General features: G+C 37.0%; 32 protein-coding genes, 1 long non-coding RNA gene, 4 other non-coding genes and 3 pseudogenes across 45 annotated transcripts in view; 19 read left to right on the top strand and 21 right to left on the bottom strand.

Annotated features, from left to right (window-relative positions):
• Window positions 1–3,121: 3,121 nt before the first annotated feature.
• LOC141838266 (vesicle-associated protein 1-3-like) lies at window positions 3,122–9,362 on the bottom strand. Its single transcript, XM_074725695.1, has 8 exons — window positions 9,092–9,362; window positions 8,802–8,872; window positions 8,610–8,691; window positions 8,405–8,520; window positions 8,148–8,309; window positions 7,998–8,036; window positions 5,220–5,297; window positions 3,122–3,443 (listed from the first exon to the last, which is right to left on the bottom strand). The coding sequence occupies exons 1-8, from the start codon at window positions 9,141–9,143 to the stop codon at window positions 3,339–3,341; spliced, it is 705 nt and encodes a 234-aa protein (XP_074581796.1). The 5' UTR covers window positions 9,144–9,362; the 3' UTR covers window positions 3,122–3,338.
• Window positions 9,363–9,927: 565 nt separating this feature from the next.
• On the top strand, window positions 9,928–11,412 carry LOC141838264 (plasmodesmata-located protein 8-like). Of its 2 annotated transcripts, XM_074725693.1 has the most exons (3): window positions 9,928–10,675; window positions 10,967–11,074; window positions 11,180–11,412. In XM_074725693.1, exons 1-3 carry the CDS (start codon window positions 9,928–9,930, stop codon window positions 11,182–11,184), a joined length of 861 nt encoding a protein of 286 aa, XP_074581794.1. In that variant the 3' UTR covers window positions 11,185–11,412. The 2 variants fall into 2 exon arrangements, with proteins under 2 accessions (XP_074581794.1, XP_074581793.1); XM_074725692.1 differs by lacking the exon at window positions 11,180–11,412 and having other exon boundaries at window positions 10,967–11,151.
• An 817-nt stretch (window positions 11,413–12,229) lies between these two features.
• Window positions 12,230–21,120, top strand: LOC141838259 (kinesin-like protein KIN-14E). The gene is made up of 19 exons (XM_074725687.1): window positions 12,230–12,311; window positions 12,866–13,164; window positions 13,250–13,421; window positions 13,500–13,570; window positions 13,657–13,837; window positions 13,914–14,023; window positions 14,095–14,194; window positions 14,266–14,352; window positions 14,430–14,606; window positions 15,002–15,275; window positions 15,363–15,524; window positions 15,622–15,837; window positions 15,920–15,957; window positions 16,047–16,210; window positions 16,313–16,438; window positions 16,517–16,801; window positions 20,394–20,456; window positions 20,531–20,593; window positions 20,677–21,120. Exons 1-19 carry the CDS (start codon window positions 12,230–12,232, stop codon window positions 21,118–21,120), a joined length of 3,114 nt encoding a protein of 1,037 aa, XP_074581788.1.
• Window positions 21,121–32,343: 11,223 nt separating this feature from the next.
• LOC141838263 (serine/threonine-protein phosphatase PP1-like) lies at window positions 32,344–35,067 on the bottom strand (annotated as a pseudogene).
• Window positions 35,068–37,572: 2,505 nt separating this feature from the next.
• On the top strand, window positions 37,573–46,141 carry LOC141838262 (uncharacterized). The gene is made up of 8 exons (XM_074725690.1): window positions 37,573–38,419; window positions 40,713–41,247; window positions 41,422–41,508; window positions 42,923–43,075; window positions 44,113–44,207; window positions 45,400–45,499; window positions 45,599–45,694; window positions 45,779–46,141. The coding sequence occupies exons 1-8, from the start codon at window positions 37,953–37,955 to the stop codon at window positions 45,839–45,841; spliced, it is 1,596 nt and encodes a 531-aa protein (XP_074581791.1). The 5' UTR covers window positions 37,573–37,952; the 3' UTR covers window positions 45,842–46,141.
• Window positions 46,142–47,486: 1,345 nt separating this feature from the next.
• LOC141838258 (myosin-6-like) lies at window positions 47,487–73,482 on the bottom strand. 2 transcript variants are annotated; one of them, XM_074725685.1, is made up of 39 exons: window positions 73,022–73,482; window positions 72,460–72,588; window positions 72,244–72,387; window positions 71,996–72,141; window positions 71,756–71,912; window positions 71,573–71,631; window positions 71,267–71,426; window positions 67,820–67,969; window positions 67,588–67,724; window positions 67,355–67,501; window positions 67,116–67,217; window positions 64,538–64,595; window positions 64,311–64,412; window positions 62,492–62,529; window positions 62,275–62,401; window positions 61,859–62,029; window positions 61,637–61,768; window positions 60,908–61,017; window positions 60,762–60,828; window positions 58,983–59,160; window positions 58,651–58,856; window positions 58,322–58,441; window positions 57,748–57,846; window positions 57,300–57,512; window positions 54,520–54,680; window positions 54,132–54,237; window positions 54,005–54,043; window positions 53,833–53,916; window positions 53,580–53,750; window positions 51,636–51,791; window positions 51,332–51,511; window positions 50,472–50,600; window positions 50,318–50,388; window positions 50,118–50,217; window positions 49,983–50,039; window positions 49,078–49,134; window positions 48,367–48,447; window positions 48,095–48,201; window positions 47,487–47,995 (listed from the first exon to the last, which is right to left on the bottom strand). In XM_074725685.1, exons 1-39 carry the CDS (start codon window positions 73,022–73,024, stop codon window positions 47,881–47,883), a joined length of 4,569 nt encoding a protein of 1,522 aa, XP_074581786.1. In that variant the 5' UTR covers window positions 73,025–73,482; the 3' UTR covers window positions 47,487–47,880. The 2 variants fall into 2 exon arrangements, with proteins under 2 accessions (XP_074581786.1, XP_074581787.1); XM_074725686.1 differs by having other exon boundaries at window positions 60,762–60,825.
• A 3,468-nt stretch (window positions 73,483–76,950) lies between these two features.
• Window positions 76,951–83,011, top strand: LOC141838261 (receptor-like serine/threonine-protein kinase ALE2). 2 transcript variants are annotated; one of them, XM_074725689.1, is made up of 8 exons: window positions 76,951–77,247; window positions 78,333–78,443; window positions 78,525–78,614; window positions 78,740–79,111; window positions 79,191–79,451; window positions 80,927–81,316; window positions 81,536–81,776; window positions 82,079–83,011. In XM_074725689.1, exons 1-8 carry the CDS (start codon window positions 77,190–77,192, stop codon window positions 82,755–82,757), a joined length of 2,202 nt encoding a protein of 733 aa, XP_074581790.1. In that variant the 5' UTR covers window positions 76,951–77,189; the 3' UTR covers window positions 82,758–83,011. The 2 variants fall into 2 exon arrangements, with proteins under 2 accessions (XP_074581790.1, XP_074581789.1); XM_074725688.1 differs by lacking the exon at window positions 76,951–77,247 and adding an exon at window positions 77,914–78,004.
• Window positions 83,012–83,857: 846 nt separating this feature from the next.
• LOC141837013 (DEAD-box ATP-dependent RNA helicase 13) lies at window positions 83,858–99,369 on the bottom strand. Its single transcript, XM_074724501.1, is given in 13 exon segments — window positions 83,858–84,299; window positions 84,386–84,467; window positions 85,052–85,204; window positions 87,775–87,840; window positions 87,958–88,098; window positions 90,156–90,260; window positions 94,241–94,421; window positions 95,602–95,990; window positions 96,354–96,530; window positions 97,710–97,904; window positions 98,221–98,411; window positions 98,474–98,866; window positions 98,970–99,369. Coding segments are annotated over 13 exon segments (2,307 nt in total). The 5' UTR covers window positions 99,148–99,369; the 3' UTR covers window positions 83,858–84,243.
• Window positions 99,370–101,083: 1,714 nt separating this feature from the next.
• Window positions 101,084–103,754, top strand: LOC141841053 (uncharacterized). Its single transcript, XM_074729177.1, has 4 exons — window positions 101,084–101,348; window positions 101,785–102,013; window positions 102,672–102,824; window positions 103,030–103,754. The coding sequence occupies exons 1-4, from the start codon at window positions 101,139–101,141 to the stop codon at window positions 103,713–103,715; spliced, it is 1,278 nt and encodes a 425-aa protein (XP_074585278.1). The 5' UTR covers window positions 101,084–101,138; the 3' UTR covers window positions 103,716–103,754.
• A 1,152-nt stretch (window positions 103,755–104,906) lies between these two features.
• On the top strand, window positions 104,907–112,984 carry LOC141837012 (transcriptional corepressor LEUNIG_HOMOLOG-like). The gene is made up of 14 exons (XM_074724500.1): window positions 104,907–105,030; window positions 108,909–109,012; window positions 109,090–109,403; window positions 109,494–109,569; window positions 109,656–109,797; window positions 110,446–110,495; window positions 110,743–111,039; window positions 111,132–111,252; window positions 111,326–111,432; window positions 111,587–111,736; window positions 112,085–112,243; window positions 112,320–112,436; window positions 112,527–112,721; window positions 112,841–112,984. Exons 1-14 carry the CDS (start codon window positions 104,907–104,909, stop codon window positions 112,982–112,984), a joined length of 2,100 nt encoding a protein of 699 aa, XP_074580601.1.
• A 357-nt stretch (window positions 112,985–113,341) lies between these two features.
• On the bottom strand, window positions 113,342–113,980 carry LOC141840888 (small ribosomal subunit protein eS17-like). The gene has a single exon (XM_074728978.1). The coding sequence runs from the start codon at window positions 113,910–113,912 to the stop codon at window positions 113,487–113,489; it is 426 nt and encodes a 141-aa protein (XP_074585079.1). The 5' UTR covers window positions 113,913–113,980; the 3' UTR covers window positions 113,342–113,486.
• Window positions 113,981–114,173: 193 nt separating this feature from the next.
• LOC141839177 (protein TRANSPARENT TESTA GLABRA 1-like) lies at window positions 114,174–117,599 on the top strand. 2 transcript variants are annotated; one of them, XR_012602685.1, is made up of 3 exons: window positions 114,174–115,273; window positions 116,317–116,363; window positions 117,258–117,599. XR_012602685.1 is itself a non-coding variant. In XM_074726870.1 (2 exons), the coding sequence occupies exon 1, from the start codon at window positions 114,230–114,232 to the stop codon at window positions 115,259–115,261; it is 1,032 nt and encodes a 343-aa protein (XP_074582971.1). In that variant the 5' UTR covers window positions 114,174–114,229; the 3' UTR covers window positions 115,262–115,273; window positions 117,258–117,599. The 2 variants fall into 2 exon arrangements, 1 of the variants encoding a protein (XP_074582971.1); XM_074726870.1 differs by lacking the exon at window positions 116,317–116,363.
• A 1,347-nt stretch (window positions 117,600–118,946) lies between these two features.
• LOC141839178 (uncharacterized) lies at window positions 118,947–124,864 on the top strand. Its single transcript, XM_074726871.1, has 6 exons — window positions 118,947–119,283; window positions 119,365–119,555; window positions 119,642–119,687; window positions 122,184–122,266; window positions 122,354–122,470; window positions 124,269–124,864. Exons 1-6 carry the CDS (start codon window positions 119,103–119,105, stop codon window positions 124,338–124,340), a joined length of 690 nt encoding a protein of 229 aa, XP_074582972.1. The 5' UTR covers window positions 118,947–119,102; the 3' UTR covers window positions 124,341–124,864.
• Window positions 124,865–127,721: 2,857 nt separating this feature from the next.
• Window positions 127,722–132,007, bottom strand: LOC141838204 (AT-rich interactive domain-containing protein 2-like). Its single transcript, XM_074725614.1, has 2 exons — window positions 131,219–132,007; window positions 127,722–128,889 (listed from the first exon to the last, which is right to left on the bottom strand). Exons 1-2 carry the CDS (start codon window positions 132,005–132,007, stop codon window positions 128,017–128,019), a joined length of 1,662 nt encoding a protein of 553 aa, XP_074581715.1. The 3' UTR covers window positions 127,722–128,016.
• Window positions 132,008–134,365: 2,358 nt separating this feature from the next.
• Window positions 134,366–140,498, bottom strand: LOC141838205 (ras-related protein RABF1-like). Of its 2 annotated transcripts, XM_074725617.1 has the most exons (9): window positions 140,408–140,495; window positions 140,181–140,308; window positions 139,246–139,322; window positions 137,047–137,130; window positions 136,344–136,438; window positions 136,099–136,204; window positions 135,650–135,739; window positions 135,480–135,566; window positions 134,366–134,569 (listed from the first exon to the last, which is right to left on the bottom strand). In XM_074725617.1, exons 2-9 carry the CDS (start codon window positions 140,194–140,196, stop codon window positions 134,537–134,539), a joined length of 588 nt encoding a protein of 195 aa, XP_074581718.1. In that variant the 5' UTR covers window positions 140,197–140,308; window positions 140,408–140,495; the 3' UTR covers window positions 134,366–134,536. The 2 variants fall into 2 exon arrangements, with proteins under 2 accessions (XP_074581718.1, XP_074581717.1); XM_074725616.1 differs by lacking the exon at window positions 140,181–140,308 and having other exon boundaries at window positions 140,408–140,498.
• Window positions 140,499–140,743: 245 nt separating this feature from the next.
• On the top strand, window positions 140,744–142,996 carry LOC141841834 (uncharacterized). Its single transcript, XR_012602832.1, has 3 exons — window positions 140,744–140,888; window positions 141,573–141,741; window positions 142,794–142,996. It is a non-coding gene; the product is annotated as an uncharacterized LOC141841834 (long non-coding RNA).
• A 3,472-nt stretch (window positions 142,997–146,468) lies between these two features.
• TRNAL-AAG (transfer RNA leucine (anticodon AAG)) lies at window positions 146,469–146,549 on the bottom strand. The gene has a single exon. It is a non-coding gene; the product is annotated as a tRNA-Leu (tRNA).
• A 10,356-nt stretch (window positions 146,550–156,905) lies between these two features.
• On the bottom strand, window positions 156,906–170,501 carry LOC141840317 (uncharacterized). The gene is made up of 14 exons (XM_074728259.1): window positions 170,385–170,501; window positions 169,043–169,597; window positions 167,756–168,913; window positions 167,329–167,653; window positions 166,379–166,634; window positions 166,062–166,278; window positions 164,912–165,258; window positions 163,599–164,117; window positions 161,640–162,843; window positions 161,202–161,555; window positions 160,870–161,107; window positions 157,954–160,703; window positions 157,708–157,844; window positions 156,906–157,412 (listed from the first exon to the last, which is right to left on the bottom strand). Exons 1-14 carry the CDS (start codon window positions 170,499–170,501, stop codon window positions 157,088–157,090), a joined length of 8,502 nt encoding a protein of 2,833 aa, XP_074584360.1. The 3' UTR covers window positions 156,906–157,087.
• A 1,533-nt stretch (window positions 170,502–172,034) lies between these two features.
• On the bottom strand, window positions 172,035–176,136 carry LOC141838429 (ras-related protein RHN1-like). Its single transcript, XM_074725905.1, has 8 exons — window positions 176,005–176,136; window positions 175,857–175,934; window positions 175,579–175,746; window positions 175,413–175,461; window positions 175,260–175,333; window positions 174,305–174,398; window positions 173,394–173,494; window positions 172,035–172,217 (listed from the first exon to the last, which is right to left on the bottom strand). Exons 1-7 carry the CDS (start codon window positions 176,041–176,043, stop codon window positions 173,394–173,396), a joined length of 603 nt encoding a protein of 200 aa, XP_074582006.1. The 5' UTR covers window positions 176,044–176,136; the 3' UTR covers window positions 172,035–172,217.
• A 269-nt stretch (window positions 176,137–176,405) lies between these two features.
• On the top strand, window positions 176,406–179,322 carry LOC141838428 (uncharacterized; annotated as a pseudogene).
• Window positions 179,323–179,618: 296 nt separating this feature from the next.
• LOC141838870 (ubiquitin domain-containing protein DSK2b-like) lies at window positions 179,619–185,093 on the bottom strand. 2 transcript variants are annotated; one of them, XM_074726473.1, is made up of 8 exons: window positions 184,764–185,093; window positions 183,206–183,937; window positions 182,919–183,121; window positions 182,736–182,849; window positions 182,612–182,670; window positions 182,221–182,255; window positions 180,871–180,960; window positions 179,619–180,050 (listed from the first exon to the last, which is right to left on the bottom strand). In XM_074726473.1, exons 1-8 carry the CDS (start codon window positions 184,981–184,983, stop codon window positions 179,902–179,904), a joined length of 1,602 nt encoding a protein of 533 aa, XP_074582574.1. In that variant the 5' UTR covers window positions 184,984–185,093; the 3' UTR covers window positions 179,619–179,901. The 2 variants fall into 2 exon arrangements, with proteins under 2 accessions (XP_074582574.1, XP_074582575.1); XM_074726474.1 differs by having other exon boundaries at window positions 182,227–182,255; window positions 184,764–185,092.
• A 1,114-nt stretch (window positions 185,094–186,207) lies between these two features.
• Window positions 186,208–188,912, top strand: LOC141841143 (ribonuclease MRP protein subunit POP4). The gene is made up of 7 exons (XM_074729267.1): window positions 186,208–186,705; window positions 187,034–187,104; window positions 187,226–187,488; window positions 187,757–187,825; window positions 187,963–188,021; window positions 188,147–188,248; window positions 188,704–188,912. The coding sequence occupies exons 1-7, from the start codon at window positions 186,423–186,425 to the stop codon at window positions 188,808–188,810; spliced, it is 954 nt and encodes a 317-aa protein (XP_074585368.1). The 5' UTR covers window positions 186,208–186,422; the 3' UTR covers window positions 188,811–188,912.
• A 1,291-nt stretch (window positions 188,913–190,203) lies between these two features.
• On the top strand, window positions 190,204–194,365 carry LOC141837011 (uncharacterized). The gene is made up of 5 exons (XM_074724499.1): window positions 190,204–190,252; window positions 190,382–191,682; window positions 191,949–191,961; window positions 192,827–193,841; window positions 194,113–194,365. Exons 2-4 carry the CDS (start codon window positions 190,434–190,436, stop codon window positions 193,791–193,793), a joined length of 2,229 nt encoding a protein of 742 aa, XP_074580600.1. The 5' UTR covers window positions 190,204–190,252; window positions 190,382–190,433; the 3' UTR covers window positions 193,794–193,841; window positions 194,113–194,365.
• Window positions 194,366–195,161: 796 nt separating this feature from the next.
• LOC141840444 (E3 ubiquitin-protein ligase UPL4-like) lies at window positions 195,162–204,598 on the bottom strand. The gene is made up of 17 exons (XM_074728428.1): window positions 204,023–204,598; window positions 203,826–203,936; window positions 203,604–203,720; window positions 203,298–203,456; window positions 203,027–203,188; window positions 200,388–200,540; window positions 200,191–200,312; window positions 198,992–200,108; window positions 198,646–198,706; window positions 197,379–198,562; window positions 197,062–197,289; window positions 196,877–196,981; window positions 196,565–196,645; window positions 196,421–196,489; window positions 196,196–196,324; window positions 196,038–196,121; window positions 195,162–195,573 (listed from the first exon to the last, which is right to left on the bottom strand). The coding sequence occupies exons 1-17, from the start codon at window positions 204,581–204,583 to the stop codon at window positions 195,508–195,510; spliced, it is 4,509 nt and encodes a 1,502-aa protein (XP_074584529.1). The 5' UTR covers window positions 204,584–204,598; the 3' UTR covers window positions 195,162–195,507.
• Window positions 204,599–205,280: 682 nt separating this feature from the next.
• LOC141836914 (histidine--tRNA ligase, cytoplasmic-like) lies at window positions 205,281–210,983 on the bottom strand. Of its 2 annotated transcripts, XM_074724384.1 has the most exons (7): window positions 209,518–210,983; window positions 208,843–209,022; window positions 208,486–208,743; window positions 208,189–208,323; window positions 207,815–208,096; window positions 205,884–206,024; window positions 205,281–205,765 (listed from the first exon to the last, which is right to left on the bottom strand). In XM_074724384.1, exons 1-7 carry the CDS (start codon window positions 210,949–210,951, stop codon window positions 205,463–205,465), a joined length of 2,733 nt encoding a protein of 910 aa, XP_074580485.1. In that variant the 5' UTR covers window positions 210,952–210,983; the 3' UTR covers window positions 205,281–205,462. The 2 variants fall into 2 exon arrangements, with proteins under 2 accessions (XP_074580485.1, XP_074580486.1); XM_074724385.1 differs by lacking the exon at window positions 205,281–205,765 and having other exon boundaries at window positions 205,881–206,008.
• Window positions 210,984–212,598: 1,615 nt separating this feature from the next.
• Window positions 212,599–213,424, bottom strand: LOC141842059 (uncharacterized). Its single transcript, XM_074730274.1, has one exon. The coding sequence runs from the start codon at window positions 213,422–213,424 to the stop codon at window positions 212,717–212,719; it is 708 nt and encodes a 235-aa protein (XP_074586375.1). The 3' UTR covers window positions 212,599–212,716.
• A 2,028-nt stretch (window positions 213,425–215,452) lies between these two features.
• On the top strand, window positions 215,453–220,996 carry LOC141837828 (uncharacterized protein At2g38710-like). The gene is given in 6 exon segments (XM_074725198.1): window positions 215,453–215,730; window positions 218,546–218,619; window positions 218,622–218,664; window positions 220,008–220,122; window positions 220,295–220,388; window positions 220,652–220,996. Coding segments are annotated over 6 exon segments (633 nt in total). The 5' UTR covers window positions 215,453–215,626; the 3' UTR covers window positions 220,855–220,996.
• An 895-nt stretch (window positions 220,997–221,891) lies between these two features.
• LOC141838751 (abscisic acid receptor PYL10-like) lies at window positions 221,892–223,072 on the top strand. Its single transcript, XM_074726316.1, has 2 exons — window positions 221,892–222,581; window positions 223,045–223,072. The coding sequence occupies exon 1, from the start codon at window positions 221,918–221,920 to the stop codon at window positions 222,557–222,559; it is 642 nt and encodes a 213-aa protein (XP_074582417.1). The 5' UTR covers window positions 221,892–221,917; the 3' UTR covers window positions 222,560–222,581; window positions 223,045–223,072.
• A 2,125-nt stretch (window positions 223,073–225,197) lies between these two features.
• Window positions 225,198–235,173, top strand: LOC141837826 (3-hydroxyisobutyryl-CoA hydrolase 1-like). Of its 2 annotated transcripts, none has more exons than XM_074725196.1 (15): window positions 225,198–225,286; window positions 225,358–225,457; window positions 226,630–226,710; window positions 227,190–227,258; window positions 229,827–229,890; window positions 230,185–230,264; window positions 230,368–230,451; window positions 232,333–232,417; window positions 233,424–233,509; window positions 233,639–233,760; window positions 234,002–234,062; window positions 234,172–234,264; window positions 234,445–234,546; window positions 234,617–234,658; window positions 234,752–235,173. In XM_074725196.1, the coding sequence occupies exons 2-15, from the start codon at window positions 225,410–225,412 to the stop codon at window positions 234,887–234,889; spliced, it is 1,155 nt and encodes a 384-aa protein (XP_074581297.1). In that variant the 5' UTR covers window positions 225,198–225,286; window positions 225,358–225,409; the 3' UTR covers window positions 234,890–235,173. The 2 variants fall into 2 exon arrangements, with proteins under 2 accessions (XP_074581297.1, XP_074581296.1); XM_074725195.1 differs by having other exon boundaries at window positions 234,166–234,264.
• Window positions 235,174–235,357: 184 nt separating this feature from the next.
• LOC141837827 (peroxisomal membrane protein 11C-like) lies at window positions 235,358–237,957 on the bottom strand. The gene is made up of 8 exons (XM_074725197.1): window positions 237,886–237,957; window positions 236,619–236,835; window positions 236,451–236,525; window positions 236,299–236,373; window positions 236,141–236,221; window positions 235,974–236,048; window positions 235,718–235,891; window positions 235,358–235,598 (listed from the first exon to the last, which is right to left on the bottom strand). Exons 2-8 carry the CDS (start codon window positions 236,814–236,816, stop codon window positions 235,563–235,565), a joined length of 714 nt encoding a protein of 237 aa, XP_074581298.1. The 5' UTR covers window positions 236,817–236,835; window positions 237,886–237,957; the 3' UTR covers window positions 235,358–235,562.
• Window positions 237,958–238,274: 317 nt separating this feature from the next.
• LOC141842083 (uncharacterized) lies at window positions 238,275–239,031 on the bottom strand. The gene is given in 2 exon segments (XM_074730299.1): window positions 238,275–238,922; window positions 238,924–239,031. Coding segments are annotated over 2 exon segments (615 nt in total). The 5' UTR covers window positions 239,020–239,031; the 3' UTR covers window positions 238,275–238,403.
• A 191-nt stretch (window positions 239,032–239,222) lies between these two features.
• TRNAN-GUU (transfer RNA asparagine (anticodon GUU)) lies at window positions 239,223–239,296 on the top strand. The gene has a single exon. It is a non-coding gene; the product is annotated as a tRNA-Asn (tRNA).
• A 157-nt stretch (window positions 239,297–239,453) lies between these two features.
• On the top strand, window positions 239,454–239,527 carry TRNAN-GUU (transfer RNA asparagine (anticodon GUU)). The gene has a single exon. It is a non-coding gene; the product is annotated as a tRNA-Asn (tRNA).
• Window positions 239,528–245,226: 5,699 nt separating this feature from the next.
• On the top strand, window positions 245,227–246,939 carry LOC141839511 (aluminum-activated malate transporter 10-like). The gene is made up of 4 exons (XM_074727259.1): window positions 245,227–245,575; window positions 245,652–245,792; window positions 245,885–246,417; window positions 246,484–246,939. The coding sequence occupies exons 1-4, from the start codon at window positions 245,254–245,256 to the stop codon at window positions 246,937–246,939; spliced, it is 1,452 nt and encodes a 483-aa protein (XP_074583360.1). The 5' UTR covers window positions 245,227–245,253.
• A 355-nt stretch (window positions 246,940–247,294) lies between these two features.
• On the top strand, window positions 247,295–248,436 carry LOC141837009 (salt tolerance receptor-like cytoplasmic kinase 1). The gene is made up of 2 exons (XM_074724497.1): window positions 247,295–247,727; window positions 247,805–248,436. The coding sequence occupies exons 1-2, from the start codon at window positions 247,295–247,297 to the stop codon at window positions 248,434–248,436; spliced, it is 1,065 nt and encodes a 354-aa protein (XP_074580598.1).
• A 3,578-nt stretch (window positions 248,437–252,014) lies between these two features.
• Window positions 252,015–254,434, bottom strand: LOC141840051 (UPF0496 protein 4-like). The gene is made up of 2 exons (XM_074727933.1): window positions 254,325–254,434; window positions 252,015–253,375 (listed from the first exon to the last, which is right to left on the bottom strand). Exon 2 carries the CDS (start codon window positions 253,346–253,348, stop codon window positions 252,233–252,235), a length of 1,116 nt encoding a protein of 371 aa, XP_074584034.1. The 5' UTR covers window positions 253,349–253,375; window positions 254,325–254,434; the 3' UTR covers window positions 252,015–252,232.
• Window positions 254,435–256,575: 2,141 nt separating this feature from the next.
• LOC141837008 (formin-like protein 3) lies at window positions 256,576–258,892 on the bottom strand (annotated as a pseudogene).
• A 2,726-nt stretch (window positions 258,893–261,618) lies between these two features.
• LOC141839879 (GATA transcription factor 7-like) lies at window positions 261,619–263,133 on the bottom strand. The gene is made up of 3 exons (XM_074727728.1): window positions 262,981–263,133; window positions 262,524–262,883; window positions 261,619–262,430 (listed from the first exon to the last, which is right to left on the bottom strand). The coding sequence occupies exons 2-3, from the start codon at window positions 262,848–262,850 to the stop codon at window positions 261,681–261,683; spliced, it is 1,077 nt and encodes a 358-aa protein (XP_074583829.1). The 5' UTR covers window positions 262,851–262,883; window positions 262,981–263,133; the 3' UTR covers window positions 261,619–261,680.
• A 3,609-nt stretch (window positions 263,134–266,742) lies between these two features.
• Window positions 266,743–266,882, bottom strand: LOC141842496 (small nucleolar RNA snoR77). The gene has a single exon (XR_012602933.1). It is a non-coding gene; the product is annotated as a small nucleolar RNA snoR77 (small nucleolar RNA).
• Window positions 266,883–272,898: 6,016 nt separating this feature from the next.
• Window positions 272,899–280,601, bottom strand: part of LOC141837007 (AP-2 complex subunit alpha-1-like) — a 12,707-nt gene continuing 5,004 nt past the window's right edge. The window contains exons 7-24 of the mRNA XM_074724496.1: window positions 280,223–280,294; window positions 280,049–280,141; window positions 279,416–279,517; window positions 279,135–279,232; window positions 278,023–278,104; window positions 277,822–277,910; window positions 276,830–276,935; window positions 276,687–276,752; window positions 275,870–275,976; window positions 275,686–275,790; window positions 275,446–275,566; window positions 275,152–275,328; window positions 274,782–275,069; window positions 274,525–274,605; window positions 273,925–274,089; window positions 273,737–273,823; window positions 273,534–273,659; window positions 272,899–272,910 (exon numbers count right to left, since the gene is read on the bottom strand). Of these exons, the coding sequence (XP_074580597.1) occupies window positions 272,899–272,910; window positions 273,534–273,659; window positions 273,737–273,823; window positions 273,925–274,089; window positions 274,525–274,605; window positions 274,782–275,069; window positions 275,152–275,328; window positions 275,446–275,566; window positions 275,686–275,790; window positions 275,870–275,976; window positions 276,687–276,752; window positions 276,830–276,935; window positions 277,822–277,910; window positions 278,023–278,104; window positions 279,135–279,232; window positions 279,416–279,517; window positions 280,049–280,141; window positions 280,223–280,294 (1,977 nt within the window). The remainder of the gene's footprint in view (window positions 272,911–273,533; window positions 273,660–273,736; window positions 273,824–273,924; window positions 274,090–274,524; window positions 274,606–274,781; window positions 275,070–275,151; window positions 275,329–275,445; window positions 275,567–275,685; window positions 275,791–275,869; window positions 275,977–276,686; window positions 276,753–276,829; window positions 276,936–277,821; window positions 277,911–278,022; window positions 278,105–279,134; window positions 279,233–279,415; window positions 279,518–280,048; window positions 280,142–280,222; window positions 280,295–280,601) is intronic.

The raw sequence follows: 280,601 nt of genomic DNA, 5'->3' as shown, positions 1-280,601 counted from the left end.
AAGGGCATTATGGACATTTCATTCGTCGGTATTTTTTTTTGCTGGCCTTTAATGCCGTATTTTTTTAGGTATTCATTTACCTAATTAGATTTTAAATGGGCATGGTTTTTTAATTTGCAAAAAATAATAATAATAAATGTTCTATCCTTTATTCGCCTATCCGTGAATCTGAAATGCAATTTTTTAGGTATTCATAAATGATCGTGGGATCGTGTGGGATCGTTAAGGTGACAGATTCTACAGAAGAAGAAGAAAAGAAATACAATTTGTACACGTTCAAAAATTAATCTTATTTAATTTTTTATTTTTTAAAAAAATATTTTATCTTAACACCATACCTACCGTTTAAAACATTTTATAAAGCATAATTTTAAAATAGAAAATATAATTTGTTTTCTTTTTTTCAATTCTTTCCTTCTTTAATTCTCTTTCTTTCATTTCATTTTTCAAAAAAAACTCATATATCGGTGTCTGTTTACCTTGAAGGACAAAATGTCTTTCCGTTCATAGCAAAAATTCGCCATTTACTTGGATAGAACAGAGGAAGGAGCATTTTTGCCCCCTTCCATTGAGTAAGTATTTGCCCGAGATACTTTTGCTTGAATCGGTCTTTGTAGGTTCAAGTTGAAATATTAACCCCAAAGCTACGGTACAGCAGTTAGGTTCTCTAACGGATAATAAAACATCTTATGTTTTATCTCAATTGTGACGGACTACAAGGGATTTTCCCTCCAATGAGAAATTGATCTAAGAATAAAAATTATTTGTATAGATCTCCGTGAACACTTTAAACCAATGAAAATCTTTTATGGGACCAGATCAATCATCCGATCAATCGGTTCTAAGAATTGAATACCTAACATAAGCTAAAACAAATTACAATATCAAATTTACCCAAAGCAATGTGATGAGGTCGACCAACAATAAGGCAAAGTTGGGTGTGTGGCGAGAGTAATGAAGTCGATTGACCAACCATCAAGCAAGACGAACAAGGTCAATTATGAGAAAATTAAACACAAGAAGAAGATCAACAAGCCCATTGAGCACGATCCATAATGGATGATCGGTCCCACGGAAATTTCCTATCAGTCATCAGAGTAAATCGGAAAGCGCATGTAACGACCAACCCAGATATCCAGCATCCTTTGATTGTGATCCCCATTTGGAGAAAAATTCCTACAAATACGTCGTAGCTAAGGATCGAATCGTGGATACCTGAGTGACAACCTGGATGTTCTACCGCGGCACTACAGCCCCGGAGACCATAATGGATGATAAAAGGAATATGGCAAGGAGGTTAATAAGGTTGATCGCAAGGTCAAAGTGGGTTTAAGAAGGTATATCAAGCATAATTAAAAATAAGACGACACGAAAAAAAAATCCAAAAGGTAGTAATTTTACTCATTAAAGTGTTAAAAATACTACCAACAGTTATTGTAAAAAAAATGATAAATTCCAATTAGTTTCAAGGACTCAATTCCTGGAGTGATCGATCCGATCCTACGGAAGTTTCCCACCGACCACCAGGGTAAATCGAGAAGCGCATACGGCGACCAATCCAGATGTCCAGCATCTTTTGATCGTGTTTCCCATTTGAAAAAAAATTCTTGCAAATACGCCATAGCTGGAGATCGAACCGCGAGTCCCTGGATCATAACCCCGGATGTTAACATTTAAGATAACATTTAAAAAAGATAACATTTAAGAACTTTAATTAACAACATATGTTAAGAATCAATAAACTAATATTGCAAAAATCAAATTCTAAAACTAGCAAATATAATAAAAGCAAATGAAATATATTATTCAAATTTTAAAAATTATGAATATTTAATTAACAAAATAAAACGAAGAAAATTTAGCATCAATATCAAATAAATATTTTCCTAAATCAATAGAATAATAATATTAGTAAATTAGGAAAAAAGATAGGACAATCTAGTTAAACACTAAAAATAAGTTACAGAATCACTAAAATACTTAAAATAAGTTATAAAATTACTTAAATATAATAGCAGTAAATCTATTAAAATACTTAAAATAAGTTATACTTTTAATATCACTAAATTTTTATTTAAAAAATCAGAAAATCTATTAAAATACTTCAAAATAAGTTTTTTTTAAGATTTGACTCGGCGAAAGCCTCAACTCCTTCATCCAAATACGACGCCGCCGATTCGTTTTCGAGCAACTCGCCGCCGCGTGCCCCGCCCCTGCGCCCTCGTTGCACACTACCACACGCCATGAAGAGGACGACGGCCATGCAGCCTCTGCACACTGCGTTGCACAAGAACCTGACAGAGCTGGAGTTGAGGCTCCGCGAAGCGAACCCGTCGAAGCGCAAGGGGACGGCGTCGAAGATCGACTTCCTCAAGGCCCTGCTCGCCGCCGAGATGGAGGCGCATGCCGGCCGCGCGCCGCCGTCGCATATCCTGCACTTGTCCGGAAGGCTGAGGGCCGTGGAGCGGGCGCTCCGCGACTGGGAGGACTCCGACGTGCCGCCGGCGGATGGCCTCCGCGACGAGTTGACCTGCCCCTGCACTTACAAGTGCTGCGAAGCGGCGAACCCAGAAACAGAGAGGGAGGAGGAAGGGGGTGGTGGTGGTGGTGTGCCGGAGCCCGAGGATTTGGGCACCCTTGTGGAGGAGAAAGTAGTAGGTTTGGCAACTGAATGGGACAAGAACAGTGCAAAGGGAGAGAAAAAAGGAAACAGAACATGACCGCCGGCGGTTCAGATGCCGCTTCATCTCTGCGGCGGCGGCGGTGGGGGCAGTAGTCGGAGTGCTGGCATTGAGTTTCTACAGAGTAGATGAGGAGGTGTTCCTAGTACCAACCTGAGAGGAATTCTTCTTGCAATTTGCTTATTTCTCCTCTGCTGGTTCATGAATTTTGCTCAAAGTGATGATGATGGATTCCTTTGATTCCTGCAACAAACAAACAAACAGTAAATTTTTTGTTTTGTTTTTTTGTTGCTGCTAATACGATTGAAATTCATAATTGTAAGACATGAAAATAGAGCAGAAACAAACTTGTCTATGGTGATCCATGGATCATTCACATTTCCATGAACTGCATGAAACATAAAAGGGATCATTCTGTTTGATAAATGTAGCCATGTAGATGTTTTCAAGAATACAAGATAATTTAATTAAATCCCCAAATCAGACTCCAACAAAGGATTATTTTGTTTGACTATAAAGAATGAACTCGCACAAACCAATCCTCTTCACTGTTTCAAAAAATAAGCACAATCCTCATCATTAAGGGAAAAGAAGAATCGGCTAGATAGATGCTCATGGCCAGCACTGAACTCTGTGATTTAAGAGAAACTCCTGCTTCTATGTGTTTTTGATGAGGTAACCTATGATGATGCCCAAGAAAGCCACAACCGCAACGAATGAAACAGAGAAACCACTGCGGCTTTGCTGTTTTCTTATCAGTTCCTGAAAGTTCAAATGGTAGAAAAATTATAACTCTAATAGCTAGCATCAACATTTTAAACATCAATTAAGGAATAACAAAGGTAGTAGATTTTGTCAATGTTGTAGTTGACCATGCGATGGCAAGTATGTGACGAAACAATTGAGTGGAAGCCAAAGCAGAACAGTGTAAAAGTTAATATATTAGCAGATAACAATCTTAGAATTCGATATCCACCAGTTATTCCCTGATACATTGAGCATGCCAAGTGTTAGAAAGATGAGGTAGACTAAATTAAATTTGGAAAAAATCTCACAGCAGAGAGACCTGAACCTAAAATCTGCTCATCTAACTAGAAGTTCAAGAGAGACAAGAAGAAAAGTTCATTTATGCTTTTTGCAAAGAACGTTTACCACATTGAGACAGAGTGACATTTGGATAGTCATCACATGAAGCATCTGAGAGTCCATATGTAGCTGTTGAATTCTCTAAGCAGATGCAGTAGCAAACACCACTACACCAGAGCATCCTAAGGCATCTCTTCTTGTGAGCATTTGTTTGACCTAGGGCATAGTTGGATACTGCAGTCTGGAGCTTCCAAGCAATATGCTAGGTGCAAAATGATGAGGCTATTTGGAAGTTACATGTTGAAGGTGATATTGAAGATTGAATATAGAAAAAGAAGTTTATGATAAGTGAACAAGCTAGGCAGAATTTCAAAAGGCAGATCAATGGGGGCAACTATCTCCATTAAGTCAGTGATTTACTAATGCACCTTAAATGTTAGTTAATGATAATAGAACGTATATATATAAACACAACTAGTAGCCATTTTGGGCGACAAAACTGGAATGTCAAGATCTCTCTCAACTAAATGTAGTGTATATTGGCAGACTCATTTGGGCCTTACATACAAAACAACTAGCTAGTCTCTTTTAATATTGAAAGAACCATGTTGACAATAAATTACTAGAATGATAAGGAACAACCCTATTCCATGACCTACTCAAGTTAGTAGATACTTTAAACTAATGTCTACAACAATTGCAGACCAATAGCTTTCTGTAGCTAGCCATCGGAACCATATTTTAAAAGTCTTAGGGAGCTTTTGGGCACATAATATATTGTTTACATCCGATATTTTTTGTGCTTAAATGCTCAAAAGATGACGAAGGTTGAAGGCTCCAACTCAAGCTATTGCTAATTTAGTCTTCCTTGTGCATTCATTTACATTGTTAGGAAGACTTGAGAATTGTTGAAGTGTGATCTCATTAACTAGGTTTTACAGAGATTTTCCCCATTGCCTCTTATAAATGGGTGGTTTATAGTGGATTTATGAGGGTGATCCACCGGATGAGTTGAAGTAGGAGTAGAGACTCTGATCCACATTATATTGGTGTATTGGCATTGTTTCTTGTTTATATTGGTGTATTAGCATTGCTCCTTTTGATTATAACTTGACATGATCAACCATACACTAACACACTCGTATTACTAATTTTATATTTGTTTTTGCTTGTATGCAAGGAATTGAGCAATTTACACTCACCATCTATTTACCCCACCTCTACTTAGACCATCTTCATGACCCTACAGATGGTAATAAATTGGATTTGCAAACACACTAATACAAGAGGAAATTAAAGGCTGGAAATAGTAGCATACAGCTTTAATAACATCCATATGCAAGAAACTGGGCATGCTCGGCATTTGAATATTTTAAAAAGTGTTCAAAAGCTGAAAAACTGTTATTAGCAAAATCTGGAAGATATTAAATCAAACATCAGGGAAAACCATACCAACTCTTGTAGTAATTTCTGATTTTGTTGAAGTGCATACTTCTTCTCCTCGGTCAGCTTTTGAGCTAATGATTCCACCTACAGAGTTAGATTCATAACAATCAATGTGCATAAGGAGATAAAATTGGGTATCTAGCTTGTTTACAAAATAACGATAGAATATAATTGCATTTGATAAATCTTAGAGCTCAATCGAATAGATATAGTGACAACTAATTGATCCTATAATTAGAAAAGTTGAATTGATTTGAGTTGTAGGAGAGATGGACAGTGAATATTAAAGAAAATTTACGTGTTTGGAAGAAAAATATCTGGATCTCCTAGCCGTATAGTGTTGCACAAAGGTTAATACCTAAATGTTATTGTAAGGCTAAGGTCAATGTAGCTGCCCCCAAACAGTTAATGATAATATGACCTTGGATATGGCTTCTAATGTATTCTGACTTGTAAGTCAAATCTTGAAATGCACCCTTCTCTTCATGTCTGCTCTCCAAATTTATCTATCTACCTTCCCCTAATTCCTTTCACCCACCTTCTTTGATAACATCCTACTGAATACTAACTATTCAATAACATCCCTACTGAATACCTTTTTTTTCTGTCGCTCCTACTTCCCATCTGTAACTTTAAAGTTCCTCTTTCTCATAGTTCTCTTTATTATTCCTCATAGAAAAGATAAATATAATTAAAATCCTAATTTCATTCAACTGCCCTAAGATTCAGATCAGATCCTCGCATTATGAAGAATGTTTTAGCAAATGAAAATACATAGCAAAAATAACAAAACAATATGGTAAAGGTAAAAAATAATAGCTTTCTAACAGATCTAATACAATAATATACAGTTATCTTACATTAAACATATATGAGTTTGAAGAATTGGGAGGGAGAAGCATTCCTTAATATACATGGTAGCAAAGCAACTAAAATCTACATACCATTAAATAACTTTTGACAAATCAATTGGTCATTTCATGTATATGAAAGGTTAAGTTTATGTTAATGACCTGAATTTGACCACAAGCTTATATTTCAGAGCAGAGCACAAGTTCTCAATATTGCGAGAAATGGTAGAATTATATTAGTCAAATTTTAGAGCTGAATCAATAATACTTAATGATGATCAAAAGAATCTATAGGGAGACAGGTTGAATTGATTTGAGTTGCAGGAGTGATTGGAAGGGAATATTTAAGAGAACATAAAAGTGATTGAAATAAATTTAAATATTACTAGTAATATAATTTGCATAAAGGTCAATATAAACATAAGATCCATGTAACCATCTACCAAATAGTTGGTGCTAACATAATCTTGCATATGACTTCTGATGCATTGCAAGTCAAATCTCAATATGCACGATTGCCATGATGAATGCTCTCCAAATTGATCATCTAGCTTTTACTAATTCATTTTTTACTCACCTTATCCATATTGACTATAGAGGTATAAGTGGTTGGGTCGCCCATGGCCTAGCACGATACCAATTTTAGACATTGAGGTTGTGGTTTGCGAGCTTGTGCTAACTCGAACTCGGTTGCACAGATGTTGGACCTAGTCCAACACGACTTGTAAGTTGAGTTTTGGCTCGGTTTTTTATTTGTAAATTGATAATATTAAATATTTTTAGATAGTAACTAATAAAAAATATCAATTTTAATAACATTAATTTTTATTTTAAAGATTTTTATTTTTCATATTTTTTAAAATATATATATTTTAATATCAAGATTTTAAGAAAGGACAACCCAATGCACGAAGCTCCTATGTGGTGTCTCCGGAAAGGTAGGACCACATTGGGTCTATTATGTGCAGTCTTATCCTACATTGCAAGAGGTTGTTCCTGCGACTCGAATGAATGACCAAAAGATCACATGACAACAACTTTACCATTGTGCAAAGCTCCTCTTGTAATATAAAGATTTTAATTGATCAAATTTTATTAAAAATGATTTTTTTTAATTGTATTTTTTTTCCTTTTTGTAATTGATGTAACTATCAGGCCTAAGGGTTTGGGCCATCATGAGTATGGTTTGCTCAGACTCATGCTCATGTTGGGTGACATAAAACCCTTTTCTAGGCTATGCTCAACACAACACAATAGGAGTCATACCAGGTGAGAAGAAAGAAAAAAATAGGTCGAACAAATTCACGACGTGCCTGATCCAAGCACAACGCAAGGACACTACTACTTGATTATCATGACTAATAATTTGATAAAACCCTATTGATATAGGTATTGAATACCCTTTTTGTCCCGCCTACTTCCCATCTGCAATTGTTAAGTTCTTTTTGCCTGGTAGTTCCCTTTAGTATGCTTCATATAAATAGCAAATATCGCTGAAGTCTTAGTTTCATTCAGCTTCCATGAGTTCCAGATCAGATCCCTAATTTATGAAGAACTCTATGACCAATGGAAATAAACAACAATAATAACCAAAAAGTGCTCTGAAGCAATACATGGGTAGACAATAGTGTATGACAAAAATATGGGTTTGAAGAAGTCCCAGTTTACTCCATAACAAAGCAAAAAAATGGTAGCATACCATCAAATAAGTCTTGACAAATTAAATGGTCATTTCACTATCTGAAAGGTAAAGTTTATGTTAAATGACCTGAATTTGACCAGAAAGCTTATATTTCAGAGTGGAGCACATATCTCATTCTCAATATAGCGAGGCGCAGTGAATGCAAATGTTTGTATTTATCATGTTTAGGATGTTTTTTGTTAAGCAAAACTTCCACCGCGGATAGGCAGAATAGAAGAATCTCAAAGTTACCTCTTGTTCTCTAGAAGGTTCTTCCAATGATCTTGATGCCTGAAATTATTTTGAGTTTTGCTATTAATGCCCAAGCCAACAAGATAGTTAAATCAAAAGAGAAAGTGTGAAATCTCCAAACATGCTTACTCGACAGTAAAATGGACTTACAGCATCTAGTAATGTTGAACTCTGAACTTCATTGTCTAACATGGAAGAAGGCGGGGAACCTCCTTCCTCTGATTCCTCTGGGACTGGTGAGGGAGGATTAGCAGGTATATAAATGACGCGTAGCTTAAACTCCTCGACAACTTTACCAGGTACTTTATTGAACTAAAATTTGAATGAGTTCATCAATTCTCAAGACATCTGAAGGATTAAGAAATAAGACTCCGAAGAAAACCAGGTAATATCACCAAGCAAGGTACCATTTCAGTGGTTATATCCTTGGTTGTAGCTCCATCATCTGCTGCAACACTTTGGATTAGGAACTTGTCTTTGCACTGCAAATCAGGCGGGGCCTCCTTCTGAGCTTGCATTGTCACTAACAGAGGGGATAAACAGCAAAAAGTAACTTCAGAAACAAAAAGGGAGAAAGCACGAATTAAATCCAGGCTTTTAGTAGGATTTCACCTGTTATGCTAACTGATGACCTCGGCTGGACAATTCCCATGTTTGGTCGCACACTGTATTTTTTGGGGCTAGTTGTTTTAACCTAAGAATTGCAAGGAATCCACCCAAAAATTCCAAGAAATAAACCCTTCCAGAAGATTACAATCTCTGATGATAGGCACAAAAGAGTAAATTTTGGAGGACAAACCAAACCTTATAAGCAACATAATGGTCTGTTTTGTTGGTCAGCTGCATACTACAAGTGCTCTGTTTTTTCACCTCGACTTCATGAAACAATCAGTCGCATGCAAACAATCATCATCAGAATCCATCAAAAACTCGATGAAACCGAGAGAAATTTTCCGGACCATGACCCCCAAAATAGCAATTCAATGCTCATCGATATTAGACAAAAATTAAAGAAGGTCAAATCTAGAGACGGGAGAGAGATCTGACACATATTATAACCAAATTCGAAGTACTAGAAAGGAAATAGAATTTACAAGGCAATTTCAGCTCCGAGGGGTAGATCTTGAGAAGGCCTCCGCTGATCATGATGACGGATTGGTATCGACGACGGCGATCAGCTGCTTCCACTCCGTTACAGATCTCGAATTCTCGATCTGGAATCGGACTTCCTTGGAGACGACGAAATCGAGAGCAAACGCCGGTGGAGTCCCGATTCTATTCGCAGCGCATAAACAATAATAATTTGATCCGAACGATGGCCGAGACGAAACCTTGGACGGGATCCCCTCGTGACCACATTTGGTTGCGACGCCGCAATCGCCACATCAAAGCCGATCATTCAACTGGTCCCACACTTCCAATGGTCGAGATTTAAAAATTGATGACTGTAGAGTTGGAGAGAATCTCACCGGATTTGATCAATGAACATTGGTTGACATTGAAAATATAATATGAAATTTAAATGAGTCAAATTTAAATATTATATATATATATATATATATATATATATATATATAATTATAGATATATATTAATTGTCATTATTATAAATAATAAATTTTATAGCATTCAAAGTTGTAAAGGTGAAATCTGTCAGTCACTGTAGTCTCGGATTTCTGGCCAAATCGCCGCCATCCGGCCATTTATCGGAGAGATAAATCGAGAAACTGTAGTTGATTACGATATTTATAGCAGAAAATTACAGTTGATCATGACGCAGAAGAGTATTAGGTGAATTTAGATATTAGTGATATTATAAATATTAAATTTTATAGCATTCGAAGTTCGAACCAACCGGTCCAAGCATTTCGAGAAAATTCGACTATTAATTCAATGATTAGAATCGATCGTTTGCGTACCAAGTCGCAACATGTTCCTCAAGAATTACCGCCACGTCATCATCATCTTCTTCTTCGGTCTCCTCCTCTTCCGGCGATCGCGAGCTTCCTCCTTCATCTACGCCAGCTGCTCGCAGGGGAAGTACGACCCCATCACGCCGTTCCAGGCCCATCTCACCTCCCTCCTCGCTTCCCTCGTCGCCGGGGCCCCACTCGCCCTCTACAACAGTTACTCCGTCGGCGACAACTCCACCTTGCCTCCGGGCCTCGCGGCCTTCGGCCTCTTCCAGTGCCGCTCCGATCTTCCCCCCGGTGACTGCGCGGCCTGCGTCCGCGACGCCGTCGAGCAGCTCGCCCTCGACTGTCCGCGCTCCTTCGCCGGCTCCCTCCAGCTCGCATCCTGCTTCGTCCGCTACAGCAACGAGAACTTCCTCGGCAAGCCGGACGCCTCGTTGGTGTTCCGCCTCTGCAACGCGGCCTCCGGTGGCGGCGCAACTGCCGCCCCTGGCGACGCCGCGGCCTTCCTGCGGCAGCGCGAGGCCGTGCTGGCCGACCTCCTCAGCGCCGCGAGCTACCGGGTGAGCACCTCCGGCACGGTGCAGGGCGACGCGCAGTGCCTCGGCGATCTCGTCGCCGCCGACTGCGCCGCGTGCCTGGCGCAGGCGGTGGCGCAGCTCCGGGCGGTCTGCGGCGACGCCCTCTCCGCCGACGTGTACCTGGCCCAGTGCTACGCCAGGTACTGGGCTCCCGCCCACTACTTCCAGGCCGCCATTACCGCAGGTACAAGCTCCTATTCGTCCTCTCCTTCATCAACCAATCCATCTCCATGCTTTCGATCTCATCGCCATTATTTAGATCCTCAATCAGACCACGAATTACAGTCTAATTTATTTAACTCGAGGAAAATCATCTTCTGGTATTTCGGAGGCAGAAACACGTCCTTTCTCAGCAATGAATTCAGATTGTGATGTAATTAATTAGCCTGAAACAGACATTTATGGCTTCCATTGCATTACTTTTCAAACTTTTTTACATATTTTCTTTTCTTTTTTTTTTGTTGGTGGATGAAAGAAGACTCTCATGATCATGGTCACACTGCAAGAAATGTGGCGATAGTTCTGGGAAGCTTGGCCGGGCTGCTGCTCGTCATAATCCTCCTCTCCTTTGTGAAAAGAACATGTAAACTCTTCCATTTCCTTCCTCCTTCCTTCCTTCCTTCCTCGTGTTTTAAGATCTGCAGCTGTCTGGAGAACTGATGGAGGTTGTTGTCGCTGTTGCGTGCAGGTTAACGAATGGAGTCAGATGCTGCTGCGGGGGATCAGTTCGATTTGTTCGTACCAGTGTAGATGGCTGACTGCGTTTACTTGAGAGGATGAAGGCGAGCGGAAAAAAAGGGGCGCGCAGATGTCAACATGTTTATGAGTGTTTTATGAGACAAGGAAAACACTTTGGATTGAACTGGAATTTTGATCCACCCCCACCCTACTTTTAAAATTACCAAAACACTCTTTTTCTCTATCTCGTATCGTGATATATCAAAAGAGAAATGATATATTACATAAAAATACAATATGAAAATATAACATAACATATTACACTGTATGGATGTGAGATTTACTGTATGATTGTGAGACCCGTATGTCATGTTACATTTTCATGTAGTGTATCATTGCTCATATCAAAACTACATAGCATTTCACGGCCAAGCCTGACCAAAAGTTTGTCGCTAGGTCCGGATATGGCTCGATCACGATTTCGCATTAGGGCAAAATTGTGTGCAAACGGCCACTCGACTATCTCGGTCATGATTTGTTTCACTGGCTCCGTCACCTATTTAAGTAGTCGTTGATCAGACAGGGCGAAGGAAGGCAAACGGAGAGGAGGGAAAGGATATTTTAGAAACCGGGTGTGTAACTCGGTAATTTTAAAACTAAGGTGCACATATTTGAAAATTTCAGATCAGTACTTACCAAAGGCGGCTTTCCGAATGTAATTTTGTAATTTAACACATGAATTTGTTAAAATAACATGAAAGGCTTTCCGAATGAATTGGCCCGACATCGCGATTCCCAGGCCACTTACAGCTCCGTCCCATCAACGGCTGCGATCTATCTTGCCCTCTCACAGTCCACCGTCCACTCCACCGCCTGGTAACGGTCGGTTGATCGCAACGGTTGAGTTCCCTTAAAATTTGAACTGTTTAAGGACCAAAAGGAGGCAGCGAAGGATCTATATAAGGAACCTTCTCGCTTGCCGTCTCTTCCCATTTCAAGATAGGCAGCAAGAGAAGTCACCCGATTCTGATTCCCCTCTTCGTCCATTGAGATTCCGGTGATGGAGGACGTGTTCGACTCGATGATCTTGGTTTCCGGCCCAAGTTTTGTTCGATCAGGGTTCAAGGAGCAAGCTTTTGGAGGTCAGGCTTTATTCTAGGGTTCCATATTTTTGGTCGCCGGTTCATGTTTTGCTCGATCAGGGTTCCCGGGGGGAGGGGGGGGGGGGGGGGGGGGGGGGGGGGGGGGGGGGGGGGGGGGGGGTTGATTAGGGTTCCGTATTTTTGGTAAATTAGAGTTGTTCGACTCCATATCTTAGTTTCAGGTCCAAGGTTTGTTCGGCGAGCTTTTGAGGTCAGAATTTATTTTGGCTGTTCTTTGGTTGTTGGTAAAATTAGGGTTTAACAAATGCTTTTGAAGGGAAGACTGACAAGTCAGGATTCACGCAAATTCTAGGGTTTTGGAACGGTTGTTCGAAATGCATCTCCTTTTTGTCGTGATTGTATTAGCTCGCATTCTCAGAGCTGCGACCTCTGTTGTTATTTCTTGCTGGAAGATCAAATCTTTACGTTCCATCTGAACTTAGATTAGACACTGAATATCCTGTTACAACTCCTTGAGAGATAAAATTTTGAGCTTATTGCTATTATGCTGCCAAATTGATATAACTCTTTCATTTCATTTCTTCTACATTCAGACGATGTCGTGCTGTTCGTTAATGCTGGAGGATGCGAGATTCAGGGAAAAGGTTGCCACAAGAATTTCAACGGTGATGCCTATTTCCAAGGTGGAGATATAATAGAAACCAATGAAATCATAGCTGAAAGTGGTGACCGCCCATCACTTTATCAATCTGCACGATATGGCGACTTCCACTACACGTTTAATAATCTTGCTCCTGGAGACTATTTTGTGGACTTGCACTTTGTGGAGATAGTCAATACAAATGGTCCTAAAGGAATTAGGGTCTTTAACATATATGTGAAAGAAGAGAAGGCAAGATCTCTTTCACCTGCTGCATGGTGTATTATATTTTAGCTGTATGGATTCTGAGAAATCTTTTTCTGGGTTAGAATTGCAGATATTATCTGGACTTGACATATATGCTGTTGTTGGAGCTAATAAGCCTCTGCAGCTAGTTGATATCAGAGTTTCTGTCGTGCACAATGAGAATGTTTTGATAAGATTTGAGGGACTCTGTGGATCTCCAACAGTTTCTGGAATTTGCATCAGAAAGGCTCCAACTTTTTCAGGTACATTATATTTATTATGTCTCTAGGATTGAAGTTTAATATTTATGTCTTCTCAGTTTTAACTTCATCAGAGTTTAGCAGCCACGGTAAGACCAGAGCTTCAGTTGTGCATCAAATGTGCCACTGAGGTAGAGGGTTCTCCTATTCAGGTCTGGAACTGAACCTTCGTAGTGAGGTCCTCAGATTTGAAGCATAGCTTTTTTATCACCAAGAGTGATATGTTTTGCATTTGCAGAAAAAATTACAGAGTAAAAACATTGCCCAGTATGAGAAGAAAATACAGGAGCTAACTAATGAATGTAAAATGAAATCTGATGAATGCTATGAAGCTTGGATGTCACTAACAGATGCAAATCAGAAGCTACAGAAGGTCACTATGGAGCTTGACAACATGATCTTCCAAAATGAAACACTTGGTAGGGGAATTATTATTTTTTGCCTTGTTAATGATGCCTCTAATAAACTGTCTGATTATTCTTTTCTTGCTTGTAGAACAAGCTGTTGGAAGGGAGATTGAAAATTTTAAAGATGTTTCTGATAAATACAAGAAGGATAAGAAGTTGTGGTCTTCTATAATCAATAATTTGGAAAAGAAGATTAAGGTACATACATAAGTCTAGATTTTGATTTTTAAATTTTTTTTTTTTTTTTTTTACTCTGGCTACAACTTCAGACAATAAAAGAAGACCACACGCAACTTTCTCAAGAAGCACATGACTGTGCTAACTCAATTCCTAATCTAAATAAGATGAGCATTGCAATTCAGGCCTTAGGTAGGTTTTCACACTTCAAGATACTTGACAATGAGTAGAAAGGAAATTCAAATATAATTTTATATATACAGTTGCACAGAGCGAAGATCTCAAAGTAAAGTACAGTGAGGAGATGATCAAGAGAAAAAGATTGTTTAACCAACTCCAGGAGACAAAAGGTATGCCTCTCTTATTACTTATCTACATATTTCTTGCATCATTTGTCTGACTAGGATAGGTTTTTCCATTGTTCCAGGGAATATTAGGGTATTTTGTAGGTGTCGCCCCTTGAGTAAGGAGGAAATTTCATCTGGTTGCCATGCCATTATAGATTTTGATGCAGCTAAGGATGGTGAAATTGGAATCATGACTGGTGGAACAACAAAGAAAAGCTTTAAGTTTGATCGTGTCTATACGCCAAAGGACAATCAAGGTATTTAAGACTGCAATCATTCTTTGAGAATGCAGATAACAAGAAATTTGGGTCATTCAACACAGTAGTTAACTGTACTTAGATTAATAGAAATACATTTCAGTGCGTCAGTTGAAGTATGCATCCAGAAATAAGCTGTGCCAATTTAATAAAAATAAAGTAAGAAATTGAAAAAGAAGAGACTATGGAATCCTAAAAACATGGTACAAAATGTTCATAGTGAAAACTTTGCAGTTTAAAGAAATGGAAAAAGATGTGAAACTGTTCTTAGGGGTGGTTGGAGATGATGTATGCTAATAATTACTTAAGTGAAATTAAGGTAAGATAATTGATTTATCTGCTAATAATTACTTGTCTGCCTTATTTAATAGCCATTATTAAATGATGATGTGCAGCTGATGTTTATGTGGATGCTTCACCTTTGGTCACGTCAGTCCTTGATGGCTACAATGTCTGCATATTTGCATATGGGCAGACTGGTACAGGGAAGACATTCACCATGGAAGGTACTGAGAATAACAGGGGAGTGAATTATAGAACCTTGGAGGAGCTTTTTAAAATAGCAGTAGAGAGGAAGGAGACAATTTCCTACAGCATATCTGTGAGTGTTCTAGAGGTGTACAATGAGCAAATCAGGGACTTGTTGGCAACCTCTCCTTCAAACAAGAAGTAAAATCTTTCTCTATTAATACACTTGCCTTGTACTCGGTTATTATGCTTACAATTATGCTGTTTGCCGATACTTTTTTCATGTAGGTTGGAAGTTCGGCAAGCAGCTGAAGGATTTCATCACGTGCCAGGAATGGTAGAAGCTAAAGTTGAGAACATGAAGGAAGCTTGGAATGTGCTGCAGGCTGGGAGCAATGCCAGAGCAGTTGGTTCAAACAATGTAAATGAGCATAGCAGTCGATCTCATTGGTTAGTAATAACTTGGGTTTGCATTGTTTATTTGTTCTCAAGCATGGTTTTAGCTTGTTATATAACTAGTAGAGCTGTTTGATTCTTCAACATTCAGCATGCTTTGTATAATGGTGAGAGCAAAAAACTCGATGAACGGAGAGTGCACAAATAGCAAGCTTTGGCTTGTGGATTTGGCCGGAAGCGAGAGACTAACAAAGACAGATGTTCAAGGGGAGAGGCTCAAGGAAGCCCAAAACATTAACAGGTCGCTCTCTGCCCTTGGAGATGTCATTTTTGCTCTTGCATCCAAAACTACCCACATACCTTACAGGTTTGAAATGATACAATGCTGCCTGCTTCAGATTTATCACTTGGCTTAATTCAGAATCTAAGAAAATCTCCCATTTTTTCAGGAATTCCAAGCTTACACATTTACTGCAAGATTCATTAGGTAGCTTGATAGATTAGAAAATGAGCATTTCTTCAAGTCTTAATCACTTGAATACTTAAAATATCTGCATTTGCTATTGTGAATTGCAGGAGGTGATTCAAAAGCTTTGATGTTTGTACAAATTAGTCCGTCAAACAATGACATGGGTGAAACTGTCAGTTCACTAAACTTTGCAAGTCGAGTACGAGGAGTAGAATTGGGTCCTGCAAAGAGGCAGATTGACACAGTTGAGCAACAAAAAATGAAGCAGATGGTATTGGTTCCTGATGGTTATTTATGCTATGTTTTAATTACAAGGTGGTCTTTTTAAATCACTTGGTCGATGTAATTACCTTCTGTTGTCATTTTCTTGAAGCTTGATAAACTGAGACAGGAATCTAGAACCAAGGATGAGTCGTTAAAGAAGCTCGAGGAGAACTCCCAACACCTTGAGAATAAACTGAAAGAGAAAGAACAACATTGTAGGATGCTACAAGAGAAGGTACTATATCAAAGAGTGCAGTATTTGATTTACTCAAAAAGGAAAAAACATTTTCACGCTTATGTTTACTCTTGTTAGAATAAAGATCTTGCTAGCCAAGCCAACTCAAATGCAGAAATCCAAAGTCAATTGGATAGAAAACAATGCCAGTTCATGGAAAAGTTGAATAGGAAGGAAGAAGAGTCCATGATGTTAAAGCAAAAGGTATGGTTTAGACTAATAATAAGAATTCAATATTTTCTGCAAAGAAAAACTTTGACATTACAGATTAACAAATCAAATTTATATTGTTTACAGGTCAAAGAGATGGAACAAAAATTGAAAGAGCAGCAACACAGAGAATCAATTAGTCTTCAAGAAAAGGTTAGTGATAATAATACAGGGAAACTTCACTTTTCCCTTTTCCCTCAAAGTTGATTTAAGTCTGCCTATTGCTTATAAAAAATCCTCTCCAGTATTGTGACTATGGGAGAAATTTTCATATTAATATTTGATAAAATAAAATTCTCTCAACACTAATAACAACTAACCTTTCTGATGCCGAGCTGGATAGCAATTATCCTGTGGGCAATGCTCTAATACCAACTGACGCCGGGCGGGATAGCGATTATCTCGGGGGCAATATTGAATCCGTTGGTTCGACTGCGAACGCCGAAAATAATCTTCTAAAACCTGTTAATTCGGAAAAATAACAAGAGATAGGGAAATAAACGGCATTGCCGAAAATATTATTAAACCAAACTTCTTCCTAAAAATATTATATACACCTAAGAAAGATTCCTAAAAAAAAGAAAATTTCTTAACAAACTTTAAAAAAAATTCCTAATAAAAAGAAAAATTTCTTAACAGATTCAAAATCCTAAAAATCCTAAACAGACTTCAAATATAAAATCCTATGAAAAATTCTTAACAGACTCAATCCTAAAAATCCTAAACAGATTTTAAAAATCCTAAAATAAAAAAATAAAATTTTCAAAACTACTCTAAATACCAATAACTCAAAAAATTATTAAAAATAAAAATTATCAAAATTAATAATAAAAATCTTTAGATTCTCCTGCATCAATCATCCCAGGTTGAAAGAAACTGGAATCAAAATATCTCCACAATGGTATGATATTGTCCACTTTGGGCCTAAACTCTCATGGTTTTGTTCTTGGGCTCTCCCCAAAAGGCTTCATACCAATGGAGATACTCCATCCTTTTAACCCCATGATCTTTTCCATGTACTTTAGATGTGGGACTTGTTTGTACCCTTGCAACCCAATAAAAACTCGTCCTCAAGTTTAGAGTAGTGTCAGGTAGTCGCCCAGGAAAAAGATCGTCGTGCACCAAATCAATAAAATTCATTAGTAGTTGCTGGGCTTTAGAAATCTTCGTCGATCCGCTGACAAATATGACATCAAGAGGTCACGGGTTGATCATCTTCCTTGTTGGTAGTCTCAATCGTCCTTCTTCAAAGCCCAAAAGAGAGGTTGATAGTCTCGATTTCTTCTCATCACAGTCAAAAGGGAATATAGTTGTATTGGAAGACATAAACTAATCATGTTGCTAGATGTTCTTGCATCAGATGCCCCGGGTTGAAAAAAACTCCTCCTCGAGTTTAGAATAATATCATGTGGTCGTCCAAGAGGAAGATCCTCTAACATCAATTTGGCAGAATCCACCATCATCTCTACTGTCATCGCGTCTGCTACTTGTCGCAACTTCCAGATAGGCGAAGTGGTCTGTTCCTCTAGCTCCTTGATCACTGCAATGACCCGCGACTATAAGCTCGAACTCTGCATATGGTAACACACAACGAGCACAACCACCGTGCATGCAGTCATAGCGCTCACCACCGTCTTTGTCACCGCCACCTTCCCCATGATTACTAGAGTCGGTCCTAGCGGATCCGACTCGAGCCGTTGTCCACCTCCCAAGTAACACAACGATCGAGGCTCGGAGCTCCGCCTTCCAAGATCCTTCCGCAGGATGTCAAAAAAGAAATTAGAGCAGCTACAGTAATTGAAGTTGGAAGTTGGCAAATTAGTTGACATGGAGTTTGAGAAAAAAGATTGGTAAGACATATGTACTGAAGAAGGGGATATTGTTGAAGAGCTAGCTGACTTCCCTTGTTTTCCTTCGTCTACGAGAATGCCTTCATTCAAATCACAATCATCTACTATTTCTTTGGTTCCATTAGTTGAAACCTCTGTTTGCATCTACTCATGTCCTTCCAATACAACTGAAGTATCTGTATTTTCTATGTCCTTGGATAAATCTGTTTGCTGCTGCATCATGTCTGTTGAAGCTAAATCATCTGAATGGTCAACAAAGTTCTGGACAAGGCTTGATGCTTGCTTTGAAGGAGAAGCCTCCTATGTAGTGGAAGCGTCAGTGCATTCAGAAGTATTGACAAGGCCTTGATTGAGCAACTCACCAACATCGGCGTCGAGACAAATCACTGACTAATTCATTGACAATTTCATCCTCATCGTATATTGGCTCGCCAATTGACTTGGTCTCGTCTTCGTCATAAATTGGATTGCCAGTTAACTCGATCTCGTTTTCTTCATGCTGAATGAATTGGGACGCTGAATCAATGCAAGGTAAGACGATGGAGATTTGGACTTCATTGATAGATGAACCATACTGTTGATTGCCGTCGGACAAAGTGTGTTTCTGGTCTTCGATCAATGTTTCGTCTAGGTCTATCTCCTCTTCATCAGCATCGTCATAAACTAGATCACCAAATATTTCGATTTTGTCGTCATCTTTGCCGCCTCCTGTGATTGGACGATTGAGAGAATAAGATTGATCGTACTTGATGTTGTCGAGGTCCGCATCTTCATGAATGTCCTCGCTATCGTAGGAGGAAGGGGGGACGTAGAGGTGCTGCGGAGCCAGTGTTCTCTTGAAGTTGTAGGTGGCGGGGCGATTGATCTCAAATTTTTCGAAACCAAACTTGTGCTTCGACATCTCTCCTTGATTAGAAATTAATGAATTTTCAAAAGGAGAATAAAGAAACTTACGTCTTTTACGATCTTGTGCCGCTAGACGCTGGAATAACTTTGTGATTTGTCTCTGTAGATCTTGAAGTATCTCGTCTCGAGTGCTACGATCACCGAGGCTTCCTTAGTCGGAACCTGTCTATCATGACCACGACGATGATCCATCGGATTTGAGAGCTAACTTTTATGATCTTGCACTGCTAGACGTTGGGATAACTTTGTAACTTATCTCTGTAGATCAAGAATCTCATCTTGGGTGTTACGATTATGGTATGAGACTTCCTCTGACGGAACCTATCTGTCACGACCATGATAACCACCATGACGACGATCCATCGGATCTGAAAGCTTTGATACCAACTGACGTCGAGTGGGATAACGATTATCCTATGGCAATGCTTTGATACCAACTGACGCCGGGCAAAATAGCGATTATTCTGGAGGCAATATTGAGAATCCGTTGGTTCGATTGCGAACACCGAAAATAATCTTCTAAAACTTATTAATTCGGAAGAAAAACAAGAGATAGGGAAATAAACGACATTGCCGAAAATATTATTAAACTAAAACTTCTTCTCCCTAAACATCAACTCAATGTTTATATAGACCCAAATCCTAAAAAAGAAAATTTCTTAACAAATTCTAAAAGAAAGATTTCTCATAAAAAAAAAATTTATTAACAAACTCGAAAAGATTCTTCATAAAAAGGAAAATTTCTTAACAAACTTGAAATCCTAAAAATCCTAAACGGACTTTAACTATAAAATCCTAAGAAAAATTCTTAATAGACTCAATCCTAAAAATCCTAAATAAATTTTAAAAAATTATAAAATAAAAAAATAAAATTTTCAAAACTACTCTAAATACCAAAAAAATTCAAAAATTACTAAAAATAAAAATTATCAAAATTAATAATAAAAATTTTTAGATTCTCCTGCATCACTTTCATTGTTGTCATACAGGTTAAAGAGCTTGAATTCAAACTTAATGAACAAACACACTCCGAAATTGCAGCAAAGGGGAAGGTAACTTTGGCATGCACACATTCAACCTTTTCCTACCTTTCATTCTACTTAAAATTGACATCCATATTAAACAGGTTAAGGAGCTAGAATGCCAGCTTAAAGAAAGACTGCAAATTCAGTTTGCTCTTGAACAAAGAGTAAGAGAGTTGGATATTGATATTTCAATTTTCAGTTCACTTATCTTCTCGAAGTTCATAAACTTGAATGACTTAATTTGCAGGTTAAAGAGCTTGAAACTCCCTCCATTTTACTGTCACAGTCTGCCAATAGATCAAGAATTGGAGCAGCAAGTAATGAATCAACAAGCTATACTGACTGTCACATTCTTAGAAGTTCAACTTCTATAAACAGGCCAAAGACGGGTGGTCAAGTTTCAGCTCTCTACAAAGTCGCATCTCCTTATGGAATCAAGAGGAAAGAAGAGCCCAAGCGTCTGAGTAATGTATCAGCCGACGACCATGAGAATCATGGTGTGTTTTCTAAAAGCTTAGTAGAGAAGAAGACAGAACCCAAGGAAATTAACAGAACTAGGAAGCTAGACCAAGAAAAAGCATATGGAAAGGCTACAAGGACAGCAAAAGTTGTCACAGCCCCAAAGCTCTTCCCTCATAGTAGAATTGAAAAGGAGGAACAGCAAGCCAAAGTAAGAGGATGGGTCAGGTAGTAGTGGTGATCCGGAACTAAGTCATTGTTTTAAGTCGAAAAATTCAAAGTTATTCTGAATTGTATCAGGCTACTGGAGTCAAACCAAGCGTCTGAATTGACTTGGTGACTCCAACAGCTAACGATATTCTATCTTAACAGTATATAATTGTATTGATTTTGTTACATTTTGTTGTTCTTAGAATCCTTCTTGTGATTTAAGATGCACTCCAGTTAATTTTCCTTGCTGAGATCTTAAAAAAGAAAGATCACATTGAGTGAGCCAGAGGACTTGAACTAGCAGGATGTGCTTAGCATGTCCAATTGGCTGAAACTCAAATGAGTTGGGCAAACTAAACATAAAAAAAAAACATTCCAATTATGATGCCATTCTTTTACTAAACTGGATCATTTTCAATTATTATTCCATTTTCAAGAGGCCCTTCTCTTTGTCTTGCCTTCTCCAAGGATACATATCGTATGGTAGAGTCTCACTGACTTTGGATTATGCAGGCAATCTTGGATGTCAGCATTGAGATTCTTGCAACTCTGAACGAAGACGGTGCTACTAGATGGCTCGATTGAACTTTTGCTTTCTTGCATATGTTCGACGCGAAGCTTTTCACCCTCCCAATCGGATTGTTTTGTTTATGCACTCGGATGCAATTTTGAATGCGTTTGTTCATTAATAATGTGTTCTCAGCTTGTAAGAATTAATACGGTCCCAGCTAATGTTGACTTTAAAGTATTGCAGCTAAATATGCTTCTAAAATGTATGTAATCTTCTGTTGACTTGGACTCACTGTTTGTTGATTTCAAATTTTATCTTCAAGTAGAATTAATTTTTGTTTCATTATCAAATCACGCGTGGTATCAATAGCTCTATGCAATTGTAGCAAAAGGTGATTATGCAGTTTATAGGTGACCTGTCAAGTAGTTACGGATAGGAGGGATTTTTTTTTCCTGAGAGTTATGTCCTATCAGAAATTGATCTCTTATTCTATTGTAATAAGTCTGTCACTCTCTAATTAATCAATTAGAATATTAATAGCTCTATGTAAAAAAAAAAAATGATAAATCTCAGTCAGTCTCATGGACTCAATCCCTGGAGGTGGTCGGTCTGGTCCCACGGAAGTTTTCCACCGACCACCAGATAAATCAGGAAGCGCATACGACGGGCAATCCAGAATTTTTTAATAGCTCTATAAGTTCTTTATAAAACTTGCAATGAAGGTACATCTCAGTCATTCATTTGGTTAACTTGTTGAATGAAACCACTTAACTGAAAATTATAATAATAAAAAAAATTAACTTTAATAATAAATCTGTTTGTTTTTTGTTTTAGAAACACAACTAATTGAATTTCTTTGTTAGGCCTATGACTTTTGTCTCTTCACTCTTAAATTATTTTGGCTCTTATACCAATTGATAGGAATTCATATCTTATCTTGTTAAAAATCAATAGAGATAGATTGATCATTTGGAAGGGATCAACAGAATTGATTAATTAAAAAAAATTATTTCATTATTTATTTTCAAAAAATTACATAATCATTTTATATATAATTCTACAATAATATTAAGTCAATATAAAAATTATTAATAAATTTAATAATCAATTCAAAGAATAAATATTAATAGATTTTATTTAAATTAATAATAAATTTAATAATATATTCTAAAGGATAATATTTTGAAAGTGTTATTTGAATAAGTCTAACTTAAATGTGTCTGAGTTAGGTTTTAGATTTATTCGTTAGGCAAAAGAAGATCAAGTTTGAATATATGGATTATAAATAATAATAATAATTTTATTCCAACTGTTAATTAAAAACTTAGAATTAATTCTAATCAAATTATTTTTATTTTATTTTATTTTTATAAATTTTAAATTTATTTACTGATATCCTTTGGGCCTTACCCGAGCCTGCTAGCGCTTGGACCGATTCCGGTCGGGTTGGGCTCAAAACGGCCTGGTTCGATTCTTTTCATCCCCTTTTCTTGGCACCCGTGCAATTTGATACGCAGCTTAGCGTCGCAGCGGCGGAAACACCGTCAAGATCAAGATCTCGGGTCCGGCAACAATCTCTTGCGTGGTAAGATAGAGATCGATTAGGGCAAGGCATCGGCCGCCTCGATCGATGACTGGCTTTTGGATTTATTGTTCGAGTTCTTCCGATGCGTTTTTGCCTTTCAATCTTATCTTCTCGTTGCATTTCTTTTTTAATTTGATTTGGAACTTCAATCCCTATTCTTGGACTACCTCTTTTGATCTATATCAGAATCCAGTTTCATCTCTGTATTCGCGAACTTGGTGAGGTTGTCGTTGTCAATTTGCTTTACCTTTTTCATTATCTTTGTTTTTGCTTTCCTACTTAACGTTTCCGAAGGACTTACGCAACTAATGTTCCATTTAGCAGTAATACTTTTTTTGGTTATCTTTTTCTTTGTGTGCATAGCAGTTTTAATAAGCATACCTTAATTTTGTCGCCGAAAATTTGTGTTTTTTTCTTTCTTTCTTGTTTTTGGAAACAGTTTGCATCCTTCATCTTATCAAAAATTGTTTTTATTTGCAGCACAAATGATCAGCGAATTTATTTCATTTATTAACGATGTAGGGTACTTGATTGAATTCTCCTTCTCCTTCAAAATGCATACTTTTGGTCTTGCTTTTATTTGGAAATTTGTTTGTCGTTTAGATATCACTTGATAGGAACCTTACCTGATACGATCCTCAGATTGATAAATCGAAACCCGCTTCAAAACATTATTTAGAAGAGGTCGTTTCAGTTATCATTTAGAATAGGTCGTTACATTTATTAATTTTCTCTTTTAAAATATTATCATTCAGAGTAGTTCATTACAATTATTATTATTGTTATGTTAACAAGGTAATTTTATATGCCTATAGTATAGAGACATTATATAGCTTTTGGAGTCAAGCAAGAAAATCATGTAATCAAATTAATTTGATTATTGGAGGTAGTTTGATTGTTGGAGGTCATCCTATCGATGATAATCGCTTTTCTCCTTTTTTCTATTTCCCTACTATCAACATGGTATTAGAGTGAGGTTCCTCACCACCACCACCATCGCTATCATTCCTAACACAATCTTATTATAATTCCACTGCACCATTATATCCATTACTAGCAGCAGAGTCTTTAACAGCTTGAGCCTAAATTTTTTTTAACACGGTTATGATTTTATTTGAAAAAACTTGCTTTATATTTTTCTTATTTGTTTATTTCTATTAAAAATAAAATGAATGTTATGTGTGTGTGTGTGTGTGTGTGTGTGTATACATTTGTTTGGATAATTCTAACACAATGGTAAGGGAATTTCTTATAGCAACAAACTGGAGATCCTATGAGATAAAAGATGAATTCCCTTGGAGAAGTGGAGATCACATGGGATGAATTTTGAGAGCTAAAAGATTTTTTTCTCCTACATGACATGTTAGATAATTCCAAGGTGTAGCTAGCTTCTATGCATTTGGAGAATCTTCCCTTCCAAATGTAGATAAGCTATGACCACCTTGGAATCATTTCGTGTGCCATGTAGGAGAGTAAATATTTCAGCTCTCGAAATTCATCTTACAGGATCTCTACTTCTCCAATAAGGGAATTCTTATTTTGTCTCATGGATCTCCAGTTTGTTACTATATGAAATCTTCCTGCCATCATGTTAGATTAAACAAGCATAATATTTTTTTATTCTTCTAATAAAAATGAGCGAATAAGAAAATTATAAAGGAAGCTTCTTCAAATATATTGTAACTCTGTTGAGGAGATTTATGCTCAAGTTGTTGAAGATTTTGATATTAGCAATGGATATAACTAGTATTGTGGGATGATAATAATGGTTGTGTTAGGGATAGTAGCAGTGATGGTGGTGGAGGGATTATAATGCAAGAATAATTGGTGGTGGTGAGGAAGTCACTTTGATACCAAGTTGATTGGAACTTGTGTCCTATCTCATGGGGAATCAGATAAAAGCAATAATCACTTCAAGGGAATCAACCTCTAACAATGAAACTGATTTGGTTAATTCATTGTCTATTGCTTTCCTCCAAAGACTACATAATGTCTCTATATATAGGTATATAGGAGTGTCTTGTCATATAGGAATTAATAATAATAATAATCAATCTAATGATCTATTCTTTGAAGGATAATATTTTGAAAGAGAAAAAGAGTAATAATAAATCTAATGACTTTAGTCTAAAGAATAATAGTTTTAAAGCATTATTTGAATATGTCTATTTAGGAATTATATCGCCACTGGAATGACCATTACTCACCATTAAATCATTTGTTTGAATTTTGATCTTGTAGGTTTTGATGAAATTCATTATAGTTCCATAGGTTATCTGTTGGTTGATAACTTGCGAGTAGTTAGTTGTTCATCCACAAAGTTGATACTTATTCAAAGAAAAGAACAGAAATATATTGTGCTCGGATGTCAGATTAAGGGACCTTATCAGAAGAAACCAGTAGCAATTTTTACCTTGGAAGTTTTAGCATTGTTGGGATGGATCCTCATCTGATTCTGGAAGTCCCTGATACTCCAGAAAGATTGGTACAGTTGGTTGAGTCATCATCTGTCAGCTCACCCATGGAAACAAATTTCAGTCCATTGCCACAACACCAGGATACAGATCATGTTTTACTAGAAAATTCTTGCCATTCCAGGGATTTTGGCTCAAGGGATGTCAGTAGAACAAGTAAAACTGACCAAACAAAGCTTATTTACAGGAAAGAAAAATTAGGACAAGTTTACTCTGGAATCCTTGATAAAAGACCCTTACTTGGTAGTTCATCTCAAGTTGGACAAACTAGAGTGGAAAGAACTGACTTGAAATATGACACACTTGCTACAAGGAATGATGACATATTTAAGGTTGCTGAGAGAAAGCGGCTTTGGCAGTTTTGGTGGAGATTTAAAGAAGGACGAAGGTCTCTCAATATGGATCGTGTTAATGCTTGCAAGGATGTTCGATCGGACAAGTCTGCTAGATGTCGTCGTTGTCCGAATGCTGATCATGCTTACACTCATTGTCCCAACATTGAGTGTCGTTATTGCCACAAAAAGGGTCATGTCCGTCAGAACTGCCCAAAACTGAGTCGCATATCCTCTACAGTTGGCTCTTCCTCCTCCATGGCCGCCGTCATAAATGTTTTGCAGCCGCCTCAGTCCACTACTCCCACTCTTATGGATATCTATAAACTGCTCACTCAGGTTTTATCTACTAATCCTTCATTAGCCACCACATCAGGTAACCAACAATGGTTCTTAGATTCTGCTTGTTGCAACCATATGACCTCTAACATTAATCTATTACATTCTCTAAAACCTCTCACCACTTCGCCTCCCATTCACACTGCAAATGGTGCCCCCATGCATATCACACACATTGGTCATGCCACTTCACCATCTCTCCAAGATGTCTACTACATTCCCCATTTAACATTAAACCTTGTTTCTATTGGTCAGTTGGTTGAGCAGGGACTTACTGTTATTTTCACGTCTTCTGGTGTACAGGTTCAGGATTCGCAGACGGGCCAGATTCTTGGGACGGGGCGCAAGAAGGTCGCCTGTTTGAGCTTTGTTCCCTTCAACCCTTTTCTTCTATCTCTGCTGTCGTTTCTCCTTCTTCCATCTATCAGTGGCATCTCAGACTTGGGCATGCTTCATCACATAATCTCCGATCTCTTGCTGCTAAAGGTTTTTTTGGTTCTATTAAATTTGAATCCTTTGATTGTGTGCATTGCAAGCTTGGCAAACAGCCAGCACTTTCTTTCTCAAATAATCATTCTATTGCTGATAAACCTTTTTCCCTAGTTCACTCAGATATTTGGGGGCCCTCTCCTGTTGGTACGTTTAAAGGTTATCGATATTTTGTAATCTTTGTTGATGATTATTCCCGATTTACTTGGATTTATTTTTTGAAAAATCGTTCTGAACTTGCCTCTACTTACTCCACTTTTGCAAAAATGATTCAAACACAATTCTCATGTCCTATTAAAACACTCCGCACTGACAATGCTTTGGAATATAATGATTCTACCTTTCTCAATTTTCTTTCTGCCCAGGGCACTGTTGTTCAGCGCTCATGTCCTTACACTTCACAACAAAATGGTAGGGCTGAACGTAAACATAGGCACATTCTAGATACTGTTCGTGCCATGCTCCTTTCTGCTTCGTGTCCTGATCGGTTTTGGGGAGAAGCTGCCCTTACTGCTGTCTATACAATCAACCGGATGCCTTCTTCTGTACTTCAGGATGTCATTCCTTACGAGAAGCTCTTTGGTCAGCCACCAGATTACTCCATTCTTCGTCCGTTTGGCTGTGTCAGTTTCGTCCACCTTCCCCCACATGAACGAAACAAATTGGAGCCTCAGAATCGTCTGTGTTGTTTGTTGGGATATGGGGTAGAACATAAGGGCTATCGTTGTTGGGATCCTGTGTCAAATCGAATTCGTATTTCTCGTCATGTCACCTTTTGGGAACATAAGATGTTCTCTTCTGAGTCCAAGTTTACCATTCCTTTTCAGACTGATTCCCCTTTCTTTGTTTTGGATCCATCTCCTTCTTCTGCAGGTCCCGAGCTCACACAGATTCCTGTTGACACTATCGATGCTTCCCCGTCACCAACTGATTCCCCTTTCTTTGTTTTGGATCCATCTCCTTCTTTTGCAGGTCCCGAGCTCACACAGATTCCTGTTGACACTGTCGATGCTTCCCCGTCACCTCAAGCTGACTCATCTGCGTCTCCTGAACAAGTATCTCAAGTCCCTGCTGCCACTGGTCGACGTTCAACCCGTGTAAGTCGTCCTCCTTCTCATCTCCTTGATTACCATTGTTTCTCTGTCATTCTATCTAACCATGAGCCTAGGACCTTTCGTGAGGCAAACTGTGATCCATTGTGGCGTGAGGCTATGTCTGAGGAACTGCAGGCTCTTGAGAAGACTGGGACTTGGGATATCGTTGATCTACCACCTGGCAAGAAACCTATTAACTGCAAATGGGTTTACAAGATCAAAACAAATTCTGATGGATCTGTTGAGCGCTACAAAGCTCGTCTCGTGGCCAGAGGTTTCTTACAGGAGTATGGCATTGACTATGAAGAGACATTTGCTCCTGTTGCCCGTTTGACTTCTCTACGTTGTCTTTTGGCTATTGCTGCTGCTCGTCGATGGTCTCTTCACCAGTTGGATGTGAAGAATGCTTTTCTTCATGGAGATCTTTCTGAGGAGGTTTATATGAGTCCGCCGCCGGGTTCAGACATTTCGGGGAAGGTATGTAAGCTACGTCGTGCTCTTTATGGTCTGAAGCAGGCACCACGAGCTTGGTTCGCCAAGTTCAGCTCAGCACTTATTCAGTATGGGTTTACTGCCTCTCCCTATGACTCTGCTTTATTCATTCGTCGCTCCTCATCCGGGATTATTATTCTATTATTATATGTTGATGATATGGTGATCACTGGAGACGATGCCTCTGGAATATCTGATTTGCAGACCTATCTTCATCAGCATTTTGATATGAAGAGTCTTGGTAAGCTGCGTTACTTTCTAGGTCTTGAGATTTCCGACACGGCAGATGGTATCTATTTGTCCCAGGCAAAGTATGCTTCTGACCTCATCTCCCGTGCTGGCCTGACTGACAGCAAGACTGCCTCGACTCCACTTGAGGCAGACTGTCGTTTCACTCCTCTCGATGGCGCCCCTCTTGAGGACCCCACGCTCTATCGTCAGTTAGTGGGCTCCCTGATATATCTGACAGTCACTCGTCCTGATATAGCTCATGCAGTTCACATCGTTAGTCAGTTCATGACTAGTCCCTGTACAGCTCATCACTCTGCTGTATTACGTATTCTCCGCTATGTTAAGGGCACTCTCCTACATGGTCTTCACTTCTCTGCTGATTCATCATTGGTACTCACTGGTTACTCTGATGCTGATTGGGCAGGCGATCCCACTGACCGACGCTCCATCACTGGTTATTGTTTCTTCTTGGGTGATTCTCTTATTTCTTGGCGAAGCAAGAAACAGACTGTTGTTTCTCGTTCCAGCGCTGAGTCAGAGTATCGTGCGCTTGCTGATTCTACTTCTGAGCTTCTTTGGATTCGACGACTTCTTTCTGATCTTGGCATTCCTCAACCGCCTGCCACCGATCTTCATTGTGATAGTCAGAGTGCCATTCAGATTTCTCGAAATGATGTGTTTCATGAGCGCACTAAGCACATTGAGATCGATTGTCATTTTGTACGGCAGCATGTTAGTGCTGGCACTGTGCAATTGCGGTCTGTGTCTACCGAACATCAAATTGCAGATGTCTTCACCAAGTCTCTCTTGCCGGGTCGCTTCTATGTGTTATTAAGCAAACTCAAGCTGATCTCTACTCTACCACCTTGAGTTTGAGGGGGGTGTTAGAATTTGTTGATTATTACTTGTCTATTGGTGTAAAAATAGGATATTATATTACAGTAAAAGATGATAACTTTCATCCCAAGGGCTCCTTCAGGATTGTCTCGTTGTTCATTAGTCGATTATTATAGTAGTAGAAACTTTAAACACTGTAACAATCTCAAATACTATAACAATCCCTAAACACTTTAGCAAACCCTAAATACAATTCACAAAGCTTAACCCCCATCAAATTCTTCAGCAAAAGATAGAATATACTACTCCAGCGGTCCCACACGGTCGGCCCTACGATCATCTGTGAGGAGGTAAATTAAGAAATTGTAGTTGACCATGACGGAGGAGGGCATTGCCTCGGCTTCGCCGAGATAAACCCCATCAAACTCTAATTTTAAGGTTTATAGTCCATCAATCGATTAATACACCTATCAATTGACTAATACTTTTGTTTCAACATTATCAAAATTGAATTCTCGTCTTGCTTTAGTATCCTATTGTCTTCAACCTATCAAGACTTTCTTTGCTCAGCATCCGGTCAACTTTTACCTAATGGGACTTCATCGTTATCTAACATCCAATCCATCATGACCTGTCGGAACTTCCTCATTGCCTAGTATTCGATTAACTTTGACATGCTAGAACTTCACACCTCATGTCAATTCCTTATTGGACATTTGATCGCCAAGTGTCCGATCAACCGTGACTCACTTGGACTTTTCTCCTATCAACTCTCTATTGGACTTCCGACCATCAAGTGTCTAGTCAACCGTGACCTACTTAGACTTCTCCATCATCAAATATCCGATTAATCTTGACCTACTTAACATGTCACTCAACCAATTAGCATATTGATCAAATATCGAAATTAGACTGAGTCAACTCGAGCTTGATCAACCGGTCAACCTAATCAACATTAATTAGAGGTCGATTGCACCAACAATGTTAAATGTCCAATTCTCTATGACTCACTGGAACTTCACCCTTGTTGACTACTTATTGGATTTTCAATCATTAAATATCTAGTCAACCATGACTCACATAAACTTCTTCACTTGTCAACTCCCTAATGGACTTCTAATCACCATATATTAAATTAACCGTGATTCACTTAGACTTCATTTTTGCTAACTATATGTTAAACTTTAAACTGTTAAGTATCTGATCAATTAGGACTTATTTGACTCCTTCATTTACCAACAAGAATGATTAGGGGCAAATCAAAGAATGACTTGAGAGTGAGAGAAATTTCAGAATATAATCTCCATTTCTTATTTGCTCTTGTAAATGAATAAGAAAAATTACTACATAAAGAGATAAATTCCTTGTGACTCATCTGCTTAAAACCGCATTTTAAAGAAAAAAAATACTTGATTATATTCTTCTATTTTCTCTCACCTTTTTTTTTAGAGAAAAGAGATTTTATAGTATATGTCAAAACTGCTAAATATAATAATTTTAATTAAAATTATTATATTTAATAGTTGATTAAAAGTATTATATTTATGTAGTAATTCTGACTTGATCTACTAATTTTTACTGGTTAAAATTTTCATATTTAAGTCGTTAAAAAATTGGTTGAGCTTCAACGTCTTTTAGAATATATTTATATATTTAAATTTAAATTTTAAAAATAACATAAGCATATAACATTTTTAGCCATAATTAATTTTAAATTATATAATTGGCTTCCCATGACCCACACAAGCGACATTTAAAATTTCAAAATAAATCATATTTTATAGAGTTTTAAATTTTCAAAAATTACGATTTAAAAAAAAGCGTACAACCAATGCGGTGGAGTTGATCGATTGAATTACCGTTTGAATATTAAAAATTTTATAGAGGCCTGTCAAAATATTAAAAAATATTAAAATTTTAAATTTGAATTACAATTTAAATGGATCAAATTAAAATATTTAAACTTAGAATTGTAAGTTAGACAAATCTACTAATCTATTGAATTTTTTATTTTAATTTTAAATTTTAAAATAAATAAATTTTCTCAATCCGCAAACCAATCTAAACCACCGCGAGCCAATCCACATGGATCGCGAGCCTAAGCAGATCAACCCATCTGAACTCATTTTAAAATGAATTAACAAATTAAAATTTCAACTTAACCCGTCTAAATTATTTAACAGAATGGACTAGTCCCCGGGGCAATGGTGCAACGGTAAGACATCCGGATTGTAACTCAAGGACCCACGGTTCGATCCCCAACTACGACGTATTTACAAGAATTTTCCTCCAAATGGGGAACGCAATCAAAGGATGTTGGGCATCTGGATTGGCCACCGTTTGCGCTTCCCGATTTACCCTGGTGGTCGGTGGGAAATTTCCGTAGGACCGGACCGACCACCCTTACAAGAATTTTCCTCCAAATGGGGAACGCAATCAAAGGATGTTGGGCATCTGGATTGGCCGCCGTTTGCGCTTCCCGATTTACCCTGGTGGTCGGTGGGAAATTTCCGTAGGACCGGGCCGACCACCCCCAGAGATGTGGCTACTGGGATTATCAATTTTTTTTAAACAGAATGGACTAATCCGACAAACCCAATCCAAATTGACAACTATGTTTTAAACAACCTATCAAAAACCCTAAATCGATCTAACATTGTAATTGAGGATATCAATATCATTTTAAAAGAGGTTAGTGGGATGAAATACCTTTTTAATTAAAAAAAATTAAAAAAAGAACGTCCGTCCCATCATTCATTTTCACCCTAGGAGATAAAAGAAAAGTAGAATTGCGAAAATCTTTTTGTCATCTTATTTATTAGTTTTCTTTCCTAGCATGAAACACAGCTCTTAAATAGATATTGAATCAAAACAATCACAAGTAGTTGATTATTTCCGTTCAAACACTTTGAACTTCTCACCGACCACAGAAAGAAAAAAAAGAAGCCAAAGAAATGAGTCTTACAAGTTTCTACTTCGATGGTACAGAAGAACTTTCTTCTTTGGGTAAGAAATTAACCTTGTATTAAATTGCTGTACAACAAAAAAAGGCATAAGATAAAGTTCACCATCCTAATGATTCGACAATGCCATGCCTTAAATTTGTTCATTGCCTAAGATAATTAACCTTATCTACCCATAGAAAATAGCGACAAGTTTATGTGATCCACACACAAGATCCAGCTCTCCAAACTCTTATCATCCTCAGATGACTGACTACAGAGTTATCAAGATTTTCCTCCTTTTGATGGCTGTTCAATTAACACAGAAAATAGATTTCTTCAGTTAATAAGTTGTTTTTCAAGTTCAACAAAGCTTAGACTTTTAAAAATCATTTATCTTTTCCAAGGAAAAACCCACCAAAAACTGGCTTAGAAAGAACAAGAAGTTGGAGTGAAAATGTCACCTTCTTAGGCATCTTAGTGATTGTGCCAGGGTTTACTGGTGTTGATGCTTTCAAAATCTGAAACGAACATAACAGGCTTTCATTTATAGTCAACATAGCACCTACATTGTCAAATTCCCCACAATAGTTTGGAGCCGAAAAATCGTGACTAATCTTCTGTGAGCAAAAAACTCGTATCCGTCCTCTACTACCTGTAAAAATCAACAACTTGACCACCATCACCAAGTGTATAGAAGCGGAAACTTAAGCAACGAGGGAGGAAAACAAACACTCACTTGATGAGCTCGACAAATAAGATCAAGATCATTTTTCTCCAAAAACTCAACAAGCTTATCAGCACCAAAAGTTACTGAAACTCCTCGATCACTCTCACCCCACCCTTGCACTGCAGGATCAGGATCAGACCAAAGCAGGTCACATAGAATCCCATAGTCTGGAATCTCGGTCGGCCTTGGGATATTCCGAATATCATACATGTTTTGCAACTCGGGTGAAAGACCACCATGCATGCACAATATTTTTTCATCTATCAGGGCTGCAAATGGCAAGCAGTTGAAGCAATCACAAAATGTTTTCCATAGCCGAACATTAAATCTTCTTTTGCATTCATCATAAAAGCCATATACTCTATTGATTTTAGCATCTTCATGATTGCCTCTTAGAAGGAACACTTTGTCGGGATACTTTACTTTATAAGCTAGAAGCAAGCATATAGTTTCCAAGCCATATTTGCCCCTATCTACATAATCCCCAAGAAACAAATAAGATGAATGAGGGGAAGCCTCCAATTTCGAACATCTTCAACAAGTCAAGATATTGTCCATGTATATCACCTGCAATAAAAGTAACACTTCAAAGTTAGCTCTTCTGCAGCTTCTCAAACAAATTAATCAGGATAAAATATAAGATGGTGAAATTAGCATAGATTCCAAGACAGCATCACCATAGAACAAATCAGGCACACATCGTTGGTGGGAAAGATCTTTCCTATAACGAAAGTGAACTGAAAGTTAAAATTGGAGAAGTTTGAATGATTATTTAGAATAGAAGTCATTTTTTGTGCACCAAATTGGTTTGTCAATCAAGAAGGCACAAAAGAGATTATATGGAAATCCCTGCAGATATTCCATATTTATCATTCACTTATTTGAGTTCGTTAATAAGAAATCTTGGGGCATGATAATGGTGAGTTGTTATCCCAAAATTGCCACCATAAAGAAATTAGTAATATAACAAAAGATCAAAAATTTCCATCATCTGTGTCAATTGTAGAACAAGAACAATCAAAAGAGAGCTCCTAGCAAGGAACTCAATTTTGCCAAAATTGAAAGCTGCAGAAAGAAAATGAGAAGCTAGACTATGTGAAATAATGACAAAGAAAGGGGATGATGAAATAATCGGCATAACTGCGTCAACTGAAATCTATAGAGTGCATTTATCATTATACAGAAAAATGCATAACTTGATTGAGGAACATGGTTAGAATGCTGATTCTTAATACAAGCAGTCAACCCTAAACCCTCCTGTCATCCAATCTAGTTTGCATAGAATCTCAACAAAAGTATCGGGATTCAAAAATATAAGCTAAAAGATATGCCTCCGCAAAGAAAATTGGCAGAACAAATCTTCAAAGATGAAATCAATGCAAACCAGTCATCTTCACAATTCTCTATATGCGATCATCCGATAAACCATATGGTTTACTAGTATCAATTCCCCTTTGACCAATAAAATACCGGAATTCTAGTCACTTTCTTTCCGTTTTTGAGCAATTGCCAATAAGGAGAAGAGAATTTTCTACATCCGATTGCACATAGATAGAGGGAGTGAATAATGGGAATTGACCGCAGATCTTGATGGGAGCGCGGAGCTCAAGGAGATTCGGCTGCGAGAGGAGCACTTTCTTGGCCTCGACGCAGAGCTGCCGGATCTCCGCCTCAAAGAGCTGCACCTGCCTTCCGCCTCCGGTGAGCAGCCTCCTTATGACGTCGTCCAGCACAGGGCCATCCATGGCCCCAATCGAGGCCCTCGTCATCATCATCTTCGCTCCGTCGCGCCTCCTTCCGAGTACCCCAACTCCAAGACGGCGTCAGGCGACTCCTCCTCCGACCCCGAGGCTTCGCCCTCTCTGGATCTTGCGATCGTGGGCGGAAGCTTCGGAAAGTTCAGAGCTTTGAGCACGGCGACGACGACAAGACGAGGCGGAAAACACGACGACCTTTTGCTATCGAGGAAAGAAAGCGCGTCGAAGCATCCTTGCCGTCCGATCAAGATTTCTGAAGCCTCCATCCGTCTGATTAAGCGCGTGGCGTGGGCGCACCCGCACACCGGATCATACGTAATCCGGTTCGGATATTTCATGGCACCTGCTTAACGCCACCCGAAACGTTTACCGCGGTGAAGAAAAGAGAGGGTCCCACGCACAACAAGTGAGTAGGAATGCGGGTACCTTTCACATAAAATAAAATTATACTTTTGATTTTTCACATTTTTAGAATTTTAATTTAATTATCAAAATCTTTGTTTATTAATAAATACTCTGTCTGCCCCTCAAAATTTTTTTAAATTTTTTCACCGGGTACCTAATATAATAAAACACTTTTTCTCTAACATAATAGAAATAAATACTTTGGAGAGTAAGCTATAGAATTTTAGTTAAATTCTAACAACTAATTGGATACATTCTCTTAAGATGATTAATAATATTCAGCTTTTCCTTTTACTAGAAAGAAAAAAAACTCATAATAAAGAAAAATCTCTCTTGAATTTTAAATATTATTTAAAAAATGCCTTTGATATTCAAAAATCCTTAACAGTTATACAGGAAATATCCTAATAGTGAAGCTAAGGAAACAAGGATGGAAAAAGTGGCATTTTGAATAAAAGAGTAGTTAAATTTTCTCTAATGACTCATAATCTGAAAGCTTCCTGTTGCATGGAAGTAAAAGGTTAAAGCACACTTCAACGATCAATTTTCATGATCATCTATAAAGAAATAAATCGAAAAATTATAATTAACCACTACCAAAAAAGACAAATCAGTTTATCAGCACACACAGATGCTAGTATTTTGTCATATCATTTTATCAGCACTTTACCGGACTAAATGTATCCAAAAAAAATGCAAAATCAAGAACTTGAACTTTCATAAGTTCCAATCTCATTTCATGACTAATTCTTGAACATTCTAACTTGGTGGGTGGGTCTAAGTAAGGATCGAAAGACAGTACTTACATAAAGTTCAGTTCATCATTAAGTATTCTTGGCAAAGTGCAGTGTCTACAAAAGATAAACAGTGGAAAAAGGTCTACCAAAGGTATCAATCAAATCACTTGTAAGGTCGGCAAGACATCACATTCATAGGGAGAAGCATAAATGAGGTTGCATGTAGAGTTTAAAAAATCCCTGTATTATAAATAGTTTTGGAACATTAATGTTTTAGAACTTAAATGGTAGTAGGATTGTGATGGTGATAATTGTCTTAGATAAAGGAACTTCTCAGGGTTATATTCTCTTAAATGTAAAAAGATCATTCTAATAATGGTCTTGATCGTGGTTGATCATAGTTTAAAATCTCATATTGTATCTGGCAACACGAGCGAAATATTTCATTCTGCCTATCGATCGACACAACGTCGACATCAGCACGCGGCTCCGCATTGGCCACGAAGGCATCGTGCAATCCCCGCGGCCACCACGAAGGCGACATGCATCCCTATGGCCGTCGTAGAGGTTGCACGATCCCCTCGATAGCTACGACCGTTGTGGAGGAGTCGCGCATCCCACAACTAGACCCGACCTCAGGCCAGGTCTAGCCCAGACTTGTAATCGAGTCAACGGGCTTGGTACCCATTGACCTGGTTGCCCAGCCGAAACTTTAACGGGCATGATAGGGTGCCAGGTCGATTACGGTTCCAGCCCATTAAAAATCGTCAGTTTGAATTTTTTTTACCATTTAATCAATAGTTCTTACCTTTGAAGCCGCTGGTTCTAGCTGTTTGAGGTTTTTTTATATTTTTTTTACGATTAATATCATTTGATTTTTTTTATCAATGGCTACGATTTAGTATTTGTTACTCTTCAAACTCTAAAAATAGAATGCTCATTTATTGTTTCCACACACATTTTCTCTACTCTCATTCTCAATTCTGCAATCTCTATGCGCTTTCGACTCCAATTCTATATGTTTTCAACTTCCACTTTCGATTACAATGGAAGGAGATAGAGGAGCTCCGTTATTTCGATCTCAGAATGATAAGGAAATAATGAATTCAAATGAGAAGCTCAATATTCAATCCACCGATGATGAGATCGAGCAACTTTCGATACCTGAAACATAAAAAAGTACCAATGCAATCACTTCTAAGGTTCAAGAAGTTCCTTTTTTAAAATCTTCTATTTTTATTGAACATTTTGAAAAGGTCATTCTTTCGTTAAGAGAATTGCGTATAAAATGTAAACACTGTAGTGTTTTCTATAAATTCTAAACTGATGGCGGCTATGGGTCGTTGAAACGACATGTAGAAACAAAGCATGTGTCATAATATAGAATCAATCATGCTCAAACATAATTATCTAGATTTTTCACAAGTGGAAGTACTGATTTTGATTTATTTTTATACTCCGATAATAAATTAAAAGAAGCATTAGCTAGATTTGTTTCCGTAGAATATCTTTTGCCATTCCAGGGATTTTGGCTCAAGGGATGTCAGTAGAACAAGTAAAACTGACCAAACAAAGCTTATTTACAGGAAAGAAAAATTAGGACAAGTTTACTCTGGAATCCTTGATAAAAGACCCTTACTTGGTAGTTCGTCTCAAGTTGGACAAACTAGAGTGGAAAGAACTGACTTGAAATATGACACACTTGCTACAAGGAATGATGACATATTTAAGGTTGCTGAGAGAAAGATACAGAAAAATTCACTAGGTGAAAATAACAAACTGCTGAGAAGCCATGGAAGGGATGGATTGCTTCTTTCACAATCATCAGTTGGGCAACCAGAGAGTGAGACTGATATTATTTTATCTAGAAAAGGGAAAAGAATTCTGCAGGATTCTGGTATGAAGTTCCAAGACAAAGGGAAAGGAGTTAGTTTATCTTGTGATTCACATTCTGAATCTCACTGTGAATTATCAAGTGCAACACATGATGGTATTTCTCAGAAGCCCAGGGTGCAACGTCGTCTGGTACGAAATGGGTGCATCTCTCCTTGTAACATAGCAAGAACTAGAAATGCATCTGAGGTTCACAGCCAAAATGGAACAATTTATTCTAATGGAAGAAAATTCTATCCAGCTACTGATATTAGCGGTCGCCATAAAAACCATGGAGATAATCGGGCTGTTAGTCATCCTGTAGATGAGCGAGAGGAGATTGAACTTATAGGAATGCTAAACAATGTCAGCAGTTCACGTCAACCACTTACTGCTCCTGATTCTGAGGTCAAACATAATGATCATGACAAAGGAAAAACAATTTGTGATACCATGATGACCGACAGACAACCTGGAAATCTACCACCATACAGGTGATTCTTCATGCTTAAGTACAGTATATTTATATAATTGAATAATGTGCTCTGCCTTCTAGAATATTAACATATGCTACCAAGTCCTTTTATCTTCTCATAGATAACTTACTATTTAATTGTAATAAACATCTCTCTGTACCAAGTAATGGAATCAAGCCATGGGAAGTAGTTGAATCAATAATTAAAACTAGTTGACATGCCATTTTTGGTCATTGATCAGAAGATCTTACTCTCATGCTAATTTATATATTGACATGATACTGGTTGCCACCATCAGATTATGTTGACCAGTTTGAAGCAATTCCTCGTGTTTTTGGTTCATTCCATAGCTTTGCATTCAACTTCATAATTTAATTATTTTAGGCATCAAGTAATTAATTTTTTGCTTGAATGTTATTGTTTGTTTGAGACTTTTAAGATTTAGTTTAATTTAAATGTACCTAAGAGTGACACAGGCTTTGCTTTCTATTTCTTTCATTGAGACTCAAGACCCCATGTGATTCATTGGTGACAATTGCTATCTTAGAATGCAATAGTTAGTCATATGAAGAAAAACAAACTAGTGTTAGAATTAACTTAAAGAGTGCCTTTATAGACCTTTTTTTAGTTTTTGTCATAAGTTGGACATGTATGTTAGTTTTTGTCATAAGTTGGACATGTATAGTATCTATTCTAGCTTCAGAGGGGTATCGGAGTTACTAGTTTTTAAAGAATGATAGTTACAATGGCATGCTGAATAGGTCTAGTCCTACTTTGGGAATTAATTCTAGGGTGTTATGTTTAAGTCTTGTATGCATGGTATAATAATAGTTGTCTACGAACAAAAACAAAAAAATATTATATTCAACTAATGGGAGTCTTTTTATTATGGCATGAGTGTGAGAAACTACTTGTGAGGATTGTCAAAACAACTAATTCCATGGCTTCAAGTTGTGCATGTTAAGTCAAATTGTTATATATAACAAAATTGTTAGTGGAAAATTAATATAATTCTTGCATGACACAAACATATAGGAGCATCTCTGTATTAGATTATTTTTCATGTAAAAAGTATAAATTGTGATATCCTAGTTTAGTTCTACCTAGTGAGTTTTGAGCTAATGAATGAGATATATCCTAGATTAGCAAGCTATTGCTAACTTGGGCATAAGCGTATTTACTAATGGTTGAGCTTAACAATGTTACATCTAGGCGGGTCCTGATCTTATCCTAGGAATGGTGAATCCTTTGAAAAAGAATTGTCTATGCTATGATGGAATCATTGGACTTTGTCTATTCTATGGTCATCGAGTCCTAAGTTGGAGAGTTTGCAAGATCCTAATTTATTTCTACATAGTGACTTTGGCCTGTAGAGAATGTTTACAAGCTTAATTAAGTTATCTACTATTAACTTTGGGGTAAGCATTTTGGATGAATGATTGGGCTTAAAAAAAAATTAGTGGGCTAGATTTCTTAGTTATGTGGCTATGACATTCAAATTACTATAAAGCTTGATTTGGTAACCATATCTCCCAAACTTTAGTTGTTCCAAACGCCTGACAATTTTTTTGTTCTTTATACTCTCTCTCTCATTCATGGACCCACAGATTAAATTGGGTCAATTGAAGCATTTGACTAGCTTAGTTGATGGTATATATATTTATCAATTAAATTTGGAACAAAATTTGAATATAGAGGGTTATCACTTTTCCAAAAGGCAACGGTTTGGGATAAATATTATCATAACATATCATGGTTGAAATTTCATACTTTGCTAGGCGGCGTAGTTGAAACACATCGTTCCAATAAATTAGTGAACCTCAATACTATTTGGCACATGCAATGTAGTGAACCTCAATGCTACTTGGCACATGCAAAGTCTCTATGCCGCTGCATCAATCATGTCAATGAGTACGACATTATATCAACGTTTAACATCTCGTGGCATGCTACAATACGGGTCAAGATGAATTAAGATAATAATGTTGTTTTTCTTTATCTTATGTCCATACAAGATATTATCAAACCGTTTTAGCCAAAGATCGAAACTTCAGTACAACTTGAGATTTTAAACCTTGTCACACATGCCCATGATCTAAAAAATGCACCAGAAAGGAATTGATGTGATTATCAGGTATATATTACTAAATTGTTCTACAGTGTTAGTTTGCTGGTGCAAAATCATCATCAAGGAGCATAAAGTAATTTGTAAATGATCTATACAATTACCAATGCAATCTTTGTCAATTGTTGTACAGTGTTTTATTATGATTTTTTTTTGTTTTGGGGTTCATTTGGTGACATTTGACAGGTTGTATAGGTCAGCAGGACAAGAAGTGACTAATGTAGAAAGTTGTACTCAGGGCATTGAAGATTTGTGTTGGACACAAAATGAAACAAGTAAAGGACATATGCCCTCATCAAGAAATGAAGATGGAATTGAAACTGCAGATCAATTGAATATTGTACATGAAAATCATGAAACATCTGCTTTGCCTAGGTCGAACTTAAGGGCAGAAAGATCATTTTCTCGGTCAAATCCAGAAAACTGGAGAAAAAGGTATACAGATGGAAAGAGGAAACATGGATCGACACCTGAGGTCTCATATTTAGGAACTTCATGTCAGCCCTTGAAGTCAAGAACCACTGGTACTCGTAATTCTCGGCAGCGTGGTGGCATTATTTTAGGTCCAGTTATTGAAGTTGATGAGCTGCATTCACCAGAAGCCAATTCTTCTGATAGCTCTACTGCTAGGGTTAGACAGATTGAGTCTGATGAGTTATTAGCACAGCAACTCCAAGAGCAGTTATATAATGAATCACTAAGAACTGGAGACAGTGAAGAGGTTAGAACTCCCTTACTAATACGTTATTATTGTATATTGTTTTTTGTGCGGGCTTTATTTTGGGTGTAATCCTAAACTTTAGATGGTTTTCAGTTTTAGTTGGAACTAATTTTATTTGATGTCATGTTCATACTATGTAGTTTATTTACAATGGCCAAATCTGTTTATTGACAGATTGATGAAGCCATAGCACGGCAATTGCAAGAGGAAGAGAATACTTGGCGTGCTTCTTTACATTCAGATCAAATTCAGCATAACCATGTAAGTAAATATTCTAGTTGTCATGTCATCTGGTTCGGTAAACTCCGTGCCTATGCTTTTTGTCACCTGACGAAATTTGTTCTTAGGCAAGAACAATATTTTTAGGTGCTGACCTATATTGACACCGTATATTTTTGTTGGATTGTGTCAATATAATTTAGTTACTTCTCCCAATTTGTCCCAGTAATTTTCTTCAAGAGCAAAACCTGTTTCATATTTTATGATTTAACTTTTATCATCTGCATATCCATTTTCCTTCAGTAACATGGAGAAAATCCATGACATGTCCTTCTTCTTGTTCGGATTAAGCTAATTTGGCTACATCTCCGTGAAAATAAATTGAATGCAGATATATTTAATGCAAACTTAAGGGTGTAATTTGAAATATCCAATTAGGTCAGTTCCCTTTAAATTTAAGTTAGAATTTGGTGTAAAGATAAAGGAGTACAATTATCTATTTGCTAGAAGAGTGCCGACTTAGTCAGAATAGAGGGTGCACATAATTATGTAGGATCAAATGTGGGCTTTTAACACTATGATATCAGAAAAGAGAAAAAAAGATTGTGATTGTCTAAAAGAAAAGACCAGTTAATTATTTGATAGAAAGCTTTGCCAATTTGATGTGACATCAATGATATTATCTCCCTTCTTTGGTTTTTATGTTCGGCTTGTCAGTTCTTAATCCTCTTTTAGGTCCAAAAATATTAACCAGTCAAGTCAGTTTAATTCTATGTTAGTTAAGCACCTATATCAGGCATAGGGGTGGGCATGGTTGGGATTGTCAGATTGAGAGAAAATATGTAAGTCAAACCAATATTTCCAGTTTCAAAAATGGTACTAAAATTATTTCATTTTGAATTAAAAAAAAACAATATATCATCTGTACCACCTGCCATATTCTGTTCTTTATTGACAACTGATGAGTATGATAACCTTTTCATACTATTGCACATCATAGACTGAAATTTGGGTTCCTGTATTGGCTTTGACCTTGAGATTTTCAGATACTTCAACACTTCTGTCATTTTTCATATGGACTCGTAATATTTCATTTTTTGCTTTGCCAATACTGAATTATTTTGATCTACTAGAGAATATGTTCTTGACATGTACTTTTCATTTCACTTTACTAAAACATAACATTGTTGTTTTGATTTACTAGAGAACATGTTCTTGACTTGTACTTTTCATTTCGCTTTACTAAAGATAAACATTGTTGTAATTTTTCATGTTCTTTTATCTTTCAACCATATGATTTAGTTGAATCTTTATTAAATTTACTTTGATCGTCTTTTCTGGAAATGGAATTTAGCTAGTAGCTTCTCAGCATTTGCATTTGCCACTATGTTTTATCTTCAGCATGTATTGGCCAGGTTCTTGTTTTTGTAAATTAACTCTTCATCTGATTTTCTAGAGAAGCAGATTACTTGCACGCCTACATTCTCAACAATCTCAACCATCCAGGAATTATATTCCCCAGTCAGCAAACAACCGAAATGGATCATCAGCAAGACGGCCACGATTAATGAGGGATATTGGATTATTTGATGATCTGGATATACAAATGGTAGTATTTTGCAATGCTAACTTCCAAGCTGAAAACCTGGTTTTACTCAAAATCTCCTTAAGAAGAAAACTTGAATAATTTGTCCATGTAACATACTTGAATATAAAGAATGGAATATTGTATGAGTTCAAATTTAATGCCTGCATTTGTGTTTGTGTTTTTTTTTCTAGAAACTTATGCTTGTTTCTTTGATTCTTATCAGTCTTTCATTTTTTGTTAATTCTTTTCTTTATGTTTGAAAACATTTCTATTCTTTAGATCTATACATTTTTGTCCTTTTAATTGGCATTTGAAACCTTTTGTAGAGATCAAATAAGGTTGTGGCTTTCTGGTTAGTTATTCTATTGTTTAAAGCAAAGTGCCAGATACTGTCAGTTGTGGCTTGGAGAAACACGAGTGAGGAGAAAGAAGAAAGTAAAAAAAACAAGAGTAGAAAAGGCATGAGAAATAAAATAGGATACGAAATTAAATTTATTTCAACTCTTTAAGAGCGCCATCCAATGGTCACCTGCCTGTCTACTGGTATCTGGTTGAACTGCTATTACTGAAGATACTGCCAATTTCTATTTAACAAAACTTCATCCATGGTGCATTTCAGCATTTCAGGTACATCAAAAATCTTAAGGAACCAATACTTGGTTGGTGTAGTGGTAAGCAATCTAGGGGTTTTGAATCCATATAATGACATTGGTGGGAGGGGTTTAACCTTGTTGCTTTCATCCTGAACAGAAATGTTTTTATCCAATGTAGTGTGGCCACACTTGTCGTCAAGACCCAAAAAAACCTTAAGGAAACAAGAATCTGTCACTTGGATAATTTTGTTGCTCATGATTTTGTGTTACCTATTGGTGACTGGCCAGCTTTCTTTGAAGGATACTGTTTGTCTATAACAGCAACAAATGAAAACCTAAATTATATTTTACAGCATCTATGAACTTCTATTTCTTCTTATTCCTCAATTTTCTCAGTGCCTTCCTAGAACGTTAGGTTGGTTTTGAATCTTGCATATGATAGGTGTTTTCATTTCCATTTTGCAGGGATTGGATGATTTTGAAGAAATGGAAGTTGGGATTAACTTTGGTAGTCACATGTTTGCCTCCAATATCCCTCACAGTCATAGCAATTTTGCTGAGTAAGTATTTGCCTTGTATTATGCAACAATTTATACTTATTTTAAACAATAACTTCACCCCATATGCAGAACATGCTCAGAAACACTATACACATGATTCTATTGACTAATGAATGATACTTCTCTGTTAATTTGGTAGATACTCTCTTAGTTATTAGTGTACTCTGTGAAAATTAGGTGACCTAGGTAACTGTTACATTTGCTGCTGTAATTTATATCTTTTATTGAACTTCATATTTAATCATTCAACAGTACTCCAATGTTAATCTGTGGTGATGTCTGAGTTCAGCTATAGTACATTCATGACACACTATTAACTATTAAGAGAGTGAGCCTGGCATCATGCTAATTGCCCTAACTGAAAGTGCAAGATTCATGTGGACAAGTGTCATTAGTTTGACCTATTCTTTTTAACAGACTAGACATCAAGTAGATGATTATAATCGGATTTCTTTTAACTCTGTTTGAAACATAATGGCTTATAGGAAGAAAGGGCAGACAATCCTTGACTGAAAAGACAAGTATAAAGGAATGCAATACGTATATTCATCATTATCAATTGTTTGCCCTGACTTTGGGGTTTGCTAATCTTATCCCTTCATTAAGCTTTATGCAATGCCTTAAATGTTTATATATATATGTTATGCGATGCAATATGTTTATATATGTTATTCAAAAATACATTGAGGATTATTCATAATGGGATTAAAAAATGTTATGCTTTCCTACTCATATTCCCAAATCAACACATTATTTTATTTTGAAACTTTTTTTAGACATAAACACTATGTTTGTGTATATGTAAAGTGATAGAAACTTACCCAGATTTTGTTATTCATTGTGTGTAAACCAATGTTTATGAGATAATTATTTGTTAAGTCCTGAATGTTAAATAGTGTATTCAATAATAGCTATATGCTTTATATGCTCCTGGATAATGCCAATGCACTGTGGCAACTCCATCACATGCCATCTGCATAATTATTTTTGTAGATCTCACTAAAATGCTGATTGGACAATCATAATAAGTACATAGAAAAAAGGAATTCAAATCTCGAATTCTATAATATGCAGTGACTAGATAAATTTGAACTATTTCAATTTGCTTCTATTTGACATTTTGATAATTTGATAATAGCAATTGGTCACATCCATGTGGAGAATTTGCACCTGATTTTGTTTTACTATGCAGAGATGATTATGAGACGCTATTAGCCCTTGATGATAACAACCATCAGCATACAGGTGCCACAGCAAATCAGATTAACCAATTACCACAATCAACAGTGCAGGTGTCTATATGAATTTTCATTCTAGTTCTGAAATTCCTGTTATGATCCTCAAATGTCTAGCAACCATTTTCGTGGTATTTTTTTTCTTTTTACCAACAGACTGATAACATGGAACCATGTGCTATCTGCATCGATACACCATCCATTGGAGAGACTATTAGACACTTACCATGCTTGCATAAGTTCCACAAAGACGTATGAAATACTATAATTATCACCACTTGTTCCTCTATCGTGAATAATGTAGTTATATATATTCCCTTTTTTTTCTCTCTACAGTGCATTGACCAATGGTTGAAGAGGAAGATGTCATGTCCAGTATGCAAGAGTAGTATTACTTAGCCATAAGTGATTTGCTTGGCTAAAAGATCTGAAGGTAAATCTAACAGCTCTGGATTACGTACCATCATTTGCTGAATGATTTGTTTTCACTACAATCTTAAAAGTTGTAAATCTGTAGGTAAACACTAATAAGCCGTAAACTACTACCAGACTGAACATGTCTTCCATGTCAACCTTTAATTTCTCTTTTTTGGAGATCAGAGATTAAGACTTTTCTGTGTAACCCTTTTGCTAGATGTTACTGAAGGCTGTACATGGTTTTTTTTTGTCGATTAGTGAAACTGCAATCTTGTTCCCCACTGTACATGGCTTTTATTCTGAATCATGTTAGAAGAATGCTCTTATTTTGTGACATCGGTTTCTTCGAATGAATACGGGGACGTGCAACGAAATCTAGCAATTCTCTAAGATTATGTTCTTTGGCTGTATCGATGGAATGGTATCGTGAGTAAAATAAGTCACTTTATGTTTGATATGTTTTTTTCCCGTCTCTCTTATAAATATTTAGCGGTTCACTCGATCCGCTTAGTTTGAGTGGTTCGGTTCTTTTGGCATTTGCCCAGATCAGTCCTCCACACTGTTTAAATCGTCAAGCTTTTTAGGGTTTCTTAGTTCACCACCCGGTTCGTCTTGTCATTCGGTTTACTTTGACTTGCCTTGTCCATTCTCAGTCGACTCATTTGGTTTGTGCAGTTAATTTATCGGTTTTGGCAGTTTCGTCTAGTCAGACATGTCTTGCACTCTCAACTCAAACTCTCCACTCCATTTTTATATATCTACATCTCTATTTCGTACCCTTCTGTCAAATACTGCAAGAGTTAGGGTTTTAAAGAATCTCCCGGAGGAAGGAGTGTGTTCCATTGAGGGGCTCAGAAGCAACCAAAAGTCAGTAGTCATCTGATCGACGCCATTGTCTGTGTTCAATTTTTTTTAATAAAAAAAACTAAATGCGTATGCTTCGATCACAAATTGTGTTAATACCTCTTTTTTAACAAACACATAAATTTATTTTTCTGTTAGTAGTTTGGATGTCCACTAGTTAATTAACTTATCAAGCTCATAACACAAATATTGATGATTTGGTCGCCTATTAAAAGAGCCGCCGCCTAGTCTAAAATTCAATAGAATTGATGATGATGATAATAATAATGATAATTAGAGGAATTTAACTTTATCATTCTTATTTAACATAAGAAACATTTCTATATCTAATATGGTGTAAAAATATTTAGTCGAGATAATCAATACAAAATCTTGAAGAACGATTTATTATATTCAATATTATCTACATTACAAGAGTAATCTGTGATATCTAAATTGCACAATAATAATTTGACTGTTCACAGACATAATGTGATTGTTTTCAATAATTTATATGTTTTTTTGCTGCTTGCATCTCATCAAAAATTACAACAATTTGTTTATTGAAAATTACTACAAATTATATAATAAAAATAGGGTACAGTATACTGATTCGATAGCACTCTCTGCAACCTACATTTGTTCGTTGAAAGATATATGGCATAATAGTACATATACTTTAACTTGATTAAATAAGCCATTGGATGAGGAAATTAACCAAAGTGAAGCTTTTTTGAAAGGAAAAAAGAAGCCATAAATATAATAAAAATCTAATAATCTCTGACAATAATGATAACTTCTGGATTTACAAAAAACCAATTCAGTATACTGCTCTACAATTGCCCTTGGCACTTATATCAAATCTTTACACAACTGGAGAAAACATATTTCTATCACAAGTTTATCTCTAAAACACAACTTCTTGCCTATGTTGAAGGCAATGTTCATAGGATCAAACAAAGAATTGAACCAAAATCACGCGAGTAAGGGAACAAAGCTCAACGAGCAAATTTGCTTCCACTCCTAAATCAACAAACCTAAAGGAAATGCAAACTATAGCCCCCAGATGGGCCTGACAGACTTAACGAATCTGTGATGAATCTTAAAGAATTTGAATGGTCGCGTGGAGATGTTCCTTCGCATGTTGAAAAGTATATGCATGCTCGGATCACCAAACTTTAATCTAGTAAGAATTGGAATGCTGAATATTGGAGGAGTTCCGCAGGTGGTTTGACATCTAGTAAATCCTTATCAGGTACAGAGGTTGAAATTTCATCCAGTGAGAAGGGAATGCTGTATCATGAGCAAAAAATAAATAAGAGAGATGAAACTAAAATGAATTGCTCTATAGCTTTAACACAACTACAATATATTAAATAACATTGTTTCTACCTCAGATCATCATCCAGCAAAAATGTAGCTTCATCGTCCGCAGAATCATTTACCATTGGTTTAGTGGAATCATTTACCATTAGTTTACTACTCATGTCAGAAAGTACCTGAAGAAGAATGAATGAGAGAACTTATTAGTTTTAAAAGACTTTTTGTATGGAATTCAGAGTGCTAACAGGAAAAGGGAAGAGGATAGCACATGAAGGATTTTAATGTAATATCTCCTTTACTGAAGCATTGCAGAATGCTAAGATTCAGTCATTGGAACTTACAGCTGGTGAAACACTTTGACTGTTGTATTTGTCATCGTAATACTGGGTGCAAATTCTGTACAACTGTTGGACAGTCAGCCCCTGCATATAAAACGGAGGCACATTGTCTATCAAAATTATTCAAATGGTTAGCATCGCATGTTTTCAGATAGGCAAGTAAATGAACCGAATGTTCGTGAACAAGTTTAGTGTTTAGTTTGGTAAGAGTTGTTTATGTCTGTTCAATACGCAAGATCAATTATGAACAAGCTTGAACAACTCGTTAAACTAAACAAACAAACTTGAACATATATATGTTCAGTTTGTTAATATTCATGAACAACGTTCGTGAACTATGTTTATCAATAAAACTCTTATTAATATGTTAAATAAACAAACAAACTTTCAAAATGAACAAACAAGTTTGTATTATCAAGCTCAATAACCAACTAAATAAATTTAAAATGTAAAAGTTTCAAACAATAAAACGAGCTTGAATTGAGAGCTCGATAACATCTAAACAAACCAAGCTCAAGCTCATAAAAAAGAAACCAAGCCAAACTTGAACAATCATTTCAACGGCTTACTTCATTTTAGGCTCGGCTCAGCTTGGTTAACTTATCAAACAAACTTGAACAGCACAAAATTTGACTAGACTTGGCTCATTTACATCCCTACTTTCATACTTCGATGCGCATCTGATAAGTTTGAGTAAATAGGAGTAAGCTTTACCGGGCAGAGATCAGTGACTATCTCATCGTATGAAATCCTATACTTCTGGAATATTACCTGCAGATGACACCAAGAACCATCAGATGAAGACAACACAGTATTATTATTATTTTATTCCAAACTAAAAACAGGAATATTTCAGAAAGTGAATTAACAACACTTGCAATCACATAACGAACGTGTCCTTTACTAAAAGGCAGGATGCTCGCTGTCCTCTGCAATATGTAATATCTCAAAGTTACGCAAATTGGATAGGAGAACAATATGTAAAAGGTTGCCATCTCAAAGTTACACAAATTGGATAGGAGAACATGTATCTGATTCTAGAAATAAGTGCCACCACACACTTATAGTTTAAGTTGTCGTTCTGGCAAAGGAAGTAAGCCAGTTGATTGTCAAGAGATCTAACATAAAAAAAATCACTACAGGTTAACATAATTCCTACAGTCAGTATGCCAAACTAGCTGGCAGATTTATGCTGATGGACAATAGTCAATTAGAAGCGGCATTGTGAATTACTGAGGACACTGAGAATCTACACACTAATATTCACTTAAAAGCTACTCAGGTTCTTATCAAGTAGCAAGTATAACCACCAAAAATTAAATTGAATAGTAGAGAAATAGAATTACGTCAACTAGTGTTTCTTTGCAATCTTCTTGGGGATAATTCCACGTTGAGAAATAAATGTGTAGTTAACAGGAACAACTAACTATGTCAAGTCAATATACACCAGTATCAGATCTGGACAAACTACAATTACACTCAAGAATAAAATGGAATGATATGACATTAGATATTAGTTAATGATTCATTCAAGAAAATTGTACACAGAATTTACAGATATCTAAGAGACAACTTATCCATGTAGATTGATAACCCACTGTGTATTAAAATGAACTTACCAAGAAACCAATAGTTTGTCTTGTGTGCTTAAGTTCATCCCACGATGATCCAACAAGCTACAATTAAGAAAATCCAAAATATTAGACGTATATACAGAGTCTCCCTGCTAAAGCATATAAATATATAGTAATTACCTCCGGTTTTAATTTATTACACCACAATTCCATTTCATCCAAACCAGATTTCACATATTCTCCGTTGCTAAAGGAGCAACATTCTCGGCGCAAGAGAAGACTATAACAACATATAATAACATGCTCCAATCAAATGGCGTGTAAATAAATTTGAAATTCAATATTCACAGAGAGAGAGAGAGAGAGAGAGAGAGACTCACCTATTAAAAAGTTGAATATTGATGAAGGAGAAGACTTGAACAAAGAACTTCTGAATAAGAATCTCGGGTACCTAAAATACAACATACAGACAAGTTAACCTAATTGCCAGAATAACATTTGTTCCTAATTTATACACAACAAAACAATCCTTACATAGTTCACTTGCAACACTACCAGGAGATTATCAAGATTGTCAATGATGCTTTGCCATGGGCTGTTCTGAGCATTACTTCCAAATGAACGCCCTCTCAGCATACTTTTTGCTCTTACTGTCCTAGTTACCTTCAGTTTCAAAAAATGTTATCAGCAAAGTAAATAAATGAGTGCTTAAGGTCTTAAAACACCATCAAGCATGTTTATAACTTGGAGTGCCATTAATGGTCATATGTCCCGGTAGCATCTGTTAGAGACAAGAGTACCATCTAAAAGAAGCTATTCAGAGATACAAGTTGGTATAGAATTCCATATTCTCTGATTATAGCAAAGCCAGCCAGACCAGTCTGATGAAGTTGGTGTCTGGCTGGTATTTAAACCTCTCTCCAAACATAAAGCATATGCAGTGAACACTGACTGAACCTGTATGTACTGTAGGACATGATATACGTAATACTAGCTGAGTAATGAAAGAGCATAAAGAACAAGTGGAACAGTTACAGGCATTATAGATAAGCAATCAATGAACTTATGTAGAACTGAATTGCAGAGGCAAGTAGAATATGAGATAATAAAATATACATTTTTCCTAATGATGAATGGTTATTAAATTAGTGCCTGTGCAATCACAAATTTTGCCAATGTTGATACTCAATACTCAAAAGAAACAATTACACTCTTGGCTAAGATTGTCAGTCTTCGAGCATGGGCCAACTAGTGCAATCCACTCGTGCATGTGGTGTTGAGAGCATAAGTTGTAGATTTTGCCCATATTTAAGAACTTTAGTTTTGTGATGAGCAATGGCTGGAAAATTTTTAACAGAATGGACAACCATGGAGACAAATGAAAATCATCTCACCTGTATACACTGTGAAATTAATGAGCCCAACTCTTTCTTTGCATTATCACGAAGGATCCCAAAGATTTTTTCAACATAAGCTGAGAGCTGTTGCTTGAACAGCAATGCTGGGTATTTGGCTTCTACTTGGCGCACAAAAGCAAGTCCATCCACAGGAAGGTTTGAAGAAGAGCGGAACCCCTGCACCACATTACACAAGAAATGAAGTTGATGAATTTTACATTTACTGAAGAATTCGTTCAGTAACTATGTGTAATTTACAACAAAATTGCATATCAAAGAAAAGACCAGATTAATTGCATACTTGTGTCATCCGCCCAAATAATGATGTTGGTGTTGGAGGCTTCCCTCGTGGTGTAGAACCAGCTGCACCGGCAGCTTTTAGACTCTTTTGCAAGAGATATAACAAAGTAGATGAATTTGACAACCAATAAGCTAGGTGTTCAGTGCTCTGGTCATCCTGCATCACACATTTGTTGGGTTTGTTTATCTTATAGTTAAGCAATTCTTATAAAATAAAAGAGATATAGCTGACTAGCAATGTCAGATGGTACAAGAAAAGGGTGCCAAGAAATTTAACAGTTATCTGACTCTTATAAATAAAAGATATATAATTTATTGGCCACAGTGTATGCTAATGGACAAAAAAGCAAAGGAATTTAACAAGTAATACTGATACAAGTTGATCAGTAAACAAAAGTGCATTAAGTATATGAAAATCTAAATTTGTTTCGCCAAGGAAAGGATCTATGCTATTGCTGAAAAAGTGAAGGACCAATACTTAAAACTAGTCTGCTAAATAACTTAATAGAAACAACGAGTACCAGACATCTAATTGAGTTTTGATCTCTACCCAACATATAGTTAGAAAGTAAAATATATGATTCAAGAAATAAATATCTATCAATTGATAGAACTAATGAAATAGGCTTCTGACTATAATTCTATATATAGATATCGAGTCAACTGCCAAGTGCAAGAAAAGAAGAAAACTTGAAACTGATAGAACTAATGAAATAGGCTTCTGACTATAGACTGGACGAATTAAATTGATGCCCTTAACCAACCAAAGTGATCATCCTTTCCAGACCCTATTCTATGCTTTTTTTCTCTCTCTCAAATTGCACAGTCAAAAATTTCCCAAGTTTACAGAAAATTGTAACCTGAGATGCTTCAAAATACTGTATATATTTTGCTCGAAGTACTTAATCTTCAAAGTTGATCATCCAACTAAAAATAATTTATCTGAGCATAAGTACTTAAAAGCATTCTTTGGCTCTTTAAAATTCTTTTAAATATCACCAGAAGAACATATTCCATCCACAGGACAAAATCAATTACAGTGCAATAAGTTTAATGATCTTCAGTATTGCACATATGTGACAAGAATAAGTGCCTATTCAACCAAACATTGTCTACAAAAAGTCGATCACAAGAAGAATTGGTTTTACCTACATAAAGTTCTAACTGCTTGATCAAAGGGCACAAAGTTTAGCATAAAGAATAAATACAGAAATTATATATACAAAAAAGAAAACTAATCTAGTGTGAAAGGATAAAATGCACTTATTCACCATTTACCAACAACAATATGTTTATGCCACATTTTATTCAAGATACTGTGGGTTTTTAGAATACCAGTATAATTCAACAGTACATGCAATATAAGTTGGTCGAAACCAGATTATGGACTGACTTATAGCAACCAGTATTGAATAACCAACTAATATCGAACCAACTCAATTTCCTTTATTTTGGTTAGTCCATGCTGAAAATTGATTCTGGGTTCAATTGAATTCTACTAAGAAATCTAACCCAGGTTCAGCTGAGATGTCTACTGTGCACATGGAAAATGGAAAGGAATAAAAAAAAGATATAATAGAAGCTTATATTTCAAAGAGATCTCATAGGTTCTTTTGCAAATCAAATTTGAGTTTCACCAAGACCAAATTAGGCTGTGCCTACCATACTGGGATAATTTGTTGTCAATTTGTTTCTGGAGTTTCCAACCTAATCAGATTTTTAGAAATATTTTCATAGTTATGTATTTCATTTATTTTTAACTAAAAACAGTATGATCAGGTTTTCAAATATTGACAATCCAATACTTGTCAGGCCAGGCTGTTCAAGTTTTTTGGACATCCCAACATGTGTTTCCTTTTCGAAATGAAGAACAGGTCAACGAGTAACAACAATTATAGTTGTAGTTGGAACTAAATAAACATAAATCTATGTAGTAAACAAGAACCTCAATTGCACAGCCAATCATCTGAATAAGACGGTCAAAAACACTTGTTTTCTCTGCTTCAAATAATTTCCAGTGAAGAAGAGATTTGTATATAGTCACTGCAGCTGCTAGCTTTCCTTCATCAAAACCAATGTTTTGAATCACACATTTGATCAGTATGTCAACATTCTCCTGAGTAAAACACAGTAGGTGATTCACCTATCAAAGAATAGGAAAAACATAAATTAAACCTTGATAAAAAAACGTCCATTACATGCGTCCTATCAACATAAGATTTCCTCAGCTTGGAATCAGTCTTAGCAATGTGTTTAATAGGAGGAGGAGCGTTTGGTAGGTCCTGCAAAAATAATGCAGGAGTAACACAAGTCAACTCATGGAAGAAGTCACAAAAGAGAGATTAACAATGTCATGGGTCTATTGCAGACCTTATGATCCATAAATTGGTGAGAAAGGTTGTCCATACTCTGCAAGCAATGACAACATGCAAGTGAAAATGACAGGAGAAAAAAAATTGCAAAGATATGGTGGAGATATTATAGAGTGCAGAAGTACTTGTTTCGATGGGGTAGAGGGTGTGTTTTTGACTGATGCAAGCATTAAGGCTTGCTGTCGCAGTACTTGATTCTCAGATTCCATATTGGACAACTTTTCTTGAAGACTGCAGTAGGAACATACAAACTTAATCCATTGTGGAATAGAAAATGTGTCTAGAATCAAGGTACAACTCTGGACTTAAGTTCAAACCTTATTTTTCAAATACAAAATCCATTTTGAATCGAAAATGTGCTTAAGAATCAAGGTACGACTCTAAACTTAAGTTCAATCCTTTTCTTTTCCAAAGGCAAAAAGGTTTGAACTTAAATTCAGAGTTCTACCTTGATTCTTAAATTCAAATCATAATGTCACGCTAAAGACACAAAATGACAATAACTATATAAACCTTTGCATTGATGTTTTCAGATGCATTAATTTTGATTCTGACTCAACAATATTTGATTCTGCCTCAAGAATTTTCTTTAGCCTCTCCTCACTTAGGGCACTTGTTTCCTCAAATTTTTGCTCTGTTTCTTGAATTTTTGTTTCAAGAGAACTCACCAAAGCCTGAAATTCATACCAAAACATTATGCAAGCAAAAAGAAAACTAAACAAAGCATAGCATATCAGCACTCGGCTCCAATACCCACAAGATGCTATTCTCAATTGAAACAAAGAGGTCATCGAAGGCATACAATACACTCATAAAATTAGGCAAACTTATTCTACTATATTTTGCCCTAAATCAAATATGCTAAACCAACCCTGATGCTTGATCAATATGTGCTTGCTGCAAGGTCCAATTTGAATATTTAGGGGTTTCCTAAAACATTTTCCAGTTCAATCTTTCCAATTTTCCTTTTTTAGAACAGAGTTTGGAAATTGAAAAGAAAACAAGTCTGACAAATTTTTTTAACCAAAATGATCACAAGAAGTAAAATCTTACTTCTCACGAGTCCAAAATGAGTTGCCTAGATTTACTTTCAAAACTAACCTGGAAACACAGATAAATCTAATTAATTAACATTATCATTCAAAAACTCAAAACAACAGGTAAGGATGACCCAATTTTGAACTACCAGTTCCCTGAAGTGACACTACAATATTCTTTGGCATGATAGACAAAAATTGTCTGTGCCAATCAATATTGAATGTCACTAATTTAAGTTTTGACCATGTCACCCAACCCAATACAAGAATTCAAACCATGCTTTAACTTTGTACATTTTGATAAGTTACTGGAATAGTATTTCAATCATGTCACTTAACACAACACAAGAATCCAAATCATGCTTTAACTTTGTTTATTTCATTTATGTTGCTTCCCTATCCATAATTTGCTGCTTCAAGCCTATGAAAACAGGCTGTGGGTGTTAGAACTCTAACGAATTTTTACTAGAAGAATTATTTGGAGGATACTTGCAAACTAAATGCCCTATTCTGGAATTTTCTTGATTCTTGTGCTATGCTGCTTATGCAGTTGGAGCTATACAAATGTTGATACTCATGTTTCCCTTAGGCTTTTAGATCAAGTAAGAACTTTGTTAGTAGATATTCCTCCCAGTTCGAGCGTTCCACCAGCGCTAAGACTTCTCGTGTGAGGGTTTTTCCAGTGCAACGATTGCTACTCACATGAGAGTTCCACTAATGTCACAAGAAGACTTCTCCTCTTCACTTGAATCCTCCTCGCAGGAGGGTTTCCTGAGCCAAGGTTCCACCTCCTTCCCTTCTCCTCCTTGATGCCTCCAGTACAATGTGTTGGTATGTTCGACACAGCACACGACATTGTCTTGTTCAGGCCAACAATTGAACCACACAAATAAGGGAGTTTTAGCCTCACTTTAACTGAAGTAGAGTCTCAAGCTATGAGTTTGAAGAGAGTGATGCCTTTTGATGAACTACAAAAGATGTGATTATCTTTTCAAAGTGGACAATATCTTGACATGCTATGATTCATGTGGTCCAAGTCAATACTTAACAAAATGGCCTCATCACTACCTCTACTCATTTGCACTTTTTTTTTAATCTTTTAGTCAACCCAACCCAACAAAAAAATTGTTATTCATCTTTCCTCGTCCTCAATCTCAACAATTGTTCCACCCATTAAACATTACCTGAGTATTAAAATGTTGATGCAACACCAATATTAAATAGTTGAACCAGACAAGAATTTGGTGACAAGATTTGATGAGGCAAATGAATAACTATCTCACAAATAAAGCATGAACACATACAACGATTACAAAGAGGAAATTTCATTAATCAAAGATTGCATATTACATAGACATGACATCACTTTTATAAACTCAATATCAACTAACTAGAAAATAAATACCCCTGAATCAAACATCTACCATACTAAAAGATACCTATTAACTTAAACCAAATTAAAATTATTCCCATATAATTAATAATTATTAAACTTCAACAGCTAAATTAGGACAATTACCAAAATTAATTAAAATGAATTCTCAATTTGATCAAATGTCCAAGTGAAACAAAAAACTATTTTATTATTTACCAAGCTTAGTAATCACCACTACACTGCTAAAGGAAAGAAGCGCCTGTTTGACCCAATCAATCTCCCCCTCCACGAGATTTTGTCATTTCTACATCTTTCCTGAATCCTCCTTTATGTTAATATAAGTGTGCAAATATAACTCTTTGTTTTAGTTGTCGATAATACCTATTATTTATTCCAAGCATACCAAGAAGATATTATTAAAAGAGCAATCCAGTGCACGAAGCTCCCGCTAATGTGAGGTCTTAGGGAAGCATCGGACCACATTAGGTCTATTATACACAGTCTTACCCTACATTGCAAAAGACTATTTTCGAATCCGTGACCACAAGGTCATACGACAACAACTCTATCTACCAAGAAGATATTATTACGTAATAGAAATATAGATAGTAGAATTATGAGACTGCAACAAATATTTATCCAAGTTTGTGAATGCCCAAATTTGTGTTGGCAGTAGGTATATACAACAATATAAAGCAGTATCCAAAGAAATATAGACCTACTAGTACAAATAAGTATCACCAGTACAGGTGATTTTGAAATATAGACCAGTAGCATTGTATTGGAAGTAATTAAAGTTTATTTACTCTTAGTGCTTAGACTTGTTTTGTAGGAGGCAAGTGAAGAATTCATAAGGGATCAACTACGGGAACCTAACTCACCTTTAATTTTTCATTTTCAGCTGTGACTTTATTCGTCAAATCTGTATCAACAACTTGGACTTCATGTACCAAAGAAGCATTTTCTGCAGTCTTCTTGGAAGCTTCTTGCTCTGCTGCAAGCATTGTTTTTGTTTCTTTAACCTGTAGTTGCATATCCTGCAAGGCTACTTGCAACTTTGAAATTTCTTGAGACTTTGCTTCCTCCAGGTCAAGCTACAAATGAAAGTAAATGGTATGAGAAGGACCTAAACATCTGTAGTCATACTTGTTCTAATATAAATTACATTGAAAATATTCACTTTTTGTCAATAAAATATATTTAGGAATTTCTCTATTGACCACATAAAGTGTTAGCATGTCGTGATGAGTTATGCATGGCAGCCAGACACCATCTTCATACACTTTTCAAAATTTGATAAAGAATACTGAAAATTTACACCATACTAACCCTCATGCGTTTCTCCAGCTGTAGTCTCCATGTGAGTTCTTCAACTTGCTTCTCTAACTTATTTTTAGCTTCTTGGAGTGCACCGGCTTCTTTTGCAGCCTAAAAATCAAGAAAAAAATTATAAGGTGATGAACAAAATAGTAAAATGTAAAAGCACAAATGTTTGCTCAAATAAGTGATTTTTCATCGATAGTAAACCTGAATACCAGAGAACATACAAATTTGACGGCAACATTCTAAATTTATCCGTTCAACTCTTACAACAATAATTGAACATTGTTTCTCTTTATCTATTCAATTACAAATGAGCCTTCAGTGTGCTAACTATTCAAGATAAGATATGTTGTATTGTTGTGTACTTGAAACTTGAAAGATAAGGTTTTTCAACTATTTTACAGATTCATAAATCAGCTCCTCAGTAAACTATCAGGTTGCTAGATTTGCAGGCAAACCTTTTTCCTTACTTGAAAATACAAGTGCTTTCTTATGGAACAATCTAATGCATAATTGTACAACAAAACTTTACGAGATAATATAGGAGCATTTTAAAGTATATTTGAAGTAGAAAAAATACCAATTTAAGTTTTCGTAGTTCCCTTCTAGCAACTCTTCCTCTCCAAGCACATTGCATCGTAATTGTCGCTTTCTTAAGCCTCAGATAGCATAAGTACGCTAAGTGTCTGCGGAAATAACTCTGAAAAAAGGACATTTGGACTTAATACAATAGGTTGATTTTATAGATGAATGGATATATATATATATGCTAGGGACGATATTCAACTAGAAAAAATAATTATGAATATGGATAGATTCATGGAACTGAAAAATGTCACTTCTTTAACAGACCAATACAACAATCTATTGTTAATTTTTGTTGACAGGTAAAACACAATGTTCTTCTACCTGAATAATTATTGCAGCTCTTGTCTGCTTCCTATAATGAAATTCTTTACGAGCAACCATCCCACGTAAACCAGATTGAATGGTAATAGATGCAAGACAGTTGTTGGTGTACATTTTCCTTGCAAGATGCATGCGAAAATATGCCTGGATTATTGAGGCAGCAGCTTGCCTACGCATGTTTTCATAATGTTGATGTGCATTGTAACCTTCAACGGAGGATGAAATTTACTTTTAGTATGATAATATTATCCTTCTGGGCATCAAATATGCATAAATATACAGAGGGAACATATCCTAAACCAACCAAATTAATGCACTGTTCTTGATATTACCTCTGCATGCAGTCTGTAACACTATAGCTGATTTTTGGAGTAAGATGAAATGTTTGCGAGCCAAATAGGATCGAACTTTTCTTTGAATTTTTTTAGCACAGAGTCCAAGTACTTCATTCCTACGAGCATCTAATTCAGCCATCTGACCAGCACGAAGAAACACCTTTGTTTTGCCTATCTAGAAATCCATATAGTACAATTAAAATTTTGTCAGCATTAAAACTGGGTAAGTCTTTGCAAGAATATGTAGTTTGGCAAAATGTAAAATTTCTTTCCACTGTTTAAGTAATTGGGCACAATTTACCCACTACGGATACAATTAGCAAAACATATAGGGAAAATCTATTGCACACTTTTTTTGGACAAAGAAATTTTGAAAAAAAAGTCAAAAACATTGACTACATCTTTCTACCATTCCTGTCTACCACTAAAACTTTAACATGGAATACGAAACTATAATAGCCTAAATGAAAAGGAAAAAACAATGAGAAATTCTTTGAATGATATTTTTTTGGCAAAAATCAAAAAGGTGCTCCTGATTATCAGAATTGTTAAAAGGGCTCCTCTTTTCATAAAAAAGTCAAAAGGACACCCCACCATTTTCTGATACCGAGGATACCCTTATTCCAGCATTGTTGTACCAGCTACGGTGTAGCTGTTACAGCATATAAAAACAAATTAATTCAACTTGGTTAAAAAATCTATACATAGAGAACTTTTACGTCAAGATTTTTTTCTCAAACTTGATCAACATCGCTTCAACATGAACAAATTCACAGTAAAAATATTGTAGCAGCCACTAATTGGCTGCTACAACGTTGTAACAGTCAATTAATCATTGTTACAACAGTTTTATGGTGAATTTGACCATATTGAAGTAATTTTAATCAAATTTGAGCAATTTTGATCAAGTTGATAAAGAATTTTTTGATATAAAAGTGCTCTATGTATAGATTTTTTTGACCAAATTGAAATAATTTATTTTTACACGTTGTAGCTGCTACAGCAACATTGGAGTAAGGGTAAGTAGAGCGCCCTTTTAACTTTTTTTGAAAAAGAGGTACCCTTTTGATGATTTTGATAATTAAGGGTGCCCTTCTGGTTTTTACCCTTATTTTTTATCTTTGTGAATTCTTTCAAATTCATACAAAGCTCATGAAAGTCAGGTAGATCAGAGAGTTTATGGCTATCTTACGTTCATACTATCGAACTATTATATATTATTATAGAATAACAAGCAATGAGTCCCGACTATTTGATCAAATTTTTATATCGCTAAATGAGTTGAAATATGACTATTATTCTGCACTATTGCTCCTGTTAGAAGATGACTTAATCTTTTATTAACTGCATAAGGAATTTAGAGGATGTAGTAACATATATGCATTTTTGGTAATCTGTTTTTAAAGTATGGTGATGTGGATCGTGGATATTTTCCTTTCCTAAAAATTAAATTAGTTTCATCTTTGTGGTAATATCTCCAGTGACAATAACCTTTTCCAACTACTTGACCCAAAAATTTTGTTGTTCATCTTCCCTACTTTGCTCTTGCTCCTTACGAACAATGCAGAGGCATGCTTGTAGGTTAAAACTTTCATGTTTATTGATTTCCATAGCAACGCACAAAGGCAGTCAAAATCAAGCACCAGATGTAAATGTAAAAAGTTAGCAACAAATTGTATGGAGCATGTGGATGATGTTGGATGAACCTGCAAATAACTGGACTTTTCAAGGAGACAATGCAATATCATGCTTCTCAGTGCCAACTTCTTTATTTACCTGATAGCCTTTGAGACCCACTTTCTCTAACAATTTCTTAGTAACAGTCACCTCATCAAAATTCCTACTGTGAAAAAGAAAAAAAAGTGTAACCAATTATAAGCCAAGATGCTTATTTTCCAGACACTGAGATTGATAACAACTACCTCTCATCCAATAAATTTGGTGCAAAAATGCCAAACCGGTCTGCAAATTCATCAAATGTGCGCCGTGTGGGGTATCCAGCGCAGCTTATTCTGATTGCCTCCAACACACCCTATATGCCACAGAAGTAAAGCATCTGTGCATGTAACTGATACACTAAAATTATACTAACAAAAATGACTACTATTTCAACATAAGGTTGTCAAATAGGTGTGAATCGTATGATGAATTATCAAATCATGAATCATATGATTTGACAAGATAAATTTTATTTAAATATAAATGATGATATAATATGGGATAGAGTTCAATGACGTAGAAAGATCCATATAGTCAACCCCACCTAGTAGGATAAAGCTTGCTTGTTGTTGTTTGAATCATATGATTTGGCAACTATAATTCAACATGCTCTCAGCATGACATTTGGTATGAACTGAGCATGTAGATAGAAGAAACAGGACTCTTTTCAACAGTATAGAGACCAAAATTTCAGAAACTAGTCAAGTACCAATTTTAACTTCTGAAACTCATGGCAGTGAAATGCTGAATGGTAAACCAAGTAATATCAACTCATTTACGCAACAAAAGGAGTGCTCAAATGGGTATCTAGCAGCATGGTCCATCTACAATGCTTGGTCTTACATGTAAATAATAGTTCGGGATAAACGAATGTGTGCACAAGGTAGACAAAAACAAACGCATAGCAATAATCTAAGTGTATGCAACATTACCCCACAACGAAGCTGCTGGAGAACATTAGTGTTCTCAAAAATTGCTGGTTTCAGAAGATTATTGGGCTTTACACATCGTACGTAGTGGGGCTCAGTATGGCTTAGAGTTTCTAATAAAGTTTGAAGTTGTTGCTGCAAAGATGTGCACACAAGCGTTATGTACATATACAGCATATTAGCATCAGAAATTGCAAAATGGAAAAGAAAAGGCCGACAGCTCACCTTAAACCTTGAACCAATTGATGAGAACTTCGAAGACTTAGATGAGTCCTCTGTAAGTGGTGGGAAAAGACCTGCAACAAAGGGACACCTTGAAGCACCCAAGAGTTCTTGGTGTTCAGCAACAACATAATCTTTGTTCTTATCCAAGAAAAGTTCTGTTTGATATGTAACCTGAAAGATAATAAGAAAAGATGACATTCCTGACCATGCACAAGAACTACTCAAAATGGGGAAGAAACTAAGAGATCGTATCTAGACTGTGGAGTATGAACCATAGTTCAAACTGAAGCTAGGCTCAACAGATTTATGCACTTATTGCATACTAATCAGTTTTTTGCCACTTCAAAGAAGTTAACAAAACTGCTTAAGTCCAATCAATCCAGTTGAATTTAAATGTTTGGAGATTTTCAACTTACATCACCAGCATAATGACGGATGGTAAAGTCAGAGCGTGAAAATTTTGGTTTGATGAACCGCTGGTGATTCTTAAATGTTTGGTACAGCTTCTCAGCAAATGTTTCATGTGTTGACCTTGGCAACATACTAAGAATATGAACATACATCAGCTGCTGATAAAATATTAATATGCAATGTAACAAAATAGAAATATTGAAAGGGTGTTATCATACATACCAAGCTTCATCTAGAAGAGCAATTATTCCACCTGGTTTCTGAAAAATGTTCAATGAAGGGTGGCAATATATTCTTAATACTGAAATTTCAATTTACTTTAAAACGAAGTGCATATGAGTGTACAACTATGAACCACACATAAAACAATAAAAATACACAGGTATGCCTAGGATTTGCTAGTTAGAACAGGAGTCTTCTCTATTTCCCTGTCATTGTTACAAACTATGTAAACTCTCATTAATATGTCAAGAAATTAATTTACTATAAACAAAATAGACAATAGATATCGACTCAAATTAATTTACTATAAAGAAAATAGACAATAGATATCGACTCATAAATCCAATCAAACCAGTACACAATCTAATATGGCATAGTGTTCCATGTTACAGCATGCTATCTAGCACATATACTGGTCCAAAACTCAGATCTGGTGGACCAATTCTGACATTTTAGAAATTGATTACAATAATTAATCATCATGTAATACATATTTGTCAATTATAAAAGTTAACTAAAATAATTTTCCATAAAATTCCTATGATCTTTGAAGTGCATACTTAGATCTTACTGCTATTGGTGTATCATCACATATCCTGGGCAAAAAGTCATAGCTCACATAGTACTCTAAGCATGGTTTAAAATCTCAACCTATGCCAAGATTTCGATCCCAGACTGAAACGATACGGTTTCGGTGTCGTATTATGCCGTGCCAATATAGTTTCGATATTTTTTAAATATAAAATATATTAATTAAAAATAAAAAATTCAATCTAAATTTTAAAAAACTGTTAAAAAAAGAAAAAAATACGAAATCGCAAAGCTTTTATATGATAAATAAATAAATAAAAATTTATTATATATTTTTGAAATTAAAATAAATAATATATATATATATATATTAATAGGATAGTTTTATTAGAGTTTAATTAAGCCTATTTAGGTTATCCTATTTATAACTAGGAGTTGATAGAAATTATTAACTTAAAATTTTAAATTTTAACCTAAGTAATTTTTCCTACATCACCACCCACGCACTAGTGCGCTCACGAGCGTGGTCGCCGCGGGATCGTAGCGGCCTCTACGACTTCATGGAGTTCACTGTGAGATCGCGGCGCCTCCGCGACCTTGCGGTACCAATGCCGGTCGCAATGTCGGTGTCATACGGTGGGCGAAACAGTAAATTTCACTGTTTCAACCGGCACGGAACGAAATTCTAAACCGTGACTCCAAGACACAAACATACCATTTATACATGGCCATGGTTCAAGGATAATTTTGATGTATTATCCTTTCATCATGATATCAAACTGTATAGGGTAGATTCTAGATAGAAACAATTTTTACATTCCTAGAAAGCCTCTACTAACTTCTGTTGTTCATTGTTGACAAAGAGATAAGTGGCTCTCTCTAGTTAGTGCTAAGCAAAACCATTATGGATCATAATCCTTCATTCACTTAAAGGACAATTTGAAATGTCAGATATAAACTGTTAAGCATGGGAGATGACAGATAATCATCACTAATAAGGAGATTGTTTTTCTTTACAACTCATCTCTGTTAACTAAACTAGTGAAGATGTAACAAGATACACAGAAGCAATTTACAGTGATTTTGCAATTTATTTACTTGGGTAATTTTGTAATGGAAAAAGAAAGAAAATATTTAGAATAGCAAAGTTCCACCATGGAGAATTTTGCAATCCATATAGATGAATTGGTATCTTGCAAATGTAAAAAAGAAGCTTGTTCACCAGTCATAACCCTAAAGATTTATAGTGGAAAAAAAACTTTAACTTAGGTTGAAACTCATTACATACCTTCTCAATAAGATCGAGAATATCCTGATTGTCAATAAATTCGATATAACTCCAATCAATTTCTTCTTTTGTATATTCTTCTTGTTCCATCTTAAAAACATGCTGTTGCCATTAGCAGAAAACAGATTAACAATCATCTTCTAGACATAAAAATGTTGCATTCTCAGCAGAACAACTATTAAGTAGGAACTTTCATCCAGTTTTTATGATAATATTAGTGCTCAAACCTGATTAAAATGTTGTTGCAGTTTTTCATTAGTAAGATTGATGCAAAACTGTTCGAAACTGCAAATGATAAATATGTTAGAATCAAATGGAGGGACCTTAAGCTCAGACAGGAGGTAAATAAGTAAATGATTAGCTACATGTTGTTTTATAGGTAGAGAAAAAAAAATACAACTATTCATAGGTAGAAGGGCATCAACATTCCAACATGAATATATGCCACATGCATCTGTATCAATATCTATCCTCCAGGATCAAAGAGGTCTGCATTAGGAGAAATAGATGGTGTTTGTGCCAATAAAGTCAACCAGAAATAAGTATAAATTTTAAAGAAAAGCATGTTTTCAACAAATATATGCATCAAAGTATACATGTAAAAGGCTGCATAGTGAGTGAAAGAAAGAGATACCGCTCTGCATAGGCAAGCCGCTCTTGGCAAGTGTTTGTCCTAACTATTTAAGGTAAGCTACATGGATATAGTGAAGGCAATAAAACAAGTTGGAAAATATCTGTTATCATATCAGTACAAGAAGCTTAGAAGAAGATAAGTGATGTACAGTAGACCTAACCCAATCTAAAATCATTAGTCAATCACTTGGAACACATACATGACTCCGAATACTGCACTTGGCAATACAGCAATAAAGAGTCACTTCCTATCTGCCACTAGTCATTTCCTATCTCAAGTGACACCAAGCGCCAACTTGAATGTGGAGGCAAGTTCCCACATGGAATGGAGCTCCTAACAAAGAAGTTGTAGCAGTGACTTGTTGAGCAACGAGTTCATCCTCCTTAGTTGTTATTGCTCCTCCCCCCTCAACACCTTACAGGGTGGCAACAAGGCTGTATGGATCAGAAGCATGGGTGATAGGGGAAGAAGAGGGCAGAACATAGAAGGCAAGGAGAATAGGAGGAGGTTTCTGTCTTGGTGTTAGGGTAGGACCTAGAAGGCAAGAAAGGTGTAGGTTTCTGTCATGGTGACAAGGTTGTGTGACAAGGCAGAATGTGTGACAAGAATGTGAAACTAGAACATACAGTTGTGGAGGTCGCCGACAACTGAGATACAGAACCAATCATTGACTTATTATGGTGGTGCTAAAGATCACCATGCATCCACATTGAGACGTCCTGTGACACTGCCCACATTGTGAGTGATGCAATCTACATGAAGATCAACTCCATGATGATGGAGAATATATAATGGGGAGTGCATGGGAAGGGGGAAGAAAATAAATATGTGGGGAAAGTAGAGGGAGAGAAGTGAGGATTGGCGAGAGCTTATGAGGAGACGGGCATTAAGTGTTAGTGGGGCTATTTAAAAAATGAAATGTAAGAGAGTGAAGGAACTAAAGAAAATTGAGATGTGGAGAGTAAGCGATGTTGGGTGGAGGAAGACTGAATTATCATGTTAAACTTGTGGCCTCCCCTTAAGGATTTTAAAAAAACACTAAAGTTTTACCTACATTGATATCAAGCTGAGAAATAACAATGTAAAACATTCACTAAAAGAGACTTGTGTGTAATAAGTTGAGACTTACGTGTAATATATGTTAGACTCTGACATAATAGTTAATGCTTAACACATCCCATGGAAGGATAATCTATCATATAACTATTATCTCTTATCAAGAATAAATTCCAATAATATTAGGGCCAAGACTCTTATGGTGTTTCATAAGAGGGAAGGAAAATAGAAAGGAAATAAATTACCAAAAAGAATTCCTAGTAACACTTTTCTCTATTTCCTTTGGCAGAAATGAAGGAAAACTCAGAAAAAATCTAAATCTTCCTCAAGTTCTCCTCTATATAGTTTCTGTTCAATTTAGGTGGAAAACTCACTTTTCCAAGTAATGATTTTTTTTATTTTCAAATATATTTTTCATTAATATTTTTCTATGTTTTTGATAAATAATGCTTTAAGACTTAATTTCCTCCCTGTTTCTTTCCCTCCAAGGAACTAGTCAGATAAAATTATTTTGCAATTATTTTTCTCTGAGTTTTTTCCCCTAAGTTTTTTTTTCCCCCTTAGCAATTTCCTCCTTTTATAGGAAAAAAAGGAACTAGTAAGACCTAAGAATGATAGGGGTAGGCAAAGCATATGTTTCAAGACTCAAGCAATTCAACTTTTTTCAGCTAATGAAATACATGTACTCCAGCCTTTGCCAAAAGTTTCTTTCTTTTGACAAAAACCGGTTATACAAGCAATTTTGTTGGAAACTTCTTTTCTAATGCAGAAAATAGATGTTCAGAACTATAAAAAAAACAGCTTGGTGCACGAAGCTCCCGCTAGTACGGGTCTCGGAGAAGGGTCGAACTACATTGGGTCAATTGTATGTAATCTTACATTGCATTTTTGCGAGAGACTGTTTCCGCGACTCGAATCCATGACATCAAAGTCACATGGCAGCAACTTTACCGTTGCGCCAAAGTCACATGTTCAGAATTATAGAATACAGAAAAGACAAAAACCAATGGAATGATCATAATAACTAATGAGGCACCCCCAGCCCCAAACTTGATGCACAACATGATTTTTTTGGTGTCTTCAATGATGAATATAAAAGCATACCAGCTAAGCACCTGTTTGTCTTGAAACTTTCAAATCCATAAATATCCAGCACCCCAATCAAAATTTTTGAATTAGGATCTTGGCCAATTGAGCAGTTGATTTTATTCACAAGCCTGCAGGCACAAGTAAATAGCAAAGTGACTAAGACTGTCATACAAAATGAATATTGAATATTTTGAAATAATTCCTGGAAGGCAAGTATCAGTTAACAAAAATGTTCACAAGTCTGTTGCAATTCAACGACACTGACCAATCAAACAACTGTGAGTAGACAACCTTTGCCAAAGAATCTCGGCTAAGAGTTGCAGCTACAGGATTTAGATTTTTGGTAATGCTCTCACCACGAGTTATGATAATCCTTTTACACAAGGAATCCTCAAGAGCCTTCTCATTACACCTAAAAATTTATTTGACTTCTCAAGAGATTTGTTTACAGATTATAAAAGTGCAATGAATTGGACATGTGATAAGAAATAGATTTACATGAAAAGCTCTGCAGCCGTTCTTAGATGGTACCAAGATTTATCATCTTTAGGTACAGATGAATCAGGTTCTTCTCCTTCGGCAAATTCAATATTTCCAAGGTGAAGAATGGCAGCCACCACACTGAAAATTGCATCCTGAATAAAGCACACACGAAAAAGAAACATAAAATAAACTACCTACTTAATAGAAGGATGTAAAATGTTTGAGAACGAAACAGGATAAATTGTACCTGTTCATCAGTGCTGATTCCAACTACATCCATGGCTCTTCTAGTTGTTAAGTACTCCTCTGACTCATCTACCCCATCAAGTGCAAAGCAGCTGGACTGATTAAGGTAGTGAAACGTTCTAGGATGGTCCAATTTGTATCTGTCAATGTCCTGCTTATCCATTGCAGCAACTGAGTGCAACTTAGCCAACTAATCAATCATACTTATTTTTACTTAGCCAACTATGATTGATTATAGAGCAATACAAGAATAAAGGGAATAAATCACTTTAGCATCTTTTTTATTTTTACTTATTTCTCATTCTGGCTCTCCTCCTTAGATTCCCATAGTTCCCTCAGATTTATTATACTTGAAAAAGTAAACATGTAAGTTGTAAGTAATAAACAGAAAAATTGTTCCCATGAAACTCTGATATAGTTGCATTGAGTTGGGGGGGAGGGGGGAATATTAACATATTTAATGGACAGTTTCATCATGTGGCTGAATGCTGGACTAGGTTTCTGGTGCAGGAATAAAGAGTGCAATTAAACTTGATTTATCTTTTCTCTCTTTGGGATACATGATATCGCTTTTATCAAGTAGAAAGGGAAACCTGCTACCACAGAGACTGCAACAATAGGATATGCTCCAACCTCAATAAGTTTCACATAATTAGACTTGAACTAATTCTCGGAACAGAAGATCAGCTTGCTATCCTTTTATGGTCAGGATAGCATCACAAGAACTCAAATTATAGATAGCAAAATACAACATTCTAATTCTCACCAGGCATAAAAAATCAAAATACAAGTGTGAAAGAATGAAGCAAATTAAAATACAAGTGTGAAAGAATGAAGCAAAGCAATGTATATGTGCACATAGAGTGAACTGATCAGCCAAATATTGGTTTATGATTTTTAATTAGCGATTATAATCTCTTCAAGTAAGACCAACGCAAAAGAAAGGCAACTCGATATGATAAAATAAATTCGCTTGACAGTGCTGAGGTCGCAACTCGATATGATAAAATAAATTCGCTTGACAGTGCTTAGGTCAATTACCCAGTTGATTCAGGAAGGCCAACGGAAATGAATATACTATGCAGGGTCGGCCCTGGGCCAGGGCGACTGCCCAGGGCCCACAAATTGATAGGGCCCTAATTTTTTAGTTAAATTTCATATTCTTAGCTTTTAATTATTGTCTCTCAAAGAATATTAAAAGTATTCTTTGATCGGATCCAAAAATAAAAATTGAGCAGTCAACTCTGTAATTCTTTGTCCATCTGTCCATCCAAAAAAAATTTGAACGGTCAACTAGTTTTTGAGCCCTAATCGCCGATCCTTTTTTTGTTCATTCCGTCAAGCACAAGCACCAGATCTCGACAAATTGTGGATCTCGTCACCAGATCCTTTTTCTGTTCATTCCACGGGTTATAAATCTCTGCCACAAACGGCCCCCACAGGCCACAACAGCTTCTACAGTTCCACACGCCGCGAAAGTGCCCCTCCATATTAGGTTTTATTGTTCTTTGCTTATTGCTTATTGTTCATAATTATCTATCATCATGAAACAACTATCTGGATATCAAAAAAGACAAAAAAAAAAAAAAAAAAGAGGAAGAGATAGCCCAAAGCTTAAGAGGTTCATTGAATAAATATTTTAGTAAAGAATCACATGACACAACAGAAAACTTAGTTCAAATTTTAACTAATGAATCAAATGCAAATGAAGATTTTGTTGAAAACAAGAATGATGAAAATAAAGAATTTGTGATAAACGAAAATGATGAAAATGAAAAATTTGTAGAAAATGAGAACGAAGAGAATAAAGATTTTTCTCGAGAGATGTCTATTTTAGAAGATGTAGATTGGGTTGGTCTAGTAGAGGAATGTTCTAATTTTAGTGGCGTTGATCTAGCTTCTTTGGTATTTTTCTCTCCCTCTCTGCCCTTTAGTTAAGCTTTTTTGATTGTTATGATGTTGCCATTGTTTGATGGATGCACTTGTAATGTTGAAAAAAAAGTTGATCACTTCTTAACAAGGCCACATATAACTAACTTCTCTTTGCTTAATCCTACTGGCTTGTTTTTATTTATCTTCAACCGTGGTATTCCATTAGTTTCATGACCAACATGCTTGTTATTTTGCCTTGAATGTTTGTTTTTAAGAACCACATGCTAAACAGAGTGTAACTTGTCCATTTTGAATTCATTATATAGGTAGACTTTTTTATGCTGTGAATCTACTAATTAACTTCTATTAAGCTGCAAATATATAAATTAGTGTCTTCCAAAGTAGCACGGAACTTTTAATAAGTGACTAGTTAATCAACTTTTTCCAGTAGTCCATATGTTTAATTTTTACGTGATAAAATTATTATCTCATTACCAGTCAAGTGAGGTATACAGGTCTTCGAACTGTGTTGCACATTCACCAACTTCATGCTTGCAACTTGTGTTTTTTGTTTCCTTCTCTTATTTTTAGCCACACAGGTTTTTAAATTTCCTTGTTGTATATTTTCCCTTGTGCATCAAAATGTTTTTCTTGATATTTTGATCTGACGAAGTTTATACCTTTTGGTGGAGCAAACAAGGAAATATTATGAGCGGTTATCAAAAAAATTCAATATTCGATGACGACCTTCATCCAGTTTGGAGCTTCTTCACTACGAAGAAGAAAAAGAGTATTTCAATGGAATTTGCAGTTGCAATTCAAAAAACTCCGACTTTTTTTTTTCTTTTTTGTATGTTCTAAATATTATTTAGAGTATCATTATCATTTTAAATAGGAGAAATTATTCTTTTTTGTCTTGGAACTCTAGTTGCTTGGAGAGCATTGTTTCGTATAAAAAATTTTTATCTTCAAACTCTTATTGATTGAAAATCATAATTTATCAAGCTCTAAAAATTAAATATGTTATTGTGTCAAAGCCCAAAAATTATAATTTCGCCCAAGGCCCTTGTACAACAAGGACCGGTTCTGATACTAATATGACCATGGCAAGCATGATGAGTGCAACCCCCCCCCCCCCCCCCCCCCCCCCCCCGCCATACAGAGACACACACATGAGGCCACAAAAGGCCAGATAGTTTTACAGGTTCAGCAAGGAAAAGAGAAGTTCTCTTGTGAGTAGCGAGGAATACCACAAAGTTTAAGTTGTTTTATGTATTAGCTCAATATAAGATGGTTTTCTTCCATGTTGAGCTAAAAACTTAGAGGGCGTTAATGGTAGAGCCTTGCATGATGTACAATAGTGGAATAATAATATCCATAAACTCAATCAAGCTGTGACATACATCATGTTTTTTGTTGTGTGATTAATTCCCATTATGCCGGAACTTATGATGTGTAGAAACTAATAAACAATCTTTTTATGTAAATAAATTATTGATTATAAATAACTAGATCTCTATCTCTGAAAAAAATATGTATTTTAAAAAGGACTATAACCACCAAGAGAAGAAATTACCTCAGATGGAGCAGCACATAGCATGTAAAAACAGTGGTAGTTTCTCTCAGGATCAGAGATTTGACAGACACGAGATCTTTCAAGCAAGTATGTTCTGACAGCAGCTCCTGAAATCCTTGCTTTTTCATCAAACTGGATCTCAACAAACTTTCCAAAACGACTGACAAGATAGGAAATTCAACATGATCATCATAATGACAACCAATCTGCCACTTAAATCTTTCTTCCATTTTATTGACCCAAGAGATAAAGAAAGGAAAAGGGAACAGAGAAGTGAGAAAGAGTGAGGAAATAATGATTAACTACCTGGAATTATTATTCCGTACTGTCTTTGCGTTGCCAAATGCCTCAAGCACAGGATTGGACTGGACCAAAGATGAAATAGTAAATGATACTCAAGTTAGTTTCCAGATGAAGACATTCTTTGGTAGGCACAAAATCAATAGTTCAAAATTTGTAATCTAATAAAGAAAAAGTTCAATGTGTGACCTCCAAAATTTGTTGCTCGACCGACCGTGCATCAGTTGCCACTTTACCACCCATATGAGCAAGAAAGCGCATAAGCATCTTAGTGCTTTCAGTTTTTCCAGCACCACTTTCTCCACTTACTAATATTGCCTGGCTTATTCCATCAATCATCATGCGTCTGCTTTTAAGATCAGAATATCCATATTAATAATCAGGAAAGGAGATATAGTAGCATTAACTTAGAGAAAATATGAGTATTACCTATATGCAGCATCGGCAATTGCAAAAGGATGGGGAGCTAATTCACCAAAATCTGCCCCTTTATACTGTTCCATCATGTGGGTATTGTATAGGTGTGGCAGTCTTTGAAAAGGGTTCACAGCAATCAGTATATTCCCAGTATATGTCTGAGAAATTGGACAATACATTAGCATAGTGAAAAATATCTATCTAAAATGCCATAAAATAAAAAGTGGGGAAGATACATCAAGTCCACAATCCATACTTACATATATTTCATTCATCATAAATCTTGACTTTAAATTCAGCAAGACACCTGGTTCATGCAGATAAGCTAGCTTTGTCATGTCATCGACACCACAAGGTGATACATCAGTATCTTTTGGGTACACATTGTTCAATTTCGCCGTAACCTGCAGTGGTAAACAGTATATCATAAAATAGCAATTGATTAGAAATGGAGAATATTCGAGTAAAACACTTACTGTCTTTCCAGAAGTACAGGTGATCGTGACTTCATCTCCATTGACTTCCACGACCTCCCCATCAATCCAAGCCTCTTCAGGATCCTCAGTCCATACTTGTGACCCTACTGTAGGATTGCTAAGATTGGCCTGTTAAGCAATGAGAACAATAAATCCAAGACCATATAAATACTGAAAATTAAGCAAGTAAATAAATCAACAGAGACTACTGACAATGATAAGACACCGGCATTCATCAATCACTCAATCCACCTTATTTGATCTTTTAACCAATTGAAAGAAAAGACAACATATTTTACGATTTTACCTTATTCAGAAACTAACCTACGAAAGCACTGGAAGACCAAAGGCAAACATGTTTGGTTTAGTATTCACTAAATTTCTCGGCTTATAATTCTAAGTAAATTAAGATCTTAAAACTTTGCCGTACATATTTATAGGAATACAACAATCAGCTGCTTCAACGCAGACATGGAGCCTTTGTACATACATTAAACCTGCACGGACTACACCGAATGCTAGATCTCCAGAGAATGGAAGGTACAAGAGCGATGTAACGTACCATTTCGCGCACCAAAATCAGGTCAACGCCTGATCTCCTTGATTCTCCCTCAGGCCGTTACTTCCAAAGATCCCAGATCGCACCAATGAGAATGCCCACACACAATCAAGTAGGATCCCCACAAAACTAACGGGAAAAATAAAAAGAAGGAACTTTCCGTCCGAAAAGATCAAATATTTCTTCTCTCGGCCATTAAATATTTCGTCTTTCTCCCTGCTCGCCGTGACTCCAAGATCCGCCTCGGAAAGATCCGTTCGAGGGCACAAAGGCCGAATACCTCGCCGTGCCCGCGTCGTCCTATTCAACCTCCCCGCTCGGAGCGCCTCGAAGAAGAGAGAGCGAGAGGAAGAGGGGCTTCCTGCCGCCGCTCCTGCGATCGCACCCTTAATGACACCTTCCCCCCTGCTGCTATTGCGAAGATCCCTCGAGGCTTCGATCGCCGCTTAGATTTCTTCGCGTTTAATTTCTCTAGTCGCAAGCGTTTCCTTCTCCTCGCCCGGAGTCGATGAGTTTTATCAACGTAGCCCGGACGTGGCGTAGCACTCGCTCGGGCGTTGCGTTGGTGAAATTTCATTCTGCCCCTTACATTTAAGACAATTCTCATTTGTTTCAATCTGCCTCCTGTACTTTCAGTAATTAACATTTAGCCCAGATTTGTAACGCATTTTCCCATTAGTTCCGGTGTCATGGCATTTGCAACCCGATCCGATTTAAGCCATACACGGCGCGGCGCGGCGCGGCCCATTGAGTTAAAATTATGCCTTCGGCGTGGCTCGGCGCAATTTGTTCCCTAGCCGCTAGCTGGCCCCTGACCGTGCGCCTTCGGAGGACGCACTCACAGGAGTGGTCTGCCAGAGACAGCTCAGCAGCTCGAGCTGGGCGCTATCAAACATCAAAACCGACAGCTCAGCAGCTCGCGCTCTACAGCGCGCTGGTGGCGCGGCTAAGAGAAAAAGGCTGTTGGACAGTGCAACTGTGGCGCGCCCGTCGGCCCTTCGAGCTGCCATCGAATCCCAGTGCGCAACGGCTGCGGCGCCCGTTCGTAAGTCGGCTACACGCGTCGGCCACACAGCTGATGTGAATAATCGAATAAAATTTTGAGTTCTCTTGAAAATTAAAATAAAATTTATCACCCTAATTTGACAGGATATTATGTTCCAAAATTCAAATTTATCTTTGAGATTTGAACTCTTCTCTTTTACAATTCCATTCAATCATAACTAATTCAATTACGCCCCGGATATAAAATTTTAAGTTCGTATTAAGACTCGAGTTCGATTCGAATTTGATAATTTTAAATATAAATTAAATATTTTTTGAATCGGTTTAAAAAAATCATGAACAAACTCGATTCGTTTGCACCGTGTATGTATATGAATCCATGTGTGTATGAATGCAATAAGGAAAACTAAAACTCTTTTAAATCCTCCTTACACAAGCATTCACAAAAACATTATAAAGAACAAAGAACATAAGCACAACCAACTCACAAAACATTGTAAAGAACAAAGAACAATAGCACAAACAAGATGGTTCCTAAGCCATATCCTTCGTCCTCATCGCCACCACCTCGATCAGCTTCTCGACCGAATCCAAAAGACCGAGACCATGTTGAAATTGCCCCGTCAAAATAGTGAATGAGGGAAAGAATTATGATGAGCAACGATAACAACAACAATAAATTCTTATTGGATCCTTGTCCCTCCTCCTCCTCCTCCTCTTCGATTATGCTTTCCCCGTTGGGGGACATGATCTTGAAGATTATGGCCAATGCCCAAGTCGGCCCCTTGACGAAGAGGCTCAAGGCCAAGATCGCGAGGAGAGGAAGCAACGGAGACGGCCCGCCTCCTTCGTCAAAATTGAAATTGAAGTTGAAGGTGAACCAGGACATGACGATTAACGATATGAACTGGGCTAAGGAACAACAACTCACTGTGTACGCTTAATTATAGAACTTATCGACGGTTTATTTATCCAAATTAGTTAGTTAGTGTGAATTAATTAGTGAAAATCATTGAGCACCAAACTTAATAATTAGCTCATTTCTGACTTTTATACATCAGTTTATTTTGATTAGTTGAACTGCTGCCCGCCATTTTATTGTAAATTAAACGAATGATGTCAAAAAGTCAGCAACAAATTTATTATTATTATTATTATTTTATTTTGTTTAAACTGAGGAATAATAATCTCAATAGCTGGACACTTTATAATTAAGACAAAAGAAATAAAAAATATATATTAAATTGAGGTTGCTGGTGAACAAACACTGTGTGAATCCTTAACCCCCATAATCCGTTAACCCGTTAGGATTTGGAAATAAGAGGTAAGGTATTAAAGGTATGATTTTTTAGATCCCATGGTGATTTATACATAGGAGAGGTCTCGTCGGGATGACTTTTGGCGATTGTTTTGCCGGAATGTATGTTAATTAACTAAGTCTCAACCTTTTAGGATGGACTTATAATGTGTATTAGGCGACTGATCAAGTGTTGGAAGTCGATCGGATGCAAGTCAATCGACTGATCAATGGATTGATAGTCAAATTTAATATGAAAATGTCTCAAAAACATTTTTTTTATTTTAATTTTTTTCTTCTAAAAAGAGTTATTTATATCTCAAACAGTGGGACAAAATCACATGAAGGTTCATTAATATAAAAGTGTCCTCTAACAGCAAAGTAACTGAGCTCATTTAATTGTAATGCAATCCAAAAGTAGCAAGGCTTCCTGTATCCTGTCCGGCAAGAGACTGGGGATCCGCAGAGCAAGATCACACCAAGCTTCGTTAATCCAAGCTGTATTAATTTAATGGACGCGGCAAGATCAACTCCATCCGAGGGTACGATGTGATGGTAAACGATGTACTCTTCAGTAAAAAAAAATAAAATAAAATATACTATTTCAACGGTTTGACAAGATCGATTTCATAATTATTTATAAAGAGATAAATTAAAAAATTATAATTCACCATTATAAAAAGGCATTATCTCTATTTCATCAGGACATGATAAAATACTTATATAATAAGAGTTTGATTTTTGATAGTGTTAGATTATAGGATCGTGGGTATTTATATTTTCAAAATTTATTTTAATGATTAGATGGAAATTATACAAGTCGAATAGATCATTTTCAAAATTAATTTAGATATTTAAATTAAAAAAATTAAGAGAGAACAACTTGCAAATTAGGGATAGGAATTAAATATTAAGATTAATTAACATATTAGAAGATCTCAAATGAATTAAATAAATAAATGAAGGAGAAATTGCATTCTACACCTTAACTTTAATTTTATCAAAACATCCTAAGAAATCTCTCAAACACACCCCGCAAATTTGAAATTGATGTCGTTTTTCCATTCAACTAATGGCATCGTCGTTTGTATAAAATATTAATCTGATATATAAATTTTATATTATTTTTATTTTAATATATTATGAATATATGTTTTTTAAAAAATTATAAATTATTAGAGTCTATGTATTTAAAAAACAATTAATTAATTAAGTTTTTAGGACTTCATATATTATATATATTTAGTTATCATTAGATAAATATAAATACATTTTATTGAAATGAAAACATTGGCTTTTCAGTTTCATGTCACCCCCTTTATTTTCTTGTTTTTTAAAAAATGCCTTTTAAAATTGACAAAAGTCAAAGGATATCCAATTTTATTTTAATCATTCTATTTTATTTTTTTATCAAAAATTCAACATATATATTATTATTATTATTATTTATTTAAATTTTAGATTAATCAAATATATTTTAATAATTATAATTTTATAATTATTATATATATTATAATAATTATGATTTCGTATGTATTATAATATTTATATTTTTAATTTATTATTTCCTTGCGATTTATTTCGCTTTTCTCACTTCACTCTTCAACCTCAAAGTTTGGTGGCAGTCGCCGTAATTGCGCGCCCCTCTTTATTTCTCTTCCCCTTTCTCTCTCTCGCTCGATCGATCCTCTTTCTCTCTCTCTTGCTTCGCTCGACGCGGTGATCCTGGATCTGCTGGTGCCCCCACGGCCTAGGGTTTTATGAGCCAGCCCCGCCGGAGCTTCCTCCTCGTCCTCCAGCGGCGTCGCTGGAGCGCCGCCATCTTGGACTCTTGGAATGGCGAAATGGGAGCACTTCTGACGAGTTGAGATGTCGGGGCTCCTGATGCTTGTGTTTTCGCTGCTCCGTCTGGCTCCGAATCGCACCGGTACGGGCTTGCTCCACACACTTTACTTTCCGGCATTTTGTGCAAGATCGCGTCTTTTTTAGCCGATGACGCGTTTTCTCTAATTTTCGGAAGGTGGCAGCTGGGGTTTGGCTGGTTCTCGGCTTCTAGTTAGATGGGTGCGGGGAAAGTGGGGAATGCGGTTTCGTGCTTTGCTAAATTTGTTATTTTGGGCACTCTAGTTGATGAATATAAGTTGTAACTTCTCTATGTGAGTGGAATGGTGCGCTAGTGATTTCTTGAAACTGATTGGTGCTTTCATGGGTTAGCAGATGCATCAAAATTTGGTTGTGTCGGCATATCTACACTTTATATAATACTGTCTGTTAAATTCATTATCGTAAAATTTTCTATCTTAGTGAAAAGTAGCTTTAGTAAAGTACTTTGGTTGTGGTGTTGACTTTTTGCTTACTAATACAAAACACTGTTTACTCATTGCGGGGTTAAGGAATTACGACCTATGTAGGGGTGGGGGGGGGGGGGGGGGGGGGGGGGGGGTGGGGGGTGGGGAGACAAACTTGGATTGCTTGAAAGATTAAGAAATTTTCTTGCTTAGAACAAATGATTGATATCATTGCATGCATTGTTGCAGGCTAGTAGAGATGGGCGTTAGAATCATTGCTTACCATTCTCCTGGATTTTGTACTTTTAAGAGAGAAAGGGATGGTATTAATTCTTCTCAATTACAATGGCCATCCAAAACTGGAGTTCGAATCATCATTAGTTGACTGCATGCAAGGTTACAATCTGGAAGACCAGAATTGTAGATTGCAACATTAATTCTAAGATGTGGCTTGCCCTATTTGTTACTTTTCATTGATATTGAAGTGGTGTAGATTACAGCGATTAAGTTCACTGTGCAGCAAATATTTTTGGTTCATTGTGTTTTCTCATTCCCTTGACGTCTATTTTTTTATTTTTATTTCATTTGTATTACCACTTGATATGTAGGTGTACACTATTTTATCCTGCCCATGTATGTTTATCCATTATTTATTTATTTTCTGATTTGTTGGTCACATTCATGACACAGGCAATCATTATAATTTTCCAAGTTACTTGTGCAGGAATGCATATGGCAATGGATCAGGCAGTATCTCCAACAAACTCACACAAACTGTGGAATTTAACACCTTTAGGTCTTGCACCTTCTCCAGTTGTCTCTCCTAAACATCATGGTAAACTGCATTTTGATTTTGAAAATACTTATATTAGCTTGACGGTTCTTGAAAAAACCAATTATATTTGATCATCTTCAGGTTCACACTTGAGACATCATTGGGTGCAACACCAAAGAAGTTTGCCTCCTGCTCCCTCACCAACCTCAGTGACACCAGAACAATCTCAAGGTGTGGTTTGTTCTGCTTGAACAAAACTTGTGACAGTTTAGTTAATTATGTCATTGATGATGCATCAATGAGGATGCTAGTTAGCATGATTAACCTGGTTGCATTTATTATTAATCTTCAAACAGGTTGTGATGAAATATCTTGCTCAGATCCACTCACTTCGACCCCAATTGGTTCACCTTGTGGGTGTGTCTACCCTATGCAAGTTGGAATTGATCTTGGTGTAGCACCATTTGAACTATTCTCTAGAATTGCTGAGCTTGAAGTTGAAGTTGCAGCTGGCACGTTTTTGAAACAAAGTCAAGTAAGAATAATGGGTGCCACTGCCAGCATGAAGGACCCAGAAAAGACAACAGTTAGTATTGACCTAGTGCCTCTAGGTGAGAAGTTTGATAAGATGTCTGCATTGCTGACTTACCAAAGATTTTGGCAAAAGAAAGTACCAATAAACATGTCTCTTTTTGGTGAGTATGATGTGCTATACGTCCGTTATCCAGGTAATGCCATGCTCCTCTTTACATATGTTATCAACATGCCAACTTTGTAGTGCACTAAGAGTCTGAGAACACCATGCAGGACTGCCTTCTCCACCACCCTCTTTTGGTGAGTCATTGGGTCCAAGTGTTGGAGATCATCAGGACCCACTCACAGCAAATATATCAATGCACAAGAAGCAGAAATTTAATGGAAGAATAGTTGCCATAATTGTGTTATCTTCATTCATACTTATGCTGATATGCTTTGGCGTAGTGTGCATGACTCTGAGATTGAAGAAGCTTGGTCGATCTTCTAGCTCTGTTGGACCTACATGTACTTCCTCAGTAATTCGAAAAACAGGTAAACCATTATTTAGTTGTCTTTCTGGTATATCCTATGATGCATGCATGTTTACTGTTGTATTTATCTGCAAAAGCCAATGCCACTGAGAAGAGATTTAAACTGGTAACGAATCATCTTTCCTAGTATCAAATATTACAAAAAGGTTATCAAAATGAAGATTGAGCAATCAATTGACAAAAACTTCCTGTTTCTTTTAATAGTACAGTTTAGCAAAAAAAATATCCAGCTAATCCTTACACAAGCACTTCATTACTAGATTCTTCACTTCTTGTTTCTTGCAATAGCACAATTCAGTAAAATCTTGACTGGAGCATTTCTGAAGCTGCATGTTGCACATAAAATAGCTCCCAGCTCCCTCAAGTTCACTTCCTCTTTGTCACCCAACTTTCAAGATCTTAGAACTTGGTCTAGAAAGTTACCTTAACCTGGAATCAGGCTTTCTAGAGATGAATAATCCAGTTCTTTGTGTTTCTCGATTATTTTATCAATTTATACATTCAACTTTCCTAACCTGTGACTGAATCTGTACCAGTCTTGTCTTAAACAATGGAGAATAAAGAGACAGCTCCAGTTATTTTGGCTTGATCATCAGGTTTTGTCTGCTATTCTTAACATTGCACATACCATAGTAATAAATTTTGTATTTACATGTCATAACTTTGCCACACAACCACTGATAGGATCTCATGCTACAAGCATCATACCTGCAGTTAATTGAAACCTTCTGTTTTAACTACTCAGAACTGAGAAGTGCAGTACCTACGATATTAGAAACCATGGTAATTATGTTGATAGTTTCTTCCAGAGATTCATAATCAGTTGGCATTACTAGCAAAGATAAACTTTACATAAAGTTCATGACAGGATAAGACCTGTAATGTAGAGTGCTGACACCAAGTACTCAGGGTGCATGACTTGTTTTATTGTGGATCATTAATCAATTATCGAGTGCATGATTCATAATCAGAACATCAATTGTTTGCTTTTTTGTATAGCATATCTATATAGTGGCTTTTTGACTTCCTTTTATTTTCTATTCTTTTTTTAGGCTCCTATGATTTTTCCCCTCTGCTTTATTTTTGATAAGCATTTTCTATCTGCGTTCTTTCTGCTTCTATCTTGAATGCCTTTCTAGTGTGACAAATACTGATAATAAGTTGATTCAATTGCAGTGATGGGTTTTACTAGTCAATAATTGCTTATCTATTGATGCTTGCATATAGTTTCTCAATTACTGTATCATTGTTGTTTCCATGATTCCATATCCATTCATACGGTTTGTTGCCCATCTAGATGCAATCTATCTTTTCTTTGTAATTCAAAGATGGTTTTCAGTTTGCACTGCAATTGCATTGTATGTTCAGAGCCTTGATCACTTACAGGATTACATATTGTGTCTTTCTACTTGTGATCTTTGTTTTATGACTTCCACTAAATTGCCCTTTGTCTTAATTCTATGTGCATTCGCGCAGGCAATAGATCGATATTATCAAGTAGTTTAGCCAGCTCCATGTCAATGTCCTTTGTTTCCACCATGCCTACCTGCCCACCTTCAGTGAGGACATTTTCAGTATCTGAGCTTGAGAAGGCTACAGACAAGTTTAGTTCTAGAAAGTTTTTGGGCAAAGGTGGGTTTGGACGGGTTTACCATGGTGTCATGGATGATGGTGCTGAGGTTGCTGTTAAACTGCTTACCAAGGAGGACCAAAATGGCGATCGAGAATTTATTACTGAAGTAGAAACACTTAGTCGATTGCACCATCGTAATCTTGTCAAGCTGATTGGTATATGCGTTGAAGATGGAATCCGGTGTTTGGTATATGAATTTGTTCGCAATGGAAGTGTTGAGTCCCATCTTCATGGTATGTATCTTCCCAGTTCCTTATCTGTGGTATTATTACTGCTAAGCATGGTGCCTGAAAAATCTAGAAGTTCCTTGAGAATAATCTGTTCTTTTTTATTTGTTTTTATTTTTGAGCATATAAACTACTAAGAGTCCTTGCATTTTTAGCAACATGTACCATTTTAATTATTGATTCTACTCAAAATTCTGTTTTTTTTATTGCTTGCTGGAATTTCAGGTCCTGATAAAATGAAGCAGCCTCTTGACTGGGACTCACGGATGAAAATTGCCCTTGGTGCAGCAAGAGGACTAGCATATCTGCATGAGGATTCCACTCCTCGTGTCATACACCGTGATTTCAAGGCCAGTAATATCCTACTCGAGGCTGATTTTACTCCCAAAGTTTCAGATTTTGGGTTGGCTAGGGAAGCATCGGAAGGACTTCACCATATTTCCACCCAAGTTATGGGCACCTTTGGGTAATGTTACATTGCTCACCTACCATTTCCTTTGGTTTGACATGAATTTCCTTGATTGCTTGTCACTGGCATTTCATATGGATGAAATGGCACAATGATGATGATAACTTGCTAGTATACTTTCTGCCAGTGAGAGTTCCTTCCTGGTAAATATTGCCATTTAGATATTCTGATATTTTTCTTGTGTTGAACACACATCTGCTAGCTAGTTGACAAAGATGATTGAGACACATATCTTTCCTAACATGGCATATCACCTAGATTTCACTGCATTTACCAGAGTCCTAATCATGACCTTGCAGGTATGTTGCACCGGAATATGCTATGACCGGGCACCTCCTCGTTAAAAGTGATGTTTACAGCTACGGGGTCGTATTGCTCGAGCTTCTGTCTGGTAGGAAGCCAGTATATATATCTCAGTCCCAAGGTCCAGAGAACCTTGTTACGTGGGCACGCCCTTTGCTTACTACCACAGAAGGATTGGAGCAATTGGTCGATCCATTGTTAGGCGGAAAGTACGATTTTGAGAATATGGCAAAGGTAGCAGCAATTGCCTCCATGTGTGTTCAAACAGAGGCATCTCAAAGGCCATTCATGGGAGAAGTGGTACAAGCATTGAAGCTAATATGCAATGACATGGATGAAGCCTGCGATAATTCTGTCAGCCACAGGGAGGAATCACTGGGCACAGAATGCGATTTCAAGGGTGACTTTGACAGCGAGAGCAGTTGGTGGAACAGCGCTACACCACGATTGATGTATGGTGCAGCTGCTTCATTCATGACCATGGAGTATAGCTCAGGGCCCATGGAAGAAATCCAGAGACCCCATTCGGCATCGAATTTAGTCAGTGGGATTGAAGGCTTGGTCAGGCCGAACCGATCTGGGCCTTTGCGAACGAAGAGGAAGAAACAACAATTTCACAGATTGAGAGGGAGCATGAGTGACCACGGTCATCCTTACGCTGCGTCGAGGCCCTGATTGCAGCTCCTGGGTTCAAGATACGTCTGAGGAAATGCTCATTCCTGTCATTTTTCCATGGTGATGTACAGCTTCAAGAGGTGCCAATTCACAAGGCATAACTTGATTTCTCATTTGTGTTATATCAATTCGTTTGTCATCGTCGTCACTCCAAAAGTCTCTAATGTTACACGAGGTCTACTGTGCTTCCTCGCTTGTTACTAACGTTCTCGTGATCTTTTACAAATTTAACTTGTTATCAAAGTTTAGCATCAGATTCTGGGTTTTGCAGTAGTTGGAAGTTTGTAAGTAATCGATGGTAGAATTCTGACTGCAAATGCTCATGTTCTATGTTCTATAATCATAGGTCAACTCCACTTGACCGCTGAATTTGATGAGGTATAGTTACCCTTGAGACGTAGTTGAGTTAGTTTTCAGATGGTAGATTTGTTGCATTGGGCACGGATTGAATTTGTTTGGTATCTGATTTATCTATTTATATTTCATTGTGGGGTCGATGATATTGAACTATTTGGGTTGAATGAAATCATCTTTTGTTGCATTGATGAGATATAGTTTTTTAAGCGTGATTTCAGTTGACTCCTTTTAGAGGGATTGATCATAAGTTGGCCAAGTTTGGAGTGTTGTTCCTTCTCTCTATATTCAACATTTACTGAGAACTAATGGATGTTTTCTAATTTTGAGAGAATTTAAACAACAAAAATTATTATATATATATATATATATATGTATATAATGATCTAAGTATTTAAATTTCATCCAATTAATCACAGAGATTTATTAATAAAATATTCATTCCATTTAAAATTTAGGACAATCTTAAAATTAATTTTCTTCAATAGAAAAACAATTCTACATCAATTCGAAAAATTAAATAATTGAATTATCTAAAAATATATATAGCTTATTTTGATTTCTCATTCTTGCAGCATTATGATAGAAATAGTAGTATTCACAAATAAAGAAAATAATAAGCACAACATATCAAGCTTGTTAACTTACAACACTGAAAATTTGAGTATTGAATTTGGCTTTGTATTATGGAGGCTGGCCATTGCAAATATCATCAATCAATTTTAACAATGGAAGAGATTCTCATCTAGACAAAAACTAGATTGCTGTAAATTTATATAAATAATCTGCAAGATAACTCTCAGAACTTTTTGAATTCCACTCGAACCTACATTAGACAGCATACCAATTTTACTCTAAAAATGCAGGTAATATATTTTTATCAAAATTTGTAACACATTCTGATTGTACACATTTCAGTAGGTCTCTAATTTAGCTCTTCCTTTCTTTTAGAGCAAAGCAAACTCACTTCAAGTGCAACTGGAAAAGGCTTCTCTCTGCTATGTAATACCGTATCGATCTCATATGGAACTTATAATTGACTTCCAGATGTGAGATGAAACTGTCGACAAAACTAGATCGATAAACTACCCCAAAAGCAATTCGTCCATCGACTACTTGAGCTAGTAATCCACTATTTGAGGCCCTCTTTTCTCTTTTTTCTTTCTTGTCTCTGCTTCTCACGTGCACCTGGTGAAACCAAATGCTGGTCGTTAGAAACAATTTATACTGTCGAAAGCCAATGGAAGCTAGAGAAAGATAGAACATGAACATACGCTTTTTCTCCTCTAGTTTTTTGCGTTTAAAGGATTCAGCCTCCCTCTTTATTTGTTTCTGTTTGTCTACATTGACACATACCTACAAGTATGAAAATAGGTGAGGATACAGCAATGGAAAAGTCAAGTGACGAATCACACATTCAATAAGCTGACATATAACAAGTTAAACAAATCTAAGTAGCATAGTGATGAATCAAATAGACAAGCTATAAATCAAGAGGCAAAGCGGTCTGTATTGTTCAAGTCAACAAGTGCTAGGTCGTGGAAACCAAACCATAATAAGAACCAGAAGATTGTCATTTTTTCCAGGTATGTTTGCTAAATAGTCTGCTTAGTATATGTTTGAGTTTGGGTTGGGTTTCGACGAGTACCTAATGCCCAGGTTTGAGTTAAATTTTCCAGCGTCCTATGCATTGCAATCCCACCAATATTTCTAAATCATTTTCTTAAGAAAACAAGTGTGGTACGAATAGCGTTACACATCATTGTCCAGTTAACATGTATGATCAAGTTTCATTATGACTGAAAAAAATGCACAAAGAAAGAATTGCAAGACTGTCAAGATATACAGCTAAGGAACAATTTTATAGTAAATCACCTACCTCATGCCCGGATCTAAGATATATATCTAACAAAGGAACAATTTTATAGCAAATCAGCTACCTCATGACCAGAGCTGCGGAGGGCCTGGAGTGGTTCAACCAAATCCTGACCGATGACCAAAAAGCCAGGTTTCCTATTAGAGTTTTTTGCTTCAGTAGTATTCCACTTTTGCAACTCTTCTAGTTGCTGCTGGAGGAGAGGAGAAACACCAGCCTGATCAAATAACAAAAATACTCGTCAAATAAGAGAGTAAAGATCCTAGAGACTCAAGGTGGAGACTGAGTGGTTAGTGTAAAAGTGCCAACATATATCAAACCTATACATATTAATCGTTTTCTTTTACAGCGAAGGGTTAAATTGCATCTGCTTCTGGCCATATAAGGATTAAGGGGGCTAAACCAATCTCTAGCTTGTTAAACTTCCAACCAATACTGATTTGATCATAAAAGTTTTAGGCATGCACAAATGATTTATTCCATGAAATGCTTCAATCAACATGTGAAACTTTATTTCGCTGTCATTCTTTAAAATCAAAATGATATTAACATTTGTTTTCTTCATAAAATGAGTATTAATACTAAGAAAAAAAATCAATAGTGATGTTATAATACCAACTCAAATCTCATCATGGATGCACCAAAAGACTTGCCTTTCCTTCTGAAGAGGATGTAGAGTGCAAGAAAGATTGTTAGGGTCGTTGACCCAACATATTTTGGAAGATCTCATCAATTTTTCAAATTCCAATAAAATCCAACTCACTATGGGTATGGATTACGAAATTGGGAAAAAACCAATTTATATGTGGGATTTTGAGTCAGTATTGTGGGAAATGTGGTTTTTTTCCATCGGTGAGTGGCAGTCTCCCTACAGTGAACACCAGGTGGTTCTCCATGGAGATAAGCAACTTGCAGATCATGCAAGTCACAAGTGAACACTTGATGCAAGTCATTCAAGGAAAAGAGATACCTTCGACTGGGCTATCTACAGGAAACAGTGTCCAAGATGAACAAGCAATTAATCTAACAATATCAAGAATGAAATAGTCTATTCCATTTTACAGTAACATATATATATGATGTAACTTACAATCTGATGATCATTTGAAAGATGGTAAAAAATGCAAGTAATTTGCAACGGTAGGTAAATGATGTTGCTTAGTCTGTATTTTGCAATTTGGAAAACTGGACTGGACAAAACTGGTAATCCTACCAGGTCGTTAGCTTGGTCTCATCGAACCGGCTAAACCAGTTAACCAGGAAAATGACATTAGAAATATATTTAATACTTTATGGATGTGACACATTTTATGTGTTCAATAAATATATTAAGTGATATAGATAAATCTATTAGTGGAACCGTCAACTCAAAAAATGATGTCACAAATATAACTTTTGTAGGTATAAAATATTGTAATTATATATATAATTTATTAATAATTAAACTTGTTTTATAAATATATAAGCACTTAATGGGAAATGCAATTTAAAAAAAAAAAAAGAAAAAAAATGCTTCCAGTAAGATTTGAAACTTGTCAAACTCAATACAAGGCAAGCACCTTCCACCGTGCCAGAAGCTGAGTTTCTTAAAATCATGCCGGTTAACGGTTAAAGATTTTTCTGGTTTGTTTATCACCCAGTTTCTCTCTCAAAGTGGGACGCATTTTGTACTGGTTCACAGTTTAATTGGTTGAAATGCCAGGTCCAGTCTGATTTTAAAACCAGTATATTTGAGAAATGATATCTTCCACTGGATAGCTTAGACTTTCATCATGTAACTAAGATGAATATCATCAATATCTCTACTGTCTTTTGGTTGCCTTTCTGGATGGCCTTTTCTTGGATGAGATCGACTTCAATTTGATGCGAAAAACATTTTTACATAAAGACAAGAACTTTACAATGTCCGCAAATCCAGAAAAAAGGATCTATATGTTTGAAATAATTACCTCGACCTTGGTTCGAAAGGCTTATTAAAACCATGTTGAAATGGAATATAGACAATGTGGAGGTGATCATACTATTCATTAAGTTATTTAAGAGAAACGGCACTATGCTACTTGAACATGTGGATGATATCTTTGTGATAAGAAAATGATGAACGATGTGCCAAGAAGAGAACTAGCTTGTGAGTTCGAATCTTATGCAACGAAGTGATTTTCATCACCCAAAGGAAGTGTATATTAGATTTTCTCAGAGACAGGAAATTTGGGAAGTAGAGTGGCAACAACTCCTGCTGATCAGAACCACAGGTAAGTGGATGATTAAAACAGTAGTGTTGTTGGAAAAGGGAGGTATCACAGGTTAGTTTGAATCTATTTTTCACATACCAGACCATATATTGCAAATGCTATTGGGGGTTAGCAGATCTATGCATGAACCAAGAAAGGAATATATGCAAGCTGTACAGAGAAGTTTTCAACATCTTAAAGCTACACTACGAGAAGTTATGTGATACCAAAAACACAGAATTGTAAGTAGAAGTTTATAAATGCACTGGTTATGCAGGTACTTTTATTGAATGATGATCCACTATTTCTATTGTATTGTAGAGTTGGTCATTTACTGATATGGCGAAATAAGAAGGCAAGAGCTATGACACTTGGAATACAAGAGACAAGAGTTATTGTGGCTTGAAATTATTCTAGATGACTCAATAGGAGTGGCAGTCTGAAGCCTTGAGATTGATAGGTATTTCAATAAAGAAAAGATTGAAAACCGCCTTGCAATGAATGCTAGCAAAAAATATATATACATAAAATGATGTATAATAAACTGTCAACTTACACCAGCCAAATAGCGACGAGAGAATGTTTTAGGTTGGAGAGGCCGTTTCAGGTGATCATTCAATTCCTTCACACACAAACACCAAGATCAAAATGACATTACTAGACTAGTCAAAAGATCTTATCAAATTCAAGCATAAAAGAATTTAGTGGTACATATCCATAAATCAAAATGATAATGAACCTGCTGTAGCTTCTTCAGTTGAACAGAGTTCATTTTCTTCTGTTTATATCCTTTTACTACATCTTCTTCACTCCCGCTCTCTTCCACTACCAAGTCCAAAGATTCAGCATTTTTCATAAGCCATTTCTTCTTGACATTTTCCTGGATATGCAATATAAGCAAAAAAAGTGAAGAAAACTACTAAAACACATCATTGATACTTGGTTTTCTCCAATTGTACAATATGAGAGCATAGAAAGGCCATGATGAGAGTGTACAATTTGTTACAGCAACATAGTAGAACCGAGATGGACTCATTGGCGCAATAATATAAATACCCCCATAATTGTTCTCAACCTAAACCATATTAAAAGAAATCTCAAGTTTAAATATAATACACCATTCAGAGGTGTATTCAACTTGGTATGAAAACATTACTGTGCTTGATGTGCCAAAGTACTTGATTCTATCCTCATGACAATATCATCCATTATATGGCTTAAGACCAATTTGTAGCTTAATGAATTTAAATCAGAACAACCAATATGTATTGTTATCATCGAAGAATATCAATTATTATATTCCATGAAATGTGTAGCATTGAGAAAATGAAGGCAGCAAACTCTGCCAGACAAGAAAAGAGAATCAGCAAACTAGATATCAGTCAATTAAATTGGTGAAATTGTATGAACTTCAAAGAATCTACCTACACAGAGAAAAAGAACAATCTACACAAATAACCATTAAAAAAGTAAATAAACTTGTTCTAAGTAATTTAAACTCTTACTAAATATCTTGCAAAGATGATTAAGAATCAAACCATTCTCAATTAATATCTTCATATTTCTATAGCGTCAAAATTTAATATCATTAACACTGGATGGAAACATGCTACAGAACGAGAGAATCATCACTTTGGTAGTGTAATAACTGCAATATGATATACTGCAGTGTATTGCACAAGTGAAAAAAACACCTTGCCAGCAGCTAATTGTGATGTTATCTAATGGAAGAAATGCCTGCAAAAAGCTTGATGATTTTTAAGGAACTACTTCATATATGACAGGCTGAGAAGTAACGTGAAGCTGAGCAACTAGAGGAGTTGGATTACCTAACAACCAAACAAGTACATAATGGTTTTAATGGTTAGGGGGAAATGATGTTCAAGAACTTGAGATGTAACACATGATGGAGCGCCTTACAAATATGAGCAAGGGCGACTGAGTAAAAGATTAAAGTCTATGTCATCTAAATGGATACAGATCTAGTATGGAAACACATCTGACACAAGGACAAGTGAAGTCAACTTGGTGCAAGAAGAGGAAAAGGGGACAAAAAACAAGACAACACTATTACTGATCACAATGGATCATCATCTTGACGAAGATGAGTTCATCTTGACGAAGATGAGTTCGGGATAGCAAGTTGAGATTAGTTAATGAGTTTGTTATAACAAGTCTAATGGGTTTGGACTCACAATGGATGAATGGATCTAGCTTTATATCAAGGCTGCCCATTACTGTTGATCGGCATCAAGGAATCTGAGCCTTTTCCTATGGATGAGAGGCAATGGTGGACCAAAGCAGCTTACCAAAGAGCAGAAATGGCATCACAGGTCAGCATTTCCTCCAGCAATCACTTCATTAGAAGCACAGGAGTGACTAACAATGATATAGCATTTGGTATATAGTATAGTTAATATGTGTGTATTTTCTGGAACAGGTGGTTCCTAACAAAACCAACCAAAATATGTGATGGTCTACCTACTGGTACTTGTCACAAATGTTCAGACAAAATTTCTGGAAGAAAATTTGTTCTGAAAATCTTGCTATTACTGTGAAGACAATCATTTCTAAAATCTTTATGTACCGTAAATATTTAAACTTCAAAAATCTCTGGGCTTCTCTCTGCATCAGCCTGAATGTTAGTGTTCAAAATAGACAAAGAAATTGAAAATTGAACTTGGAACATACATTTTGGCATGCACTTTTAATAGAATACTAACCAAGCTTGCATTCTCAGAATTCAGATTCAGAAATTTCTTTTCATCAAGTTCAGAATAAGAAAAATACACAAATGTCTTATTCACAATCAATATACCCATAAGACGTTATAGCATATCACAAAAGCAAGTTAGCAAGTGGTGATGCCCATTTTGATGAACAAGAAGCAATAATGCCAGCTAAATAGTACATGGATAAGAAAACGGTTTTCCACACCTGGGAAACATTGTGAGAAATTTTGTCGATTTGACGGGCAAGAGAAAGGCGCTTCATTATTTCCGGCATGTATTCATAATGAACAGGAAATTGACGAAGGCTTTCCTGGAAATTCACATAAAGGATTTCATGAATGATTAAAATTGCAGAATAAGCTCAGTGCTATCATACCACATAATAGAACATGCAACAAGCAATAGGGCTCCTTATATAATATTTGCATCATAATTAACTCGTTATTTGAAATTTTTATGATGAGTTATCACCTCCTATTAACTGGCTCATAATACATTGTGTTTCGTGCACCTAGACCCGACCACGGGCCGGGTCCAGCCCGGACCCGGTTAGCCGGGCCGAACCGGAACCGGCAAGATGCCGGGCCGGTTCCGGTTCAAGAGGTGTGAAACCGGCGGCCCGCCGAGTTAACCAGCAGGTTGAACCGCCGGTTCAAAATTTTAATTTTTTTTTTTGTTTTCCCGTTGGAACCGGCGGTTCCAACGGCTCCGAACCGCCGGTTTCAACGGCTCCGAACCGCCGGTTTGGATTTTTTTTTTTTTTTGATTTTTTTTTCAACGGCTAAGATCATTTGATCGTTTTTTGATCAATGGCTATGATTTAGTGTCCGTTATGATCCAAATTCTATAAATAGGGAGTTCATTTCATCATTTCCACACACTTTCTCTACTCTCTAACTCTCATTCTCAACTTCGCAAGTTCGCATTCTCTAATCTCTACGCGTTTCCGAGTTCCGACTCCATCTTTCGACTACAATGGAAGGAGGCCGCGGTGGAAGTTCTTCACATCGATCTCGGAGGGGAAAAGAAATAGCGCACGAGGACCCCAACATTCAATCCACCGATGATGAGACCGAGGCCCAACACCTTCCGACGCCCGAAACACAAGGAAGTACTGAAGCAATTACTTCTAAGGTTCGGGAACATCCTCCTCTAAAATCTTCTATTTTCACTAAACATTTTGAGAAAGTCACTCTTCCATCGGGAGAAATGCGTGCAAAATGCAAGCATTGCAATGCTTCCTACAAATTCCAAGCCGGCGGCGGCTATGGATCGTTAAAACGACATGTAGAAACGAAGCACCCGACAGAATATGGACTCGACTGTTCTCAAACACAATTATCTAGATTTTCTAGCGGTAGTAGTACTGATTCCGGTTTATTTTTATATTCTGATAATAAATTAAGAGAGTCATTAGCTAAATTTGTTTCCGTAGAACATCTTTCTTTTAGTTTTGGATCTAAATGCACATTTGAAGATTTTTGTAAAGAATCTCTTAATCCATCTGCTAAACGTGTTCCTAGGACTACACTTACTCGTACAATTAAAAAATTAGTAAAACAAGGAAAAAAGAATTTAATTGATGAATTTAGTAAATTAAATAATAAAGTTTCTTTATGTGCCGATATTTGGAGTGATCATTGGCAAACTCATTCTTATATGGGTGTGACTTGTCATTGGATTGATAGCTCTTGGATCCTCCAAAAAAGGTTGATAGCTTATAGAGTTTTTGATGAATCACATACTGCCCATAACATTGCACAATTATTATGTTTAATTTTAGAAGAATATGGATTAACTCATAAAATATTTTCAATATCATTAGATAATGCTAGTTCTAATACCGCTTCTATAGATGAACTAAAATTTGTTTGCCAACCTGTTATTGGTGGTTTATTTTTTCATATTCGTTGTGTATGTCATGTTTTAAATTTATGTGTTCAAGATGGATTAAGACTTTTAGAAAATTATATTAAACCAATTAGAATCGCAATTTCATATTTATGGTCTCATCCATCTATGATGAAACAATGGGGTAGATTTTGTAAAGCTAATGGAATGAGACCTAAAAAATTTCCACGTGATGTACCAACACGTTGGAATTCCACATATCAACTATTACAAGATTCATTTCAATATAAAGATTTATTATGTTTATTTTTTGCAGAAAATAGTAATACTAATATATATTTATTTTCACAACAATGGAATATTTGTAGTAATATTTGTGAAATTTTAAAAGTATTTAATGATGCAACCGAACAACTTTCCGGTGTTTATTATCCCACTGCTCATTTAGTTTTAGTGAATTTTTGTAGTATAGTATTAATTTTAAATGAACATATCAATAATGAAGCTTTAACTTCTTGTATATTAGCTATGAAAACTAAATGGGAAAAATATTTTTATTTAATTCCTGAAATTTATTTAGTTGCATTTGCTTTAGATCCTAGATTTAAATTAGAAGTTTTACAAGAAATGCTAACTTTATACTATGACGCTTTAATTCCTGTTAAAGATCCTTCTTCTCCTGATCCAGCTAATATTATATATATTATTAGAAATTATTTATGTGATATTTATAATCAATATTATGTGAAATATGGAATACAAACTAATATTTCTGAAACACAACAACAAACTATTAGTACTAATTTAAAACTTTCAAAAGCACAACTTTTATTAAAAGAACGGACGAAACGTCCACGAGGATCCTCAAGTTCCACACAGGAACTTGAGAATTATTTTACCACTTCTTTTGATTTTAATGAAGCAGATAGTGAAGATTTCGATATTTTAAAGTGGTGGTCACAGAAGGCTCAAAGCTTTCCCGTTCTCTCCGTAATTGCCAAAGAAATTTTAGCATGTCCAGTGTCAACTGTTGCTGTGGAGCAGACATTCAGTGCCGGCGGCAACATATTAGATGAACGACGATCAACTATGTCTCCCGACTCATTGGAAGCCCAAGCATTACTCGACGATTGGACCAGAGCCGAAGAAAAGAATCCAAGGAATGCAACTTTCAAAAGACGAAGCCGAAGAATTTGATACTGAAGGAACGAATACAACGGGAGGAACGGGAGGAAATGGAAGTGAGTGATGTAAAAGGGTGAAATGTAAAAGAACTACGTGGGCTTTGATTCCCCTATACCCTAAGGGGATACGTAGACAACTTAATAAGTGCAAGCCCTTTTTTTAATAAATTTTAAATTTTGATGTTTGACACCAATAAGTGTGCAGGAAAGTCCTTGCGAAATTTAATAAAGTGCGAGGAAAGAAGTGAGAAGACCGGAAAGAAAAACTCTTGGTTAAGAATTCATTTCAGCCATTTTTCACTAGTGTCAGTCGACTGAAGTGGTAAGATCAGTCGACTGGCACTAAGTTATTACACTGATACGCCTCATCAGTCGACTGGATTTAACTCCAGTCGAGTCGTTTCTGGAGATTAGTCGACTGACCTTGAAGGCCAGTCGACTGATGGCAATCAGAAGGTATAACGACTCGACTAGAGCTTCACGTCAGTCGACTGAAGGTGATGGACTCGACTGTGATGTGTCATCATCAGTAAGGGCAAAATCGACTGAGATTTTGAATTCTGACAAAAATCAAGTGTGATTTCAGCAATTCAATAGCCGTTTTCTTGGTTTGACTAAATCAGTCGACTGGGATGGTAAATTCCCCGAAGTGCACTTTTTTTAATAAATTTTAAATTTTAAATTTTTTTAATAATATAATAATCTCGAACCGTCGCGAACCGTGAACCGAACCGTGAACCGGCGGTTCCGAACCGTGAACCGTAACCGTCTTGGGCGGTTAAGGTTAAGGGTCGACCTGCCATGAACCGTCGAACCGGCGGTTCCGAACTGGCTCAGTCGGCACATGAGGCCGTCGACATTCTTCAATATGTTCAGCATTAACTAGAAATGATGCACCCGAAACAACTCTATAAAAGGACGTGGTCGGATAATGACCTGCATAACGAAAAAAACTTCGTCTTACAAACACATATTAAAATGTTACAAAATGTTAACAATTTGTTCCAAATAAGATCATAAACGCCAACTAAAACCCATACTAATTTTTACTTGTAACAGGTTGTACAAACCACTGAATTGGTCATATCTTCAGTCTATAAATACAAAATTTTAGTGATAACAATTTATATATATAGATAGATAGATAGATAGATTCCTCCACTTATGCTGATGAACAAAATAACTAGTAATTTTTTCCACTCAAAAATCAAAAGAAGTCTTTGATGCAGTGTGGTAGCCTCAAAATTTCTAGTACCTTTAAGCGGGCTCTTTGTTGCATCTGAGCATGAAGGGTCCAAGAGTTGATGCAAAGAATGCGCAAAATTGAAGAAATGCGACGCAAAGCTGCAATTGATGTACAGAAAACAATAGTTCGGCCTTGGCCATGAACACTTAATATGTAACATAAATACGCCTCTTTATCTTCTTCCCTGCATCTGCAAATACCAAAAGATACATATTAATACACAATGTGAAAACTGAGAATGATGTTTAATGCCGCCAAGGTTACATGATGAGTTGTAAGGAAAAAATCAAAGGTAACAAAATCTAAACATAGTATCATGAAGGCATCTTTTGCATATTGGTCAAGACTAGAGGACAAGTACAAGTATGATCCAGTCTAGAAGAGTCTCACAAAAAAGTTCTTTTATTTGTTTTCAAGAGGATCTTGAAAGCTAGACATCTCATTGAAACCTACAAGGGCTTAGGCCCACTATCAATGTAGGAGTAATGCCCCTCATCAATTATTTTCTAGATTCATGCTCATGATTACAAATGTAGATTTATATAGGCTCACAAGCGAAGAGGACAGGTTATCGTGTAAGCAATTCTCATTTACATTCAAAGGTCATTTCAGAGGAACAAAGAAAGCAAGAACCACATTTCTTCTAAAACACACTCGGATCAATTAAAAATTAAACCTTGGCAGTGAAAACCATTCATGACACATGGGAAATTGAAGCTTTGCAATCACTCATGCCATAGTATGTGGCCAGCATCAGAATTCACCAAGCCAAAAACCTCACTATCAATCATATCAAACTGGTTGATAAAAATCATAAAATCAATTTAAAAAATTATAAAAATAGAAAGCAAAGGAAAAAAAGAAGAAGAAAAAGTTTAAGTGGGATCTAGTAAAAGATGAAATGTAATAGTTAACAGACAAGAAAGGAGAATATTATCATCAGATATTTATAATTAAGATCAGAATGCTACAGTTCAAAAAAGCCCGCAAACCCTTGCATTAATGTGACATGATGCTCTAATGTTATCTGAAAGCAAGGATTTTGTAGCCTACAATTTGATGGGACAAGCATAAAATACTAGTCGGCAGCAATTACCCTACCTCCATCCATTATTCATGGCAAATAATCCAACTGCTAGACAATTGTAGGATCTAGTAAAGGAAGTTCCAATTCATTGATAAAAATGCATTAAATAGAGTGAAAAAAGGAAAAAAGATGCCAAGTAACACAAAATATCCATTTTAGTATGTAATCCTAGTACAATAAGACCATTATATTGGAAAAGAAGAGAGAGGGACAAATTGCTGGATGTAATATCAATGCAAATTCCAATCAAATATAGAAGTATGAAAGGGAGAGTGTGAGTTACTCAAGGAAGGATTCTTCGAGGTTATGAGCCAAAACCGCAGCATTTGTCAGGTCAACAACTGCAACATCAGGTCTGATTCCAGCTCGCTGTGAGAGTGTCTCAATCGAATTTAGCGCATCTGAATTTGATGTTTTTGAACTAGAGAATCCTCTCTTAAGTTTTCTACGGAAATTATCAGATAATGCTATTGTTGCAGAGAATACAAATGTCTGTCTCTTCTTTTGCTGTAAATTTGGAACGGTTTTGCACATTGCACTCCCTTTCGTACTTTGTTCAGCCGAACCATTAACCATGGGCATCATATCTATGATAGACTGCATCTCATGAAAATGGCCTTTCTCTATCATCCTATCAGCTTCATCCAACACAAAGAAAGACAAGGAGTGCAGCTGTAATACAAGTATAAGAATATTAGTATGCTTAGATTTGAGGAGAAGCCAACAATTGCTAGGAAATGCAGGATCAAATATGAGGATTATCTAAAAGTACTAGAAATACGGAAAATATTAGGAAGAATGTTATTTTATTTTTTCTGTTCTGTGTTTTATATATGTGTGGCCACCACAGGTCCAAAAGATCATCAAAAAAATAATTTTACATAACAGAATAAAAATATTACGCCCATTCCTCAGTGGAAGAAATGCTACTCCAGATTTTCCTGAACAACTTAAAAACAACTCTTATTGATCCAAATACTAACTGACTAATAGTGACCAAGGATCATATTCCGCAGAAACAACTTCAAAACTAACCTCCACAAGATGTTCTTCTCCTGCTGACATAATCTCCCACAACCGTCCTGGTGTTCCAACAACAATCTCTGGTCGCCTTTTAAGAAGCCTTTCCTGTTTTTCTGTTGACATTCCACCGACTATAGTGACCACTTGAATATCAAGAAACTTTGCAGCTTCCTTCAAATGGTTAGATACCTAGAAAGTGACCAACATATATGGTCAAGGCAACCAACACTTGAATATCATAATTCATATGCTTTCAAGACAAAGCAATCAACATTATTGCAAAAAAAAATATCAGCCTATTGATGCAAAGCACTTCACTGTCTACTAGAGGAGTAAAAAAAGGACAAAATAAAATAGGATAAACAACTAATGCACCATCACCATTCACTCACAAGGCAAATAATCCATCAATCTGTATAAAGGGCAAATATTACACATGCATCTCCATATAGAAGTGTGAGGCTTAAAGGTTGAAGTACTTCTAAAAGTTAGAAGGAAGACAATAAGCAAGCAGTTCAACAAATAGCTCACTTGGGATGTAAGGAGTACAGGGAATCAAACAGTTTTTTACATTCCAAACCATGAAGAAGGAAAGCAAGACATGTGCAATAAGGAATTTACAGAAAAGAATAAGATGTCTATTGTAAGGTTAAAATGCAAGGATATGAAAAATAATTTAGAAAATGAACAAATAAAAAGAGATGTATATAAGAAGTTAGCCTCTAGCTTTTAGCCCAGATTTAAACATGTTCATAACATCATTAAGAAAATAATAGAAGATAATAGGTCCAGAGAGAAAGATGAAATGCCAAAACAAACACTTAAGAAAACAAGAACTGAAGCTGGAAGAAGAGAAGTGTATATAAGAAATAAGGCAATATGTTTACAATTATTAAATGATTCTATAGATATCAAGATAAACTTATAAATCACACCATCACAATAAACTACAAGACAAGGTTGAAGATGCTGGTAAGACTGGTGAACATCTACTGCCATGTAAGTTAAGAAAAGATATAGAACTAAGATGCTATGAATGGTTAAATTAGAGCAAAGTCTGCAATCGTAACTCATGGACTCATTCAATTTTAACTAGCATTTCTTGCCTACACAAGTACAACTAGTTTTCATCTAAAGTTCACCGAAATTTTATGGTTTTTCCCTTTACTTTAGATATATGAAGATAGATGGCAAAAGGAAAAAATAACAAAAGTGGTCAATAAATACTCCAAAATACCACACACACACACACACACACACACAATATATATATGAAATAAAACTTATTTCTGTAGCTTCTATTTTAGCAAAAAGGAAGTTCCCAATCTTACTATTGCCAATACAGAAGAGGTCAAATTTACTTCTCACCTGCAAAGCAAGCTCCCTTGTTGGAGTGATAATAAGAGCTCGAAGAGGACCTTTGTGAAAAACTTTCTTAGTTGAATTATTGCTATCATATAGGAATCTACCCTCTTTTTCTCTTTCTTCAAGGAGGCGTTGCAAGATAGGGAGCCCAAAGGCAAGTGTTTTACCAGAACCTGTCTCTGCTGCACCTATGACATCCTGATTAACCATAAACAGCAGGAAAAATCATTAAAAAGTGTTTCTAAAATATGAAAAATCTCCAAAATATTATATCACAACTATTGGCGGAAGGGAATTCCCAGTAGCTAATACTTGAACCGATATTAGGTATGAGGAAATTACCCAAGGGAAAATTCCCCGGAAAGGCTTAACTACGATGACATATCTTAAAAATCACTAATCAATCTATTCATTACTAAGCTAACTAGGAAAAAACCAGCTAATGCATAAATGATACTGATTGTAGTAATTGAAGTTGGGATATAATCATAGAAGTTAATCCAAAGGATCCAACCTTTCCTTGATGAGCAGCAACTGGAATACAGGCTTTCTGAATTGGAGTGGGTTCTTTGAATCCGAGCCGGCGTATTGAGTTGATAAGAAGGGGATGAAGCCTTAACTCTTTCCAAGCATAAACTTCATCCTCATCAAGAATCAGTTTTTCGTTGTCATCATCACCAGTAAAATTATGTTGGATTATGTCTGCTAGGCCAGGAACAACATCAACAAATCCATATTTTAAAGAGAGGAGGTGGAAATGGCAAAACAAACTCACCCTTTATAATCTTCACTCTCTTCAGAATCTTTCTTATTCCTTATTACCTTCCTTTTCTTCGTTTTACTTTTGGATGGCTCCTCACCTTTATCAGCATTGGTAAGATGTGAACCATCCTCCACGATCTCTACTTCCTCATCCCTTTGCCTCTTCTCCTTCTTCGACTTCAAGTCATAGTTAAGTTTCTTTTTACTCTTTCCATCTTCCACATTGGTAAGATGTGAGCCATCCTCCACAATCTCTACGTCCTCATCCCATTGCCTCTTTTTCTTCTTCGACTTCAAGTCATAATTAAGTTTCTTCTTACTCTTTCCATCTTCCACATCCGGAACCTCTCCAATAAGTCCGTACACTGACTCGTCGATCTCCTCCAAAGAAATAAACCCTAAACGCAACAGAACCACGCAATATAGAACTAGGAGCACAAAGAAAATCGAACCAACGTTATAAAACCAGGGCACAATAGAAAACGAGTGGGAGAAAGGAACCTCCTTCGCTGCTTCCCTCGATAAAAAATAAAGGGTCTTCAGAAGGAAGAGAATCGTTCCAGGCTAGCGAATCGACCTGATCCGACTCCGGCGCTGCTTCTCTTTTGGAAGGGTTCGCCTTCTTATGCTTTCGGTTGGACGTGCTCGCCTTGACGAGCGGAGGCGAAGACTCCGGCATCGTGGAGTTGGAATTCAGGTCCTGAGACGACGGGTGGCGTCGAAAGGAAAGGAACGGCGACCTGCAACAAGTATGGAACTCACGGGGCGTCCTCTGTGCAGGAGGCGAGGAGCGGACGCCGGAGAGAAGTACTAGCGCATGCGAACGCCGTAGCAAGTGCAGTTGAGAGTGAGGGACGGCCGGCGGAGAGGAAGCCGACGCCTGGGAGACAGTGGGCGAGGGAAGGAAAAGCGCAGCTTTCTGGTTAGGGCAGTAGCATCGTTTTTCTAATCGAAAACCCCTAAAACTTTTAATAATTTAAAATACACTATCAAAAATTTGAATTCTTGAAAATCATAAAACTCTACAGATTGTTTTTTAAATATAGCATTTAGGTTTGGTATGACGTAATATAATCACGTTTGTAATGTAATCAAATTTGTAATATAATATAATGTAATGATTACATTACTATGTTTAATTGAAAGAATATATGTAATCTTTGATTACAAGGATGATTACATTACCGTGTTTGGTATCCATTATTTTTAATAAGGAATATAATTTTATTGTTATAAAATACCAATAATACTATGCGGCGTGCGGATGAATGTGGGAAAGAGAAGACTATGCGTCATGCGGATTGAAGGGTATATTTGATACGATAAAAATAGAATCTATAATGTAATCTGATTCTACACTATTTCCTTTATAATCGATATTACAGATCTTGGCTCTTTTTTTGTAATGCAATTACATTACATTATATCTTTAAAATGTTACCAAACAAAGTAAATTTTCTAGGATTACATTATAAGTCTGGTTACCCCTTACCAAATATGCCTTAAGTGTCTTCTTATTTTGAAAATTTTTGAAATACTTTTTATAATATAATAAAGGGAAAAAATCAAAATCGAGAAACATCAAATTGACTCTTTTAAACAAAAATTAAATTAAATAAACGCTTCATTTGATTTTGTCTCAGAATACCACCTTGTAGAAGCTACTTAATAGTTATTATAACATATTTAAAATGAGTTTAAAATTTAAAATTTATATCATATAAAAATTATCAAATAGTTACTACAATATATTTAGGATTAAAATGATTTTGATCATATTTAAATAGTTTAAGTTGGTAAATAATATTTTAATATAATATTATTTAAAAATTTTAAATCTTAAATTCTAAACTACATGTTGTAGCAGCTATTAAGTTATTATTACACGGCTATTGAGTAGCTTCTATATGATACGGTGTAAACTCTAAATCTTAAATTCATTCTACACATGTTATAATAACTATTAAGTAATTTTTATATGTTTTAATAGCTACTTGTAACTTCTACACATTGTAATAACTATTAGATAGCGTTTAACTGTAAGTCTAAATCTTAAATTCATTTAAATACTTATAACAACATGTTACATAATTACTCGATAACTTTTATTTATTGTAGTAGTTATTGATAACTATTATAACATAAAAAAAAAATATTTTTGAAATAAAATTATTAAAGAGATGCTCGTTTAACTTTAATCTAAAATGGATAAATAGTGGATGCCCATTTAATTTTTGCTTAATAATAAATGAATAATTTATAATTATACTTTTACTATCTATCATCTAGTGGCCCTACACGATCAGTCTCATAATCATCTATAAAGAAGTAAATCAAAAAGTTATAGTTATCACTACGGAAGAGGACATTGTCTTGATTTTATTGAGATTCGAACTTGTTCATTGCAGTAAGTTTGCCCCTCAATAATAAATGAATAATTTATAATGATAAGAATACATGATAAAATGGGAAATAAATTAAACGATAGACAAATATTTGAAATAATTAAATAGATATATTATAATTAAAATAGTAATAATAATAATAGATATAAAATAATGATGGATAAAAATGTCAACGTACTAATTTGCCGTCGCCGTCGCGAGGAAGGGTTTTTGAGCAGGGAGAGGAAAACCCACGCGGCGCTCCTCCGATCGCCGAGTCGATGTGATGTGGAGGTTGGTGTTACGGAACTCGACGAGTGGAGTCCGCCGGCTCTGCTCGTCCTCGTCCGCGGCCGTCCGTGGCCTTCCGGCCGACGAGGGAGACTGGGCCTACGCCGACGAGTGGTGGGGCGACGGCGGCCACACCGTCTTCCGATCGGCTTCCGAACATGGGAACGGCGTCGTCTCAGTTGTTGCCCACCCTTCTTCCCGTCCGGTTCTGATCTCAACTCTCGAGCTTTATCTATTCCTCTCCCCATGATTCAGATCACTCAATTTTTACTGTTTCAAAGTTTGGATTGTGTTTTTATTTGTATGCGATGGTTAAACCTAGGAGGATCTCCACATGGATAGATGAAGTACAGAGTTTTATCATGACCAGTGCCAGTATGATCAGCATGATTTTGTCTAAGACCTCAAAAATCTAATGGAGAGTTTATCACAATAAGTATGTTGGTTGCAAATGTTCAAAATGCTCAATCCTTACTTCGCTTGCTTTTATTGCACTGTCCGAGCTTTCAGTACCATTTGCACAAAATGGAAGTCACCACATTCATTGACATAGATAGATGTTTGCAAATCCCCCCTAACTTTGAAATCTAAATTTTGATTGTAGACCACCATCGCATATAAAGATTTATCATTTCTTGCAGCCTCGAGAGCAATGGCCTGCTATAGAAAGATCGATTCAGAAAAGGTATCAAGAACTCCTTCCAAATTTTGAAAATGATGGAAAGCTAAGGATACTTGGTTACCAGTGGCGTGTACTTCATTTTAATGGCAACACTCGCCAAAGCACAGCCAAAGTTATGGCTGCTTACAGAGAATCAGACCCTCACTCACTACTTTTGATGCAGCAGCCCCATTGTTTGGCAGTACCTTGTAATATCCTCGGCTCACTTTATTAAGGAAATGGTTATCTCATGTGTTGTGAAAGATCCTTTTTTATTCATGTAGCATCCCAATCTTATTGTCATATTTCTCAATCTTACAATGGATAAATATATTATTTGACGTACATTTGGAACTTCATCATAAGTTCACAAACTTGCATTTTGATTTCAAAAGCTTCATCTTTTTTCAAGTTGACTGCCTCATGATTAAACAGTAATCTCTTTCAATATAGCTAATCGATTAGTCTACTTGGTTCAATTAAGCATTTCAACAAAAAATTAGCCGATTAGAAACCATTTGCAACATTTTTTTTTTCTTATGATATCTGACAAGAACTAGTCTAGTCTTTTATATGTTGAGGACTTTTCTGCCTCGTGTTCTATTATACTTTTTTAGAGTTTTATTCAAGTTATGGTTAATATCTTAATGTTTCAGTCAACTTTAATTGTCATTTGTGATGAATACCTTTAATATAAATCTGTAAAGAAATCATAGACATGATACTCATGTATGTGAACACAAATAGTTGTACTAGGTCCCATTTACTTAGGTATGACAGAAGTCCTCGACAATTTCTCTTGATGCATCTCTAGGTTTTAATCTATTGTTGGCCTACTAATGATTGAAGTAATGCATTCCATGTCAGATCTTAAAAGTGTAGTGTCAGCTGGGTTGACTACACTGGCTGCTTCTGGTTATGATATTTATGGAGCAGTTACTGGGAGTAAAAGCATGAGGGTATTATGTATTGGACATGGCGGCGGAAGCCTACCATTGTTCTTGGCAAGTAAAATTATAGGTAAGTTAACTTCAAATCTAAATTCTTCTCTTCTTCTTGACTAAACTTTTCAGGTTGTCTTTGATAATGTTTACCTTCATTGATGTGATATTCGTCCAATTAAATATCATATTAGATGGTAGAAAAACTTCTAGGATGAATTTAAAGTTAAAAATAAGTTCCTACAAAGGACAAGTTCATTCATGTCTGTCCATGTCATCTTCAGGTGCCAAAATTGACATTGTCGAGATAGATCCGGTTGTCATCACAGCTTCAGTACAAGCAATGGGCTTCCCTGCCTCTTCCTTAAAAGAAAAATCACAAGGATTCTCATTTGATAGGTCTGCTGATGCAGATGAATTGCTATGGGGAAGCTTGCATCGCCGGCTCTGTCTGCACAGATCAGATGCTGAGGACTTTGTGCGGGAAAATTCCGATATATATGATCTAGTATTCATCGATGCATATGATGGCGATGACATCTTTCCATGGAAACTCTGGGATCCACAAGGGGCATTCTTGGAATCTCTCCGAAGCAGAGTTAATCCTGTCCATGGCACTGTTGTTGTCAATCTACATTCTGATTCTGAAGTGTTGGGTCTGGAGACTAATGATCACTCGATATCCCAAAGCATTTTGCCAATGGGTGGATATGTTTCGCAAGTCTGCAAGGCTTACAAGGAGCATTTTGGGTTGGCATTTCTAGTATCAGTTCCTTGGCTATGTAACATGACTCTTGTATCGTTCAGCGGCGCCCGTTTGTGTGCCGATTTGTGCGTCGACCGCCAAGACATAGATAAGAATAGGGTTTTAGATGCCCTTATCTCCAAATGTTACTTGGTAGAACATCTGTTTGACTTGCCATTTCCTTGTTTACCATATATCAAAAGAGGACTTATGTTAGTTGACTAAAAGCTTGACTGAATTTGCTCAATTTTTACTGCCCTGGCTGTCGAGGAGGGCAAAATAATAAGAGTCTTGACAATTTGGAGACCTTTTTAACAATTATGAACTTTCCTCTTGACAATTAACAATTATGAACTTTCCTCTCGACAATTTGGAGATCTTTTAACAGTTATGAACTTTCCCCCCTTGTCTGCCATTTCCTCCCCTTCATTCGCTGTCATTCGTCGTGCAATCCTTTTGTTATGCCATTCGGGAGTTTAAAAATCATGCTAAAACAATATTTTTAAATAATATAGACAAAGAGAATAAATGAAAAACGTAAATTATGCATCGAGCTGTAAGTAAATCTTAATCGATTTTCCTTGTAAAAAAAAATTGTCTTCAACTTTTTCTGGATTGCTGTACTACCGGAACGTACTTTGAGCGTGAAGAGTTGCATATAAAATAGGACTTGACAAGCATAAACCACTGATGACGTTGGGATGTTTTTATTCAAAGAGGGTGTTTGATTAGGGTTATCATTTTTGATAACAATGATTATATGTTTAAAGTTATCCATGATAATTTTGTTTGATTGAGGTTATCAACGATTCTCAAATTATCATCAATGCTTGTCACATCACTTTCCGTCGGTAATTCAGGAATTAAGTCCGGAATCAGATTTTTGAAATTTTTATCGATTCTGGGATTATCTATCTTCGTGCAGAAGACTCATTGGGGCTAGAAGTGGCAAGCAATGTTGAAAGATTCGAAAGGGGGTCGGAGGTGGTAACCGGCGTCGGAAGATTCAACGCTGGCTGAAGGTGGTAACCAACGTCGGAAGGTTCGACGAGGTCCGAAGGTGGCAATCGGTGTCGAAAGGTTCAACAAGGGCTGAAGGTGGATTCAACGAGGGTCAAAGGTGACAATCAACGTCGGAAGGTTCGACGATGGTTGAAGGTGGCAATTGACCTCGGCAAGGGCGGATCCACCTTGTAAGCTACCCGGACTATAGGCCGGAGGCCCGACAACGTCGAAGAAGAAAAAAAACTTTGATTTACGGACAAAAGAAAGGAAAATTTGAAGGAACGAAAAAGATAACTCGGGATATTACGTCGATATAGCCCATAGTCCAAAATCAACCCGGGTAAATCACCTGGGGTGACTCCGCCATTGGACCTCGAAAGGCTCCATGAGGGTGGAGACACTCAGTGGGCTATGGCAACAATGACAGTGACACTGGAAGGCTCAACAGGGGTGGAGACGTTCAGCAGACTAGGTAGCGATGACATCAATAAAAAAGGCGGGATGCGCAACGGTGACAAACGGCAAGACATGGATAGTAAGCACGAGGACAGGACTATCTATTTTATTTTAAATTAGATTTTAAATTAAAATTTTAATTAATTAAATTAATTAATTTTTAATTATAATTGAGATAAATTAAATAGATAAAATTATTTTAAAAATTTATAAAATAATAAAAATTTTAAAACATTATCTAGATTTATTTATTTATATATCAATAATAATAATAATATATTTTTTATTTTATTTTATTAGTCGATTCATTGATATAATTTTCTATATTAAATTATACATTAAAATTTTCCAACATATAAATTTTTATTTCATTATCTAATATCGAAGTTTTTGAGAAATTCAAAAAGGTGAGCGCGCCCTTTTGTAAAATATCATATTCTATAAATTTAAATGAATTGTTAGTGTAAGGGAAGTTATAATCATCATGAAGCTTCTTGAATTCAATGTTTTTAAATGCAACCTTAATAATAAAATTATTTTCCAACATTTAAAAAAAGGAAACAGAAGGAATAAACACAGCGAGCAATAATATGACATCGAGTAGATTTTTATAGTTGACATTCAAACCAAGTCAAAAAAATTCAGGTTAATTCTTTTTAAATTAAATTAAAATAAAAAAATACTCCTGTTATGGTAATAATACTGTAAAAAAATTAGAAATAATTATTTTTCAAGCTATAAATGGTTAAATATTAATGTAAATGTCTCATTAATTTTGAAAAAAAAATTCCTACTTGTTCTTTGAATGACAATTTTTTTAGTCATGATGAATTTGTTAAGTAAGCTACGTTACAATACAATAAAGACGTTAAGTGAGTAAGTGAGTGTGTAATGAGTGCGATAACATCGTTCGAGTATACTAACGTTGTTTAGATACGACAATCACCGTACGAGTTATCCGTAACATAATTGAATAAGCTACGTACGACAAACTCGACTACGATCATAACTTATGTCTTAGCATATTCGATGATGAATTTAGAAAAATGCTAATGCAAGTTCGGATTGGATCAACTAGACCTTGAAAGTTTTGATAAGCTCACAATTAACTCTTTCCAAATTGTTGTGATAAAACTTATAGCACGTTATTATTTTACACGTGTTTTTTAAAATAAAAAGTTAATTTTACAGCTATTTTTTAATGTTAATTTTGGCAGCTTCAAGTCCGGGCCAGTTATCCTAAGCAGGGGCATTCCCTCCCGTTGGCAACCTCGTAATAGATCAGGGCCATAGATCGTGGTATGAACGCGAGAGATTGACCAATGTCAAAGACCCGGAGCACAAGCTGGACTGCTTCGGACGAGAGGCACGACTCCGGGTCAAAGTTCCCGAGGCACAAAAACCAGCGCCCAGCGAGGGGTTTTATTCCGCCCTCGCCACTATAAATACACTCCCTCACTCTTAGCTTCTTCGCATCGGCGAATCCTTTCTTCTCCGGCGATCTCGATCTCTCCTTGCTTTGGGCGCCGGAATCGTGATCTCAGAGGCAGAGAGTACGAGGGGTTCGAGGTTTGATTCAATCCATTCGTTATCCTGTTTTCATTCCCGACTCTGATCTGTTTCCCGTTTCGAATCGCAGCTGCCGTTGCGAGTTTGTGGACGTAGGGGAAACCGTGACTGAGTTTTTTCTCGTGCTGCGGCGTCATTATGTGGAAGGGGAACTGGGAAGCGGATAAGGCGTGAGTTGGAGGAGTTATTATCGAGTTCACTTTGTTTTATTTGTGAGATTTTTTGCTCCGTTGCTTATGCGTAAGTTGCTGTTTTGGTGATGTTTTTCTTGTCAGGCTCGATGCCTATATCTATGATTACCTAGTGAGACGCAACTTAATGGCCACTGCCAAAACTTTCAAGGAAGAAGGAAAAGTCGAGACGGAATGTTTGAGTGAGTAAATTCTTTTTCTTTTTTTCCACGCTTCCAGTTTCTTACACAGTTCTTTAGCATCGAGTAGGTCGAAGCTTTACCAAGTTTTGTTTTGTAAATATGTACTAGCATCGAGTATTTGGCAACTCTATTATGTCATTCATGGAAAACACTGTGGATTCTCATAAAAATGAGAGTTAGCAATAGCTTTTGTTTTGAAAGGGCAATGCATGCTTTATAAATGGAACTAGTATTTTCTCCCATTTGCTAGTATTCATAATCAATGGTTAGTCAAATAGGTGTGGCTTTGACAAAAGTTTCTATACAATTTAGAGGAATAATAGTTGTTTATCCAATTGGTACATTGGGTGTATCACTTGGTTCTGTGCTGAAACACCCAAATTTGGGTTGTATTACTACCTATTATACTCATAGTACAATTCATTTTCTCTTGACCATGCTTAGTTACTGCCTTCATACACTTCTCCTTTTTGGCTTGCTTATGAAGGTGTTCAGAATAGCGTAGAAGAAGAAACAAACAGGATCAGAGAAACCGAGGAGATAGGAGAGGAGAAAACAGAACAAAACCTAGGTGATTTTCTTATTCTAGATTCAGCATTCCTTGCCCAACTTTATACTTGTATCCATTGAATCTGTACTCCACCATAAGTACCATCAAGTTAGGAAATAGATAATCTCTTATATAATCCCTCCTAGTTTTCTATAATGATTGAGAAAAGCAAGTAAAAAAAAAGTATACTTAAGGTAGATATGGTTAAGTTTGACAAAAGGAATTTTGTTTCACATGATATGTTCATAAGAGACACCTTCATCTGTATGTTTCACATGATATGTTCATAAGAGACACCATTATGTTCATAACAGACATTTAAGTGAGACGAAGCACGTAGACAATTGTTCTTAACCACAAATTATACAAATCAATGATGCCTTTGACTTGACGTTAGCACATCGACAAAGAGATGATATAGAGAGAAAGGATATAATGAAGAAAAATGAAGCGAGATCTCAAGAATTTATCTCTTGAGTGGGCTTCTCTATGAGGGCGACTTATACAAGAACACATAATAGACCAGTTAAAAAAGGAAAGAAATTAAGGGTCTTCCTTTGTTTGACTTAGTGAAATAAAAGAAATGTTTTATCATTTGAGAAGGATAATACAACTCAACCCTTTTTGGATATAATTAATTAAGAACAGTATTCTTTTTCTTTGTCCATAGCTTTGTAGGAGATGGATAAAATAGTAAGTGTTGATAGAAAAGGAGCAGAACAATGCATGCTAAATAACTTACAAAAGAGATATACCTAGGGAATTCCCTCACAACACTACTTAGAAGTGCTAGAGCTAGGGCAACATTGGAGGACATCATACATCAAGAAGTAAGAAGACGCCATGGTGGACTTGGGTAAAGGTTGATGACAAAGATGTAGAGATCAAAAAAATAACTTATGTTCAACAAAGTAGAAATGACTTAGCGATAACATGTGACTTCCCTTGACTCCTAATTGAAATATGGGTGCTAGGGTAAATATAAGGAAAGGGTCTCCATATGAGCAATGATAAAAGGTTGACGAAGAGTTTAACAATTTACTTTTTGAACAAAAAAATTACAAGATTGTGCATTTACTGATTCACATAAATCCATCCTAAGCACATTTAATTGGTAGCCAATTGTGAAGTCATGAGTACCTTCTGGTGCAAAAACATCAAGTATGCTTGAGCCTGCCATCTACCTATCTTGACAAATTATTGGATGTGTACATCTCTCCCTTATATCTCGAATGGTACAATATTTAAGTCCATGCTGAGATCCATTTCAAAGAACTGAAGCAAATCTTTCCAACAATTTTTAATCTTCATCATGGTGGATGTGGTTTCTCAGCACTAAATTTTATGCTTCTTACCTATCAGTGAACCCATACAGACTGAATTTTTTTATCTAGCCTTCAATCATGTATACATAATATGCTTGGCACCTGTACATCATAATTATGGAACTTGGATTGGCATGCAGAAAATAATCTTCCGGAGAATATCCTATTAGACTGGTGGTCTATATTTTCTGATGTTTTCATTGCTAGATCAGCTGAAGATCAAGTTGCTTCATCACAAAAGGGGGTAATTTTCTTGGATTTTGAATGATTTAAGATTTAATCAGAAATAATGGTTATAAAAACTTTCTGTTCTACTCATAGATACATGGGACAAAAGAAAAAGATCATCAAGGGCAGTTACAGATGCAGGAATCACAGATCATACCACAAGAACAATTACAGATCATACCACAAGAGCAGACCCAACTGCAGCAACATGGAGGCATTCATCCTGCTTTGATTGAGATGATAAATGCTATCAATAGCAATGAGACTCCAAAAACTAGTTTATTGGCTTCCAAAACATATGAAGAGGAGGTGAAGCAGCCACAGTTAACAGCAGATACTGAGATATCCACACAGTTTCTTGACACTAACAGAGACCCACTTCTACAATCTGCAGCCATCCATCCAGGGTAATAACTTTTTTCCCCTCCCTGAATCTGGAGTTTTACTAGGATGCTTTAAAGAGGACATAATAAGTTGTTTCAAATCTAATTGGGCAGGAACCTTATCCAATACAATCACATTAATGGATCTTCTGATATGCAGCATATTCAAGGACTAAATCAGCACACACCTGTATTATTTTAACACCATCTAATTCTTGTTTATGTTACCTTTTAGCTGTATTCTTGCACGCTCATCTTTACTGTTATTATCTACAGTTGCATCACAGTAAGGGTGAGGCAAGTTCATCCCAAAGACCTTTGAATGTGGATCCCTCTACACCTCAAAGATCTCTGAATGTGGATCCTTCATTGTTTGGCCATGGAATTCCGGAGTCAAAATCTGGAACAAATGGAGCTGGTAAGCAAATTATCTGGAGAATTTTGTGTCTTGGAACATGTTCATCATCATCAAGCTAAGCCGTGTTTGTCACAACTATTTGACATCAATTACATGAATCATATTTCTCTATTGAGGTCTATGTGAAGCTATCACACTAGTAATATTTAAATAAATTATTTCTTCCCCTTACATTTACTGATGTATTATTTGGCCTTCCTCTACTGCATACATCTTCCTTTTACATGAATTCCACTGCTGATCTTGGTTATTGAATCTATTAATTGTCCTTTGAACATGCTATTATGCTATATAAATGGTTGATGTTTGACATTATTGTAGTCTTGGATATTTTCATCTGGCAGGATCTTCCATATGATTCTATATAGGTTTGTTAAACGCATTTATATTGCAATGGTGTTGTTCTCCACAAGGTTATGGTAAATTCTTTCTAGACAGACTACCATCTTTGGAAATCCTACTCACCATTTTTTTAAAGGCACCTGAATTTTAAGTCCCTTAACAAATAGATTAGATGGCTACTGTTTTTAGTTTGTATATTTATGTTCTGCACTCTTAAGTGCCTTTAGAAAGCATGTATTTATATAGAATGATAATCATGATGATCTGGTAGAAATTTGATGTTCTGTTAATATTTATATCTCGCAGTAATGAACCAAGGTGTCAGTAGTCTTCCACAAAGAGGGCGGCCACCAAAGGTATTGTTACATTCTTTTGAAATTGTTCTCTCTTTTATTTTGTCAACTATGTCCACTTGCTTTTGTATGAATTTACATTTCCTTAAATATGTCTCTTGACTCTCTAATCAACCACACTTCATAACTGGAATATGTGAATTTAAATCCATGTTTATATCTATCTTCATAACTTGGGTCACTTCTCTTTTTGTTGTATGCTTATTTCACATTCCAATTGATCGATACATGATTTTTATCCACCTATCAGAGTGGTAGGCCGAGAAAATCAAGCTCTTATGGAGTTGGAAACAGCAGTCGTACTGGAACTACTGCAACCCTTTATCCTGCTTCTGGAGCTTCCATGGCTAATAACTTACAAAACTCACATGCTACTTTCAAAAGTTCAGCAACACTTTCTATCACTCCACCTCCATCATCTCCTGTTCATATATCTGGTTCTGGAGTTTCCATGGCTAGTCACTTACAAAACTCAAATGCTATTTCCAAAAGTTTGATGATGTATGGAACAGAGAGAACATGTGGACTTGGCTATTTCAACGAAATGGTACGTCCACGAAATCTGATTTCAGTTTTGTTATGAAAACTCGAAGATAGTGTATCATCCTATTAAAATATAATTTACTCTTCTGATTGAAGGATGATTGTGACGACCTTTTTGATGAGATTATTGAATCTTTTTTCTCCAATAACGAAGATGGGAGTGAGACTTTTGCTACTACCAATATGACTGCTGCGCATGATACGAAATCTCTGAATGGTACCTGTGTTCTGCATTAGTTTTCAACTGGTATATCAAATATTTTCATTAACATGTTCTGTATCTGTCTTAGGAGTTACTCTCACTGAATCTGGTCATGCGCATACCAGTCAAAGCATAGTTTCTTGTCACTTCTCTTCAGATGGAAAATGGCTTGCTAGCGCTGGACACGATAAACAGGTAGTATATCTTGTATACCCTGATAATGGTTTCATTTTCTTGAAGCTCATCATCATGGAGTCTACTTATTGGATGCTGTATCCTGCATTACCATAGTTTTTTGGTTATTTTTTAGTTAAGTTTCAGGTGTTTATCGTCTTATTTTATCTGATAGGTTATCCTCTGGAACATGGAGACATTGCAAAGTCTTAGCAGTTTCGAGGAGCACTCCAAATTTGCGACGGGTGTCTGTTTTAGCCCCAACTCAACTCTGCTGGCATCGTCATCATTTGATAAAACTCTGCGACTATGGAATGTCTCTGAAGTATGGTGTTATTCTTACAACCTACTTTTATATTTTGTAAATTAGGTCTTTTGGTGTTTAGATATAAAGTAATGCTAAAATTGAAAACTAGTACCATTCATAATATTAGTGCTTGTGTGGTGCTGTATTAGAAAAACAGTCAGTCATCTGTCATATGATAACACATCTATATCTACTAGGAACATTGAGGTTAAGTGAATCAATCAAATAGTTTTTTACCAAATGGTTCATAGCACAATTTGGAGTCATGTTTAGTTATATATGGTTTTCCAGGGTTAGTAACAATCTGAGACAATGTTATGTTGCTTCTTGCAGTGCTGACTAGTTTTTCCTCTTTTACATTTGTAGTCTGCTGTTAACTGTTTACATACTTTCTCCGGGCACAATGCACCGGTGACATCGCTCGACTTTCATCCCCAAAAGACCGATCTTCTCTGCTCGTGCGGCAACAATCGTGATATTAGGTACTGGAGTGCCAGCCTCTTTCTATGCACGCGGAGTTTCATGGTTAGTTGGATTGCATCTACATCTACTTACTCTTATTCCCAAAGGCCTAGTTCAAGTTTCTTTGTTGCTGAGCCAGGGTGCTACGGTGGGAGTCAAGTTCCAGCCTAGAAGTGGTCTGTTCCTGGCTGCAGCAGCAGACAATGGCATTACCATTTTCGATGCCGAGACAACTATAAGACTTCACATTTTACAGGTCAGTTTGAGCAGATGAGTCATTTTTCAGAACTTAAACTAGCATTAGTTTCCTCCTATCGGTTCTCCTAATCTTTTCTTTGAATCTTAGGGTCGTAGTAAGATAGAGTCGATATGTTGGGCTGCGAACGGCGATACTCTTGCATCTGTAAGTAAGGATGTAGTTAAAGTATGGTGCTTGAGAACAGGGAGCTGCATCCATGAACACAAATCTAGGGGTGAAAGGTTCAGTTCATGCGTCTTCCATCCAAAATCACCACAAATTTTGGTTCTTGGAGGCAATAAAGTAAGTATGCACCTCCCATTAGTTACTATGATCTAGTTACTATGATCTATGAGAGTATTTAGGCAATTTTGAACCCTAAAGAATGTTTGCTCCCCCCTAATCTCTTGCAATTCATGCAGACACTGAAGCTATGGGATGTGACTGAGAACAAGAGTTTCACTGTCCCTGCACATGATGACCTTGTTTCCTCCTTAGCACACTCGGAGTCAACCGGCCTGATCGCATCTACTAGCTATGACAAATCGATCAAAGTATGGGGATAGTCGGGTGGGTTCGAGTCGAACCCGATTCAGGAATGCAAATCCCATTAAGAAACCCTAGTAACTTACTTATAGAGCATAAGGCACTCTCTAACCCTCTCCATAGGATTCACATTCCTGAATAAGAGGAGAGGCAGGGCACGAGAGCAATGCCAAGTTATTTCTGTTCTTATTCTTCCAAGTTTTACACTGTCAATTCAAACTTAAATGGCACTTGACAGTCTCAAATAAAACTTATATGGTCGTTGTATCCATAACATACATTTTGTTCTTCTCCTTTCTAAATCTACAATTTGAGTTTGAGTAAGTGTTCATAGATAAATTGCTTTGATAATTGAAACGTCAAGAAGACTGAAACAGTGATCGGAACTGAAGAGTAGCACTGCAATCGATCCAAATCGAGCAACAAGAAGATAAATTTGAAGCTAATCAAGTAGAATTTGTTTCTGCGAGCATGTAGATTCAGAGAAAAGGAGGTCACAGAGAGAAGGATTGCAATGCGACCTCATAGTCTGCGGCCGTAGCCACCGCCAGGGCGAGACGGGAAGGTGGGCGGCGCGGGGGCCTCGGCCTGCTTCTCGACGCCGGGGAGGTCGGGCATGCCTAGCGACGCGAGCATGTCGAGGGTCTCCTTGTCGACCTCGATGCGGTCGACCTTGATGGCGGACTCGTCGGGCACGAAATCCATGCGGCGCTCGCGCTCCTCCTCCTGGAGCTTCAGCGAGATGCCGCGGACGGGGCCGCGCTGGATCCGGCGCATGAGGTGGGTGCTGAACCCGGCGATCTTGTTGCGGAGCCGCTTCGATGGGATGATGGCCACCTCCTCCATGATCTTCTTGTTGGTGTGGAAGTCGAGGGTCATCCTCGAGTAGTAGCGCTCGATGACTTGTCGGGAGGACTTCTTCACCGTCTTAGTCCGGACGCGACCCATCTCGGCGGCGATGCGTTCTTCTTCTCCGGTGGGATTAGGGTTCTCGGTAGCGGCGCTGCTTCGACTCGTATCGGGTTCATAAATAGGATCGGCACGGGAGGCGGCGTTAGGGTTTTTAACGGCGCTCTGTTTTTCTGGAAATGCCTTTTATATTTTATTTTGTTATTTTACCCCTATAGTTTATAATAATCGTCAAAATGCCCTTGATATGTCTTCTCAAAAACTGACTCGAGGCCTTCTTCCTTCTGCTTCTGCCGTTGACCGTTTGGTACCAAATCAGGGACGAGGAGGAAGAAGAGGAGGCGGCTGCGACGGCGATGGAAACCTCGACACAAGAATCGCCGGTGAGCCCCAACGTCTTCACGCTCGATTCCCCTCACCCCGTCTACGCCATGGCGTTCTCCCCTTCGTCGGCCTCCCCCCGCCTCGCCCTCGGTTCCTTCATCGAGGACTACTCCAACCGCGTTGAGGTGGTCGGCTTCGACGAGGACGCCCTCGCCTTCCGGCCCGATCCTGCCCTCTCTTTTGACCACCCCTATCCTCCCACCAAGCTCATGTTCCACCCCCTCTCCCTTCCCCTGCTCGCCTCGGCCTGCGACTCCCTCCGCCTATGGGGCTTCGGGCCCGACTCCACCGAACTCCGATCTCTCCTCGACAATGGCAAGTCCAGCGGCTACTGCGCCCCCCTTACCTCCTTCGACTGGAACGACGTCGAGCCCCGCCGCGTCGGCACCTCCTCCATCGACACCACCTGCACCATCTGGGACGTCGACCGCGGCGCCATCGAGACGCAGCTCATCGCCCACGACAAGGAGGTTTACGACATCGCCTGGGGCGAGGCCGGCGTCTTCGCTTCCGTGTCTGCTGACGGATCCGTCCGCATGTTCGACCTCCGCGACAAGGAGCACTCCACGATCGTCTACGAGAGCCCTCGCCCCGACACCCCCCTTCTCCGCCTCGCGTGGAACAAGGTCGACCGTTGCTACATGGCCGTCACCACCATGGACAGCAACCGCGTCGTCGTGCTCGACATCCGCTCTCCGGCAGCCCCCGTTGCCGAGTTGCAGAGGCACCGCGCCAGCGTCAACGCCGTCGCGTGGGCCCCGCACGCCGCGCGGCATATTTGCTCCGCGGCGGACGATGGCGAAGCCCTAATTTGGGAATTGCCGGCTCCCGTTACCGTGTCTGGTTCCTCTGCAGCCGCGACAACCACAGTGGCGTCGGAAGGGATAGATCCTGTCCTAGTCTACTCGGCAGGTTCTGAAATCAACCAACTGCAATGGTCTTCTGCACATCCTGATTGGATCGGTATCGCCTTCGCCAACAAGGTGCAGCTGCTTAGGGTTTGAAATCCTAAAAAGGCAAGCTTAACTATGCATCCTTATATCTTGATTAAAATTAGTTGCATAAAGATCTCCTTTTTCTAGTTCATGAGTAGTTAGCGAAAAGAAGATTTGCTTTGTGGATGAGGACAAATTCTTCAACACTTACTACTACTTGATCACTTTGCAGTTTCTCTTTAGCAAAGTGTACTATGAGGTTAACCTTGGAGTGATACTCTTACTTTTCTTTTAGGTTGGAATTGACTAGGATGCGATTTCCTTTTTGGTTTCTGTCACTTCATAACCATGAGATTTCTACAGCAGTTCCAGTTGTTGAGATCTAAGTTTCAATATAAATAACCTAGTTTATAATTCCCCTAAGATTACTGAGTATCCCACCATGACATTTAGAAGGATGAATTCCACATAAACTCAATGCATTTTGAGTAGCTTTCAGAATGTTCTTTTGTTGTCTACTTGTAGGTGAGGGTGGGATTCAACTGAATAAGAGCTTATAAGTAAGAGGCAAATAAGTGCCATTCTCAGGAATTTTTGTTTGTTGAACTTGGATATTCTTGACATTTTGATTCACAGAGATGCAGTGGGAAGGGAATTGGCAACTGCTTTTAGATGTGGCTACTAATATGATGCTTGTAGGAAAATATGCAATTTTATCATAGTAGATTAGGAGGAAAAGGTACTTAGATGGTGTTGGACCTCACAAGTTATGATCTTACTAATGATAGATAGCATCATTGATATGGGCAGTCATGAGCTTGAAATGCTTGGTCAGTTACATTTAGGGAAAAAAATTCCTAGAAAGGATTCCCAAGCAGTAGCTAACAGTAACTGATGGTTAGCTTTTGATAAATTTTATCACATTTGATCTTTGGTTCTTGGAGCCCCCTTTCTCCTATTTTCTGTTGTCTTTAGAGTAGATAATAATCTTCTATTTGGTTAAAGCCTTGGACAAGCTGGATGGTAGCTTGAGCTCTACTGCATTGCAGCAAGGGATGATTGAGATTCATGATAATTTCGGTCATGTTTAACCTATATTTAAGATTATTGTTAATTGTTTTCAGATATTCCAGAACTCTGTAGATGTTGAAGTGTAGGATGCCTTACACAGGTAAGTTTTCAATACTTAAATCCATACTTGATTCTCACTTATCAAGTTTATATATTGTCCAAATCTAAGATGCTCCACATTTAACAGACACAAGAACATTATGCAAGGCAATGTATCTTGTGTAAGAGAAGATTCTAATTCAAATAATCCATCATATCTTTGAAGCTTAACCACAATTTAGCCACCTTTGTCAGCTGAAAAAACTAAGATGATTCTGTTCAAGAGTAGGAAAGCCTTGGCCTTTAACTTACCTCTACTGAAAGACAATTTGGATTTACTTGGACATGGGTCAAGCATGCTCCTGGCAATTATTTTGTCAATTAGAAGTTTGATTCTAATACAAATAGATGAATAGGTGGCTTTCACATTTTTTTTAACCACTTAAGATTTTGGTTGGCTTGGCGTGCATTAAGCAAGATTTATTATCTTGCAACATGTTCTGAGTATCCATCCTATGCAATGCTTCCATCAAATCTCATTAAAAATTTTAGAAAAGTCGTCGAAAACTTTCATGTGAAAATAGTCAAGCTTTCCAGATACATGCAAGAAAAATAAGACTATTTGCACTTTTTTATGGTTAATGGACCAATTCAATGCATGATATCCCTATCACATTAATATAGCCTAGTTTACCCAGGACTTTTAATTCTTCTCTCTGCAAAATATCGTTGTTACCTAACTGCTATGTATAATTCTTTTGGACAGACAACTTTCTGCCGTCATGGCTTGTTAGAACACGTTTTAAGTATTGCAAATTTAGCTCATTATCTTATTGTTCTTCAGACATCATCATTTTGTTTTCTACTTCGAGCTTCATCATGAGAGACAAATAACATGTGATATTAAGGTTTTGCATTAAATCCGACTGACAGTTATCTATTCCTTCCCTTTCAGTTCTGTGGAGATGACTTAGAGATTTCAGGTAGCAGCTTGCCATGTTTGAATCTCCAGCAATCAATTTCTGTACCGATATAACAATAGCCGCACTCGAAACGTTAACGCCATGAACAGAGGTCTGCTATACTCTCTTGAATCTACGATAGTAGTCTTGTGAATCACACTAGTCGAATCTCATTTGAACTAGATAGATAATATTATGCACTCTTTACTCTAGATTGTCGTTTGTTTGTCTATTTGTAACTTGTTCCTCCCGTGTATGGGAAATGCAAACTCTGTTCGACTGGCTGGTCACGTAACCAATTAAAGTTCTTGATGATTGATCAGATCTTGCTCCTCTGCTATTCATAATTGTTGGGGAATCATGAAGTCATGCTGTGAGTCTTATGTAGTTGCCTACAAGGTTTAAGAGAAACTAGAGAGGGGACTCGAGGTTATGGAGATATGAATGCCTTATTTATTTGGGCCTAATATCATAGGAAGGACCTAGCATAGAAAGAGGATAATAAAAATTATCATAGAAAAAGTTAAGAAATATTTTTCTAGTTTTGATTTCTCTAGAGGGAGTCTTTTTTTTTTTTTTTTCCTTCTGATGGTTTCTTTGGGGGCAAGAACACAGTGAGTGAAATTTAAATTCCATTTGTTTTTTTTGTCAAATATATATATATAATACATTTGAAAATATTAATTTTGCAAGTTGAACATCTATCTTCTTAAAATTGATATTATTGAATACTGTTTGTCAGGGGAGACACTAACAAGTGTTTGAGTGTTATTTTGAAGATCTATCTTTGTAAAATTTTTATCATTTCACATGTATGATATGAGAATTTAGCATGGTGCAACTTAGATCATTGGTGGATTCTTTAGGATATTATGGTTTGATTTTCGGTTGGAATATACATATTCTCTATTCGGCAAAAAAAATTTTATAAGTAGTAAGATTACTTGTGTGGATTGAGCTACATTTGGTGGAGTTATTACTTGATGGAGTGGTCGTGTTGTACAACGATGAGTCGATTGTGTAGGTTGGTGGCCTCAACATTAGTATTTTTTAAATTTATTTTGATGATCGATCAAAAATTTACGTGAGTTCATATGGTCATGTTAAGGATTATCATCTCTGTGGTGGTCAATTGCAACTTCTCGATTGACCTTTTCATAGATGATCGTAATATTGACTGTGTGAAACAGTTGGGGTGACAGATTTCTCTTTTCGTTGAAATGTTAAGGATTATCAAAAAAAACAGAATTTAAATAAAAAAAGCTTCATTCATATTTTCCATCTAATAAACATGATAAACAGAAAAAATGTCTTAAAATTGATGCTTTTTTTAAAGAATTCATTTTCTTCTTAATATATATAAAAATGTCTTCATTCTATTTAAAGATATATGACGCAAAAATCAAAAGGTTTTTTTAAAAATTAAAATCGTCAACTTTTAAAGATTAAATTAGTATTTTATTATATTTCTAATCTTTAAAATATTTTTATTCAGGAACTACAGTTCGTTTGTTGCTTTTAGCTGTTATAAGTTGTTAAAATAAAAGTTATTTAAAAATACTATGCATAAAAAATTAATAGGAATTTTTTAATTTTTTTTTGCCATATATTCAATTAGTCGGACTAATTGAATGATTTATCAACCTTCAACGATGCGGTGCGATTACCGCAGCAATCCCTAATCCGTTACAGTGTGCCGACGACGTCTTATCCGAAACCCGGGCTCTCCGAACCTGCGACGCTCGCATCGCCGCCACCACAAAACCATCGCCTTCCCTTCTCACTTTCTCCTTCCCATCTCTCGTCGAGCAGCACTCCGAAGTCCGCATCGACCATCCATGGCGCTCCATTACGCCTCCGCTCCGCTGCGACTTGGCTCCGCCACCGTCACCGCGCCTGCCCGCCGCCTCCGAAGCATCGCCTCCGTCCTCGCCTCCGCATCGGCCTCCATCCCCAAAGCCCGCTTCGTCGCCAGGCGCACCGAATCCGCCACCGTTCAGCAACTCCAGCGCCCTCTGGGTACGTGTAAAATGTGTTTTTTCTTTCTTTTATGCATCTGGTCAAAGAGATGAAGACCCCCTTTCTCGCTACTGGTCACAGCGGAGTACATGAGCCTGCCGGCGAGCCAGTATTCCGTGCTGGACGCGGAGCGGATCGAGCGCATAGACGACAAAACCTTTCGCTGCTACGTCTACCGCTTGAAATTCTTCTCGTTTGAGGTCTGTCCCGTTCTCGTCGTGCGCGTCGATGAGGAGCCCAACGGATGCTGCATTCGACTGTTGTCCTGCAAGGTATTCGACGATTCTCTCTCGTTTTCTTCTATTTTTTCTTTCTTTTATCTTCGATCTTGATCGAGGTTTTGAATCTGTTACTGTAGCTGGAGGGTTCGCCGTTGGTGGAAGCACAGAATGAGAAATTTTCAGGTACGGAATATGTTTCTACAACATTTTATATGTTTAATCTTTTAGTGTTACTATAAATTTAAGAATTTAGTGGGACAATGCTTGATCTTGCATGATTATATCATTGCTTTTGGACTAGCTATTTGTCGGATGAGAAATCATCGTTGTCCTTTGTTGTTCTACAATTGCAGCTCATGTTTTTCCCTGTGCCACCCGGCTTTTCACATACATCGTTATATTTGCATCGTGTTTGTACTGTGCATGACAGTTGGATGCTTATCTGCCAAAAAAAGTTCCTATTGCCCCAAAAAGTTCTCATTGCTATGCCAATGTAGTGAATACATAGACTACCACGTACATTATATTCATGAGAATGAAAATTTGTACGGCAAAAGTGAAGGGGCACTTTTTTTCTCAATCATCAGGGAATCCTATTTAATTCAGTGACTATTACTTAATTATCCTCCAGTACTATTGATTTATTTTTTTAAATTTTGAATCATATGCATTATAATAGTTATGAAATCGTAATTATTACACATGTTGGTTACAATTTTGTACCTGCTAGAACGGATAACTTATTCGTAGTTGTAGCAGTATAACTGTTACAACGTGGATTCAATCCTGTTCAATCAGTTGTAGCAGAATTTAGATGGGAGATTTAATAGTTATGTTGTAGCAGCTACGAAATCTGTAGCTGTTATAACAAGATGGGAGATTTAGACTGAAGATAACTACTTAAACTTGATAGTAGTTGGGTAATTATACACAGCTGAACAGTGAGATTAAGATGCTCTTTTGATAAAAAATAAAAATGAATGCCCCTTTCATGATTTGGAAAAAAATGGAGCGCCTTCTTTATTTTTGCTCAAATTTGTAAGATAACGCTGTTAACATATCTGAAGTGGTCAATAGCAAATTGAGTTCACTATTGAGTATAGAAAATCTTAGAAAAATGAGTGACACTATTGATTATAGATAATCCTTTTTCTACACAAAAGGTTAAAGTAAGTGCAATTAAAAACAGAAATGCATGATAATTTTGCACACATAATCTTAAAAAATTAGCTAAATATAGGGATGTAATCGAACTGAGCCAAGTTGAACAGTAAGAGGCTCGAGTTCGAGCTCGTTTTGTTTTCCCTAAGCTCGATCTCGACTTGAGTTCGATTCGAGTTTTAATTTTTAAGCTCAAATTTGACTCGTAATGAAATTAAATAGTTTGCGAATGACTCGAGTTCGATTTGAAAATAGCTCGTTTAAAGTTATACGAGCTTAGTTCGAACTTGATTCGAAAATGATTCGTTAAAAGTTAAACAAGTTTAATTCAAACTCGGCTCGTTATATATATATAACGAATATGTTCGCGAATTCACGAACCAAATATTGTTAAGCTCGAGCTCGGTTCGATAATGTTTTCGAGCTCGAAATCAAGCTCAAGCTCACCTCGATAATTTAATCGAATGATTTTTTTTTCGAACCGAGACTCGAATAGCTTGCTAGCAGCTTGACTCGTTTACACCCCTAGCTAAATAGTAGGTAGTGTCATTTTTAGTGCAATATTTGTAAATTCTAATAGATGCATGTTTATATATGCTTGAACGTGGAGGACGTTATGGATCACGAGAGTACATGGTTGCCCAATCTTTCTACCAGGCAAGATGTATGTTTGAGGAATTATCTTGGGTTGCTTAATTTTAAATAAATAACCATCTAGGTGTTAATAAAGATTCTGGATGAAAATTTTTGCTGTGCCCATTTGAAGGGAGATATTTTAGCTTCAATCAATTGATGTGGGTTTTATAAATAATGTTGGTGGAGTTCTAAATTTCAGTACTTGAGCAATATGCAGTACTCATCATCAACTTTGTATGAATTTGAGTTGTAAGTGTCCAGAAAGTGTGTTTTTTCAAATGAGAAAGTACTGTATATTTACACAGACAGACATAATGTTCTACAGCTTACCAAAAGGTGAAAATAGAACTGAAGATTGTTAGTGAATAAGCATTGGAATGATTTGCAGTTCAATTAACTATTACCTTGATCACATTTGTTAATGGGAAGAATAGGTAGAAATTTATAAAGGAAGCTAAACAAGTCTAGTTGATAACATTTATCATAGGTTTGATGCCAATGCTTGGAAAGTTAATACGTTACTACTTGCACAAGGGCTAAAGTACCCTACTATTTTTTGGAAACTTGTGGATGCTGAATGTTATAATTTAAATGGCAGGTAATTCAAGCATATGGATCTTATATTGTATTTGCGATGTTGAGTGCAATTACAGTCAACAGATAATTTGCAACCTGTGTATATGTTAACTGGTTAAAAGCACCCAAGTTAGGATTTTTTTTCCCCACCTTAAGTATCTCATTGACCAGTTAATATAAGATTTAACTCAATTATGTCTTGGCTTCTGAATATTTTCTTGGCAATGTATGGAAGCATGCTTCTGAATTGAATTATTAAATGGCCTTTCAGGAGACCTTTGACTTTGATTTGGTGTGGGAATGCAGCTTCCATGGTGAATAGAATATCCTGCAGTGATGGTTTACCCAACTCAACTTTTAAGAAGCTCACCACAGATACAGATATTGAGGTCAATTGCCTCACCCTAATATGTTGTCATACAAGATTGCATATTTCCTAATATTTCTGAAGCATGTGATGTCTCTGTGACATTCAGGTGACTATTGACATCCCTTTTGCTTTGCGAATGTTACCTGTAGAAGTCTTTGAATCAACTGGCAGACAGGTGCTTGAACAGCTATTAAGAGCAATGCTTCCGCGATTTTTAGCACAGGCAAGTTGAAGTTCTATGAATGCTTCCATAGTTCCATTTGCAAATATGTCAATTTTTTTCTGACCTTTTCACAGCTTTGTTGACATTCTACCTTCTTAAAAGTTAGTGAGCCTATTATTCTTGAGAAAAAAAATCTTGCTATGTTTAAACCAAATATTTTGTCAACTATGAAGGATCAATGCAAATAAATAGACATATAATATTTGATATAACCCCCACAATCAACATAGAGCTTTATCTGAATCTGCAAAACAAGAACATAATAGTATCTTGAATTTAACCATCCACTATCAAAGATAAATCACAACCTATCATAATAATTATCAGATTCATATTAGTCTCCAGAAGTAGGTCACAAAACGAAACAAAAACTCAGAATCACTGAATCAGAATTATTGAAAAACTGCATTCAATATCACTCTATATTGATGAACTATAATGTGTCAGAATCATTCAACATGAATCACTGTCAACGTGTGATAAACCACAACTTACTTGCAAATGCGATGACAAATCCTTTTCACAATTCAAATGGAGTGGTTCGGTAGCGCTTACATAACGGACTTCTTAGAAGATGACTGCTAGCATTGTGGATAAAGTGAAGATTCCAGCAGTGCAGTCGTAAAAAGGGAGTTGACTACACATTGGAGGGAAAAATATATTCATTTAGGATGAACTAAGGTATATTTAAACCAGTTGAGTGAGCTAAAGTTTGATTCTATCCAACCAATTTATCTTAGTAAAGTCTATTCCTCATATTGCTATTTGTCATGAATCTAGCCACTTCCAATATGAGCTTATTTAGTGCAACTAAGCAAGGCTGTAGGATAGTACAATCCAGTGGCCTGATCACGACTTCAATTACATTGTTCTTCATTCTCCCATGTTTCCAAAGGGCAACCATAGTTCATTCTCCAAGGTACAGTACAAACACATGTATTTGTATCTTGGATATCTACTCAGATCATTGGACACTTGTATGCTTTGATGATATATATTTACTTTTCATAAAAAAAAAGGGTTCATGCAACTAATACTTAATTTATAATAAGCTGCCACTTAGGAGTTGACCATTACTTTCTCCATCATAAATTATTTTTTATAGAAAGAAAATCAATAGACAAAAATTCAACTCATTGAGTGTTGATGGGGATCAAGCCCATGTTGGACTCATGGACAGCAGCAGTGTATGTAGGAGGAGGTAGGAAGATCTGTAAATTAGGAAAGACAAATTCACACACTCTTTCCTGATTTCTCTTCTCAGCTAAACAAGATTGAGGACTCTCTCTCTCTCTTTTTTCTATTTGTTTTCCTTTCTTTTTCGATCCTGTATAAACAGTTTGTTAGAGACATGCTATATCATTCCGATCTATTCCTGCTGTTGTCACCATATTATGTCAGCTTCTTATGGTAGCTCCAAGAACATGTATGTTTCTCATGGTTGCCTTCCCAATAATTATCTGTCTAAAGTGAATGTTCGAAATCTGGAGTTTTGTAGTTCCCCTTCCCATCTGGAGATGTCGGTTCTTACTTTTCTGAGGTTCACATTGTATATTTTTTGGTAATAGCAGTAGTAAATATTATCTTCTTCTGAGATAAAAAAAAAAGTTGGAGCTTCAGAACGTCAGATACTATATAGTATCCTTCAAATACCAGTTAAGAATCTGAAGCTCAATCATTTTCTTGCAATATAAGATTATAGGTGACATGACAAATTACTGTAAAGGCTGGTTAAAACCTAAACTCATGTATGATTTATGCAGTCACTAATATCTGCTGGTTTATGTTGAAAATTCAGCTTGTTAAAGACTACCAGGCATGGGCATCGGGCGATTCATCGAGGCAGCCACTCGGGACAGGCCAAATCTGAAGCCGTCAATAGAACCAGCTTATCCACTTGTCCTTCCCATTTCATTCAAAGAGTTCCGGCACGAATCTAACATGTTTTATGATTTGCCTTTGGTGATTAGAACTTTCAGAAATGTCAGCAAAAACACATAGTAATTGAGTACCAACGTCTTGGAACGGTAGGGGGCGATGGGCGATAAAAACAGCAAAAACAGTTTGGTGTTTGGAATTGTCTTGGATCAATATCCTGGTAATTGAGTTTGCTTTGTCCAGAAAAAAGCAAGTGTTTGCACCACATGGCGTGTATGATGACTTGACAATGAGTTTGAACGTGTAAGAATTAGTTTTATTGCGATCAGAACTTTTGTTTTCTGTTTAAATTGAAGATTTGTAGCTGATTTATGTTTCCTTGCTTTGATGTCAGTTTGAACAAACATGTTGGCTAATGTCGTGCTATAAGAATCTTTCTGAGCTCTGATGAATTCGAAATCTGTAATAGCTAGAATTCAGGAAAGACTGTTTGTAAGATCATAAATGTGAAATCTAGACAGGTTAGTCTCCTTTTCTTTTCATTTTGCAAAAAATGGAATCCGCCACTTCAACGGTCTCATACGATCGATTTTACGATCATCTGTGAGGAAGTAAATCGAGAAACTGCAGTTGATCACGACGGAGGAGGATATTGCTTGACTTTATCAAAATTTAAACCTTTATCTTTTTTTGCAAGTCTGTTCTATCGTAATCAACTCAGTTATGCCTCGAAGACGGTTAGTTTCTCTCTCAACTGCTAGAGTTTGATTATGAAAATACCTTTCAAGATTTTAAAAATGCCTTTTAAAAGTTTTGTCAATATTATCATGACATATTATACTAAACTCAAATGGAATCCAATTTTAACCACTGTATAAGAAGGGGTGTAATCGCACAGAATTGAACAGTATGAGGTTCAAGTTCAATTTGATTTTTCTTGAGTTTGAGTTCGGTTTGATTTGAATTTTAATTCTTAAGCTCAAGTTTGATTCGTAATGAAATTAAATAGTTCAAGAATGATTTGAGTTTGATTCAAAAATAATTTATTTAAAAGTTAAATAAATTTAAAATTAAATGAATTTGATTAAAAATAATTTATTTAAAAGTTAAATAAATTAAAGATTAAATGATTTTAATTTTTAAAAAAATGATAAATCCTAGTTAGTCTCATTGACTATTTCTGAGGTAACCGGCCCGGTCCCACGGAAGTTTCCCACCGACCATCAAAGTAAATCGGGAAGTGCACACAGCGGCCAACCCAGACGTCCAACATCCTTTGATTGCGCTCCCCATTTGGAAATGGAAATCTATATATATATATATAGATTTTGATATCATGCGCGTCTTATAATGCATGACTCGTTCGCGATAGAAGATTTGGGATGCCCGGAAGTGCTCCGAGTGCCCAGAACAGTAACAATATCATTTTTTAAATTTTTTATTTTAACTTACAATTAAGTCATTTAAGATTTTCCTTTTAAGATTTAGGGATTGAGTTATACTATTAAGCACAAAAAAAAATTAAAATAAAAAAAAATTTAATTGCTCACAGAGTGTGCCAGATAAGAATTGTGGGATAACAACCCGACACACCCAATGAGCAACTCAATTTTTTTTGTTGACAATATTTTTATGCTTAATATAATTCAATCTTAAACTTTAAAAGAAAAATCTTAAATGACTTAACCGTAAGCCAAAAAAATAAATAATTAATTAAAAAATAGCACTGTTATTGTTTCAGACGTCCAAAACACTTTTGAGCGCCTCAAATCTTCTGTTGCGGACAAATTACACATTATAAGACACACATGATATTAAAACTATATATATATATATATATATATATAAATGATATACTGCGCGACGGATTCCTACGCGACTCGTGCGCGATCAATCCACGCCGTCCACGCCCGATCGCGATCAACCCACACCGTCCAAAAATCGCGATTGCACAGTGTTACTCCTTGGACCTTCGTCGCTTTCCGGCGTCCGTTCATCGCCGTCCGACCACCGATTGCCTCCGGACCGGACCCGTTGGAACCGCAACTCACCGGCGGTCCGGCGGGTGCCGGAGTCCGGCCCCGATCGGCCGGAATCCGGCCAGATTCCGACCAAAATCGCCGCCAGACGCTGGTATATATATATATATATATATATATATATACACACACACACACATACAAACCTCTAAAGGATCATGTTCACAAGTTTACGAACCGACTACTGTTAAATTCAAACTCAGCTCGATAATATTTTTGAGTTTGAAATCAAGCTCAAGCTCGGCTCGTTAACTTAATCGAGCAAACTCAAACAATTTTTTTTCGAACCGAGACTCGAATAACTCGCAAACAACTTAGTTTGTTTACACCCCTAAGTATAAGTTACTAAACACATGCCCTTGACAATAATATACCGTATTCATCATCTAATTAGAATGTTCCTAGTCGACCAATTACATAACCGCTCCGTGCAATCTCCGTCGACCACACTTTTCCTAGTCGAGCAAACTCTCTTAATCTACATCTCTAGTTTGAAACATACCCTCGAGCTAGACTTTTCCTAGTCTTGAAGTTCACCTGTAACCTTATCGCACCAAGAATTGATTGCTTCTAAATTCCCCCTAGAAGCAATCCTTGGCTTCTACTCATACAAAAGAGAAATACACTTCTACTCGTACATCGTCTTATAGATGAAACTCTCTAAGCAAGAAGAAAGTTATCGAGCGAACTTCTAAAAACAGATAAAGAATAATTAGAATGTTCCTTCTTTTTGGGTTTATTTTGATGGTTCACATACCAAAACATATGGGTTGACCCAACTCTGATATCCTGAATCAATGTTGGGAGCCAATAGATAGTTTAAGCTGACCCACCCACAAGAATCTTAGATCGCCTTAGCCAATCTAGGCCGACTTATCGAAACATGTATATCGGCCTAACTTATATTCTGTAAGTCGCCTAGATTGCATGTCCTAAGCCTACCTACCAACCTTCATCCTAAAGGTGAAACATTTGAGGGCCTGCTTAAGTTTGCTTAAACACTAGGACAAAAGTCCCTAGACAATAATCTCTACTTATGTGCTAAATTTCATCTTTGCATTTATCTATCTCAAATAAATTCAAAATGTTACTACTTACCGCCAAGGGCCGGTCTTCGAGTTGGTCCAACTCCAAGATTGATGACAATCCTCAAGGTTGAAGAAGCTCCGCGACTTCACACTTTATTAAGTCCTCGTCCAAGCTTTGTCTCGTAATCCTTCAAACTAGAGAACAAACACTTAATCAAGCACCTTATAAAGAGCCAGAGCCAACATCCATATCAATGTTAAAGAGCCCAACTCTATCGTCAAAACTCTTTAGCTTTTATCTCATCGTATGTGCAGCTGTTAGCACCAAAGTTTGAGGCTTAATGAAAGTGATTCCACAAGCATTTCTAGGTCAAAATTGAGGGGGGAAACACAGAGCAGCAAACTAATGTTTTGTTTGGAAAATGTTAAACAAGTTGATGTCAGGTATGCTGCTCTGCAACTGATGCAGCACCAAACTCTTCTGATGCAAACAACAACAATCTGTTGATGATTCTGCTTCGTGGGTGTGACAGATTGATGCAGCGCAGAGCTTGCTATTGCAATGCGAGGGCAAAGAGCTACAACCACTGGTGTTGTGCATCTAGTCATCTAAATCAATACATTGCTTATTCTGATCACAGAGGACGGGAATGAAGTCCTTAACTGTAACTCTGTCTTGACCGAGAAAATTACTTGAGCAAAACTCACTTTCGTCATCGTCACTATCGATGTTATTGTGTGTTACGCGGTTCTGGTACCTTCTGTGCTCAAGAACAAACACGTTGAAATAATAGCTCAGTAAGCTTTTCCTCTTTCTATGAGGAAAACACAAGTAGAGCTGGCTCCAGAGGTTTTTGGCATTAGATGATCGATGGCAATAAATAACAGACTTGAACTTCAGTCGTTCGTCTTCTGTCCATGACAGTGTGATTTCCTCACCCATACTTGTGAATCCCCAAGAATGGAAAGCCCGACCCAGTTCTTGTTTCAGTTGCAGTCGCTTTTCGGCAATGTGAAACCTAGTGCACTCCACTGAACCTGGAAAATTGCACTCGCAATTATCTTGTCTACCTCTTCCAATAGCAGCATTGTTAAATGATGGTCTATCTTCTTGACCTTCAGGAGGCCAGATTCGTGTACCCAACCATTTCAGTTGTTCGGCAGGATTGCCAGGCACAAAAGGCTGGCCATTCCAATCTGGTAATTCTGCTTGAGAGGATGTGCCGACAGGTATCTCTGCCCGATCCCCAGAAAACCAGTCATCTATGTTATCTAAGTGTGGACTTTGAATTCGATGTTGAACATCATTGCTCACCTCAACAGTAGCCATCAGATCCTTGCCTTTTTCTTCATCAGAAAGCCATAATAATTTATGACAAGAATTAGATTCCTTGCCGAGAGGCTGCACATTTAAGATTCTTGCTGTATGTGAAATAACACGATTACCGTTCCCACAAATGGCCAGGTTTCCTTCCTGCGAGTATTATATGGTGTTTTTCAGATCGGCACAAAGTGTAACATGTAAGAACAAAATCAAAAGTTCAAGATGCAAAAAAAAAAAAAAAAAAAAAAACTAGTTTTATTGACATCACCACTGTGCACACGTTGAGTTTGAATCTACAATTGACAGTGATTAAATAAGGCAGTGAACTTGTGATCATCGAGCAACTTCTGAACCAAACATACCAAAAAAATGACAGATATCATGATTTAAATCAAACAAACAGTGATGAACTTCAATCCTCACCAGTTGTAGAGTTACTTGGAATTTGAAAGCATTTAGATTCATAGAAAATACAATTCCTACCGGCTCATAAAGAGAATTCACTGCCTAATCAATTAAAAACAATTTAATAAACTTTCTAATAAGCTTAAAGTACATACAAAAAGAGTCTAGGAGTATTGAGTATTATGTGTTGTATCAGATCCACATATCAACTAATTTATATATACCTTTTGGACCTATTTCCGTATTAGCAAAGCAAACTACACACATAGGTAAGGTCTCTCATTTCATCTTGTAAACATATCGGGGTTGGCTTTTGGGTTCCTTTGCTAATAATAAAAAAACTAGTAAAGCAAAAGCTAAGGTGTGATCTCCTTGCTAGGGGTGACAATATGAACTAGTCCCATTACTTAGCATAGGATTCAATCTAGAATATTCGAGTATAACAACCATGTTCGTTCCAACCAATAAAGAAAATCCAAATGAAATAAAGAGACATCTCTGATTTCTTCAGACCTATAGATAACATCTAGCAGCCCAGTATCAAAGGGTACATTACATGTTTTTTATTCTAGTTTGCATTAAAATTGCAACTTCAACATTGCTCATGTTTCATTTTCCCTGAGGTTTTCCTTTGCCAAAGTTTCATGGTTTGCAATTGTACTCATTGCATCGTTCACCAACTTCTAAGGTTCATATCAACTCAACATTTAAATGCTCGACTAACTCTTGATAAATGTTTGCATTTTGTGTGATCTTTTACTTCTCAATGTTTGATTTGTGCAATTTGCCAAATTAGTGAAGCGATATTTGTCACTTCTACAAATCACGTTTATTTTAACACTGGAATTTTGTCCCTTAGCAATAGTTTAACATTTTTAATAACTATATCACATCTTCATAATATATCTATGGTCCAGCTTTATCATTCACATAAGTTCTTAGTACAATCATCTATTATTTCTGTATAATACAACAAATAAGATATAAATTTTAACCATTGTAAGTGAGGTCCCAATGGCTTATACCGTACTTGTTCCAAGTGGTACATTCACTGTCTTTGGAAGAACAAGTTATTCATTCATGGAGAATCCCATGTTTGGATGATTCAACTGTAACATTCTGTTAGGTACACACAATGATATCAACTGGCCACATAATTTAAACCATGGTCTCTGATTCATATTTCGTTCATTGAAGCACATTTATTCTGGATAAAGAGAAAAAAAATTCTGCTATACTCCAAAAGATCCTTCAACTGAGAACTTATTCTCTTGAATAAAAAATATTAATGCTGTTATTTCAAAATTGTAGAATCAATGTTAACTCATGCAATTTCAACATTATTAATACCAAAAATCAGGATAAAATTCTAACGTTTAATTGTTTACATAATAGGTAAATATTTATAGGCATGGACATGGTGAAAGTAAGGTCCTACACAAAGCAATAAAATGAAATTGCCATATTTTAAAAGCATAGATTTGACCACCCCAACCTAAACCTAGTGATGATTGGCAAAAACCAGAACGAGAATCTATAATACAAAGCACAATGATCCCAGTTTTGTAATCATTAATAGACAAAGTAGTAAATGTCATGAAACCTGAATATGACGTGATGTTATTCTCATGATTGTTGCACGTCATTGTTGATACAATCTTGAATCTCTTATATGCACAAGTCAACAAGTACATTTTCTTAGGTACAAGATTATAGTTCATGAGCTTGGTATTCTTTCTTGCATTCATGTTCTTCCAGGTTTTCTATCATTGATAATTGCCATCTTGTAAGGGTATCAACTAACCTAATCAACAAGGGCCTCGGAAGTTGTTACCAAGGATCCGAAACTCATCTTTATGTGAATGTTGAGGTCTCTCACAGTTATCTTTACAAAAGAAAGAAGATAATTTCCACCATTTCATGTTAGCACTTGATCAACTAGTTGTGTCATTGTAGCCTTTAAAATAGTTTGATGCCTATTATATAACCGAAGATTCTTAAGCTTGTCAATCTATATACAGTCTTATAAATTGAATGCCATTAAGAAATATAGGCAAACATGGTGCACCAATACCTGATTTTCTACAGGGCTTGTTTGATCAACTACTTTTTGTAGTAATGCTTGCCTAGCCAGAAGTACACGAGTATAGTTCTCCTCAGCTGCAAGATCCTCAACTTTGCAATAGAAATTAGGATTTCTTGCCACATATCGTGCCCAAATAAGCATCCCCTCCAGAGCTTGTTGCTTCTTCCTCTGACAGATGATTCCTCCATCAACTGAGCTTGTTTCCAACATTACAACACCGCCATTATCATTGAAATCGGTATCGATCTGATAGTTGCATCCACTTCCCTTGAATGGCGTCGAAGATTGGTTTTTCTTTGAAATAGAAACAATAGGTGATTGACCATCCACCTCGAAATGTTCTGTGCGCACTTTGGCACCGAAATGCTTCTTCCCCGATGATCTCTGAACCCACCGTTCGAGCGCATCCAAGTACTTCACGAACACCAATTTCACCGCCGAACCGCACCTTGAATCCACCCCAATCGCCTGCGCAACCGACGCCCATCCGCACTCTGCCGAGACCCGATCATAGCCGCCCATGCCTCGCACTAAGATGTAGAGGCTCCACAAATCGACGGGCCAGCCGGCGCCCACCATGACCGGAAGCGTGCGGATCTCTCCTCTCCGATTGATCTCCTTCCAGAAAGCCGACAGGATCCGGTCGAAGCGCGCGCTCGACGACTCGCTGCCCGCCACCAGCTCGGAAGCCTCGAGACCGGAGCAGAAGCCGAGGCTTTGGAGCTCGCGAAGGACCTCCGCGACGTCCAGATGGGAACCCATGCCCGGGAAAGCCATGCGTCCATCGAAGAGAGAAAATTTGAGGAAGCAGAACGCAAAAGATGAGATTTTCACCGTCTCTCTCTCGAAATTGGAAATGTAGAGATTCGAACTCTGTTTCATGATCCGATTCGATGCGATACGATTTGACCCGAAATAGTCGAATCTATTTCTATTTATAATTTAATACATAATTTTTGCCAATAAATCCTTGAATTTCAATATTATATTTTTAACTGAATGAGTTATGTTATATGATTAAGGACTATAATTTTCTCCGAATCCAATTGAAGATCTGATACCCTATCTGAATGGAAGAGGATATGAAAATTTTTTTTTGAACCTAATTAAATAATTGAGTAATAAGATTTAGAAAATGAGATTTGTTATTGATCCGGTAGGGGTTCTTTGACGATCACACGGATAGTTTATAAAGATGGCTTAAGAGAAATGAAGTAAGCATAATTATCGGGTAGATTTTAAAAGTTTCTTTATGAATATGAGAAAACCCTGACCTTCTGTTCCAATCTCGACAAGCTCCCTTGCATTATATGCTGACCTCATGACTCGGTCTCGACACGCTTCCAGCGTTACGTGCCAACCTTATGATTGGGTCTCGACACACTTCTTGCATCTGTGCTGACATGACTTGGTCTCAGCACGCTTCCTGAATTATGCATCGACTTCTGGCATATGATTCTTATTTGGAGACATGGTCGTTCCGCCCAATCCGGAGAGCCCAGAGCCATTTCACCCAAAGAAGTAGGGAAGTATTATCAAAATATATATATAAACGAACGGAATCTTTCTAAAAGACTGGAACGGATATCTTAGAATATTTTCTAAACAGATACTAATATTTCAGAGATCAACTATTATAAAAAGGTCACACATGCCCATGGGTACAGGTTCGCACACATAAACCCTAACTTCCCCAAGTCATTAAACTTCTTCCTCGTGCCGAACTCTAACTTGAGCGTTGGAGTGGCTTGCCGGGACACATTTTAACCCTCTTTCTGAGTGCTTTGTAGGTTCCTTCCTTTCCACAACTTCATCACAGGAGCGTACATGTCGGCAATCCTTGAAGCAGTGTTGGAACCATTCATTATATATTGGCCGGAACAGTTATCTTGCGTGACATTCATTCGTGACTAACGTTTTATCTGGGAGGAGGTGAGGGAAGAGAAGGATAAATAAGGGGAAAGAGAATTTTGACTCTTATTTGAGATGGAATGAGTTAAGAAGGTGAAGGGGAGAGAAGGGTAAATTTTACCCTTGCATACTTATAAATCATTAGAATTTTTTACACTCCGATTTGGGATGTAAGGATGGGGTGTAAGGAAGAAGAATGATAACTCAAAAATATTTTATTTCAATTTTATCTCTATTTTAAAATATTAATTTCTAAATTAACTCATCTATTTAGATATCTCGTCTTTGTGTCATCGCTCTTTATATCACACGTGTCGTCACCGTCTAGTGTCTAACCGCTCGCACACCACGACATTGGTGTAAATCTCTTCGAGGACAAAACTCAAGAGGACAGAGATAAATAACCTTAATCTTCGTCTTATTCTTCTTCTTTTCTAAGGATAGAGACTTATTCAAAGAATATACATTATCATTTTTTTAAAAATAGAGAATATTTTTATAATTTTATATATTTAATTTTTATTTACTTTCCTTTCCTCCCACGTAAGATAATACATATTATATTAATGAACTTTCCATTCTTTCCAAATAAAGAGAATATAAATACTTTACTTCCTCTTCCGTTAATGAACCTTCTCTCATCCTATCCAAATATAACATAAGTGTGCGGGAGCATCCGGATCACTTCCGAGCACCGAATTCATCCAAACACACACTCAATAACAAATGCTACATGCATGGAAAGGTGCACAACATATCACATTTGTATATATATAAACCCACTATTTTTTCTAGCTCATAGGAGATTATTCTATTTTTTTATTAAATTATATTTTTAAGATACAATATTAATTTTAATATACTTTTGTAGAACGAAGATGAAGGATATAGACTCCGATCCAAATCCGACTCATTATCATCTACACGATGACTCGACAATGATACAACTGGTGTAAAACGATATCTTGTGCTAGTTTTCGAGTATCATCTGTCTGAGTTTGAGTTGGCATAAAGAGGCATAAAGGATTAACAATCTCTGATTTGTTCATGGCGGACGATGTCGTATAAGCATAGCTAAGTTATGAATTCTCTAGAGTGGTTCTTCTCTTCGGTGTTTCAGAGCAAAAGATCAATATGGTGGCTGGATGTGGATACAACAAATACGAGAACAAACGCAAAAATAGCCCAAAACAACATAATAGCAGTGTTAAGTAGAACAAAACAAACAAACAAACAAACTGTGAGATGGCTACATTATGGACAGATCCATGACTCACTTGGGCTGATTTGCCAAAGTAAGCATAAACAAACAATTATCGATTTGTGTATCCCTCCATATGAATGTTATGTACGACGAATCGAATCCATATCGACACTTGCAAATCTCTCTCACAGTTAAGATGTCTGAGGAAGCCTCTTAGCGATCTCCTGAAAAAAGAGCATTTTGTTCAGAGAAACATAAAACACAAATGCATTTTGTAGAAGTTGTTCTTATTGGTTCAACTCGTTGTTGTTTCTTCTTATGTTCAGTTAAAAGATCAAACTCTGAAAATAGTTCTATCAAAATATTATTCCTAAATCATTCTCAGTGATTCTTCCTAATCTATTCCATGCTACAAAGAAGATCAAGCTGAGTCATTGAATGCTTATCAGTTTAAATAGTCAGATTGCTAAGTGCTGCACACCTTGTGGGCTGGTTGTGACACTCACACTCTTATCTCTGACTGCAAGTCTAGAGACACTTCCGCCACAACATGCCTACTGATTATTATAGTATGAAAAAACTTGTGAAAGACTTAGGTCTCCTGAAAGGATTGATGCTTGTAGAGATGGTTGTATGATATATTGGGGAGAAGATCATGCTAAAGCATACAAAGAAGATCATGGCATGCTAATCATCAAACAGAACATGATCTAATGTGTCATCCATCAGATGCAGAGGTATGGAAAAATTTTGTTATCCTGATTTTGCTTCGGAATATAAGATTGGGTCTATGTGCTGATGGATTTGCTCCATTTGGTAAATCAGAGTTTATTGATGTTTACATGCAACCACTCATTCTCAGTGATTCTTCCTAATCTATTCCATGCTACAAAGAAGATCAAGCTGAGTTGAGCAAACTGGAAAGAGATGGCCGGTGAGTCTGGATGGACTAAATGAACAATTGTCGATTACTTATAACGATTATAAGTTCCTAAAGTTCGAATATAATAGAAATGATCCACATTTATTCCATAAAATACAAAAAATGAACGTTATCCTAAGATATAAGCCTAGCTCTCTGTTTGTTGTTCAGTACGCGATATACTTCCTTAAACAAGAGAATGTGTTGTGTACCTGAAAAAGTTCATTGATATTATTAGATGTCTTTGCTGATGTCTCGATGAAGAACATGCCATTCCCCTCTGCATACTCCTTGGCACCCTTCAAAGGAATGGATCATAAGGCCAAACATATGCTGTATAAAGCTAAGAGATCAGGGGAGTTGATTAGAAATCAATGCTTGCCTCGGATGATAGAGCTCTATTTTCTTCCAAATCAGCCTTGTTTCCGACCAATGCCATGACAATACCAGGACTCGCGTGCTTCTGAAGTTCCTGTCGGGCATAAAATTAAACTTGTAAATCTGAACAGGCAACACACTTTATTTTAGATTCAGGTCTTCGAAATGTAGATGGATGCTAGATCTTGTGTGAGTTAATAGAAACCAAAAAATATGCTAAAGGCTCAGGCTACCGAGTTAATCAAGATTTATGCAGCTTAACTGCAGTAGCAGGGATGCAATTTTGTAGTTTAAAAGTTATCGTGACCACATATAGCAAACGGGTAACCATACTATGCCTATTGAAAACTCACAAGATCCGTGGTATCTGGATCGACTTAAACTTGATGGCACCATACGAGAAGCAACAAAATCTTCCATCTAGGAAGTTTAGTCAGGAACATGGAACAATACCTTGACCCAATATTTTGCTTTTCTGAATGTTTCTTCGCTCGTTATGTCATATACCACAACAGCAACAGCAGCTCCGCGGTAGTAAAGAGGGGCCAACGAGGCATACCTAGAGATGAAAACATCAAAAACAAGACATCGTTCCTAGAGCTGTCGCACATTCTTCAGGATCCACAAAGTTTTTGATCAATATGGAGCTCGATAGAACAAGAAAAATGAATCTTAACTTTGATAATTAGATCATGCACCTTTCTTGTCCAGCTGTATCCCATATTTCAAACTTCACTGTCGTAGAATCTTGCAGGGCTAGTGTTTGTGATAAGAAGGATGCACCAACAGTTACCTATAAATACCAAATCAGAATATTCAACCGTCAGAAGTAACTACTCATCCTCGTGCTGTAGGAAAGGAAAGCAAAACAAAGTAAGCTGGGGCTGTAACACAATTAACTAAAAATATCGGTGGAGCGGCAAGTACAATGAACAACCTATTTCACCATAAGTTGAGATAATCTAAGGTTCAATCGCAGTTTTGTTCTACCACCAAAATCAACAGGTAACAGAAAGACCATTATAACCTTTTGAAGACTTTCCTTTAATACATGTTAATCATCCTAATTATTGTTCCTTCACTGTACTAATACTAGTAGATTATTGAGCAACGAGTGCTACTTAATCATTCAGCCGTTTTATCTGTGAAACAAATGAATGAACTTTTGCTTTCAACCAAAGAGATACTAGAGGAAAGAATGCAGTTTCAGGGAAAAACTATCAACTTGCATCATCCTGTTTTGTATACTGTCAATTTCTTTTATCGTTTTCCATTGCACCTTTGCAGACCTAAGATGTAAGGATCTATGTAATACTACTAATGGTTTCAAATGGCAAGTTCTTAGTCTAATAGTACAAGGCCAAAGAATGCACTTTGGCAATAATTGTTAGATTGCCATACCTTTGAGTTAGAGTCAAATTGGCCACGAACAAACCGGAGGACGATGCAGCTTTTACCCACACCAGAATCACCTAACAGTACCAACTGCAAAGATAAAATATCATATTATCATTAGCATCAAGTCAATCAGCTGGTACAATGACGCAGTGAAGTGATTCATTAAACAAATAATATATTTCAGAGGGGAAATATGCTACGGTCAACTTTATTTGCTTAGCAACTGTTGAACAATAACACCAACTGGAAAGAATTAACTTTAAACTAGAAAGGTTAATATGTGGTCATCCATAACTTTGGTAGCTCCCCGTGGGGTTTACTTTTACAACTTAAAACTAAATATCTTTCATATAACCTTGAGTTTCAAATACATAAATTAATTCTGATACATACAGGGAAAATATTCTGAGGCATGACAAGGTGTTCTATCTCGTCTTTCAGTCAAGGAAGTATATCCTTCTCATTGCATATGTGGATATGACCAGGAAGTGTGTGGTGACCAAAGTTAAAGACTTATCTTCATCAACTCTTCCAGACTTGGATAATCTCATGTATTTTCTTGGCATAGAGGTGATGCATTCAGAAGAACATCTTTCAGCACAAGTATGTATTGTATATGCTTGAGGAGATTGACATGGTAAGGACTAAACCAGTAGACACTCTCATGGATCCTAGTGCTAGGTTAGTCATAGGACAGGGGAGCTACTTGACCTAGTAAAGTACAAAAAGCTAGTGGAAAAAAAATTGAAATATCTCAGTCATCAAATCTAATAATATCGCATTCGCAGTTAGTGTGATCAGAGTTGGCTTGTGGCCCTAAGAATCCTACGATATCTAAAAATTGCTCAAGGGAAACATATTTTGTTCTGTGATCGAGGTCATTTTTAAATCATTAGTTACTTTGATGCATATTGCACAAACTCTCACAAATCCATTATCTACATCGGGTTACTATATCCTTTTAGGAGGAATATTATTTATGAAAACGTAAGAAGCAAATAGTGGTTGTGAGGTCAAGTGTAGAGGTAGAGTATATAGGGCTATAGCCTTAGTAATGTGCAAGCTGATTTAGGTTAAATATGTGATGACCAAATTAGGATACAGCCCTGTAGAAACTATGAAGCTTTACTATGACAATCAAGCAACAATTCATATAATCTCAAATTCATATTTCACAAAAGGACAAAACATTTATAATTGATTGTCACTTCATTAGGAGAAGATACAAACTAATGAGATTGTCACTTTGTTTGTTAGCTATAATGATCAATTGATAAATTGTCAACCAAATCGTTCAGAGGGCCTAGTTGAATATATGTATGTCAAGCTGGATTTTTATAATATATTTTAACTAGCCTGAGGGGGAGTGTCAGTGTCAGAATCCATTTGTAATTAGGTAACTTCAAGAGGTGTATTGGTAATATCTATATAAGGTGGCGGAGGGATACCTAAGGGAGTTGAAGAATAATTTTCCCTAACAGCTAGCAACCTAAGCAAAATCACTGCATGCTAAAATATTGCACACACATGCATATAAAGATCATTAATGGTTCACAAGAGTTAGATCCTTGTGCTCAAGGCAATTAGGGGTGAGTATTCGGTTAAAACCGAACCGAATTAACCGAAAACCGAATAAACCGATTTTTTTGAACCGACCGAATTTTTCAATAAAAACCGAACAAACCAAACTGATATTTTATCGGTTAATTCGGTTTTCAACCGAATTAACCGAATTTTTTTAAATATTATAAAAATTTTACTAATGAATTAGGGATTTATAAATTTATTTACTTAAAATTTATAAATTATTTTTCTAATTTGATTAATTCGGTTAATTCGGTTTAACCGAATAAGAAATTTTAAAACCGAACCGAATTAACCGAATTAATCGATTTTTTTTAAAAAAATAACCGAACTTCCGAAATAACCGAACCGAATTTTTAATTCGGTTCGGTTTGATCGGTTTATTCGGTTTAACCGAATTTTTGCTCACCCCTAAAGGCAATCGAGAGAGCAAGGGGAAACAAGAAGAGAATATTTCTGACCAAAGAAAAAAAAAGTATAAAAGAATTGAGCCTAACTTAACAAAAATTATTTTATATTGACCAATGATAATGTTTTTGAAGCAGCCAGATTTTTGCAACAATATGAAGATCCTAACTGCAGTTCATGCTGTAAATAAGCAAGGCAAACAGAACATACCTTAACGCGCAAGTTTTTGGGGTCAGTAGCCATCGAGTTTTCGACATTCAAACTACCCAGACTTTTGGCGTTTCGGCCTAATCATTTCCGGATAAACTTAATTAGATTATGTTATTTCCACATCATAGCAAGAACCATTTGATTTTCCATTTACAGTGCTTGCATATGACAATAAAACTGCAAATAGAAAATAGATGCAGGATGCGAAAGGTGCTATAAAGACATAGTATTGTCAAATGCAACAAACTAAGAGATGTTTAAAGTTTATTCTTACTCCTACCAAAGAACACCATTAATCCTAGAAACTTATATGAGGCACAGAAACCTTTCCCTTGAGAACCTAGATGAACTCTTCATGCTCAAATTGCCAGCGAAATGGATTTAGTGCCTATTGATTTCTCCATTTTCTCCTTTCCAAATACCACTTATGCACTTGGTAACTCTTTTCCCTTCCCATTCAATTAACATTCATCACAGAAAAAGGTTTTCTCCATTCATAAGACTCGATTTCTTCCTCAACCTTCTATAAAATATCTTGTACTAGGCAAGCATCATTTATCCACCACAACCTATTCTCAACTTTCCTGCTATAAAAAGATCTATCGACCACATGACTTCACAAGTTAGATAGATCTAGTTTGATAAGCAACCTAACCTAAAACATTTATGCAACTGAAAGCGCCAGACAGTAGAACAACAAGAACTTGCGACAAGATCTACTCAAATCATCATAAAATGGATTCAAATAATCACCACCAAATTTGCAGTTTGAAAACATATATAAAAAGATCACCTTTTCCCCCACAACAATAACAGACACACAACGCGATCAACTTCTATATCGCATTATGCAGTTCCTGTACTCTTGCAAGACAAAAAGGCAAAAAGAGGGCAAAATTTTCAAAATTGCGGCGAAAGCCGATCAAATGACTAACCACGCTTGAACATCATCACAGCCTCGCTGCAGAATCAAAACACCCCAATTCGAAAAGCGAGATCCGCATTTAGGTATTCACATGTCAATTTATTCAAGCTCACTCCGACTTCTCGGTGACAGAAAAGCCTACCGCATTAATAAGCGAAGGAACAGAGTAAAGGCCAAAAATCGTAGACGGATAGATCAAATCCCCAAAGAGAAGAGAAAGGGAGGGGATGAAGGGACCTGGAAGAGAGGAGGAGCAACCCATCTGTGGGAGAAGGCGAGGCGGGGGCGTCCGAGTTCGATGGGGAAGGAGAGCGAATCCCACAGGAGAAGGGGGGCGGGGGGCGAACGAGTTGGCTCGGCCGGGTCGAGGGCGAGTTCAACCAGTCGGTCAAGGGAGGAGTCGAGAAATCGGACACTTGTCGCTTGCCTACGAAGGGCGTGACCACACGTGGCATTCCGTTAGTTTTTTTTAATTTAATATAAAAATTATTTATGACGAAAACACACCTTTGAGATTTTTAAATTCCATTTTCTAAAAAAAGAAAAAGAAAAAAAAGGGGGGAAATTCACCGACGATCGACCCGAATTCCGGAGCCAACTGCCGAGAAGGGAGCGATTCGAGATTCGCGAGAGTTGGGAGCCATGGCGAACCAGGGGAGCCAAGAAGCGGAAGGAGGAGCGAACGAGCAGCCTCCGCCGCCTCATCATCGCCGCCAACGTACGTTTAACTGCCACGCCCCTCTCCTGCCCGAATCCCTAATCTCTTTCTTCCCCTTTTTTCCTTAGATACTGTATTGACCTGCTGCTTTATTGCGTTCGCTGCGAGTAATTTTCTGATATATGTTTTTCATCTTCTCTTTGTGCCCGGCAAGAATGGCGATATTTTGCACCGGGAATTTCGGAATGTAGTCTGAGGACTACAATCAAAGTCAATAGGGAGTCGAGGAGGTGTTAAAAATCTCAGCTTTAGATCGATAGATTAAAAATTTACTGGGGGAACCTTCAAAATGTAACTATATGTTCAATCTATGATCTTATGATGCCTAACAAAACTTCGTGAAACATTCTGGGTTTAGTTCTTGTAGTGTGGCATCACAGTTGAAAACTTTGTGAACTATATATCTATCTTTTCAATTTAGAAGTTATGGGACTGTATAATATCGTGTATCTTTCAAATTGGGTTAAAACATGTTTCATGTTCTTTACAAATTTTTGATTGTGTTTAGGCATGGTCAAAATTTTCTCGAGGGCAATTTCGATGCCATTTGTCTTTTAGGTGTGTGTTCAAAAAGATCAACTAGAATACAAAGAGATAGCAATTAGAGATTGTGGTAAGAGTACTCAGCTTGGCTGCCATGGAACACCGATTTTGAGACCATCTTTCTTTCCTATTTACTTACAGGGTGAAGTGGAGGACGAGAAGAGACAGAAGAAGAGGGAGAAGATGGAAAAGAAGGCTTCAAGGGGAAATTCTTATTACTTGCAGTTGATTTGCTCGTAATGTTAGACACCAGAAGAACCTCCTTGAGTTCATAGGAAAAGTTGATGCAGATTCATAGTGATGTGTTGAGGTAAGAATATATTGTGAACCTTTTGGAAACTTTTTTTCAATCCACATTTTGTGCCAGTTTAAACCTTTTTGAGAAATTTTTTGATGCCTTGTTTACTTGGAGTAGAGAAATAAAAATAGGGAAAGATAGGAAGTAATTGAGTGAGAGGGGGAATTGAATAGAATTATCTTTCTTTCATCCATTTTGTTTGCTTGGATGGATATTTTTTTGTTGTGCAAGAATACTTGTTTCTTCTCTACTTTCTATCACTCTTACACTTAGGAAACACCATCTTAGTAGAAACATTAGCGATGATCTTGAAGATGCTTAATCTTCTTCCTCCTTTTCTATCTCCTTTTCTACCAACCCACTTTCAATATCAATGTAAGTAGGCAATGAAATTTGTAAAGAGATGAGATGGTATATACATAATTACATAATGAAGATTAGTGTGACAAATGGATCAATAGGCTGTATAAACACCGATTGCATCAAGGTATTGACCACAACGGGCGAAGAAGCCTACAATCTTTCCACCTTGTGCATGAAGAGTGAAAGGAGTTCCATCTTCCTTACCATAAGGCCCATAAGTTGCCTTGTTACTCACAAAAGTAAGAGACTTAACAACCAAACTACGTCTCATATATCCGTAGTAGCCTCTTATACTTGTAAAGTATTCATCCTCCCCCAAATCAAGCTGTTCACATAATTCTCATGAATTTATTATTTAAAGTTAGTTGAGATAAACTCAGTCAAGTAGGGGTGTTAAGTTAGCAACTACCTCAGATGATTGTCCACCATCTCCTCCCCACCAATCAGTCCACCCTTGGAAGCCCTCGCTTTTGTATAGTATTTTGATACCGTCAATGACTTCCCCATGTCGAAGAGCCACCTTCAGGATGGAGGTTCTGCTATCTGGAACCATTTCCTTGATTCCTCCGCCGATGCCGCCACAAGGTCCTATGTCGCACACCTACACATAATGGAATGGTTGAAAATAACATGACTAAACAGTTAAAAGATTAGTAGTGTTACCATGGAGGGCTTCTTGACATCCAAAGCTTCATCTTTAGGAGGGTTAATGAGGGAAGTACTCCAGTCGTAGAAGACCTTCCAACAGTTGAAGAACTTGGGACAATATGCCATTGAAAGTAGACAAGGTGAAACTTAACCATACGAAACCAGTTTAAAGGATTCGGAAAGCCAGATACTTTCCCTTCTCTTCTTTCTTCATGGTTTCCAACAGAGGAAGCAAGAGAAGACTTCAGGGAGGAGTGGAAATGGTACCTATTGTGACTTTGTTCTTTCTTGATGCACAATTTTCATTTTTTTCACTTGTATGTGTTAATTTGTTTTACAGGTAAAGCTACCACAATCCTTGAATCTAAGCAAAAGTTGAGATCCTGATGTTGGAGATCCTGATGTTGCAGTCAACTATGTACATTGAAGAAAAACACTTCTGATATCCCAAATTCAAGGTAAAGCCTAGCACTATGTCAAAGGTGAAAACGAGTAATGGAAAAGAGAACAAGTTCTACCAATTTTGAAGAAGAAATGAACAGAATTGTTGAAATTCGATAAGTGTTAGACTTCGCTATGTACAAAATTGCAGTGGCTAATGTTTTTTATAGGGGTGAGCAAAAATTTTATTAAATTAAATAAATCGATCAAATTTAAAAATTTAGTTTAATTATTTTAAAATTTTAATTATTTTTTTTAAAAATTCATTAATTTTAATTCGAATTTAATTTGGTTTCAATTTTAAAATTTTTTATTCAATTAAACTGAATAAATGAATTAATTAAAATAAAAAAAAATTTTTAAATAAGTAAAATTTTAAATCCTCAATTAATTGATAAATTTTTTATAATATTTAAAAATTTTGATTATTTTGATTAATTCGGTTGAAAATCAAATTAATAAGTCTTTTATTGATTCATTTATTTGATTTTTATTTAAAAATTTGATCAATTTAATTAGTTTAAAAAAATTGATTTGATTCAGTTTTAATTAATTTATTTCAGTTCGATTTAGTTTTAATCCAATACTCATGCCTATTTACTATGCACAAAATTACAGTGGCTAATGTTTTTTATTTATAATATGTTTATGATTTGATAATATTGAATTGACTAATAATAACTAAATAAAAATTCGAAGATTAGATTTAGTAAAATTTTTTCCCCGGGTGAAAGTTACGTCATTGAATTTAATTAGTTTGAGAAGATGCTCCCAAGTTATGCTTCCCATTGCAACCCGGTCGGTCATCTCTCTGTTAATTTGGAAAATCTTGAATTACCCCAGGGAATTATTTAAATTGCAGATAAGTGTTAGTTTAAGAGTGAGATAATAATTCGATTAAATTTAAATCGATCAAATTTAAAAATTTGATTCAGTTATTTTAAAATTTTAATTATTTTTTTAAAAAAATTGAAATTCAGAATTTTAAAATTTCTTATTCCTGAATTAATTAAAATAAATAAATTATAAATTTATAAATAAATAAATTTATAAATCCTTAACTAAATAATTTTTTTATAATATTTAAAAATTTTAATTATTTCAATTAATTTAATTAAAAATTAAATTAATAAATTTTTTATCGGTTCGATTTGTTCGATTTTTATTTAAAAATTTGATTGATTCAATTAATTTTTAAAAAAATTAATTTAATTTAATTTTAATTAATTCATTTCGATTTTTAATTGAATAATCAATTCTATTTATTATCTACAAAATTGCAGTGGCTAATGTTTTTTATTTATAATATATTTATGATTTGATAATATTGAATAGACTAATAATAACTAAATAAAAATTCGAAGATTAGATTTCCATACTCGATCCAGTGAAAGTCAGATATAATAATATTTATATGCAATCTAAGTGGTTGCTAAAAAAGAATTGATTACTTGTTGAGAGTGAAATTTAAACTCAGCCCTTTCGGACCAGAACCTTAATCTGGCGCCTTAGACCAACTCAGTCATCTCAATAATATATTTAAAATCTTGAAAAATAAGAAAATTATTGAAATTCGATAAATGTTAGGCTAAGGTAAATAAAAATTCAGTTAAATTAAATAAATTGATCAAATTTAAAAATTTAATTTAGTTATTTTAAAATTTTAATTATTTTTTTTAAAAATTAATTAATTCGATTTAATTTTAATTTTAAAATTTTTTATTCGATTAAATTGAATAAATCAAATTAATTAAAATAAAAAATAATAATTTATAAATATCTAAATAAATAAAATTTTAAATCCTCAACTTAATTGATAAATTTTTTATAATATTTAAATAATTCAATTATTTTTATTAATTTTGTAGAAAATCCTGAATTAATGAGCCTCTTATCGGTTCAGTTTGTTTGATTTTTATTTAAAAATTTGATCGATTCAATTAGTTTAAAAAAATTTAATTTGATTCAATTAGAATTAATTCAGTTCGATTCAATTCGATTTAATTTTAATTGAATACACAACTCTATTCGGTATACACAAAATTTTTGTTTTTTATTTATAATATGTTTATGATTTGATAATATTGAATAGACTAATAATAACTAAATAAAAATTCCAATATTAAATTTAGTATTTTTTTTTTCCCCCCCCCCCCTATAAGAAGGTTAATATTTATATGCAATCTAAGTGGTTGCAAAAAATGGCTTGATTGTTGATAGTCAGTTTCCATACCCTACCACAATTAAAATCTTAAACAAATTAAGAAAATTATTGATATTCGATAAGTGTTAATTTAGAAGTGAATAAAAATTTGATTAAATTGAATAAATTGATCGTATTTAAAAATTTAGTTTGGTTATTTCAAAATTTTAATTTTTTTTAAAAAATTAATTAATTCGATTAATTCGATTCGGTTTCAATTTTAAAATTTCTTATTCAATTAAATTGAATAAATCAAATTAACTAAAATAAAAAAAATAATTTCTAAATAAGTTAAATCCTCAACTAATTAATAAAATTTTTATAATATTTAAATAATTCAATTATTTCAATTAATTTAGTTGAAAATTAAATTAATAAGCTTTTTATCATTCAGTTTATTTTATTTTATTTTTTTAAAATTTAATCAGTTAGTTTAAAATTTTTTAATTTGATTTAATTTTAATTAATTTGATTTGAATTGAATGAAATACTTAGTTTTATTCGTTATGCACAAAATTGCAGTGGCTAAGTGTTAGTTTAAGGATAAACAAAAATTTAAAATCAAATAAATCGATAAATTTAAAAATTTAGTTTGATTATTTTAAAATTTTTTATTTTTTAAATTAAATTAAATTGAATTAACTAAAATAAAAAAATAATTTTTAAATTTTTAAATAAGTAAAATTTTAAATCCTCAATTAATTGATAAGTTTTTTATAATATTTAAATAATTTAATTATTTTAAAAATCGAAAATAATAATAATTTTTATTATTTTAATTTATTTATTTTTTATTTAAAAATTTGATGAGTTCGATTAGTTTAAAAAAATTTAATTCAATTCAATTTTGATTAATTCAATTTGAATTTATTTTTAATCGAATATTGCCGTTATGCACAAAATTGCAGTGGCTAATATTTTTTATTTATAATATGTTTATGATTTGATAATATTGAATAGACTAATAATAACTAAATAAAAATTTGAAGATTAGATTTAGTAAATTTTCCCCCATGAAAATCAGGTCTTGAATAATTAATAATATTTATATGCAATCTAAGTGGTTGCTAAAAAAACAATTAATTGTTGAGAGTGGGTTTTGAACCCACGCCCTTTCGGACCAGAACCTTAATCTGGCGCCTTAGACCAACTCGGCCATCTCAACAACTTGTGTAGTATTTTGAAGAAATTAATAAAATTGTTAAAATACAATAAGTGTTAACAGTGAATAAAAATTTAGTTAAACTGAATAAATTGATTGAATTTAAAAATTCGATGGGGTTATTTTAAAATTTTGATTATTTTTTTAAAAATTAGATTAATTCGGTTTGATTTTGATTTTAAAATTTCTTATTCGATTAAATCAAATAAACGAATTAACTAAAATAAAAATAATTTATAAATTTTTTGTAAAATTTTAAATTCTCAAATAATTGATAAATTCTTTATAATATTTAAACAATTTGATTATTTTGATCGAAGTCTTTTAACCATTCAGTTTGTTGGTTATGCATAAAATTGCAGTGGGTAATGTTTTTTATTTATAATATGTTGATGATTTGATAATATTTAATAGAGTAATAATAACTAAATAAAAATTTGAAGATTAGATTTAGTAATTTTTTTTCGAAAGTTACGTCATTGAATTTAATTAGTTTCTAATAGAACATGGTCGGACCAGAACCTTAATCTGGCGCCTTAGACCAACTCGGCCATCTCAACAACAATTATAATTTTGATAAATAAGTTATTGAATACTAACACCAAATAGTTGGTTATAAACTTTAGTATAGTCTACGTAGACACCATCGTACGTTTAAGAATTTTATTAGGACGGTTGATATTGCTAAAAGAGGTGAATAATAATTTATATTGTTTTTCGATCGTGTGTAGGGGATGTTAAAAAATATCGAATTTTCGGTATAAATCCTAGTGATAGCATTATTATCTTTTCTCCCTCTTGATACCGATATTTACCATCTATATCGAAAATTTTGGTATACCAAAAATTTCGGTACGGTATAATACCGTACCGAATTTTTCGGTATCGGTATCGGTATGAAATTATTAGTTTTCGATATTTCGGTATACCAACATTTTCGGTATAATACCGTACCGAAATTATCAGTATACCAAAATTTTCAATATTTTCGGTGTAATATATTGATGGACGAAATTCGCCAACAACAAGAAATTCGTCTCCAAATTGGCGACGAATGTTCGTTGCCAAATTTGCGACGAATTTGGCAACGAAAATTTGGTATATTCGGTATACCGAAAAATTCGGTATACCGAAATTCCGGTATATCGAATTTTCGGTATGGTAACAGTATAGATTTTTTTATGCCGAAATTTTCGGTACGGTATACGGTATCGTATACAAAATTTGGTATACCGTACCGATCCAGCCCTAATCGTGTGTCCTATAAGATATTAATGCATAATAAAAAAAATATAAAATAGATATAGAAATAAGAAATAAACTCTAATGTGATTCAAAATCCTGATTCCTACTCTGCGATATAGAATCCTAGTGATAGTATTATTATCTTTTCTCCCTCTTGAATATCTTTAGAAGGTGGAGAAAAGACAGTAGTATTATCGATAATAAACTATAGAGTAGAAATCGAAAGTTCTTAACCATATAAAATTGAGATCTTATATTTGTATATTTATTTTAGTTATTCACTATGGAAGAGAATATTATTTTATTTTTATCAAGATTTGATCCTTATCTATTATAGTAAATCTGCCACGTAATAATCAAACAAGTACCCAATCAAAAGAATAATGGAACAAAATAAATTATTATTCATCTTTCTCCAGTAACTTTAATGATCTTAGTATTAGAGCACATGGAGTTAACCATATTTATTTAATTTTTGAAAAAGTGATATTTTTAATGATATAATTAATTAAGAGCGATCTTTTATTTGCTATTGGTTAAATTTACTTTTTTAAATAATTTTTTTAATTACTTTTAAACTTATAGGTTAACTTACATCTACAGTGCACATTGACATGAATAATTTTCTATGGAAGTATAAATCAATACGAAAATTATTTCCATGCTATAAATGAAAAATAAATTTAATATTGCGGGAACACAATTTTGTTCATTAACGTTTCGCCTATTGGGCCAATATGAAAGCCTATCAGAATCCATTAGCGTGAATTTGGGCCCAGCCCATTTGATTGGCCCTGCGTTAAAGCCATATTTCCAGTAATACCCTTAAAAAATACTGAAAAGACAGGCATGTCCCATCTCTTCTAATATTATGATTCATTACGATTCATTCCTGCATTGTTCACTTCCGCTTCACCTCGTCGTCGATCTCGTCGCCGGCTTTCTCGTTTTCGACGCAGAGGTAATCATCGCCATCGTTCTCGATTTCCATGTTCTCTTCTCATCATTGCATCTCGATCGTTAATCTCGCTCTACCGATGTATTTTTTTTCTTATCGCGATTCAATTCCGCCACTTAGGGTTCATCGGGCTTTTTCAGAGAGAAAAAAAGATTTTGTTTTTGAGGACCCCTGCTCGATTTTCCTCGGGTTTTTTTTTCTAGCTCGATCGTGTTACCTCGGCGTTAATCGCTAAAAAATTGCAAGATTTGGTCATCGGCAATGTGATTCTCATCAGCTTTTCCAGATTTTCTAGGAACAATGCTAATGCAATGGATCGAGTTTTCCTATCATAAGCTTTTTTGTTTATTGTTAACTTTTTCATATTCGATAGCTTTCTGACATGGATTCCGTAAGAGGACAAAGTGGGATTCAATGCCAGAAACAGTAATTTCTTCCCCTTGTTACTTCTTTTGGGACAAACATACAAAATTACTGTCTTGAATGGTCCAATCCTACAACACGATTAATACATTAATTGTCTTGCAAGATTATAGGCTTTATTGATTGGAGTACTGGGCTGTTAGCAAGAAAAATGTATATAAAATTAATGCAACAAACATGAAAATGCTAAGCTAGTCTAAGTGCAACTTCAACAAATGATAAAATGAGAGAAAACATATCAAAATGATATGAACAAGTTTAAAAATAAACAAAAGATTCTAGCTTGAAGAATTGAATCTCTTAGAGTGGGAGGGGAGGCGTAAGGATAGAAGGAAACCAAAGAAAATAACAATTGATGCATAATGTTTCTTTCACAGGCTTTCATAGAACTCAATGGAGAGAGCTAAGCTTTAAGTAGTTGATCTTAGATAGTTGGGATAAACCTGACTTGATAATGATGACATGTTCTTCAAAAAAGTTACACTTTTGTTGACAATCTACAGGTTTTGGAACAAATTTTCAAGCTGGACTTGACTCATGGACTATGTTATGCACACTGTTCCTGTTGAGATCGGCTTCCGGACGCGTCGCCGGACCAGTCAGCATGCTGGGGAAGAGAGGAGAGTGCCACCGCCGGAGAGGGCCTCCACACCGAGGGAAGAGAGAGGATCAACCACCGGAAGATCCTGAAACATCACAGGAGAACAGAGATCATCCTGGCGCCGGGGAGTCCCCGGACGGCCACTCCGACGCTCAAGTCAGCCCCAGTCAGGAGGAGAAGAAGTACAGTAAAAAATACTGTAATGAAATGCTCAGCCCAAAAAAGATAAGAAGAGTGAGAGAGAGAGAGAGAGAGAGAGAGAGCCCGGAGCCTCCTCCCTTTTTATATCCTTGAGAGAGAAGACCTTGATGAGAACTTTGCTGACAAGGCATTGTCCTTGTGAAGATCTTGATAAGACATTTACTGACAAGGCATGGTCCTTGAGAAGATTTTGATGAGATCTTTGCCGACAAGACATGGTCCTTGAGAAGATCTTGATGTGACAAGGTATGATCTTGGGAAGACTATTTCTGACAAGACATGATCTTGAGAAGACCATTTCTGATAAGTCACATCCAAGGATGACCATCCTTGACAGGATATGGCCTTGAGCAGACCATTATGAGTCGCATGGGCTGAGTAGGCTGAATGCTGAGTGGGCTGAGTGGAGCTGGCAGGGCTGAGCTGCCGAACTGCATGGGGAGAGCTGGGCTGCCGAACTGAATGGCAGTGCTGTGCTGCCGAGCCGACTGGGAGAGCTGAACTGTGCCGAGTAGAGCTGGCAGTACTGGGCTGCTGAACCGAGCTGAGCTGAAGTGGGTTGCCGAGCCGAACTGACTGCCGAGCCGAACCGACTGGCAGTGCCGGACTGCTGAGCCGAGCCGACTGAAGTGGGTTGCCGAGCCGAACTGACTGCCGAGCCGAACTGACTGGCAGTGCCGGACTGCTGAGTCGAGCCGACTGAGTAGAGTAGGCCAAGTCCTAGATGACCGAATCCGTGAGGGGGAAGGGGGGTTATAACACCCATAACACACCATGGCATCGACCCAAGCCCTAGTGTGCCATGCCAAGTACACTTCCACAGTTGCGGGTATATGTAACCTCTACCTGAATTAACAAGCATGCCTAAGACATGCCTAATCAGATCGACCAACTTTCCTTGTTGGATCGGAAAGCATTCGATTGACTAACCGTCGTCGTGATAGATCAAACCGATTGGATCGATTGGCTCAGACCAGACATTCCTCGCTGATCCAACCAGTCCAACCTAGTCAAGCAAAAAATATAGAAACAAACATTTTAGGTGAAAGTTTTCATGTAGAAAATCTTTTGAGAAACATTTTTTAGAGATAAATTTTAAGAGAATTAACCAGTTGAATAAAATCAAGCATGATTAATTCCTTTATTTCAGTAAAAAATGGAATTTGTCATCTCAATGGTGATCCACACAGTTAGTCTCATGATATCTGTGAGGAGGTAAATCGGAAAACTACAGTTGATCACTACGGAGAGGGTATTGCCTCGACTATTAATTGCTTCATGAAACAATGCATTCATGTAAAATAAATTAAGAAAGCAATCCACCTGCCTTTAATAACATAAAAAATCAGAAAAAAAATCACCCTCTATTTCTGCAGCAAATCTTGCCATTAGTTGAAATTAATGGAAAATATTTTAAGAAATAAATTTGGAAAATGTTTATTCCTAATCAATAATAATAATAATAATAATAATAACATTGCATTTTTGAGAAAAATATAATGTGGACAAAAATCTCAAAAATGCATATATATATATATATAATATAATATAATATAATATAAAAGGATCCTATCCAAAAGAAAATCTTTCAATGCAATGTATTATATTTCCAAGCATATTTTTATGAGAATTTCAAACTAAAGAAGAAAAAAAAACAGTATAAATAGAATAGGCCTCATATGTATTCCAACATATCCAAGTCAAGAGATGGCCACCATGCGCTCGATAATCACCCTTCTTGTCCTCCTAAGCATTTTCACACTAATTCAATGTAAGTAAATTAAATCCTACTTGATGAATCAATATCATATTTAGGCTTGTTTTCCTTTTAGTTTCTAATGGAAATGCAAAGCCATCTATCTTCCTTTTAGCTATCTATTGATCAACTATGAAGTATTCAATCACGACTAATGTTAATTTTGTAGCTCGGCATACTCAAACGATGGGGGGCAGGAATCTGGTGGATGTGCAGAGCAAGAACAGTAGCAAGCTAGAATTCATTTTCTGTGAGTACGAAGGTTGTGATGGCTATAGTTGCTATTGTTGCAAGACTTTACCTGATACGCCTTGCTACGAGACATTGGAAACGTGCCAGGCAATTTGTCCAAAATGTGATCCTAAATGTTGATCAGTATCAAACTTATCTTGTAAGAATTCCAAATGTAGTGTTTGTTGGTATGGAATAAAGGATCACATATATTGTGGTCTTACCAAACATATGCAAGTAATGATAGCATTCAACTAGTTTGATATGAGACAGCTTGTAACTTAGATAATAGACATTGCCAAAGTTTCATAAACACACGAACGAACGAACGAGCGATATTCAAAAGCCTTAATCAACAAGGGGAAGATGGACTGAAAGTTGTATATCTGTATGCTAGATGTCGGTTCAAATGATCAGCATATGAACAGATTGAAACAAGAGAATGTAGATGTTCTTGAGAATGCCTATAAGAACAAGTGGTAGGCATTTGTTTAATTACTTACATCACACTGGTGAGTAATTTGATTCTCTCTTCCGCAAAAAGGTGGAATCCGCCATCTTAGCGGCAGAGTAATTTGATTCTCTCTTCCGCAAAAAGGTGGAATCCGCCATCTTAGCGGCAGAGTAATTTGATTCTCTCGTGCATGCCGACCGTCTCTGTGATCAACTGCTCATCAAATTCCTTCATCTCAGACTTCTGTTGCATCCATCTCGACACAAAATTACTGTATGGAATGGTCCAATCCTACAACACGATTAATACATTAATTGTCATGCGTGATTATAGGCTTTACCGATTGGAGTACTGGGCTGTTAGCAAGAAAAATGCATATAAAATTAATGCAACAAACATGGAAATGCTAAGCTGCTCTAAGTGCAACTTCAACAAATGATAAAATGAGAGAAAACATACCAAAATGATATGAACAAGTTTAAAAATAAACAAAAGATTCTAGCTTGAAGAATTGAATCTCTTAGAGTGGGAGGCGTAAGGATAGAGGGAAACCAAAGAAAATAACAATTGATGCAAAATGTTTCTTTCACAGGCTTTCATAGAACTCAATGGAGAGAGACCTAAGCCTTATGTAGTTGATCTTAGATAGTTGGGATAAACCTGACTTGATAATATTGATGACATGCTCTTCAAAAAAGTTCCACTTTTGTTGGCAATCTACAGGTTTTGGAACAAATTTTCAAGCTGGACTTGACTCATGGACTATGTTATGCTCACCATGACATCGACCGAAGCCCTAGTGTGCCATGCCAAGTACACTTCCACAGCTGCGGGTATACGTAACCTCTACCTGAATTAACAAGCATGCCTAAGACATGCCTAATCAGATCGACCAACTTGCCCTGTTGAAACGGAAAGCATTCAACTGACTAACCGTCGTCGTGATAGATCAAACCAATTGGATCAATTGGCTAGTAGAGCAAAACATATAGAAACAAACATTTTAGGTGAAAGTTTTCATGTAGAAAATCTTTTGAGAAACATTTTTTAGAGATAAATTTTAAGAGAATTAACCAATTGAATAAAATTAATTGTTTCATTTCAACAAAAGGTGAAATTCATCATTTCAACGATATTACACGGTCAATTCTACGATCATTTGTGAGGAGGTAAATTGAGAAGTTGTAGTTGACTACTATGAGGAAGTCATTGTCTCAGTTTCGTTGAGATTCGATATGATTAATTACTTCATGAAATGATGCATTCATGTTAAATAAATTAAGAAAGCAGTCCAGTTGCCTTTAATAACATAAAAAGTAAGAAAAACAAATCATCCTCGGCAAATCTTGCCATTAGTTGAAAGTAATAGCAAATATTTTCAGAAATAAATTTGGAAAATGTTTATTTAATCTATATATACATATATAAAAACAGAGTTGTCTGTCTAAAAATTTCCTACCTAAACATCATTTTTATAAATAGACATATTTATCTATATGTAAACAAACTTACACAGTTATAATTGATTGATAATATAACTTTTCATCCATATTAATCCATATTTATATCACAGATCTTTAAATGCATTTTAATACATATTAAGCATAAATTTTAATGCTCAAATTATTATTATTAAATGGTAAAATATAGATTCCTAAATATATTGAATAATTTAAAGATCCTATCAAATACCACATATTCCAAAATATATTGAATCACTTTAATGGTAAAAAATATCACATATTACAAATGAGGGTGACGTTGCATACACTCTATAAATTAGGATTGCAATATCTTCACTCACTCACTTTAAGCTGAAATAAAAAAATGACTCCTCTGTTTAATCTCATCCGAGAGATTAACCCTTCGAAAATGAGTGGGCGTTGAAACTCTGATTAGTTCATTGTTACGATCTACTTGCATATGGAAACAATGGAGATTTTAGCTTGGAGTGTGTTTTTCATGATAAAGAGGTTGTATTTTTTTTATGTATATATCTGATTACTGTTAGAAAATATAAATATTTACTCTTTCTATATATTTGTAGGGTGAACGCATACATGGAACAATAAAACGTCCGATCGTGTAGAGAGTGAAACTCATTCTCAAAGAAGGTCATGTATTTGCCATAAAAATATCATTATTGCAGAGAATCGAATGAAGTGTAAGACAACAATAAATAAATACAAGATTAATTTTATTACAAAAATTCATGTATGCGAAATTTTTGATGATACATTTCCATCGATGATTTATGAATTTAAGTCTTTTAGTGAACTGAAGAAGACAGATTCTATTGATGAGAACATACTTTTTGGTAGGTTAATTTATTTTTTTGTTCCATGATTAATTGATCGAATATTTTATCTTATAACTTAAAAAAGAATTTCTCAAGATGTCATTGGCAAAATGGTTGCATGAGACTCTCCTCAAAATCCTGATGCAATCGATCGTATCATTTCTGCCGAAATTCCTGATGAAAAAGATGATCCTGTTTATTATGGTGTAGTACGGGATCTAATGATGCACAGTCCATACGGTGAGGCAAGAAAGAATTCTCCGTGCATGTGATAGTGACAACAAATAGAAAAATTCAACAACAAACCTTGTATTTAAGGAAGTTTTTCAAAATTTATAATTTTTTTCTTCTAATTGTACAATCTATAGCCAATTTAATTTATTTATATTTTAATTATTTATTCAAACACTCATACTTACTAATTTTAATTATTAATTATATAAAATAATGTCCCGTGCATTGCATGGGTGAAATACTAGTAATAATAATACTATAGTACATTGCATTTTTGAGAAAAATATATCCTATCCAAAAGAAAATCTTTCAATGCAATGTATTATATCTCAAGCAAATTTTTATGAGAATTTCAAACTAAAGAAGAAAAAAAAAACAGTACAAATAGAATAGGCCTCGATATGTATTCCAACATATCCAAGTCAAGAGATGGCCACCATGCGCTCGATAATCACCCTCCTTCTCCTCCTCAGCATTTTCACACTAATTCAATGTGAGTAAATTAAATCCTACTTGATGAATCAATATCATATTTAGGCTTGTTTTCCTTTTAGTTTCTAATGGAAATGCAAAGCAATATATCTTCCTTTTAGCTATCGATTGATCAACTATCAAGTATTCAATTACGACTAATATTAATTTTGTAGCTCGGCATATGCAAATGATGGGCGGCAGCGATCTGGTGGATGTGCAGGGGAAGAACAGTAGTAGCAAGGTAGTAATCATTTTCTGTGACAACGAAGATTGTGATGGTTCTGATTGCTACTGTTGCGAGAGTTTACCTAATATCCCATGCTTCAGCACCTGGGAACAGTGCCAGGCAGCTTGTCCAAAATGTGATCCTAATTGTTGATCATTATCAAACTTATCTTCTAATACTTTACTTCCAAATATATTACAGATGAATAAAGGATCGCATATATTGTGCTTGCGTTCCACTATTTTGATTTACCTCCTTTCTAGATCGCTTGGGACAGTAGTGAAAGGCTCTCGGAGTCAGATGTCTATCAAAATATATATGTATATATATTAGCAAATATTTTAAGAAATAAATTTAAAAATGCTTATTCGTAACCAATCTTTCTAAAGAAGGGAAGGAAATCATTAGTATCTACAAAATAAAGAAAACTATATATTCATTCACCTCTTTGTAGATTAAATATAAAAAACAATTTCCTTTTATCCTCCTTTCGATTTTATTTATCATAAAGAAATCGAGAAAAAAAAATAGTAAAAGGTAGTACATTTCATTTAGGAAAATTATAACGTGGACAAAAATCAATCTTATAAATTCTAATATCCCATATATAATATTCATATATAAGGGATAAAAGGATTTCAATACAATGTATATTTTTATGAAGAATTCCAAACTAAAATAAAACAGTATAAATAGGCCTCCTATTTGTTCAAACATGTCCTCCTCATCAAGAGATGGCCACCATGCGCTCGATGATCACCCTCCTCGTCCTCCTCAGCATTTTCACACTAAATCAATGTAAGTATAATCCTATTTGATGAACTAATATCTTATTTAAGCTTTTTTGTTCCTAATGGAAATGCTTGAAAAAAGATAGTTCCATCAAGAACATTCATTTTTTTACTTGAGCTTTGATCTAAATAGTTAAAACTAACAGCTTATGACTAATGTTAATTTTGTAGCTCGGCATACTCAAACGATGGGTGGCAGGAATCTGGTGGATGTGCAGAGCAAGAACAGTAGCAAGCTAGTACTCATTTTCTGTGAGTATGAAGATTGTGATGGCTATAGTTGCTATTGTTGCAAGACTTTACCTGATACACCTTGCTACGGGACATTGGAAAGGTGCCAGGCAATTTGTCCAAAATGTGATCCTAAATGTTGATCAGTATCAAATTTATCTTGCAAGAATTCCAAATATAGTATTTGTTGGTATGGAATAAAGGATCACATACATTGTGGTCTTATCAAACATATGCAAGTAATGATAGCATTCAACTAGTTTGATATGATACAGCTTGTAACTTAGATAATAGACATTGCCAAAGTTTCATAAACACGAACGAACGATATTCAAAAGCCTTAATCAACAAGGGGAAGATAGACTGAAAGTTCTATATCTGTAAGCTAGATTTCAAAACTACCAGATGAAGAGCAAGCTATCTCTTCTTTTTGCCTTTCCCCTTGCTTTTCTTTTTCTGAGTTTTCTTTTTCTGCCATTTGCTTGCCTTGGTTTGGTTAGTCGATGAAGACTCAGCCTTCGCTTCAGATTCAGCTTCAGCTTCAGCTTCATGAATGTTTGGATCACAATCTGAGTTATTTTCATCAGAATGACTATCATTATCACTCCGACGAGCTTCTTCAGTTTTGCTTTGGCTGTGGGGGAAGAAGGTTTCGAGGAGAGGTTCAAAGCTTGCCCTCAGTCCAATCCACTTCGCGAGGAGATCATCTTTTGTTGGACAGTCTACTTGAGTTCCTTCAGATCTGGGAAAAAGAAACCATACAAAATATTTTAAACGACGAACAGAAGAGCAATCATAATTTTTCTTATATTTCAGAATCACTATAGCAGTTCCAGTTGTTGCTAGCTTAATTTGCTCTCTAACTAAGAGATGTCAGTTCGATGATCACCCAAACAAATCATTATAACTTTAACTTGGTACCTTAAAATAGATGTCGGTTCAAATGATCAGCATATGAACAGATTGAAACAAGAGAATGTAGATGTTCTTGAGAAGGCCTATAAGAACAAGTGGTAGGCATTTGTTTAATTACTTACATCACACTGGCGAGTACTTTGATTCTCTCGTGCATGTCAACCGTCTCTGTGATCAACTGCTCATCAAATTCCTTCATCTCAGACCTCTGTTGCATCCATCTCAACACAGTGCCAAGTAAACTAATCGTGTTCTCCACCTTCGAATTAGCACAAAATTAACACCAATACCTCAAGTAGGCACATTCATATCGGCAATGAATTTAAATCGAAGTAACATTTTCTAAATAAAGAGTCATCATCACTTACATCGTCATGTTCTCCAGATAGAAACTCTTTCGTCTTCTGCCAGAAATACTTGCATTCCTCGGTGAGTTCTACATAAACATCTTTGTCTCCTTCAACTGATTGCTTGTCCATATTATTGTATCCAAGAACCGACTCATCTGGTTTTTCTGAAGGAATGGAATTAATATCCTGGCAAATAGCATTTGAAGAATCAATTTCAGAGGAGCTCTCTTTGATTGGCAATCTTTCAGATTGATTATCGATAACCTCATCTTGGATTACTGACTCCTCTGGATTAGATGAAGGTATAGAATTCATATCCTGCTTTGTAGTATTCAAAGAAGAACTAGTTTCAAAGGGGCTCTTGTTGAACGGCAATCTTTCAAATCGTTCAGCATGCGCAATGGGTTGCTTTTCTGGGAACAATAGACTACAAACTTTTTGATGGCTTCTAATGTCCTCAGAATCAATAGTTAGAGCATTTAGATTTGAGAACAGCGAGCTGGATCCTTGGGAAAGAATAATGACTAAAGGATTCTTAACTGTAACTAAAGCTTCAGCAAATACTTCAATATAGCGAGCATTACTCACAGGCATACGAACTGCAAGGGCTTCTAGCCTCTTAGAAAATGGTATGGGAAGATAACTAAACTGTTTATTTAGAAACAGAAATCTCATCATTTGGTGAATAGATCTTCCACTGTTTAAACAACCGATAAGGAGAAGGATAACTAGTCTTAAATTAAGTATTGAGAGGTTTTCCCTCAACATGTTAGAATTCGATATCCAAACAAGTAGCTCCTTTCTATCACTGATAATACGTCTTGCAGTTGTCAAAATGAAATCCAGTGTCGATTGGACAGAACTTCTCAAGTCCGCAGAAATTGCCGGCAAGCAAGCTGCCATAAAACCACTGCAACCTTGGCATTTCAGCATTTCAAGAAGAGAATATTTTGTGGTAAAAACATTCCCTTTGAATCCCTGACACGATGAGGCTAAGAACATTAGTTTCTCCATAAGAGAGATGAAATGATGCGGGGACATGAAATCCTTCTCCCAATTTGGGTTGTAGAATGTGTTTTCCAATGCAACTTTGAACTTACTTAATAAAGGACTCCTTCCAAATCCTTGATCCAGAAAGATCTTATATTGTTCGATAAAATCATTCCACTGTTGCCTACCTCTCAAGCATCCTCTGATTTCCTCGAATAGTTCATCAGGTAATTTTCCAGTGATTAGAAGTAATGCCACCAGTCTTCCAATCTGACCGTGAGAGAGATTACCATTCCAAGGTTTTAGGTTGTCGCGAAGGGAGGCATCAATTATCTCTACAGCAATGTTGTTCTCATGAAGAAATTTCACATTTTCCATTGTATCATTTCTCCAGTCCAGCGGAGTGACAGTCTCTAAGTAATATCTTCGCGACGAAGAGAGGTATCTTTCTGTTTTTGATGTACTTCTTGAAGCTGTGAAGTCAGATGTCATGAGAAACTTTGCAATTTCATACATTGAAATGGCCACCTTAGCTCTGCAGAATGAATTATACCGGGAATGCAGGTATTCCAAACTATCAAGCACCTTCATACCAACTGTGAACAATTCGGCACGCCAATAAAATATAGCACAAGATTCACATTCATCAGTGGTTTTGAAGACGACGGTTTTCTCTTTACTTGACGAATATTTACCTTTGATCCAGCTTGCTTCTGGATTTTGGACTGCATATCTGTTGTTATCGACATTTCTGACCCCAAAATACTCGAGGTAAAATTCCTCGTATCTGCAGGAGTATTCCCTGGATTCATTCGGCTGCTGAAGGTAGCACAGCAGATTTACAACCATTCCTTTCCATAAATTCCATGTATACATCATTGTTTCAAGAGTAAGGTAGTTCTGAGACATGTTATCGTATGCAAGCTTCTCAGAATTGGAGAAAGACACTTGGCTGAAAAACTTTTGAGGATTTGCATTGATATGAGCATCGAGTATTGTTCTAGCACTAAATACTTCCTGCCTAAGACACCCGTGCTTTTGGGCCTGAGCCAACTGTTTTGACATATCAACCAGACTTTTTGAACCATCTGAGAGTATACTGGCTTCCAGGTCGACGAATTCCTCAAAGGATCCTGCCTTCTGTTTTGATAACTCTTTCGCCTTCATCAGAAGTCCCTCCTTTTCTGCAAATCCCTTAAGGGGCCACCCATTGTTGTTCGGGGACCAAAGTGACCGCACAAGCACATGAAAAAGAAGAAGTCTTGCTGCTTCCTCAAAATATTTAGCTTTCTCAAGCATTTCTACTTCGAGTGAAATATTTCCCATCAATTCAGCAATTGCTGCAGCTTCTTTGTAGTTGCCCAGTTCCTGCTCCACTAGTAGCAGATTGTCAAGAAGGTTTTTGGACTTCAAGAAATCCCGAATTAAGCTTAGGAGTTGTTCGTGTGTGTCATTTGACCGAAAAATCTTAGCATACATCAACACTTTTTGAATATCTCCAAGCTCAAGATAGTTCAGTAAACAATTTTTCAAAAATGGAGATATCAAGTTGTTCAGTTCATGAAGTTGTTCAATAGAGAGAGAAGCTCCCTTCCATTGCTCTATTTTCTGCAAACCAGTATCGTAGATCTTTCCTCTGGAGCAAACCGAAAGACAATCGGAGAAAAACTTCCCTCCGGCATATGCATCAGCAGCAAGGGTCCAACACTTTGCCATAGCAAAACAATCTCCAGCCTCTTTGAGCCTTGACATCCCACACTTCTCGATGTAAATATTACCTGGTTAAGAAGATTAGCATGCAACTAGATCAAGGACAAGCAGATTTGATTTACCAACTGAATACTTTGATTTCGTTTAAACGACATTTGAATACTGAAAACACCTAATTGAATACTGAATACACTATTTTATGTCAACTGAAAGAAAAACAGACAGCATGATAACCTGCAGATTTGAAGTCCTTCAATTTGATGTAACAGGTAGCGGCACTTTCTGGTTTGCTAATAGAATCATAAATCTCAGCAGCATTTTTAAGAGCAATCTCAGCCATATCGAAGTTGGTGGATATAATAAGCTCAGCATTTGCAACGAGACCTGCAGCTTTGGCCCACTTTTCGTTGAATTCATCTCCAGCCTTCTCAAAGCACATAGTAGCGAGCTCAAAATTACCCTCATTGAATAGCTGAAAAAGAAGCAGGGAATTATTTGAAATGTATTTCATCGAAGAGAAAACGATTTAGTTGAATGTTAGAATCAAGCAATAAATGAAAACAAACCTTGATACCACGAATTCTCCAATCCTCTGCACTGCTTGATGACTTCATGGCCTGCGCAATAGAAGCATCAAGGTGTCTCACTTGTACTAGGCCAAGTATCTTCCAGTAATCAAACATAGGTTTACAATATTCATCCTCATTCTCACAAATCCAAAGCCTCTGCTTCGTACGGGTTATAGCAACATACAGTTGCTTCAATTCTGAACAAAGAAGATTGTGTTTTTCCAATCCGAAGGAGGAAAAAGCCCTCGAAAGAGAAGGATCACGAATGTCGTGTTTCTCCATATACTCATATATAACTCTCCACTTCCTCTTGAGTGGAGAAGTTCCAAAGAAGTTATAAAGCAAAACATCCTGTAAAGCAAATCAAGGAGTCAGGTTAGAACCAAGGACGATACGAGCATATTATTGTCCTCATTCATTATCATGTACATGTACCTGAAATTCAAGGCCCTTGCATTCCAATATCGTCAGAACAAGAGCTTGCTTCCCGACAAGGCTACATATTTGTTCCTTGGTTTCACCATCACGAACTAGTATTACCTGTTCGGCTCCAAATCCATTAGAGCTGCTGAGCGTAGAGCCACTATTTCCAAAGATAGTCAAAATTACATTTTCATCATTATCAGATTCTAGTAACACAGGTGCTTCTCCATATACCAAGCTAAACTCTGGATTCAATTTATCGACACTTTGTGGAAAGTAGTAGTAAAGGATGACCATAATGCTCTGTGCCAAGCTCAAAATACCAGCATGAGTTCGAAAGTTTTGATTCAGATGGAACATATCTGACATGTGTGTCGCAGCAGTCTCCTTCTTCTGAGGTTGTCTGCTTTTTAACTCCAAAAGAAACTCTGTATAAAAAAGCGAGCGAATATCTTCGAAACGAAAATCAATTCCCCTAGCAATAGTCTGAGCAGTGTCTCCAGCAAAAGTATACCCTTCCTTGAAATTCCCACAAACATACTTCAGAAGTGCTATCTGTCTCATAGTGAGATCCTGAACCTCATCGATGTACACAAAGTGAATCGTATCGCCTACATAACCATCACAGCCGAGCTGATGATGCAGGTAATTGGTAAAATCAGTCAGATCATACTCACTTGCCAGAAGTTTTTGATTTTCATAGTCAATGAATATTTCATAAATGTTCTCTCTAGATTGCTGACTTAATGTTGAAAAACGCTTCTCTGACAAAAGCAAGTATTCTTCTCTACTGAGTTTACCTGTGTGTGTCATTCGTGAATGCAGTCCGCCTTTAATGTGAGAAATTATCTGAGTGAAAACAGTTGATGGATCCACCATTTTGGTTAATTGTTCGTTGAAGTGTGGCCAGTACGATCCAAAAAATTTCTCATAAGTGACTTCTTTACTCTGTATCAATGCTTGCAATGCAAATGATTTTGGACCTCCATTTTGATCAGGACTAACTCCCCACTGACTGTAGTATTTATCGAAAAAGGATCTACTCATAGTTCCATCGAGCATCAAAAGAAACTTACGGAATGTAATAACCAAAGGGAAATGTTGTCGTTGTAAGTTACAGAAAGTGTCAGGTATACCATGAAAATCAGATAATTCATTGTTATCGTGCATATAGTGTGAACTTGCAGCGCTGAGAACTTCACCCCCAGAAGCAAAGCTAGTCACACAAATACCATTGTTAAGTAACATGTGAGATATGATAGTCCATGACAAGACTATTCTTGAGAAAAATAGTTCGCTATTCATCTACTGAATACATTAAAAAAACTAACCAATGTGGAAACAACATGACCAAACAACTTGGAATTCACTTGTTATTTCATATTACCTCTCCCTCTCCTTTTTGAGTCTCTTTATTATCAATGAGGATGATATGTTGAATAATGATGACCATGCAACAATCACAAGATTGAAAATCTATTTAAGTGACCTAGATAATTTTTTTGGAATAGAGATCCCCAAAGATGAAAATATAAACTTGAAATTCTAGAAAAAAAAAGTTTTTTTAAGATTTAAGCCAATTGATACCCTTATGATTTGTGCCTGATGAGAAAAATAAGGGAAGCCATTAATTAAACTAGTAAGGCATAGAATATTGATTGGAAATCTACACAACCACATAGTTAGAATAATATCAATCTACTATGTTCTTCTTGGTGGTAATCTGATTTCCTAGGAGAGCGACAAGAGGACTGTTGTAGCAAAATTTTGTTTAACTGGCTTAAAAGCTGAAAACTAAATTGGGATGTGTTCTTACAAAGCCTAGAAAACTCTGAAATAAAAGTTGACAAGAGGATTAACATATAGAGATTGTTTGCTACATTGTCAGCAAACAATCCAAAAAAAATTAACTAAGCATTTGTGGGTTAAATATGAGTCATAGGTAAGGTGTAGCTTTTACATGAAGCATACCTTTGTAATCGGTGTGCATGGCTCCTGATTGCTGAGCATAATTTAGGACTTACAGTAATGAAAATCTGCTTCAAGAAATTTCTTTCACTTATACTTATAACACTAGTTCCAGCAACCATAGATGAACTGGCATTATCAGATGGACCATCTGAAGCAATAGAAAAAAGTTGTTCCTTTTGAATTAGTTTCATGGTCAGAATTGTGGTTTTCCCGGTTCCAGACCGGCCTAAAATAAATGTACTAAGTGGAAAACGGATTATCTCCTTTTCTTGATCAGTAAGTTCAAAAGGGATATCAAGTTCAGTTCCATCGCTGGCTGTTAGCATATGCTGTGCTACTCCAAATGATAAAGAATAAAATTTCATCAAGACAAGGCTTTCACTGACTTTTGAATTCTCCATGCCCATTAGCAAATCCACGTCCCCAGAAACCTCCTCTTCAGTCGATTCACCTTTGCTAAGTGCCTTATAACAAACTATGTCTCGAACAGCATTCCAACTCATAGGCACTTCAAGTTTCCTACAACAGTACAACTTATGATGCATTAGCATACCGGATAAAATTAAGGACAGTTATGAGTTACAGTCCATGCTGTAGACCAAGAAGACATCACAATAAGAAATAAATGAATAAAAAACATGATTTTTTATTTCATATGCTATTCAAGGATGTTGCAAAACAATGCATTTCGCATAGAAAGAACCAAACTCAAGTAAATTCAGTTGAAATATATCGGCAAAACTATAAACTACATTGAAAGGTAACAATACTTGATGGTTGACATTTGGTGATGCTTGATCAAATATGGCAAGGTGAATTGTAAAAACATTGACCAGAAGAAATGTATCCCAATTTTTTGAACATGTCATAGACAAATCAACTAATTTCACAAATTTTAAATTCTAGAGAAGCTACACATAGTTGCTTTCTAATATTCATATTTTTTAATTTATTATCTGCAGTAACTCTACACATCCAACTACATTTCATGTCTGCTATATTAACTTTTTTGCACATGTTATTTCCCAATAGCGCAATACTTCAATATATAACGGATTGCTATCCATACCATTTTCTTATCTAATTTGTGATTTAATGAAATAGGAACATGATGATCAGGCATAATGACTTTAGAAGCCATATCATTTTATTTCCTATGAATTATTTCTTCATCAGTATCACCTTTCTATTGAATAGGATTAGGATCCTCCTCTCCAATCCAATTATTAATCAAACAGCCTAATATCTGAAATAGTTGCATGAACAGAGATGAAAACTAACAAAGTTAGTGCAACCAAGTAACGTGAACATACCCTTGAGTGCATGTATATTTGCAGTAATTCACATACGTCTCTGTGTACAATGAAAAAATATGATCGAGGCGTGAAACAAGCCTTTCTATCTTCTCCAGTGGTAGTATGTCCCACACCTTCAGAACCTGAATATATCTATCATCCTTTGTAATGTCAACAGTCCATATAACATAGAAATCATTGACCTTATTTATTCTGATGAGTTCAAAAGAACCAGAAAACTCTTCAAATCTCATTTTTGACCTCCAACCTTCGGCAAGATTTTCCAACAACTTGATTACTTGCATTTTACATTGGATCTGTCTCAATTTTGCAAAAGAGTTTTTGAAGTCATCACTAAAGAGTACCTGTAGATTAAATAAGAAATTAATTTTAAAAAAAAAGTCTTGCCCAGTTTGCATATCTACTTTTTCGTTCCCACTTTTGTTTCGACTTCGTAAGGAGCCTTGTGAATACATGCATTTATTAGCAACTACTGGAGCATACAACAATGCGCACAAGAGACATTCTGACTTCATTAGAATCACAGAGGAATATGTGCTACTTGATGCAACCTTCATGAAAAGAACAAGACCTTGACAATCGATCAAACTACTCACTACACTAAATTTTTGCAATTGTTTTTTTATCTTTCCACATGAGGTGCCCCCACACCACACTGGATATGAGACAATCCCAATTCAGGGCGAGATCGACAAGGTCAAACACCTCCCAATAGTGTTGCTATACAATTTCAACACCGATTTTGGATAAAAACCCTTCAGGCCCACCTTGCTTTACCATCAGACCAAGAAACTGTTGGTTCGCAACCAAGAGTTGTTGTGGCAAACAATTTATCAATTGCTTGACAATAGTCCTATTGGCAATTATGTCATCTTCCTCAACAGAGACTGAAAACACTAGCAAAACAGACAGACAACATTTTTCTTTTCCCAATCACTGATACTTGTATAATACTCCTATCCATGTTTTTTTTTCTTTCCCCTACCACTGATACTTCATGTTACTTGTAGAAAACATAAACAATTAATATTATTTATTTTTCGATAATCAAGTAAAATAAGGAGAAGAGGAAATCGCAAGTACGTTTAAGAGAAAGCATAAACTTTTTATATCCAAAAAGCTTTCAACAATCCTAATAGAATTTTACCTTCCATATAGCAGTGCTAAGAAAAACAGAATCTGATCTCAGAAGATCATCAAGCTGATCAAGCTCATGCTTCACGTGCAATATAACTTTTGCCAAACTGGCATTATCTTTCGCATTAAAGAAGCAACACCGTGTCTCTGCATCATTAACTAAGTTTTCCCATATCGTGCCACTACATGCTAATGTATTTGCATTTCCCACAATCCAAAGACAGTGCCTGCAAGATTTTGAACCACATAATTTTAAGAGTGAGTTTTTTCCAGACAACAGTTGGGCATTTACAAGCATAATGACACCATAATGCAAGGTTTGCGTACCTAGCCCTAGTCAATGCAACATTTGTCCTTTGAAGATCGTGAAGAAACCCAATATTACCTTTGAAGTTGGACCTCACAGTTGAGAATATTATGACATCATTCTCTTCACCTTGAAATCCATCAATTGAGTTCACTCTAACATCAAAGCCATCTTCTGACTCATATCTTGATCCAAGTTTATCCTTGATTGCCTTTACTTGGTAAGCATAAGGAGAAATGATACCAATGCTAAGTACGTGGTTGAAAGATTTGCAATCTGTAAAAGAAAAAAAAGATAAACAGGAGAATAGGCAAAATATTGATACCCAATTCCCACATACAATCTATTGTGTGAAACTTAATAGAGAATCATGCCATGAAAATGCTCACATAATCATTAAAAACTTAAGTCAGCAAAAAATAAAAAGGTGAGTCACCGGTTTTCATCATTTCCTTAAGCATAAAGATTCCTTACTCAAACCATGCCATTGTGTCCTTTCGTTATAAACAGTAGCTTTGGTTTCTCACAAAATAAAATGCACAGAAAAATTATGCAGCCTAACATGTAATCAACAATCCAATTGACATACAAGCATCGAATTATACCCTGCAGGAATTTTCTAGCACATTAATAAATGATCTAGAATCAAGACCATGCTACAAATTATTCAACAAAGAACTAAGCAAAGAGCAATTTTTGTTTATTGTTCATATATGGAAACAGAGAGTGACTGCTGCAGAGAAACTTAAGTCAGCAATTTTTGTTTGTTGTTCATATATGGCAACAGAGAGTGACTGCTGCAGAGAAACTTAAGTCCCAGGCAACAATGCCAGTTGACTTTCTGAAACAATGCACCAGCTAAGGCTTTATTAACAAAAGATTGAACAGGAAAGATAGTTTTGCTAAAGCTTCTTAAGTTATTAGAATAAAAGGACAACATTTAAAAACATAGAGAAACTAGTGGAATTACGTTTATAGAGTATCTGGACCAAAAAACACACAACAGCAACTTCAACCATGTTTCTACAGCTGCCAGACTTGTCATCCTTTTCTTCTCTACCATCAGCAACATTTACAAATGCATAAGGACCATATAACAAATCTTCAAAATTCCTATTATAATCAACATCTAGGACATTTGGCCCATCTTGAATTTGTTTCCTGTAAAATCTGAAATTAGGGAAAAAGCTTATATGAGGGTGCATTCTATATTGCATATTAAGAAGATGCTTCCTCTGTCCCACAGAGGCCAATCTTTGAAAGAGGCTAACACCAAAACCAGCATCTTTGCAAATCTGGGAAACAAAGAAAAAAGGAAGGAAAACTTAGTTGTCTGTAAGAACAAAGTGAAATAAATGATGTCATTGATATCAAAAATTGAAAATACAATTGATAACCTGGCTTTTAACCATAGCTGGCAACTGATATTCATCTCCTACCAAAATGGCACACCTCAGCCCATTAAGCCGCAGTGGAATGATAGATTCACACTCCTTAAGTTGAGCAGCTTCATCAATGACAAGTATTTGAAGCGGATCCATGTCAAGGTAATGTAACATGGAAGAACTTGACACAGTACAAAATATAATCGTAGCATTCCGAATGCAAAAATTACGAATGAAGTTCTCGTCTATTTTATCAGGCAAGGAAAGTGTACTTTGAAGATGTTTCAATAAGTAGACTACTTTTACTCTTGCCTCCGACAATTCCTTGATGATAGAAATTCCATGCTCAGATGAAACAGTGTCATGAAGAACAATAGGGTTTGCAATATCCTGAGAAAACACCTCCTTCAATTTCACATCATCAAGGCCAGCATTGAAAATTAAAGTATCCATTTTTTCGAGCAGTCCAAGCAAAACTGATGTTTTTGATGCATTTTGAGATGATATACAATTTGTATGAATCCTCAGATTTGTTATACAATCTTTAACTGGATCTATGACTGCGACAAATTGCTTTCTTAAAAATTCTGAGAATTTGAATGATCCCTCCATTTGCTTACATTCCTCATGTCTATTTTCGACAAACATTTCAAAAGTAGAACTACAGTCCTCAAACAACTGGATTGCTGAAGAAATCCTATGCCTCCATCCAGTTAATGGTGCAAGACAAATAAGAAGTTGATTGACACGATAGTCCAAAAACACATCTTGAAGCTCATCATGTATTTCCATGCGGTCACGACTGCCAAATAGCAATATATTGGATAAGGAAAAGGGCAACCCATGCTGACTATCGTGCATACGAATATCTTTAACCAATTGAAGAAATCGGCAACAAACGCCAACCACCGCAACATTTGTGGGAGCACAAATAAGAGTTCTGCATTGCATTTGCAAGAACAGCCACAACATAGCAGTAACAGTCTTTGTTTTACCAGTTCCTGGAGGACCCCAAATAAGTTCAACAGAATTTGATAGTGTACGCCCAGTAGCGTGAATTACAGTTCTTACAGCATTTATCTGTGACTGGTTCAGAGAACAAGTGTTTGTTAAGTTAGTCAATAAATTGTCCATCTTTTCTGATATGTAAGGACTATCTCTTAGAGTCATCTGCAAGAAAATAGGGGGAAAATCAGCCAGTCATAAAGCAGATATTAAATCCTCAGGAGACACTGGTATATCACAAAAAAAAAAAAAACAGTGTTAAGATATATAAAAAAATATTTAAGTCTAAATTACCACGGGCTTTGGAGACAAAACTTCTTGGATGATGTGGAAATTGTTATTCATGCCTGGTGTATGGCCAAGCACCTTCCATATCCGAATATAAGTTAACAAATTAGTAACAACACATGCAAACGAAAAGCTACTGATACCATCTTCCAAATCAGCACCCTTTGATATATTTACAGCAAAGCCTTTCATAATCCCTTCATCAACAGCGACTTCAGTGGCCAAAGCAAAGCAATATGTGACGCTATGCCTGTACAAGTCCTCAACAGCTTGCAATTCTATATTTGATAGAATAAACAGATCTCCATTTCGTGCTTTATAATTTTTGTTGCTACCATCTACATGATTTTTGAAAAATTCAACATCAATGAAGTACTCCAATGTAGTTTCCAAGTGCCTTTTTTTGTTTCCCTTCTCTTGCGATATTATTCTTGAACAAGGTGCATTTGATATGTCAGACAAAGAAGAGCACAAATCTGAACGAGTTTCTTCCATCAATGGAACAGCAAAAGATTCCAGATAATGCCCAACAGAATTAAACGTAGATGGTAGCTTTTCCATCTATCGAAAAGAATAATAAAAGACAATTAATAAGGTTAAGGTTATATGTACATTTTATTCAACAACAATTGACATGAGGAAGAAACATTATCACCATCAAATTTGGTAGGAAATTATTACTAGATTTTAACAATAAATATATATATCAAAATAACTAATAAATCTGAATGACAACATCACCCAAGTGTATTGAAACATATACCGTCATTTTTCTAGAATCCTAAAAAATATGATAATGGCGAGCACAATGGAATAACAAAAATACAAAATTGGGTGAATAAGTTCAGATTACTAACTACTTGTTCAGTGTAGGCTAATAGGTCGATCAGTTCTTTACCGTCCAAATAAAAATTCTAAAACAAGAGAGAACAACTACACATCCAATTCAAGAATCGCATACGAAAATTACAAGACGAATGATATTTATGATGAAATAGTTAGGAGGCAAATGAAACCAATCGCTGCAAGTGCAGGTATATTTTTTTTCATCTCCTCTTATGAAAAAGGTAACTTATAAACATCTAGAGTATGCATATATATTTACTATAAAGCTGACTTATTTGAGTAAACGCTAACAGAGTTACTAAACACAATCTTGCCTTGCACTTGTCTCCTGTTTCAACTAAGGAAAATAAATTTCTTTTACAATCCTACAAGCATACACGGAGCACATTGGGTTTAGAAATGAAACAAAAGCAAAGAACTCCACACTAAAGTGACAAACATTTTACACTAAACTGACAAACATTTTAAAAGCATCATTAGTGCACTGAAGTGATAACCAAACCTGGTTCTTGAAGAGCCCCTCGTCAAGAATTTGATCCAGGGACCAAGAGAGCACGACGTCGCCGAGGTTTTCATAGCGCAGCCGGGGTCTTCTCCCGGCCTCGCTTTTCTCCTCCATCACCGCCACTCGCTCTGTCACTCTCGCCCTGCGAACGTCGAGAGCTTGTCGAAGAACTAGAAGCGGAGCGCGCGCCTAATTGCTTCAATGGAGCGGAACACGAAGCGCACTGCGGAAGCGGAAGAGACTAAAATGAGAAGGTTCCTTCGAGCACAAGGTAAGGCTTTTGACGTCGCCCAGCACAGTGGCGGAGGAATTTGCATATATAGAAAGTGGAGAGAGATAGAGAGAGAGATCGAGAGAGAGAGAGAGAGAGAGAGCGAGCGAGAGAGAGAAGAAACTGATACTAGCAAGGAACAAATATTTCATTTTACTCCTTGCATTTACCTTATTTCTCAAAAAATCATTTGACTGATTTTGAAATAAAAGCGAATATCAAAACATCATTTTTTTTTTTGAAATCATCAAGGGGATTTTTTTATTTATTATTAAAATAATATCTCATCGTGTAACATGGAAAATAATAATATTTTTAGAAACAAAAATTGATTAAAATTTTAATAATAAATAAAATAATAAACACGATTTCAATAAAAAGGACAATTTTGATAAACTCTGGGGGTTGAATTGAATTTGTCGATGGACGGATGACGAGGAATCGCTCGGTCCCGATGCGCTCTCTCTCTCTCTCTCTCTGGAATTTTGTTTTTCTTTTTAAAAGCAATGCTTTTTGTTTACTTTTGTGATGGAGATATTTATTATTTAATGAAATAACAGATTGAATAATTAATTCCTCCTTCGCGAAGTAATCGATTCCTTGTGTTATTTACGAAAAGATTTCTTACATTTCCCAAACTTGGATACGAAGAATATCAATAATGTCCTTTTTTTTATAATGATTCATTATAATTTTTTAATTTATTTTTTAATAGATAATTATACAGATATCATCTTCAAAAGTGTTATTTTATTTTTTTAAAATTGCTGTATTTTTTTTTATTTATTATCAAAATACAATCTCTTCAACAAAGATGGAATCTAATATCTTAATAGCTCCACAAGATCAATCCCATAATCATCTGTAAGAAAATAAATCGAGAAATTATAATTCACCACAACGCAAAAAGTATTGTCTCGATTTTATCCAAATTATCAAAATAGAATCTCATTCCTTATTTAAATAGTCAAATAGTCAAAGAGAATACTTCTTTTTATTTATCATCAAAACAATATTTTTTATTTTAAAAGTATTTTTATTTTCAACAACTACAATAGCTATGATCTTGTAACTTATTACATAATGTACCAACAGGATTCTACAATGTAACATAATATTTACTAGTGTAATTAGAAATAAACTATATAACAGTTAAAATTAGTAACTATGATAATATAATATTGATATAAAATGTGATATGAATAGTAAATATTTATGTTATAGCAATTACAATTAATAAGAAGAATATTTTTAAAAATAATAAATATTTTGATAATAAACACATAAGGATTCCTATAAAAAGAAATACTCTTGATTTTTATCCTATATCTTTGCTATTGCTCTTAATGTTTTTGAATAAACACATGATTATTCTTCATAAAATGTTTTTATTTAGACAATAATTGTGGTCACATTTTGTTTAAACTGACACAAAAATGAACTCCTACACAAAAGGATGGCAACAAGTCACTAGGTTTTGAACATTCACAACGAAACACTGCACAATTCTTTTTTTCTTGAATTCCTAAGTCAACCGTCCACGAGTTAATTGCATGAACCTGCAAAGATAGATTACAAACAGATTTAAGAAAGGAAATAGAGTTGAGAGATAAGAAAGTTTGAGTGCAATATTAAAAAAAATGAAAAGAAAAGAAAAAAGATAGGAGATTTTTATGAAATAACTATTCTTGTGTTGGTTGCAAAATGAATCCAGACTGCCAATTCTCACAGAATTATTATTCTTCTCTCAAACAAGTGTTCCATTCTGTTCTTCCTCTATCATATTCCCAAATCCTCCTATGTTGGTTTGTCAACCGAGTACATCTAGAGCACAGCTTATGTACACTCAAAAGTTGACATCCAAAATATTCATCCCATTTGGAATTTGAACTTTGATCCTCTTATCTATGTTTGGGTCAGAAGAATAGTTATTCCTATTTTCAGTCAAGATGAATGAACTTGGAATATTGAGAATGATTATTCTCTAATCATCCTTCTTCCAATTCAACCATGCTTTGCTCCTACTCTATTCCATTTTTAGTAGTGAGTATCCCTGTTCGATCAATTCTCCAAGAAATATGCACTTTGAACAAATAGGATGGCTGGACTGAATGAACCAAGCGAACTAAACCAATCAAGTGGGTTGGACATGCTAAATAGGCCATGGAAAGATATATACATTGTGGAGAAGTATCCCTGTCTATTTCCTTGTGACAATGTCTGTAAATCAAACATAGGAATGAAAATAGTCCATTTGTACCATTCCATTTCCACGAAACAAAAGAAAATATATTCGTATGTCATTCCTTGTCAATTTTATTCCCTAATCATAACTATTTTTTGGCAGAAAAGAAAAACTATTTTTCCCAATAATTGAACTTAATGTATCGTCATAACAAAAACTATGAATACAGTTCTAGTTTCAACTCCATGAGTCGTATTTTTGTTTCATCTCTATTCTACAATGTGCCACTTGTCCAAAAAGAAAATATTCAGATTTCCATTTCTGTGACAGATCAAACTGCAAATATGAATTTGATTATGCACTTTCTGATAGTGTACTTGTCTTATGCTGTGTAGTGTACGTAAAACAAGAAATTTTACCATGCACACCGAGCGTCTATAATCCCAAAGAGCATCAAGTGTATGTGGATTCCAAGGTGAGGTCCATTTAATTAAGAATGCTGTTGAACATCGAAAGAGAAATGCATCCGAGAATCATTTGTAAAAGTTACCTAAGAACAGCACGATGAAGCTTGTGATCTTTCAGCTGATGTATTTGTCAGAACCACTCCAGCTGGTTGTTGAGCTGGTTGGGCTTGTGGTAACCGTTTTGCTGATTGCACAAAGGAATACAAAAGCACATTATAAAAGAGTGCACGTTGGATTCTTGTTGCGAAGAATGAAAATGCAAAGATACTCTAGAAGGAAATGTAAACCAGAAATTTCTGGAAGTGCATAGGATGAATCAGCAAATCTAACAAATTAACATTTTTGGGGCCAAATTCACCTTAAAAAGCTAGTATCTAGAACATATATAACAGGCACAAATTATCATAACAACAAAAGAATCTGAAGACAGCCAATGAACAATTTGAAACTCCCAATTATAACAAAGAAAATTAGGTGAGTTGATCAGCTGGTCAATAACTGAAACATTGCATGGAGATGATCTTGTAGGAACACTCCTAAGCGGCTAACTTGCAAGAAACAAAAAGTTTGAACTTCAAACAGAAGCATATATGTAAGAACAAGTAGCAAGAATATTAAGAAAAACTAGGAATGCCAAATATAGGCAACTGTAATAGAGCTGGTAAGCAAACTCACATCTGTCTGGATATGAATGTGGTAAAGAATCAGAGCAAGCCTATCAAAGTTTTCTATTCAAGAGAATGCAACAAACAGAATTTGAAAGAACTTTTCTTCTTCTTTTTTTTTTGTCAACTTCAGCAGCTATTTAAGGAAATATAAAACTAATTCCAGCATGATCACTAATTACTCACTTGTTGATCTAATAAAGAAAAATTTCCAGACAATACACAAGACATGGGACACTAAGTGGGATCATCTATTAAAGCAGATTGGCAAAGTCTAAACTTACAAACTTATTTTCAATAGAATAGCAATAATCCAATGAAGCATGTACCTATCTCATAAAATATATCATTCACATTGATGGCTGTTTTGGCAGAGGTTTCCATGAAGAAAAGACCATTCTCCTCTGCATATGTACGTGCCTCCTGCAAGACTGACACTGATGAGTTGCACTAGAATTATTTCCACTATTTGATGAGGTTACATTGCCTTAACTTCTCTTCTCTCCTTTTCAAGCAAGATCTACATGGGATGTACAATAATCTATCATGCACAATAATATTCAATCTCCAAGTTTGCACGAGATTGCATGGCAGAGTTTTTGAATTGTGGCAAAAAAGGTGATACCCTCATCTTGGGGCCCCTCCAGTAATGCCCCAAGCGATTTGGAAGGATCACGGGGGGCTTCGTCCTGGCCCAGTGGCAACCAACGAGGCATTCTACACCCACTGGGAATGGACTCCTAGATCTTATTGTGACACCCATGCAGGAACCATTTGAGCCAACTCGTGGGGGCAGAGAGTTTTTGAGAGAGAAAGAGAGAGAGAGATATTTCTGCAATAAAATTCCACTTGCAGAATACCGCCAACAGATACATCCACATGTTATAGAAAGATACTGTAACAGTATGCTAATAGTTGGAAGCAAGTGAAAGATCAACCACAAGATATTGCTCTTTAACTATTGCTATATGTCCAACTTCCACACTCAACAAATTCAACAATTGGATTGAAATCAGCATCAGGTTCCTGTATCCATGTTCGTACAACATGCAAGCAGAGAGGTTCATTTGTACTTAAACTTTGTTTTCTGAATGTATAGATGGGACTCAATTACACAATAGAATAGGTAACGACCAGATTAGGGAAACTTAACCTAATGATGACAATCTCAGATTCTGCAGCAATTTAACGAGAATCAATAAAACTATTTAATTGTATAATACACAGGAAAAAGGAACCTAGAAAAGGGAAACCACATGGAAACTTGTCGAGCAGAATGGTTACCTCAGTTTGCACTTTCCTTTTGTCCTCCAGATCACATTTATTTCCAGCAAGAGCTGTCACCATATTTGGATTACCTATACCACCTTGCAAATTAGTTAAAAGAAGATCAACAGCAATAAATACTTAGCTAAGTGTAATTAAACCTAAACCCACCTTGTTTTTGCAATTCTTGTACCCACTTTTTTGCCTTTTCAAATGATTCCTAAACTCGATAGAAAATAAATCAATATGTCAATCAATGAAACGGAAAAAAAGGTGAATTTTTACGCATTAATGTACTGAATTTCATCGTGGTGAAGAAATGGAACAAGGATCAGACCGCGCTGGTCATGTCATAAACGATGATCGCCGCGGCTGCGCCTCGGTAGTACATGGGGGCCAAGCTGTGATACCTCTCTTGCCCCGCGGTGTCCCAAATCTCAAACTTCACGGCGGTGTCGCCCACCGTCAACGTCTGTGCAAAGAATGCCGCGCCGATCGTGGACTCCTGCAGTTGAAAGAAGAAAATCAATTACAAAACCCCTAACTTTGCCCCCAAATTTCACAAAAAATAGAGCCGGAACCCCTAAGGGTCGAACGATCCGGAGAAATGGAAACCTGGAACTCGAGAAACTGCCCCCGCACGAACCGGATGACGAGGCTGGACTTCCCAGCGCCCATATCGCCCAGCAAGACCTGCGATCGGAACAAGGCAGAATGGATCGGTGAATTCGGCACGATGGAGACGATTCGAAGGCTGACTGACCAGCTTCGCGTTGACGCTGCTGTTTCCCGCCGTCCCCATGGATCTTGATCGCGGAACCGAAGGCGGCAAGGATCTTCTTCCGATGCTTAGGATGCGACGGAAGCTGTTCTTCCCTCTGCCGCGAAGAGTCTCCGTTGAGTTTGGGTTTTCAATTTACTAAAATATTTATACAATATCGCAAAAGCGCCCATATTTTAACGGAGTTATAATTTAAGAGAAATATTTTTAAATGCCACCCAAAGTTTAGCCAATTTTTCATAATACCTCTTAAAATTTTAATATTATCAGAGACAGCGACAGCCGTCCGATATCGTGATTGCTTTACGATTGGCGCTCGAAGGAGCGGCTTCGTCCCCATCGAAGCCATCTGTAGCCATCGCCTCCCTCCTCCTCCTCCTCCTCCTCCGCCTCCGCCTCTCTCCCTCTTCTTCCGTCGATGCCTTCTTCTTAGCCTTCGGGGAGTTCGGGATCCTTCGGATAGCGCGAGACAGCGGGAAAAGGCGAGAGCTTTGGGAGAAAAAAAGGAAGATGTCGTGCTCTTCGTCTTCGGGGTCGGAGGAGGACGAGGGCGTGGATGCCTACCGCAAGGGAGGCTGCCACGCGGTCAGAATCTGGGACCAGTTCGCTGGAGGGCGCTACGTCGCGCAGAGGAAGCTAGGCTGGGGGCATTTCTCCACCGTCTGGCTTGCCTATGACACCCGATCGCAGGTACTACCTCTCGCCGAGCATTTCCTTTTCGCGTTTGCATGTTTGTGTATGGCGCCGTAACGAAAGATCGCACTTTCGAACTTCGATCAATCATTGCCAAAATCGAAATTTGGGGACGAATGCTATGAGTTATCTGTTAAAGAAGATCGAATTGATTGCTCACTAGGGTTTAATTGTTGAATCTCCTGTTTGATTCTCGTACTGTTCCTGCTCCTAATTTGCTTTTCCCTATTCTTGGTGAGCTATTTGCTGGTGCCTACAATATGAAGTATGAATTCTAAAAACATTGAAGACAATATTACACTTGGACAGATTGGATGGAAAAATATTAAATGATAGATCAAATCAGCAATTCTATTGTATACACACAAATAGTTTTGATGAGTAGAATTTAGAGATAAACCGAAGCTCATTCTAATGCACACACATATAGAGTTACATCTCACAGAAACTATTGATTAGGATATCTTTCAAAGATTAAATATTTGGCCCTTTCACTGTGAGTGTTTGTTGTAAAGTTTTTCAAATCGAGTATCCTTCATAAACAATAGACTTCAAAATATGGAAGAAAAGAATAAAATGGGAGGACTCATATGGAAGTCTTCATTCTAATCTTGATTAGGACTTCTGAATGGTTCATAGAACCCTAGAATGAGTCTCCTTTTATAGAGAGCATGTGCCACTTTAAGGTACCCATTGGATTAGGGTTGTGTCCTTTTCAACAGTAACATTTAATTAGTATAAAAAACTGAATAATTTTTTTAACTTTGACTTCATTAAAAAAAAAACAATATCATATGTCAATTCATTTCTGTTTTTTGTTTGCATTTTTACATACTATTGCATCTTTGAAATCTCAAATTCCCAAATTTGGTTGAATGCTCGGTTAAGCGATATGCATTTGTTTGCTCTGTAGAATTTTGTTGCTCTGAAAATTCAGAAAAGTGCACCAGAGTTTGCTCATGTTGCTATCCATGAAATTGAGCTTCTTTCAGCAATTGCAGAAGTGGATGCTTCGAATACCAAATGTGTAGTTCAACTGGTTGACCATTTTAAGCATTCTGGCCCAAACGGGCAGCATCTGTCTGGTAATTGAGTTCCTTGGGGATAGTCTACTTCGGCTAGTGAAGTACAACCGCTACAAAGGCAGGGCTATCTTGGCGGGACTCAATTATTTGCACAGGGAACTTGGCATCCTTCACACAGACTTGAAACTGGAGAATGTTCTCCTGCTCTCGACCATTGATCCTGCAATGGATCCAGTTAGGTCCGGTTTTGCTCCAATCCTAGAGAGACCAGAGGGAGCATCAAGAGTTAAAGGAGAGGGCAAGGGCAAGGATATCTGAGAGAAGAACATCAACCGCAGGTCTTGTGCTGCAGGAAAGGAGCTTGGATGGGATTGATCTTCGATGCAAGGTTGTGGATTTCAGAAATGCATGTTGGTCAAACAAGCAATTAACCAATGATATACAGACTAGGCAATATATATAGGTCCCCTGAGGTGATTCTCGGTACAGGATACTATTTTTCTGCAGATATTTGGTCTTTTGCTTGCATGGTTTATGAGCTCGCTATTGGCGATATGTTGTTCACTCCTAAGGGTGGCATAGGATACACCGAGGATGAGGTATAGCTCTTGCCTTTTAATTGGCATGGTGCTATGTTGCTATCTTTTATATTCATGAAAGTAAAATTGGTTTTTGAAAATTCAAGTTCTAGTTCTTAAACTGTTTGGTAGCATCAAGAGTTCCATATTTACTTTTATCGCCTTAGCTTTTTCGGGAACTAACCCAGTGACTTCTTTAGCTTTTGAGAGATTTTAGGGCAGAAAGAAACAATCTGTGATGTTTTGGGAAACAATTTCTTGTTCTGGAAATGGATTTAATTTCCAGTAGGTGACTTGTTCTCATGACAGGATCATTTGGCTTTGATGATGGAGCTTCTGGGAAAGATGCCCAAAAAGGTGAAACTACTACTGGTTATTTCGACACTATCGATATGTTATCTTAACTAAATTTCCATCTGCTCATCAGATTGCTACGATGGGATCTCGATTGAAGGACTACTTCGACCGGTATGGTGACCTCAAGAGGATCTGAAGACTCAAATTCTGGCCACTAGACAAAGCTACTAGTTGAGAAATATAAGTTTCCTGAGGCTGATGCCTGCGAGTTTGCTGAGTTCCTGTGCCCCTTACTCGACTTATGCTCCAGAAAGGCGGCCAACCGCAGCACAGTGTCTGCAGCATCCATGGCTTAGGATCAAAGATGCCATTGTTGGAAAGCTGGAGGTTGGCATGACTAAGCTTAAAGTTCAGCTGAACTAAGAGGCATGTACTTCATACTCAGCACACGCATCAAGCATTCCCTTCGCGATGTCTATTCCTCCACACGACAATTTAGATTACTACGATACGATCGACATTGGATCGCTATGACATTATAGAAAGCAGTTTCAACACTGCAACATGGCAGCGATAACAACATCAGCCTACCATATTTTTGTGCAAAATACTTGTATGTGTATGTCTGTGTGTGTTTTTGATAAGCTCAACCAAGAACTAGTTACTGGCATTTACTGAGCCTTCAATAACCTTATTGACCTATTTGTTGAGAATGCTTTGTTTGACCCCTGCCTGTGGATTAACTAATGGTCAACTTGTTTAACTCAGATCAAAAGAAAGAAAGGATTTGCATTAATTATTTCCATCAGGAATTAATAAACAATACACCACATAACTTCTCAAACATCCTGTACCAAGCCAAGACTTTGGGTTTCATCTACTTTATTAGAAATTGATGCAAGTCAAACTTCTGGATGATCTTCTGGGTTTCTAGCAAGCTACTGCACCAAGTCAAATTATGCTTTGAAGCTTTGCTACAACATCTGGAAAGAGATGATAAATATGAACAGAACAATCACACTGTGGATTCGATACTCTGAATTATTCACGGTATATGATATAAACATACATACATCCTCGTATGTGCATGTAAGCATTCAAGAAATACGGTAATGTGAAACAAAAGGCGACGTCTCGAGTCATTTATGCTGACAATTTAAAACTGATATGCCATCTGCTCTGGAACAATTAAAACTGGTGAATCTTACAGACATGATCTTAAAGCTGGTAAATCTTAGACTCGGAGATCGAGGGAAGCGAGCTGAATAGTGGTGTTCCAAGTCAAGTTACTGCCCGGGATTCCCAAGGAGTCGCTCAACGGCAGCATGGATGTTTCCTGCGGTGGCAGTTAGCGCACGGATATTCTCCTGAGTATCGTAAAATCCCATTTCTTGAAGCTGGGACAACTGAGTTGCATAAAGTTCTTCTGGAGGTACTGCAAGTGACATAAATTATAGTTCAGATTCACATTCCAATTAAGATAACTAGGGGAAATGCCCACGTTATGCCCATATTAATGAAGAATTTTGAATTTGGACCCCCTTGTTGAAAAACACAATCTCACTTCTTACTATTGTACCAGAATACCCTGGGCCTATCAAACTAATTCACCTATCAATGCGATAAATAGCATTTTGAACCGATGTTGCAAGCTATCAAGAATATGAAATTTGGTAAATTTTCAGTCCAAGTTGATATACCAAACTATTTAATAAATGAAATTTGTATGAAATTTGTACAAAAATACACCTGATCAAAAACACTCAAATTAACCAAAAATAGCATTAAAGAGTGCTGAGTCCACCAAATTGTCTCGATAAACAACTTAACGAACAATATTTTGTATCAAAACTTACAAAAAATAACCTAATGAAAATAGATTAACATAATATAAGAGCAATTTGTCAAGAGTGAAATGTGCAATTTTAAAGTCTGCCAAATTGCTTCACCAAACAGCTTGATTGAAAAAAAAAACAATTGTACCAAAAATATGGCAGCAAAACTAACCTAGATGCTACCAACACACTAACATATTAATATGAGGGCAATCAATCAAGAGTGTGAAGATAGCTTGACAAATGTCAATTTTCTTAAATGCAGGGTGTATTTTATTATGGCTAAGTGGGGCCTAGATTAGGTGTCAGAGGCCCAAACTCAAATTCCTCATTAGCAAGGACCCAATTTCAGTGTATGTTTCCAATAATTTAACAAGCTGAACTTCATAACTAAGTGCAACTAGAGATGTGAGAATTGACCATTTGAAGGATTGGGGATCCCAAGACCTCCTGCACCAAGCCCACCAAACATGTTCATCAGGAATTCCAGTCCTGTGTTGCTTTGTGTGCCTATCAAATGTCAAGTAGCAGCATGCGAGCATGATATGACAGATCAAGCATTGAACATAATTATCTAATCAGAATTCATGGTTTAAAGTAGCAGCAAATACAACTCTAGACCAGTTGCTAAAATCATGCAGGCACATCATTGCAGATATAACTAAAAAGCTGCACAAAACACCAACTCAACTTTGTTTCAAGATCCCGAGACTCACTTTTCTAACTTGTATGGAATAAGACTTATGATTTGGATAATAGAGTATGATAGTAAGATAATAAAAAGAAATAATTTTTTAATAATGTATTAAGTAACAATACGAGTTCAAGAAAATAAAAATCGTTGCCTTTTGAATTTATTCTATTTAATTAGTAAATTGTATAGCAGTTTAGTTTAAGGCAATGAATCCCAGTTGGACTAGCTTTAAACTAAAATGAGTAATTTAGAGATTAGATTCTTACCTCCTGCAGTGGAATACCTAATGGTAAGCGCTGTCACTTGCCTTGAAGAGAATAGCAATGGTAGTGAATGAGTCCCATATACATACTAAATTGCTAAGTTAGTTATACAAAACAGTTATATCGGGTTTAAGGTTATAGAATAAAAAATGTATTTAAATTATCATATACAAGTTTTTTAATAGGGCAACACTAAAAATCGAACACTTAGCTTAGTATAAACTTCAGTTTTTTTAATGTGATGAATGAAATTAGATTTGAAAAGAAGCTAAAAATATAAGAAAAATAGGAACAACCTCCTGCTAAAAGATAACTAATTTGATGAGTGAACACATCAGACCCAATTCAAAGTAACAAGTTTAACGCAACTTTGTGTCTCTCCCTCTTCTTCTCATGCTTCTGCTGTTTCTCCAGCAAGCGAATAATTTAAACACATTCATACAGATTGAGCAGGTTTCAGGTTAAAGTGTGGGTCTATCCTGAGTTCAGATGAATTGAGGTGAACTTGTGTGTTTGCTTGGAAAAGTGAATCTAGGCCTAGGATAGTGTGAAAACTTTGGTACAGATAAATAACCTTAACACAATCCATGGTTCATAGTACTAGTTAATATTCAACACAACAGTGATGCCACATTGCCACCCATTTTGAAAAATAGATTTTTCAACTCAAAAACCTTTATACTGGATTAATTATGCAATCACTGAGCAGCAAATCATCAAGGATCACGAAACATCCAAAGAATGAGCAACTATTAACGCATTGCAATCCAAAACAAACAAAAAAGGGTATAACAATTTAGGGATGATGTTTACTGTTACCAGTGCCCCGGCCTGTTTGCTCTTGTTCCCTGTAAAAAAAAAAAGAAGAAAAGAATCAGTCACCTAAATAATTTATTCTCATATGAAAACTAATAATAGAACTAAAAGCAAATAAAAAGCTTCGGTTAATCTAAATAATATTTGCATTAGAAAATCCACAAAATGCAAAATGTAGTGGCTATTTGATTCACCAATTGCCTATTATAAGGATACACGGTAGAGACAAGAATCAGAGACAATGAATGATAAGTAGAAAAAAACTAAACTGGTACAGTGAACAAGTAGAAAGCCCGATGGAAAAGTATATACAATCTAGAAAGAGATGATATCATACATGAAAGTTAATAAAAAAGAGGGGGAAAAAGATAAAAAGTGGTTGACTCACGGGGTTGACTGCTGCCGTCCAATGTGGGAGAACAGAGATTGTTGAAAAGATAAAAGTTGCTGCAGAGTAGAATTATTCAAATCACAGATTTTAAATAAAGTGTAAAATTCTACAACACGCACACCTGCATTGTTTCAGGTGACATAAGCTGGCGAATAAAATCTGGATTTTGCATCATCTCTCTTAACTGAGTATTGGATTCCAATAAACTACGTACATTAGGGTTGGAATTAAGCATCTGCATCAGTTAACAAACAAAAGTAAGAGACCGTGTATGGCAAATCAATCATGGTTCTTCAGACACTACCTGGTTAACATACTGAGGATCAGAAAGGAGATTTTGCATCATCTGCATCATGGCAGGATTTTGCATAACCTGATTTAACATGGAAGGATCCTGCATCCTGCCAACCATATTTTCAAAATCCAGTGAACCCAGACCATTTAAGCCAGGAGTTGTTGGTCCACTTGTAGCAGTTGATCTTGTATTGACTGGCTGTGACCCTCCAGCTACCAATCAAACAAACCAGTAAAATAGGCAAGAATAAAAATATTAGCAGAAAATGATCATATAACGTGAGCATAGAAACTTACTGTTTGTGCCCCAAGGGTTAGGGAGAGGATTGGCATTAGGTACGGTTCCAGTTGTTGGCTCTGGACTACGAGCTGAGTCTGCTGGGGACTCTCTGCCACGTCCAGCACCTTGATTTCCAAGAAGAGCAGCAAACGGGTTGGATCCCATGTCACCCCCTAAGTCTCCTCCCATAGTGGTTGCATTAAGGAATGGCTCCTGAACAGTTTCATACATGCGTCGTAGCATGTTGAATCCTTCAGGAGATGATTCAATATTGCTCATCGCCCTGTCTGTGTTACGCATCATTTCCCTCATGAGTTCAGGATTCCTTGCCGCCTCAAGTGTCTGCCTTAGAGTATTCGGGTCATTGAGAACATGCGCAAGCTCAGGATTGCGGTCAATAATTTCACGCATTTGAGGATTGTTCATAAAAAGATTGCGGATTATATCTGGATTGCTAATGAGGTTCTGCATGGCAGGCAAATTCATAATTTCCCTCATAATGTTTGGGTTCTGACTAAGCTGCTGCTGCATCTGATCAAGCTCTGGAATTCCAGTTCCCAATAAACCAGCTGTTCCACTACCAGATAACCCATTAACATTCAGGCCTGGGAGCAGGGAACCTCCCAAAGTAGATGGTGAACTACTGTCCGTTGTTCTTGAAGCTCCTTGGTTATTCGCAGCTTTATCAGCTGGTGCAGCTGATGAAGCAGCACCACGAACCAAGTGAATGGTATGATCTGATTCAACACCTATTCATAAGATATGAACTATCAGATAGTGATACGAATTATTTATTGTATCAAGAACCAGATGGATCTACACATTAATAACAAGCTGCAATTCCAACTATTTGAGATTGGCTACCTAAATATATCTCCCATTCATGAATTAGTCATACCACAAGTATGGTTAATATCTATGTTTGTGAGGTGGTTGGTATGCTGACAGGGCCTAACACAACCTGTTCCCTTTTCATCTGGTCTACAAAAAGACGTCATAGAAAGTTTTGGGTCAAGCAGTTTCGTGAGTGTGTTTAGTGTTGTATAAAACTCAAACACACAAACGGGCAGAAAGAAGATTACACAAAGATATCTAAAAATTGATCATATTTATGGCTAGCATATATACCCGTGTCCGCCACATTGGCAGATAAAGAATTCGATTTTGTTTATTTCATTGCCATCATTTTAGCAGCCGAAGAATGGTTTACGAAGTAAATGGTTGGAAAAGTCTACTTTGTTTGATAACATGAAACAGATAAACATAGATAATTCTTCTAAGACCACTAACCATTTAGCTAAATTTCACAACCACATTACAGAAAATCATCATGTGATAACAAACAATAAAAATAAGAGGTCAAACGTATATTGGGAACAATATTCAAAGCACCGTAAAAAAAATCACAGTAAAATTGATTGCACCGAAATATCATCTTTGGACGCCAGAACGATGCCGACGCTTTATGCATCGTGAGATCAATAGATCTATCAAAGAACTAAGCCACGATCTACCCAGATCAGGACAAAAATATGCAACGCGTAACATAATCCCAGACCGAACGTGAGGACGCACCGTAGCTCGCGAGCGTATGGTCGTCCTTCAAGATCCTTCCTTTGTAAATCAGGCGCTGCTGTTCTGCCGGCACGTCACAGATGCCGGCGACGACGGCCTTGAACGCCCCTACCGTCCCGTCGAGCGCTGCCTGCACGGAGAACTTGGAGCCGTTGGAGCATCGGATGTGGATGGTGGCGGAGGCAGGCTCGGCGCTGCCGGACTCACCATCGGCGGCCATGGACGCCTAGGACCACGCCGGATGGTTCGCTAACCCTAACCCTAACGAGAGGAGTAGATCGCCAAAGCACTCGCTTTCGCCGAGACCTCAAATGGAAGCCAAAAAATGTCGCCTTGTTTTATTGTTTTCCCCCCAATAAATAAACAAGATAATTAAACGCAATTTATTATTTGGCCTCCTTTTTCTATCCTCCCTGTCGTGCGTCGTGATGGGGTCGGTGGATTTTCTGTGCAACGCGTCGTACTGTCAAATCTGTGCGGTTGACTTATCGACCGTCCGTTATGGCTCAGTCATAGCGAGGTGACGGTGATAGCGATCGGATGCGATCGCACGGTGGGCTTTGCAACGTGAACACGGTGAAACAACTTGATTCCATTAATTTATTTTCAAACATGTAAAAAAAATATATCATAAAAATTATTCTCTTCAAAATTACTATATTATTTTATATATATATAATATTATTATATCAAACTATTTTTCTTCAATAATTTAATTAAAATTATTTAAAATTCATTAAGATAAAAAATTACTTTAAAATTTTTACAATACCAATCAATACATTATTATTTTGAATATGTAAATGTTACAATTGCTATAATATTTAATACAGTATCGTAGCAACTATCAAATTTAAATTTATAATACAGATCGCTTTTAAAATTAATATATACAAAAAGTTAATATCTTGATTAAAAAAAAATTGCTTGTCACAATAGATTCCCGTCACAAATTTGTGATGAAAATCTGCATCGTTTGATTTTAAAATTAAGATTAAATCCAAGTCGTAGATTGAATGAGTGATTTGTTTTAAAATTTAGGGTTTAGGATTTAGAATTTAAAGTTTAGGATTTAGAGTTTAGGGGTTTAGCGATCAACGGTTGATTTTAAAATCGAACGGTCTAAATTTTCATCATAAATTTAATGGGAGTCTATTACGATAAAATCCCAACTGTATAAAAAAAACCTTTGAACATATAGAAATCACACGTGTCATATCAATTTTAATTTGTGGCGTATAAAAATAAGTTTATTAAAAGGTATATGATGTAATTAAAGTACGATAGCTATATATTTTTAAAATTAAAAATTAAATTTTGTTTAATAAAATTATTAAAAAGATATTTAATCATATATGGCTTTTAATGGTTTTCTGTCGAATTAATTGTGCATTTAATCGGACCGAACCAATGGTCATCGCTCGGTTAGCAAATTAGGGTTTATTTAAATTACTGCTGCCGCCGCGCTGCCCTCCGCGATCTCCCCTTTTTCCGGCGACCTAGCCGCCAGTCCTCCTCCTCCTCCTCCGAACCAGCGGGAGGGCCTTCCCCTTCCCTCCTTCTTCCTTCCGCCCTCTACGCCAACCTCAGTCGTCGAAGCCGATCCGGCCGTATTTCCTCGTTACGGTTCCGACTACCACCTCCGCCGCCTGGGCTCTGATGGCTTCGACGTCCGAGTGCGTGACTCCGGTTGCTTCCGATCGGAAGAGACGCGCCCTCGAAGCTCTCGAAAAGAGGTTCGCCTTCGAGGCAGAGCGTCTCCAGGAGCACCGCCAGGAGAGCGTAAAGTCGAAGCGAAGAAAGGAGTCGGAGAGTGTAGGCGGAGTTGACCAGCGGAAGGAAGAGAAAGGGAAAGCGAAGCTTGCCCCGAACTCAGAGGTTGACGGTGGATCTGAGCGGAGAACACGAGACCAGGCTTCTGCCTCTTCTTCATCTAGAAAAGGTCCATTTCTAGCCCTTGTCGCCTTTTTTTTTCATTCATAAAGGATTTTTCGTATCAGGTCCTCCCATTGATCTTTCTCGTTGCCCCGCTTATGAACCCTAGTACCACATGCCGTATCTTATCATGCGATTGGAGCAACTGTCGTTTTGGTTTTGAGTCCTGGGATTAGAAACCACTAATGGTTGTAGAGGAAGACTAGGGTGAAATCAAGAGGAGGAGATATAGAGATGGGGAGATGATGGAGAGAGGATATGGGAGCATAGGTAAAAAGATAACCTGCATTATTGGCTTGCCAGATTGTAACCTAGCATTTTGTTCATATTTACAGATGTGCACCCTGTTTATTCAGAGATTTCTGGGATTGTTGATGCAAATTTGCTACAACTTAATGATCTAAAGGTAGTTCTTCTTGTATAGTCTTGTTTAGCAATATTCCAATTTTGCTTTAGCATTATTGTAGAACAAGGTTTTATTTTTTTGGTTTGATCATATAGGTGTGTTTTTTTTAATCTTGATGAAGGCTCCGAATGCAAGGGATATTGTAAGCAAAATTGTGAATGATATTGTTGCAAAGGGCGATGAGGCCAATAAGTACACAAGGCATGGAAAAAGCTTGAAAATTGACAATTTGATCTATCTTGATCAATTAATCTCAAAGGATAATAGTTTGAAAGATGCTCGCCTGAAGGCTTTAATGAGCCACTCAAAACGGTCAAGGAACCACATGTCGAAAAGACAACACAGGAAGTGTGGATCATTCAACCTACCAAGAGAGTTCCACAAGTAAGAGTATCCTGGTTTTCTTATTCTTGTCACTATTCCTGATTCATTCTTTCTATTACTAAAATCACAGTTAATGAGTTTACCCTTCATCTCTTTTTGTTCAAGTAGTTAGATTTGGTAAATGCTTGCTACTGTCATTCCTGATTTTGTTAGTTCGACTAACAAAATCACAGTTAATGAACTAAATGTGCCAAAGTGTTGCAGAGTTGCATAAATTATTCTCTACAATGTTTTTTTGTAAATAAAAAACTTACTGATCTGGTTGCAGATTTGATCTCTTCACACCAATGCATGAAATGTGGAAAGGATACATTGTCGAGCTTCTGAAAGAAGTGGGGTACGTTTTATTCTACCCTTATGCAAGGAACTTTGTGGTTTAAGTGGGCAGGCACTTTTTCATGTTTCCTATATAACATCTTGTAATAATTTGATCATTTTAATTTTATGAAAATTTCTTTTTATGATGAATTACAGGAAAAAGCAATTGAATGAGTGCCTTCTCAATGCAGATTTGCATGGTGCTTTTCTTTTGGGTTAGTATTTTTGGACATAACTCTGTCGTCTGTGACTGCCTATCAATATCATGCTAGCTTCATGCTTTTGATTTTACTGTACTTTATCTACTTGTGGATGATACTTTCTCAATGTGTTATTCTAGTTGTCGAATGCAAAACAAGTGCCTTCAAAGGCGAAAGTGGTATAATGATTCGAGAGACTTCGGAGACCTTTGGGATAATTACAAAAGAAAACTGCTTCCGAGGTATAATATAACTTCGACTTTAGTTGTGTGTAAAAAGAGTTTTTTTGTTTGCACATCAGTTCATTGCTGTTATGGGAAATTTCTGTTTAACACATTCAGCCATTCAAAATATATTAGCATGATCTTCATTACACAATTTTTTTTGCATCTTGATGTAGTTGAAAAGACATGAATCAGTGATGCAACTAGTTTGGTTGCATTGTCTCACTTCATACTAACTTTCCTAGACATTGTGGTTTAAGAATAGATTTAATCTTGAAATAAACAGTTTGCATATAGAATATATATTCTTGTTCTTTAGATTATGGTATGGTCTTCTATACTTCATGGCTAGGAATGAGCATTGAGTTCTTAAAAATCAACACACAAAAATTCTAATTAGAATGGAAAATGTTAAGACGGAAAAAAAAAACCCAAGTCAATAAATTTCTCAACTGGTATATTTTGCATTGCAGTTGTTCCCAAAGTGGGTTCTGTCTTCATTTTTCAAGCTGATTGTTGGAAGATCACATTGCACGGCGATAAGTTATCAAAAAGGTTGACGGACAAGCTGAAACCCTAGTCAGCTAACAAGGCTGATCACTTAGCTGTGGCAGTTGCCAACCTGTTGATTATTTCATAGTTGACGATTTCTACTTTATGGAAGTGATGCTTTGCTATCCAATTGTTTGTATGCTGATCACTCGACAAGTGCTATCTAACTGTAGATAAAATGCACCCAATGTTTTGAAACCTTTAGCAACAGAAAATTTGTTAGTTTTGCAATTTCCAGCATATTGTCAGTTCACTGTTCCTGCACGAGATTAGGGTTGTAAATAAGTCAATCCAGTCAAATTTTATGGTGTTAATAAGTTAATTGAGCTAAATTTAATTTAAAACGAATCAAGAATAATTATTTAAGTTTAGTTTGATTTTTTTATAGGTTTGAGTTTGATTTGAATTTAGTTCATTTAAATGTTATAAAAAAAATGATAATCTCAGTTAGTCGCATTTATTCAATCCCTGGAAGTGACCGATCTGGTCCTACGGAAGTTTTTCTTCGAGCACCAGGGTAAATCGGGAAGCGCACGCAGCGATCAACCCAGATGTCCAGCAGCCTTTGATTGCATTTAAATACTATCAAGTTCTTAATTAAGTTTGTTTGATAATAAATATTATTTATTTATTTTAATTTCTTTATTTATATAATATGTTAATAAAAATTTTATTAATGAATATAATTTGTGAATATTATTTATGAATGTTCATAAATATTATTTATAAATGTATTAATAAATTGAATATATATGTTTAATATGAATTATTTAAATTTATTTATTTAATTAATTTATGTATTAAGTGAAGATAAATAAATTATTATTAAATCAGATATAAAATTTATTCACGAATGTTTATGCCTTTGCTGGTGTTTCGTTTGATCTTCCTGTGACTGTGTTGTGAAAATTCTGGACCAGCATGGTCACGCGTTCTTCATTTCCGATTCCACAAGGGAGGACAGGAGGGAAGATTTTATTTTTTATTTTTTATTTTTATAATTAAGATGTTTCTAATTAATTTTGGAGATAGATAATTTTTTTCTCACTATTGAAATTCAAATTTTGATTTTTTTTTTAATTGTTCAAGTGTTTTGTCGCATTAGAATATTATTGAATTGATGTTGATATATCAATTTTTAGCGTTTTAATTTGCATTTGTAGAAAATATGAAATAATGAAAAAAATGATTTGATATTAATATTAAAACATACCATATGAATCTTTTAATTTAGAGGTTTGCATCGAACTAAATATTGTGTCAATGCGATCTGATGAAATGAACTTATCGGCTAGGGATGGGCTGGGCCGATGCGGCGGACCAGGTCTAGCCCATTGGCTCGGCCCTTGTAAACGTTCTTCCTGCTCGAATGGATTTCGAGGATCTCAATCTTCTTCCCTACCGCTTCCTCCCCTCTGTCTAATCGCTCCGAATCTCCAGTTTTTCCGCCGTGGAGCTGCAGGATCCCAGGTAATTCGTTCAGAAACCGTCCTCTTCTCGTCGATCTCCCTCTTCCTGGTTCGGTAGCTGATTCTAGGGTTCTGGAAGGTGCTTTAGAAGTTTTGTTGAATTCACGATTTGCCGCTGTCGTTGGTTTAGGTGGTTTGTCGAAGGATGCAGATGAGGAAATTCTAGGGGTTTTTTCTGTTCGATGGCTTCAAGCCCATCGGTGGAGCGCAGCACGGGCTTGGATTTGAACACAGGGGAGCTGGAAGAGGGAAGTACGTTTTCAGGTGCTGCACTTGTTTCTGATACTGGAGGAGAAGTAAACATTTCTGGAGAGTCTTTGGTTTTTCGGAATTCGGAAGGAAGCGTTTTGACTGCTGATGGAATCGCGGGTTGCAGCGATGCTGCAGAAATGACAGAAGGCTTGGGGATTCGAGAGGAGAAGAAAAGTTGTGCAAGCAGTTCTTTACTTTCTGGTCGTGAAGCTTATCATACGCCAGAAAGTAGAGGGACTGAGACAGGGAGCAAAGTAGAGCTTGATGTTGTAGCCGGTGTTTCTAAGGAGGCTAACAAAGTGCAAGATGAGATCGAACCAGCCGAGTTTGAAAAGAGTGGTCATGAAGTTGAAACCTTTGAGAAGTTTAAATCTTCTTCGATGGATAAAACAACTGCTGAGAATGTTGCACAGAGTGGTAATCCACTACAGGGCCGAATTCCCTTGGCAGGAAATAAAGATTTTGAAGCTCATTTGGTATTGGCAGATGAATCTGAAGTTCAGGGGAAGGTAGAAATGTATTATAACGAGACAGCTGATGTCATCGAGACTGCAGAAGCAATGGATGCTGATGATCCTGGTGAGGACAGTAACGAGCGCCCTCAGCATCCAACCAGTGAAACAAATTTTGATGGGGAGAAGGATAAGTTTTTTGAGAATGAAGATGGTGATGCGCTTGAAGATACAATCCATAATGAAAATCGAGATAACACATTGGGTGACTCGTTCGGCTGTGAGTCAGTTGGTTCACAACTTCAGGATAAATTGATTGTTATGGATTCAGCATCTTCTGGCAATCGTGTTTCAGTTGGCATTTATAAATCTGAAATTAATGTGTTTGACAGAGAACGTGGTCAGGAGAATGCAGAAACAGCCACTTCTGCTTTTGATGGGGAAGAAGTTGAAGGAACAGTGGATACACCAGATCCAGTCAGTATCCAGGTTGAAATTTCAGAGATAAAAAACCAATCTGAATGCAAAAAGGGGCCTTTATCTAAGATCATTGAGCTTTCTGGAGATGGTATATCTTGTCCAGATAATGCAATCCAAGTGGCAAATGATGATTCTGCAGACAAACAACTTGATGCTGCAGAGGCAGACCTGGGTGCTAATGCGATGGATGATGGTGCTGAAGTTGATGGCACACCTAATCAGATATTGCCTCAGAATGGCACAATAGGTTATCTACCAACGACTACTCTCCAATTGACTCAATTATAAGATTGATGATGAGTCTAGAGAGGGTGAATAGTTTATTACTTCATTTCACATGCTATTGTCTACAATAATATTAGTACACAATGGAATATCAAATACGAAAACACAAATGAGAAGCAATGCTAATGCTTAGAGTTTTACATGGTTTAGAACCTTAATTCCTACTCCACGTCTTATGACTTGTTGGTGAGTCACTCACATAATCCCTCTGTCTTTTATTGTTCTCAGATGCCTTCTACAGGTGGAAATACCTCTTATAATCTGAGCTTATAAACAACAATAAAAAATACAAAAATAAATAATATCAATTACAATAATAAACAATACAAGATGGGAATCTTTGGCTTGCTTTCAATTACAGTTGCATGCTTTCATTCATATATGATTGCTCAAGAATCCTTCCTAATTTCCCCTCTGTTTGCATTCTTATAGACTTCTTGTTGTGAATAGTTACTAATTATTTTCACTTGATTAGTTGACTTTTAACTTACCCTAGTTAACTAATCCGGTGACTACTTTAGCTTAGTCGACTAAACTTACATCTAGTCGATTGTTTGTCTCCCCAATGGATACTTGAGTTAACGAAATTTTTGTTGATGTAATCATGCCTTAAGTGATTAGATTTGACCATGAAATTTAATGTTTATACAAAGAGTTTAAGTTAGACCTTACATTATTATTTTATATATGTTTATGTTGTGTAAACACTTGATTAAACATACAAGGGGGTTGAGAGCTCGTGACTATATGAGGTTGATTGATATGAATGATGACTTAGCTATTGGGATCGTCCCGATGTAATGCGCGTGTCTACATGTTTCGTAAACGTGCGCAGCGGAAATATACAGATAATTAAAACTAATTATTATCACAACACACGCATGCATAGCAGGTAATAACATGTACAAGACATGGCAGGAAATTAAAATTTTTCTGAATAACAATTATTCTACGTGCATAAATAAAATTTACAGAATAAAAGATTATTCTACGCGTACCTCTTTGATGACGTTTGAGCGAGTGTTGGTATCAATCGAGCGGTCCTCGTCGGAGTCCCGCCTCTACTGGTGATCCACGCCAAGCTCCCGTCTGGACGGCTTCGGAAGCCACGAGTCGCGTCATATCACCATTAGTGATGTTGTACTTAGAGATAGCACTGCAATGCACAGTGAGCTTCATGCTTCCATATGTGACACTTTTTCAGATGCTGATCTCCAAGAAAAGAGTGATGCTGTAGTCGGATCCACTGATTCTGAAATTCCCAATGAACTTCATCCTTCCGTATGTGAGGTTCCTCTTCCTGATGATCTCCATGGTGAAGATGATACTGCAATGATAGAGAGCAGGTCAGTTGCCGCTATAGATTCTGATGTCCCAAATCAGAGTGATGCAGTATTCTTGGATAGTATCACCAACCTTCCCAGTGATCTTCATCCACCAACATATGATACCTCTGCCGATGCCAATCTCCAAGAAAAGCATGAAAAGGTATTGGACAGCAGCATAAGTGATGTTATCATTAGAGATAGCACTGGCATTCATGGCGAGCTTCATGCTTCCATATCTGATGCTCCTATACTCAATAATCTCCTTGCAAACAGTGATGTAGGACTGATAGAGAGATCAGTTACTTCCCTAGATTCTGATGAGCAGAACCAAACAGATGCAGTACTCAAGGAGAGTAGCACCACCAATCTTCCCTGTGACTTTCATCCAACATTGTCCGACTCTTCTCCAGATCTCCAAGAAAAATGTCAAACAGAATCAAACATCAATCTTGATGAAAATAGTAATGCTGTAGTCAGAGAACACAATGACTCTGACATTGACAGTCAAGGTCATGGTACCTTACCTGATTCTCTTCTCAATAATATCCATGGAGAAAGTGATGTGGTAATGGCAGCTAGCAGCGAGACACAACTGCCTGGCAACATTCGTCCATCCATTTGCCATTCTTCTGCAGAAGCCACTCTCCAAAGTGAAAGTGATGCAGTACCCACAGAGAATAGTGATGTAAATTCCTCAGAAATTGTCCATGGATCGCTACTACTCGATACTTCTCCAGAGTCATAATACAGTAGTGATGCAGCACCAGAGAGAGTAACAACTTGGAAGATTCTGGTAAGATTCATCATGCACACATAGTTCTATTCTCCCTGACTACAAAGAGAAAAAAGAAAATGAAACTTTCAGCTGTATTGCATGTGGTTTAAGTTTTAGTGTACCAAAATGTCATGTAGTATTTTTTTGTTGTGATCGTTACCCTAACTAATTAGGTTGTCTAGGGTAGGCATAGGAATGGGATTAGAGAAAACTCCAAATAGTTGCGATTCACGCCTTGTTGTTGTCTTTCCAAGTATGCATTCTTATGCAAATTCATGCTTTCATACAGAAAAAGCAGAGAGAGTTGTCTTGAACACTATGCAAGGTGTAGGGGAAGAACTAGTTGTGGGAAAGAGCTGCTGATGCTAATGATCAATATGACTAGATCACCTTTAAAGAGTTCATGCAGATGTGTCATTAAGGTATTATCTGGCTTTTAGCTTGATTTATCTCAGAAATTACTGGGGAGCAATTCTAGTTCATGTTGTATAATATAATAGATGTAAACTGCCTTATCTTGAAGAGATTCCTCATTATAAATTTTACAACGTTGCACAACCTCCATTTATTGTGCAAATTTATAAATTACAAGTAATTCGATCACTCAAGAGTTTAACATAATATATAAATTCTATAGAATTACAATATTAATAATCCCACAATAGAGTTAATTAATTAATTAATTAATAATATATATATATATATATATATATATTATATATATATAATTCTCATGGAGACATAGGAAAATAGGTGATAAAAAAACTGAAATTTAAAACGTCTAGTTTTTCTTTATAAAAATATATTTTTAATTTTTTTTCTAAAATTTTCAGCAGTAGTTGGAATGAGAAATCATAGCCATTAGATGTATTGTTATAATTAATAAAAAAAAATATACCATTTTGAAGAGAGAGAAAATGACTTAGCTTGGCTTGAAATGATTAGTTCGCCCTAGTCATCTAAATTGTCTAATCTAACCAACTAGCTCACTCGATCATTTTGACCAATTGAATCACCGACCTCGACCAAACGAATCGACTGCCCCGATACAACTAACTTGCCCGAAGTGCTTGACTCACCTAGCCAACTCAAATTATGGTCTACTAAATCATGATGAAATGACCAATGTAGCTAATTGTTTAGACCACTCAAGTCAATCGACTAACCAAACCTGGTCAAGGGGGAAATGCCTTTACTATTTGTATGGCAAATATATAAAAACAAACTCTTCTTTGTGAAAATTCTATTTCTAAAATACTTTACACAAATACAACATATTTACTAATCTACTTGCAAACGATTCAAACATAATTGATATCAGCTGCAGCAAACACAATATACACAAAGTAAAGACTAAACCAGAGAAAAGATATGAACAGGCCAAGCAAGGTTACTTATTTGTAGGAATAAAACATACCCTGGATGATGACTAGAGTTCTAAGTTAATATCGTCTTATTTACATTTCTTTTATGTGCACAAGTAGCTGCTCCCTATCGACTTAACCTGAACTATGTACAATTTTGAAGCCTGGGCGGGGCATCCTTTTGCTGTGCATAACAATCTGCTCACCACTAGGCTTCTCCTCCTGCTAGTTATTTACATCTTCTCTGACCTCATGACTCCAAATCATATTCAAAGCAGTGCGTACCGATGGATTCGAAGAGTCACAACGTCTTGCAGTGCTTACGAGAGGTGAAACGATCCCTGGCCTTCGGTTATCGCATACAACAGTTTTTCTCTCATTTTCTCCTGCAGTGCAAGTTGAGAGATAGTACATCAGTGAGAATACTCTAGATGACAAACATGTCAAAAATGATATATGTTGTGTTCAGAAATGCATCATATTTGCAGTCTGTCCATGTCATATACTTTTTTTTTAGATTTGGTTTGACTTTTTCTTACCTGGAGTCATGGGATTCAATTTCAATAATTGAACCAAAATTTCAGTTTCATTTGTTGTTTCTAACTACAAATCAAAGTGGATTTCCAGAAACAAAAAATTAAAATTGTTCGTTAGTTCTACACTTAATATTCCATTCAGGAAACTAATACTTAACTAAATATCACTTGCATCAAAAAGCATACACTGATTAAAATCAATTTAAGCGATACAACTGCCATTTCTCATCGTATAGAAGGCAAAGTCTTAAATGAGTCATCAGATAGCAAGAATTCAGAAGCAACAAAAAAAAAAAGAGGAAAGAAACAAATACCTTGGAAGAGTAAGGTGGGAGCTTTAGATAATTAGCACAAGTCATCACACTTGGCAAATCCAAATCAGCATCACAGCTACCATGCTGCAATTGAAAATAGAAGCATGTTGTTACATGCGCACAATAATATGGTGGATTATCCCACTGTAAATTCTAACCTTGCGAACGACTGTTAGTTTAGGGTTAAGTGCAGCTAAGCCGCCATGTGCGAGTCGAGGAGCACCAGTAACAAATTGTAAGAAAGCTCTACGTTGATCACACCCAAATTCTTGAATGATTTCTAACAACTGAAAAAGAAAAAGGGACAGAGACTGTGGTAGGTTTGATATTGTGAATAAAACATTTCTGTGTATGCTTTGGGGAGATTTGTGAAGATAACTGACATTGATAACAGTAGGGCTGCTCATTGTATATCCATGGTCGAACTTGATGTGATCCACAAGCTCAGTGAACTGTATAGAAAGGGGCAATCATAGTCATCAAGGAGCACAAAATCAATGACTAAAGTAGGGGGAAAGTGTACATACATCCCAAGTATCTTGTTCACCGCATAGTAGTCTCTCCAGCTCATCTTCGGTGAAAATTTTAAGAGCTTTCAGAGGGAATACCTGGACATAAAGGGGGGGCGGAAGGTAAAATAAACTAAAAGTATGGGGCCGAGACTATCTCACTCGGATTGTGATAACATTAGAAATGTCAAGAATTATAATACATGTTTAAGGTTCAATGCAAATTAAAATCTTTTTTTTCATTAACTTATCATCTATACAAAAGGAAGAACCAGCCATAAAAGTTTTAGGTTCCACAAACCTAAATTGAACAATGACGCAAATAATTACCTCATTAAACCCAGACTTGAAGGCATCAACTTGTCTTACAATTCCACTGCCAATTGTTGCATCTACAACCAGCATAACATATTCTTCCAAGTTGTCAATATTAACCTATCAAGCAAACAACTATAGTTACCAAAATGTTTTGCATAAGAAGGAATGAGTCCTACTCTTCCTGCTCCGTGCCTTACCAATTTTGTACTCTCCGAGGAAAGTGCATAATCAGAATAGCCTGGAAGAGTGAAATCAAGAGATAGATCCATCACACTGATACCCCTATAATTTAAGTTAGATGGAACCCTATGACTTTTTCCAGAAACTGATTCGACAAACTTTTTCCTATTGATAATAGCTTGAAACTCCAGCAAAGTCCTTCCAAGCTCCGAATCAAATGACTGGATATCACATATGCTCAGCTCCTACAGAAGCATTAAGTTCATTCCATGGTTAGACTGCACAGAAACAACATTCACAAACACAAGCAATCACTATAAAAATTTGCAAGAACCTGCTCAAGCATAATCTTGTAGAAGCCTCTAGAAAATGGTATGTCCAATATCCTTCCGTCTTTGATTGTCTTGGCTACCAGCTTACCAAGGAGGAGAAACTTTTTAATCACATCAGAGAATTCAGTCCCACCCAACACACCTGTTGTTGTCGACCATGGACGAGGAAACAGTCCAAATGGAGCCGACAATAATCCAGATTCACCAACACTGTGACAAAGGTCCTCTCTCCACAAACCCAATCCAGCCTTTTGAAATTCATGACTTAATAATGTGTAAAATTCCATCGTAGGACCTAGACCAGTACCCACTTCTTCATCGTATTCTACTTCAAGAGAACCCTTACTATGAACATGTAATTCCATCATTTTCATAGCAGATTCAAGGATCTTGTTCCTATCAACTTTGAACTTCTTGCGTGGATAAGTGAGGCTCTCACTGCTGGAGTTTGTGCCAGGGCTATTTGAATGCTGCATGCTATTTTGTTGATTTTTCAAAGAACCAAAAGTTGTGAGGTAGAAGTACTTCCATCTTGCTTCGAAAGAAAATAAGAAAGAGCATGAATTCATTAACTGGCTACACCACGCTGGAAAATAACCAGTGGTCGACACCAGAGGGTCTCTGAGTTGCTGCTCCAACTTATCAGATAATTTACTGTTCACAAACCCCAGTTCTGGAACTGAAGGAACTATCACTTTCAGATCATCAAGGTTATCTATTTTTCCTTCAGAAAATGCTCCGACTCTTTCATCAGTCAACAATTCCAAAGAAAAGTGATTCAAGCCCTCCAATATTTTCAACATAAACAAAATATCATATGTTGAACTCATTTTATCAATGTTAGAAGGCATCTCGACTTGAAATATAGTAGGAAAAAAAGGAAGTTTTTGCCAGGAGAATCCAAGCTTATTCAAGAGGATGTTTGACTGAGAAACACAATCTAAGAGTTGGCCCTTGCTTGAGTTTTCATCTTCAGATACTCTGTAAGAAAGTTTGTATAATTGATTCCAAAATCTTGACCCCACAACCATGTGAGATTCTGAAGACATTTGATCCTCTAGAACTGCTTGATAGAGTGTCTTAGAGCAGTCAAGTTGTTTTCCATTTAAGCTAAAAGTTAACTTTTGCTTTGCTTCTCCTATGCTTGGAGATGCTGTTATGGGTATTCCTGGAGCAGATTTCACACCTGAAGAACAACAGGTAAAGAGGTATGTAGTGACAAATATGTTTATCTAACAACGTGTTTTTTAAAAATACTTGAAAGCTTACCAGATGTTGACTGCAGTGGACTAGTTTCTGTTGGCAAAAGTTGTTCTTGACTTCTAATTACCTAAGTAGAAGAATATTTAAGCAACTGTGAGAAAAGGATTTGCTTAAAGCACTTGACATTTTATTTCAATTGAACTATAATGAATATTATAAGATCAGATGTGTCTTTGTAAGCAACTGCAAGGAAAAAGTTCATCCAAACCACCTGATATCTTATTGCCATTGAACTTGAGTGATAGTATGAGATCAGATGTATCGTAGTAGACATACAAATGCCATTTATACTAAATGCTTTTGTTCAAAAATATGATTTGTGAAAAATAACAAGTTAACAACCAAACTGTACCTCTGAAGAGTTGGAAATACACGTCTCATGGGAGATATTTGTGTCTTTCTCTATAGAATCCCCTTCTGAAGTACGATTTGACCTTGAAGAAGTGAGTTTTAGTTTGCTGATGTTATTATCCATAGATTCTGTCAGATTTACATTCTTGTTTTCACTAACTTTAGGCCATAGATATCCTTCTATATTGTCTACCGATGAAGAAATATCAACACTTAGAACATTGTTGTAGTCGGACAAGTGTGACTCTGCTTTTTCACGGACAAAGCGAACTCTTAAGCAGGGATTCATGGTGTAGCACCTAGCAGGGATATCTGCATAAGTGTTCCTTGCCTTATAACCCTGGCTTACAATAACAGGAAAGTTATCCAAAGAAGACAATGCATTCTGCAGCTTCTCCAGCAAGATAACCAAAATGGTATTGTCACAACTTTGACGTGGTTTTGATAAGCAAATGAAAGCAAATGTCTGGAATCTCTTTAGTATGGTGAGAATGTGACTTGATAAGCCAACACCATGAGTTCCATGTGGATACTTTCCGTTTGATAAATAATGGATCAGAGATCTTGCAAAACCACTCTCGACAAACTCAAAGGTCGACATAGGATCTTCCTGAGAAAAAGCTCTCATTACCTGGTCTAACATTTGAGTTAAATTCGCCTCATCTTGGAGACTACCATCACTATTTAAATGCATATCCACACTTTCAGTTAGCACTTTGCACAAAGTTTTGATATTTTGAAGGGTTTCAGTAAATCCAATATCAGAGCTCATTGCTCCATTAGCAAAGTAGGTCGCTTTAATGTGCCTTCCCAGGTTGTGGATAGATTCTTTTACAATCTTGCATGTCTTTGCTTCTGAGGATGGAACCCTAGATAAAGCAAATGAATAACACAGGCATCTGGAAATATCTTTTACTACCATTTGATCATCTGAGTGTTCAAGCACAGGCTCTGTGCCTTTATCTTCAGAAAGAAGTGCATCAATTGCATGAACTACTCCTTCCTTGATGAAAGAGCTTAAGAAAAAACCAGGAAGTTTTTGCATCAGAATCTCAACTGTCTCCAGTGTAGAAATTAATATATGTGGATCTTTCTTGAGCAACAGCCCTGCCAAAAAACTGCCCAACAAAATTTAAGAGAGAACCTTTAATAAAGATTCTACATATTGATGTGATCACATCAATTCTGTGGTTTACTCACTTTGAGATATTTATATCTTTAATTGACTTCAGAAGTGTGTCAGGTGTGCTGTAATAGGCAATGCGGCTTATGATGGAAACACAGCCATAACATACATATGGATTTGCATCAGAGTTCACAACCTACCAGATATATGTGATGCAGAGATTAGCATAATATTATTAGGGATACATGATGTACCATTGACAGAAACAAACCTTAATAGAAGCAGGAAGAATTTCTATTGAAAACTGATCCAACCAATTGGGCACAACCATTGGAATCTTTTCCTTAGCTTGTGTTAATTGATTGTCTGAATCTCTCTCTCTTGGAGGAATTAACTGGTTAGCTAACTTTAAAACTTCATATACCTGCAGCAAGTAGTGATTTGATAAATCAATAATGCCATTGATCCGCAAATACAACAACAAGTACTACTACGTAAATTCAACTAAGCCTAGATATGCAAATGATGTAAAAAAAAATGTTTTAGATGTAAAAAAAATCAAAGACCACAAACAATTATAAACATTTATATCTAAACCAACCAATTGGGCACAACCATTGGAATCTTTTCCTTAGCTTGTGTTAATTGATTGTCTGAATCTCTCTCTCTTGGAGGAATTAACTGGTTAGCTAACTTTAAAACTTCATATACCTGCAGCAAGTAGTGATTTGATAAATCAATAATGCCATTGATCCGCAAATACAACAACAAGTACTACTACGTAAATTCAACTAAGCCTAGATATGCAAATGATGTAAAAAAAATGTTTTAGATGTAAAAAAAATCAAAGACCACAAACAATTATAAACATTTATATCTAAATAAAGTAATCTGGTGCTTAACAATAAATTGTTTGACATCATGAGAGACTAGCAATATGAATCTGAAGAAAAAGGTTTAGTGTTGGATTGGAATGCAGTCATACATTTAGTTAATTTACCACAAAGTAAACATAAAGGCTGAAGGATAGCATCTGGAGATGGTGCCAATTTCACTCATATCATATTTTGGTTGTAGCAAATAAAACTAAAGTTTTCAACCCTTGTACCAAGTAAAAATCAAAACTACATGTTAAGATTAAACAGGTGGAATTTATCCCAGAAGCTCAAGGTATAAGGAAATTGTTTTGATCTATTTAATATGTTCTTTGACACCCCTGATATTTTAGACTAATAGAATGCATGACATGACTTGGTCTCTAATCTATTTTCTCCAAAAATAGTGTAGCATGATAGGATAGGAAAATATTACAAACATATGTAAAGCAAGCAAATAAACTAGAGGTAATTGCTAAATCTAGCAACAAATGTTGGAGTTTTTAACAAATATAGCCCGAGACTTTCTTTTCAACAAACTTATGCACATATATCAATTGTTTTTAGGAAAAAAAACTAGCAGAGCTTTTATTAAGCACATAGAATGATATTTATTTCGAATATTTAACAAATTTATGTAATTAAAATAATAAATTGTATTTGTTTATTTTTTAAAAATTACTAAATTATGTTAATAATTGTTTAGTATATATTGCATGATGTCGGACATAAAAAAAAATGCTACACAACGTGTTAGATTAAAAAATGTGCAAGATTTGTATTAAAAAATAGAAGAAATTGCATGAATATTCATGTTAGATTTGTTACAACCTCAAAATCTTGTGTCAACAACTAATCAAAATAACATGTATATTGGAATTTTCAAATCTGATTTTAGCTGTTAAAAAGCTTTTCTCTGTAGACCTCAGATACAACATTATGTATCATATACATTCAGAAACATATCATGATTAACGAGATGTTACTATTCTCACTGTCCGAATGGAGTGAAATATGTTCCTAAAATATTTCATTGGTCATAGGAGTGATATCTAAATCATATTATTATGGTTGTAATCAGCTAAATATGTCCATAGATGCATGTAACTAAGGATCAATTCTATAACATAGGAATATTTATTATTCCTTTTGCTGATTTGTACAACATTCATGCTGTGCAAGGAATTCTTCTACAGTTCGGTTTACAGCTAAAAGGTATCATCTTGTTTTTTCAATCAGACAAAATTCAAAGCCCCTAGGCATTCTTCTACTTTCCCTATTTTTTATTTCCTCAGCTTTTTTCTAGTATTAATGCCACTATTATAGTCTTACAAATGTAAGCATTCAAACACGGGTTGCAGCTCTATGAGACTGCATTAAACTATTAGGTTTCATTCTGCTCTAACATGCTTGACTCCTTTTTATGAGAGTTATACAGAGATTCAACAGACCTCATATTATCTGGTTTTCATGTAAGTTTGCGCTTTCACCAAACACTTCACGCTACATGATATTAAGTAGTCAGAAACATGGTCGCCTAGATGGTTTCAATGTTTCGTGCACCCTTCCCTTGTCTAAATTCAATTCATTTAAGAACCCAACATTATGTTTTACAATGTAAAGAACCAATGACATCCTTAAACCTTCCTGGAAGTTTTTTTTGCCTTATTTGTTTTTGAAAGTTAAAAAGAGTGGACAATAATGAGGTCCATGATTGACAAAAGGCAGAAGAAATACAAGAAATTTATGTTTAGGAAATAAATTCATATTGCTACTTTTTTATGATCTGCTTGACAGAAAGCATGTTGTAGAGAAGCCTATAACAAGCTTCCTCTCTTCAGGATTCATATGGTTGAATTAGTTGAGATTATTCAATTTGTGAGGTAGTCTGAAGAACAAATGTTATATTATCTCAAAACAATCACATAAAAATATGATACCTGAGCTTATATGTCATACGGAAAATATAAAAGATGTATATACTTTCATGCAACACAGGTCTAATGAGCATTTTATCAAAGTAGAGGATAGAAACCTGATTGATTTGCAAATCCTCAGTAGATGCATAAGCAGAATCATCTGACATTTCAGAACCTACTAAGATGTTCCTCAGAGTTCTGCTTATATTGAGCTCAAATAGGGTCTGAACTGCTTGCTGAGAATTTCCAGCAAGTTTGGTGAGAAGAGCAATTAAACCCTGAATGTGGAAAAAGCAACAAAAGAGATAAGCATCCTAGAAAAGTATATAGGTCAAGAAACATGGCAAATGATCAAATAATGAATACGAAATCATTAAAGTAACATACAGAATAAGTTACACGGCTGAGTGTCCTATGACCGTCATTAGTTATTAATTCCAAGGACTTTTGTATTAACCCAAGCTTGCATAGTTCATCCAGCAAATTGGAGGAAGAGCCAACAGAGTCAGCTATTCGTGCAAGACAAACAGCAACAGTTTCCACCAACTGCATCAACTAGAGGGATCAAAAAGCAGTTTCACCAAATATATATGAGGGATAAATACAACAACGAAGAAGTCAAGAACTGAACAAAATTTCTTTTTTTTAAGAATTATAACGAAGAATAGGAGTCAAGAGCGGTAGAGCACTAACTTTCGTATCCTCATTCTGGAGAAGAGCACATAAAGTAGGGACTGATTCTATAATACTTGAAGAGCAATCAGGCGCCAGTTTCTTGCACATATTGGCTATTGTTGAAACGGCAGCTCTCTGAATAATGCAGATTTAGTAAATGTGGTTACTTGAAATCCAATTTGACAAAAACCATATGATACGAACAGAGCTATGATGCTCAGAAGCTGCTCTTCTACTAACCTGAATACTACTTGGAAAGAAATCAATATAAGTTAAGACAGCATTTGCTGTTCCCGCTTGCAAACAAGCAATCGGTTGTTTCCTCGATATCTTTTCCAATGCTTGGTGGCACTAATACAATCGTAAACTAAGAAAAATAATTCTATCATAAAGGTTTAGGGGGAAAAAATAGAATGTGATGGACGCGAATCAAGTACCTGTTCTGCCACGTCCAAGTATTCGATAGCCAAAAGCCTTCCGCACAGGACAGGTAGGGCGCCATGCCGCACGATGGCATCCGCCGACCTCGGCATCGAATCGCAGAGGTAGGTGAGCGCTCTTATCGCCAAAAGCATGACTTCGGGATTGCTCTCATGACCAGCAAGCTTCACGAGCGGAGGCACGACGCTCTCCACGGGGAAGTACCCCATGGCGTCCTCCATGCAGAAGGATAGCACCTCACAGAGTTCGGTCAGCGTTGCGAGCTGCGCGGATGCCCCTGCGCCGTCGTCTTCGAGGCCGACCAAGACCCTGTGCAGCCTCCCCCTCACGGACCGCGAGTCGTAACCCCCGGCATAGTCGTCGGAGTCGCACGACCCGTAGCCGGAGTCCCCGCCGCGATCGGACCTCCCGGAGGAGGAGGACTCCATCTCGCTGTGCGGCGGCTGCGGGGGCGGGGAGCCGGAGGCGGAGGAGCAGGGGCGGTGATCGGACGAGCTGCACGCGCGCTTGTCCGCACGGAGGTCGGCGGCGCCCTCGCGCTTCCGACCTCGATCCATGACCCTAAAAACAAACGCCCCCCACCCCAAAACAAAAACGAAAGAGGATGAGGATCGAAGGTTTCGAGATCGGAAACGGGGAGATTGAAAGGGCAGGGGGGCGATCGCAGCGGTGAGGCGGCGATCGAACCGGGGAACAAGAAGAAGAAGAAGAAGAAGATTAAGGATTTCGCCCTGGAATCGTGGCTTCGATGATTATCCGGAGAGTGATTCTCGATCGGTGACTCCAATTCGTTTCGGTTTCGATTACGTTCTTTCGTTGCAACGCAATTGAATCCGATTTATAGATTTTGAGGGGAGGATTGGGATACGGAAGGAAGGATTGGAATTTGGACGAAGAAGAACCATGACTGCTAAATGGGCTTCAACATTACATGGGCTTTTGTTGGGCCAAGTGTTTGTCTCATTCTCTCATTATGTATAATTTTTACTTTTAATTTCCATTTTAAGCTTTCAAAATTTAGTATAATACTCGTAAAGTACATTAAAAATTTATTTTGTAAATGTGTTAATTTTGAAAAGTAAACAAAATGTTTAATTATATTTGATGAATAAATATTAAAGCTTCAACAAGCAAGACTCACCAAAAAATGAAAAAAATTTAAAAAAAATCAAGAAATAAAACTTCTTTAAGCACTACATCACGCAACTTGAAGAAAGAATTGGAAGAATGAGTTTATACACATCGATAAGAACACTTGTAAATTGTAACTTTGAATCAAAATCATACACAAGCTTTGCAATCGAACGAACGGTTGGCACTCACAAGTCCAGCTCAAATAAGCTTAAACAGAAAGCATACTCATTCTTAGTTCATACTCTGAATCCTTTAGCTAAATGGAAGCATCAAGTGTATATTCACTTAGTACTTTGGTCTTGTCAAGCGACACCGAGCCTTACTTGGAGCTCCTCGACAATTCTTTCTTTAGGAATCTCCTCCTCTTGGTTGGCTTCGATGTTCTTTAGCTTATAAATACCGCTACTTACCTCAGATTCTCCGACGAGGATCATCCAAGGGATTCCTGATTGCTTTGCGCGTGCGATATGATTCATTATTCGTTTGGTGAGGCCGAACTCCGCTTTAATTTTAGCATTCCACAGTTGGCTCACAATCTCTGCAGCCAGTGTGAGATCCTTCCCGAGGACGGCTACCAAGACTTGTGTTTCGTTTGCGCGAATAACCTGCAGAACCAGATTAAGAACAAAAATGAAGTAGAAGAAGAGCATGATGAATCAATACAGACTGATGAGAAGCACATTAATTTGAGTTTTCCAACATGAATAAATTGAGGCAACAAACCTGATTTCTGTCTTTTACAAGTTCCTCCATTATTGTAAAGACTCTCTCGATTCCGAGACTGACACCTACTGCAGGAACCTGCTTTCCACTGAACATCCCTACCAGATTATCGTATCTCCCCCCTGCTGCAATAGAACCAACCTAAGGCACAGAAAGAGCAAAAAAAAAAAATGCATTTGATTCAGGAAACTTGATGGTTTCAGGTTCGATAGGTCAAAAGCCCAGGAATTAAAGGGCACCAAGAAGGCAAAAACAAAATTGAGAGGCAACAAAAACACCAAAGTGAGTGGGTGGGAGACATTAAGATAAAATGAACGTCTCTGTTTCACCAGATAATCTAGTTATAGGAAGAAATCAAACAAAAACTGAGAACAAGTTCAGATGTGTTAGAAGTAATTTCCAGATTATACCGAATTAGATTTTTCTTCCCTTATCATCATTCTTTGAGACAGATTAATAAATCAAAACACTACATCTAGAACTGTGTTACCCAGTGATGTAGCCAAAAAATTATTGAAGTGAACTCATTAAATTGAACGGTGAAAATTTTGACACAGACAAATTAGATGACATTAATGATAAAATACAAGCAGAGATATAATAATGTTCACAAATATTTAATAAAAAAGACGAGTTAAATTATTTTCAGCAGATTGCAAAAATATTACTATCTTTATTAACTAATAATTGTTGCAAAAGTAACTTCATTGTCTTTATAACTATCCTCAACATGATTTCAGTGTGAGATTGTTTTGAAGAACTTCTCACATTCGATTGCTATTTAAAATAACTTCTCCTTGAGAAATATATCTATAATATGAATTAATTTTTTAAATATTGTATGCTTGCAGATTAAATAGGTAACATTATATAAAAGAAAAGGCATCAAGGAATAACTATAAAATCATTGCCTCTGATGTCTAAATGTGCAACAACCCTCCTGGATAGCTTGGTGAACTTCGTGACTGGAGGAAAAGGGTGTGACGATGTTCAGAAAGTGAGCTAACCTATAATGGTGAACAGAGGAAGGCAAGGGGAGGGCAAGGAACAAACACTGACGATGGGGTTGTTGACCCTCCATCAGCGAGTAGAGAAAGCAGATGGCAACAATGAGAGAGAGTTAGAGGGGAATAACGATGATGGGTGAAAGAGGAGAGCGACAACAATTTGGTTGATATGTAAAATAATTTGGTTAGTGAGAAAAGAAAGTGAGCACTGACAATGAGTGAGAGGAGAACAACGATGGCAAGCAAGGTAGGTATGTATATATACACAATGAAATAATAGTTATTTTTATAATGAAATCCAGTGGTGTTAGACCCCACTAGGCATGAACTAGATATGCCATTAGTGTGACCTATCTTTTAATTATATACGAATATTTAGCTTTATAAAAGAAGACTTGTCCATTCACGGAATAAGACATGATTGTTGTCACCCATATATGAAGGAAGAGGTTTTAACAATATAAGTACATAAATTAGTTACTTTCCTAACAGCTCCAGCTTTTGGAGTAAGTGGTTATCCAATCAACTTCAACATATCATTAAAGCAAAAGGTTGAGAGTTTGAATCTATATATATGACCCACCCACACATAAGGCAGTGTCACCCACACATGAAGAGATAAGTGGTTCCTTTCCTAATGGATCAAGCTTTTATGATAAGTGGTTAGCCAATCACCTTTAATAATTGTTAACTGAGCTATTAAAAAAACATGTGTCTGAATGAAGAAGGAATACAGATAGGGAACCACAGTGAATTTTCAATTCTTCATTTCTTCAGACCTAGATCTCCTTAAAAATTCAAATGACAAAGGTTATTACTGATCAAGTGCAAACCACAGCTACCTCAGAGTAGATGACAAAAAATCAGAATTTATGCATAAAATGTTTCAACTATTACACCATGGTCAGAGAGGCATCATTTTACCTGTGTAGCTCCTTTGAAAACTGCTTCATATATAACTCCAGTATAATAATCAAGGCCTCTTGCAAGGCTCAAGTCAAACACCACTCGGTTCAAACAATTTGCTTTTTCAAGAGCTTTGAATAAAATCTCCAACTCATTCAGGGCAACAACAGAACCAGTGTTCTCCAAAAATTGGCTACCCTCTTCCTTTAGTTCTGACAAAATTTCAAGTGCTGGCCCTCTTCTCTTCACAAAAGTGCCAATTTTATCTGCAATTTCAGTCGATAAACCCTTCTCTTCCACCTAGAAACCAATTTTGATTTTTTATTCACAGAAGAAAGGTTTGCTTTGAGTTTTGAACTGATAAGCAATAAATTTTCAGAAGCTTTACTAACCAGTTCCTTTTTGATCTGTTCAAATGGTTGCTTATCCAGTTTATCGATGCTTGAGCAAACTGTTCTAAATTTTTCAGAGGACACTCCACAGATTTCCAACATCCCATCCAGCAACTTCCGGTGATTCAGCTTAATCTGTAAATACAAAGATAAATCTTCACAAAGAGTCAATATTTTAGGAGCAGTTAAAGACTTTTGATTGCAACTGTTTCTCACATTCAACTATTTTTTAAGAACAAAATTCTTCTTACAATATGCCAGTTCCATTGAGATATCTATAGAAAGAAAAAAGAATACCTCATAGCTGCCAATGTCAAGTTGATCCAACAATTCTGTCAAGACTTTGATAACCTCGAAATCAGGTTCCATTGTTTCATATTGACCAGCAATATCAAAATCACATTGGTAGAACTCACGATATCTTCCCTTTGATGGGTTATCCCTTCTGTATACTTTAGCTATTTGGTACCTTTTTAATGCATTTATATTATTCATCGCCAAGTATCTTGCAAAGGGGACTGTTAAATCATATCTCAGAGAACAGAGCTCTCCACCCTAGGAAAGAAGAAAACATAGCTAATGGCAACATGCACAAATAAATAAATTGGAAGAGAAAAGTTAAAATACGAAAATCATTGACATCCTTAAGTGTACCTGGTCAGCGAGATCATATATCAACTTTGAATCCTCACCATACTTACCCATGAGAGTCTCTCTTAACTCAAACACAGGAGTATCAAGGGCAACAGCACCATGCATCTTAAAAACACCTGTGATAATAGAGAATGCACGCTCTCTAATCGCCATTTGTTCCTTTCCAAAATCGCGTGTACCCTACTACACATAAGCAAAAGGAAATTCTGAATTGTAATGGCAAAGAAGAATGATGTGTTTATACATGTGTCACAGGATGCAATGAGATAATAATGCATATAAAGGTTCAACTTATCATATAATGCATTGCCCAAATGCGTACAGCAAGAAATTTGGAAAGAAAAAAAATGTTGTGAACAAACAGCTCATGCTTCTAATCAAAATCCACACAGACTGACTTCTCCTCAGTATAACTCCAATAAAATGCAGGTCAGATATGATTCAGTTCTCAAAGTTTTATCTAAATCAGAAATGCATCCCATGATAAAAAGGTGGCTAATTGATTAATCCCTAGCATAGCATGGATAAAACAAAATTCGATGAAGGAAAAGAAGAAATGATAAAAACAAAGAGTAAAATAAGATGAAACCCTCTAGATATAAAGAACCTGTGCAGGTATTGACAACTGCAAATCGTGGAAAATATTTGATTCCAAACAATTTCAAGATTTATTACCTTAGGAATCTTTGGAAGTCTCCTGACTTCATTGCTCTCAACTACTTCCTTAACCCTTGTCAGTAGATTATCTAGCCTAGCGTCCATGGGATCAAAATATTTTGACAGATCAGATGCCCAATCAACCAACACTGAAACATTTTCAGCAGAAAGCTCAGAGCTACACAAAGCACTGCCTCTAAGGAGCTTCCTTATGGTAGAAGTTCCCTTGCCTAAGTTCTTCTTCTTTTTCTTGTCATTCTTCTTCTCGCCTTTCACGAAATCTCCATTCGGTTTGTTGTCCTTCGAAGAATCCACTTGAACTCTCTCAATTGAGTCATCTATTTCTAGGGAAAACAATGCCAATACTGCCTCCCAAGCAAGAACGTCCCTAAATTTAACCAAAAAATCATACACCGAGTGAAGAACATGCGCAGAATTTGATCCAGAGGCAGCCTTTTCTGTGACTGAGTGAAATTGATCTCTCAGATCATCTAAATTTGGGCATGCTTTCTCAAAAACCTCAGCAACCCTAGAGTGCAAGCCACTATCACTGATAATATTAATAGAAGATTTAGCTCGGCCAATGCTACTCTCACACAAGGACTGGATTGACATTGCAAGTGGTAAGACTGACGCAATAAAAGCTTTCTCCTTTCCGTGATTTGCAATAACAATTGACTTCTTGACCTTAACACTAGAGTTCAACTCAACTCGTGTTCGGCCATGGAATAACCTGACAGCCTCCCTGAAGCTACCATTGACGGTAGGAATCTCACTGAAAGGCGAAGAATCGTTCTGCCCTACAAGCTTCGATCCAAATAACAATGTCTTCATGTCGCTTGCCACATCGGTCTCATCCTTCATCGAGAATACATCGCCGGATCCAAACAAATCTAACGCAGAGACATCAGCGCGAGCAGCTTCGCAAGACAACGCTGCCACGGCGTCCACCACCTTCACAAGAGCAGAGGCGCAGCAGTCCAAGATCGCGCAGACCCCAACCGATGCTGCACACGAAGTCTCGAAAATACCAAGCTCCTCACGGCCGACTTGAATCTCATCAAGATTCCTCACATTCAACATGGCGATCGAGTTCCAAAACCCCGAAGCCGAACAAAAATCTAGTCTTTCAAGGCCAGACGCAAGGTTTAGCGTGTCCACGATGAGAGAAGGGAGGCCGGGGCGGACAGCGGCGTCGGAGAGGACGAGCTTATTCAGAAGAACTACGAGAGCAGCGCGAGACTCCTCCGCGGTCAACGACAGGGGAGTGGAAGGGCCATCCTGAGTACTTCCCATCGGAGGCGGTCGCTTGGATTGCGAGAGCTTCTCAAGGGCGGCGGGGTCGATACTGACGGAGGATTCGCCGTGGGAGACGGCATATACCGCCGAAGGTGAGAGTGAGGAACCCTTTCCGCCAACAGTGACGGTAGAATTCGCCAACGGAGAAGCCATGAGGGGAGAGCCACGGCGAGCGCGCGACGGAGTCGAAGTCCAACCACCACGGACACGAAGAACCCTAGTGTGGAAGAAACAGAGGTGGTTGGGCCGGGCCGCCCACGGCGGACACTGCCTTTTGCCATTTTCCCAACAAAATTTTATTTGACATATTTGACCTCTTAAATTGTGTAAATATGTTATTTGACCCCTGAAAATTACCTGATGTAGGATGACAATGCATGACCTATCCTCCGTTTCCATTCCCTTTATTATATCCATCATCATCATCCGTGTTCCGGCTAATACATGTGATAATCCCAGTAGCTACATCTCTGAGATACATGTGATACATGTGAGTGAATGGTTAAATTATCAGTTCAAGAACTGACATGCACACTCTTTAAAAATATTCATCTAAAGAGATAAAAAACCTGAAAAATACTCTAAAAAAAGTTAGAATGACGCTAGAAGTGGATCTCGACAAATCACTTCGACGCTCAAATTAGAATTTTACGTAAGGAAAGAATTTAATTACTTAAAGAAATAAGAGTTTATGTGTGCGTACTTATACCCATAGACATGGATTATTTTTTTATAGTAGTTGATCTCTAAAATATTGACATCCGTTTAAAAAATATTTCGAAATATCTCTTATAGTTTTAGAAGAATTATTCTATCTTTTTTTTTTATCTTTTTTGAGGATATTTTTCTTTTTTCCTTGGAAGAGACCGTTTTAATATTTTTTGATCATACGGGGTTGACCATCCCTTAAGATTAAAGCATGCACTTAGGTTAAGGTTCGGTATGTAATGTCTAGGGGAATACCGAGCAAATGTCGAGGTTTGAACAGAAGTCAGTGCAAAAATGCGAAAGACATGTCGAGACCAGAGCATAAGATCGGCACGAGATGCAGAAGACATGCCGAAATCAGAACATGAAATCGGCACGAGATGCGGAAGGCATGTCGAAACCGGAACATCAGATAGGCACGAGATGCAGGAGACATGTCGAGACTGGAGCATAAAGTCGGCACGAGATGGGAGAGACATGCTGAGACTGAAGCAAGAGATTGAACTCGGATCCAGAAGCTTAAAAGTTTGTCATTTAACATACAATGATTATGCCTACTCTACTTTTCTATATTTCTTTAAACCCCTTTCCTTTGGTTTTTTTGAAGACTCTACCGGATTAATTCATATTCCCACCCCATGTTTAACTTGCATTCTCATTCTTATATTCATACGGATCAATTATTCATTTTCATCCTTGTATCTATCAAAGAATTAAATATCTTTATTCCATATTCGATAACTAATTTTAAGTGTTAACTAATAGTCTAATACCACTATAGTATTGGATTTTGAAATTCAACACCATAGTTCCATAATTGGTGTTCATATCACAATTTGATACTAAATCAATAACATTATTCAGGCATTCAAGTCAAATATAAATATAATTTTATATTTAAAAATTATAAAAATTATACTCAATTATTTAAATTTTTAATTGAGTTTGAAAAATCCTTTTAAATTCTCTTCCTTTCGTCCATCGAATTTAGATTAGATTATCATTGATAGGATCCAATAATATGGTTTGATTTATTAATTATTTTTAGCATTAAAATTATTAAAGTTACACACTAAAAAATTGAAAACGGTTCCCAATATTTAATTATGTAATTTATGTTCTAAAATATTCATTATCAGTTTCTAATATTTTTGCACAAGAGCATGCTCAACCGGTTCACAAACGGCGGTTTATTTCTGCCCTGTTCCAGTCACCAGCGCCGCCGCAGAACGAGGGGCTCCGGCGAAGCCTTCTTCCGGTGTCGCAACAAGACCACCGGGCTGGGAAAGCGCCACCTCCACCACTCTTTCCTTCTTTGCTCTTCCCTGACGCCCCCTCGCATCGAGGACCGCCCCGCCGCGACTGTCCTCGACCGGAACAGGCCCGAAGTCGGCGGCGGCTCCTTTCTCCCCGCCCCTGCCGACCTCGAGAGCGACCATAAAGAGGTCCAAACCCTTCCCCGGCTCTGGCGCCGCGACGGAGGCGTCGCCGTCGTATCGTGGCCAGTGGCCGGGTCGGCCACCGGTTGGGACCGGAAGAGGGGGAACCCCATCGATCGGGAACGCCGGAAGGCCGGTTCGCTCTCGATGAGCAGCGAGACGGGACCCACAGGGCCGAACCCGGGCTCTCCGGCGGCGGTCCATCTTCCAGATCCGGAGGATCCGGCGGACGAGGAGGAGGAGGAGGAAGGGGAGCAGCCACAGGGGCGGAGGCTGTGGCAATCGGGGCAGAGGCGGAGCAGGCGATCTCGAAGGCAGGCAGAGCAGACTCCGCTGGGAGACCGAAGCGAGTGCTTCCAGCATCTCCACACGGCATCCTCCTCCTCCACCACAGTCTTCTCCTTCCCCTTCCCCTTCCCCTTCCCCTTCCCCTTCTCCTCCACCTGATCCGCCCTCCACCATGGCAACACCTCCGCCATCGCCGCTCGCCGGCCGTCTCTCGTCCTACGACGGTCGATTGGATCGGTATTAATAGAGCAGCTACCTCCACAAAGGCCCTCCAAGGTGTGCATTATTTACGACTAAGCCACTCTCCTCCATCTCTCACCGTTCTTTTTTCCCGGGCGACATCCGCCGTTCAACACGAATAACAAAAAATCAATGGTGATAAAAGTAAAGCTTGGTCTATTGATCTGCTTTAAGTTTCTAGAAGCTTTGACGATCTGTACCTTGTCCCTAGGACTCGCAGTTCGATCCTCAGTTGCGATGTATTTATAGGAATTTTTTTTAATTAGGGAACACAATCAAAGGATGTTAAACATCTAGATTGGCTGTCGTTTGCGCTTCCCGATTTATTCTCGTGGTCCTACCGTCGGTAAGAAATTTCCGTAGGATCGGATCAACCACCGCAGGGATTGAGTCTATGAAACTGATTGAGATTTATTTATTTTTTTTTACGATCTGTACCTTAAAAAAGTCTACTTAAAAATTATACTCCATTAGTTACAAAAATAGAAGAAATAAGCGAAACAAAGGACTGCAAAAGTCTACACTATCTAATATTTCAAACATGTATGACAATCTGCACTAAATTTTCGTTAGTCAACTTTCTAAATCCATCCTGGTCAATGCCGTTCAATGACCTCAATGTAATCCTTATCTGCAAAAAAGTCAATCAGTATGTTCACACTGACAAGATTACTAAACCGCTTGGGTCATTTCTCGGCCGGATGGACCGGGTGGCGATTCGGTTCGAGTAAAATAACCGACCCAATTTTATTCTGCTGCAATCTTTTAGATATATCTTTGTCGAAAATACAATTAAATATAATATATAAAATTATATTAATGAAAAAAATAATTATACATTAAAAAAAAGAGTTATAATTCACGCTCATATTGTGCAAAGAACTTTGGTAGAATATAATTCCAATGAATGCACATGCCATCTACGAATTTAGCCTGAAATAGAAAAAATAATCTTATGATAGATTCTTCCTTCCACTCACAATTTTTTTTAGCCAAATGTGCAAGTTTCACATTACCTTTTTCAAATTATCCTAGCCGTTGAACTTTCCATATAATAGGGATGAGGTTCCTCCAAATAAATCTAGGCTAGATTTCAACATTAGATTCGCAGAAAATCTAATCTTTGCTAGATCTCTGAAGAATCAGCATGTCCAACAACTTTACTCGATGCGCGGCTTGCAGATATCTTCGAAGGCGATGCTGCGAAGACTGCACGTTGGCTCCCTTCTTCCCCTCGACGAACCCCACGAGGTTTGCCAACGTCCACCGTGTCTTTGGGGCTAGCAACGTCGCACGAATGCTACAAGTACTTTCATTCACTCAATCCACTACATTCACAATGCTTTGCTTTCTACAAAAACTTAATTAGTTGTGGACATAATCAATAGCAAATCCCGGCCGAGCAACGAAGGCAAGCGGCCGATGCGATCGCTCTGGAAGCCTATTGGAGAGTGCAAGACCCGGTGTATGGGAGTGTCGGAGTCATATCGATGCTTCAACAAGAGATCAATGCGGTCCAACGTGAGCTAGCACAGACGCAAGCGCATGTTGCACTCTATGCGGCTCGAGTACACTCACCGACCGCTCGATTTGATCCATCATCTATAGGAGAGAATTGATCTAGCCAATCAATTTATTATTAATTTATATTTATCATAAATTTTAAATCTTAAATCTTAGGTCACTCTAGAGAATTGAAGTGGATGTGTAATTTATTTGCGGTTAGTCTCATGAATAAAAAGATAAAAATTTAAATTGGAAATTATTTGTCAAAATTTTTAAATATATATATTTTTAAAACTTGGATCTCAATTTTATCGCACAAGGTTTTTTCTCTAAAAATTAAAAGAAAAAAAAAGAGAAAGATTTTATTTTATTTTATTTTTCTATTTTTAATTGAGAAGAATCTTTCTGCTAAATAGATATATGTATATATATATATATATTTCGGCTGCTTTCGGTTCTTTAATCCACGCATCGATCGACCTACAGACGAAACCCTCCTCCGCAAGCAACCGCTCTCTCTGCCTAGTCGCCGCCGGCGGGCGGCGCTGTTCCTCCTTTCTGGATCGGGTAGCCGATCGATCCGGGATCCCTTTTCCGAGCTCCGATCGTCCCGCCCGCACTAGGTTCCCTCCGCTTCCAGGCGCGAGATGGTGTCTGCCAATCAGGAAATGGCGGTGTACTGCTTCGACACCCTCGTCGCGCACTACAACGGAGAGCAGGTGCCGCCCCCGGAATTCGAGGAAGGCCACCAGTATGAACCTTGCCCTTGCCTGCCTTTCCGTGTATTTTTTTGAATCGAGGATTGGGTTTTGATCAATGCTCTTGGCATCCTGACGGATTTTGTTGCATGATCGGAGGGGATTTTAGTAATTCCTTGCTCCGATTAGTTATTTTGGGTAATTTTGGTGTTTGGTTGCAGGAGAAGGCGTATGCTAGATTGTTGGAATTGATTTCGCTAGACCGTGCAGTTTCTCTTTTGGGCTTTTAGTTTGCTTTCCCCTAGTGTTGATGAAGCGACGAGATGATTAATTGTGTCGATCGTATTTGGCTTTTCATATGGAGTATAATGTCTAACTAAGGGCTTTTCTGTGTTCTATAAATTTAGATCATTATAGAATTCTCACCGTGGATGATCGGATGGTTTCTATAGCTAATTAATTTGCTCTGCTTCACTATTATATTTTGATTTGCTCAAATTTTAAGATTTTTGGCCACTATTTCCATCCTACACAACAATCGGAAGCTATCCCACTGGTCACTGGTGCTTTTTTGTATAGCATTTGAAATCCAATCCCTAGTGGAGCCTCTTTTGTATAGCATTGAAAAAATCCTTTTCTTCACCTGTATAAGCAGATAGTTTTTTTCCCCTCCACCTTTCTATTGAATTTGGAGACTAAGATTACCAACAGCAGCTGAAGCATAAGTTCCATGATTTTTTTTCTCGAATGATTTTGAATGTTATGATTAGAGGAACAGGCCTTTAGTGTCAACTAACTTTTGTAGGAGCTAGTGGCGTTACTACTGAATTTTAGATACAGACATTGGTAGTTGATGACTAGATTTTTTTTAAATCTCTGAAGATACTGTCTCATGAACTTATTTTGTGGCATTCAATTCAAGTACTGAATTCACCTTTCCTTCTTTGGTTGGGGCTGGCCAATTTGCATTGCACATAATCAGGATTCTAATTGATAATCTTGATAGGATACTGAAAGCCTCTGTAAGTTGTCAGACTTTTCTCTCTTTTCCCCGTAAAATGAAAGACTTCCTATTGTAAGAAATTATTAGGATGAGGATAGCAGCCATATTATCAGAACCTGTTATTTGCCGATAATGTTGTGCTAATTGCTTAGACTTTAAATATAATTAGCTTGGAACTTTGAATTGTAATGAAAAACTTCAGAACCAAAGGTTTCGAGTGAAGAAGAGCTCAAACCAAATACAAAAATGTAATTTCAATAATAAGACAAATAAGTGAGAGAATAGTTAACATGGATGGATAGGAAATTCCCTTAAGCATTTTATATTTTTTGAATCTATTATTCAACAAGAAGAAGATGTTGATGAAGGTATTGTCAGTAGGTTAAAAACTGGATGATTAAAATGGAGAAAATTTTCTAGTCGTGTATGATCCTCTTGTGCTCCTAAGGCTAAAAGGAAGCTAAAAGAATTAATTTACTACTTGTCACACTTTATTCCTCATAATTTGGGGCATTTAAGAAACATCACACGCACAAAAAAAATGTAACAGAGATGAACATGCTATGATGATGGTTTATTAGAAAAAAATAAGAAAACTTCTGTTTAGAGCAGCTAGGTGAAGCTCCAATAAATGATAAAAGAAGATAAATTTATAAAATATGGAACATCTTCAAAGACATCAAATAAATTCCATAGTTTAGTTGAATTGGTAGAGTTGAAGGTGTGAGGAGCAGTGGGACACCAAACAAATTCTTTTAACCTAATTAAAAATTATTTTAAAGAACTAAATATAACTGGTATTAATGAGTTAACTTTGCATAGATTTCAATGGGGGGATATTCCATGCAGCCAACCACATTTAATAGGGACTAACATGACTAGTTGCAAAGTGATATTATTGCTTAATCTTGTGTATACCTTGTTGAATATCCAACTTAATTCTGATGGTATGCTTTCAGCTTCAAAATATTGGGTTGATTAAAAACTGCATAGACCCATCAAAGTTTTACTGCCTGTTGGTATACACTAAAATGCTATTTACCACGAACATTGACATTTAGGTGTTGCCTCTGTTTCTCAGATATTCTTCGAAGTTTGATTTTGTCCAGTGTGTATACTAAATATCCATCTTTTGAAATTTGATGGCTATCTAGTTATATGGTTGTTTTTTTTCTTTTTGCTGAAACAACCCTGCTTGGTTGGAGGGAATGCCTCATAATTCCTTTCTAGGCCCTGGACAACTCTTAGGCCCTTAGCATCATTTATGCTATTCTTTATTACGTCTAACAGTTTAATGTATAAATTCTATTCACATGCTTGCTCCTGTATATATTTTCCACATTCTTTCATTACTGTGACTTACCCACTTCATACTATGTAGTATGAATATACATTCTGAGGTCAATACTATCTATTGCGAGGTATTCATAACAACATTCTGAGGTCAATACTATCTATTGTGAGGTATCTAGTAGTATTTTATGCTTGGCATTTCTTTTATTTGCTTTTCCTATAGATTTGAGCTTAACAATTGTTTGCTCATTATTTTTACATTTTCTTTGTAATTATTTATTTTTCTTATTACATGTGTTGTTTTCCTTTATATATTCATTCAAAGTTTAATCTGGCATCTGTGCAATTAATCTGGCAAAAGTTTATAGAAAATGGCTCACTCCTATTAACTTTATTCATGGTGGGTAAACAGCTACCTTTATTGTTCAGTGAACTTAATGCTTCACGTAACTGTATTTGATTACTCTTTATTCTTCCAAGGCATTTTTTATTATATAGACACATCTATTGGTGGACTAGGCATAAGAGGACTTTGTAATCTTCTACTCATATTGAGACTTGTACCATTTCAGCCCATTGTTTGTAACATGGAAGAAAGCAGTGAATGGATCAGAACCTCGTTTGCGTGGATGTATTGGAACTCTAGAAGCCGTGGCATAGTCACTGGTTTTCGGGATTATGCATTAACTAGGTATTTGAACTTTATTCTTTAACCTGGAGATAATGGCATTGTATCAGTTATAGTGGGGCATTCACAGTTCAGTATGCAATGAGCATATATATTCTTCATCATTCCTAAACCACTTGCACATTTATAGTTTTTTGATATGATTGCTTATAGTTTGCTGATATGGATTGTTTTGACATCACTAATTATTATTTGATAGAAATGGGACTCTACTTTCAACTTCTGTTTTTCTTGTTGGAGCTATTAGAATGAAATCATTGATGCTTATCCGTTCTCTGTTATTAAAGAAAGTTGTAGTTAATAAATTGTTCAGAAATGTGCTTATCATCATGTTTAAGTTTTCATTTATTCAAGCCATTTCATCTGTGGAAATGTCTAACATGGTTGACTGAACTAACCGACCAGATTTCTCAGATCTATCCTAGAAAGAAACGTAAGCACCAGAGCCTTTTTTTGTCAAATAAAATGGACAAAAATGAAAAATGTTGGATTGATTTAATGTCAATTGATTTATCTGCTTTACAAGATATCATAAATTTGAAGTAGAACCCAAATGGTATAATGATAATTAATTAATTAACTAGAAAAATTTGATTGCACAAATTATACTGGTTGTCTGAGCATAAGAAATTAAGGATCAAAATTACTGTGTTACAGCAGTGTCTTCACGGTGGACTAAACAAATCGTTAGCATAGAAGGTTTAAAATGTAGGCATTCAAACTTGAAAGAATTGGCAAACCATTTTGCTACCCTCGATCAATACTAGCATGTACCAAGAATTGTTGGTAAAAAACATGAAGTCCTGAACAATCAAATACAAAAGCTTGTGCAAATCTATTATGAATTTTAGTGACACATGTTCTTGGTGATCAATACTTTAACATGGCATCAAAATTAGTATATCTTGCGTGCAATTCTGGTAATGCTAGCATTTACAAATATATGCTAGTTCACATGTTGGATTTGAACCGATCCAATCCTGCACGCGAGGGAAATGTGCATAATATAAATATATAGGTTCTGATAAATGGTCAGTCAGTCAATTCTAACAATGAACATTTAAAGAGATAGTTATCCATTCTGATGAAAACTGTTTGCAATTTCAGCAGTATGAATTTTTCTTGACAGTTATTCTGATCTCTGCCAGCAAATATCTTCTACTGAGTCCACAATGCGGATAGCACAAAATTCCTCGTTTCATTTCTATTCACTGAATTTGTTAAAAATTGCCTAAGAGTTTACACTTGCCATATTAGTTTTGTAGCTTCTCACGGTACAGGAACCTTTTCCATTTCACTTGTTTTTCTATGGCACTATATAGCTAGTGATCATCGTTATTTTACAGTGCTTTGAGGGATCGTCGTTTCCCACCCATTCAGGCTAAAGAACTCCCGTATTTGCAATGTACAGTATCTATACTAACCAACTATGAAACTGCTGCAAACTACCTTGATTGGGAGGTTTGCCACTTCGCTTTCGTTCTGATTTCTCATTTGTAGTACATTCCTGCATTGCATACCAAAATATGCTTCTTCTTTCAAGCTAATAGTTCTAACCTTCTTATGTGATGGTCGTAACTATTTGGTTTCAGCTTTTAACAGAAATATTTCAAACGATTCTTTATTCTCTCAGATTGAAACGCATGGATTGATCATTGAATTTACGGACCCTGATTACAACACAAGGCGCAGCGCAACATACCTACCTGAGGTAGCTGCCCATGAAGGTTAGTTTGTATCTTCAGCTCAGTTCATCTCTAATGACTTCTTTCTGTATGAGTTCATATGTCTACGTAGCAACGCAAACACGGCTCATTAGCCGAACTATTCGATAAGCCAGAAACCGGTAAAGGGTAAGCAACTGTAAGTCGGCATCAAGGGATAGACTTTTATCCATTCGGCCAGATTGACCTGTTGAGTTTGACCTCATACCTCACTGACTATCCCTGCTTCATTCCTTTCTCTTTTTTTCTGTTTTTTTTTTGAACAGGTTGGACTAAGATCGAGACCATTGATTCACTCATGCGAAAAGCAGGCTACAATGGTGCGATAAGTGAGTCGCTTCGTGGCCGAGTTCGTGTGACTCGCTACCAGTCCACCCTCTACACCATGCACTTCCGGGACTACGCCTCCTATGTGAAGGACACTAGAGGGGCTGCTCCTGCCATTAACGGGACTAAACTCGCTCATTGATTCACCACCCGCAATGCGATTATTCGACATTAAACTCGATTCGAGGGGAATCAACTTGTATTCCCCATTCAAATTGTTCCCCCAAACATGTTCAACTTCTTCTGTCCTTGGAATCTTTATCATATATCCTTACATCTATTGTTATGTCGCAGGTGTGTAGCTCAAGATAAGCTGTGAGCCATTTCAGTAGGAAGGTAACAAAAATGATGGAATTTTATTAAATTTCAAAATTCAAAGCCCAAAGTTGCAATAAAAATCACATCAGATGGGTCAATTCAAACATATATTTTTATATTTGCATTATTGATATTTTAATTTGATTGGCCAAGGCTAATGTCGAAGTCCCTTCGCATGTTAACAACTATTGGATGACAAGGAAAGAAATATGACGTATTACTGATAAACTCAAACATCATCATCATCATCCTCCTCGACAAGGCCAATGGGTTTGTGATTTTGTGGGGTTTGGATCTTCCATCATAAAATATGAATCCAACTTGGCACACCTTATCGACTAGTTCCACAGTTCGGGTCAAGTTTTCATTCTTCTAAATATTGTCGAAGATCAAATTGTTATTGTTGTTGTCCTTGTCTTGGTTGCTCGATGAATTTCAAAGATCTCTCAGTGAACATTGCAATTCTTCTATCATCTCTCGAGGGATAGCTCATGAAGACTCACCTAGGGGTGGCAATTTTCCCCGCGGGTTCGGGGCCCCGCGGGGAAAATCCGAAATGGGGATGAGTTTGGGAAGTTTTTTCGGATATGGGTTCGGGTTCGGGGTTTTTTTCGGGTATGGGTTCGGGTTCGGGGCGGGTATGGGAATACTATCCCCATCCCCGAACCCGCCCGAACCCACGGGTTCGGGGATGGGGTCGGGGATGGGGGCGGGGATGTAATTCTTTACCCTTTTCTTAGTAATAATTAATAATTCTATATAATGATATTAATAAATAAATAAATATTAATAAATGGTGATTTTTGCTTAATTGTTTGATGTGTGTGCGTATATGTATGCGGACTTGAGAGTTGAGAAGGGAAGCTTGAGAGCGTGGAGAAAACGTCATGGCTAGCGACGGGGAAGAGGAGAGCACGTCCCGGTCGCCGGAAGGGGTGGCGGAGGAGGCGCCGGCCGGCCTCACGGCGGAGGAGTACGCGTATCTACGGCCCAGGATCGATTCCCACCACCGGTACGGCGTCGGGGAGGGTCAGTGCTCGTCGCTGCTGGCGCAGCGCATCCGCGCCACGGCGGCCGCGGTCTGGTCGGTGGTGCGGCGGTTCGACCGGCCGCAGGTCTACAAGCACTTCATCCGCAGCTGCGCCGTCAGGGGCGGGAGGGAGATCCGGCCGGGGTGCCTCCGCGAGGTGAGCGTCGTCTCCGGGCTGCCCGCGAGCACCAGCACCGAGCGGCTCGACGTCCTCGACGAGGATCTGCGGGTGACGGGGTTCACCATCGTCGGTGGAGAGCACCGCCTGAGGAACTACCGATCGGTGACCACCGTCGACGAGCTCCGCCGCGGCGCCGGCGGCGGCGACGACCAGATCTGGGCGGTCGTGTTGGAGTCCTACGTCGTCGACGTGCCCGAAGGCAACACCAAGGAGGACACGCGTCTCTTCGCCAACACCGTCGTGCGCCTCAACCTCCAGAAGCTCGCCTCCGTGGTGGAGGCCGCCGCTGCGGCGGCGGCGGCGGAGCGGCGGAGCTGAAGAAGAAGAAGAAGAAAAAAAGGTCTTTTTCAAAATTAGGAATTAGAAAATTGGTATTTCTAATAATACCCCTATTTTCGACGGAAAAATTACGGAAACATCCTTCTACTTTGCTGCAATCACGGAAGAAGACCCCTCTCAGGCCTCTCTTCTTCCTCAATCGCTCATCTTCTGCATAAACCTGAATGTTTCAGTAATTCTCCCCTCTTTCCTCCACTTTCTTCTGCAACTTTGTATCAAAAAAGGTTTCTTCTTTCTCTCCAAATGATCGAATTGTTGAATTTGTTCACTGGACTTTGTTGATGAATCTCTTCTGGCTCGTCTTGTTATTGTAGCATATGAATCAAACAAAAAGAGCAAAAAACAGAGTAATCTCCCTTTGTTCAGTGTTCATGAAACAAAACAAAACAGAGACAATGACATTTGGAATTGTTGATGAACCTCATTGTTGGCTTCTTGTGTTACTACATGCAATCTTTTTTCAGCTTTTGGTGGTCGATATATATCGACGGCGACAGGTCTTGTTCTTGGTTTTATTCTTCAGTAAGGAAGTGCCATTGATGGTGGAAGTGTATCTCAAGTTCCAAATTAGGGAGTTGGAGTTCCTTGTAACCAATCCCTTGCCATAATTGAGCTTCAACTTCAACTTAATGGATCAGATCTTCGAGCCATACCCCGTCTCATTGTTACTTTGACGGCGAACTAACAGCGTTCGAGTTGAATATCAACTAATCTTGCTCTTTCATATGTAAATTGCAATGTCAAGCTTTGTTTACATCTCATTGTAATTATTTGTATTTCATGTGGATTCAGTGGTCATTTGATCAAGTGTCATTGCAAGAACTTCAGTGGGCTAATTGCACTGGGAGCAAATTACGGGAGCAAAATGAAACTTTGTGGAAGAAAGAAAGGGAGTGAGAGGAACTAGTTGTTGAAAAAGAGGAAATGATAGGGACCAAAAGGTAGTGATATTAATAAATAAATAAATGTGAAATAATAATAATAATTATTATTATTATTTGAAGTGATAAGTGAAGTTAATTTGTTTCTACATTATGGCTTAAAAAAAAAAGAACCTGTCGCCTAATAAAATATGTTATCTTCTCAAATAAATAAATAAATAAATAAATAAAAATATGTAGTTGGATTCCAAGATGGCAATAGTCGTTGAGAATGACGTGGCTCAAGTTGGCAACTTGGCCGCAAAATAATGCTGACAGCAAAAGGAATTCAATATACGCAAAGATAATTCGGTATTTTATTGAACCGTACGTACAGATTTCGAGCTTTCTCAGTGTATTTAATTTTCATAATATTAAAATCACATAGTACGTTTACATTACACTCTTCCTCCCTCTTACAAATTTTTCTTTTTTTTTTAATTTTTATTTCACTCATTTAAAAATTTATTATTCTTTAATTCACATTGAAAATTTATATGAATGTCCTAATATATAAATTAAGATTAATAAATTTTTAAATTTATAAAAGTTAATAAAAATTGTCACAAATTTATTATAAGATGTATTATCATGATATTTAATGATCAACACTATCAATAGATTTTTATAATTCTCTTGATTTGAAAAAATATTAAAATTTTAATTTTTAGATCTATTAGTCAGTTTTGAATCAATTTAAACTAAAATCAATGTATTCATGAAAGTATTCTTAATATATTTATATCTTTAAATCTGAATTCGATAGCGTAAATTGATAATAATAAATATTTAAATTTGTAAAGGCATTATAAAATTTATCATAAGTTCATTATAAGATTTAAAATAATGATACTCACTAATCAACACCACCAATAAATTTTCAAAATCAATGCATGGAAGTCTTAATGTATTTATACCCTTATATTTGAATTTGATAGCATAAATTAATAATAATAAATATTTAAATTTGTAAATGTTTAATAAAATTTATCAGAAGCTCATTATAAGATTTAAAACAATGATATTCACTAACTAACTCTTAAAACTTCTCAAATATTAAATTTTTAAATTTTTAAATATTGCAGGTTCATCCACTAGTTTCAAATGAAAATGAATTTTAAAAAATTTGAATCACTTTAAATCAAAATTAATATATTTTTAATTTTTTTATTTGTATTTATGCCCTCCTATTTGAATTAGACATTATAAATTGAGAATAATAAATTTTTAAATGAATAAAATAAAAAATTTGGGGAAGAGAGTAACTTTTGAGAGCTGAGGGAATATAATGAGAATGCACTATATGATTTTGATATTATAAAAGTTAAATATGGAAATGAGAAATCTTAAAATATACGCATGTAATTTAGTAAAATACCAAAGATAATTAATAAATTAATAAAAATTATAAACAAACAAGGATTATACCTTGTCCATTACACACCAGAAAAAACAAGTATAATTTTGATATTTATATAAAGGTTTTAAATTAAGAAAATAAAGAAAATAAATGGAGAAGATTCAAATATGACATTTTTAAAATAATAAGATATTAATAATAATAATCAAATCTTATCCCAGGAGATATTTTTGACTTTTTTAGGGCTCCACTCAGATTTGCTTGGGTTGACGACGAATATCTTTGCAATTATCTCAGGGCTTAAGTGAATATGTTAATATATTATAGTGTAGAAGGACTGAAGTGTAAGTTGCAATGTATCGACCGCCTGTTCCCGATCCGATCGCATCGTCCCTCTGTTTTGCTTCTTCGTCGCTGGATTTCCAGGTGAGCGGCGCCTTTTCCTTTTGACCCTCCCCACCTCTCTCCATCTTTCATTGATCACTTGTGTTTTGTAGGCCCAATCGATATCTTCACTGTTGAAATAAGCTTTTGACTTTCGATCAAGGTATGGCCTCGTTTTCTCAAGACGGCGGCAACGAGGCCGCAACCGATCAGGTGATCTTTCCCACTCGTCGTTCGGAGACAGATTTAATTGATTGATAATGCTTGAAAAGATAATAATGACTTCGAAGAATTGCTTTTTTTTTGCTATGAGGCGATTGCCTTGAATAAGTTAATCCTACTCGAAAAAAGCCTTTTTTTTCTTTCTAATTGATTAAACGGCAAAGATACACATATGCTTATTAGTTCGTATTTGGAGCCTTAGAATTTTCATTCTTCGTCCGCGAAGTTCAAAATATGAATCTTTCGTGGACTTGATGTCTATTTGACAAATTCTTCTGACATGGTGGGTCTGCTTATGCAATTTGTTATTATATCTTTTTGAAAGGCAGCTGGAGGAGGTTGTCCACCAGTTAATTTAAATTCAAAGACTAAATATGTCTTAAGAATTGGTGGATGGAGAATCGACAAAAGGATTAGTAGGAGAGAACAATTATATCAACTGATAGAGGAGATTAATGAAAACTAAGACAGGAGTAGGACAACCATTTCTTGCTACATATGGAGTAATACATAATTCGTTACTTTGACTTTAGGCCTGAAATTTTGATTCGTGCTCCAATACTGAAAAGTGCAAATTTAGTGCATTAATAGATGATACACTATGATATGCAATCTCTTTCAATTTATCTGTTTGTATGCTTGCAACAGAGATTAAATAATATTATTGTGATGAAAAGCCAATACGTGCTTATTGGTTATGGAAGTATTACTGCCATCTAAAAACATCAAATGTATTGATTGACCACTGAATCATACATTTGAGTGAGCTGCTTGCCTTGGAAAAATTCTTTGCTAGGAAAAGACATCAATAAGGTGGGATCCTCAAACATATGAGGTTGAACTGAGGATGTAATGTCAAATTAAACTTTTATCATAGGTAGGTTTGGATGATCAGTTTGTTAAACTGAATATCTTTCTCCCACAAATGTTGATTGGGCAGTGGGGGCACAGAGAATGCAACATTAACAAACTTTCATTATATTAAATGATTCATTTATTAAATTGAGTTTCTCTTTTCCTGCAAATGGTGCAAGTGCCATGGCTTTTTGTTCAACACTCTGCAATACAACATTCTTTCTTTTATATTAGACACCATGTCTCTATGTATTCTTCTCTTAATGCAATGCTGTATTCTCTTCACTATATCTGTGTGAGTTTTGTAGGTTTTGGTAGAAGGCAGCAGGTTTACAAGGATATTAATACTTAATAGGCCTCAACAACTTAATGCTCTGTCTTTCCAAATGGTATGCCCACTATATTCTTTCTTTGAATCTGTCATTTTTCCCTAAACGATAAAGATTTCTGTCTGCAAAATAAAACGCAAATTGGATAAGTTGCCATGAGATCAACTAATAATATTTTCTGTGAATCTGCTGGGTTTTTTTGATGATGCTTGTATTTCTTTGTCAATATCAGCTAAGAACATATAGCAAGTTTTTTTTTTTTTTTTTTGGTTTCTTTTATTTCAGTTTTGGTCACTTTATCATGCACCCATATGTGAATGTTATCTGTTTGGACTGAATTGTTTGGGTTTAATACATTGTGTGCAGTGAGTTCCTTCAAACGTGAGTCCTGTTTTTATTTATTTGGAATTGGAAAGATAGAGTAAAATGAGAACTTTCACCATGACATGTATATGTTATATAAAAAATATGGAATTACTCATCTGAATGGTATCTAAAGTTAGGTAGCTGGCTAACATTCATGTGTTTTAATTCTGCAGATTATGAAGCTCTTGAATGTTTTTGTTGCTTACGAAAAAGATCCTGACGTCAAGTTGTTGATAGTGAAGGTACTAAACTCTCAACAATTAGGAAATGAAAGAGGCACCTTACATTAGGATTGATGCAAATTTGGAATTTTATTTGGTGATTAACTTTGTTATTTTTTCTAATCTGTCTAATTTTGGAGAGAGATTTTTGGTTTTAGGGTTATTTGGTAGAATTTTATATGTCCAAGTCGTAGAAAATTTGTTTCCTAGGTTATTAGTAAGTGGGTATTTTTATTTTATTTTATTTTCAACTTTAGTCTAGTTGGAGCCTCTAAAAAGACTCCAATTCCACCTTTGTAAGACATCCTTGAATAATATTATTTCATCCATGATACATTTATCATTGTGGAGTTGAAGCATGGTGGTTCGATTTTGGTACTAATTATCCCATCTCCTAGTTTCATGTTTGCGCATCCATCCACCATCTTTTCCATTTTATCCATCATCCACCATTGCCCTCGACATGAGCATTTCCTGTTCATACCAAAAGTATTACTTTGTGATCCATTTGTCTATGCACCACCTCCACATTCGAAGCCTTCACCTTCACCTTCCACACTGTCCTCATATCCACCATCCTCTACTTTGTTTCATCCCACCCACACAACACTTTTACACTTCGCCACCTAAAAAAATTACTGTTGTAGTAAGAGGAACAAGAAATGACAAAAATCCCCTTTGTACGGCCCAATCAAAAACTGCATGACTATTGCTCATGTTTCTCGCTATTGTAACAATAACAACAACTTGTGGTATCTTCCCGCTGCAATGGCAGCACCATTACTATTCTGCTGCATCATCCTGGTCAATTGCAACTTAGTCACCTTCTCTATTGTTGTACAACTTCACCACAACTTCTCTGCATTGCTATTGTCATCTCAGCACCACAATGAGCCTGTCTCCTCACTTCTATGAGGTTGATCAAGTTGCCCTCTGATGACGATCTAACTGTAAGTGCCACCTTTGCCATTGTCTGAAGCTTTATCTGTTTCACATCCTACTGTCGACCGTTGATGGGTGCCACCTGACCAACGTTGAATGTTGCACCCACTACACCTTGCTTTGCTGGTAAACACTAGGACCTACACTCACTCTGCTCATCTATTGCTTCTTGTCAACTTTGCTCTCATGAACCTCCAGTACCTTTGTTGCCATCCGCACGACAAGTTGCTCTCGCCTCTGAATACAGTTGAAAATCCCCTTCCCTAGCATGAAGCCACTGACCATTGAATCCTCTATTAACGGCAACACTCTCACACACAAGCCAAGAACCAAAGACAATCTCCAACTGGATCCTATATCAGGGTCATATCTGATTAAATTCAAGTCTGTGATTTGCATAATCTTATGGTGAAGGCGAGACCTTCTTAGATTGAGACCTGATTAAATCCAGCAAAATTTAAAAAACATGGCACTATTGCAGAGTTACTGTAACAAAAAAAAAAGAGTAGAAAAAAATTGAAGAAAAAAAAGGAAAGGATCTGTCAGGAGGAGTTATCAAAGGGTGGATGAGTTATGTTGATTTGGTGGGCTTCACATTTTGTTGTTGTAATATTTGTTACCCTTTTGTTTTATTTTTATTTCAACTTTAGTTAGGTTGGAGCCTTTACAAAGACTCCAACTCCTCTTTGTGTGAAATCCTTGAATTAATAATATTTTCTTCTGAATAAAATTATCATTGTGGAAGCCTGGTGCTTCAACTTTGTTCCTCCGCAAGCTAAAGCTATGTTTAAAGCATTTAACTATTGCAAGGTACACAGACTAGGTTGCTGTCTAGAATGACAGAAGTTTTGACTTTATAGGATGAAATTTCAACTAGCATATGATAGTGGAGCATATAAATAAGGGTGTTTTTTGGATTCTCAGTTGATAGCAGGAATACTTTTTCTATGGTGGTCAAATTTTCTCATTCTAATCTAACAACGTATTAAAAATTCAACCATAGGATTCATGGTTTAAGAAATTAAATTTCCTAATATTTTGGGTTCTTTGCTTAAGATTGAGTTAAACTGGTTTTTCTTCCAAGTGCTTTTGGTGTTGACTTTAATCTTGAAAAACTCATGGATCTATTCTATGCAGGAATTTCAAAGATTTTTCAGGGATCTTGTTAGTGATACCAGCAGGTTTTGAGTCTTTGGTTTGCTCATGTTTCTTTTATGGAATTTTATATGCACTAATGAAATTCATTCCATTTGATGATGTTATAGATCAACCACCTTCTTCCTTGTTTGTCCCAACCATTTGGGGTCAATTACATGCATCTTATCCCTCCATCCGTCTTCTTATCATGATTAAATTGTTCTACCAGCTCCCATCTGACAAATGTTTTGGTCTAATTTTATATCACGATGAGAGAATTCAGTGTCAACCACTTACATTAGGTAGATAAATAATGCATTAGACAGCTAAAGGTGTGCCCCGGGGTGTTGATGCATAGCATGATTTTGTAGGGCTTTTTACCTGTTGCATATGGAGGTGCCTAATGCCTATACTGGATATGACACTGTTTGCTCATTCTTTGGTTACTGCACAATAATTCAAATGCTCGATTGTATTCCTGATGAAATTTTGATGTCTTAAATCTTTAAGGGAAATGGGAGAGCATTTTGTGCTGGAGGAGATGTTGCAGCAGTTACCCAATCTGTAACTGAAGGTAAATTCAAGTTATATTATGCTGCCTCTGAAGAACTGTGGTCAACAACATCAGTCAAATTAATAACTAGCTTCTAGATTCCTTCTTTTCTTTTTATCAAAAGAAAGAAGGAAGATGCCCACTAGTTTTCATGCCTAATTAAATGCTTAATCTTAACCCCAAAATGTCTTAATTTAAAGGGTTTGAAAATTATACCTTTCTTGGACATCACTCCAAGATGTCTTTTGGTTTGAAGTTGAAATATGATTATAATTTATTTTTTCCCACAACTCAATGCTTTCTATCATGCATCAGGCGATTGGACTATGGGTGCAGAATATTTTCGCAATGAATATACTTTGAATTATATAATTGCAACTTACAGTAAACCTCAGGTGATTTGTATTTTCTCTTTATCATGTGAATATTTGTTAATACCTTTCTCATATATTTGTTACTAACATATTAATTAGTCTTTTTTGTATAACCTGGCTGAAGGTTTCCATTCTTGATGGAATTGTCATGGGAGGTGGTGCTGGTGTTTCTGTACATGGTAGATTTAGAATCGCCACTGAGGAAACAGTATTATCTCTTCCCACTTTATGTTTGATTGGATGCATTTGAATAAAAAATGTGCAATTAACCATTTGTCATATGTTCATGCTTAGTTCAATATTTTACTAGATTTTTCATTTGACTTTCAATTATACAAAATGCAGGTATTGGAATTAATGGAAGTGGTGTTATAATGCATATTCAGGATTTAAGCATATGTACAATCAAAATAGTTGTAGGAATCAGAAAATATTGAAAATCCAGTTATAATCTTTCCAAGTTTCTGTAACAAACTGCTTTGCTTGTACTGACTTATACATCTGTTAAGATTATTTACAAGGATGATTGCCTCAGATTTATTTTTCTATTAATAATTTTGAAATTCTTTCTTCTTACATCAAATTATGATTTTTTATGTAAATTTTAAGGAAACGGAAGGCCAAAGTTTTGCCCACCATTTAAATGCATATTAGGACCATTTTGTTAATATTGTAGATTGTCCTACAAATTTGTTCTTAGATTTATTTGTTGCAAGCTTTTATGTTGTATCCATCCAAAATATATAAATTCTTATCTTGGTCTCACTGGTTGATCGTTTTTGTGGTAGTTTATTTTATGCAATTACGGAATAAAGAACTCAATTGAATTTGCTTGATTTTGCTATATGCAACAATCTACCTTGGCAGACCTAATAAATATATGCTTTATTTAATCTAGCCAATTGAGTTTTTATTTTATTTTTTCAATTTTTTATGTCTCTTTGATGCTTTTTAGAAGAAAAACTGGTGTTTGGATCACCTATGAGATTTCCTTAGTTCTAGATAAGTTATGCCTCTGCTCTTGTTAATTTAAGTACATTCGAGAGATACTGACAGATAAAAGTTGCCCATTTATAATAAACCATGCCAATAGAATAAAACTAAAAATTTGTGATTATGATTTTGTTTATTTAGCCGACCCCACCTAGTGGGATAAGACTTGGTTGTTGCTGTATAATTTTGTCTATTTCAATTTGATCTAGATTCAAGATATAATTTTCTCTTATCGCTACTTATCTTATTTCCTGTTACCTAATCTGTTTTCCTTGAGCCTTGATAAAGTCTATAAAGAGGCAACTGTCCTTTTGTTTTAGTTATTCAATCAATAATACAAAATTCTCTTTTCATAATTTTCCTTCCCTTTTGTTAAGGTATGCGACCCTATGAGATTGTCTATTGCAGCACACAAATCTATCTTGGTATTGCATCAGATGAACAAGGTGATGCCTGTATTGTCTAGGAGGTGGTTAAAACTTGAAACCTGCAGGCGAGAGAGTTTATTTTTCTGAGATAAGGACAATGGTGAATAGTTAGAGTTGTGCCTTTGGCATATTAGAAAGCTAGACCAGCTACATTATGAATTTCCAGGCTGCTTAGTTTCTCTGAATTGATTTTTATTAAAAAAAAATTATGAAAAATAATGTTGTAAATCCTTCACTCGATCTTGAACAAAGGTGTATTATGCAGGTACATGCCTTGAGGATTTTATGACTCAAATTGAGAATTTTGTGACTGTTCTTTGAAGTTGTAACTATTTTAAGTTCCGTTGTACTCTTACATCTTAACATTAGTCTAGTTTAGCATCTTCATTTACATAAACTATGTTTGATCTAATATTTGTTGAATATTTAACTATTTATAATGTGACTGCTAAACAGGTCTTAACTTTATTTTTACAAGAATTCCATTTATATGCCAGAAGAATACATTCTTGCTCTGTGTGTGTGTTTTTTTTGGTTAAATAAGTGATCTGTGCTTACATAACAATATACACAAACACCTTATGAATTGGTGTTCATTTATTGTCCTTGAATTTTATCCCTTGGGAGAAAGGTTTGACATAAGCATCACTTGTTGCATGTGATTCCAGGTTTTTGCAATGCCAGAAACATCACTAGGTTTGTTTCCAGATGTAGGTGCTTCATATTTTTTGTCAAGGCTTCCTGGATACTTTGGTAATTTTAACTATTTCACATCAAATATGACAAATATTTTTCTATACCTTGTAGAAATGAATATATATTTTTTGTTATATTCTCTAGATGATTTTTTTTCTCAATCCAAAATGTCACACACACACAAAAGATTCATCTATTACATTATGTTTTTCAAGTTTCAACTATCATGATAGCTAGAAGATCCTTGAATGTTTAACAATAAGTTGTCTATGCAGTTTTAATGATCATATCAACTCTTCACAAGAATGCAGGTAGTTACTTGTGTATATTAATTCAACAATCTTTTTCTTAATCATTAATAGTATTAATATATCAATTGATCTGTTTTCTTAATAGCTCGAGATTTTGAGATAGCTGTTTAGCCTATCAACTACTTTTGACATGTTATCAGGCCAGGGCAGAGGTTTAAGGTTTGAATATTACCTTTGCGAAAAATAATTATCTCATCAATTCATGTGTTGAATTTCAAACAATGAAGCGAAGTATGCGCACCAACCACTTCGATGGGCACCTCTTAAGAGCCCATAAGGTTTGACTGCATTTCATTCATGGAATAAGGATCTAGGAACTAGGGTTGTCTGACTCGTTAAGTACCAATTCTATCCCCGTTTGACAAGGCTGCAAAAAGTGATTCCATCGTCTTTCTATGTGACCGGATGGTGCTCCATGCTTATAGTTCTGAAGTGGCCTTTCTGAGAAGGAGACTGCACTTTGTAAGACCATCAAGTAATAATTGGGTGTCGATGACCTTGACTATTAATTTGAAGGAAAGAAGGTGATTCAAACATAAAAAAAAAAAAAATCCTTATTTACATACAAGAAACACCATTACAATCTCATACTCTCATGTATGTGCCCCATTTCTGTGTCTGTGCATGCTTGTTTATTTTTGTGTTTCGATCATTTGCTAATTTTGGGATAATCCCTTCTTTTTATCTAGTTTTATGTCATTAAAGAACAATGGTTTATAATCTAACTTCACTTAGTCACTATTTATCTGCAGGAGAATATGTTGGCCTAACTGGTACAAGGTTAGATGGGGCCGAGATGCTAGCGTGTGGCTTAGCTACTCACTTTGTCTCCTCTACGGTATGTTTGCAAATATCACATTTCATTTTCAGTACTCGTTATCGGCACTCTTATTTTCTAGAGCCCGGCAGATTTGGCATTAAACTGTTTTAAAAAAATACTTCTAATGTTTCCTTTGTCAACTAGCAGAACTTGAAAAAGTTGGAAGAGTCACTTTCTAAGGTGGAAACATCCGATCCCTTTGCTATCTGTGCATGTATTGATCAGTTCTCAAAATCAGTGCCGCCGAAACCAAGTAGTTCTTATCACAGGTAACTTAGATATTGAATGTTGATGGATGTTAGATATCGCAATCAAGAATGTCTTGAGACCTAATGCTACACTGACATTTTAGAAGACTAAAAGCAATCTGAAACACTCGAAAATTTCAAAAGTTCTAGTTTGGTATTTCTACATTTCTCAAAGTATAGGGCATGCTAGTTTTGAGTTAAAACTTCTATATCTGTCATCTAGATAAGTCGAAGTTCTGAAAACAGCTGTTGAACCATGTAGAATGGATGTAATCGATAAGTGCTTCTCCAAAGAAACAGTCGAAGCAATTATCGGTTCCCTTGTAAGCCAATCAGTCCCTCACACATTTCTCTAGTCTTATTCTAATTGTCATAAATGTCTTATCATTACTGAGTTAGGCCTTGTAAATTTTCTCTTGTTGTAAGGAAAAGGAGGCTGTGATCGCGCGCGATGAATGGATTATGTCTTCGATTCTTTCGCTGAAAAAGGCATCTCCTATTAGTCTGAAAATTACTCTCAGATCGGTATGAAAGTTCATCATCTCTCTTTACACTTGAGCATCTCCAACATCATTGAATGTGTGCAAGAGGGAATTGCTAATCTGCTTATGGGCTCTTCTTGTTCATAACACTTAAGATCGAAAACACTAATCAATTCGAAAACTATCTTAGCTGATCATCATACTATTCATTTCACCAATCCAGATCCGAGAAGCAAGACGACAGGGAGTAGATAAATGCCTGATTAACGATTACAGATTGTGCTGCCATATTTTGCGACAAGAAGCCAGCAAAGATTTCTTCGAGGTATAACCAATACACACTCTGAGTTTTTCTTTTGTTTTTGTTAATATTTTTTTTTTTTTTCGTTCTCCAGGGTTGTAGGGCTATTTTGGTGGACAAAGATAAGAACCCAAAGGTCCATTTCCTTGTCAATGTTTATCCTCAAAATGCTTCTTTTAGGTTCTGCTCTTGGCAATGAGTCAGACAAATTCCTCTTCATGGTTTGCAGTGGGAACCATCGCGACTGGATCAAGTGGACGATAAAGTAGTCGATCGATATTTTGCCGAGGTCAGAGATGCAAATTGGGAGGACCTAAAACTTCCGGCAAGATGCAGCTTAGCAGCCAAGTATGTGTCAAGGATGTAAAGATCCAAGGAGTTCCCCTGTTGTCAATCTCCAAAAAGGAGTTCCGGCAAGACACAATTGGAATGCTTGCTTCGAGTAACAACTGATGAAAAGAGCAGCAAAAGCAATCTAGTTTGGTCGATAAACTCGATAAATTTACTGAAGAGTGTGACAGGTGATAGGAACTGAAACACTTGGATTGAAGAAGTGATGTTTTCCTGCATGAATTTGCTAGAGGAGAGTGAAACACTTTGTTCCTAAAATCTTCACAAGCTTTGTTTATGAATGTCATTGAATTGAACTCACCATTATCTTATAGAATATCTTTTGGAGTAATTAGACATATATATAACCATTTAAACCACAAATGATAAAATTAGACGGACATAACAAAAATGGTTTAACTTAGCTAATCATTTAATTGTGTGTTTTTTTTTTGTTTTGATTAAGATTGCATTTGAATCTAATTTCAGCTTAAATATCTACTAGTGAGATGCTGCAAACTGCAAGCATTGGTACTATATTGCTTACCTTTTATAGAAACTTGGGTAGAAGTTGTTTTGGCAGTGCCACTTCAATGCATTTACTTAAACATTATGTGCTATTGAACTTCATCAAGCAATATTTTCCTGTAAACATTATATCCATAATATGGCAAGGCGGAATTGCTTCAAGCGGAAGGGGGGATCCATGTTCAACGGGTCTTCGTGCGAGTAGGCGCAGGAAGTAACTGCATCGCAAAGGATTCAAAGCAAAGTTAAATCCATTATGCAAGTAGATTTTGGTAGTGCTCAAGGAGTTACAACTTGTTTCATACTAAACACTAAAGTAGTTCTTGAGTAGTAGTACCTGGTAGCAGGAGATAAGTGAAGTGATGAATCCAAATGCTCCCGTGACTCGCGGAGTGATCTTCTTTGGTGCCAATTGAAGCAGCCCTATCGCGACCACGATATCCATGGAAGATTTGATCAGAGATAGCAGCCTTTCATTGGACTGCTTGAGTTTAAGGAGATATTGTTCATCCTACAAAAGCCATATGCAACAGTTGGAAGTAGAGCCATATGCATCAGAAAGGTGAGGTTGGATTCACAAATATAGCACATACTTCATTTTTATCAGCTTGTTTCATCTCCTTCTCCAGCTTCGTAATCGAGGCAGATAACCTTCCCAATTCTCCTATCTAGAAATGGTTTAGTTGAGGTTTTTTGAGAGTGATACTGATAGAATTGGAGGAATGAAGGAGAGCAAAACCACAACTCTGAAACCACAAACCTCAAGCAAAGTTGTGCACACAGAGGAGCCCATCCAACAAAAGAGAGATATCCTGCCTATTTGCTCAGTGCGATCTTTGTTCTTAACAAGCGAGAGAGTAAAGAATTAAAGAGTCTCATATAGCTCTTCAAGCTGTAAAGTTAAAGAAATATACAAACCTTGTATATCCCTGTTCGGCCTGCCCACACAATTTGATCCAGGAAAAAGAAGGTGGACAACAGTGCATTCTTTGACTGTGTAACAGTGTTTAACAATACCAGTTAAGCAACATTGTTGCATGACTCAAAAGTAGAGAAGATGATCAACATACCTTTCCTAGCAAAACTAGTGGGAGTGGAGATCCAGGAGAAGGTGGGCTTATGAGAGCATGAAGATCATTGACAAACTACATGTTCAAGGAGGGAAAGATGTTCAAGCATTAAGGAAAATAGAGTCAATTCGACCACTTGTAGTCAAGTTAGAACTAGAAAAAACTGACCTTAACCAGACGAAACACCTTCCGAGCCAATGCAGTCGTTCTTTCGACGTTTTGTGCAGTGCCTGGTTGTCCCTCGCTCAAGTACTTTGAACCATACTGAATGGCTCTACATATCTTATCTCTAGCTTCAGCTTTGTTTAGGTATAAAACTAAGAGAGCAAGTTCTGCTCTTGTTGCGTCCAATGTGCTTGTGGCCATCTTCTATCGTGCCTGATAACTAAAGGTTGGAGCTTCTTTTAACAATCAAAAGAAGAATGCCACACGAGAAACACAGTTCTAATTGGAAGATATTAATTGAAGAATTGAGTTATTGGGAATCTAAAATCAATCTTAATCTTTTCAAGAATTGTATACACCCAATCAGGATATTTATCGTTTTGGTGATAAATCTGGGTTGGCAAGACATAATCTATGTATCTGGTGTCAATTTATTGGGGGCAAAAATGAAGAAGAATGATGTGGAAGATGCTTCTGATGACTGAAGAAGCAAAGAACATGTTTCATTTTAGGTTGACACTCACATGGAAATCTAAAGCTATAGAAGCATTAATTACCCATTCAGGAAAATGTAGCAATTACTTTATCAAATTAATCATCACCTCTGATCTTTTGTGCACTGCCACCAAATCCAAACAAAAACACTGAGATAGAAAATTCGGTTGAGATTCACTCAGCATGATAAGTAAAGTTGAGATGGAACAGATAAATTCACTGAGCATGAGCATTGCTCCTCAACTCAAACATTTTATTGCTAAAATTATCAAAACAAACATAAATTTTCAAAACTATAAATAAAATATTCAAAAAAAAACTTTAAAATCCTTTATGAATATCCAATCCTCCTCCACCATTCAACCATCCAAGTCCTTACCTCTATCTCTTATTTTTCGAATTCCCCAATCTCCACGCTTATCCGTTTTTAATTTTTATCCTCATTCTCATTCTCGATCCGCAATCTTTGCACTACACGCTGTCAGACACGTCTCGTGGGCGTTATTCCCCATAGTTTTAGTTACAATCCATAGATCAAAGACAACTAAAAAGTAATAATATTTGCCCGATAGCTACGAGTGTCAAATTCAACAAAAACAACAAATAAAAGTGGAAGCCAATCCCTCACCTACATCAGAAACAAGAGAACCATGCAGAATGCATCCAACAGATTATTCACAAACCTAATCAATGTGATAGAAATCGAATACCGACATAGCAGGAGAAGAAGGAGAAGAACAAACCCAGTAAAAAACTAATCGATCTAAACACGTACCTTACGGAAGAAGGAGGAGGAGGAGGAGAAGGAGGCGTTGGAAGAGGAAGAAGAAGAAGAAGGCGACGACGGCGCGGGATAAGATTTGTGTGCGAGTGGTTGCTTTGTCTGCACTAGTGTGTTTTCTACTTCCGCTCCATCTTTTTCTTTCATTTTGTTGCTTCTCGAAAAAGCCCTCCAATTTTTAATTCGTCGTTTTGTACCTTACACAATGGACATTGGAAGATCGTGCCGTGTTAAATCGTTAAATTTAGGGAGTAATACGGTAAAAATGTAATTTATCAAAATTTAAGAGGTGAAATAAAATAAGCCGTTGGTGAATTATTATATACCTTATAAATAAAATTAATTATATATATATATTTATTTTTTTATCACTTTCCCCCACAATTTTGCTTTATTTGAGCACCAACCGTCAATAATTCTCAGAATTGATAACGCAACTCAACAGTCACCACGTAGCAGTACATTGTTACACTTGTCAATTTTTAAATTTAGGGGGGCAAAGTGAAAATGTGCTACTCGAGGTTGGTGTGGCGCGATCGCATCTGGGCCGGGCTCTGCTTAAGCTCCTCCGCCAGACGCATCACCGCCATCTCGAACAGCACGTACAGGGCTCCCTCGTACAGGCTCCCCATCGGTAAGCTCACCGCAGGTTCTTTCCCTACTTCCTCCGCCTCGTCGTCCGCCATGGTCCGGGCGGGGACGCAGGCCACGGCGTCAGCGCTCCGCCTCGCGCCGCTCCCGGCCGCCGGCTGCGCGGTGATCAGCACCACCCGCGCCCCGGAGGCTTTCGCGACGCCGCAGATGGCGTCGACGGTGGAGAAGCTGCCGGGCCCGGCGGAGGCGAGGAGGAGGTCGCCGGCGGCGGCGGGGGGCGTAGTGACGTCGCCGACGACGTGGGCGGGGAGGCCGAGGTGGGCGAGGCGCATGCAGAGGGCCTTCATCATCAGCCCCTCGCGGCCGACGCCGTGGACGAAGACGCGGCGGCCGGCGGAGGCGGCGGCAGAGATCTCGGATACAAGGACTTCGATGGGGCGGGGGGAAGCCCGGAGGCGGAGGGGAGGAGAAGACGGCGGCGATCTGGGCGCAGATCTGTGCCGCGACGGCGGCGGTGGAGAGGCGGCCGCTCATGGTCTTATCCGATTCAATTTGTTTGCCGTTTGAAGGTCTTGAAGACCATTTTTATTAAATATCCTCTTCTGGACCACACGGCACGCGCGGAGCACATGATTCTGCTCGGCCTTATGCCCTTAACCATTTCAGGCATATCATCTGCCATATTTCTAAAATTAACAATTAAAAATTTATTATTTGACCTTTATCAGATTCTGCGTGCTGGAATAGCTCAGTTGGTTAGAGCGTGTGGCTGTTAACCACAAGGTCGGAGGTTCAAGCCCTCCTTCTAGCGAAGACTTGACTTTAATTATTTTATTTTTGATCTATTATTTATAAATTGTTTTAATTTAGTTAAATATTTTTTCCTTTTAATTCTTGCTGTCATATTATCTGCCATATTTCTAAAATTGAATAAAAAATTTAAATATTACCTTCATCGGATTCTACGTGCTGGAATAGCTCAGTTGGTTAGAGCGTGTGGCTGTTAACCACAAGGTCGGAGGTTCAAGCCCTCCTTCTAGCGAAAACTTGACTTTAATTATTTTATTTTTGATCTATTATTTATAAATAGTCTTAATTTAGTTAAATAATTTTCCTTTTAATTCTTGCTGTCTTATAATATATTTCCTAAAAAAAACCTTATAGTAAACGTATTTTTTTTCTTGAAAATTTTGATTTCAAAATGAATTTTTTTTAAGTGAAAAATCATATAAACCGAATTCTTTCCGTTAATTTTTATAGTAATTTTATAAATTCAGATTTCGTAAATCTAGCTATTAATTTCTAAACTTGCATTTACTAATTTCATAGAAATCAAAATTTTATGATATTCAAATAATTTTTAGATTTTGCGTTTCTACTTAAACATACAACCAAATGCATTTTCCATTAAGCCAGCATTCCTCTATAATCATTTAAATTGAACATCAATTATAATTTATTAATTTTTATCACAAGTTTCGACAAATAAGGTGATTGTAAATCCATATGCTCTAAATGTATAATGTTGATGTTGAAATTTGGAGGAAGAGAAGAAGACTAAAACACATCCCCACACACTGAATCGCGGATGGTCAACTTACATGCAAATCAACCGTCCAATGTACACTAGAACATAAACCCTAAACCAAAAATAGGGGGCGACTATTTATATATATACATAGTTATATCCTGCGCAACTCATCTAGACAGATGATTTCAGACATCCGAAACTATTCTAGATGTCCGGAATAGTAACAGTATAATTTATTATTATTATTATTATTATTATTTTATAATTAAATTATTTAAAAAAAATTCTTTAATATTTAGGGGTTGGATAATAGTATTAAGCACAAAAAAATTTAAAAAGAAAAAAATTTAGTTGCTCACGGGGTGTGTCCGGTTGTTATACCGCACTTCTCATCTAGCACACTCCGTGAGCAATTAAATTTTTTTATTTAAATTTTTTTTTTGTGCTTAATACTATAATCAAATCCTAAATGAAAAAATCTTAAATGATTTAACTGTAAAATAAAAAAATTAAAAAAAAATTAAAAATGATATTGTTACTGTTTTGAGCGTCTGAAATCATCTATCGCATGATAATATCAAATCCATGTATATATATTATTCTGAATAAAAATCTCATCATGATAATGTGACAGTAGAAATCTACTTTGGACCAAAGAGTAATGACATCGAAGTCTTCTTATTGCTATCTTCTCGTGGCGTACGTAGTCGATCTGGTAGAGATTAACATGCCTAAGAGGACTCACCAGTTGTTTTCTTGGTGAAGTTCCTTCAATGCCTAAGTCATTATAAAGCCTCAAAAATATAATAGAAAAACGAAGTAAAGAAATAAAGTCTGGAATGAAATATATGAGAATCTAGAGAGTGCTCCCTTTATCTTAAATAGGTAGGGAAGTCCAAAGAATGCACCTCCGGGAGAGAAGCCCAAAGAATGTACCTATTCTGGCTGGATGCCGGGTCAGTCAAGCCACTAGTCAACAAGAGATCCAACTCGTGTGAGGTTTCGCTTCCGTCGATGAAAGGACCTGAAGAGAGACTCAACAGAGAGGGTTAGGCTAGTATCGGAGAGTCCAGACAGGCCATTTTGACGCTCAAGTTAGTATCAATGGAGAAGATGAAGAAGAAGACAAGTGTATAAAGTTATCGAAAATTACTGAGAGAGTTTCTCATACCTATTGGAGGACTTGTATACTTACAGGAAAGACATCTCCATGTTGACCCGAGGGAAGACCCTCTGCTGGGGCCGATGAGATTGGTTTTGACAATTGCTGATATGGGGTTCGACATGAGGCATCTGGGGGACCAAGTTTGCCAACCTCGTAACCATTCTGTGACTCGGCAGTCGCTGATTATTCTTACCTTTTAGCTATATGCATAGGCATGAGGGTATCCGGGGAACCAGACCTAACAATCTTATAACCGTCTTGACCCATTGGCAGACACTGCACCCTTGGGGGATTTTGGCAGTTTCTGTGTAAGACGGAGGGTGACAGTCGAGATAGGGAGTGGAGAGACCAAGGGGGTCGAGGGGTTGCTTGACTGAGAGACTTGAAGAGGATGACCAGTTGAGGAGCTGAGTTATCCGAGAGCGGGGCAACTAAGTTGTTGAACTGTTAAGTGACCAAAAGAGCTCTATGGCCGAGAGGCCAAGAGGTGGAGTGAGACGGTCGAATGGCCGAGAGAGACAATTAAGAGGCCGAGTGGATGAGTGTCACCTCGAGACAAATGATCAAGTGGTCGAGGTCGAGATAGACGGCCGAGTGGCTGAGTGGGATGGTCGAGATCGAGACGAGCGATACGAGATGGTCGAGACCGAGATGACCAAGATCGAGATGGTCGAGTTTGATGTGAGATGGTTTGAGTTTGAGGCTTACAGTTTATTCGGTGTTGACTATTGACTCTTGGCTTGATACATCAATTTACCCCTTGACTACCTCTACCACGTAAGACTAAATCAGAATCCGTCACATCAGTATATACCTCATAGAGAAAAACGCAAGGGACACCTCGCTAAAAGGCACCATGGTAAACATCCTCTCCGTGTTGGTAATCATTGTGTCCTTTGGCATGCTAGAAGGTCAGGAAGTTACACCGCTCGATCGGTTGGGAGGTCGGACTGTTCGGTAGGTTGGAAGGTCAGCAGGTCGACAAAGTTAGACTGGCTTGGAAAGTCAGATCGGCTCGACAAATCGACATGTCTAGAGACCAACTCGGTAGGTTGACTCGGTCGATCGTAGACTGAGGATATTCACGTTGATCGAGCCTTGGATATCTATGTTGATTAAGTCTTAGATGATGTCATACGACCCCTATATTAATCGAGTCGAGGAAGTCCTACAAATTCACATGAGCAGCATGCCACCCCTAACATGCCCATGACGACATCAGTCGCGTGCTGCCGACCATGTGGTGGTTGGCACATGATGCAGTTTGTGTGCGCGCCAAGCAGAAACATGATCCCCTCACCTCCACCAAGTCACCATCCTAGCTACCACTTAGCTAGCCACCATTAATGTTGAATGTTGACTAGTGAACTACTTGACTAAAGATCGATCTTCTCCCCGTAAGAGTTTGGGTTCACTTTATTTATATATCTAGAATAACCCATGGCACCTATTTTAAAATTATTATTAATTTTAAATTCTCATTTTCTTTGTAAGAGAATTGAAAATCAGATTTAGATAAAATCTATATATATATATATATATATATATATATATATCTATAACAATTATATATATATATATATATATATATATATATTGTTAATATTCATGAAAATAATAATAGCCACTAATAAAATTTTGTAAATTATATTCATTAATATTAAACTCATTAACCAAGTAAATAAGTAAAACAAGCTTAAATAACATAAAATTTGATTAATTAACCTCCGGATCTAGAGCCTCCTTTCTATCACTTTCTGATGCGGATTAATTTTGAGAGATCATAATTTTAACTCGGATTGAATCACGGGGTATATAATATATCAAATCGAAACTTGTTCAAAGATCGATATTTCTTATGGGTGTATGGTCCAATTTCAAACCCAAAACAAATTATTTGAAGTATGTTCGGAGGCTTAAAAGAATTTTAGAGGTTGAGAGTAAGGGTTTAATTTGAGGTTATTTTTGTTTTTCACAAAGTTAGAATTTTGAGACTATCTAAAATATTTATTATTTGGTTTTTGAAAGTTTTTTTTAATCATCAATAATATTCTTTAAGGATTTTTTCCTTTTCCTAGTTCTTGATATTCAACATAATTAATAGATCGATCTTTTAAAAGATTGTTTCCGACATCCGTGTTTATTACCTTAAACTTAATCTCCACTCCCTAAGAGTGGAGTTATAAGTTTTTCATATCCTTTCCTTAGATGCTAGAACTCTATTCGTTCACTTGGCCGTCGAATATAGATTCTAGCCGTTGCTTTCCGTAGTCTAACATAATCAATAGTTTTCGCTACGTCACTTTCGTTCGAGTTAGGGGTTGTCATTTTCTCAAGTGGATGCTGATCACTTACCTACTAATTGTGTCGATGATAGCTGAGTTGGGTTCTCAAATAAAGTGGTACTTTGAAAACATTCACCAAACCCTAAGATAAGTGCTGCCCATTATATATATATATACACACACATATATTCTCATGCACCGTCACCAACCCTAAAACCTGAGTGCGCATGCCTTTCAATTGCGTGTGCTTGACTCTCGTCTCTCTTGGCTTGGGAGACAGCAACAATTTAACAGTATTAAATATAGTAAACACACTCTTAGTGCTGGCCTAATTACAATTTACAAAGAGAAAAGTGAGGATATTAATATAATGAATTAACTCTTAACTTTCCAGAAATTAAACCATCATTCATATTCATCTCGACTTACATCTATATTAAATCACTTTAGATGAACAGTGTAATTTTAAGTATTCTAGTCTAAAATTTAGAGTAAAAAACTTTTGTTTTGAAAATGAAAAAGGCCAGTTAATTATTTGTTGCACGTCTTTGATCATAATATTTTTCTTTTTGTGTGTGTTTTTTTTTATTTAAAAAAAAGTGAGTAAATTAGGTCAAGGGGGTAGTGCAACTTTACACTCCACAATTATCTTTAAGAGATCATGATTTTTTTTATCAGTGCACTTGCTCTTATCAATCAAGCTGTCAAGCATTACATTTCTTGTAGACTTAGTTAAACCTAGTCATTATTTTTATTTTTATTTTTCATAAACATTGTTCTTGATATGTACCAAGAGATTATATGCAAATGATATAGAACAAAGCTTATATGAAGAGGATCATAACTTATGTTTCCTTAAAAGAAGTTTTCATAAAATAAAACCTCTATGGAAATCATGTGGATATAAGCTTAGTTTTATAATCTTCCTTATCCTATTAGTGAAATCCATCACTTTGTTATTTGAATTAATTCCAAGTATAACTTAATTTTCTCGTAGTTTGCTTTCTTGGTATATTTGAAACACAACTTATGCAAACTCAAACAATGACTTCCATCTTGAAGGTAGATAATCTATGGATTTTTTATGTATAATTTATATGTTCATGTTTTGCCTAACTAATCTTGAAGGTAGATAATCTTTCAATTAATTTATCTATCGAATGTGATAACATAGGAAAACTTAGGGGATATAAAATTTAGGTCATAAGCTGGCTGACCTTCTTCTTTATTGTTCATGGGTACCCTAAAAAGAAGTGGCGTGATGCGTTGGACACTATGAACCATTTAGCCATGATCATTCTTCAAACCACTTTCACCAAAGAAGGCCTAAACCTAATCTAACCTATTAAACAAATCCCTATTTGCATAAGCTTTCTGATGAGGGATTACGTAAGAGAACCGGACATGATCATGCAACAACAGTTGGATCATAAAACAAACAGACAAGTGACAGAAACAGGTACACGGCTGGCCAAAAGATCGTGTTCCGTGGAGAAAATCTATCGTGCTACGTTGACTTTTGTTTTCACTAAAGTTGGCAATTGCTGACTCTGTTAGATCTTTTTCTTTTAGATAATGAATTTCTGTGCGAGGTCGGTCCGTTCCACTAAGGTCCATCCATGGCCGTCTTCGCCCTTGCAACTTATATAAACCCGTCGGCGTCGACTCTCCCTCCCCCACAAGATATCGAGTCCATTCCCTAGCTCCTTATCTGCAAGCTTGTTCTTCCTTCCATATTCAATAATAGGGTCCGGCGTCCGTCTCCGGTCGTCGGGGATTCGCCGACAATGGCTCTTGAGAAAGAAGTGCAGGGTGGTGTGGAATGGCGGGTGACGGTTCCCGAAGGCGCATCGGCTGTCGTCGAGCCTCGGCCTGTTAATGGCTGGGTCGATCGGGTGCCGGCTTGGTTGAAGGCCCCTGCCGGCTTCGGGAGGAAAGCTTGGCTGATCGGCGCCGACGATCCCCGGAAAGTGGTGCACGGTCTCAAAGTGGGGGCTGCGCTCTCCTTGGTGTCGTTGTTCTACTACACGAGGCCCCTTTACGATGGAGTCGGAGGGTGGGCGATGTGGGCGGTCATGACTGTCGTGGTGGTCTTCGAATTCACCGTCGGTGAGCGGCGATTTCCTTGAGCTTCGATTCGATCTTTGATGTCGAACGAAATGGATGATTGAATGTGGATTTGCAGGTGGGTGCTTGTGCAAAGGATTCAACAGAGCAATGGCGACGGTCGCCGCCGGGCTCCTCGCCGTCGGCGTCCACTGGATCGCGAGCAGAGCAGGGGAAACGGCGGAGCCTGTGATCTTAAGCGCCTCGGTGTTCGTCCTAGGTGATGTATCCGTCGATCCTCAGTCCCAATTTGAGTTCTCGAAACAAACTGATCATGATTTTTCTGACGGCTCCTCTGGTTGAATCTCTCAGCTTCCGCCGCCACATTTTCTCGGTTCCTGCCGGCGATAAAGGCTCGGTTCGACTACGGCATCACCATCTTCATCCTCACCTTCAGCTTCGTGGCCATCTCCGGCTACCGGGTGGACCGGCTCCTCCATCTCGCGCAGGAGCGCGCGTACACCATCCTCATCGGCGTCGGCATTTGCCTCCTCGTCTGCGTCCTCGTCTGCCCAGTTTGGGCCGGCCAAGAGCTCCACCTCCTCGTCTCCGGCAACATGGAGAAGCTCGCGGATTCGCTAGAAGGCCTGGTGGAGGAGTGCTTCATGGAGGACGGGAGCGAGGAAGGAAAGCAGCTGCCCTCTGCGAAGTCGCAGGGCTACAAGTGCGTCCTCAACTCGAAGGCGTCCGAGGATTCTCAGGCGAATTTGGCGAAATGGGAGCCGCCGCACGGCCGGTTTAGGTTCAGGCATCCATGGAGTCAGTACCTGAAGGTGGCCGCCGCCATGAGGTATTGCGCTTACTGCATGGAGGCCCTCAACGGCTGCGTCGCCTCGGAGATTAAGGTAAGAGCCACCTGCGCCGACGATCGATCTCCAACCGTGTTCTGAATCGGGGCTGTTACTGAGCAGGCATCGGAGAAGATGAAGAGCCACCTGCGCGGGGTCTGCGTGAAGCTGAGCTCGGACTCGTCCAGGGTCCTGAAGGAGCTGTCGAGCTCCATCAGGTCGATGGAGGAGTCCCGGATCATTCCGTGCTTGGTGACGGAGATGAAGAACGGAGCGCAGGAGCTGCAAGCTGCTCTCAGATCGCTCCCCGAGCAACTGAGTGCGGGAGGAGCGGAGGAAACGGCGGCCGGCGGCGGCCGTGGTGAGAAGCAGACGGTGACCGTGTCGCTGATGGAAGCGATGCCGCTCATCACGGCGGCTTCCTTGCTGGCCGAAGTCTCCGAGCGGGTGGAGGGCGTCGTCGAGGCCGTCGGTGCGCTCGCGGCCCTCGCGAGGTTCGAGCCGAGCGACCGGAAGAAGGCGTCCTCCTCGGTCGCCCCCCAGGATGAGTCAGTGACGCCTCAACGTGAAGAGGTCTAGACAAACAACATCCTCAAATAAATAATATAAAATAAATAAATAAATAAATAAAAAGAGAGACAGAACGGCGTTGACTTAGTTTAGGGAATTAAAAAAAGTCAACTTTGATTGACTGATGGTAATGCAGAAAGTTGTTGGTACAAGTAGCCTCTGATACTAGGGGTGAAGTAACTAGAATTAGAAAACTTGGAAGGACGTTTGGACAATGTTAGAAAACTACGGAGGATGGTTTTGGAAATTGAAAAAGTATAAGGAGCGAAATGGACTTTTTTTTTCCTTACCTATTTATATGCATCTGTGTGAGCCCAAGTCGACCTCTGCTCGTCGTCTTCTTCTTCCTCTTCTTCTAGTTATAATGGTGCATATTGCCGTTGTTACGAGCATCGCCGTGGTGTCGTCCGTTGCCGCCGCTTCCATCGTCTGCTTCAAGATGTTCTGCAGGTGTAAAATGGCACTTCTCGGGAGGCGCCGGGCCGAGGTCGACTCGGAACTCGGCCCGGCCCAGGCCTGCATTGGAGGCGACTCGGAGAAGGGAGCAGCCGCGCTCCGGCGGTTCCAGTGGCTCGAGATCGAATCCCTGACGGCGAGGTTCGCCCCTTCCGCTGTGATCGGCGAGGGAGGCTCCAGCATCGTCTACCTCGCCCGCCTCCCGGATTCTTCCTTCGCCGCCGTCAAGCTTCACCGCCCCAGCGAGCGCCTCCGCCGCGCCTTCCGCCGGGAGCTCGACGTCCTCCGCCCCCTCCGCCACCCCCACGTCGTCCGCCTCCTCGGCTACTGCGACGACCGCGGTTCGTAATCGTGACTCGTGGTCGCCTTCGTCGTTCGTCTCTCCCGATTCCGATCAAACCTTGACCTGATTTTGCAGAGGAGCAGGGGGTTTTGGTGTTCGAGTACGTACCCGAAGGCAGCCTCCACGAGCAGCTCCACGGGAGGGGCGCGGCGCTGCCGTGGGAGCGACGGATGGAGGCGGCGCTCCAGGTGGCGCGGGCGCTGGAGTACCTCCACGAGGGGTGCGACCCCCCTGTGGTGCACGGCGACGTGAAGGCTGCGAACGTGCTTCTCGGCGGTGCCACGGGGGCGAAACTCTGCGACTTCGGGTCGGCGAGCGCGGGGTTCTCGGCGGCGGTGGCGGAGCCGCCGCGAGCGATGGCGGTGGGATCGCCGGGGTACGTCGACCCGCACTACCTGCGGACGGGGATGGTGTCGAAGAAGAGCGACGTGTACAGCTTCGGGGTACTGCTGCTGGAGGTGGTCACGGGGGCGGAGGCGTTCGACGCGGAGAGGGAGGTGCGGCTGACGGCGGCGATGGGAACGCTGCTGCGGGAGCCAGGGAGGAGGGCAGCGGAAGAGGTGGACGAGAGGCTGGGAGGGGTGTACCACGCCGGAGAGGCTGCAGCAGCGGTGGCAGTCGCGGCGATGTGCCTCGCCGAAAACCCTGCGCTCCGGCCGTCGATGACGGAGGTCGTGAGACTACTGCGACAAAAAATCGACGTATAAAATTTGGAAAAAGTTTAATATGCACCCTGTAAGTTTACCTACAATTTCAAAAGCCCCAAATCTTAAAAGTACTGAACCCCTCAAATTTGCAGAAGAGGAGTGGAAGATCGAAGGGGAAAATGGGATGTATATTACAAATTTGGAGTATTTTAGGGGTTTATTTTTGTGAAGTAGCATAATTTTGAGACTTTTATTTTTCAATAAAAAAGATAATAAGGTCCACAATTATCTTGTTATCATCACCAACACCATTTAGAGGGTTAGTTTGCAGTTAATATGATTTATTGTGTCCCATAAGAAGGATGAATGAACAGACCATGTCGTAATAGAGGACAAAAAGTCAATGCATATACCTTCTGCAGCTTATAGAAGGCCGAGTAAATTGTCAACTCCCTGATTATACTTTTCGACAATCCAGCAACTCGAAATCCTTGAGCTCATCTATCTAGCTTTCAAATCACAAACATTAACATAATTTGTTCAAGTCGTGAGAGAGACAGATGATGATGATGCTAAAGTCATTCTTTTTCTTAAACCAACAAAGATGATGCTACTTTGTTTGCCAATCACTATTGTCTCCTAGTTCATTCCAGGATAATAAAGCAAACAAGTCTTAATTTAATGCCAAGCATAATTTAGATATCTCTAAGCGACGTCACAAATCTGGAAAAAAAACAAATTTTTTAAATCAAAGTCAACTTAATGGCACCCGCAATGATCTATAGGATGGGAGTTTTTTCAGCTTTTATTAGAGATGTCTAAGAGCTTTTACTAAGAGGTCAACTAGTTGACAATGGCTGTGTTTCCAACCGGTTCAATTGGACTTCAACCGGTCGAGAACTGACAGGTTCGGACCGGGTTTCTAAAGATTGGAACAACTCAAACTGAGATAACTTGCTCTGCTCATGTAGTGACCCTACGACTACAAGGAACATACCTTGCAAAGCCAATGCATGTGGGAGACATGTGAGCACATGGAAGCTGCTCCCTTCAGCTCGCAGGCTTCAAGTTTCAACTTTAATAATGGCAGTGCCACACAGAAGAGGAAGCAAAGAGCTCAGGTTAGGGAAAGGCAGAGGCCCCCTGAACCTCTCTCTCTCTCTCAGATTCCATGCCACTTCATTATAGAATTCAACCAACCCTGTCATGCTCCTCATGTGATGATGGGGTATGACTTGCACCGCAGAAGGCCAATTATCCATGCTTTACAGAGTATGTAAGACACCTGCTAAGCATTCCAAATGGTAAACAAATTAGAAAATGCAAAGACACTGCATCTCTATTTGCAGTACAAAGAACAGGTGCAAAAGTTATGAATTGAGCTACTCTGAACAGTTCAGGACAGGTTCTAAGACAAATGTCACATGGTTTATGCTTTTGATCATGAGTATCCATAATTTCGAGGCATAATGTCATTGTCTAGGCATTAAATTTGATGCCCTGTTCTGTTCAGAAACATACATGAACTGAGAACCATTCCAAGTCAAATTGACTTAGATATGTTCCGTACTATTTTATGAGAACTTGTTTAATGTAATGAATTCTTTTTTTCTCCCTATTTGAGAGCAATCTACAAAGAGGACATTGTTCTTGAACAGAGAGAGAATATGCAGTATATTCAAACAAATGATCGACAACAATTACTATGAGAATTATTGCTGAGAAAAAGGATTCAATATGCTCAGGAACTTTGAGATCCTTACTACACAAGAGATAAGCATAACTTTTGACAGCTCATTCACGTACCCACAAGCAAAGTGGAAACGGCTAAGGGTGCATGTGACCTTATCTTCATCCTTCATCATTGAGGCACTCTATACAAATAATCAAAAATGTATAATAGGTGATATATAACTAGCATGCACAAATTCATATCCAAAATGTTTATTACTTGCAAAAACAATGCTTTTATGCAAGTACATATGTGGGTTGCATGTCCTATGCGACCTTATGCAACTGGTATACCATGTCCTTCTAAATCCAAAACAATGAACGATATTACCAGACTTTAGCACAAGCACATCTCAGCAATGATGATATATAACAATAAATTGCATCATATATACAAGACTTAAGACAAACAAGGAAGATCTCTCTCAAAATGGACTATAGGAGTCTATCTCATGTGTATAAAATGCCATCATTGTCGACTTATAAATGGACTGCTGTAACCAATCAATGTAGAAAGGTTAAGAAGGGGAGCATATTGTTCATCCTACATATATAGCAAGAAGAAAGATTTACAATACCTGCAGTTACACAAGCACTGAGTAGTTCTCCTACGGGAAGGATCCAGCCTTAAACCCAGCCAGCAATATTTCAGTTTGACTTTACCAAACCATAAAACAAAGTCTGAAAAACTGGTATGCTGCAGCAGATACTAAAATAGAGCAAGCTAGGGAGAAAACTAATAATCGAGAAGTTTTAAAGAAGTCTTAAGCTTCAGCTTAAAGAAATTTGTGAACTGCAACAGTTTTGCAATGAGATCAAATGTCCTTGACCTCATTGCAGAAAGTACCTTTGGTTCATGAATGAAATTAACATAAACTATAATAGCTACCCAAATAGAGTTGGACAAGGAATAGCTTTGGGTCAAAGTGGAGTAGATACATCATTTGATCGGTCTATTTGATTCATAGTGTTACAAGGTATAGACAAGGAATGACCTAGCTCGGCCTGCTCCGTCTAGTCCACCCAATTTGTTCAATCCACCCAACCAATCTTACCAACTCAAAGTATATACCATTTGAAGAATTGAAAAAAGCAATAAAGACTTAACAACAGTTATCAATTGGAATGAAAAAATAAATAGCTAGCCAAGGGCCCCTACAGAATATCAATTCCATGACAATTTAATCTTTTCACTTCATTCCTTTCTCCAAACATAAAATACTTATTCCAAGAATTCACAGATTCATTGGAAAAGAATGATCATTCCTATAATAAACCAAAAGAGAAACTAAAATGAAATGTTAACCAATAAGTTACTTGAATGGACATCAAAGAAAACATAAGATAGATGAACATGTAATCAGATAACTAGTAACTAAAGAATCAACATATTATCAGGCAAGTGATAAAATATTGCTTCTCTCTAAGTTTATATGATCAAGCAAAAGGATAAGCAAATTAAAAACTAAAATAACTGTTGAATGAATTCAATTTAGCATATGCCCAATCACAGCTCGAAGCATGCCCACATATTAGACATATCTCACGTGTTGTCTCAGCATGTATGTCCCTGGCAAAGAGCCAATCACAGTCTCCAGGAGAAAGAAAACTTCATGAGAGAAGAAAAGCAAATGCTCAAAACGATTGAGCACCATAACTAAATCACCTAAACTACAGAATGCTATGAATTTGATATCAGTATATACATATTTGAAAAGGAAATCAATTACTAGCTACGCATGTAGCAAGCCATGAGGAATTACATGACAAGCGCCAAAGAATTCTCATAATTTGACCTCAATTCAAAGAAAAGAACAGAAAAAAGAATCTCCCAATAGTCTGAAAGAATGGATATCATGTGTTATATTATGAAATAGGAGAAAATTACCACCTTTCACAAAAATTGGTTAAGAATAATGAACACAAGGCTCATGCAAGTCAACATTTTTTGTTGCTCGAGATCTTACCAAACACTATAATCAACACAATGTAATATACAACTTGCTTTTAAAAGTACTAACACATTAAAGCATACATCAAATACATACGTTGCATGGTCTCTGAAGCTAACTTATCATGGACATCTAAAACTATTAGATCACACATCCAAACTCACCACTCAAATTTACGCTTCATTGAAGCTATTTTCTGGTGTTAGAACATGCACTCTGAGATTACAAAGCAAAGCATCACGTCCTGTCAAAATAATTTGGAAAAAATGGTTGGTCTGTTTTGACAGAGAATCTAGCTCTTGCCTGAATGTCTTTACACTGTCAGCTAAATTGGCAACACAATCTTGTATCCTATGTCTTCCAAAGTCAGCACTCTTCCCAGGTACAGGTTCTTCCTCTATGTGATTAGTGCAACTCTTATCGTCTTGCACAGGTTCTCCATTGCAACCGATGCAGCTAGTCATATCATGTAACCTTAGAGCAGAAACTCTAACTGCCTCTATCTCTTTAAGTAATGAAACCTTAACAGGAACACTATGTCTCTTTAGTTCATCTGTTACAGCAGCTTGCAAGTCACTAAAAGCCTCACACCAAACCAACTCTTTAGAAACGTTGAGATCTGGAAATGCTTTTGGGCAACCTGACAGTGTTATTGAAAAGACATTACAGACAAATACTGTCATGACTTTAACTCCGTATAAAGCTCTCATTAATGCCTTCCCTTTGGAGCTCTTAACCTTTAAGAGATCTAGAGTTCCCCGAAGGCTTTCGATGATTGAAGGACAATTATCCAGTTTAGGGCTTTTAAGGTTGATCAGTTCAATCCACTCCTGAAGATATGATCGGGTTAGTGCAAGCTTTTCTGGTGAACTGGTTGACTTGTCCACAAGATGAAGCACACACTGAAGCAAGAGCTGACCCTGCTCTAATCGAGATAGCTCAGAACATAGTGCGATGCAGATGTCAAGCAACTTCACGCTGCCGTCCAAGTACGCATCAATCCATTTCTCATTCCATTGAGAAACAGGTAACTGAAGCTCACTGATAAAAGCCCTCAAGCTATTATGAACATCTGATAAGAACTGAATAGCATGCCTCATCCAAGATAAAGTATGGATATCTGAGATATTCTCTGGTTTCATCTTTGTGAATATTTCTGTCAGATTTTGCTCAAAAGAAAATAACAAGGAGTGAATCCTCAGTGACTGATGAGAACCCTTGGGAAGGATACTCCGGAAAGGATTTCCAAATGGAAAGAAGGAGCGATGTGCATCATGTAGGCGACTCATGTTTGTTCACTGTTAGCCAAATAGTAGCTGCAAACAGAAGGCAATATAAGAGTCATCAAATTCTGCAAATTAAGATTAAGTTGTTATGCCTTTCATACGATTCAAACTTGAGCAAGTAAATAATTCAATATTTATATGAAAAAGCTAAGCTTAACAATTTGCAGAAGAAAACTTGACAAAAAAAAAAGTATTACAATGGCCTGGTAAATCTACATATTCCTTTATTGCAATAAAGCAACAAGCGTGCAAAAAAAACTCAACACAAACAATTCCAAGGGCATACTTACTACTCTATGAACTTTTTTTGGTAAAAAAAGGGTATGGAAATAATCATGCATATGTACAGGAAAAATTCCAAAAACCTGTTTTCTAAACAAGGGGGAAAAAATTCAGATGAAGGACATATGCTTATCATTCCCAGAAGTTTCAAAGATTAAGCCCGCTTGTGGCAAAAATCTTCTCAATTTCCTACGAAAATACTAATTCGGTTGCTACTTGGAACATAAGAGAAAACATGAAGCCAGGATCTAGCGCTCCTAATTCCTGATGAAATTTGAGTTTCGGGTTGTTGGTGATCTGTCCATAAACAACATAAATTAATAATAGAACGCTTCAAACCATCAAAGAATGATTCCTTGCTGCTGCGTGACCCAATAGGAATTCAAGATGCCTCTTTCTTCAAGCGTAGGGATATGTCTTAGTTACTCCCGATTGCGTAGATTCGACACACAGTAAAGCCTACACTATCTGTTCCACTCAAAAATTTATTTCTCGGACAACAACATCAGAGTCCCATCAATCTTCTCCACAACCAAACTCAGATCCATGTATCAACCAGATCCACGCACCGATTGAGCTACAATCTCTAGTGAAAACAAAACTGGCTCCATGGATCAACCAGACAGCCGCACGAATCAAGCAGCAAATCTAGAAGGAAAAAGAAAGATTGAAACCAAAATTTTCAAACAAAACGTACCTGACAGAGCGAAAAAGGAAATCAGCGACCCGCACAAGGGAAAGGCGTACAAGGCACTGAGGCAGAAGCTATCGCTCGCTTTCTCTCATAAGTCATACCCTGAGCAATGGCGAAGCCCTAATTCTAACCATTTTATAGTACGGCCCAGAAAATTCCAGATTTTTGTCAAGGTTCGATTTGAAACGTTCGCTTTCCTACTCCCACTTGCTGCATTTATCTCGTTTGGGTAGTGGGATTGGATGTTTGTGTCGAACACCAATAGTAGAGTTCCTGCAGCAGTAGATCACGTCAGGCAGAGGTTCTCCATGGACAGTGGTGGGATTTGCTGAAGTCTGTTGAGTGTTGTTGGTAGGATGCTGCTTATGGACTACGTGGGCATGGCTGAGCGGACGCGAGAGTTGGAGCTCAATTTGGATTTGGAATGGTTTCGGGTCCAACGGGCACAATATTGAATAACATAAAAAATTAATTATATTATTTTTAAAATATAAATTTATAAAAATTAAAATTAAGTCATTTATTGAAAAAAATAAAATTAAGATAAAAAAATTAAAAAATATCTTTTTTATTATTATTAAAAATATCTATCTTTAATATTATTATAACAATTATAATTCATAATTATTACACTATAAATATTTTAATTCTTATGGTAACAATATATTATAACAATTATAAATAACAACAGCTACCATATTAATAATTCATGTTTGATTATTGAATTTTAATAATAAATAATTTTAAAAACTCTAATAAAAAGGAATACCCTTTTAATTTTTGCCCAATAACATAAATGCTACTAAAATCATATAAAGAACAGAATAATGAGCAGCATGAATAGAATCATCAAAGCAAACTGAATCTAAGAATCGAAAACATTGCACCCTTCCTCCTCCGTTGTGACCAATTATAAATTTTCAATTTACCTCCTCATAGATGATCGTGGAGCTGACCGTATAGGACCGTTGAATTAGCGGATTCACCTTTTACAAAAAAAGAAAATATTATACCCAACAAAATGTAACTCTCATTTAAAATACAATTAGGGCAAAATAGGATTACATAATGCCCCGGACTAGAACCATAAACCGATATTTACATGTGAGCAAGCTACAGTCGATAGTGTACACTGGAACAATGATAAGAACTAATATTGGAGGCATTGGCAGCAGTTCAGCTTCCTTTGCACATCTGCCAAACAAATAGAAGTGAGACTAAAATATTATGGATTGAACCTTTCAAACGTGCAATACATCCATCAGTTGGAGTTACTGCTGCAGATATTGTGATATCGTCTGTATGCCACTGAAGACATTCGAATAGGGTTCCAAAAGCAGTCCATTGAGGAAATTGAGATTGATAAAATGTATTCACTGACTTGCTAACAAACATGTTGGGATCATAGAAGAAAAGAAAAAAGGGGATTCAAAGTTTCTAAGTCAGATGCATGTGCCTTCATTTGCAAGGAGACTGTATTATACGTGCGTAAGTTAAATTGTTTCTAAACAAAGATGAGAGATCCTCAAGTCCAGCAAAGAACTTACCATTGAACAGCTTATGCAGTCTAACTTTGCAGTTTTTCGAAAGAATGTCGATAGATTAGTGTCTCAGAGCAACTGGCAGCTTTAATTGCGTGCCGACAATTAATTGGCTGACTTGTTTCATGGAGGTTCTGCACTGTGGATTTCTCTAGCTCAAGGTAGGAAAACTTTCAAGTGAAATCTCAATGTTGTTTGGCAGGAGTTTTTGATTTTTCTTTCAATGCCTCCTTTTCAATTTTCTTTTTTTTAGCTTCATCATTTCGTTCATTCTCTTCACGAGATTTCTTGAACGTATTTACAAAGACTACTAAAATTGATGTGACTGCAGAAAAGTTTAATTGCACAAAGGTAATTAGGTATATGATAGTACATCAGCATTAATTAAAGAACAAGTAACTGCACCTCATCATCAGGAAAAAGGTGTGGATCTTGAGAAGCTATTCAGATCAGTGCTTTAATTTCAGACACCAGCCCATCTAGATTATTCTACTTGACACTTCAGGAACAACAAAAACAACTACGTATTCTTCATGTGGCAAATGATAGCAGTAACTCAACTGTGAATAATTGGCATGAAAACACGTTTCTAAAGATAAGAAGACCAATAGATGGGGTATAAAGATGGAATGAATCAATTAGGATAAATGGTGTAAGTATATTAAGTGGAGTCAAAACTGTGACAAAATTTTATATACAAGACGACTAGTAATTCATGATATTGAAGGAGGAGGGGGAGGAGGAATCCGTTGAAGATTTTTATTGAATGTGGATGCAGATAAAGCGGAAGGAGGTGGTGGTGGACTGTGACATTTAGTTTGAATAGAAACCAGTTGTGATGATGACGGTGGTGGAGGTGTTGTGTTGAGGCATTTATTTTGGGTAGGAAGAGGAGGAGGTGGTGGTGGAGTTTGTTGAACATCTTTACTAGATGTGAATGTAGGGGGAGGGGGAGAACCTGGAGTTGAATTGAGATGTTCAGTTTGAGTGGGAGGAGGAGGGCATGGTGGTGGTGATCGTGCTGGCGGCGGCGGCAAAGGTGAAGACGAAAGCAATTGCTTCGGATTGAGACATTTACTTTGCACAAGAGGGGGTGGAGGAGGTGGTGGTACTGAAAGGATATTAACCATGGAGGAAGAAAGAAGAGGTAACAATGGAGTGGATAGATGTGGAGGTGCAGGTGGTGGAGCAGCTTGAGGAATAGAAATTGGCCTTTCTGATTCTATAGACTGAATATTCCTCTCAGAAGATGGAGAAACTAAAGGAGGTGACACCAACAATGGCACTTGAAGGCTTGTGCCAAGGTCAGCAATTCTGGAAGTGGACTGCTGGGAATCTGTTACACCAATTATATTAGTTTAATATTCATACTTAACCATGAAATATAAAGTATATCAAGGTAAGCTTACCTTTAAGTTGAGAATCCTTGGAAATGTCAAGTTCGTTTTCCATGTCCATACTGGTGCTCGAGACATGTAGACCCTTTTCATTGTCAACTGAAGAAACAGAATCTGAAGTCACAGAATCTTTTTCCTCATCAGATTCCGACGTTGACATTAGAGACATCTGTAAACCCACTTTACTTTGAATACTTGAAATCTCCTTAGCATCTGTTAAAATCAGATTTTCAAGTTTTCCTTGCCATGCATTTGTTGATATTTGTTTAAGCAGCCAGAATGCATCATCATCACTTCTTTCAAGCCGCTCAACGCCATTGAAAAGTTCTTGTACCTTTGCAAAAGCCTCTATAGGCAATCCACCTTTTACTTCTCCATTAAAAGCCACAGTTGGAGGTCTAGGAGTGATGTTACTGATATTACCAAACAGCACCTAGAGATTGAATTAGATGAGGCAACAACATCAACAATAATTCAAATAGCTTCAGGTATAGAATATGCAATGTATAGCTCTGCCCGAAAGCCTGTCGGAAACTGGTCTTTTGCATCCCAGAGTGTATCCACATCATCATAGTTCAGCATTAGTATGTCAGATCGGATGAAAGCAGTGTTGAACATTATGCGAAACATCATAACTTCCCTCTCTGAATTTAAATCAAGATGGGCACATTCCAAAACAACATCTCCCTGCACTAGGCATTGGATATCAATTTTTATAACATCACACTCGTCCTGCAAGGGCATGGGCACTTCAGAATATAGTGCTACACTTGCAAGAAACACAAGTACTATATACCTGTTGGTAGCGATGTAAAGATTTCTTCTTGGACATCATGCAAAATGTCCCAAAAAGGGAATCACTTTTGTGGATATTTTGTCCAAAAATACGGATTAGTGGTCTGCAGCCATTATCCGAGTCAAAGCTTGGAACACCTCGAAGAATAAGACAGTCTAAAGAAAGAGCCCGTTGCACAGGGGGCCATTGTGGGGGTGATATTCCTTCTAGCAACATACTGCAGGTATCGTAGCTGAGATGGTAATGAGTTCAATGGAGATAAAAGCCGCAGAAGGCCTTTAGGAGCCTCCCTATGTGCAACATCTAGAGTTTTCTGATCGCCACTATGCAATTTTCTATAAGTCAAAAAGCTAAAAGAAATGCTAACAAAGGCCAGCCCCCTCTGTCACAGTGCAGCAGTATAACATTCTGATTATGCCTAAGAGACAGCCAATAATCACAGACTCGAAGGAAGTGATGAACAAGCAATAAAGGAAGAAGTGGGCAGCCTTCAAAATGGTGTGGATAATCAATTACAGTAACATCGTATTGGCATAAAATTTCTGCAAATTGACTTCGTTTTTCTCCCTCCCTAAAGTTGAATGCAAGGAAGAATCAGCATACTCTTCATGCAGTTCAGTGACAATTTCATGCAAATAGATAATCCATCAGGTAGAACCTCAGTTGAGAAGCATGAATTAAAAATTGCACCATGACAACCAAAACTAGGTTAATTGAAGAACATATATAATACATATACACGACTAAAATAGCTAAATGCTTACTGTAAACTCTGTCCAGAAATTCTAGCAAGCCATCAGGTGGTCTTTTGTAAAAGAACCTGGTAAAGAGGGACATCTGACAAAAGAAACTTGTTTGGCTGCATAGGTAGAGAATGCAGGTCAAGTTAACTTATACCGCAAAGAGCCTACCTAATATTCATTACTACATAGCGCTGAACATCAAATCATATGCAAGTACTTCAAATTTCAACTATATCCCTGAAATCACAAACACAGCACTGATAATGTCAAGAGTGATGCTACTTGTCACAACATATTCCCGTCACAAATTTGTGATGGGAATCTGGACCATTCAATCACAATCACCCATTCAATCACAATCATCCATTCAATCTACGATCAGTATTTAATCTTAATTTTAAAATCCAACGGTGCAGATTCCCGTCACAACATTTGTGACGGGAATTCTATTGTGACAAGTAGCTTTAATCTAATGTCAAATGGAGATATCAAGCATATTTTCAGGAAAATTTACCAAAAAGTTTTCCTTTAAAGACTTGATAACTAAATGCCCGGCGCTGAAGAGTCTAAACTTGAAGTTCTGTCAGCAAGCAGTAATTACATGCGCATTAATTGCACAAGGAGTTCTAAGCAAATAATGTCCGAGAGGCCAACTTGGAGAGGCTGTCAGTATAAGTATGTTTCTAAAAATTACTTGGGAACCATAGGAATTAAACAAAGAGAATGACTAAGCAAATGATGGACTTACATTTTGCAAAAGACTGTGGCCTTGAAGAGAAACAGCAATTGTAAGGATGCAATTTCTCAATTGCTACCTTTGAATTTCAGAAGGAAACAATACGAGCTGTTCCCAATTTTTTTTAACAAAAATAGAGCTAGCTGACAAAGACTATACTTCCATCAATTATCCACTCATTATATCATAAAGTGATGTACCAAAGCAGAGATGTGATTATGTAAAGTAGCCGCTTTAAACCAAGTCCAGTTAAAGATGTAGAACCTCGATGAACTCGCCAGGGAAGGGCTGTGGCCGCCGGGTGGCCTCGTGCTGGAGAACCTGGGACTGTAATGGTTGTCCGAAGGCTGGAGAACCGGAGGAGGGGGAGGTCTCTTTCCTTTCCGGTAACAGAGAGGACTGGAGGACGAGGCAAAGGAGATTACTGCTGTGTCCACCGACGACGAGAGGAGGGGCCGTCCGCCGTCAGGAGAAGACGAAGAAGGAGGGTGGCGGCACCGCCGGAGGGTTCCGATCGGGTCGGCGGTGGAAAGCGAAACCGAAGCGGATCTGGATCGAGCAGCGAAGGGGGGAACGATGAAGCGGGAACGAGGCTCCTGCGTGTTAGAATATTATATATATTAAATATTCTATTAAATATTCTGTTTAGAATAAATCTTATTAAATATTCTGTTTAGAATAAATCGTCTAGAATAAGTCCTTATACTCATGTATAAATAGGGACCTATGGCTTATAATATTTCAATCAATTCAGAATAGAAATATTTCCGACATGGTATCAGAGCCTAGGGTTTTTTAGCGCCGCTGCCTATTTTCCTTTCCGCGTCGATTTCCTGTTCGCTGCCGCCGGCCCTTGGATCTCTCCTCCCTTAGAGCGGGCGGCACCAAGGAATCTCTCCTTCTTTTGTTGCCGCCAACACCACTCCTCCTCTTCGTGCCTAGGGCCGGCGGCGGTGATTGCATGAGGCTTTTGTTGCATGGAATTCAATTACACGCAATTGGAAATTGCTTCCGTTTTCCAAACGAAATTAATCAAACAATGGGAGAAAAAACATGCAATGTCTTCTTGCTTTTAGCAAGCCATGCATGCAACGTTTTGTTGTCCATTGGTTCTTCTAGCAAACCATGCCAGTGGACGTGAAGGCAGACGACCGCCGTTCTGTCCCACGTCGCTCTGTTCCACGCCAGTGGCCTTGCCCCCCTTTTCATCCTTGCCAAAGTCGCCAGGATTCCGTGGGATCTTGTTTGCCGGCTGCCGGAGACGGCCGCAAGTGACCCTTTCTGCCCCGCCGCGCGATTCACGCGCTTTCTGCCCTATCAGAAGCCGCCGTCGCGCGATTCACGCGCTTTCTGCCCCGCCGCGCGATTCCGTGGGATCTTGTTCGCCGGCTGCCGGAGACGGCCGCAAGTGACCCTTTCTGCCCCGCCGTGCGATTCACGCGCTTTCTTCACGCGCTTTCTGCCCTACCAGAAGCTGCTGCCGCGCGATTCACGCGCTTTCTGCCCCGCCGCGCGATTCACGCGCTTTCTGCGCGCTTTCTGCCCTACCAGAGGCCGTCGCCGCGCGGAGAAACCAGAGGTGAAGCAACCTCTGCCATACTGCTCCTTTCTGCTCGCGAAGTGATCCATGAGCAAACTCAAGCTGATCTCTACTCTACCACCTTGAGTTTGAGGGGGTGTTAGAATATTATATATATTAAATATTCTATTAAATATTCTGTTTAGAATAAATCGTATTAAATATTCTGTTTAGAATAAATCGTCTAGAATAAGTCCCTATACTCATGTATAAATAGGACCTATGACTTGTAATATTTCAATCAATTCAGAATAGAAATATTTCCTACACTGCGGACGCCTAAAAGCCGCAGAGGCAGAGCATTTGAAAAGCGGAAGCATCGTGCGCTACTAAGGGCTGGTTTATAAAAGTCTCCTAATTTTTTAGTTTTTTATAAATATAACCCAAGGTTTCGCTAAACTCTTCTTTTTTTTATCAAATTATATTTTTCATCAGATATAATTTTTTTTCCTGTCTAAAATAAGACTTTTCCAATCATCGAAGGAATCTATAATTATTAATTCTAAAAGAAGGAAGGCTAGCTAAAATTCCAGTCCGTTGCAGAGGAAACCGCTGCTAAAGTGGAGCTTAGAAGGAGGCGACAGGGGGTGAAGCGGAGGCGTGGAGGGTGGCCTCCTTCTCGCGGCGCATCTCGAGGACCTTGCGGTGGCTGTTGGAGTGCATGTGGCTCACGAAGGTGGGGCTGCAGGCGGGGCGGTACTCCGGGAGGAGGCGGCCGGACTTGAAGCGGACGCCGCAGGCGTTGCAGAGGGTCTTGGCGCCGAGGGGGCCGGCGCGCCACTGGGGGGTTTTCTGGACGCCGCAGTGGCTGCAGCGCCGCTCGCCGTTGGGGCCGGAGGCGGAGGAGGGGAATTTGGGCTTCCGGCCGCGCTTCTTTGGCTTCTGCTTCTTCGCGGGCGGCGGAAAGGTGTGGAGGTGGTCGTAAAGGAGGCGGCTTTGATCCACGGAGCCGCCGGCACCGGACGGGTCGTAGATGAGGAAGGAGGAAGAGGAGGAGGTGGAGGCGCACGAGGAGGCGGAGGAGCAGGAGGAGTCGGCGAAGTGGAGCGGGCCGGAGATTGACCAGGAAGCGGTGACGCCGCGCGAGCGCTTGCTCCGCTTGGCTTTCATGGGGACCATGGCCTCCGTGGAGAGGGCGCAGACGGTGAGGCCCAAAGAGGGGCCTTCCACCACGGCGCCAGCTTGGCGATTCTCCTCTTGCGCATCTCCTGGCGGCGGAGAAAAGGCTGAGACACCGGCACAGGGAGGCGGAAACTCCGAGATGGAATCATCCATGATCAACGACATCCACTCCAGTTCTTCCACAGCATCACGAGCCTAAACAAAGCACACGACAACTCTTTAACCATAAAAATCGCATCTTTGCCTTCTATTCTCCATTATTCCGGCACCGACAACGATAAGACTCACAGGAAGACATATATCCGAAAGCGGCGGCGCCACCGCAGCTTGGAGCTCGCGAGTGAGGCTGGAAGACAAGGAGGAAGGAGAAGAATCCGAGCTGGAGTAGTTCTCCGTTCCCTTCTGTCTCGTTTCCGGCTCCGGTCCCGATTCGCTTCCGGCTTCCTCCGCGTCGCCCTCCGCGAACTCGCCGAGGTCGAGGAGGTCGTCGACGGAGAACCCCTCGCCCAAAAGGTTCCCCCTTTCGACGGCCCACCCGGCCTCCTCGCCCGAAAGCAACTGCAGCTGTCCCGGCGGCGAAGCCTCCGACCTTAAACTCGCCTTGAGAGCCTCCATGGAGCTTTCCTTGTCGAACTGCAACTCAACCAGCTGCAAGGAAGAACCATAAACCCCCAAAACACCACTCCTTCCATTCCCAACAACAACGCAAGAAAAAAGAAGAGATTTTTAACTGGTTTCGCCGTACCTGAGCGCGGTGGCCGGTGGGAGTAAGGCGTGGGCGGAAGAGGAGGAGGAGGAAGATGAGAAGAGGAAGAAGAGTCGCAGAGGAGAGAAGAAAGCGAGGAAAAGGAGACCGAGCGTTCGGAGCATTGAATGGCCTCGTATCAAATGCACTGCCTCTTCCCCATTCATTGTACCTTTTCCTTTTCCTTCCTTCCATTGCACCCTTTTTTTCCCCTTATTTTCTTTTACCAAAAACATTTTCAATTTATTTTTCAAAAACATTTTCAAGACAATTTTTTATTTATTTTTATAATTCAGATATTTAATTTTCACCCACAAGTTATGCGGCCTTTCCCTTATCGACCTTTCCCATAATATTTGTCCAAATTCGAATTGATTTTTTTAAAAAGCAATTTAATAGCAACGATATAATCGCAATGGACATCCGTAATTTAATAAAATCTAGTAACATTAATAATATAACTTGGTAATAGCTCTAAGCTTTAAGATTAGTGCATAAGCTCACTTTAGAATTTGTGCACTATTAGAGAATGAATTCTTTTAAAGAAGGAATTTTATCGTTGTGGATCACTCGAATAAATGCGATAAGTCACGAAAAATGAGTATTGCATAGTTATTAGAATATCTTCACAAACACCTACGACGATAAGAATTGCTAAATCTCCAACAAGATCAAAATCATGTCCCATGAGAATGATCGAAATAGGTATTATGAATAAACATATAAGTTATTTAAAAAATCATATTTTTCCCTTTTAATTAACCTAGAACTCATTTTTCTATATAACTTATTAAATTTACAAAGAATGACAATTGGTAGAATATTGTGTTTTTATTGACTAATTTAAAATAGTTTTAAATAAATAAATAAATATAAATAAATAAATATATATATATTTAATATAATAGTTATTTCAAAAGTAACACTCCATAATTTGTGCTCCCTTTACGATCCTCTTTCCAGCGTGTAATCAGGGCCCTCCATTCCTATCCCTACTCACTCACGATCAATAATTACACCGAGCCACCAATTAATTTCACAAATTAAAAACTAACAAACAAAAAAGAGGAAGGACAGCTTTTTGTCCGGAGACGGCCACCCGGAATTAGTTATATCACGGGCATCAAAATGTTAAAATGTTCCGTTGATGTAATAATTACGGAGGGGCAAAGTGAATTTTCTCCTCCAGGCGGGCCCCACTTTTTTTCATCGAAGTCACGCGCTTCGCGGTGGCGCCGCCGCGCGGCGAGACGCGTCAAAATTCCCGGCGCGGGTTCCACGTGATCCGCGCGAATTGACCGAAACGCCCTTCCCGCGCCTCCGAGGATTCCTCGGTTCCTTCCGCTGGCCACGCGCCACGTGGGCCAGAGCACGACTCGGTACGGCCAGGTCACGAGCGTCATTTCATTCTTTCCCCGCGGGCAAATCCGGAAAGATGGCAGCCGGGTCCATCGGGTCAAACGGCGCCCGAGGCGGCGAACCGGGCCCGAACACAGTCCACGCGGCGGTCGGCTATTGGCTGCGAGGCGATCTAGGCGAGCGAGGGCCGCATCGGACCAGGCGTTCGTTCGAAATTCGAACGAGAGTGGGGGAGAGCGGCGTGGCCGCGTGGGCCCCGCTCCAAATCATGGGGCTACTTTTCAATCTTATCCTAAATTTTTTTTTTCTGATTTTCAATTAATAATTCGCAAGTCCATATCGTGAGCGACGACTCGACGGCCGACGGTGAATAATTATTTAATAAAGATTTTGACATTTCCAAAAAAGGCACACATTAAATAATGAAGGAATATTTTTTTTTTTACAATATTAATTTTAAAATTTTTAAAAATGATCAATCCGATCCCTTGCACCTTAATCGCTGCACATGAACGTTGTCGACTTGCATAATGGTTTTAATCGTCGAACATTTACATCCATTGTAATATTTTAATTAATTTATTTTGTAAAAGTGACTCGACTCAAGCACATGAGCATTAATGTCTTCTTCTTCTCCCTCTTTCTAATTTCGAAAATTATTTAGTGCCAAGGTCGAAATTAAATTCATTTTTATTTCTATTTTTTAAAAAATAAATTAATAAATAATGATCGTCAAATCGTTTTTGTGACGCACTCGTGACGTTATTTATAAATCAAATAAATAATTTAATTTTCTTTAATTCACTCTTTTATCATATGAACAAAAGTAGTATTTTATATGGATTTTATAGTTTAAAGCTTACACGAAGCCAAAACCATTAAACAAATTAACAAGGGATGAATCAACTAAATAGAATAAAAAAATAAAATTTTTAAAATTCACCATCCGAATGACTCCATGCAATCAGCCTCCACAATTATATATGAAGTAAATTAAGAAATTGTAATTGATCATGATCAAATCCTAAATTTTTTTTCTGTCAAACTATTTGGGAAGAAATAAAGAAAAAAGGATAAATTTTACCTTTACACATAAATCATAAATCATTATAATTTTTAAACCGTAAGAAGGGAAAAAAATTAAAAATATTTTATTTTAAAATTTTTTCTTAATCATTTTAAATATTAATTATTTATTTATGTCTTTCATATTTATATCATTATTTCTCACATAACACATGTCATCACCTATAATATTATATTCAATTTTATTGTACTCCACCATGTCAAAATTTATTTTTTAAAAATATTCACATAATCTTATTCAAAAAAAAATCTCAAAAGGAAAAAAATAGATAACCTTTCCTTCTCTTTCAAAGAAGAAGAACTATTCAAATAGCATAGGTTATTAATTTTAAGTCTTTTCATATCTCAATTTCTAAATCTAAAATATTAATAAAATTTTATAAATTTTCATTTAGATACATATGTTATTATTTTTATAAAAATATTTTTATGATTTTATATCTTTATTTTTTTAAAAAATAATAAATTAACTTTAACAAAAGATGAAATTAATATTCATTCTCTTTTTTTATAATTATTTATGAGGAAATAAATTTAAAAACAAATCTCCATAATTGATTCCGCTTCAAGTTGTGATTCTATTTTTATTCATTTTAATAAATCTATTATAAAGTAATTAAAACCACGGGCAAATAATACACTTACATTCCTAAAAAAAAAACTTTAATATATTCATCAAAACCGAACGTTAAGTCGACAATCATAAATTAATATTAAAAACAAAATTCTGCAGACACTTCGAGATCATTTGGTGATGACTAAATTGAATTTAGACCACAAAAAATGCAAGTTGACGTTGGAATGGGCCGTTGAGGATACACTAAGAAGGCCAATCAGGAGAGAAAATGAAGTAAATCAAAATTGGCTAGGAAAAAATTGAATGAATCAAAAAGATGGAATATAAAATTAAAATTACAATAAAAACATTGAGTTATTCTATTCTACATTTGATCCCATTTTATTCCATGCGAAAGATGCCACCAAACGAACGCTCAGAATCAAAAAAATTTTCTTCTGTTTTTTGAATTTAAAATCTCGATTCTGTATGATCTATTTGAAATTTCTCGAATCGCGACAAAGAACCCATCGATATTTAGGATTTAACTTGCGCTGGAGTTCGAAATATCAGTTTCTGATGGAATGAGGAGGGGATTTTTAATAGAAAAGAATAGTGAAAAAGAATTCAAAACGATCCACATTGTACACTTGAAAAAAAAAAGAGATTTGTTTTTCATATTCAAATTTTCTTCTTTTACCTGATGAGGAATCGCCTGACGAGAAACCGAAAAGAAAAAAAAAATGAACAATCGAATTCAATATGTGCGAAAACTTACTAGATCGGCATCCACGAGGCGAGCTCTCCGCCGATCCGAAGAGCCATCGCTTGATTTCTTATCCGAGCAAAATAACGCCGCCGATGCCATCAGATTTTTGCGTTGTGGGCAAAGAGGCTGCCTGAATCTTTACTCGATCGAAATACCATAACAGGGAACGAAAAAAAAAAAGAAGGGATTTCTAGGAAAGAATAACAATCTAATTAGAACGAGAAGCAGGGGCGAAGCGCCCCCGCGACCATTCGGGAAGAAATGCAACCCGAGTTGGAAAAGAACCCTAGGTCGCATTTATATAGACGGCGAGATCATCCAAATGACTGTTTTGTCCTTCGTCTTTGTAAGAATTTTTATTTAATTCGTGAAAATTCAGTATTTATAATGAAAATAGTCAAATTATTATTTTTTTTTTTTTTAATAGTAATGGAAAATATCTAAGAGTTTGAACATTTATTTAGACATCAAAATAAAAACGAGATCTAAATAAAAATCGAATTAATTAAAAATACTGAAAATTTGGTTTAACATTGCCATCACCGGTATATATATTATTTTAATATTTTTCACTAATTTTAAGGAGTTTTCATTTGCTTTTCACATAATAAATTAATTTCGTGTCAATTTAATTAGTCCAAAATACTAAATTGTCTAAAATCCTTGAAACGAAAGAGATCAATAGGATTGAAATAGCATATACAACCATCGATCATCACATGTTGAATTATTTATTACATGTTTCCCCTACAAATCGTAAAAATAATTTTCTCTAGTTTGTTACTGATACACGAGATAAAATACGTCAAGACAGAATTTTACAATGGCATTGTTGCATCCGCCAGACTCAATGAAGAAATAAGGAAAAAAGGAAAAGAAAATCATAAATCATACACAATATAGCAAAACCTTGACACTGGGGACAAACGAAGAAGCCCAAAAGAATTTGATACGGAATGCAATCTTGTTTAACAAATGATTGATTGGCTCAGCATTTCTCCTGTACGTCCTCATACTAATAGTCATTCGTCCGTGTTGTAGTCTACAAGGTTGGTCTGTGGCACATCGCTCTCTAAATCTGAAAAGGCAAATATAGCACTTGGAGATTTCAAAGTAGGCCAGCAAGCATAGCACCAGGATCGTTGTATGCTGGAGTAACTGGTGATTGCGGTTGCATCGGTGATGCGCCTGGTGTAGGCGCTTGCATTGGTATGCTGACCAAATGTTCCTTGATACACTCCTTCAACCTATTGATAAAGTGATAGTGTTAGAAGATGGTATGGTGCCAAAGTAAGAAACTCAGGTGAGACATACTCAAATGTCAAAATTGGATCTCCTGATCCTATAGTTATGCGAAGCTGGGTTCTGTCTGCGGGGTCTGTTTCAACTCTGATCTGTAAATAGCAGAAGCATAATGTTACTAAATACACAAAGCATCATCAAATTGTGACAACAGACCAAGAATGTAAATGGCCTAGTCTAATTTCATATAAACAACAAAGGAAATCAATTGATTTCAGGCAGAAGTCTTCCTAAATCAGTTTCTGTAACTAAAAGAATAGTAGAATAATGAACACATTAATGTACATACTCAAAAGGAAATGCAGAAATGTAAATAATCATTGTAATTAAAATAGTAAACGCCAACAAAAGTTTCATGCTCAAAGATTTCAACTGGCATTCACACCAGTTCTCTAGGAAGGTTTTCGGTTATGTATTTTTATAACCTAGTATAATAAATTGCTTTGCATTAACAAGGTGGGGAAATAGAACTGACAGAAACACATTAGTCAAGATCCACCATCAACCTGCGTTTCTCATTTATTTAGGTCACTTCATGAAACTTATCATTCCATTGGTACGTCAGGCAATATCACATGTAATATTAAGAGCAATTAAATTTAGTGCTGCAACTTGCTTGATATTAATAAGATAAGAAAAAGAGAACCAACAGAAACACATATCGGTAAAGATCATCATCAACAGGTTGTGTTTATTTAATTTCTTTAGGGTTGGGTACATGATCTTAGCACTTCATGGAGCTATGTCACTAATAAAATACAAAGAATTCATTTTTTCTTAAAATGACTAATATTTTATCTAGTCTCCCTCGAGCCTTTATTCTACTCTTAGTGGATTTAACTCTTCTACCTATCAACAAATTAGTCAAGATAAAGGTAATTGTGAAATTGGTACTAAAAACAGTTGAATGAGTTATCAGTAACCTACGACAGATACTAGCATACATTCAACACAAAGAAGATGAACCAAAATGCTGCAGGATATTAGTAAATGTACGAAGCAAGAGACAGAGGGCAGACAAGAATACTTAAGGTAATTCCGGAAACACAATGAATCTTCAGTAATCACAAAGGTAATTGACAGTTAACAAGGCTTGATGAATATAAAAAATCATCCCATTGCAGGAGTTAGTCATTACAGAGTATTCATACCGAGGAGACATGACTTGTATTCACACATCTAACTGTGGATGATTACCCAGTAGAAAGCACAGCAAAAAAAAAAGAAGAAAAACGCCAGAAGAACAAAGATTTATACTTAATTAACAGATAAATATCTGTTAAATATCTGTTATTTAACAGATATCTGTTAAATATCTGTTATTTTTTATAGATATTTTCTAGAATAGGCCCTATACTCTAACTATAAATAGGGCCTTATATGTTGCAATTGGAATAAGATTTCTTAAGTTATTTTGGTAACATGGTATCAGAGCCCGGTTAGTTTAGGTTTTGTTTTTCGGCGCCGACTTCCTCACACGAGCGCGGCGCCCACGCAAGCCCTTCGTTCCTCACGCAAGCGCGGCGCCCACACTCTTCCTCTTCTCTGCCGCCGCGATTTTCTTTTTCTTCTTCTCTGCTCGCAACGTGCCTCTGGCTCAATCTGATTCTGTCGGATTGCGCCCGCGAGGTTTTGAAGATCGCAATTTCTTTTTCGGATGCGCCTCGTCTCCTCTGCATCGATTTCCTGATTGCTGGAAGAGGTCCGTGCTCTGCTGCGTTCTCTCGCGGATCGATCGGAAGAACAGGAGGCGAGGAAGACAAGCAAGAAACCACCGTGGGCCCCTACATCCAAGATTGTTATTTTGTTCAGAAGTCCAGAAACCTATACAGAACCTAGATACAGACATTTTCTTGAAATTTGGAACATTGTTGTTCTTCGTCTCACAACAGCACCAAGTTCGGTGTTTTGGAGTTGCATATCTTTGGACTTCATTCTATCGTGATGGATATGGTGCTTGTCTCTGCAGAAGAATTTGCCAAGTTCTCTCAATATCAAGAATCACTTAAGTCTTCATCTTCCTCTATCATTGCTATTGCTGATTCAGGTAACCACAATACATGTCTTCTTTCCTCATCCTCTAAATGGGTCATTGATTCTGGTGCCACGGATCATATGACAGGTAATTCTAATCTCTTTTCTACTTTCACACACAAATCCAACACTCCGATTGTTACCTTAGCTGATGGGTCTTCATCTTGCGTTCGTGGGTCTGGCACTGTCAATCCCACTCCTTTGCTTTCCTTATCCTCTGTCCTACATTTACCTAATTTATCCTTTAATTTGCTCTCTGTTAGTCAATTAACTCGCAATCTTAACTGTTGCATCACATTTTTTCCCGATCATTGTTTAGTTCAGGATCTTTTGACAAAGAAGATTATTGGTAAAGGACATGAAAATGGAGGTCTCTATATTCTTGATTCACCTTCCCCAAGATCTCTCGTTTGTTCAGGTGAAAATTCTCCTTTTGAGGCTCATTGTAGGTTAGGACATCCATCTCTTCTATCACTCAAGAAACTCTGTCCACAATATAGTAGCATATCTTCATTAAATTGTGAGTCATGTCAGTTTGCAAAGCATCACCGTCTTAGTTCAAGTCCAAGGATAAATAAGCGTGCTATTAGTCCTTTTGAGTTAGTTCATTCTGATATTTGGGGTCCTTGTCCTATTATATCTAAACCTGGTTTTAGGTATTTTGTCACTTTTGTGGATGATTATTCTCGTGTAACTTGGTTATACTTAATGAAAAATCGTTCTGAGTTATTTTCTCTATTTTCTGCTTTTTGTGCTGAAATCAAAACTCAGTTCAATATGTCCATCCGTACTTTACGAAGTGACAATGCCAAAGAATATACATCCAGTATATTTCAATCTTATATGAGTCAGAATGGTATACTTCATGAAACCTCTTGTGTTGATACTCCATCCCAGAATGGTGTGGCTGAACGGAAGAATAGACATCTTCTTGAAACAGCACGAGCTCTTTTATTTCAAATGAATGTTCCTAAGTCTTTTTGGGCAGACGCGGTTTCTACTGCATGTTTTCTTATTAACCGTATGCCATCCTCTGTTCTTCATGGTGAGATTCCTTACAAAATTTTGTTTCCTAACAAGTCATTGTTTCCTATTAATCCTAGGATATTTGGTAGCACTTGTTTTGTTCGGGATGTTCGTCCACAAGTTACTAAATTAGACCCCAAATCTTTGAAATGTATTTTCCTTGGTTATCCTCGTCTTCAAAAGGGTTATAGGTGTTATTGTCCTAGTATTAATAAATATCTTGTTTCAATCGATGTTACTTTCATGGAAGACAAACCTTATTTTTCATCCTCACATATCCCGACTTCTCAAAAGGAAGATGATGATTTATTGGTATATTCTGTTACATCCTCTACACCTGTCTCAGAACCAGCTCTTGTCAAGCCTCCTATTATTGAAATATACTCTAGGCGTCGACCTCCTGATTCATGTCCTGCACCTACTACTTCGTCATCAGATCCAATTCCGAATGATGATCTTCCTATTGCATTACGAAAAGGTAAACGCCAGTGTACTTATCCTATCTCTTCGTTTGTGTCTAATAATGGCTTGTCATCCTCCTCCTGTTCTTTTATTGCTTCACTTGACTCTATTTCTATTCCTAAAACTATCCGTGAGGCCTTATCTCATCATGGTTGGAGAGATGCAATGATAGAGGAAATGAAAGCCTTGGATGAGAATGATACATGGGACTTGGTTGATTTACCTCCAGGAAAACAAGCTATTGGATGCAAATGGATATTTAATGTTAAAGTCAATCCAGATGGATCAGTTGCCAGACTAAAAGCTCGTCTTGTTGCTAAGGGTTATGCTCAAACATATGGTGTGGATTATTCTGATACTTTTTCTCCTGTTGCAAAATTGACATCTGTTCGGTTATTTATTTCTCTTGCTGCTACTCATCATTGGCCTTTACATCAACTTGATATCAAGAATGCTTTTCTTCATGGTAATCTTCAAGAGGAGGTGTATATGGAGCAACCTCCTGGTTTCGTTGCTCAGGGGGAGATAGGGCGAGTCTGTCGTCTTCGAAAGACTTTGTATGGTTTGAAACAAAGTCCTCGTGCTTGGTTTGGAAAATTTAGTCAGGTTATTGAAAAGTTTGGTATGAAGAAAAGCGAGTCTGATCATTCTGTGTTCTACAAGCAGTCAGGAGCTGGTATTATTCTGTTAGTTGTGTATGTGGATGATATTGTGATTACTGGTAGTGATACTACGGGAATTTCATCTCTCAAATCTTTCATTCTCACTCAATTTCATACAAAAGATTTAGGGGTGTTAAAGTATTTCTTAGGTGTTGAAGTAATGAGGAGTAAAAATGGTATATTTCTATCTCAGAGGAAATATGTTCTTGATTTATTAACTGAAACGGGAAAGTTAGGGGCAAAACCTTGTAGTACTCCAATGACTCAGAACGGGGATCTTACTGCAGATGGAGAATTATTTGAACATCCAGAGAGATATCGAAGATTAGTTGGAAAGTTGAATTATCTTACCTTGACTCGTCCAGATATTGCATATTCGGTTAGTGTTGTTAGTCAGTATATGTCATCTCCAACGGTTCATCATTGGGCAGCATTAGAGCAAATTTTGCGTTACTTGAAGGGTGCACCTGGACGAGGTATTGTATATAAAAATCATGGGCACACTCATATTGAATGTTTCTCAGATGCAGATTGGGCAGGTTCGAAAATGGATAGGAGGTCTACTTCAGGTTATTGTATCTTTGTTGGAGGAAATTTAGTATCATGGAAAAGTAAAAAGCAAAAGGTTGTGTCGCGATCCAGTGCAGAATCAGAATACAGGGCTATGGCACAATCTGTGTGTGAAGTAATGTGGATATATCAATTGTTGACTGAAGTAGGACTTAAAATTTCAATACCAGCAAAACTATGGTGTGATAATCAAGCTGCTATTCATATTGCATCGAATCCCGTGTTCCATGAGAGGACTAAGCACATTGAAATTGATTGTCATTTTGTTCGTGAGAAAATTCAACAAGGTTTGATCACTACAGGATATGTAAAAACTGGAGAACAATTGGGGGACATCTTCACAAAAGCTTTAAATGGGATTCGAGTTGATTATCTTTGTAACAAGTTGGGCATGATTAACATTTATGCTCCAACTTGAGGGGGAGTGTTGGTTATAAATATCTGTTAATTATCTGTTAAATATCTGTTATTTTTTTATAGATATTTTCTAGAATAGGCCCTATACTCTAACTATAAATAGGGCCTTATATGTTGCAATTGGAATAAGATTTCTTAAGTTATTTTGGTAACAACCTCAAACATGAAGTATGTTCATGCATAATTGTTAATGGTAAAAGATCAAACAAGCAAAAGAAAAGTTCATATTATCTTTAAAGAAATCATTAATAAATAACTTGAAGTAGAAAATGGATAGAAAATAGAAATATAGGTTCATCTGGATGCTCACAACTTCTTGAAGCTTCAGAGGTGGGCCTGACAATGATTTCCACTGGGGGAAAAATTCATCAGCGGATATTGAAAGCGGCTGCAAAAATTTATTAAGAACAGCTGGGATCCGTAGTTTGACATTAACCTGGAATTAAAATAAAAAATTGGTGAAGAATGATCTTTTACTATAAACACACAATAAAAGCAAGGTAAGAGTGGGACCACAGCAGTTCCAAATTTATAGGAGAGATCTAGAACGGCAAGATCTCTGCTTGCTCGTAGGTTAACAACTTCTAGTGGGCATTGAACCTGGTACATTAAAGGAAAACTAATGAACTTCAGAGCTCTATTAATTAGAAAAAAAAAAAAAAAAAAAAAAAAAAGAGCTGCAGTAGATAACCATGCCAGACCTGTGCCCGTGGAGGAATAGTTTCAGGTACTAATGAAAGTTCCATCTTTAAATGGGTTGGAGGCAGTATCACAGCTCGCACTGAGACGAGAGGTGATGTATTTTTGTTTCCCAAGAAAAGAACAAAACGTCCATGATGAGATCTCCATTCTGCTTTTATTCCAATCTGTAAGAAAGGAGGAGGTCAAGAAAACGAATAACTTGCACAAAAAAAATCTAGGGGGAAGGAAAAACCTGATTAAAAAAATGTAAAATAACAGTTCCAACCACATATGCAGCAGTGTGAACTTGGAACTATGAATCACTTGCAAGCCAAACAACTATGGCTGGCTCCAGATTTGCAAAGTAGGAATAAAATCATAAATGAAATGAAAGGCAAGGGTCAAATAGTAAACTCATAATTGAGCTGCATAATTTGAGGAAGTTCGAGATAGGGAAGTATACAAATTATGATTCATTTTTGCATTTTTGCCTTTTCAGAAGGCCTTTCTTCAAGCAAGGGCTTTTAAAAATCAATAAGGCATGCCCAAGAGCCATACAAAGTAACTACTTGCAGTCATTACTATATTCAAGACTTAAATTTAACAAGTATGTTGAAAACCTGTATATGGGGGTCCTCATAAAGTACACCACTGTCTTTAAGGCACAGCGCATTGAACCTTTCTGCAACGTTCACAATTGGCTGTCAGAAGATAGAGAGGGTTAACATGAAGCCAAAATAAGAAACTTCAAGCAACATAGTGGATTACTGTCAAAATAATTCAATCATGTGCAAAGTATAGGCGCTCAAGAAGAAAAAAAGGTAACAAAGAATAGGATAATCATGGATCACCCCAGCCATACAAGAAACTACAGTACCTGAATTAAGTTTGGCTGATCATCGACAGTGGTCAGTGCCAAGGGACCAGCTGCATCAGGTGTAGCGTCCAGTGTTGACAACAGATTGTAGTCCTTATGCTCAGCTGGAACAGCAGGGGCTGGCGGACCCTCTATTGCAAGTGGACCCAAAAGATCTCCAAGGAGATCTGCAGGATGAACCTCTTGAGGAACAACCGCAGTGACGGACCCATTCTCATGGGAGAGTTCTCGATCTTGAGAGTTGATTTGATCTTGAGAGGTAGCTTGATCATGAGTACTGCTAGCTTCCTGAATTGCATTTAAACTTGTTGAAGCATCATTAACATGATTAATCACTATCAACAGGCTAATAGAAAGGTTCGCCCCTAACCATATTTTGACTTGGCATCCTAACAAGGGCAAGTTGACTGACTGGAACGGACCCATTTGCAGGGCTCTGGCCAGTTACAACCAAAGCATTTGATGTTTGTTGCTGACTCCTTATTCTAATTGCACTTTGCTCTGCTGTGTCAACTTCAGCATCCTCGGTCTTTTTAAGCAAAGCAGACTAGTGTTGACAATTAAAACTTGTGTTAGTCTGGAAAATGATATACCTTTTACCTTTCACTAGCTTGAGCAAAAAAAGAATTTTTTTTTCACTCCTTCATTCAATTACAAGATCTACCTGGCGTTCTGGAAATTTGGGCATTTCAGCCAATACATCCGCTAAAGCTGCCCCTTTCCTACTAAGTGCAAAATATTCAACAGATCGTTGCTGGATTTCTACATCGATATAACTTTCATATCTGCCAAAATGTGCAGAAACATTTCCCATTATAATTATGAAAAGAATATACAAAATTTATAGACATATAATTTTTTATACATAACCAAAAAGGATTGGTAAGAAAAAGATAATACTTACTTTCGGAATATAGACCAGATTTGTTCTTGCAATTCTGGATCTAAAGGATGGTTGTGCATCAAGATTTTGGCAAATGTTGACAGAAGAATTGCAACAGTACTTGTTCTGAAGAGAATAATTCTTCAATACATTACCAAAAAGACATCAACAGTTGATAACCAAAATGGAACTGCTGTAAGCTTACGTTATTGTAGGAAGTTTCTCACTAATAATGGTGAAGATTTCCTTCGGGCTGCAGCCAGGTCTCTGAGCCAAAAGGTGGCTGTATTCTCCAAGAAGATAAGCACTCACCTAATGCATTGATAAAATTTAGAAGAATAGGAATATATTGTACATCAATTTACCAATTGTTGGCACATACACACTGCAATTTGAGGGGAAATATAATACTGTCAATAAACTACAACTGTAGTTAAGATAATGTTAAGAATTTGATCAGATAGAACTGCCAAATTTTTAGTTAGTGATCATGTTTATGGAGTGTGATGACTTCAACAAATATATTCCAATAATCTCAAACGTGAGGAAATTTACGAGGACATAAAAACTAAAAGTGTATGAAGCATCAACAGTCTAGCAGATATTTGCTCCCCTGGAGTTTCAGATAAAACAACTTGTAATAAACTTATGAGGGCATATAAAGTGCATGAAGCATGAACAACTTTGTAGCAGATATTTGTTCCCGTAGAGTTTCAGATGAAAAAGAAATTGCTAAAACAATTAATCACGCAGGTCTATTGCTAAGCTTTACCATTTCATTCTAAAGGGAACTCAGAAAATTCAACAGACAGGTGCAATCCAAATAAAACTTTTCAACTCCAGGTTATATTGTACATATTGACGAAGTACTATGGTGGCATGAAGACATTCATCCTACTACATGCAGTTTGACAAAAGCTAACATAATGAGGTGAAATGCAGAGAGTATTAGCAAACATCTTTTTGCTATCAGATTCTCTTCTCAATTTGGATAGAACTGAAGACTAGGATAAGAGAAACACCTTGACCATTGTCTCATGCAAAGCAGGCTTCTCAAGATACTCTCTTGCTTTAGCTGCTGCATATGGCTGTACAATATCACTAGAGCAGTTATGTGACTAGAATGAGGGATCTACCAAGTACATAAGCAATAAATGGTGTGAACCTGTAAATCCTCATTGTTGGTGACAAACTGAACCACACGATACCATATGTCATCACTAACAAAATCCCCAGCTTTATCAATCAACTGAAGAATGACATCAACATACCTACAAGTAACAAGAATTGATGTTCCAGACAACAACATGTCAAGAATTTGAAGGAGAAAGGAGATTCTGATAAATTTCTAGTAAAGAGTTCAATTTAATATAGAAAATTATCACACATCAAAACATGGACCTCATTAAAAGAAACTATTCATGTGTAGTTTAATATATATAGAGGAGATAACAGCGCCAGGAAGCCAGGTGAGAGAATACAGAGGTTGAGACAATCCAGAGGGAATATGGAAATAGAGAGCGCACAGACCTGGGTATGCTTTTGTCAGAGAAAGAATAAGGGAAAGAGGAAGAAAATAAAAGAAAGAAGATATGGAAAAGTATGGTAGAAGGCTGATTTGTGATTTGGAATGGAAGGAGGGAGAGAATTTGATTAGCTGCATCAATAGTATTTTAGTCTCAAGGGCTTTTACAATATTAACAAGGTGTGGAATTCTAGATAAGCATCTCCTTCTTAATGGTAACTCAGATTCCCTTGCTTGAGGTCATCTTTATTGCCTCAACAATTTAGACCAAGCAAAGGCATAACCAAGAAGAGAAATTAATGTTTGAAAATTAAAAGGAATTAATCAAGATCGGATCATACCAAACATCACATGCTTGGAGGTATTTTGTCATTTCTGTGTAAAAGGTATTAGGCCAAATTTTACAATTGAAACAATCATAATGATATAACTAAATACATGCTGTATAATTATGGAATATATCCATTAAAGAAACTACATTCTGTGATAAAAAAGTGACATTTGATTAGTCTATTCAAGCATTCAAACTCTCTCACTGATGCTTGGACCCCCAAAAAAGAAACATTTGAGAGATGCCAATACAAATGATATAAATGTGAAACAAGGTCTTTGATGTAAAAATTGATACATACCAAGACAAATCTGGAGCAAACTTCTCTGCTAAAATAGCAGCTTTGAGTGCCAATTCTTCGCGCATAGCAAACTCTGCTGTATTAAGATACTGAAGAGAAATAGTAGACAATTCGTGAGGATCACAGATGACTTCCTATTGCATAATATTTATATACTTAAAACTACAAAAGAGAAAAACAAATCAAAAGATTCACTTGTACCTGCAATAACTCTTCAACTATATCCTTGGTGTTTGTAACGTCACACATGCCATAGAGTAGATCAAGAGCGCGTCTCCTAATACTGGAATATTTGCAAACATATGAGGAATTTACATCAACAACAGGCATAATCAAGCACGAGAAAGACAATTATGCAGAAGAATACTAGAAGGAAACTTAAAAAATACTAAGGAAAGAAAGAGAAAAAAATGCAAACACAACACTTCAGAAAGTAATAAATCCAACAGAAGAATACATACTAGAAGAAATGTGCATCCAGGATATAAATATAATTTCCTAGAATCATCAAATCAACAAGTAGCCAAATTTGCTACTTGTTTTGAAGGATAATATTTAGACAGGCATCTCTCTCTCTCTCTCTCATAAAGGAAAAAGACTCAGAATCAAAAACTGAACACGAGTTTTTACTGCTAACCAACAGCTAACAGCTGAGTACATAATCACTCGCCACAGAAGCACAAAATTCATTCTACATAACATCCAATTTCCAGCCACCAAAATAATGTTCCATAGCTAAAGCTGAATTAACAAGTTCATGATAAAATAATCATTTTACCAACTATAGCCAAAGGTGATGTGTGGGCATAGTCCACCACCTAAATGATTAGCCACATGGTTGGGGATGCCCACTAGATAAAACCAAGATCCCTGACTTAGCCATGTGGGACGAAATGAGTTGTCCCCTGCCCACCACTAGCTAGCCCTCTCCTTAACTCAGACCATCTGGGGTGCCTAGACTAGGATGCTTAGCAAGCAAAACTTGTGTACCCCACTATGCAAATCAGATGACGACAACATAGATCTGCATCACACTAGATCCACATCAAAGGGACTTTCATATGATGTGTCATATGTAATGGCTATGCCATGACAATTCCTATCCCTCAGAGATGAAAGATGTTTTTGAGACATCCAAACGTCTCCCGGAAACTTTTTGAAGAATACAAAATCATGAATCAAAATTACAAGTAAAAAAGTAGCTGGTAAACATCACCTTTCACATAGTGACAGAAATTCCAAAAGGCCTGTAGCAGATTGATGTTTTGGAAAAAAGAATACATTGAATCAAACTCCCACCAACAAGAAGGTACCTGATATCAGGATCTTTCAGAGAAGTAATTATTTGTGATTGATGTCGTTTGATAATATCCTGCACATCTGACACCAATAACATCCTCGTCATGTTCTCCTGTGTGAATAAATAAGAGTCATCATCAACAATCTAAAAGACTGGGAAGTTGAGGTGCATTTCTTAACAAGTGTGGCCTCATCATTGACCCAACCTCAAGGCAATTGCCACAATAGTCCATATAGATATAATCAACCACCAGCACAACAGATCTTTAGAAATACTACTGGAGCAAGCACTTACAAGGCCAAGATATCGAATATTTGGTTCACGAACAGCAATAAACTTCCCAAGCAAAGCCACACACTGAGACATCATCTCCTTCTCAGCATCAAGATGCATAACCTGCAACATAGACGAGAGTGGTATAATCACTGGGAAAGTACAACATATGCTAATAACAGATTGGAAAACACTTGTTTATAGATACTTCAGTAAGCAGAACATAGGCTTATAATGAACTAAAACACATAAAGTGTATAAATTTGGAAATAAAAGGAAAAGAAGCAAGCAATCAATTGCATTATTAACACAAGTGGATGATAACAGAAGAGAACCTTACTCTTGTTAGTTTGTTAGAGAGCATGGAGAGTGTATTATTCAATGATTTATTAGATCAATTTGAAATTTGTAGAATGGGAGTGAAGTTTTTTTACAACTGAAAGCCAACATCAATATCCTCAGAATGATTGATGCAAGATTGCCAACAGAAACAAGAAACTTTCAGATTTTATTTTCCAGGAAATACATATAGTAGATCAGTCACTCACTGATAAATGACATGTGCTGCATTCACATGTGCATTTTCGATCTTAGGACAAATCAACCTTTCAAATACAAAAAAAAAATGCTTATAATTTGAAGGGGAAAACTCACAAGAGCTAAGGCTTCAAAAAGAACTGCGTGTGCTGCATTGTTCTTGTTGACATTTTTTACAACATCGGTACCCATTAAAATACGTTGTAGAACCTTCAGTGAAGTAAATTGATTTATTAGCAAACATAAGAAAATAAGCACGTTGCACATACTGCATACCAAAATCAGTCATACTTCAAACAAGGCTCTTCTGGTGTTTGGATCTTCAATGGTTGGAAAATACTGAAGAGACCTCATTGTCTTAACCTGCATTATGTTAACATTAACATTCAGAATAATGATAATTTCTCTTTAACTTTGTCATTGTTTAGATGGACATGAATAATCGCTTAGAGACCAGCAACTATTCATTTGCCAATTTCATGGTTCTTGCTCCAAAATAAGGAACACAAACCATTCAACACTTAAGCACCAAATATATATATATATATATATATATATATATATATATATATATATGACCGAGTAATGTGTGTACGTCAGGGGAAACAAAAACAACAACAAAATTTATATCATCCTACATCACAAAATTCATCAAATATTATCTATATAC

Source organism: Curcuma longa, chromosome 11 (genome assembly GCF_044706935.1).
Source record: "Curcuma longa cultivar G26 ecotype Majalengka, Jawa Barat chromosome 11, ITB_CL_G26_1.1, whole genome shotgun sequence".
NCBI lineage: Eukaryota > Viridiplantae > Streptophyta > Magnoliopsida > Zingiberales > Zingiberaceae > Curcuma > Curcuma longa.
Note: the sequence above shows the minus strand (reverse complement) of the source record. Positions and strands in the feature narration are given on the sequence as shown.

Excerpts from the sequence above, each read along its gene's own strand:
- LOC141838266 (XM_074725695.1), bottom strand. The coding sequence starts at position 9,143 with ATGATCAGCGGAGGCCTTCTCAAGATCTACCCCTCGGAGCTGAAATTG. Across the intron at positions 8,310-8,404 it reads AGGATATAACCACTGAAATG|TTCAATAAAGTACCTGGTAA; the intron begins GTACCTTGCTTG and ends TTCAAATTTTAG. Across the intron at positions 5,298-7,997 it reads AACCTTCTAGAGAACAAGAG|GTGGAATCATTAGCTCAAAA; the intron begins GTAACTTTGAGA and ends CTAACTCTGTAG.
- LOC141838264 (XM_074725692.1), top strand. The coding sequence starts at position 9,928 with ATGTTCCTCAAGAATTACCGCCACGTCATCATCATCTTCTTCTTCGGT. Across the intron at positions 10,676-10,966 it reads CCAGGCCGCCATTACCGCAG|AAGACTCTCATGATCATGGT; the intron begins GTACAAGCTCCT and ends GGTGGATGAAAG.
- LOC141838259 (XM_074725687.1), top strand. The coding sequence starts at position 12,230 with ATGGAGGACGTGTTCGACTCGATGATCTTGGTTTCCGGCCCAAGTTTT. Across the intron at positions 13,838-13,913 it reads CTTCCAAAATGAAACACTTG|AACAAGCTGTTGGAAGGGAG; the intron begins GTAGGGGAATTA and ends TCTTGCTTGTAG. Across the intron at positions 14,353-14,429 it reads CCAACTCCAGGAGACAAAAG|GGAATATTAGGGTATTTTGT; the intron begins GTATGCCTCTCT and ends CCATTGTTCCAG.
- LOC141838262 (XM_074725690.1), top strand. The coding sequence starts at position 37,953 with ATGAAGTTCCAAGACAAAGGGAAAGGAGTTAGTTTATCTTGTGATTCA. Across the intron at positions 38,420-40,712 it reads GGAAATCTACCACCATACAG|GTTGTATAGGTCAGCAGGAC; the intron begins GTGATTCTTCAT and ends GACATTTGACAG. Across the intron at positions 44,208-45,399 it reads AGTCATAGCAATTTTGCTGA|AGATGATTATGAGACGCTAT; the intron begins GTAAGTATTTGC and ends TTTACTATGCAG.
- LOC141838258 (XM_074725685.1), bottom strand. Across the intron at positions 71,632-71,755 it reads TCGAGCAACAAATTTTGGAG|TCCAATCCTGTGCTTGAGGC; the intron begins GTCACACATTGA and ends TCTTTGGTCCAG. Across the intron at positions 57,513-57,747 it reads AGCTGGAGAAACGCATGAGG|CTTGACCTGGAGGAAGCAAA; the intron begins GTTAGTATGGTG and ends TTTCATTTGTAG.
- LOC141838261 (XM_074725688.1), top strand. The coding sequence starts at position 77,929 with ATGGTATTAATTCTTCTCAATTACAATGGCCATCCAAAACTGGAGTTC. Across the intron at positions 79,112-79,190 it reads GCTATACGTCCGTTATCCAG|GACTGCCTTCTCCACCACCC; the intron begins GTAATGCCATGC and ends AACACCATGCAG. Across the intron at positions 79,452-80,926 it reads CTCAGTAATTCGAAAAACAG|GCAATAGATCGATATTATCA; the intron begins GTAAACCATTAT and ends GCATTCGCGCAG.
- LOC141841053 (XM_074729177.1), top strand. The coding sequence starts at position 101,139 with ATGTGGAGGTTGGTGTTACGGAACTCGACGAGTGGAGTCCGCCGGCTC. Across the intron at positions 101,349-101,784 it reads CCCACCCTTCTTCCCGTCCG|CCTCGAGAGCAATGGCCTGC; the intron begins GTTCTGATCTCA and ends CATTTCTTGCAG. Across the intron at positions 102,014-102,671 it reads CCATTGTTTGGCAGTACCTT|ATCTTAAAAGTGTAGTGTCA; the intron begins GTAATATCCTCG and ends ATTCCATGTCAG.
- LOC141837012 (XM_074724500.1), top strand. The coding sequence starts at position 104,907 with ATGGCAACAATGACAGTGACACTGGAAGGCTCAACAGGGGTGGAGACG. Across the intron at positions 109,570-109,655 it reads GACTAAATCAGCACACACCT|TTGCATCACAGTAAGGGTGA; the intron begins GTATTATTTTAA and ends TATTATCTACAG. Across the intron at positions 112,437-112,526 it reads TAAGACTTCACATTTTACAG|GGTCGTAGTAAGATAGAGTC; the intron begins GTCAGTTTGAGC and ends TTTGAATCTTAG.
- LOC141840888 (XM_074728978.1), bottom strand. The coding sequence starts at position 113,912 with ATGGGTCGCGTCCGGACTAAGACGGTGAAGAAGTCCTCCCGACAAGTC.
- LOC141839177 (XM_074726870.1), top strand. The coding sequence starts at position 114,230 with ATGGAAACCTCGACACAAGAATCGCCGGTGAGCCCCAACGTCTTCACG.
- LOC141839178 (XM_074726871.1), top strand. The coding sequence starts at position 119,103 with ATGGCGCTCCATTACGCCTCCGCTCCGCTGCGACTTGGCTCCGCCACC. Across the intron at positions 119,556-119,641 it reads TTCGACTGTTGTCCTGCAAG|CTGGAGGGTTCGCCGTTGGT; the intron begins GTATTCGACGAT and ends CTGTTACTGTAG. Across the intron at positions 119,688-122,183 it reads ACAGAATGAGAAATTTTCAG|CTTCCATGGTGAATAGAATA; the intron begins GTACGGAATATG and ends GTGGGAATGCAG.
- LOC141838204 (XM_074725614.1), bottom strand. The coding sequence starts at position 132,007 with ATGGCTTTCCCGGGCATGGGTTCCCATCTGGACGTCGCGGAGGTCCTT. Across the intron at positions 128,890-131,218 it reads CAAGCCCTGTAGAAAATCAG|GAAGGAAACCTGGCCATTTG; the intron begins GTATTGGTGCAC and ends TAATACTCGCAG.
- LOC141838205 (XM_074725616.1), bottom strand. The coding sequence starts at position 140,432 with ATGGGTTGCTCCTCCTCTCTTCCAG. Across the intron at positions 139,323-140,407 it reads TTGCTCCTCCTCTCTTCCAG|GCCGAAACGCCAAAAGTCTG; the intron begins GTCCCTTCATCC and ends GGAAATGATTAG. Across the intron at positions 136,205-136,343 it reads GATACAGCTGGACAAGAAAG|GTATGCCTCGTTGGCCCCTC; the intron begins GTGCATGATCTA and ends TTTCATCTCTAG.
- LOC141840317 (XM_074728259.1), bottom strand. The coding sequence starts at position 170,501 with ATGGAGGAGAAAAGCGAGGCCGGGAGAAGACCCCGGCTGCGCTATGAA. Across the intron at positions 161,556-161,639 it reads GCAAGGGCCTTGAATTTCAG|GATGTTTTGCTTTATAACTT; the intron begins GTACATGTACAT and ends TTTGCTTTACAG. Across the intron at positions 157,845-157,953 it reads TATCTGGAGAACATGACGAT|GTGGAGAACACGATTAGTTT; the intron begins GTAAGTGATGAT and ends GCTAATTCGAAG.
- LOC141838429 (XM_074725905.1), bottom strand. The coding sequence starts at position 176,043 with ATGGGGACGGCGGGAAACAGCAGCGTCAACGCGAAGCTG. Across the intron at positions 175,334-175,412 it reads ACAAGAATTGCAAAAACAAG|GTAATCCAAATATGGTGACA; the intron begins GTGGGTTTAGGT and ends AAGGTGGTATAG. Across the intron at positions 174,399-175,259 it reads AAAGGAAAGTGCAAACTGAG|GAGGCACGTACATATGCAGA; the intron begins GTAACCATTCTG and ends TCAGTCTTGCAG.
- LOC141838870 (XM_074726473.1), bottom strand. The coding sequence starts at position 184,983 with ATGGCCGCCGATGGTGAGTCCGGCAGCGCCGAGCCTGCCTCCGCCACC. Across the intron at positions 183,122-183,205 it reads TAACCCTTGGGGCACAAACA|CTGGAGGGTCACAGCCAGTC; the intron begins GTAAGTTTCTAT and ends TTTGATTGGTAG. Across the intron at positions 182,850-182,918 it reads ATCCTCAGTATGTTAACCAG|ATGCTTAATTCCAACCCTAA; the intron begins GTAGTGTCTGAA and ends TAACTGATGCAG.
- LOC141841143 (XM_074729267.1), top strand. The coding sequence starts at position 186,423 with ATGGCTTCGACGTCCGAGTGCGTGACTCCGGTTGCTTCCGATCGGAAG. Across the intron at positions 187,826-187,962 it reads GAGCTTCTGAAAGAAGTGGG|GAAAAAGCAATTGAATGAGT; the intron begins GTACGTTTTATT and ends GATGAATTACAG. Across the intron at positions 188,249-188,703 it reads AAAAGAAAACTGCTTCCGAG|TTGTTCCCAAAGTGGGTTCT; the intron begins GTATAATATAAC and ends TTTGCATTGCAG.
- LOC141837011 (XM_074724499.1), top strand. The coding sequence starts at position 190,434 with ATGGCTTCAAGCCCATCGGTGGAGCGCAGCACGGGCTTGGATTTGAAC.
- LOC141840444 (XM_074728428.1), bottom strand. The coding sequence starts at position 204,583 with ATGGATCGAGGTCGGAAGCGCGAGGGCGCCGCCGACCTCCGTGCGGAC. Across the intron at positions 200,541-203,026 it reads AGGATTTGCAAATCAATCAG|GTATATGAAGTTTTAAAGTT; the intron begins GTTTCTATCCTC and ends TACTTGCTGCAG. Across the intron at positions 196,490-196,564 it reads GTGAACAAGATACTTGGGAT|TTCACTGAGCTTGTGGATCA; the intron begins GTATGTACACTT and ends CTTTCTATACAG.
- LOC141836914 (XM_074724384.1), bottom strand. The coding sequence starts at position 210,951 with ATGGCTTCTCCGTTGGCGAATTCTACCGTCACTGTTGGCGGAAAGGGT. Across the intron at positions 208,324-208,485 it reads TTGACATTGGCAGCTATGAG|ATTAAGCTGAATCACCGGAA; the intron begins GTATTCTTTTTT and ends TTGTATTTACAG. Across the intron at positions 206,025-207,814 it reads TTTTCAAAGGAGCTACACAG|GTTGGTTCTATTGCAGCAGG; the intron begins GTAAAATGATGC and ends TCTGTGCCTTAG.
- LOC141842059 (XM_074730274.1), bottom strand. The coding sequence starts at position 213,424 with ATGGCGGAGGTGTTGCCATGGTGGAGGGCGGATCAGGTGGAGGAGAAG.
- LOC141838751 (XM_074726316.1), top strand. The coding sequence starts at position 221,918 with ATGGCTAGCGACGGGGAAGAGGAGAGCACGTCCCGGTCGCCGGAAGGG.
- LOC141837826 (XM_074725195.1), top strand. The coding sequence starts at position 225,410 with ATGGCCTCGTTTTCTCAAGACGGCGGCAACGAGGCCGCAACCGATCAG. Across the intron at positions 227,259-229,826 it reads TCAAGTTGTTGATAGTGAAG|GGAAATGGGAGAGCATTTTG; the intron begins GTACTAAACTCT and ends TAAATCTTTAAG. Across the intron at positions 234,547-234,616 it reads CCAGCAAAGATTTCTTCGAG|GGTTGTAGGGCTATTTTGGT; the intron begins GTATAACCAATA and ends TTCGTTCTCCAG.
- LOC141837827 (XM_074725197.1), bottom strand. The coding sequence starts at position 236,816 with ATGGCCACAAGCACATTGGACGCAACAAGAGCAGAACTTGCTCTCTTA. Across the intron at positions 235,892-235,973 it reads AACAAGCTGATAAAAATGAA|GATGAACAATATCTCCTTAA; the intron begins GTATGTGCTATA and ends TGGCTTTTGTAG. Across the intron at positions 235,599-235,717 it reads CACTTATCTCCTGCTACCAG|TTACTTCCTGCGCCTACTCG; the intron begins GTACTACTACTC and ends TTTGCGATGCAG.
- LOC141839511 (XM_074727259.1), top strand. The coding sequence starts at position 245,254 with ATGGCTCTTGAGAAAGAAGTGCAGGGTGGTGTGGAATGGCGGGTGACG. Across the intron at positions 245,576-245,651 it reads GGTCTTCGAATTCACCGTCG|GTGGGTGCTTGTGCAAAGGA; the intron begins GTGAGCGGCGAT and ends GTGGATTTGCAG. Across the intron at positions 245,793-245,884 it reads CGCCTCGGTGTTCGTCCTAG|CTTCCGCCGCCACATTTTCT; the intron begins GTGATGTATCCG and ends TGAATCTCTCAG.
- LOC141837009 (XM_074724497.1), top strand. The coding sequence starts at position 247,295 with ATGGTGCATATTGCCGTTGTTACGAGCATCGCCGTGGTGTCGTCCGTT. Across the intron at positions 247,728-247,804 it reads CGGCTACTGCGACGACCGCG|AGGAGCAGGGGGTTTTGGTG; the intron begins GTTCGTAATCGT and ends CTGATTTTGCAG.
- LOC141840051 (XM_074727933.1), bottom strand. The coding sequence starts at position 253,348 with ATGAGTCGCCTACATGATGCACATCGCTCCTTCTTTCCATTTGGAAAT.
- LOC141839879 (XM_074727728.1), bottom strand. The coding sequence starts at position 262,850 with ATGGAGGCTCTCAAGGCGAGTTTAAGGTCGGAGGCTTCGCCGCCGGGA. Across the intron at positions 262,431-262,523 it reads TTTCGGATATATGTCTTCCT|GCTCGTGATGCTGTGGAAGA; the intron begins GTGAGTCTTATC and ends TGCTTTGTTTAG.